Genomic DNA, 288,358 nt, shown 5'->3' with positions numbered 1-288,358 from the left:
CCATTTGCCGGTTAATAAAAAGCTAACAAACAATTAATGAAGCAGTAGTTTTTCTAAGGCCCCTGTCAAAGTGGGCAGAATCTTGCAAGCACTGTAAGTTTTATTTGTGTGTATGTATTGTAGGAAATAAAAAAAAATAAAGCCCTTCAGTATTAACAGCTAATAACATCCTTTCTTGAACATATTTAAGTATTTTTTCTAATATTATTAATAAGAATAAATGAACACAGACCTATTCTATAATTTTTATTTTCAAAGAATATATTTGGAAAAAAGTATATATAGGGAGAAAGAGATAATGTACATGATATACAACCAAACAAAAGAAAGATATTTTCCAAAAACTATAATCAGTATCTTTACAAAAATAAAATAAGACTGTACATATGTGAATAAGAATAGGAGGCTATGAAAAGGAAGAAATCAAAATGTATTCAGAGAAAGAGTCCTCAGAAATTAGCCAAATTTGATAATTTTAGGGTAGGAAAAGTAGTTTGGGCAAACCACCCAGAAAATATTTCATAGAGAACAGGGAATCAACAGAAGAAAAGTCTCAAAGATATAACACAAGAAACATTCTCAGAACCAAAAACCATAAACTTCTAAAGATATAGGACCTGTGTAAGGAATGAAGAAAGAACTACACAAAGGTTGATCATTGACAAATTTCAAAGCACCAGGAAGAAGAGAATGCTGTCCAAAAGCATATGAATACTAAAAAATAGTGAAGTGATGCCTTCAACATCTAAGAGAAAATTATTTTTCAACCTGTGATTGTAAACAAAGACAATCTGTCAAACAGATATGAGGTTAAATTAAAGCCATTTTAAGCACGAAAGAATTTAAAGATTGTTATTTCCCATACACTGTTTTCTAGGAAGCTACAGGAAGACACACTTCAGCAACACGAGGGAAAAAGAGGAAAACGTGGATTACAAAAATCAAGGACTTCAGCATATGAGAACAATGGAAAGACCAGGGTTGGCAGCCATGCAGCAGCCTGGAAAGCAGATAGTCCAGTCTGCAGCCAGGGAAGGACAGCTTCCAGAGGGATGGCCCAGGCAGGGGCTTAAATTGTTAGAGTGTTTAGAACTGCATTTGATGGTTTCTTAAAAATCTGATGTGTATGAGCAAAAAAAGATAGTAATAAGTGCATAGAAATTTTAAAAGAGACAGTTATTAACTCCAGGGAAAACAAAGTTTCATGAGAAAGAAATCTACTTGTTTGCCCAGTCAATAATATCTTATAAGCTTTGATTTCATAAATTTGATTATCGAATTAGCTAAACAGTGTTCATTTCTATTTTGAGAGTACAGGGAAGAAGGAAAGGAGGCAGAATAAAGTATAAAAGCAGTTAGAACCTTTATTATCATTTTAATAAATCAGTAGGTAATGTCAAAATCTGATATATTAAGCTTGGCAAGTATGAAAGGGGCAGAAACTAATCATTTGATTATAAAATTGTGAGTTTATTTTGGGGGTATTCATGGTAGATTAATGTATTAATTTGATAACAATGGGATTTAATTTTCTAAAATGTAACTAGTATGCTGTGGTTTGCACCTGTAATACCAGCTGAGAGGATGAAGCTTGCACCCAGGAGTTCAAGGCTAGCCTGTGAAACATAGCAAGACCCATTTCAAAAAATAAAATAAAATTTAATATTTACATTTAATTTAATTATGAAAATACAACAGTGTGGTGACAAAATGAGAGGCTAGGAACTGAGGTTCTAATCCCAGTCCTGCTAACTTCAAAGGATTAAGTCTTTTTACTACAATTTCTTTATTCAACATCTGAGCTAAAAATTTCTCTCAACTTTACACTTACATGCTAAATCTGGCCATCTTCAGTGAGGCTATTCTTTGTGTCTTCCTTACAGTGATTCATTGACTAATCATAAAAAATACCAAATGAGCAACTTCTTCTCCAAAATCTTAAATAGACAGAATTGAATCATTTTTCTATGACCCAGAGACTTTATATGCTATAGAACTACAAGAAATAAAGCATTATCAGGTATCAAAAAGAATGCGTTACTCTGACAAGATCTTAATCAACTCACTAAGTTATGGAGATTTTAAGCAACAATTTACCCTGTTCTTAAATTTTAAAATTAGTTGCCATAGCAACTCCTAGACACAGCATATGGTATGTCTGGTACCTCCAAGATAACAGAGCAGATTCTTGATGAGTTTTCCTTACAATATGTTTTGAACTCTTGTACTTTTCAGTGTTTCAGTGGGCAATGTTATAAGGTGCTAGCATTTATTTATCATCTATATAAGTAAAAGCTGATTTTAAAGCATTTATCATTTGCCAAAAGCAAACAAACCAATCTTTGATGCTTCTCACTTCAACTAATATATTCTCTTTATTAAAAAATAACTGTAATCCAACAGAAAAACAGCAAATAAACAGGTAGTCTTAAAAGAATAAATGTAAATAGAGAAAAAAAATCACATAGAAAATATCTTTCTCACTTATAGGGAGAAAAAAGAAAATTAAAACTAGACATTATTTTCTACTTATCAAATTGATAGAATATTGAAGAGTGAGAGAGGTTTAAATTGGTACTGCCATCCCAGTAGTTACTTTGGAATTATAAATTCAAAGCCTTTATGATGTCTTGCTGTTTGACCTAGTAATTTTATTGACACAGATTTATCCTGAAGAGTTTTTGAAAAATTCACAAAGATTTCTATAAAAGCATTATTTATAATAGTTAAAAGTTAGAAATAATCCATAGTAAGAAAATATTTAAAATTAAAAGTTATATAAGCAAACTCTTCTTAATGGGCATTTAGCTTTGTTTGATACAGTGTTTTTCTACTATAAATTTTATGACTATTAGTTGATATATTTTATTAGAAGTTATATCACTATTAAAAAATATAGTACTACATGTACTGTATATATACATGTACATATGCATATGTTTATACTATAATACATATATTAAAAGATATTCTTAAATACAAAATTTAAAAAGTATTTTATACTGTATTTTTAATATACCATTTGTATGCCATCACAGAGAAAGCATGGAAGGATATACTCCCCTGAAAAGGAAAGGTGCTGTGGTGGACACCCTAAACTGACCAACGATACGTGGTGCCCTTGTATAATGCCCTACCTTTGAATGAAGGCAACACTCATGACTTGCCTCCAAAGATAGAATACAGCAAAGGTAATGGATGCAGTACCACTCCCATGATTATGTTACATTATGAAAAAATTCCACACTAGTAGTCTAGAGAAAGATATCTTGCAGGCTTTACAAAATACAGTGTCATATGGCAAAGAACTATGGGCAGTCTCTATGGGCCTGAAGGGAGACTTTAATCAATGGTCAATAAGGAACAGGGCTCCCAGCCACACAGCCACAAAGAAGTCAATCTTTCCAACAACCTGAATGAGCTCAGAAGCAGATTTTTCCTTTGATGAGTCTCCAGATGAGCACACAACTCAGCCAACACTCCACTGGCAACCTGGTGAGACCCTGAAGCAGAGAAGTCCAACCTATGGACACTATGAGACAATAAATGCATGCTGTTGTTTTAAGCTGCTAAGTTTATCTCTAGAAAGTAGTAAATTTTTTTATAAATTTTCCTTTCTTATTTGTACTTTTCTAAATTTTCTAAAGTGTTATAATAAGAATTTCTTTACTTTTAAAATCAAAAGATGTTATTTTCAACAAATCATCTGGAAGCAAAAAATAAGTCTGCTCTTCGGGTTTTTAACTGATTTTGAATGTGGCAAGAGAATATTTCAAAAAGTGTACAATGAAAATATAGCACTAACATTACCCCAGATTTCTATTTTTTAAGTGATCTTAACAGAATATTTTATTTAAATCATAGTAACATAGACTGTTCTGAAATTTTAAGCTTTCTATATTTAATAATGCCTGCTGGGAGGGAAAAAAAAAGAAATCATACTTTTAAATTTTTCTTTCCAATTTTGACCATGACTTAAAATGGAAAAAGTTATGTTGATTGTGCCTAAATGTTCTCTTTTTTAGAGGCCATTATGCACTTTAAATTCTCTGTTGGCATTTTAATTTCATTTTACAAAATAAATCCCAACTGACAACAGAATAAAGCAAATTCTAAGTCAACTAAACGAAAAAGTGTCACCGCAAACAGAAAGAACTTTGCAAACTGATGCAACATTTCATATGGCTCCTGAACCTAAATTTCCAAAGTTTCAACAGGAAAAAAAAAAAATACATGAGATGGGGGAAGTATTGACAACTGAAACCATTTCCACAACTTACTGTCTACAACACAAAGTTACTATTCAACTGCCTGAATTAACATAAATTTACTATTATAGGAAGTTCTTTCCCAGGAACATGAAAATTACAAAAACCATTACTTCTTTCAGGAACTTCTCAAAATTCTATCCTTCTGACCACTAAACCACTTGATTTAACTTCTTTAGAGGAAGTTCCTTTTCTCAAGACAATGGATAGCTTAACTGTTAAAAGTAGTGATCTGTCACACCGCAGTAACAATAAACTTGACTTTTTCTTATCAACAGAATATTTTAGTGGTATTTTCAGGGAACCTGTATTTTACAATCTTGGAGTTTCTACAAATTATAATCGAGATCTGCCCAATGCACTGGCTGAAGATTTTCTACAGAAGTGTTCTTCAAAGGCCTTGATTCTCTTCCTCAGACAAGATAGGTAAGGTACTTCCTGTTGGTATGAGCTTCAACTCCTGCTTCAGTATCCGGAGTCAGAGATTACAAGAGTGAGCTATCACATCTGGCTTCTTTTCTTTTAATCACTCTAAATGATGCATTTGTATTGACTCTTAGAATATGGAACCCTTTCTTAAGGTTGCTTTGATTACCTGATAAAATTTTATCCTTCGTAGAAACCTAATTACTTTCATTACTATTTATCTTTCTCAACTCCTATTTGTATTTGTGTGTGTGTGTCTCCAAGAGTAATTTCATTAGGTCCATGATAAGACCATTCATTGTTCTAGTCTCAATATGAAGAATTTCAGAAGGTTTCTTTTTAGTATCCTTCACACAAATTCTATCCGCAGTAGATTATCAAAACATCATAAAAATTTCTTATCTGGAGTTGTCCCTGAGATTCTGGTCTTGGGAAGGACTTCTTCTCTAAACCTCTCCATCCACAAGCAACTACATAAGCTAGATTTGCAGCTGGAGATGGAATGGCTCTTAGGCTGGAGATTCAATTGGCAAAGTGCTTAAATAACAATTATAACTGTTCATAGGCTATTCGTGGGTCAGTCTCAGTATTCATCTATTTTGGGGTATATTTCTCCTTCTCCTGTGAATTTTCTCTACATCTCAGGTTCTTCTACTTATCTTCCCAAAGTAACATAATTTCACATGATAGAATTTACAGTAGTCACTTTTTTCACTTTATAGGAAAAAATTATTCATTTGAAGGGCATCATAGAACAAAAAAAAAGTGCAAATGGTGTACATGTTTTTATTGGTATGAGAAAGTATGCCAAAGGAATTCAGGTTCCAAAATTGCTCTATTAAAATATCCCTTGGCTAAGGCAAAAGAAATTTTTTTAATTAAAATCAGCCCTCTATAAGATATCTTACATCTCAACTGGAAACAAATGACCTCCATTCAACTCTTCTTTTCTTGTCTGTGCTCTTGAAGGTCCTGTCCCTTTCTTCCTGACCTAATTCCCTTCCTTGCTGATAATCCAGTAGCACCTAAAGCTTATTTGCCTCTTAAAATTAAACATACCTCAGAACGGGAAAAACACTGATGGTAAATTACAAGTTCTAAGTAGAGAGTCACTGTGAAACTTCACAAAGCCTAGACGAGAAAAAGAAATTTTAGAAGAATTCAGTGTGATTTCAAGGAAGATAAACTCCAGAACCTCAGCTCTATAGCAACTGCTTCATATATTTGTAAAAACTTAAATTTCAACTGTAAAAAAATTGGATGGAAGAAGTAATATGGGAAGATTCTAAGGGTAACTTCAGGACCCCAAATTTTATAGGTAATCCTAGCTGTCTAGAAAAGCAGTAGATATTGGAGGTTTTTTGGAGACTCCCCTAAGTTCATTTTATGTAAAAACATATTGAATTCAAGCTTCTATTTTTCTTTTTCAATTTTTTTTTTAGTTGTCAATGGACCTTTACTTTATTTATTTTTTTGCAGTGCTGAGAATCTAACCCAATGCCACACACATGCTAGGCAAGCACTCAACCACTGAACTACAACCCCAGCCCCAGAAGATTCCATTTTCAATTCCTCATCCAATGGAGTCACCACTTCATTCTAATGAGTAAAATGCTGAGCAGGCTGGAAAAAAAATTACTCTTTTATGATCTGTAAGAGAGATTAGGAAACAGGACAAACGGTGGCCCCCAAATTAAATAGAAAAGTACAAGGAAGTTATAACTTATCAGAGCAGAAACTAAGCAGAAGAAACCTCAGCAGGAATCAGTGTCAGTGTAGAGAAAGCTGGACTGTAAACTGTCAAGTCTCAGTGTGGACTAGACAAAGAGCTAAAAGCTCCAAAGGAAGCCAGTCATGGAGGGGTGCTCCACAATTTTGTGAGGTTTGCCTCCTGACGTTTGACCAAGTACTCTGGTAAATATTCGAGAAAAATCCCCCCATGCTTCTGCCAGGGGGAAAGAAAAAGGAATCAAAAGAGTACACTGTTCTTCCTGTCAAGGTCTCCCCTAAAGAAAACAACCTGAATACAGGAAAATACCCATGTGGGGAGAGAGCCCACACTACCATGCTGTCTCACCTAAGGGAGGAGAAAAGAAAAACCTGAGAAACTCTCATAAAAAACTGAGACCTAACCAGAGGTCTATGGCAGACTTCTCCCTCACACCTCACTGCCACATAACTAAGACCTATTTGTAATTCCTTACATCATGTCTAGATATCATGAAAAAATTATAAAGCTGACATGACATGGTATTAGAACTATCAGACAGACAATTTAAGGTTATAATTTTACTGTACACAGCCTAGTTGTGCTAGGGCAGTGGAATAGGTTTTCAAGAGACCAAAGACACCCAGAGATGAGATGTGAGACATAGTTTTATAGCTTGTGGAAAATGTCCAACGGCAATGGCTGGATAAGTAGCAGACTTTTTTCTCACAGTGCCTCTAGTGCTTTGCCAGAGTTCCCCAGGCTGAAAAAATAACATCTCCATTTTTCACAGTATCTTGGATGCTTGGCCAAAAAGTCCTGTGGCTCTATGCTGGACAAGAAGCACTTCTGTTTCTCATGTGCCTCCAGCCTTCACAATGCTTTGTCCAGTGGCAGCCAGCTGGATGTCCACCAATCCTTTCCACCAATCCTTTCCCCAGTAACCACAGGACAGGGGTAATATAGGTGAGGATACAGAAGCAGTGACATCGCTGACTTACCTTGCTTTGCCCCACTGTAAGTCCTTCTAGAAGGAAGGAACTTGGCATGCATGCAAGAAAGCAGTTTTCTACAGATATACAAATTTGCCTTAATTCCCAGAATACAAAAGAGAAAACCAGTGTCCTTCAAGATTATATTTATATGGACATTTCAGCCCAGACTTGCTCTCATTGATCCCTATTGTGGCGAGGTTCTTGGGAATGGGGGGGGCATTTCAGGGACCTGGTGTTTTACTGTCTTCCTTTTCCCCAAGGATGATACAATGACTGTGGTTTCCAAAGAAAGAAATAGAGAACATGCAAGAACCAGTGGGGAATGTAATTAGAGACATGCAAATCCTAAGGGGGAAAAAGAACAAAACAATGCTAGAGGAAAAAAAAAACACTTTAACAGAAGAAAAAATGTCTTTGATGGGCTTAGTAGTAGACATGACAAGGCTAAGGAAAATCTGAGCTTCTGCATATTGTGCATATAAAAATAGAAAATTCCAAAACTGAAAAGCAATGATAATAAAGACCAAAAAAAAAAGCAAAATACCTAAGGACTGTGGAACAACTACAAAAGTTATTAAAAATGTGTATTGGGATACTAGAAGGAGAAGAAAGAGAGGGGAAATAAAAGAAAAATATTTGGAAATACCACATGAAATTTTTCCCAAATTAATGTCAGACACCAAACCACAGAACCTGAAAGCTCAGAGAATATCAAGTAGCACAAATGCACCCCCACAAAAAAACACATATGTTTGTCATTATCAAACTACAGAAAATTAAAAATTTTTTAAATTTTTTTTTAAAAAAACAGGGGAAGGGGTCACCTTACCTGTAGCAAAATAATAATGAGCATTACACCTGACTTCTCCTCAGAAACGGTGTAAGCAAGAGGAAAGTGAAGTACTCAGAGTGTTAAGAGGAAAAACAACACTGCCAACCTAGAATTCTACCCTGAAAATATATTTCAAAAGTGGAAGATAAACCAGGCACAGTGGTGTACACCTGCAATCCCAGCAGCTCCGGAGGCTGAGGCAGGAGGATCACAAGTTCAAAGCCAGCCTCAGCAATGGTGAGGTGCAAAGCAACTCAGTGAGACCCTGAGTCTCACTAAGTAAATAAAACACAAAATAGGGCTGAGGATGTGGTTCAGTGGTCCAGTGCCTCTGAGTTTAATCCCTGATACTCAAAAAAAAAAAAAAAAAAAAAAAACGGAGGATAAATATAGGCTTTTCCAAACAAACAAAAGTTGAGAGAACTTGTTGCCAATAGACCTGCCTTGCAAGAAATCTTAAAATAAATTCTTTAAAAAGAGGAAAATTCTATGGGTCAAATCTACACATAGAAAAGAAGAGCATCAAAGACTAAGTAAAAGTAAAACTTTTACTTTTCTTATTCTTGACTGATTAACAGATAACAGCTTGATCAAAATAATAATAGTAAAAAATGTATTCAGTTACATATATATACATATATATATATGCATATTCATGTGTGCTTATATATAAGTGAAATGAACAACAGCAATTATATAAGGAACAGGAAAAAGATACTAGGATTAGTTTTCTATTATTAAAGCATTCCTACTACCTATGAAAGGGCATACTATTTGAAAATGGGCAACTATTAAGAACAAAATTTAAAAGAAGATATTCTAAGAAAGAAGAGAAAATTGGATCATATATTTTGTTCAATTATATGATTTTGCTCGACAAAAGGCAGGAAAAATGCAGAAACCACAATTAAAAACAAAGAACAAGGGCAAAAATAGAAAATATTAATATGGTAGACATTCATCTGTATCAATAATCACTTTGAACATGAATGGACGCATTTATGCAGTAGTTAAAAGACAAAAATTGTCAGAGTGGATCAAAAACAATACTCAACTATACATTGCCTACTTGAAGGACATATTGAAATCTACTTGAAGGACATATTGAATAAAAGTTAATTATGGAGAAAATAATTTTTTAAAGCGCTAATTTTTTAAAGCAAGGATAATGATATTAATTTCAGACAAAGCAGATTTTAAAGCAAAAAAAAAAGTCAAAGATAAAGAGGAGCACTACATAATGATAAAGAGGTCAATTTGCTAGGAAGACTTAACAGTCCTTAACGTGTATGACCTAACAACAAAACAATAAACCACATGCAGCAAAAATTAATAGAACTTCAAAGAAAAGTAGATGAATCCACTATTATAGTTGGTGACTTCAACATCACTGTATCACAAATGGACAGATCCATAATCAATGCAGCAGTACACACCTATAATCTCACCAACTCAGGAGGCTGAGAAGGGAGGATCACAAGTTCAAGGCCAGCCTCAACAACTAAGCAAGAGCCTAAACAACTTAGTGAGCACCTGTCTCAAAAGAAAAAATAAAGGGATAGGGATGTAGCCCAATGTTAAGTGCCCCTGGGTTCAATCTTCGGTACCAAAAAAAAAGGAGAAAGAAAGAACAGATGCATCAGGTAGAAAATCAGTAAAGACATAGCTGAACTCAACAATACCAGCAATTGGATTTAATTGACAACAGCAGAATATACACTCTTTTCAAGTTCACCATTATAGACTACATTCTGGGACACAAAACACACTTCAACAAATTTTAAAAGAATAGTTAGGGGCTAGGATTGTGGCTCAGCAGTAGAGCACTCACCTAGCACGAGCAGGGCCCAGGTTGAATCCTCAGCACCACATAAAAAAATAAAGGCATTGTGTTATATCCATCTACACCTAAAAAATAAATAAATAAATATTAAAAAAGGAGCCTTGCTAAAAAAAAATTAGTTATCCTACAATATCTCTCCTCAGCCCAGAATAAAGTTAAACTAAAAAGCAATAACAGGAAGATAACTGGAAAATCCCCAAACCACAGAGAGATTAAGCAACATACTTCTAAATGGCATGTGTCAAGGAAGAAATCTAAAAAAAAAATTTAAAATATTTTGAACTAAATGAAAATGAAAACACAATAAAAATCTGTGTGATATAATGAAAGCTGTGCTGAGAGGGACATTTGTATAACATTGAGTGTGTATGTGTATATATATATATATATATATATATATATATATATATATATTAGAAAAGAATACAGATTTTAAAATCAATAAAGTTTTACCTTAGAAAATTAAAAAAAGAAATTCAAATTAAATCAAAAGTAGACATGAAAATATTAATTAACGTTGTTATTATCAGAACAGAAATCAATAAAATTGGAAACAGAATATCAATACAGAAAAACCAACAAAACCAAAAACCATTCTTTTCAAAAACTGAATAGAATCAATTTACCTCTAGCCAGATTAAGAAAAAAAAAAGAGAGAATAAAAATTACTACTGGCAGAAATGAAAAAGAGAACATTACTACAGATCCCTGGGACATTAAATGGATAATTTTTAAAATACTATTAACAGGGCTGGGGATGTGGCTCAAGCAGTAGCACGCTCGCCTGGCATGCGTGCGGCCAGGGTTCAATCCTCAGCACCACATACCAACAAAGATGTTGTGTCCGCCGAGAACTAAAAAATAAATATTAAAAAATTCTCTCTCTCTCTCTCTCTCTCTCTCTCTCTCTCTCTCTCTCTCTCTCCCTCTCTCACTCTCTCTTTAAAAAAAAATACTATTAACAGTTCTCTGCCCACAGATATGATATCCTAGATTAAATCAACCATTCCTTAAATGACACAGACTACCAAAATACACACAATAAGAAATGGACAACTGAATAGGTCTTATTTAATAAATAAATTAAATCAATAATGAATAATCTTTCAAAACAAAAAGCATCCAACCCAAGTGGGTTCACTGGTAAAATCTAGCAAACATTTAAGGAAGAAGTTGTAATAATTCTCTATACTCTCTTTTAGAAAATAAAAACAGAAGAACTATTTCTTAACTCTGTAAGAGACAGCATTACTGTAATATCAAAACCAGACCTACACACTCAAGCAAAGAAAACTATATACTAATGTCCCTCATAAATACATATGGTGAAATACCCAACAAAATATTAGCTAATTGAATCCTACAATACATAAAAGAGTTATACAACAAAATCAAGTAGAATTAATTCTGTATATACAAGTCTGGTTCAACACACAAAATAATGAATGTAATTCATCACATCAACATGTTGAAAAAAATCCCATGACCATATCAACATATGCAAAAAACAAGCATTAGTAAATCTAACACCTATGAATGATAAAAGCTCACTAAACTAGCAATACAGAGAAACTTCCTCAGCTTGATAATGAATGTCATCAAAAGAACCTACAATTAACATTACACTTAATAGTGAGAAACTCAAAGCTTTCTCACTAAGATCAGATTTGAGGCACAGATGTCCCCTCTCACTACTTCCTTTAAGCATCATATTGGAAGTCCTTGCTAATGCAATAAGATAATAAAAGTAAATAAATGTATACAGGTAGGGAAGAAGGAAATAAAACTATACTTTTTCTCAGATGACATGATCATTGATATAGGAAATCAAAAAAAATTCAAGGAAAAACACCTGGAACTAATAAGCAATTATAGGAAGGTTGCAGAATACAAAGATACTGTACAAAAGTCAATAGATTTCCTATGTATCAGCAATGAACAAGTGGATTTTGAAATAAAAACACAATATCATTTTCATTAGCACCCAACAAATGAAATACTTTGGTATAAATCTAACAAAATATATATATAAGATATATATGAGGAAAGCTACAAAACTCTGATGAATTAAATCAAAGAACTAAATAAAAGGAGAGCTTGTCCATGTTTGTGGGTATAAAGACTCAATACTGTCAAGGTGTCAATTCATCCCAACTGATCTATCGGTTTAAAACAATTTCAATCAAAATCTTATGAATTTAAAATTTGTAGATATATATAAAATGATTATAAATGTTATGGAAAGGAAAAAGACCCAGAATAGCCAACATAATATTAAAGGAAAAAAGATAGAGGACTATATAACTTCAAGACTCATTATTAAGACAGTTTGGCATAGTTGAAGAAGTAGACAAGTAGATCAATGCAACAGAGTAGAGAGCACAGAAATAAACCCACATAAATGCAATCAAAGCAATACGATAAAAAAAAGATAGTCTTTTCAACAAATGGTGCTGGAATAACTGGACATCCACATAATTAAAAGATGAGTCTAGGTATAAACACTACATCCTTTGCAAAATTTAACTCAAAAGACTATAGACCTAAATGTAAAATGCAAAACTATAAAACTCATATAAAGTAACATAGGAGAAAACCTATATAATCTTGGGTATGGCAATAACTTTTCAGATACAACAATAAAGTCATGATCCACATAAGAGAATTGCTAAACTAATTTGTTAAAATTAAAGACTGTTCTATAAAAAACAAAAACACTGTCAAGAGAATAAAGTCACAAGCTAGGTATAAACATTTTAAAACGACATATATAATAAAACACTATTGTCTAAAATATACAAAGAACTCTTGAAACTTAACAATAAGAAAACAAACAACCCATTTTTAAATGGGCCAAGACCCTAATAGACACCTCATAAAAGAAGATACAAACACAGCAAATAGTCATGCAAAGAAGCTCCACATCATGTGTCATCAGGGAAATGAAAACTGAAAAAACAATGAGAAACCACTACACAACTATTAGAATTGCCAAAGTCCAGAACAGTGATAACACCTACTGCTAGTGAGAATGTGGAACAACAGGAGCTCTCATTGATCACTGGTGGGAATGTAAAATGGCACAATTACCTTGGAAGACAGTTTGGCAATTTATTATAAAACTAAACATGCATTTACCATATAATCCAACAACTGCCTTCCTTTGTATTTACCCCAAAAGTTGAAAATTTGTATGGCCATACAAAAACTTGAGCACTGGGTGTTTATAGCAGCTTTATTCTTATTTGTCAGAACTTGGAAGCAACAAATTGTCCTCCAATAGATGAATGGATAAACAAAATGTGGTATATCCAGATAATAAAATATTATTTAGCAATGAAAAGAAACAAGTTATTGAGTCCTGAAAAGACATGGAGAAACTTCATGTTACTGAGTAAAAGTCTACAAACTTTACAATTCCAATTATATGCATTCTGGAAAAGGCAAAATCATGGAGATAATTAGCAGTCATTGCCAAGAGTTTTTGAGAGTAGATAGGCAGAGGCTTTTTAAGACTGTGGAAATAGACTATATGATACTATAATGATGGATATATATCAAACCCATAGAATGTACAACACCAAGAGTGAATTCTAAAGTCAATTACAGGTAATAATAATGTAGGTTCATCAAGTGTAACAAGTACACACTTTGATGAGAGATGTTGAAGATAGAAGAAGCCATGTATGTATGGGTAAGGGGGAGGGGAGGTATCCAGATAGTTTTCTCTCGAATTTGTGATGAACCTAAAAACTGCTCTTAAAAAATAAACTCTTTCATAAAAATTAAAATAATTAAAAATAACTCTTCTTTATAATCAAGAAGAATGAATCCACTGACAAGTTCAAGGGCAGCTCTCAGGACAGTCCCTTAGTGCCACCAGAGACTCTCAACTTGACGCTAAGAAAATTTACATGAAATTACCCACCATGGTTAGGAACAAGATTGCCTACACTCAGTGGGAAAAAAACTTAAACTTTCTGAGTGTGCCTCTGGTGCATGTCTTTGTAACCACCATTATCCTGGTGTAGTTCGAAAGATGGAGAATTCAAGAGCTCAAAACCTCTATGTTCTTTGAACATCTCCAAATGTTTTCCATATAACTTTCTGATATGTTTTTAATATATTCTAGTTATTGTTTGCTTGAGTTGGATTGAAATAATCCTTTGCCAGAGAGCAGTATTCCTCAGAGTAGCAAAAAAAATGACTTGATTTTGTGTCCACAAGTTGGAGAACAGAGGAGCCCATTTTTACTGGAATTTTGCAATGCTCTTCTACTTAGAAAATCATGCTCCATATCATCCCCAATTTTCAGGAAAGGCACATAGAACAAATTATCAAATTAGCATAGTTCTCAGGACATTTGAACTTCCGTGAACCAAAGTATTTTCATTTGTTTTAATAGCAATGAGATCAACTTCTCCTTGAGTTCATACTCTAGTCTTACAAATTATACTGTCACATGCATCTAAGAATATCACCTCTAATTCCATACTCTATTTTAAAAGTAGACCTAACTAAATATTGCTAGGTATTCATGCTATGTACTTGGTCTGATAATCAACATATATGAGCTCCCCGTTTTCAACATCCTCCTAAAAAATTCTTGCATAACATAAAACTTAGAGACCTGGTGCCCTGAAAAAGACATCAGGGAAAGATAGCTTTGAATTCCAATTTAATGAGCCTCCCTACCTTGTAATATTTATAAGTAACATAGCAGTAAAATTGAAGGCGTTGATTCTTAGACTCATATCCTTAAATTAAGGAGGAAACTTCCAGAGTCTTTAAGCTAAGCATTCTTAGCAATCCTCCAAAAGTTGACAGTCTTCAGAGGCAGAGTTTTCACCCAAAATCTGTGAATCAAAATCTTTGATGTTTGTATGAGATGTCAACAGCCTCACCCAAAGCTATGGAATAAGACCATGAATTACAACACTTTAATTTACATTCTTTGACTCTTTTTCTAGTTGTCTTCTTACTTCTTTTGCTATCTTTAAGACTATCTTTAACTGTGTTGCCCACAAAACATCTATTTAATGTTGTTTTTTTACATGCTTAGTCACATAGTTCCAATATACTTACGAACTAGCTAGGCACACGGCCACTCTTACTGTTGGGTTTATATAAATTTTCCTTTGGAAGTCACCCAGATTCCTTTGGTACCAGTACTTTATAACTATTAGTTTCCTGGGTAATTTGGTTCAACCATTAAGGAAATTTAGATGGCAAATACAACAGAGAAGAAATTCAGAAATCTAAAATGTCCTATTACACTGTATGATGAAAGGGAGGCTTCTATCTCTCCACCAAATAGAGGAGGACCTTTGTGAGAGCTAAATTTTATAACCAATTGCAAAACATAGAACATAAAAAAGAACTAGAATATGTGTATTTGAAAGTAATGTCACTCTCACGACCTTACAAGACTCACTACACAAGATGCAAATACTTTTGCTTTAGATTGTTTGGTTTTGATATGTATATTTATATTTATTGCATGGCACCAGACCATTCTTAATGAATAGCCCCAAAATTTTACATTACTATTTAAGACACCATATGAGTATTTGGTACAAAACATTAATTTCAGTCCTCAAAAACTTGTACTGGATTTGCTACATAAAAGTCCATTGACTTACAGAGTAGATGCAATTGTTTATTTTTTATTTGAAAGACCTCTATATTAAGTGAAAATAAAGCAGATTGCTGAATAATATAAATGAGCCATATTGATAAAATATGTATGAAGGGAAATATTTTCATTTCCAGAAGAATCTTTTGATTACTACAATATGCCTGTTTGGGGGATATAGTTCCTGATATTACTCAGGGCCCCCTCAGAAAAAGAAATTATAGGTAATTCAAGAAGTAGGAAAAAATTAAAGAACCAAAACCCTAATCATTCAAGGGGATTTCTTTTCTCAAGCCTCTTAACTTCATGCTTTACAAGAGGTTCAGAAGGTACTACTATGAGTCACAGAACAAGGAAGCTAGACATGGCTTAGAATTTACTGAACATTTCATGAAATTGGTCAGGAAGTGATTCAAAATTAGAGCTCCTTTAGATATGATGTTGGCTCTTTTAAAAAGTGTTGTTTTAAAGAAGGAATATTGTATTTTTTTTGGTTCTCAAATATTACTAAAAGGTACAGAAGCTAGCATTCTAAAACCACAAAATTAGATAATATGCCTAACAACCCCATATCTGCTAGTTTGGAAATAGTATTAATCTCCCTTGGTTTAATTTGGCCATGCTTTCTTAGTTGAGAAGATACTGCAAATTCTCACCATTATCCATTCTTCAGTATTTATCTGTGATGCAATGCTTGGATGTATGAAGCCCAGTCTTAAATGCAGCTATGTAGTGATCATTCAAAGGACCCAACAAATAATTATCCAACAAAAAGAACAGAAAAATATGATGCTTCTACATAGAAATAGCCACTCTGGAAACTTGACATGCAGTCTTATTCACATAGATAGTTAGCTAGAGGTGAGCAGAACAGGAGAAGAGGGAGATAGAGGAAGGGAATGGCTGTAAAGGGTCCCTGGCTGTTAATTGACCAAGAAATACCAGGCTTCTTGCATATTCCAGAAAGAGGACTAGCATTCTCTCCCTAAATTTGTGGGCACACATCATGTTCCCAAGGTCATGCATGTACCCACAGGATGCTCCTGTGTTTATCTGATCATTATATGACTTTCTGCTGACAATGGTAGGCCAAAAAGGGCAAAAGTGACCCAAGTAGGCAGACACATGCCCTTAGTTTTTACACAGCACAAGTGTATGACTTCCCCCCAATGGTCAGCACCACTCCAAGGTTTCATATCACTGCAAGTTTCCACCCCCCTCCTAATAAGAGCCTAAAGTTTAATCATTTTGAGAGATTTCAGTCCCTAAGCAATGTACCCACCCCTCTCTCTGGGGCTTCCCTCACTTTACTTTGCCTTTTCCTCATCTTAAAATAAACACTATCTCTGCCTTGCTATATCTCTGTTTCTGCACAGAGGTAATTGCCCAAATTTTAGGCATTACACCCAAGAACCAATGACCAATCCATAGTGGACCCTCAACCTCTGGTAACATCAGATCTTCTCATTCAATAGTAAACATACGAAGTAATCACAGATGCTGACCATCTATTCTGCTCAAGCTAAAGAATGCCCATAAGTGAAAGGAAGACACCAGAACTAAAACCATATCTGTCCACACAGGTGACTATCTGCATTAATTTGCGTATTGTTCCAGGCAGTTCTTGCAGAAGAAGATGAAGTTGCAAATAATGTAATTCAAACAGTACATTACTCAACTTTTTCTCATTAGAGTAAATACCCTCTTTCAAGACAATAGCTCAACCAACTCATCAAATTCCTACTTACTCCTTAAGACTCACTTCAAAATCCTCACTTTGCTATGTATACCAATTTAAAATAATTATTATAATTTTGCCTAATTCTTTAACAAAGCTCCCCATGTTAAAAGACCTATTTTGAACCAGATCCCAAAACATCATAAAAAAATCTCATCTTTCCTTTCTACACTTCAAGTTATTACTAAACTTTGTCAATATAGGATCTCCTGTTTTTCTTGGCCACTTCATCTTTTAGTTGAAACTAAAAGATCTGATGGGAACAATTTTAGGGGATGAAAAGTTTATTTGGGGGCTCACAGTTTCAGAGGTCTTGGTCCATGGACAGCAGACTCCATTCCTCGGGGCTCTAGTTGAGGCTGAACATAATGGCAGAGTGTGTAGCAGAGGGATGCAGTTCACTTGATAATCAGGAAGCAGAAAGAAATCTGGCTCCCACTCGCCAGATTCAAATATATACCCCATAGCCACTCCCCCAGTGAACCGCTGCCTCCAGCCATACCCCACCTGCCTCCAGTTACCACTCAGTTAATCCCATCAGGGATTAATTCACTGATCAGGTCAAGGCTATAACCCAATCAATTCTCCTCCAAACCTTACATTGTGTACAGATCCAAGGAGCTTTTTCGGGATACATCCAAACCATAATATCCCCCCTAGTCCATAAGCCATAAACTCAGAAGTATTTTATTATTAGACTTGTGTGATGGGATTTTGGACGAACCAACATTCAAAGCCACTTTAAAGTTTGGCACCTTGTTTTAGCAAAATAGAAGTGTGTCGTGTTGCAACAGGAGCAGAATCCTGAGCCAATTTTGAAGTAAGTCTAATGCCCAAGTCTAGGCATTAGATTTCTAATGTTCATAAATAAACAAAATAGATATGTATGATTCAATCCAAAGCTAGAATTGAAAATGTCTATTAAAAAGAACCAGTAGGATTGAATCACCATGTTTGCCAAGAGGTCCATAAATGATATAAGTATAGTAAAAGCAATTTTAGATGCTGAGTAAAATAATTTTAAAATGGGATGTCAAGGCTCCTTATCCATGAGCCAGCTCATGTAATTATTTCAGGAAAGTAAATAGATGAATACATAAATAGCTACTATGATGTAAGCCGTATAGGCAGCAAAATAATGCTTCAAAGTCCTAAAGGAGACTGTGTATCAAAATAAACATTTCCACTTTTCTCTTTTTATATATATTTTTAGTTGTAGATTAACACAATATCTTTATTTTTTTATTTAGTTTTTTAATGCGGTGCTGGGAACGAATCAAGTGCTTCATACGTACTAGGTAAGTGCTCTACCACTGAGCCACAACCTAGCCCCATTTCCACTTTTCTTAAGAAGATGTTACTTACTAAACCTTTCAAGTTTTCTTGGGTCATAGAAAGATTTTTTTGTTGTTGTTTTTGTTTTTACCGTTGGGTCAAGAGTTTCCAGTCCCTCTCAAGAAAGTGAACTGTCATCAGTCAGTTCTGGAAAAACTAAAAGAGTAAAAAGGATAAGAAAACTAACAAAAATAAGAGGAAGAAGAGACCATGAGAAATCCTAGGACAGTCTGAAGGCAGTTGTAAACTGGGTGGGGAAAGGTGACTGTAGTCTGGGTCAGAGAGTAGAAAGAACAGGTCAGAATTACATATCAGACAAACTCAGCCAGGCAAAGGACACATATCCTAGGACAAACTCAATGAGTTCTCCGTTAAGGGAGAAAAGTCAGGGACTTAAAATGCTAGAAGAGGAAGGACAGCTGAAGTCAAGAGGAAGGACAGCTTAAGCCAATAAGCCTCATCATTTACTGACTTAGGAAAGAGTGTTCAGGCAGATCTGGTGAGGGTCTGATGTCATGGGAGTACGGTGAATGTCATGGTCTTTATCACCTTTAACTGGTTAGAACCAGTTATGATGAAACAGCAAGACAGTGATATCGTCTAGACAACTGTTGCATGTAGAGGAAATTTTCTTTTACAAAAGGTCTTTATAAAAGGTATAAAAAGTTTTGAGTGCTTCTTCTACCTCTCCTTTCCTTATATCAAGAGAATTTCTGCCCACCCAATGAATGTCGAAATTTGAAAACATAGCCCAAGTTGCCAGTGTCAGCAGGAAATATCAGGGCAATGCAAAACCACTTCTGGGGAAGAAGCTGATGAAAAAAGAAAAAAACATGGAATCAATTATTCTCTCCAAATCTGGGGACTGATGGAGACTGGCTTCTTCTAAGGACAAAAGGTACATCCATGATGAGAGTAAGTCAGTCAGCATCAGAAATGGTCAGCAAGGATCCTGCAGTTCCCAGGGCTTTTCAGCATAGGGCCCAACACTTCCCTCCTCAAACCCGCCTGAGGATTACAGAATGATCTTTGGCCCCTCCCGTACTCCCACTGCAAAAGAACCTCAGCTCCAAGAATATTTAGACACCTAAGGACGTCAACAACTTGAACAACACGTACCAACTAAAGTGAAAATATTGAAACAGGTATCATAAGAATATAAAATAAATATAATAAATAGACTTAAATAGATAAAGTGATAAATTTAAAACAGAAATAAGAATTTTTTGTTTGTATGTCCCTTGCCTCTCCACCCAGTGCTGGGGATAGAACCCAGGGCCTTGTGCATGCTAGGCAAAAACTCTACCACTAAGCTACACTCCCAGCCCAAGAAGTTTTTTAAAAAGCTGGACCAATTCCTTAAAAATGTATATTAGAGATTTAACAAAAATCTGACCAATATCAGATCCTTACAGACCAATGATATATTGGGGGGGCAGGGAAAGCATGCTATTTTACTTCTAAACCAGTTATATGTAGTGTTACAGATAATCCAGTTGTGAGTTAAAAGTGTTTTAAACAATTGGAATTGTGAGTCACAGCTAGGATTGAGAGATTCTGCTTATGCTCTGTTTCCCCATTTCCCATATACACTAAAGAAAAAGAAAACACAAAAGCCTTGCTGGCATCTATTTGAAAAGAGAGAAAAAGAAAGATTCCAGAATCTAAAATTTGGTTTTCTACATTGAAAGCATATTGCTTTTATTATAAAAGAAAACTTTATTTCCAGAAAAGAGTCAGTGTTTCTTCTCCTACCTTGGAAATGAGAGAGACCACTTAGTTGTAACAGTTCATTGATCTCAGATTTTATCTAAACCCACAGCCACTAAGAATCAATGCTAAGTGAGCAATAGGTAATATTTCCCCATGCCTGTACTTGATTTCTGCAATTACATTCATTTAAACTGAATTTACACATTGCAATGCACCAATGTAAGGAAGCTTTTGCTTTTTTTTTGTTTTATTTTTGAATTGAACTCCCAGTATGTTTTCTACTCTGCATAAATGATCCATAGCAAAACCACATAACACCTTTAGACATAACTTCCTTAGAAAAACAATCTGTAATAACTGTAATTGTTATCAATGGAAAACGCCAATAGAATTGTCCAAGCATTATCTACAGAGATACATAACAAACCAAGAGTGTTTTATAAGAAAAATTATATCTCTAATGACTCTGAAATATGATACATATAAAAACTCAATTCTGTTCAGGGTTCTATCTTTTAGTTTCTGGTCCCATACAAATAATTTAAAAGATGATAGACAAAGCAACACTGAACACCAAATCTCCCCTGACCGTTCTCCAATCTGAGACTCTTTCAGGGTTCCCTGCTTAGTAAATGTCATCATATCCCTTCAAGCCAAGAAGTCATCCCTGACACATCTCTACCCCCATACCTAGTCCTTTCCGAAACCCTATGGGTTCACCTCTTGGTTATCTCTCTGATTTTTCTATTACTGTCCCCTGTCACCATTCTGAACCAAGTTATTAGCATTTCTGGATTTGACTACTGTAGACTCCTATCTCCTAAAATCCACTGATTCATATTTCAATGCATTCTTGAACTGCAACCAGACAGAACTTTCCTGATTAAAAGCTGATATGTCCCATATCCCCATACCTTGTAGTCAAAAAATAAATAAAACAAAAAGCATCTAAGCAATCTAAATTAAGAGCTAAATATTTCCTTCCTAAGCAAGTAAACACCTGCAAGTGAAGAAATTCACAGGTAATCCACTGTGGGCAGGGAGAACTCAAGAGGTGTTTAAGTACTAGAAGGGGAGAACTCATGGTGTTTGTACTAATTAAGCATTGAAAACCAACACTCTAGATAGGATAAAATGAGCCCAGGGGTTTTTTGTATAGTTGGTTAAAATAAGTGAGCCCCACTGTTCATTGGTAATGAAAGAGTCTTCAGTTAGATCTAATAAAAGTCTGATATCCTAAGGTGGCAGGGCGGGTGGGCGGAGGGATTCATTCAACTTCAGGGTCTTTTGTCAGCTTCGCCTGGTGAGAATCATCTGTAATGAAACAACAGTTTCATGAAAGTACCTTTATTTGGGGCTAACATTTTTTTTTACATTACCTCCCTCATTTCCAGCTTCTAGTTATTCTCTGATCTTATCCTTTTCTCTAGTTCAGTCGTGGTCCTCTTCGATCCCTACATATATTTCCCTTGTTTCTTTTCTAGATATCTTGTACTTTTCCTCCTGCACTAAGAAATACTGTTCCTACCAATGCACTCTGCCTTTAGTTTCGTTGTCTTGGCATTCTTGAGATCTCAGTCCAACTGTCATTTTTTTCAGGAAGTTTTCCTTTTCCCTCTAGGGCAGGTGAAACTCTCATGACATAGCTGCCAACAAAGCCTGTTTCTATTCTTTAGGATATTTGTCTCAGTTTATTCCGTCAGTAGGTTTAGTTAGTCAATGCATATCTCTTCCCCTTAATTAAAAGCTACCTGACAACATTTCTTACTGCTCACCACTATGGCTGCCAGTGTCTTCCCATATGCCAAACAGAATCAATGCTCAAAAACAAAAAATGAAGGAATATATTGTTGGATAGACAGATGAGTGTTTCTTTACTAGTGAGAGGTTCAGGCTACAAAATATAAGAAAGGAAAATTTATCAAAGTCTTATTCTTTTTTGTATAAGATTGAATTTTTAAGGCTATGAAGAAACTTGATCTATGGTTTAAATAAAACATTTGGTAATATGAGAGAAGCAATGAGAAGAAAGATATCACAGTCTCAGTTATTTCATTACACCTGCCATGAACTCGGGATCATGAAAGTCATTCTTGGATTATCCTACCACCTACATAACTTGATACTGTCATTCTAATATCATCCTCAGGCTCAGAATGGTTATACTTAAATCTACATTACCAACCACAATTCTCAATTTCATTATTTTTTGTCAATTGAGGTCACAAGTCTAATGTTAATTAAATGACTATTTCTGTACTTGTGCCTTTTGTTTTTAAACCTTCAGCTGGTTCTGTTAGCCATAGTAAATACATTCTCTAAAAAACAAGTTTGTGTAAATATGCTTTCATTGAATGGACTAATGCGAATGGACTTCAGAGAGAAAAAAAGATACCTATAGTTACATATGGTGTTAATGACAATAAAACAATTGTGAAATAACTGAAGCTCAAATGTCTGAGTTTATGGAGTATGCCTTTACAATAAGAATTATAAAATTATAGGAGGAAAATTAGATCATGTACTTCATTAAGCTATCATCTTCTGCTACTTATAGTCACTATCACTAAGCACTTTTTAGAAATTGCATTACCATTATACATGACAAATTAAACCCAAGTTTATTTTGAGTCCCTTCAGAATGAAAGCGAAGGAAGATACCCTGCAAAGACAAAAAGAATAGAGTTACCACTAGTTTAGAAGCTGGAAAGCAGATACATGGATGATGGTACTGACTTACAAAGTCAAAAAAGCATAAATTTAAGCCTGGAGGAGGAGCAAGTCAGTTCTCACCCTCCCTTCAGAACTTCTGAGAGGTTTCAGAATTAGAAGTACCTGGAGCATCAGGATGGCTTGGGACAGAGCTGTAGAATTTGTTAAAGGAAACTATAAATCGCAGTGAGATTCTCAAATCCCCCTCCACAACCAGAAAGTAAGTTCACTCTCCCACTCTGCAGAAATTACTCTCAGGGGAGATTATCCTAAGAACTCTGGTTTTGGATCATCAAATACTGCTAAGGGCAGAAGTACCATAATTAAAACAAAGAAATTGGATCAATGTCTGTGTAAGTCCCAGAGCTCCCTTCCCCCATTTGACTCCAAAAACACTGGCAGTCAAGTTTGTATCCCTTAAGGCAAAAAATTAGAAGGAAGTGCCCAGGACCACCCCCCCCCAAAAAAATGTCAGTATATATACTGACATTTGAGGATTCCTCAAAGAAAGGGCTCCTAACATCCTATGCTTGTCAGTAAACACCAACTTTTAAATTTAGAACATTATAGTGTATCATTCTTAACTGTAGACAACCAAAAAGCATTTGTCAAAATTCTATCATTCTTTTAAAGCTCTCTTTGGTCACTTTTTCAATGAGAGCTTTCTTGTGTCATCAACTTAATGTGGCATTAACTATAATCATTAACAACATGCATTTTTTGTGTAGTGATTATACACATGTCAACATCTATTAAGTGTGTGCTGTCCTTAATAGCAGGGACTTGTCCACATGCATAGCTATCTCTTGAACAGCCACTTAAATAGCCAATATTTTCTTCAAATTTAACATGTCTAGCACTGAACTCATTCTCCTGCTTTCCATACCATGTTTCACAAAATGTTACTTCCAGTTGCCCTTGTCCCAAATCTAGCCTCTCTTCTACTTTATAACCTTTCACAAATTTTCTTCATTCTACTTTTTATATATATCACAAATATATTTCTGTCTTCACTCCTTACTAAAACACTTCAGTGGCTTCCCATCCCACCTGAAATGAAATCTGAATTCCTTAAAAGAAACTAATGATACCTAGCACAATCTCCAGCTTTAAAGGCTCCATACTCTCCAGAATCAGAATCTTATAAGACTTCTCTCTACTTGGAATGCTTTTCCTCCCACTCTTCCTTTAACTCCTAATTATCACTCCCATCTCAGACAAGTTTTCTCCCCCTGCCCCAAAGTATACCAGATACCCCATCATCCTCTCGTGTGGCAACCCATAGCACCCTATACTTTCCCTTCAGAGCATAAAAGATGTGTAGATAACATTTATATATATATGATTACTCATTTAATAGCTGCCTCATATTTTTATAACCCATAAATTATGTGAAAGCATAAGAATTGCCATTTTGCTGACTACTATATTCCCAGCTCAGGGCATAATCTATTATAGGTACTCAAATACTTGTTGAACAAGTGAATGTCTATTGAATGAACGATGATGCTTTATTTACTTGAAAGTCCAATGCCTCTCGAGTGCAGGAACAGAGAATCTTTAATTCCTGGCAACAAAATGGATGTGGAAGACAAAAGAAGGGATGAAAGATGAATTGGAGGTCTGCTGTGCCTAAGGAAAGGACAGAGCCACCAAAACAAGTAGGAAATTTAGAAAGAGATGTTTGGATAGGCAAATGGTGGATTTGGGTTGTTTGGGTATGTTGAGTTAGAGATGCTAATCTCATCCAGGTTTAAACTGAAAATATGTAATTTATAATAAAGGTGTACAACTTTGAAAAGAGGTTGTAATTAGATAAAGCTAATTTTTGACAGTGGCTCGGGAGGCTGAGGCAGGAGAATCACAAGTTCAAAACCAGCCTCAGCAATGGAGAGGCACTCAGCAACTCAATGAGACCCTGTCTCTAAATAAAATACAAAATAAGGATGGGTGTGTGGCTCAGTGGTCAAGTGCCCCTGAGTTCAATATATATATCACAGTTTTTTGAGTCATTTTAGTGGTGGCAGCTCTTTCATTTTATGAAAATTGAAAATTTATATATATATATAAATTTTTAATTTATATATATATATATATATATATATATATCTTGGTCTTATCTTTTGTAAAACTTGTCACACTTATAATGGCATATTCAGGCTGCTTTTCTCCCACTAAGCTGTAAGTTCCAGAAAGACAGGATTGCTTTTTCCAGGAAGGGAGGCCTTTGGCTACTTACATGTAAGAATTCAGGGAACTCAGAGGTTAGGAAAGCTGAGTCTCAGGCTGTTGAATGGAGAAATATCCCCTTTTCTCCAACTGTAGCAACAACAGTCACTTTAAGAAATTGGCATTGCATGATGTCTCAGCTTTGTTCTACCAGTGGGATGAACAAATTGTTGTGAATCAGTCAGTTGGCTAGTAAGATAGTTACAATTAAATTTGTGGTTCCCAATCCAAGAACCTGTCTGGTGGGTGTGCAACTGCAATGCACATGTCTACTAAATATATACTGCAATCCACCCTGACTTAAAAACAGATTGTCCCACTACCTTATGGATGTAAGTTTGCCAATTTTGGAAATACTTTAAGGCTTTCAAGATATAGTTTGATAACAGAGGGACTCAGATTCTGATGTATCTACCCAAATACCTTCTCCCTCTGCTATTTTCTATATTCTGCTATTTTCTATATTCTGCTATCTTCTCCCTCTGCTTTCTTTCACAGAGATTTATATCCTATTAAGTCTTTAAAATTAATTTTGAAGCTCAAATTGTAGGCTTTTTGGTTATGTTATATAGATGCAGCTCAAAGAACTTTCCCAGAAGTTCTATCAGAGGAAGTGATTTCTATGAGTAGTGTGTCTTCTATCTACAGGTAATATGAGTTCTATTAGCTTACTTTAATGTTTTAATATGATGAAAACAATCAACATTATCTCCCTTTATTAATCTTTCTGCTCCTTGACTTCAATTAAATTTATCAAAGCATATGCTTGAAGCATAAAGGAATTTAAGTATTTCCTGAAACGAACTGAGAAGTACTGCTACATCATTCCCTGCTACTGGAAGATAAATTAATACAGAGCCTACCTTCAAACAAAAATTCAAGATTTCTGCCATTAACAGTAACCCAGTGCTGATCTACTCTTAATTCTGTTTTACTTTTTGTGAACTGTGTTATATTGTGAAACCTAAAAAACAATATTAAAGGCTAAATTATTATATGCCTGCATTTATATAAATTATATAATTGTTCATGTGGTAGATTATTATAAAACATTATCAATTCATGAGTTATAACAAACTTCTTTTCCAAAGAGTTATATAAAATACACATGGAATTGCTTCATTTTTAGTTTTTCCCCACACAGTACAAATCATTTTTTCTTGGTATAAGATGTCACTATCTCTCCAGCAGGTTAATCCCAGGAGGTTTAGCAACTGCAATTACTACATTTAAATATTCCACATATCTGTCAAGACTTAAAAGAATTCTGTAGTGTCAGTTTAAATATAAATATATAAAATTCTAGTTAATCATCACTTAAGGCAGTTTTGAAAACTACATTACTTGCTGCTGCAAATGTCAGTGTTACATTGTGTATGTTGTGTAGTTGGCTACATTACAACTCTTTCTATTGATTTATTGGTTAAGAAAATGTCCATACTGATTCTGCCAGGCATAAGTGTTCTCTTTATACAGAAAATACATAGTTTCTCACTGAGGTAAACTTGTCAAGATCATTTCACCTAATCGTTGAAGAGAAAAGAACACCAGAAAAAATCACTTTGTGCTTTACGTAGAGCTCAAAGTGAGGTTGGAAATCTCATATAAATACAGTATTTCAAGAAAATGCTAGCAAAACATATTACAAGCTTTTCATTTGTTTCCTCTGCTTCTAAAGGAAACCTTTATATTTACCAGTGACCACACTAACGGTCAATAGCTTTCATTCTTCTTTTGCTTTTTAATGTAAGTGCAGATTTTGTGCATTTTGTAATTTCATCTTATAAACAGCTTCAATGGCCCTGCAATGAAAATCAAGCATTTTGATGTTATAATAACTACAGCTACATAATTTTGCACCAGGATGGGTCATAGGGTTGCTATATTTACCTTTAAGTTAGATTTGTTCATGTGTCTGTATTTATTTATCCTACTTGAATAGCCCTTACAGTGAAGATAAAAGTGTAATTATTTTTATAACAATGAAAGATTCAGGGTGCCAGAACCTAATATCTTAGTGCCCAGCAACCATAACTAGCACCAGTGAATAGCACTTCAAGGCTTTTAATCTCCATGACAACCTACCTTGCGTTCTTCAATAAAATACCACTTTGCATGCATACAAACATATTCTTTACACAGTCTACTTATTAATAAATATCACCTGCACTGAACATCAAGAAACCAGACTTTCCTTTTATAAAACTCTGAGTTCTCCCTATAAAACTAATTAATTGAACTCAGAAGGAACTTAATTTATATCTTTACATCTACAGCACACCTATGCAATAAGCCAGCAAGATTTTCTGAAATGGATGTTGAAACTGATACCTTCTCAAATTTGAAATGGTATAGAGATGCTACCCCAAAACCCTCTTGGTTATTGTATCAAAATGACTTTCTTGCAGTGAGTAGGTCATTTCACCATAGACCTAGTTGTCACTGATGTTCTGCTGTGGGGGGAACATACTGCTGCAGGATGAAGACTCAACGTTTATTCACTCAAGTGTCAAAGACAACTCCCTAGTTTTTAGGGTAAGTCTCACAGGTTTGTTGATTGTTCTGGTTCTCACCTTCTCTCTTGGGACACAACTTTTGTTTGCTTTTACAATCAAGAATATTCTGGGAACAACTCGGAGAAAAACTCTGGAACTTCCTGATAGTGCTTATTCCTGCCCACCCTATTTAAAAGTACTGAGATAGAAAAAGAAGATAGAAGAGGGAAGCAGTATCTACAGTAAGATTGGAGCGTCTCTGTTCATCTGGTTTATCTCTCTCATTTTTTAAGGGGAACAGAACTAATTTATTTAAGAGAATCTCAGCATCTTTTAAAATTTGTCAGTCTAATCAGAGAATTCACAATATGCACACCCTTGAGTGTTCTGGCCAAAATAGATGACAGTTTACTTTCACATGGTGCTTTGTCTGATGAAGTTATTTCTTCTTTTGTGTCTCTGGTTCCTTTATGAAATAGATTTTTGTTGTTTTCTTTTTAATTCTGTTGCCTACCTAAGAGAATAAGTGCTGTTAATTACTATACTGATCATACGAGACTCTTAATAAATTTGGAAGAACTATTTTGAAAATTTCATCTAAGGAAAACAACTAAAGGACCCTTTTTAAATAAATATAAAGCAAAAGATAAATCCAACTTTCCTGAACTAGCATTTTCTTTCCAGTTAACAGGTTAGCTGTATTATTATACTGAATTATTCTCCCAATGCCAATAGTTTTCCTAACATTATAGTATCAGCTTCCCCAAACTAAAATAATGTGGCAGCAAAGCTCTTCCTGTCTAGATAATTCCAAATAGTCTATATCTTCACATCTACAGGACACTCATTTTGCTGTTACCTGAACAGGATGGCATGTCTATTTTCCTGTCTTCTCCACCACCATGGCAACATTCTGAAGATCCTTGGATTCACACTACTCGTTTTATCAAACAGGCAGGAAAGAATCAGAAAAAGCAATTATGTGCTCTAACATATTCTAACAAACATTTTATTAAAATAATTCATTGTTTTCTTTGAATTTTGCAAAACAGCCAATTTAAGTAACATTTTTATTGTACTGTATGCCTGGATTGTTTTTCCTGAATTGGCTGGTTATTTTGTTATGTAAAAATACTTTCAAGTGTACTAATTATCATATGACTATGGCAGACAACCAGGCAACCAGCTTTTTCAGGGAACTGAATACTTACACAACTAGGTATACTTTATAAAACACCATGAATCTAGTGTTGAAATTTGTGTAGCTCTCTAACAATGATGGGGTTTTTGTTTGTTGGTTGGTTGGTTGGTTGGTTTACTGGCAACCCCTCAACTATACTTTGACCTCCTAGAGAGCCAGAAGTGTATATCTCCTAATCGTCTCTATTTTAAAACAGTAACCACCATAGAAAAAGTGTCTCACAAATGTCTGTTTAATTGAACCAAGTTGAATTCTTAGTAAAATCACTTTCAAGCACAACATTCTTTTTTTTTAATTGATTAAAAAAATGACAGCGGGATGCATTACAATTCTTATTACACATATATACCACAATTTTTCATATCTCTGTTTGTATATAAAGTATGTTGACACCCAATTCGTGTCTTCATACATGTACTTTGGGTAATGATGTCCATCTCAAGCACAACATTCTAATCTTTAGTTTTTAGTGCCTTTCTTGCTTGCTAGTGAGTTAGAAATCTTCTGCATTTAGGAAATTTTAAAACCAGTCCACTTAAGCAATTTCCAATTGCTTTGATCAGCACATTAAAGTCAAGTATCAACATTTCTATATTTGTGTCTTTAAATGTTGCTACAAATAGTAATAATGCATCAGAAGCAGTAGTCTTCATTCGCTGACAATACCATGGTGAGAAAAGCACTATAGTAAGACCTGCTAACTCTGATTGAAAAGAAAATAGCATTTCCCCGGCTTATTTGTTTTTAGGTGAATATAATTCTTAACAAAAATGTGCCCACCAAAATAAGGTTTTATAGGTATAGAAATCTAAAAGCAACCATCAGAATGCCATGTGATTTCCTGTCTGCTTTTAGGAAAAATAAAATCACAACCTCCCAAAACCAGCATTCTAGACTCTGGAAAGTATCCATAGAAGGAGACATTAGGATATTAACTTGTCATACATTCTTATGATTCACCACACTTACACACAGCCCAAGTCACAAATTCAGCTAAACCATAAACTTAACATTTCCTGCTTAGCCTTCAATATAGCAGTAAGATGTCTTATTATATAAGGGATATAATAATTCTCAGGCCCTTTTGACATTGTTACTGCAAGACCAAGAGTTTAGAGCCGCAATTGTTCTTACTACCCCAAAATTCACTATCCACCCAGACAGCAATTTAATGTTTTCATTTCTGGTGATCCATTTGCCAAGCTCATGTGAGACTGGGTTTTACCAAAATGAATGAAGTACATAGGCAGCCCTGTCTCCACTCCTGTGTTTCTGCAGAATTTCTAGTTAATTTTTGAACTGCAAACTGAAATACTCTTTCAGGTCGTACAGAGATACTGGTTACTATGGTGTCCTCATAAGCATACTTTCTAGCACCAAAACCTTAATTTTTAGTTTTGCCAGTTATCATGGTATAAATGCTGCCACCATGGTTGATGTCCGGTTGCCAACATTGGGTTACTGGCAGGAAGTTGGGAAGGTGCACATAATATGTTCCCCTGAATCAATACCAATAGCCAATTCCAACACACCATACTGATTGCTGATACTATTGAGAAATATTTTTTCTTTATAAAGTAATTGGGATAGAAAGTTGGAAATCATTAAAAGTAAAAAAAAAAAGTACTAAAATAGCCTGAAATTCTAAATTTCAGTGATATTGTTAATTCTAAACATTAGTGATATACATTGTTAATGTGATATTATATATATATATATATATATATATATATATATATATATATATGAAGAATACAAACAACAGTAAGTGTTGGCAAGGATGTGGGGGGAAAGGCACACTCATACATTGTTGATGGGATTGCAAATTGGTACAACCACTCTGGAAAGCAGTATGGAGATTCCCTGGAAAACTTGGAATGGAACCACCATTTGACCCAGCTATCCCACTCCTCAGTTTATACCCAAAGACTTAAAAACAGCGTACTACAGAGACACAGCCACATCAATGTTTATAGCAGCACAACTCACAATAGCTAAATTGTGGAACCAACCTAGATGCCCTTCAATAGATGAATGGATAAAGAAACTGTGGTGTATATATACACAATGGAATATTACTCAACATTAAAAGAGAATAAAATCATGGCATTTGCAGGTAAATGGATGGAGTTGGAGAATATCATGGTAAGTGAAGTTAGCCAATCCTAAAAATCCAAAGGCCAAATGTTTTCTCTGATATGTAAATGCTGATCCATAATGGGGGTGGTGGGGGCATGGGAGGAATGGAGGAACTCTGAATAGGGCAAAGAGGAGAGAGGGGAAGGGAGGGAGCATGGGGTAGGAAAGATGGTGGAATGAGATGGACATCATTACCTTAAGTACATGTATGAAGACATGAATGGTGTGACTCTACTTTGTGTACAACCAGAGAAATGAAAAATTGTGTTCTATATGTGTACTATTAATTGAAATGTATCCTGCTATCATGTGTAACAAATTAGAATAAATAAGTAATTTTTTAAATGTGATATATGGCACTAGCACTTACCAAAAGTAACCCTTATGTGGAATTTTAGAATATCTGGTTGTATTTCAGTATTTTAGACACCATAGAAATTTTAATATATTCTCAAACTAGAATCACTACAAATGAAAAGAAAACGATAATTTGGAATTCATGAGGAAAGCAAAAAATTGACTAAGTATTAGTAGAGGATTTAGCAATGAATTCTAAGTGAAAGATGGAAACAAACACAGAACTGTGTCCCTATGTTTGTGAACTCAAGGACACTGAGGTTGAAGAAGGAGCATGTGCTTTGGCAAGATATCATCAAGGCAAACATCACATAACCTCGTATATTGAAAATATTTGAAAAATACAAGGCAACTAAGATGAGTTAATTAAATAATTGCACAATTTTTTCCATCTCAACTATCTGAATAACTATGGATCTCTGACACCAAAACATGACCCTAGAAGTGGGAGTCAGCAATTCTGAGTCATACCACAAAAGCAATGAGCACAGAAAAACATGAGTTTTCTTACTATGCATATTATCTGCAACATAACAAAACAGTTTTATAAATATTTTATAAAAGAACATAGAAAGATGGGAGACCTTCAAGAGTAGGGATGGTAATAAAACTACAAATTTCAAGATATATAAAGAAGCATTAAAAATCTCCTTAATTATAGCACTGCCTTTATTTTTTAAAATAAACTACTGCCGCAGTCTTGGCTGGGCACAGAATCACGAGCCACCACACAGCTTTGTAGATTCAAACAGCAATTCTTTATTCCCGAACTCACACCGGCCTCCACACACGTTCTCTCGCAATCCCAGTTCTCCTGCCACCCAATTCACCTACTCCACGAGGCTTTTTTCCCAAAATGCTCTCTGAATCTCACGAGAGTTCAACAGGAGCTTAGGCAGCAGGAACGCCCTAATTCCAGCAGCAATAATCCTCAACATCGAACTTCCCTAAAATCCAAGGTCTTAAACTGGGAACGCCTTGTCTTAAACCGGGAACGCCCTAAACCCAAGGATTGGGATACTTCCTCAAACTGCAGGATACACCCTAATCCTGGATCCACCCTCGTCCTTGGGCAGGGTCACCTAACATGCAATGTCAACAGCGAAATTAACATGGGGTACGCTGGCAAGGAAATTTCCTACTTGGTAATGGCCCTCAGCATCTCCCCCCTTCTGATTAATTAAACAACAAGCAATGTGGCTTAAGGACCGTGCCTGGTAGGTTGTCCAATTCAACATATGGTTCTTACCCGTCATGGGAAAACTGACCTTTAGGCGTCAGCCTCCTGTCTTAGGTTGAATCCACTGCAATCAGATCAACCCGTCACTGACTACCGGTCCAGCATTCAGCCAAGCTTGTGGAAAGGCCTATGCACCAGTGGGGGGGTGAGGTTCTTGCCTCACCTCTGTTGGCCCCCAAATATCCTTGGTGCCAGTGGGGGGGTGAGGTTCTTGCCTCACCTCTGTTGGCCCCCAAATTTTAGACCATCACTAGTAGAAGGGAGGAGGATACAGAAATGCCACGACACCAAGCCAATTGACGGCTCCTTTGGAAAAATTGCGTCACTGGTGACACCATCAGCAAAGATATGCCAGCATTACCACAATTAACATGGGGTGCGCTGGCAAGGAAATTGCATCACTGGTGACACCATCAGCAAAGATATGCCAGCAGTACCACAATTCGCTGCATCAGATGATATTTCACAATGCATGCAACTGATATATAGTCCAGGCAAGTTCTGCAGGCAGTTCAAATCGGAGGAGTCTATCAATATGTCCATTTCCTCCCAAAGTAAATCGAGTCCTTGATTGAGCATAACTTGTTGAGTTATATTCATTGATGCATCAGTTTATACAGTTACTGTGATGGCTATCATAGAAGCTGTAGTTTGGTTTTATCTTAGTCTTCACCGGCACTTGGATGGAGATGGGAATTCTGGCAATGATGCTAAAGAGACATTATCCTGAACAGAATTATTAAATATAATGAAAAGGAAAGGTGAAAGTAAACAAACAGATCTGTTAACCTCCTAAAAAACAATCCTTAACAGCTGTTTACCTAATTTAAATTAGTAAGCAAACAGATCTGTTAACCACCTTTAAAAACAATCCTTAACAGCTGTTTACCTAATTAAAATTAAAGCATTTAAATCACGTGAATAAAAAAAAAATTCGGATCCATTTTTTCATGAGCGCTCCTTATATATGAAATATGGACATACACACATACAGACATACAACACAAAACAGAAATGTGCACACATAACATACAACACATAAGACAATAAAGGCCTTGTAGTTTTACCTAGGTGAAATCTCCATTGCAATGTTTAAAAACTCCACAGTCAAAAAATAAAACACAGTCAAAAAATAAAACTGATCAGAAAAACATTAACCTAGGTTTGTATGAGCTCAAAAATAAAATAGAACTTTACGATGTGGGAAAAATGCAATAATAAAATAGATATTGAAAAAAGCACCATGGTTAATCACTGTCGCAGATGTAAGAATAGCCAAACTGGAGCTCTGGATATCAGCTGTTATGGATTTGAGTCAAATCATCTTCTTTTTCTGTAGAAATTGCTTTAGTTAATCTCTCTGGAATCCAAATCGGCTGCTGTTCTCCCTGCGGAAAAACACAGACGGAACCCCGATTCCAGACAATAACTGGATCAGGACCTTTCCATTGTCCTGTTAGAACATCTTTCCAAAGTACCTTAGGCTTATGTACATTTTTCGGATACATATGTCTTTCCGCAGCACTAAGTCCTGATGAATCCAAATTTAAAAAGTTTAGAGTAAAAAGGGTTATTTTAAGTTTATCTTTGGGGGATATATACCCCTTACCAATTCCCTCTTTTTGCTTTAATAGGTACGTTTTAATAGTTTGATGAGCTCTTTCAACTATGCCTTGTCCCTGTGGATTGTATGGGATTCCTGTTATATGAGTAATACCGAATGATGAGCAAAATTGTTTAAAAGAGGCAGATGTATAACCAGGACCATTATCAGTTTTTAACTGTTTAGGAACACCCACAGTGGCAAAATTTTGTAAGCAATGAGCTATAACATCTTTAGTTTTTTCTCCGGCATGAAGGGAGCCCATCAAAAATCCAGAAGAAGTATCAACTGTAACATGTAAATATTTTAATTTTCCAAATTCTGGCAAGTGTGTGACGTCCATCTGCCAAATATGGTTAGGTATCAGTCCTCTAGGATTGACTCCAAGATTAACTTGTGGTAGAAAGGTCACACAATTTTGACATTGTTTTATTATATGCCTGGCTTGTTCCTTAGTTATTTTAAAACGCTTTTGTAAAGTATTAGCATTGACATGAAACCTTTTATGAAAATTTGTAGCTTCTTCTAATGTAGAGAAAATATGTACGTCATGTGTAGTTTTATCTGCTAAATCATTGCCCAAACTAAGGGCTCCAGGCAATCCTGTATGTGCCCTAATATGTCCTATAAAGAATGGATCTTTTCTGTCCCATATTAGACTTTGTATAGTGGAAAACAAAGAAAAAACAGTAGAGGAAGGGGAAATCCTACCAGCATCTTCAAGGGAATTAATAGCATTAACTATATATTGACTATCAGAAAATAAATTAAATACAGAATCTTTGAACATCACAAAAGCTTGTAAAACTGCATTAAGCTCTACCTTTTGAGCTGATTGTTTGGGTACTAAAAACGTAAAAGTTTGATCAGGGGTAACTACAGCTGCTGTACCATTATTAGACCCATCAGTGAATATATTTGGAGCATTCATGATAGGTGTTTTCCTTGTCATTTTAGGAAAAATTACAGGATGCTTAGACCAAAAAGACAACAAAGGATTCGATGGCAAATGATTATCAAATGAAACATTAGATTTACACATGATTATTGCCCAAGTATTTAGCTCATTAGCTAACTCATCAATTTGATCCATAGTATATGGAGTAATAATTTTATTGGGAGAAATTCCAAACACTCCTTTTGCTGCTCTTATTCCTTTGAGTATTAATTGTCCTACAGCCTCAGGATACCTAGTAAGAATAGTGTTAGGAGAATAAGATAAATGTATCCACAATAATGGACCTTCTTGCCAAAATACTCCTGTAGGAATATTTTTTGTTGGTAGTACAATAAATAATAAAGGCAAACTTATATCAATTCTATCTAAATGCATATTTTCCATATAAGTTTCAATAATTTTTAATGCCTTTCTAGCTTTAGGAGTTAACATTCGGGGTGAATCAGGATCTGATGGACCCTTTAGAATATCAAATAAAGGTCCCAACTCTCCTGTTGGTATGCCTAGATAAGGCCTTATCCAATTTATGTCTCCCAATAACTTTTGAAAATCGTTGAGTGATTTGAGTTGATCTACTCGTATTTGAATTTTCGGTGGACGGACCATGGTTGAGGATAATAGAACTCCTAAATAATTAATTGGAAAATTTAATTGTACTTTATCTATTCCTATCTCTAGATTATAATTTTTTAATAGTGAAATATTTTTAGTTCAGGATTTTGATTTCTAAGTGGCTGGATTGCTTTATTTACATAGATTTGACACATAGTTGGACTGTTAGCCATACCTTGAGGGAGTACTTTCCACTCATATCTCTCATCAGGACCTTCATGATTTAATGCAGGGATAGTAAATGCAAAACGTGGACTATCCTCGGGATGAATTGGAATCGAAAAAAAACAATCTTTAATATCTATAGATAAAACATGCCACGTTTTTGGTAAAGCAGACAATTGAGGAATCCCTGATTGAGCAGGTCCCATAATAACCATCTCATTATTAATGGCTCTTAAATCTTGCAATAATCTCCATTTACCCGATTTCTTTTTGATGACAAAAATGGGAGTATTATGGGGAGATACAGAAGGTTGTAAATGTCCTTCCGCTAATTGTTGTTTGACCAGATCATGGGCTACTTGTATCTTTTCTTTAGTCAAGGGCCACTGAGGAACCCACACTGGTCTTTCTGATTTCCAAGTAATTTTGATTGTCTCAGTGGCCCTTTCTGAAAATCCGACCCATGTCTGTCTGTTCCTTGATCTAATTGAATTGGTGCTGCTAAACCTTGTTCTTGCTTTCCTAATCTTTTTTCTTTCTTAACACCTTGTCTAGCCCTAGTAGTGGGCGCATTAGAATTGATGTTATTTGTTAACATCAAACCTAGTTGATCCAGGACATCTCGTCCCCATAGATTAATAGGAAGGTGATCCAAAACATATGGTTGTATAGTTCCTTCACATCCTTCAGGATCCTTCCAATCTAATACCATAGAACTTCTATGGGGATTAGTAGCCACTCCTAGGCCTCGAAGCGTTTGAGTGGCTTGTTGTAATGGCCAATGTTTTGGCCATTCTCGACGAGATATAATGCTAAGGTCAGCACCTGTGTCCAGTAGCCCATTAAACTCGTGCCCTTGAATATTTAGTTTTAGCATCGGGCGAGAATCTAAATTTAAAGACAACATAGCCCAGTCTACACCTGTGGAGCCTAATCCCTTAGAACCTCTTTCTACATTATGACTAGAGAACTTATTATGTAGGCTGGGTATTATTAACAACTGTGCTATTCTATCTCCAGGTGAAATTACTGATATACCTCCTGGAGAACTAGCTATAATTTTTATTTCACCTACATAATCGGGATCAATTACCCCAGGACTTATCATAAGTCCTTTTAATGTAGATGAACTACGTCCCAATAATAAGCCTACTGTTCCTTGGGGAAGAGGTCCTTTTACTCCTGTAGGAATAATTTGAACTCCCATCTCTGGAGTTAATACTGCTCTGGCAGAGGCGCAGATGTCCAACCCTGCGCTCCCTCGGGTTTGTCTGATGAGGGATTTAATGGACAATGTGTCCTGGGCACCACCCTGATGGTGTTGCTGGGTTCCTCCACTGCCCCGTATATTTGTGGTTTTGGGCCCCGGAGCATTGGGCCCCTCACTCCGTTTTTTGGCAATGAAGCCTGATGCCTTTCTCCACGATATTGTGGGTAAATACCTGATCCTTGTCTGTTTTTTGATAACGGAGTACCTTCTATGGTGGTTTGAGAACGGCATTCATTAGCCCAATGTCTCCCTCTACGGCATCGTGGGCAAATACCTGGTATTCTACTCCTTTGATACCTAGTTTTGTTAAACCCTCCTCTTATAGGGCAACTCCTTTTAAAATGTCCTGTTTGTTCGCAATTATAGCATGTTTCTGGCCTGGCATCTAAAGCCTGTTGTACTGCAGCTGCCAAGACTTGCCCTTGTTCATTAATATCTCTACATAGTTTAATATATGTATTTAAGTCTTCATGTCTCCATGGTCTAATAACCTCTCTGCAGCAACGATTCGCTTGGTCATAAGCAAGTTGTTTTATTAATGGCATTGCTTGATCTGTATCCCCAAAAATTTTGGCGGCTGTTTGAATAAGCCTATCTACAAAGTCAGCGTAAGGTTCATTAGGTCTCTGTATTACCTTAGATAGCTGACCTTGTGAATCTCCATGTCCTTGTAAAGTCTTCCATGCCCTAACTGCGTCTACAGCAATTTGTGCATATACAGCAGGATCATATTCAATTTGTTGCCGTTGACCCTCATAAGGTCCTTTTCCTAAAAGCATTTCTAGATTTCTTTGAGGGTAACCAGCTGCTGCATTTCGCCTAGCTGTCTCCGTGCAAAATTCCTCATTGGCAACTTTCCATAACAAATATTGTCCTCCATTTAGCACAGATTTACACATGCTAGCCCAATCTGCTGGCGTCATGTCCAAGTTAATAATGGATTCGACCATGCTTACCGTGAAGGGAGCTTGGGGACCGTAGGTTGTTACAGCCTCCTTTAACTGCTTCACTGTTTTAAAATCTAAAGCACGGTGAATTCGCTGCCCTCCTACCTGTTCAAGTACAGGGCATGCTAATCTTTGAGGTCCTGTCTCAGGATCCCACTTATCAACTACGGGGTTTGAGGGCCACTCAGCTGTTTCCATCGGTGGGGCTGTTGGTTGAATTACGCCCTCTGGTAATAAAACGGAGTTAGTAACAGCCTCTTGTTGTGGCCTTTTTCCTAATAACCCCTTTTCCTTTAAATTTTCTTCCTCTGTCTGACTAGCTCGAGAGACCTTCTCTTTTGCTTGATCTAAAATGTCTTTCTCCATGGTCTGAATCTCTAACAATTTACTTAACACCTTTTCGGTTTCTTTTTTACTAATTTCTAATCTTCTATAAAGATAACGCAACCCAATAAGATAACACAGAACAAAACCGCAACTGAATGCAACAAAAACTGAATAAAAATTCGCTGTATCAATTTTCTCTTTCTCTGGGCTGACAAACTTCAAACCTTCAGCCATCCATTTTTCCCAGTTTGCCTGAGAAATTTCTAGGGACAGGCAGCTTGAAACAAAAACGAAATAAATCAAAACAAGAACACATTGTTTTTTAAAATAGTCACCCATTCTCTCGCCTTCCCTCAGGGGCGAGCAATTTCACTTACCTCCAAGTTTCAGACGTTCCGCGTACGGGCCACCAAATGCCGCAGTCTTGGCTGGGCACAGAATCACGAGCCACCACACAGCTTTGTAGATTCAAACAGCAATTCTTTATTCCCGAACTCACACCGGCCTCCACACACGTTCTCTCGCAATCCCAGTTCTCCTGCCACCCAATTCACCTACTCCACGAGGCTTTTTTCCCAAAATGCTCTCTGAATCTCACGAGAGTTCAACAGGAGCTTAGGCAGCAGGAACGCCCTAATTCCAGCAGCAATAATCCTCAACATCGAACTTCCCTAAAATCCAAGGTCTTAAACTGGGAACGCCTTGTCTTAAACCGGGAACGCCCTAAACCCAAGGATTGGGATACTTCCTCAAACTGCAGGATACACCCTAATCCTGGATCCACCCTCGTCCTTGGGCAGGGTCACCTAACATGCAATGTCAACAGCGAAATTAACATGGGGTACGCTGGCAAGGAAATTTCCTACTTGGTAATGGCCCTCAGCAAACTACCAAAACATTTACAAGAGATTCTATAGGGTCACCCTTAATTGTGGTTAAATATACATGATTCTAAATTATGGAGGTTTTCAAGATTTTTATAGTAAAACATTTCTTTTATATATTTGCCTTAAAATATACTTTCTGTGGACTGATATACTTCTCTTTGTGAGATGATTAATTAATTGTGCAGTATCTTTCAAGAATTTAAATAGCCTGATCCTAGCCATTTTTTAAAATAAACTTGCTTATTGAAGTTTATGCCTATGGAAAAGTACACATAGGCAATCCTAAATGCCCAGTTCAGTGAATAAATAACAAAGTAAACACACCCATATAAACTGCACCTAGATCAACAAACAGACCACTGCTAAGCACTTTAAAGGTCCCCTGGTCCCTTATCCAGCAGTTTCTCCCCAATGAAACCACCATCCTAATAGCAAACACCAGAGATTAGTTTTGCCTTTTTGAATTTCACCATTATTTTTACCTAATATACAATATTATGCTTATTGTTTGCATAGCACATACTCTTGTACATCTTTTCCTTTCCTTTCAATTTATTTGTCTTTTTTTAAAATGTATATCTCTTGCAGACAATTGGGTCTTTCTTTTCTTGACCTGTCTGAATTTCTGCTTTTTAATTGCACTATTTACCCAATAGTATTTTTAAATAGTTTATTAGTTGTCAACAAACCTTTGTTTTATTTATTTATATGTGGTACTAAGGATCAAACCCAGTGCCTCACACATTCTAGGCAAGCGCTCTACCACTGAGCCACAACCGCAGTGCCCTCACCAATAGTATTTCTAGTAGTAGACCTAAACCCATCCATATTTACATGCTTGGATTTAGAACTACCATTTTGCCATTTGTTTTCCATTCATCTTCTCTTTTTTTGTTCTTTCTCTATTCCTGTTGTTCTGCCCTTTTTGGAGTTAAATATTTTCAGTGATTTTAATTCTTCTGTTGGTTTTTTCACCATGCTTCTTCATTTCTAGTGGTTAAACTAGGGATAAGTATATTATTAACTTTTCACAATCTATTTAGACTTGATATTATACTACTTCATGTGAAATATGGGAATCTTAAAATAGTATAGTTCCATTTACCCTCTTTATACTGTCAGTGTTGTGAAAGTCCATTAATATAGAAGGCAGGGTTATAATTTCTGTTTTTAATAATGTCTCTTAAAGGGCTAGGGCTGTAGCTCAGTGGTACAGTGCCTGCTAATAAATAAATAAAGATATTGTGTCCATCTACAACTAAAAAAATTTAAATAATAATGTCTCTTAAAGAAATTAAGGGAAAATGTGTATACAGCCTTTATGTTGTGTGTATATATATATATATATATATATATATATATATATAGTGCTGGGAATTGAACCCAAGATCTCACACATGCTAAGCATATATTATACTACTGAACTACATCCCCCAGCTCCTATATAATCTTTTATATTCACTCAAATAAATCATTTATACTTATTATTTCTAATGTTCTTCATCCATTCCTATACCTACAAATTACAGTTGTCTTTGTTTCTCATCAACCTAAAGAATTTTCTTTAACATTTCTGATTTACAGTCTGAACAGCTACAAATCTGTTTTTGTTTCTCTTCAAATGTCACTATTTTACCTTCAATTTTGATGAATTTTCTCCAGTTTTAGAATTCTGGCTGATCTTTTTTTCTTTCTTTCTTTCAGTGCTTTAAAGATGTTCCATTGTTAACTGACTTCAGTCATTTTGGTTGCAAAGGCAGTGGAATAAGAATGTTAACTGTTATTTCCTTGAATATATTATGTTTTTTCTCTGGCTGTTTCCAAGGCTTTCTCTGATTTAAAATTTGTACTGTGATGTGCTAAGGTGCAGTTTTCCTTGTGCTAATTCTTTTGCAGGGTTGTTATTTCTTGAAACCTTGAGTTTATGTCTTTATAAATTTTTTAAACTTTTTAACCACTATGCCATGATGTTTCAAAGTGGTTGTGTTTTCTTGTTCTTCATTCTTTCTCCTCACCTCTGGAAATCCATTTATGCATATTCTCAGACCTCATGATACTGTCTCATGCGTCTGAGACTCTTCATTTTCCTCCAAATTTTTTCCTCGGTGCCCTTCAAAATAATAATTTCTAGATCCATTCTCTTGATGCTTTTTCTGCCACTTTTAATCTGCTTTTATTACTATCTAATAACATTTCATTTTAGTTTAATACATGTTTTATTCTGGAATTTTTGTTTGGTTCTTTTTTTAAAAAAAAGTTTCTAGTTCTTTGCTAAAATTTTCCATCTGATGTCTTGTTTGTTTCTTTAAGCTTTTGAATGTATTATAAATAGCAATCTTAAAGTCTTTATTTTTTAATTGTGGCAGCTGAATCATTTTGACACTAGATTTTAATACCTGTTTTTTCTCCTATGGATCACATTTTTCTACGTCTTTGTATATCCAGTATTTTTATTATATACTAGACACTATGAAGGCTATTTGCCCATATGTAACTGTTTCCTGTTCTGGCTAAACTACTCTACTATTTCTAAAACCTGAATCTAATATCTGTTTTCACAGTCTGCTCTTTTGTTTATGTTATTATATTAGGCTGTTGCATGAATTTTTACTGTGTGATATTGCTTTATGTGCTCTAATATGTGTATTCATTACATCTGCTGATTATCTAGATTCAGAGCCTTTAATTGTACCTTTGTATGCAAAGTCCTAACATTATTCTGTATAGTTGGTTCACTCTGTTAGCAGATGAAAAATCAGTCATTTGATGTTATGAAACCAAATTGAGACTTTCCTTTAATTCAATTTTGAATAATATAATTTAATTCAAATAATAGTATGTCTATAATCATATTTAGTTATAAAATAATTTTCTTGTTTTTCTCATGTTAGAAACTTTTCATTCTTCTGATTTAAAAAAACTAAAATTGATTTTCATTTTTCTACTATATAAATTTATAAGGAAGAGGTGATTTTCTGTTTTACAGTTACAGACTCAGCAAATTTTGACATAAGAGAAATCAATAGTGTTTTTTCATCTTTTTAAAAATTTTTTTAGTTGTGGTTGGACACAATACCTTTATTTTATTTATTATTTATTTTTATGTGGTGCTGAGGATCAAACGCAGTGCCTCACACATGCTAGGTGAGCACTCTACCACTGAACCACAACCCCATCCCCTGTTTTTTCATCTTTATGGCAAAAAGTTCACTTCTCCAAGGGTCATATGAGATTTCATTCACAGAACATTGAGCTATAAAGTTCATTTATTCAGCAATTGTCTCAAAAGTGTTTCTTATATACAAATGTATGCAAGGAGAAGGGACACTAGAATAAATAAGATACTGTCCAGCTCCTCCAGGTCTTATAATCTATAAGCAAAGACCAAGTTTAAAATGACAACAAATTAAAATGAGTATTAGTGGTAACAAAGAGGAAGAAATGATAAATTTATAGGAAGGAAATACTTAACTTTTGGAGAAATCTAGAATGTCTACATAAACATCAACTGTTGTGTATAACCTGGAAAGATGACTATATTTACAAAAAGCAAGGGCTTGAGGAGAAATATCACGATATATGGAAGTACTTTATTGTAACAGATGCAGTAAGCAAGGGGGGAAATGAAATTAGAAAAGTAGGCAAGAGCCTTGGCAATTATACTTAATACAAAAGTATCTGAACTTTATCCTGTGATAGAAGATGAGAAATTGGTGCCATATTTTAAGCAATAATAACACAATTAGATTTAAGTTTTTGAAATATCACTCTGATTGCATAGAGAATAGATTATGTAAGAGCCTAGCAAAACTTTGTCTATTAAATACATATATATATAATCTCACATAATATATTTGGGGCTTACAACTGCTCACCTCTCTGTTGAGGCATGAAAACAGCCATAAGTAATATGTTAATGAATAGTCATGGCTGTGTTCCATTAAAACTTTATTTAGAGGGCTGGGGTTGTGGCTCAGTGGTAGAGTGTTCACCTAGCACATGAGGCACTGGATTCAATCCTCAGCACCACATAAAAATAAATAAATAAATTAAAGGTATTGTGTCCATCTACAACTAACATATATGTAATATATACAGTATATTACATATATTACATATTACATATATAAAATATATTTTATATATGTATATTGTATATAGTTCCAAAAAAAACACCTTATTTACAGAAAACAGCAACTGGATTTAGTCCATGAGCCATAGTGTTTGCCAACCCCTGGATTCCATTATTCCAAAGCAACAAGATTGCTGGGAACCTACTGCAGTAGTCCAAGTGATAATAAGAGCTTGAATTAGAGCAGTGAGCATGAACATGCAAAGGATAATTCCAGAAAAAAAATTCCATGGAGGGCTGGGGATGTGGCTCAGCGGTAGCACGCTCGCCTGGCATGCGTGCGGCCGGGGTTGGATCCTCAGCACCACATACAAACAAAGATGTTGTGTCCGCCGATAACTAAAAAATAAAATATTAAAATTCTCTCTCTCTCTCTCTCTCTCTCAAAAAAAAAAAAAGATTTAAAAAAAAAAAAGTTCCATGGAAGGATTTGGTGACCAACTGAATTTTCTGGCCATAGGGGTAACTTAATACAATGCCAAGGTTTATAGTACCGGTGACTAGAGAGATCATGTTACCACCAACACCAATGAAAAAAATAAAGAATCAGGAGGTCAGTCATCCAAAGACTTGACCATGTCATGTTTATACTGCATCTTATTCAGTTGCTATAATACAGTAAGTATTTTAAAATCACTAAGTGCAATGAACAATTTTTTAATAGAACATTTTATTTTAGATCATGTCAAAGGGGAGTGTGTATAGTATAAAAACAGACAGGATAAAGCTCAAAATGAAAGAAAGCCCCAGAAAATTAGTCATTAGATTAATGTATCATGATTATAATTAATTAAATTCAGATTCTTTTATTCATACCTCTTATTATTTTGCAAAGTTTATTGTTACCCTCTCTAGATTTTCATTTTTCCAGAAAAAATTAGTTTTGTTTTTTCTTCCAAGTCTTTTTTTTAATATTACCTTGTTTTCTTTTTTAAAAAGTTTTAGTTGTAGATGGACACAATACCTTTATTTTATTTTATTTATTTTTATGTTATGCTGAGGATCAAACCCAGGACCTCATACATGCTAGGCAAACACTACCACTCCAGTCCCTTTTTCAAATCTTAAGTTAGTTACTCTGCTTAGTTAGTTGTCACTATCTAGATTATAACTGGGTTTTTTTTTTTTTTGAGATACAAAAACAAGGTATGCACACAACCTTCCAGATATGGATTTGCTGTACTTCTATTAGGAGGTAAGTTTTGTTGTGTTTTTTTTTTTTTCTGTTTCCTAGTCTATGCCAATTATGACAGGCATTTTTAGTATTTTGGGCTCTGGGGACAATAGATTCTTATGGAAACTTTATCATTGTTGATTCCTAAAAAGATGATTTGTAATTTAGCATTCAACAAGTTGTTAGTTTTTAAAATTCTTATCAAATTAACAGTCTTTTACTAATATCTAAGGATACATGTTATACCACTTCATTAGTCCTTCACTATTTTATTTTATTACCTAGAAGAATATTGTCGGAGTCCAGCTCCAACAGAGGGTCTCAGGAGACAAACTGATGGTGAGGAGTCAGCGAAAGGGGGTGGAGAAACAACACAGACACCAAAGTGAAGGTGCTGAATCCCAATCTTTACTTGTGAAGTTAACCATATATACTTTTCATTTTGGCAGGCTCACAGTACTTTGTGGTTACAAAACAGGAATCATTATTCAAAGAAACAAAATCATAGCTACAATTAGATAAGAAGAATGTATTCTGGCTTATGCATAAGCAAGCATTTTTCCTTTCAGTTCACGTTTTGCTTTGAGCTGTTTCTGCTTAGTTAGCTTTTAATAGTAGTTAGAAATGTCCCAGACTATTGGCCTATACCTTGACTATTCTTTCTTGACTTACTGACTAGAATCGGCGCCATGGTTATGGCAAGTGGTTAACTTGAAAAGAGAGGCTATTAATTTTAATCAAACAAGAATAAGAGCACAAACCATTGTGCACAGGAACAAGAACAAGTTGCCCAGTACCAAGTACTAATCTGTCTTCTTAACATTAATTCTTCTTCTCTAGATTTTAATTTAATTTCTCAAAAACTTCCTTGACTGTTTTTCCTACAGGGGTTTTTTTTCATTAAACATTAACAATTTACGCTCCACAGCTGAATCATTGCATTTAGAGCAAACAGATCTATCCTTTAGAAGTAGTTGCATTAATTGGGAAAGTCATGTTTTTTCCTTCATACTTAATGGTCATATGAGAAGTCACAACTATACTTATTAAAGGAATACAAAAACAAACCAGCCCATTCCCAGAAACATACTTGCGCCATCCACCTCAGTAGGGTTTTGCCATTGCCTGAGTCAGGGGAGGGGCGCAGCAGAATATAATGTCATCAGCCAACGTCTAAGTCCATTTGGACTGCTATAACAAAATACCTGAGGTTAAATGGATTTTATACAACAGAAATTTATTTCTCATGTAGCTAGAGTCTGCAAAGTCTAAGATCAAAGAACTAGCAGATTTAGTGTCTGGTGAGGCCCATTTTCTGATACATAGATGCTGACTTATTGCTGGGTCCTCAAGTGGAAAAAGGGGCAAGGTAGTTCTCTTGGGTCTCCTTTATTAGAGCTTAATCCCTTTAATGAGCATAGATTCCTCATGATCTATCACCTCACAAACGCCCACGCCTCCTAATTCCATCATGTTGGGAATAGGACTTCAACTCATTATTTTTTTAAATTTTTTATTTGTTCTTTTTAGTTATACATGAAAATAGAATATATTTTGATATACTATACATACATGGGTATAGCTTTCCATTCTTGTTGTGAGACATGATGTGGAGTTACACTGGTGGTATATCCATATATGAATATAGAAAAGTCATGTCTGATTCATTCTACTATCTGTCCTATAGTATCCCTCTCCCTTCCCTTCATTCCCCTTTCTCAAATCCAGTGAACTTCTATTCTTTCCTACCCATCATCCTTATTGTGTGTTAGCAACTGTATATCAGAGAGAATATTCAAGCTTTGTTTTGTGGGGATTGGTTTATTCCAATTAACATGATAGTCTCTGTTTCCATCCACTTACTGGCAAATGCCATAATTTCATTTTTTTTTCTTAATGGCTGAGTAATATTCCATTGTGTATAAATACCACATTGTCTTTGTCCATTTATCTGTTGAAGGGCACCTAGGTTAGTTTCATAGGTTAACTATTGTGAATTAAATTGCTATAAACATTGATGTGACCATGTCACTATAGTATACTGATTTTGAGTCCTTTGGGTGTATGCCGAGGAGTGGGATAACTGGTTCAAAGGGTAGTTCCATTCCAAGTTTGCTAAGGAATCTCCATACTGCTTTCCAGAGTGGTTATACCAATTTGCAATCCCACCAGCAATGCATGAATATACCCTTTTTCCCACACCCTTGCCAGCATTTGTTACTTGTATTCTTGATAACTGCCATTCTGACTGGATATGAAATCTCAGAGTAATTTTAATTAGTAATCTAATTGCTAGAGATGTTAAACATTTTTTCATATATTTGTTGATCATTTGTATTTCTTTTCTGTGAAGTGTCTTGTATTTCTTTTCTGTGAAGTGTCTTTTCAGTTCTTGTGCAAATTTATTGATTGAGTTATTTGGGGTTTTGGTGTTAAGTATTTGAGTTCTTTATGTATCCTGGAGATTAGTGCTCTTTCTGAGGTGCATGTGGTAAAGATTGTCTCCCATTCTGTAGGCACTCTCTTCACATTCTTGATGGTTTCCTTTCCTATGAAGAAACTTTTTAGTGTGATACCATCCCATTTATTGAGTCTTGATTTTACTTCTTGCACTTTAGGAGTCTTGTTGAGAAATTCAGTTCCTAAGCTGACATGATAGAGATTTGGGTCTACTTTTTCTTCTAGTAGGCACAGGGTCTTTGGTCTAATTCCTAGGTCCTTGATCCACTTCGAGTTGAGTTTTGTGCAGGGTGAGAGATAAGGGTTCAATTGCATTTTGCTATATATGGATTTCCAGTTTTCCCAGCACCACTTGTTGAAAAGACTATCTTTTCTCCAATGTGTGTTTTTGATGCCTTTGTCTAGTATGAGATAACTTTATTTATATGGGTTTGTCTGTGTCTTCTATTCTGTACTATCGGTCTAAGGTCTATTTTGGTGCCAATACCATGCTGATTTTGTTACTATAGTTCTATAGTATAGTTTAAGTTCTGGTATTGTGATGCCTCCTGCTTCACTCTTCTTACTAAGTATTGCTTTGGCTATTCTGAGTCTTATTTTTCCAAATAAATTTCATAACTACTTTTTCTATTTCTATGAAGAATGGCATTGGGATTTTAATGGAAATAGCATTAAATCTGTATAGTGCTTTTAGTAGTATGGCTATTTTGATAATATTAATTCCTATCCAAGAACATGGGAGATCTTTCCATCTTCTAAGGTCTTCTTCAATTACTTTCTTTAGTGTTCTGTAGTTTTCATTGTAGAGGTTTTAACCTCTTTTGTTAGATTGATCCCAAGTTGTTTGTTGTTGTTGTTTGGGGGCTATAGCAAATGGTGTAGTTTTTCTAATTTCTCTTTCAGAGGATTCATCACTGATGTATAGAAATGCATATTATTTATGCATTATGGGGGTTGATTTTATGCCCTGCTACTTTCCTGAAGTAGTTTATTAGCTCTACAAGTTTCTGGTGAAATTTTTTTGATCTTCTAAATACAGAATCATGTCATTGGCAAATAATAATAGTTTGAGTTCTTCTTTTAATGTTAATTTTCATCAACCAGAGATTTCCCTTAAATTGGAGAGGGAGGGAAGAAGGGAGGAAAAGAAGGAGACAGAATTATTTTCTATTTTGTTTTGTTTTGTTTTTTTTGCCTAATGTATACCAGATGAACATACTGGAAACATACAAGAGAATACTCCTTTAACTCATTTAATAAGCAATATATCAAGAATGGATCCAGGTTTTGTGATACTTAAAGCTTATATAATCTGGAGTTGCCATATTTAATTAAAATAATATAAATTTAAGTATGAAAGCAAATACTTGTTTTTAATAAAAGAAAAACATTGAAATTTTTAATATTTATTTTTTAGTTGTAGTTGGACACAATAACTTATTTTATTTTTTATTTTTATGTGGTGCTGAAGACCGAACCCAGGGTCTCGCACGTGCTAGGCGAGCCCTCTACCACTGAGCCACAATTCCAACCCCTTGAAAATTTTTGAAAGCTGAAAAATGCTATAAAAATCTCAAATACCAGAAAAAATATAATAATTTTGTGAATTAACTGCCTGATGCAGCTCTGTAATACTTTCCTCCTACATTTCTTGGCTCTATATTCTTTGAATCTTCTTCATATAGCAATGATTTTACAATAGTCTCTATAGAAAGAATAATAGTACCATGACAGGTTTGTGCACTACAAACATAGGAACATGAAATGAATTCTATCTCAAAAAATTGCTATCAACAGAGGAAAAATTGTAATCGTCTCTATTGTATTATCAAATACCTGATAGGAAAGAAATTCCACTTTGATTGGGATCAGTAGGAACTCAATCCCACAATTTTCCACAGGTGATGATTAGTTTCAGACTAGTTCTGGCTTGATACATTTTCAGTGTATTTCTTCCCTACTACACACATATTACTGTTAGTTATTTCATAACATACATATATATGATAATTCTCTGTCCCTGAATCTTTACATTATAGCATAGTGTGAATCGGCACATAGATAATAGAAGTATTCTCAAGCACTCTTGCAAATAAAAATATATTGGCTTCCAAATTAGGAGAGGGTTTTTGCTTTGATATCTTTGATAGTTTCCTGGTTGTTATAGTCTAGGTATATTTTGCATATCAAATGATAATATATTAAAGATATTTTATCTTTTGAAAATGAGAAAAGTTCAGTGACTTTTAGCCAAAGGTTTTTCTTTCATTCGCTCCCTGCTTCTTGATGCAAGTATGCCTGTGATGGTGAATAGAGCGTGGCCTGTATGCCAAAGCTTGGATCATCAAGTGGTTCTAGCACTGATTAGATCACTCTTGAATATCCTAATTAACTTTTATTTTTATTTATTTATTTATCTTTTTGCAAAGTTGGGGCTCAAACCCAGGGCCTTGCACATGCTAGGCAAACACTCTACCACTAAGCTACACCCCCAGCTCTGACCAACTTATAAGTAGCCATGAGGTGCAGTGGTACACACCTGTATGCTTAGCAACTCAGAGGCTAAGGCAGGAGGATCACAAGTTCAATACCAGCCTGGGCAAACTACTAAGACCCTGACTCAAAATAAAAATCAAAAGATCTGGAGATGTAGCTCAGGGTTCAGTGGATGTAGTTCTAGTTTCAATCACCAGTACTGAAAGGGGGGAAAAAATAACAGATCTAGGGGCTGGGGTTTTGGCTTAGTGGTAGAGCCGCTTACCAAGCATGTGTGAAGCACTGGGTTTGATTCTTAGTACCATGTATAAATAAATAAAAAATAAAGGTCCATCAACAACTAAAACACACTTTCAAAAAACAACAGATCTAAAGCTAGTTGGGCATGTTAGAGGTGTCAACAGAAGTATATAACAACGTGGGCAAGACTTGTGATATCTATGTCCTTCTCAGGCAGTGTTTCACAGTGTAAGCTGCATGCAAAACTTCCTGGGAGATTTAAGAAATCTCAGTGCCTTAATTTATCCCTAAATCAATTAAACTCAAACCTCTGGGGATAAGACCCAGGCACCAGTGGGGGATTTTGTTGTTGTTTTATTAAAAAAAAAACAAACAAAAAAAAAAAACTACCTTATAGCCAAGGCTGAGAACCACAGGCCTTAGTCTTGCAGGTATAGTAAGTCAATCAAGGCAACCTAACCAGCACTCAGTTTCACTTTAACTCACCATTGGGGTTACACTTCTCTGTACTCTTGTATAATTGTATAGTTCCAAAATTTTCTTACTGCCTCGCCTGGCATGACACTCTCAGAAAGAGGAGGAAACACAGCAAATTTAAAGAGAAAAGGCACTAAAGAACTTGAACCTTGCTTTCTCATCTAATTAATGTTTCAAAGAAAATTGATAGCAGGATATTATACCATCCCCAAGATTTACTGAGAATAGTTTACCAAAAACAGCACACTACCGAGAATTTACTGAACTTCTCAAAGAGCAAGTCATTTTACATTCCGAAGAAGGTTTATTTTATAACAGTGTTTTGATGTCAGCAAAATTGTGGGGGGGGAAACAATTAGACTGTAATTCTGGGTAAAATATTCTGCTTATGTTCTGCCTTTCCTTTGAAAATCCTCCTATCAGGTAATAACTGGATATTTGGGTACAATAACTTTGATTAAGAAGAGCATTTTTCAATTTGTATTTCTTGAAATACAAGTTTTTTACAATGTTAATAGGTGTTATATGAAATGATAGATATTCTTCTTTGAGAGTCAAAACACACATTTGTATGGCAAAAGCCCTGAATTTTGCATAAATAAATCTATTTAATATCTTCTAACCAAATTTTCCCAAAGTCATGTGACCATAGAATCACCCTCCCCCACAGACACAACATCTCAGGTATTTAGTGGTTTGGAGGGTTGGAAGAGTTGTGCTTGTTTGTATTTTTATTTTTCCTGTTTTTTAATGGTTTGGAGGTATTTAGTGGTTTGGAGAGTTGGAAGAGTTGTGCTTGTTTTTATTTTTGTTTTTCTCTGTTTGTTTGTTTGTGGGTACCAAGGATTAAACTCAGGGGTACTCGGCCACTGAGCCACATCCCCAGCCCTATTTTGTATTTTATTTAGAGACAGGGTCTCACTGAGTTGCTTAGCACCTTGCTTTTACTGAGCTGGCTCTGAACTTGAGATCCTTCTGCCTCAGCCTCCCAAGATACTGGGATTACAGACATGTGACACCACACCTGTTCTCCTTGTTTATTTTTTAACAGAACACCTATAGGACTAGTAGTGTTCTGAGAGCCATGGTCTGGAAAGACGATCTCTCTCAAAGAAATCAAAACCAAAGCTAAAAGATAATGCTTTCATCCTGGAATTTTAGGCATGTAGGGACAGTCGATTTTCTCATAGCTACTTATACTCTTAGAGATAGGCAGTCATTTGTCATTATCCAGCATAAAACCCCTTATTATAACTATTGCTGTGTCATTAGTTCTAGAAGGATATGTCCAATGATTCAGTCTATTTGATTTCCAGATTTGGGATTGGCCACTTCTATGGCACACAGAAAGCTATAGCAGATTGGGCCCATTTTGAGTCACAGGCAAAATATTCATAGATTAAGTATTTACTGAATCTTACTTTCGAAAAACTTTTCATGGCATGTGTAATGTTTTTAGCTCACTAGTGATAGTCTTTAACATCAGCCACATTTCACATTTTACATGAGATATGCAGTCCTATTTAGATAAGGACTCCCTCCTTGGCTAAACCCTAGTCAGGCTCCTCTAAACTCTGTTCTCAACCAGGCCTCAGCATTTGGACTTCCATGTCAGTCTTTGTATTACTTGGTTTTAGGGGAAAATCCTGCTAGATCAATTTAGTAAAAATCCCCCACCTTTGATATCTCATCACCCTAGATATCTGAGCAAATCACTCATTCCACCAGCCACCCCCACATAATATGGGATCACCTCCACCTGCCTTCAGTAAGAATCCTATCAAGTTGGTTCAACCAAAATTCCCCCATATCCCTGATGTTTCTTTCCTCTTAGTAATTTTCCATTCTACCAGCTCCCACCCTGCTCCTTGGCTATAATTCCTCATTCATCTGTGCCATATTCAGAATTGAGCCTAGTTCTGTTCTAAAGTCCTTTTTCCCATACTGGAATAATTCCTGAGTAATTCTGTTTTTACCACTTTAATTACTGTTTTTTCTTGAATAACACATAAGCTTGTGATAGTAAATTTATGGTGAAAGTAATAAACATTTGCATCAACTTGGAAAGTTTTTATTAAAAGCACTTAAATATATTGAAAAATTAGACTGACAGCTTTGAAACACAAAATCCTCTGTTTATCCATAAGATGCATTTATGATTGCCACCAGCAATTCTGAGCTTCCTTTATGAGTGTACCTCTGTCTACCCCTCAAGAGAGTGAGAAGAGGGTTCAGATTCCAGGCCCATTAGATTCTTAGCTCCTCTGCTGAGACTGCCAATTAGAGCATTTTGTGATATGGACATCTGTCCACTGGACTGAGACCAGCTCATTTCACAAAGCAGTTGTCAAATGGTATCAACTTTCTGTGACAACCTGTGTTGGATTCAAACCCATGCCCTTTGAGGTCACATGGCTTCCTCTTCTATCACTAAATCTTTTGGATGCCCAGAAGTTAGGCACACTTATTTTCAAAGCTAGCTAATTATAAAACCAGAAAGTCATCCTCGTTTCCCTTAATTCATGGAAATTTTATTGATGCTTGCATTTATTATAGAAAAATGATCCCTTTAAGAGCATATTTATTCTTGGAAATCTGGACCTTTTTCAAGTAATTTTGAAAGAAGTTTATATATTTAACATTGTTTCAATGGGTGCTTCTCAAGAAACTATTATCTGACAGTGCACAAATACTACCAGCTTCCTTTTATTGTTTTTGTTTCCAATTGTTAATTTTTCTGAACGTATCTGCTAAATATCTGAGAAATATATTTTGTCTCTTCACTATAACTAATTTCTCTTTCCTTTTTTTAAAAATTCAGTATAGTGCAAGGTAAGAAGTTTCATAAGGGGAAAGGTAATGTTTGAAGTTACATTAGTTTGAGTGTAGTTTAGTTTTTCAACTATATATAATTACTTTGAGAAGAAAATCATAAAAATAGCTTTATTGTTACATTTTTGCCAGTGGGTTGTGAAGTGATTTAACTTACAGGTAATGATTATGTCATTGTATCGATAGGAAGGCATGCAGCCTCCCAAGCTTAATGAATCATCCAGACTGACAAGAGGAGGTGTAAAGATCCTGCCTCCTTCTTTTCTGTCTCAGATTCCTGCACTTATAAAGGAGAGAAAATCTTTCTCACAACTTGGGGAAGGCAGTGGTAAGTGAGGAATCAAAGTTCCAATATCACAGATATAAAAGCATCAAGATAACGTGTCAATTCCTTGTACTAGAATTTAAAAATTAATGAGGTCGTGGTGAAGCACCTAGCCCAAATGATGATGGTGGCATAAGACATACATTGTAAGTGGCTGTCAGAAGCCAACTACTGAACAGAAGGAAACAAAGCTCTAAACTTTATAAAGCTAAACTCAAGATACAAATTAATCTCACAGAACTATTCCATGTTGTTTGTCCCTGTTTTACCTCTATAGGATACATTTGTTGCATAACCCAACCATTTATTTGGACAGGAAGAAACAACAAAATATAAAGGTCTAGTCATAGCACTGCATCCCAGGGTAATTAAAATTTCTATTTTTGCAGTCAATATCCCCTATAACCACAGCTTATTAAAAGAACAAAAATTTTATATCTGGAGAATATTTGTGCCAAGGATAATGCTTGACCAAATATAATTAGCTGAATTTAGATAAATTCTCAATCTGGCTTTCTTTAACTTGAATAGAAAAATCACACACTTCATTGAACATGAATGGATTTGAAAATGAACATTTGGATTATCTGTGAGGATATTTTCCCAGAATAATAGGCCTAAGATTTTTTGATGTGCTGCATAGAAGTTCTTTGTTGACCCAAAGAATGTATCAGCCTTCTGTTTTTACTTTCTAGTTCTATTTGCTGATTTTTGTTAATATTTACAATAACAGAAATAGTAGGCGAGGAAAACCAGGAGAATAACAGATCCATTTAAATCTTTACTCTTTGTTTTTTCAGTGCTTCTTGTTCTTTTTCTTAGGGATAATTAGAGATAAATGGTATGGTATTATATTTGCTCAGATAGCAATACAAAAATGCCTATTTCCATCATTTTCAGTAATAGACTTTCAAGCTATATTTTCCTCAAACTTGATCCTCATTATTCCAGTAATATTTAAGCTATTAATTTCTCCAGAGAGTGCTTTTTGAAAATGGTAAATTATAAGACAAATCCCAAAATTACATTTTCTTTAATTTACAGTATTGTTCAAGCTCTACTGTTAGCATAAATGAATAGTCTGAGCTGCAGTCTGAAATAAAGCCTTGAGCATTAAACAGTTGGCTTGGAAACAGAAACATTAAGAATATGATTGAAATTTTTTTACAGAAGATGAAATAACAGCATGCGCAAAAGCTCATTTATGATAATTCTAACATTTCTGCTAACAGTTATAGAAAAGTAACAACATTTACCCAGGAAAAAGGAAGAAAGAAAGGTACAAAGGTGAAGGGTTTCACTTTCTAACCAATTGCAGTGATATCAGTTTTGCCCTTAGTAAAAAGTGATTTTCATACTTACATAGGTTTTTTCCCCCCTCTCAGTTTCAAGTTTACCATTTTAAAGGAACACGAAGCAGGCCTTCTCAAAACAAAAAGTCAATGGCAAAAGTTTTCATACTTGATGTCTAAAATGCTGTCATGGTATAAATATGTAACAACAGCAATAAATTCAGAAAAACAGCTCAGAAAGATAATGAAGTCTATATAGGCCTATAAGCCTATAAACATCAGCACGTTGAGCTTATTTTATTATAAAATGACATCAATTATGCTAATGTGTAATTAAATTATATGAAAGTTTTCCCTGCTTCTGAAAGTACATTTCAACCATTGATTTAGCCTGTTTCATTACACACTAATTTTATCTGCTGGCTTTTTTTTTTTTTTTTTGCCTTTTTTAGTGGTGGGAGTGTGAAAAAGAGGATATACCTTTTCTGAAATTATGAAGATCAAACTTCTTGAAGATTCTGATAATATGGTAAATTGCTAACAATAACCATCAATGCCTGAGCAAGCATTTGTGATTCTTCAAATGAAAAGCTTCACATTCTCTGACTAAGAAAATCACTACCTCCATCTAGTGGTAATTGGTTGTGGTTTGCCCAAAATTCCAGGACCCTTAAACTTTTTTTTTAAAAAGTGTCCTTTTGTTTTTACATCCATGCTTGTGTCAGTGATTTTCCATGTACTTATGTGGAAAATTAAGATAAATTTTGGTAATTTTCTGGAAGATTTTACTATAATCTGAAGAAACATGGCATTATGTATGACCTATGGTATTTCACTCGTAAGTCAGAATGCATAAAATACAGCCCTTGTCATTGTGGAGTTTACAATCTAGTTACGGAGGACATGTATGTATGAAAGTCGAATGAAAGAGAGCACATATTAATTATCAAAATTATAATGAGTGATAAAGGCAATTCCAAGACTCAGAATACAATGCCCACCAAATACTGCACATTGAAATATTGAGTACTTAAGCCGAAGGAAATGGAACCCCAGAAACAAGAGCTTCTGTCCTGTCTTGAAGATCACGTGAGAGGTATACTACCCCATACCTGGAAGGAAGGAATGAGACACCCCAACTTGTTACAAAGCAGAATCTGGATGAATAGGCCTTGCTAAATCTTCCCCAGTTTGTTACTACAAGATCACCTCCCCTTTCCTACACAACCATCCATTAAACCTAAGCATAAAAATAAACATTTTCCTCATTTGTTGGGTCTTCATTTCTGAAGGCTTCTACATCAGTTAAAACTATCATTAAATAAATGTGTTGTTATCCTCTTATTTATCAGGGTTTTGTTTTAGTTGGTTTTGTTATAGAGATGTCAGCCATAAACCTGATGGGTGAAGGAAGATGTCTACAGAAGAGTTCCCTTAAGAGGACACAGAGGAGAGTGTGGGTTTTTGTTGGTCAGAGTTGATTGGAGAGGATTCAGAGAGTATGTGAAATTGAAATGACCTTTAAAGAGGGTATGGGAATCAGATACCAGGGAACACTAAGGACGCATCGCAGGGAGGAGCAACAGTGTCAGACAAGATTGGGAGACAAGATGCATCTGGCTCAGGCATTTGAGGAAGATTACAGGTAAATCCTTCCCCACAAAGATAGTTCTGTGTATGATAAGAGTAAGGGTAGGGTGGAATGTAAAGTTATTATAGCTATCATAGATACAATTATCATAGAGGTTCTTAAATGTCAAGATTTTAAAATGCTGGTCTATATCCATGGGCCATACATAGTTTATAATGCTGTGTAGTACTCCATTGTGTATAGATGCCACATTTTTTTATCCATTCATCTATTCACTAAAAAATGACAAAATCATAGAATTTGCATGGAAATGGATGGCATGAGAGCAGATTATGCTAAGCGAAGCTAGCCAATCCTTAAAAAACAAATGCCAAATGTCTTCTTTGATATAAAGAGAGCAACTAAGAACAGAACAGGGAGGAAGAGCATGAGGAAAAGATTAACATTAAACAAAGACTAGTGGGGGGGAGAGAAAGGGAGAGAGAAGGGAAAGCATATGGAAATGGTAGGAGATCCTCAATGTTATACAAAATTACATAGAAGAGGTTGTGAGGGGAAAGGGGGGGGGGAACAAGGGAGAGAATTGAACAGCAGCAGATGAGGTAGAGAGGGAAGATGGGAGGGGAGGGGGATAGTAGGGGATAGGAAAGGTAGCAGAATACAACAGTCACTAATATGCCATTATGTAAAAATGTGAGTGTGTAACCGATGTGATTCTGCAATTTGTATTTGGGGTAAAAATGGGAGTTCATAACCCAATTGAGTCAAATGTATGAAAGATGATATATCATGAGCTTTGTAATGTTTTGAACAACCAATTAAAAAAAAATTTGAGAAACACCATAGTTTATAATGGACTTTGGTGTCCAAAAATTTCTTGAAATAGTAGGGGAAATCTGTACATGATCATATATGTAATTTTCTAGGAAGACGTCCATAATTGTCATCAGATTATTGATGGGGTTCATTGCTGTTTTAAGGAACAAATATCGAATGTTGGCATATTGAGCTTTGGAAAGGTTTCTCTGGCATTGATGTGCTGAAAACTTTGAAAAATCTCCATAAGTGTGTCCAAAATTTAGGCTCAATGAGTGTGTGTGTGTGTGTGTGTGTGTGTGTGTGTGTGTATTTAACACTGATGTGCTTTCTGTTTCTGTCTGCCTTGATATTTGGGATTCAGAGCTCATAATGATGGCAGCAATCATAAGTGTTTCCGTTTGTTGAAGACTATATAGTTAGCACAAAACTAGGTACATTTGTTCAACAAATACCTCCCGGTTGGGGCTGGGGTTGTAGCTCAGGGGTAGAGAACTTGCCTCGCACTTGTGAGGCACTGGGATCCATCCTCAGCACCACATAAAAATAAACAAATAAAAATAAAGACATGCTGTCCATCTACAACTACAAAAAAAATTGTTTTTAAAGAAATAGAAATTTTTAAAAAATGCCTCCTGATTGCTTATTATGTTTCAGATAGGTCATTAGTTATTCTTAAAATAATTGAATGAGTTAGTTATATTCCCTTAATTTTATACAGCAGGAAAATAAAGTTTAAAAGGAAGGCAACATTCACATTGTCATCTTGTTGATAGCTAGTACAGCGTTGATATCAACCTAGATCTTTCTGACTCAAAAAGCTGTGTGAAAAGTGAAACTGTAAAAGTATTTGGCCAGAATGCAAGATTTTTAAATGCCTACATCTTGCCCTTTTATAGCTTTACCTTTTCTTTCCCTTCCTTTCCCTCCCTCCAACCTGTCCTTACCCTCTCTAACCTCTACCATTACAAAATACGCAAGAGATACAGGCACAGAGCCCAAAGCCAGGTAAATGTGCTTTCTTTATTACTATAAAGATTTTATCTAAAACCCCAGTGTATGAACCAATGGCCAAACCCCTTTCCATAGGTTGGTGTTTCCCAAACTGTTTTCCTAAAACTATCAGAAATAAGCTACTTGGTATAATAGAGGACCAACAAAAGTAACATTGCCGCAGTCCGGCTGTGGGGGGGGGGTGAGGAGGGGTGACGAGCAACTTGTGTAGATTGATACAGCAGGAGTGGGAGCCGTTTATTGTAGGACAACAGAGGTATTTATACATTCCACATAGCTTCTCTAATTAACATAAACTCAAAACAGCAGTCAACCAGTAAGGAATCTCCACACTTAATGGCTCGCTGGCGTTACTTCACAAACCACTCCCTCTGGCATTTTGCCAGGCGCCATCCAGACTTGTTTACAGACTCTAACATAACATCTTTTCCTCATTTATTGCAAATTCATGACTAAGGTCCCCATAACAAAAAACAGATTAACAACAGAAAAAGTATACAAATTTAAGGGCTGGGGATGTGGCTCAAGCGGTATTGTGCTCGCCTGGCATGCATGTGGCCCAGGTTCGATCCTCAGCACCACATACAAAGATGTTGTGTCTGCCGAAAAAACAAAAAATAAATGAATAAATATTAAAAATTCTCTCTCTCTTAAAAAAATTAAGTTTTATATGCTATGAGGAGACTTAAGAAATGAACACCCAAAGAAACAGGAAAACTTGTGCACTTTTATACTGATGTTGATAAAGAATAGATAGAAGTATGATTAAACCAAGAGGGTATGATCCAAAGGTAATAAACTAAGGGGATTTAACAAGGCCTGTTTGTTCAGATTCTTCTTAGTGTCTGTCTGCCTATGTTCTTTTCCTCCAGGTACAGAGAGGAGATCTTTGGAACACAGGTTTTATTATCTGCTTCAGGGGAGAAGAAACGGGGGGCGGCGGGGGGGGGGGGTGGCAGGTTGGTGAGAGAGACCTTTGAGTTTCTGTCCTTTTCTCAAATACCAATGTGCCATAATTTGGGGTAATGTGTTCTGAACCCCATCAGTATGACACATAATGCCACATTATTATTCCAGTGGAAAATATTATGGAAATATCATATTGCACATTTATCTTCAGGCATTTAAGAATGAACAATCACAGATTTTAAAAAAAAAATCCAAGAAACTGTGCGAGAAGAAGATAAGTGATCTCAAGACACCTTTTTTCAAACTTGTTTGACGAAGAACTCCTCACCATTAAGATACTATTAATAATACTGCAGAAAGTGACCCATATTTGGGAAACAGTGGGTGGGGGGAATGACAGGTTTAAATAACTGACAATGCTAAAATAAGTCCCCTCCTCTTCTACTGAAGTTAACATCACAACTTCAATATCTACAAAATCAAGTTTCTCTGACCCCCAAAATTTTATGTATTTAATTTTCCTAAATGCCAAAGTTTCAGCATGATAATAAAAATGAGTGCAAGCCTCACACTAACACATACACACACAAATACAAAACACAATTAGATTCCAAAATCAGTGCAACTACTGCTACAGCACTTTACAATGTAAGCATCAATTACTTGTTAAATTTGATTTCCAAACAAAACACAATGCCACCAAATCAGAAAATACTAAAATCTAGAACACATGATTCTAACCAGCCATAAAGTATGGCAGAGAAGACAGAAGAGAAGAAAGCAGTCTTCTTGGTTTCATTTCCCCTTGGATGCCCTTCATTTCCTGTCTCAAGAGCCTTGGGGCCTCATCCATGGACTCAGATTTCTTTTGGGTGAAGGATTCCATGAGGAGTTCAACTGTGATCCTAGAATCCCATATCCGAGGGAAAATGGAAGCAGATGTGGAATCCATGGTTCATGTGCACTGCCACACTGCCTCTCTCAGAGAATACTTTAAACGCTCTCGTTTTCTTTGGAACTTTACAAATTGCTCTTTTGGTGTCTCCACTTTTTTTTTTATTGTTGGTCGTTCAAAACATTACATAGTTCTTAATATATCATATTTCACAGTTTGATTCAAGTGGGTTATGAACTCCCATTTTTACCCCGTATACAGATTGCTGTATCACATCAGTTACACTTCCATTGATTTACATATTGCCATTCTAGTGTCTGTTGTATTCTGCTGTCTATCCTATTCTCTATTATCCCCCTTCCCCTCCCCTCCCCTCCCCTCCCCTTTTCTCTCTCTACCCCCTCTACTGTAAATCATTTCTTCCACTTGTATTATTCTTCTCTTACCCCTCCTTTCCTCTTATATGTAATTTTGTATAACCCTGAGGGTCTCCTTCCATTTCCATGCGATTTCCCTTCTCACTCCCTTTCCCTCCCACCTCTCATCCCTGTTTAATGTTAATCTTCTTCTCAAGCTCTTCGTCCCTACCCTGTCTTTGGGTACTCCCCTTATATCAAAGAAGTCATTTGGCATTTGTTTTTTAAGGATTGGCTAGCTTCACTTAGCATAATCTGCTCTAATGCCATCCATTTCCCTCCAAATTCTATGATTTTGTCATTTTTTAACGCAGAGTAATACTCCATTGTGTATAAATGCCACATTTTTTTTATCCATTCATCTATTGAAGGGCATCTAGGTTGGTTCCACAATCTTGCTATCGTGAATTGTGCTGTTATGAACATCGATGTAGCAGTGTCCCTGTAGCATGCTCTTTTTAGGTCTTTAGGGAATAGACAGAGAAGGGGAATAGCTGGGTCAAATGGTGATTCCATTCCCAACTTTCCAAGAAATCTCCATACTGCTTTCCAAATTTGCTGCACCAATTTGCAGTCCCACCAACAATGAACAAGTGTACCCTTTTCCCCACATCCTCACCAGCACTTGTTTTGTTTGACTTCATAATGGCTGCCAATCTTACTGGAGTGAGATGGTATCTTAGGGTGGTTTTGATTTGCATTTCTCTGACTGCTAGAGATGGTGAGCATTTTTTCATGTACTTGTTGATTGATTGTATGTCCTCCTCTGAGAAATGTCTGTTCAGGTCCTTGGCCCATTTGTTGATTGGGTTATTTGTGATCTCATTGTCTAATTTTTTGAGTTCTTTGTATACTCTGGATATTAGGGCTCTATCTGAAGTGTGAGGAGTAAAGATTTGTTCCCAGGATGTAGGCTCCCTATTTACCTCTCTTGTTGTTTCTTTTGCTGAGAAAAAACTTTTTAGTTTGAGTAAGTCCCATTTGTTCATTCTAGTTATTAACTCTTGTGCTATGGGTGTCCTATTGAGGAATTTGGAGCCCGACCCCACAGTATGTAGATCGTAGCCAACTTTTTCTTGTATCAGATGCCATGTCTCTGATTTGATATCAAGCTCCTTGATCCATTTTGAGTTAACTTTTGTGCATGGTGAGAGAAAGGGATTCAGTTTCATTTTGTTGCATATGAATTTCCAGTTTTCCCAGCACCATTTGTTGAAGATGCTATCCTTCCTCCATTGCATGCTTTTAGCCCCTTTATCAAATATAAGATAGTTGTAGTTTTGTGGATTGGTTTCTGTGTCCTCTATTCTGTACCATTGGTCCACCCGCCTGTTTTGGTACCAGTACCATGCTGTTTTTGTTACTATTGCTCTGTAGTATAGTTTGAAGTCTGGTATCGCTATACCACCTGATTCACACTTCCTGCCTAGCATTGTTTTTGCTATTCTGGGTCTTTTATTTTTCCATATGAATTTCATGATTGCTTTATCTATCTCTACAAGAAATGTCGTTGGGATTTTGATTGGCGTTGCATTAAACCTATAGAGAACTTTTGGTAATATCGCCATTTTGATGATGTTAGTTCTGCCTATCCATGAACAGGGTATATTTTTCCATCTTCTAAGATTTTCTTCTATTTCTCTTTTTAGGGTTCTGTAGTTTTCATTGTATAAGTCTTTCACCTCTTTTGTTAGGTTGATTCCCAAGTATTTTATTTTTTGGGGGGATATTGTGAATGGAGTAGTTGTCCTCATTTCCGTTTCAGAGGCTTTGTCGCTGATATACAGGAATGCATTTGATTTATGTGTGTTGATTTTATATCCTGCCACTTTGCTGAATTCATTTATTAGCTCTAATAGTTTCTTCGTAGACCCTTTTGGGTCTGCTAGGCATAGAATCATGTCATCTGCAAATAGTGATAATTTAAGTTCTTCTTTTCCTATTTTTATGCCTTTAATTTCTTTCATCTGTCTAATTGCTCTGGCCAGTGTTTCGAGGACTATGTTGAACAGAAGTGGTGATAGAGGGCATCCCTGTCTTGTACCAGATCTTAGAGGGAATGCCTTCAATTTTTCTCCATTCAGAATGATGCTGGCCTGTGGCTTATCATAGATTGCTTTTACAATGTTGAGGTATGATCCTGTTATCCCTAATTTTTCTATAGTTTTGAACATAAAGGGATGCTGTACTTTGTCGAATGCTTTTTCTGCATCTATCGAGATGATCATATGGTTCTTATTTTTAAGTCTATTGATGTGGTGAATAACATTTATTGATTTCCGTATATTGAACCAGCCTTGCATCCCAGGGATGAATCCTACTTGATCATGGTGCACAATTTTTTTGATATGTTTTTGAATCCGATTCGCCAGAATTTTATTGAGGATTTTTGCATCTAGGTTCATTAGAGATATTGGTCTGTAGTTTTCTTTCTTTGAAGTGTCTTTGTCTGGTTTAGGCATCAGGGTGATGTTGGCCTTGTAGAATGTATTTGGAAGTTCTCCCTCTTTTTCTATTTCCTGAAATAGCTTGAAAAGTATTGGTGTTAGTTCCTCTTTAAAGGTTTTGTAAAACTCTGCTGTATACCCATCTGGTCCTGGGCTTTTTTTAGTTGGTAGTCTTTTGATGGTTTCTTCTATTTCCTCTATTGTTATTGGTCTGTTTAGGTTGTCTATATCCTCCTGACTCAATCTGGGCAGATCATATGACTTAAGAAATTTATCTATGCCTTCACTATCTTCTATTTTATTGGAGTATAAGGATTCAAAATAATTTCTGATTATCTTCTGTATTTCTGAAGTGTCTGTTGTGATATTGCCTTTTTCATCCTGTATGCTAGTAATTTGGGTTCTCTCTCTTCTTCTCTTCGTTAGCATGACTAAGGGTGTGTCGATTTTATTTATTTTTTCAAAGAACCAACTTTAAGTTTTGTCAATTTTTTCAATTGTTTCTTTTTTTTCGATTTCATTAATTTCAGCTCTGATTTTAATTATTTCTTGCCTTCTACTTCTTTTGCTGTTGTTTTGCTCTTCTTTTTCTAGGATTTTGAGATGAAGTATGAGATCATTTATTTGTTGGTTTTTTCTTTTTTTAAGGAATGAACTCCAAGCAATTAATTTTCCTCTTAGAACTGCTTTCAATGTGACCCATAGATTCCGATATGTTGTGTCTGTGTTTTCATTTAACTCTAAGAAGTTTTTAATTTCCTCCTTGATGTCTTCTATAACCCATTGATCATTCAGTAACCTATTGTTCATTCTCCAAGTGATGCATGATTTTTCCTTCCTTCTTTTATCGCTGATTTTCAGTTTCATTCCATTATGATCAGATAAGATGCATGGTATTATCTCTACTCCTTTATATTGTCTAAGAGTTGCCCTGTGACATAATATATGATCTATTTTTGAGAAGGATCCATGTGCTGCTGAGAAAAAAGTGTAACTACTTGATGTTGGGTGGTATATTCTATATATGTCAATTAAGTCTAGGTTGTTAATTGTGTTATTGAGTTCTATAGTTTCCTTATTTAACTTTTGTTTGGAAGATCTGTCCAGTGGTGAGAGAGGTGTGTTGAAGTCTCCCATGATTATTGTATGGTGGTCTATTAGACTCTTGAATTTGAGAAGAGTTTGCTTGATGAACATAGCTGCACCATTATTTGGGGCATATATATTTATGATTGTTATGTCTTGTTGGTGTATGGTTCCCTTGAGCAGTATGTAGTGTCCCTCTTTATCCCTTTTGATTAACTTTGGCTTGAAATCTATTTTATTAGATATGAGTATGGACACTCCTGCTTGTTTCCGAAGTCCATATGAGTGGTATGATTTTTCCCAACCTTTCACCTTCAGTCTATGTATATCTTCTCCTATCAAATGTATCTCCTGTAGGCAGCATATTGTTGGGTCTTGTTTTGTGATCCACTCAACTAGCCTGTGTCTCTTAATTGGTGAGTTTAAGCCATTAACATTTAGGGTATTATTGAGATATGGTTTGTTATTCCAGCCATATTTGTTTATTAATGTTACTAAACCTGATTTGTTTTCCTCTTTGATTACTTTCCCCCCTTTACTGTCCTACCTCCCACTGTTGGTTTTCAATGTTATTTTCCATTTCCTCTTCCTGTAATGTTTTGCCAAGGATTTTTTGAAGAGATGGTTTTCTAGCTGCGAATTCTTTTAACTTTTGTTTATCGTGGAAGGTTTTAATTTCATCTTCCATCCTGAAGCTTAATTTCGCTGGATACACAATTCTTGGCTGGAACCCATTTTCTTTCAGTGTTTGAAATATGTTATTCCAGGATCTTCTAGCTTTCAGAGTCTGTGTTGAGAGATCAGCTGTTATTCTGATTGGTTTACCCCTAAATGTAATCTGCTTCCTTTCTCTTGTAGCTTTTAAAATTCTCTCCTTATTCTATATGTTGGGCATCTTCATTATAATGTGTCTAGGTGTGGATCTCTTATTATTTTGCACATGCGGCGTCCTGTAGGCTTCTAGGATTTGGGATTCTGTCTCATTCTTCAAGTCTGGGAAGTTTTCTCTTATTATTTCATTGAATAGATTGTTTATTCCTTTGGTTTGGAGCTCTATGCCTTCCTGTATCCCAATGACTCTTAAGTTTGGTCTTTTAATGTTATCTCATATTTCTTGGATGTTCTGCTCATGGTTTCTTAGCAGATTTGCTGAGCTGTCTATGTTCTTTTCAAGTTGAAATACTTTGTCTTCATTGTCTTATGTTCTATCTTCTAAGTGATCTACTCTGCTGGTAGTATTCTCAATTGAGTTTTTAAGTTGGTTTATTGCTTCCTGCATTTCTAGGATTTCTATTTGTTTGTTTTTTATTACCTCTATCTCCCTGTGAAATTGATCTTTTACTTCCTGGATTTGTTTATGTAGTTCATTGTCAAAGTGATCTTTCATTGTCTGATTTTGCTGTCTAATGTTTTCCTTGAGACTCCAGATCATCTGAAGCATGTATATCCTGAACTCTTTATCAGACATTCCATCTGTTGCAGCTATTACCTCTTCTAAAGTTGAGTTGACCTGCATTGCTTGTGGTCCTTTCTTTCCTTGTCTTTTCATACTGCTTGCATTTCTTTCTGCTTGGTGAAACTGTTGTGTTTTTGAATTTTTCCCCCTATTTATTTATATTGCTCTTGTATAGTTGGGAAATCTCCCTTGCAGGGCGGGTAGTGGCTGTGCTCCTCCTCTAATTAGGGTGATCTGTCTACCATGCTGGTCGGTCACAGGTCTGCCCACCCTGCGGGCGCAGGTGGTGGCTCTGCTCTGCCCCCACTCCAATTGTGGTGACGTAACTACCACGCCCTCGGGTCATTGGTCCTGATCCGGATGTGGGCAACGGCTCTGCTCGGCCCCTACTCCAATTGGTGTGACGTGTCTACCACGCTGGCAGGCCTCTAGGCCTGTTCCGCCGGTGGGTCGCAGGTCTGCCTACCTTGCGGGCTCAGGCGGCAGTTCTGCTCAGCCCCCACTCCCAGTGGGGGTACCTGACTGCCTCTCCAACGGGTCGCTGGGCCTTTTCCAGACACGGGCGGCGGCTCTGCTCCACCCCCACTCCAACCAGTGTGACGTGACTGCCTCAGTGCTACTTGTCCACCACGCTGGCAGGCTACCGGGCCTGTCCTGCCAGTGGGTCACAGGTCTGCCTACCTTGCAGGCTCAGACAGCGGCTCTGCACAGCCCCTGCTCCAAATGGGGTGACTTGGCTACCGCACCGTCGGGTCGCTGGTCCTGTTCTAGACGTGGGCGGCTACTCTCTTCGGCCCCAGCTGCAGTTGGGGTGTCGTGATACCACGCCAGCGGGTCACTTGGCCTGCTCTGGGCGCAGGCGGCAGCTCCACTCTGCCCCCCTGGCCCCCACAGCACCCAGCAGGACCCGGACCGAGAAGCAGTCACTGCAGGTTACCCAGCCCTGGGCCAAAGCAGCTTCGGGAGCCAGAACCCGGCCTCTCCGATCCCGGCCACGCTCCGCTAGGAGCAGGCTCCAAGGAGCGACCCCTGCGGGTTCCCCAGCCCCAGGCCAAAGCTGCCCCAGGAGCCAAAGCCCGGCCGCTCCAAACTCTCCGAGCTCGGTGCACGCTCCGCTGGGAGCAGGCTCAAAGACGCAGTCCCCACGGGCTCCCCAGCCCCGGGCCAAAACTGTTCCGGGAGTCAGAGCCCAGCCGCCCCGAGCTCAGTGCATGCTCCACTTGGAGCTGGCCTCAACACGCAGTCTCCACAGGTTCCCCAGCCCTGGGCCAAAGCAGCCCGGGGAACCAGAATCCGGCCGCTCAGAGCCCAGCGCACGACTTGCCAGGAGCGAGCCCCTAGGAGTATTCTCCACAGGTTCTCCAGCCCTGAGCCTGAGCGATCTGTCTGCGAGACGCAGGCAAATACCAGCCTGAAATCACCTGTTCCGTAGCTGAATGAGCTGAGATCAGTAGAAAACAGGGATGATTACATCAGCTCTCCAAGATGGCGGCTGCTGTCCTCCTCCATGGTCCGACTGGTGTCGAGAATCGAACTGGACCGCTTCTCTCCTCTGTCTCAAAGCCGGAACTCAGTACTAAGCACGGCCATTGCACCACTGGCAGGAGCCCCTAGAATCCGCATCGCTGCACTCCCGCTCCGGCACCTCGCCGCTTCCCAGCGCGCACCGCAGACTCCAGCTGCGGGGCGGTCCGCAGATCAGGCAATGCGACCCTCCGTGCGGAGAAATCGCCGGCGTCCGAGCCCCCGCAGCCGAACCTCGCGCGATGGAAATCCGTCCACTAGATTCTGGAGCACCTCAATTTCACTGGAAATTCCCAACAAGATAGCCTTCAGCTGTTTCACCTGGTCTTTCTCCCGCACAGTGACGTGGCGCACGGGGGTGATGCACTCCCTTCGCCACCATCTTTTTCTCTCCTCCTGGTGTCTCCACTTATAAAGTTTTTCCTGGAAATCCCATCTATTTAGTATCTGTAGAATCTCCAACTTTCTCTTCTACCTCTCTTTTTTTTCTACATTCTTATCACAAAAGTCTCCATTGACAATGGGTTCCCTCAAGGAAACTTCCAGGCCTTCTTAAGAGCAAGGAACACCAACCACAACAGTATCAGGCAATTCTCACAGCCCTGATAATTCATTCATTCGTTCATTCATTCATTCATTCATTCCATTTTCTTTCCCTCTCTCCCTGCCCCTCACCCCATGTGATACCCTGATTTGGGTGGCCTAGGGCTGCCAAACAGGCTGCTGGTCTTGTCTGCTCCTCTGAAATTCCTCAGGCCAGTCTTCATTTTCCTAGCAGAATAAGCCCCTTCTCCCCTCATTTTTACCACATGGATAGGAATGGCTCCATCGTTTTTAGAACTAGTAACTGTTGGTGGTGTGGCTTTGGAATCTAATGTTAGAGCATCCAAAGTCTCAGGATGAAATCTGGGCCTGTGTTGCTGTTTTCAGCTGAAGCCCTAAACAGAAGGCATCTGCAGAAATCAGACCCAAAAAAGGGAGAAAAAAATAAGAAAAACTTCATGCTTTCAAACGTACCAGAGTATTTGTCAATTTAGCCTGGAGAAAACAATTATCTTTGTAGTGAGAAACTCTCAAAGAAATTACATGAGAATATTTTCATTTACCATTATTTGATTACTTAATGGACAGTGCTTTAATTCTTATTTACTAGAAAATATGAGTATCTTGGCCTTAAAACAGTCTCTCAAATTTATAATTTTATTTTAATACTTATATGTGTCCCACAATAAGTATTACTGCTAACACTACATGAGGGGTGCCATCTCAAAGTTACAATAAATCATGCATAATTTAGTCTCTTTGACGGTCTATAAATACAGTGTGAAATGTTCAACTTGGTATTTGATGCAACATCTGAAATCAGATTGCTCTGGTGCAAATGTTTATCTCGGCGTTAGAACTTCGACATGAATTCTTCTGAATTTACTTTGTTTGCAAAGAGCATTTCATTAATTAGTTACACCAGACTCATGAGTATTTGATTTTTTACAGCCATCATTGTCAAAGCTTCTGCAAATATAAATACAAAATTATGACTTATTCTTTTAAAAAAATATTTATTATTTTATTATTTTTTTTAGATAGACAAAATATCTTCATTTTATTTTTCTGTGGTGCTGAGGATCTAACCCAGTGCCTCACACATGCTAGGGGAGTGCTCTACCTATGAGCCACAACCACAGCCCATGACTTATTCTTAAAAATAAGTTTTATTAAATGATTATTAAAATATCACTAAGGGGTATATTTTCTGAAAGTTTCTAAACATTGAAGTTTTATCACTCCTATTGCTTCTCATTACCATTCCATATTGATATTTTCACAAAAAACAGAAATCATAAGTGTTTCCATTTGTTGAAAATGAAATTTTTATGAAAAATTATCTATAATTCTTACTTTGATTTTTATTTCTTATTGTCAGACTATTGATTGTGTTTAATTTTCACATAGGAATGTATTAGCTCCATTTATTCCCATTTAAAAGTATGACTTTCATTTTTAAAATACATATTTTTGTGTGTTTTATGATATTTTTATTACAAATTCATGCTTACTGGAACTTTGTATATGAGATTTATTTAAGGGCTGAATTTAAAGTGAGTTTCTTCAGAAAGATTTGAGTTTGCTTCTAAAAAGTACCTATGTAATCTGCCAACCTGAATTTTTTGGAAAAGACAACACAGATAGTAGGATTTCTTTCTCCAAATCTGTAAGCACTGAGCTAATAATATTCAGGTGAGACTTTTTTTATTCCATCACTATACTAACAGCATAGTGATTAAGACCACAGGTTGGAATCAAAAAGCAGCCAGTTTATACCTGTAATGTTATGAACCTCCATGTCTCCTCATTTGTAAAGTGGGGAACACGGTTGCTGGGATTATTGTGAGGATCAAGTCAGCACTTTCATAGTACTTGGAACTTGCCTGGTACATGGTAAAAGTCTCATAAACATTAGAAAATGTTATTTCTAAAATATTAGTAACTGATTTTCTGTTCTTCCAAAAACCAAATACCCAAACAATATTTAGACATATAAGAAATGTATTGGGAAAAACACCTGTGAATGATTAAGGGTAAGAGAACAGAAATAGGTGGGTAGAGCCTTCAGAACACAATACAGGAAGAGTTTTTAAACCATACACTTGTTCTGAGAAAATCTTGGTCAAGTTAGAGGAGTTTCACTGAGAAAGGGCTGCCATTAGAGAAGTCCAGTGGTGGGCAGAAAGAAACCAGCTCTAGTGCCATGCTCAGTCATTCACTACGAAAAACCTTTAGGAAGCATAACCTTAGCATAAATGCCAGAATGGATCTAAAGATACAGCAGCTAGAGGCTGTCAATCAACTATGCTCCCAGCAACATATTCTCTTGAATGGAGACCTAAAAGACATACTTCCATGGCCACCAAACAAGTGCTAGGGAATGTATTTTCTTGTATCATCATGGTGGCATTTCCTGGATTAGAGGGGAAGAATAGCCATGCAAACTTCAGGAGTTTCAGAGTTGTCTCAGTGTTGCCATAGGTATCTGAGGTCCACAAAGGAATTGTAAAAACTCAAGAGATGAAACAGAAGCAAAAGCTGTCTTAAAGAGGTATTGCTCAACTAGAGAACCAGTTTACTATATTGAGGGAAAACAGAAAACACTACTCTGCAGAAGTAGGTAATCACTGCCATTTGTTAGAACACATGAAACAGCACAGAAATATCCTTGAACCAGGAAGAAACAATATGAGGCTAATTGGATGAGGTCCAATTTCAAGTCTTTTATTTAAATATTACTATATGACCTGTTTAGGGTATTGATTTAACATCTGAGCAGCCATCTTAAATGTAAACCACCATCTTATGAGATAAGTTTCACTTTCCTGTACCTTCTTTTACCGGAACTCCCCCCACCTCCATTAGTGACCTACCCCATGGTGCTATAACCCTAAACCAATCCCAGAAGGATATGACTCCTTTGCTCTGGAAAGCCCCATGGTACCATTGACCTAAGACAATCCCATACTATTCCCACCCGCCTAGCTCTGATGAAAGCACCCCCAGCCTAACCCATAGCACCACAACTACAAGTCCAAACCCCTACCCCACAAAAGCTGAACACCCGAACATCTCAGACCTCTCTCTCCTATAGAGAGATGGCCTTGATTTGTCAGCTTTGACAAATAAACTTTCAGGTGGATCTCTGCCTGGTCTCTGTCCTTCATTTCTCACTTGCCCGTCTCTTGCTTTTCTCACTTTCCTTTCAACCTGGATTGTGGGTCCTAGGAAAACTGGAGCTACAACCACACACACACACACACACACACTTCCATTCTCAATGGTTTGATTAAACTAGCACTTGTTTCTGCTTTCTCCTCCCTATTTCAACTGTTTTACCTTTGGAAACTATCGCAGTAGCTTCCAAATTGGTCCAGGCTATCAGAGTTCAATCTTTTTCAATCTCAACATATTTTTATTGTTGTTACAAGAGTTCTGTGTCTTAAATTCACCTCTAATTGCATTTTCCTGTATAAAAACATTGCATCGTTCAACACCACATAAAGGATATATTCTAGCATTCTTTAAATGGCATAAGATTCACTACTAACATAAACTTAACTTTTCTAGGCTGATTATTCCAATTCTCTTCCTTCATTAAGGTAGTGAGCAATATTTATTGAGTGCCTACTCTTTCAAGTAGGCATTTTACCCAGAGTCACCTGAAGTTGCTGTTGTCTTAACCAACATGGTCTTTCATTTTTCTATCCTTTGCGCGTGATATTTCTGATGACTTGACTTCAAATTCCCAATCATTCAAGACCTAATTTAAATGCCTCATCTTCTGTGAAGCTTTTCATGACCTGCTGCTGTTTGCTTCTCTCTCCTATGTACTTCCTCACATTTTTGTATATAACTTAATATAACAATGTTATATTTAATTTACCCAACATTTATTGAGTGTCTATTGTATTTCAGGAATAGTACTAGGTATCAAGAATACATGGATGAGATGTGGGCCACTCTATTGAAGACCTCAGAACTTCTTGTCTCTTTTTCTGCATTAGACTTTGAAGTCCTGATGAACTTGAGTTTATGGTTCCTGAAGCATAGCAAGCCTTCAACTGTTTGTTGGAGAAATAAATTATCAAGTTCAGTTGATGCTGTCTTTTTTCAAAGAAACCTTCATTTTATTTTACATGTTTTTCTTCAAAACTTGTGTGTTCTTTTGAAGCCAAGTAAAGGTTTATTTTTTTCTAAGCCTAAAGATATTACTAAGGCCATCTACTCTGCCAATTCAATTCACCTCATAGTGGTATTTGATGTTCTTTTTATTACAAGGTGACAACTACTTCTCCTTTTAAATATGGGGTAGCCATACAAACTTAATTTTATTGAATAGAGGGCTGCAAAAGAGATGCTGCATGTCTTTCAAACCTGGGTTAGGGAAGTTGATATTGCTTCCACCTGGCTCACTCTTGGAACCCAACCAAGCCACCATGCAGGGAGGAAGCCATGATGCTATATGTACTTAAGCATTCTGACCATAGCCCCAGCTGAGGCCCCAGCTGACAATGTTATTCACTGCCTGATGTAGGTGACCCCCATCAGATGATTCTAGCCCTCTCAGTTGATGCCAAGTGCAGCAAAGAGCAGCTGAAATGGCAAACTCTGCCAGAATGACAGATTTATAAACAAAACTAATGTCATTATTTTATGCCATTAAATTTCAGAGATATTTATTGTATAGCAATGGATAACTGGAACAACAATACAATGAATACAACAGAAATGCTAAAAGCAGCTCCTCAGATAAGTCACCAAATGGATACAAAGTCCATTATGGAGACTCACAATCACCAGAATGCTCCAAAACAGCATTGATGCAGTTGCTCCTTAAATTTACACTTGGATTCTTTTATCAGCAAAGTACAAGATGCATAAAGTTGGTCTAAAGCTTTTCTATGTTATGATATTTATCTGTTACAAATCTTTCTACTTCCTCTCTTGACCACCATGCATGCACTCTATTCTCCACACAGCAGCTAAAGGAATCTGCTTAAAATATTAGTCTTACAATGCCCTTTTCCTGCCCCAAATTCTTCAGTAACTTTCCATTTTACACAAAACATAATTCCAATCATTCTCATAGCCAAAAGGTCTACAATCCAGCCTCCCACCTACCTCATTTCCTTCAACTCTGTCCCACATTCCTCCTACTTCAATCAGTTGACACCCTTCAGGTTCCTAGAACTTGACAAGCACATTTCTGTCTCAGGATTTCCCTCAGCTTACTCATTCATATTTGTGTTCAAGATCACTTTAGTGTGGAGGGTTCCAACAACTTCTCAATACAAAAGAAAATATCCCCTACTCTCTATTATTTTGCTTTGTTGTTTTTCTTCATAGCTTGCTATCATCTGGCATATTATATAAGTATTCTTTTACTTGTTTATTTTGGGTCTCCATTAGAATGTAAGAACCATAAAAGGACTTTGTTGCTCTGTCTTCAGGGCTTAGTATAATACCTGGCACTCAATAATTACTCTTAGTTACATGAATTAATGAATACTTTTAAAGAGGAGAGCCAAGAAATATACATTTTAAACCATGTATACTCATTCTAATTGTCACCAGGGTATTCGTGTACTATTTTAGCCACATGATTTATGTTTCTGTTTAGAGAAGCACAAGGAGTTATAGAGATTTTAATAGGAAACATTGACTACATTTCATGAATGAGATGAAAAATACCACATATATAAAACATATAGTGTGAAAAAACTCAGATGTAGAAAAATTAATTGACAATACTTCAGCAGGTTTAATGTGAATGATTTTCTATATATTTTATCTATCATAAATATTGTTCATGGATATTTAAAACCTTGTACTATACTTAAAAGTTCAGAGACACAAACAATAAGAAACAACTTATAATACTGTGATCACTTTAACACTACTTATCCATTTCCAGTGCTCTTCATTTCTTTCCATAGCTATAAATTTCCTCTAGTATCATGTTCACTTTCTTTCTACTTGAAGAAGTGTCTTTAACATTACCTGTAGTGCAGATCTACTGGCAATAAAGTCTGAAAGGATATTTAGTTTATCTCTTCTTGAATGAGTTTGGTAATTTCTTCAAGGCTTGTCTGTTTTGTCTAAATTGTCAAATTTACTTCAGAAAGTTATTCATATCTCTTTACCTTTCTGTAGTATCTTTAGTGATATAACCTAAAGATATTCCTGATATTGGTAATATGTAAACTCTTTCTTTTTTTATTGTTGGTTGTTCAAAACATTACATAGTTCTTGATATATCATATTTCACACTTTGATTCAAGTGGGTTATGAACTCCCATTTTTACCCCATATACAGATTGCAGAATCACATCAGTTACACTTCCATTGATTTACATATTGCCAGACTCCTGTCTGTTGTATTCTGCTGCCTTTCCTATCCTCTACTATCCCCCCTCCCCTCCCCTCCCCTCCCCTCTTCTCTCTCTACCCCCTCTACTGTAATTCATTTCTCCCCCTTGTATTATTTTTCCCTTTCCCCTCACTTCCTCTTGTATATAATTTTGTATAACCCTGAGGGTCTCCTTCCATTTCCATGCAATTTCCCTTCTCTCTCCCTTTCCCTCCCACCTCTCATCCCTGTTTAATGTTAATCTTCTTCTCATGCTCTTCGTCCCTATTCTGTTCTTAGTTGCTCTCCTTATATCAAAGAAGACATTTGGCATTTGTTTTTTAGGGATTGGCTAGCTTCACTTAGCATACTCTGCTCTAATGCCATCCATTTCCCTCCAAATTCTATGATTTTGTCATTTTTTAATGCAGAGTAATACTCCATTGTGTATAAATACCACATTTTGTTATCCATTTGTCTATTGAAGGGCATCTAGGTTGCTTCCACAGTCTTGCTATTGTAAATTGTGCTGCTATGAACATCGATGTAGCAGTGTCCCTGTAGCATGCTCTTTTTAGGTCTTTAGGGAATAGACAGAGAAGGGGAATAGCTGGGTCAAATGGTGGTTCCATTCCCAGCTTTCCAAGAAATCTCCATACTGCTTTCCAAATTGGCTGCACCAATTTGCAGTCCCACCAACAATGTACAAGTGTACCCTTTTCCCCACATCCTCGCCAGCACTTGTTGTTTGACTTCATAATGGCTGCCAATCTTACTGGAGTGAGATGGTATCTTAGGGTGGTTTTGATTTGCATTTCTCTGACTGCTAGAGATGGTGAGCATTTTTTCATGTACTTATTGATTGATTGTATGTCCTCCTCTGAGAAATGTCTGTTCAGGTCCTTGGCCCATTTGTTGATTGGGTTATTTGTGATCTCATTGTCTAATTTTTTGAGTTCTTTGTATACTCTGGATATTAGGGCTCTATCTGAAGTGTGAGGAGTAAAGATTTGTTCCCAGGATGTAGGCTCCCTATTTACCTCTCTTGTTGTTTCTTTTGCTGAGAAAAAACTTTTTAGTTTGAGTAAGTCCCATTTGTTCATTCTAGTTATTAACTCTTGTGCTATGGGTGTCCTATTGAGGAATTTGGAGCCCGACCCCACAGTATGTAGATCATAGCCAACTTTTTCTTGTATCAGACGCCGTGTCTCTGATTTGATATCAAGCTCCTTGATCCATTTTGAGTTAACTTTTGTGCATGGTGAGAGAAAGGGATTCAGTTTCATTTTGTTGCATATGAATTTCCAGTTTTCCCAGCACCATTTGTTGAAGATGCTATCCTTCCTCCATTGCATGCTTTTAGCCCCTTTATCAAATATAAGATAGTTGTAGTTTTGTGGATTGGTTTCTGTGTCCTCTATTCTGTACCATTGGTCCACCCGCCTGTTTTGGTACCAGTACCATGCTGTTTTTGTTACTATTGCTCTGTAGTATAGTTTGAAGTCTGGTATCGCTATACCACCTGATTCACACTTCCTGCCTAGCATTGTTTTTGCTATTCTGGGTCTTTTATTTTTCCATATGAATTTCATGATTGCTTTATCTATTTCTACAAGAAATGTCGTTGGGATTTTGATTGGCGTTGCATTAAACCTATAGAGAACTTTTGGTAATATCGCCATTTTGATGATGTTAGTTCTGCCTATCCATGAACAGGGTATATTTTTCCATCTTCTAAGATTTTCTTCTATTTCTCTCTTTAGGGTTCTGTAGTTTTCATTGTATAAGTCTTTCACCTCTTTTGTTAGGTTGATTCCCAAGTATTTTATTTTTTTTTTGAGGATATTGTGAATGGAGTGGTTGTCCTCATTTCCATTTCAGAGGATTTGTCGCTGATATACAGGAATGCCTTTGATTTATGCGTGTTGATTTTATATCCTGCCACTTTGCTGAATTCATTTATCAGCTCTAATAGTGTCTTTGTAGACCCTTTTGGTCTGCTAGGTATAGAATCATGTCATCTGCAAATAGTGATAATTTAAGTTCTTCTTTTCCTATTTTTATGCCTTTAATTTCTTTCATCTGTCTAATTGCTCTGGCCAGTGTTTCGAGGACTATGTTGAACAGAAGTGGTGATAGAGGGCATTCCTGTCTTGTTCCAGATTTTAGAGGGAATGCCTTCAATTTTCCTCCATTCAGAATGATGCTAGCCTGAGGCTTAGCATAAATTGCATTTACAATGTTGAGGTATGTTCCTGTTATCCCTAGTTTTTCTAGAGTTTTTAACATAAAGGGATGCTGTACTTTGTCGAATGCTTTTTCTGCATCTATCGAGATGATTTTATGGTTCTTATTTTTAAGTCTATTGATGTGGTGAATAACATTTATTGATTTCCGTATATTGAACCAACCTTGCATCCCAGGGATGAATCCTACTTGATCATGGTGCACAATTTTTTTGATATGTTTTTGAATCCGATTCGCCAGAATTTTATTGAGGATTTTTGCATCTAGGTTCATTAGAGATATTGGTCTGTAGTTTTCTTTCTTTGAAGTGTCTTTGTCTGGTTTAGGAATCAGGGTGATGTTGGCCTTGTAGAATGAATTTGGAAGTTCTCCCTCTTTTTCTATTTCCTGAAATAGCTTGAAAAGTATTGGTATTAGTTCCTCTTTAAAGGTTTTGTAAAACTCCGCTGTATACCCATCCGGTCCTAGGCTTTTCTTAGTTGGTAGTCTTTTGATGGTTTCTTCTATTTCCTCAATTGATATTGGTCTGTTTAGGTTGTCTATATCCTCCTGACTCAATCTGGGCAGATCATATGACTTAAGAAATTTCTCAATGCCCTCACTATCTTCTATTTTATTGGAGTATAAGGATTCAAAATAATTTCTGATTATCTTCTGTATTTCTGAAGTGTCTGTTGTGATATTGCCTTTTTCATCCCATATGCTAGTAATTTGAGTTCTCTCTCTTCTTCTCTTCGTTAGCATGGCTAAGGGTCTGTCGATTTTATTTATTTTTTCAAAGAACCAACTTTAAGTTTTGTCAATTTTTTCAATTGTTTCTTTTTTTCGATTTCATTAATTTCAGCTCTGATTTTAATTATTTCTTGCCTTCTACTTCTTTTGCTGTTGTTTTGCTCTTCTTTTTCTAGGATTTTGAGATGAAGTATGAGATCATTTATTTGTTGTTTTTTTCTTTTTTTAAGGAATGAACTCCAAGCAATTAATTTTCCTCTTAGAACTGCTTTCTTTTTTTTTTAATATTTTATTTTTTAGTTCTGGGCGGACACAACATCTTTGTTTGTATGTGGTGCTGAGGATCGAACCCGGGCCGCACGCATGCCAGGCATGGGCGCGCTACCGCTTGAGCCACATCCCCAGCCCCTTAGAACTACTTTCAATGTGTCCCATAGATTCCGATATGTTGTGTCTGTGTTTTCCTTTATCTCTAAGAATTTTTTAATTTCCTCCTTGATGTCTTCTATAACCCATTGATCATTCAGTAACCTATTGTTCATTCTCCAAGTGATGCATGATTTTTCCTTCCTTCTTTTATCGTTGATTTTCAGTTTCATTCCATTATGATCAGACAAGATGCATGGTATTATCTCTACTCCTTTATATTGTCTAAGAGTTGCCCTGTGACATAATATATGATCTATTTTTGAGAAGGATCCATGTGCTGCTGAGAAAAACGTGTAACTGCTTGATGTTGGGTGGTATATTCTATATATGTCAATTAAGTCTAGGTTGTTAATTGCGTTATTGAGTTCTATAGTTTCCTTATTCAACTTTTGTTTGGAAGATCTGTCCAGTGGTGAGAGAGGTGTGTTGAAGTCTCCCATGATTATTATATGGTGGTCTATTAGACTCTTGAACTTGAGAAGAGTTTGCTTGGTGAACATAGCTGCACCATTGTTTGGGGCATATATATTTATGATTGTTATGTCTTGTTGGTGTATGGTTCCCTTGAGCAGTATGTAGTGTCCCTCTTTATCCCTTTTGATTAATTTTGGCTTGAAATCTATTTTATTTGATATGAGTATGGACACTCCTGCTTGTTTCCGAAGTCCATATGAGTGATATGATTTTTCCCAACCTTTCACCTTCAGTCTATGTATGTCTTTTCCTATCAAATGCATCTCCTGTAGGCAGCATATTGTTGGGTCTTGTTTTGTGATACATTATACTAGCCTGTGTCTCTTAATTGGTGAGTTTAAGCCATTAACATTTAGGGTTATTATTGAGATATGGGTTGTTCTTCCAGCCATATTTGTTTATTTATGTTACTAAACATGGTTTGTTTTCCTCTTTGATTATTTTTCCCCCCTTTACTGTCCTACCTCCCACTGTTGGTTTTCATTGTTATTTTCCATTTCCTCTTCCTGTAATGTTTTGAAGAGATGGTTTTCTAGCTGTGAATTCTTTTAACTTTTGTTTATCGTGGAAGGTTTTAATTTCATCTTCCATCCTGAAGCTTAATTTTGCTGAATACACGATTCTTGGTTGGAACCCATTTTCTTTCAGTGTTTGAAATATGTTATTCCAGGATCTTCTAGCTTTCAGAGTCTGTGTTGAAAGATCAGCTGTTATCCTGATTGGTTTACCCCTAAATGTAATCTGCTTCCTTTCTCTTGTAGCTTTTAAAATTCTCTCCTTATTCTATATGTTGGGCATCTTCATTATAATGTGTCTAGGTGTGGATCTCTTATGATTTTACACATGCGGCATCCTGTAGGCTTCTAGGATTTGGGATTCTGTCTCATTCTTCAAGTCTGGGAAGTTTTCTCTTATTATTTCATTGAATAGATTGCTCATTCCTTTGGTTTGGACCTCTATACCTTCCTGTATCCCAATGACTCTTAAGTTTGGTCTCTTTATGTTATCCCATATTTCTTGGATGTTCTGCTCATGGTTCCTAACAGTCTTGCTGAGCTGTCTATGTTCTTTTCAAGTTGAAATACTTTGTCTTCATTGTCTTATGTTCTGTCTTCTAAGTGTTCTACTCTGCTGGTAGTATTCTCAATTGAGTTTTTAAGTTGGTTTATTGCTTCCTGCATTTCTAGGATTTCTATTTGTTTGTTTTTCATAACCTCTATCTCCCTGTATAGTTGATCTTTTGCTTCTTGGATTTGTTTATGTAATTCATTGTCGAAGTGATCTTTCATTGTCTGATTTTGCTGTCTAATGTTTTCCTTGAGACTCCAGATCATCTGAAGCATGTATATCCTGAATTCTTTATCTGAAATTCCATCTGCTGCAGCTATTACCTCTTCTAAAGTTGAGTTGACCTGCATTGCTTGTGGTCCTTTCTTTCCTTGTCTTTTCATACTGCTCGCATTTCTTTCTGCTTGGTGCAACTGTTGTGTTTTTGAAAATTTCCCCCTATATATTTATATTGCTCTTGTATAGTTGAAAAGTATCCCTTGCAGGGGCGGGCGGCAGCTGTGCTCCTCCTCCAATTGGGCTGATCTGTCTACCATGCTGACGGGCCGCTGGGTCTGTTCTGCTGGTCGGTCGCAGGTCTGCCTACCTTGCAGGCATGGGCGGCGACTCTGCTCTGTCCCTCCTCCAATTGGTGTGACGTGTCTACCACGCCCGCGGACCCCTGGGCCTGTTCTGCTGGTCGGTCGCAGGTCTGCCTACCTTGCAGGCGTGGGCGGAGGCTCTGTTCTGCCCTTACTCCAATTGGGGTGACGTGTCTACCACGCCGGCGGATCACTGGGCCTGTTCTGGGCACGGGAGGCGGCTCTGCTCTGCCCCTACTCCAATTGGGGTGATGTGACTACCACGCTGACGGGCCGCTGGGCCTGTTCCTCCGGTCGGTCGCAGGTCTGCCTACCTTCCGGGCACAGGCGGTGGCTCAGCTCTGCCCCTACTCCAAATGGGGTGACGTGTCTGCTGCGCCAGCAGCCCGCTGGGCCTGTTCCACCGGTCGGTCACAGGCCTGCCTACCTTGTGGGCGCGGGTGGCGGCTCTGCTCTGCCCCTACTCCAATTGGGGTGTCGTGACTGCCACGCTGTTGGGCCGCTGGGCCTGTTCTGGGTGCGGGCGAAGGCTCTGCTCTGCCCCTACTCCAATTGGGGTGACGTGTCTACCACGCCGGCAGGCCGCTGGGCCTGTTCCGCCAGTCACTCGCAGGTCTGCCTACCTTGCGGGCGCGGGCGGCGGCTCTGCTTGGCCCCTACTCCAGTTGGGGTGACGTGATACCATGCCGGCGGGTCGCTGGGCCTTTTCCAGGCACAGGCTGCGGCTCTGCTCTGCCCCTCTGGCTTGATGACAAAGTGAGAGAGACTCGGGTGTATGTGACTCACTTTCTTTACCAGGAGACCAAATGTTTCTGTCGCTGCTGGTATCGATGAAATTATCTCCTCCGCCGCTTTCTGATGACATCAGATCTTTGCCATGTTGGTATCCCATGCAAATGGCAGCATTTTGTTCCCTTTGCCGGGTGACCAACGCAACGGGTGAGTCCTGACCGGCCCTCCCAAGCCCCGTCTCAATCCTGTTGCCACTGCCTATGAAGGCTCGGTTGGTATTTACCTCCACAGTATTCAGCAGGACCTGGACCGAGAAGCAGTTTCCGCGGGTTCTTTATCCCTGGGCCAGAGAAGTTCCGGGAGCCGGAATTCGGCCACTCCGGGCTCGGTGTATGTTCTGATAGGAGCAGGCTCCAAGAAGCAGTTTCCGCAGGTTCTTTAGCACTGAGCCTGAGTAATTTGTCTGCGAGACGCAGGCAAATGGCAGCCTGAAATTACCTGTTCTATAGCTGAATGAGCTGTGATCAGTCGAAAACAGGGATGGTGACGTAAGCTCTCCAAGATGGTGGCCGCTGGCTTCCTCTGTGGTCTGACCAGTGTGGAGAACCGAATTGGACCGCTTCCTTCCCCCATCTCAAACCCAGAATTCAGCACTGAGTACAGTGATTGCACAGCTGGCCGGAGCCCACAGAATCTGTGGCGCTGTATCTTTGCGTTGCTATCTGGTCGTTTCCCAGCGCGTGCCGCAGACTCTAGCCGCGGGGCGATTTGCTGAATAAGCAGCGTGACCCTCCGTACGGACAAATCGCTCGCGCTTGAGCCCCCGTAGCTGATCCTTGTGCGATGAAAATCCTTCCTCTAGGTTTTGGAGCACCCCAATTTTGCTGGAAATTCCTAACAAGATAGCTTTTAGCCGTTCTAACTCGTCATTCTCCCGCACAGTGACGCGGTACACGGGGGTGATGCACTCCCTTCACCGCCATCTTCCTCTCTCTCTCTTTCTTTTTTATTTGCTAGTTTTGTTAGAAGTTTGTCAATTTGATTAATCTTCCCAAATAATCATTTTTTGGTTTTATTGATTTCTATTGCTCTTGTTTTCCAATTAATTAATTTTAATTCCTTTCTTATTTGTTTTTTTTTTCTTACTTTGTGTTTATTTTCTGTTCTTTAAAAAAAATTGTAAAGTAGAAGCAGGCCATCAAAGGTCGTTCTTTTTTTATTACATAGTTGTTAGTTTTATAAATTTCTCCATATGTACTGCTTTAAGTGGCTTTAAACTATAAATTCAATTGCTTTAAAACCTTCCCAGAAACAAAACTCAAAACCTAGTCAATATTACTAGTGGATTCCACCAATCATCAAACTTGAATACCAATTCTACAAAAACTCTTCCACAAAATACTGAAATATTCCAGTATCATTTTCTTTCTTCTTTTTTTTATTGATTTTTAAAAAAATAAATGACAGCAAAATGCATTACAATTCTTATTACACATATACAGCCCAATTTTTCATATATCTGGTTGTAAGAGGCCAGCATAACTCTGATATGAAGTGTTAGAATGTTTAGAAAAAGTGAAAATTATACATCTTATAAAGATCATAATATGAGAACTCTCAAATTCTGTAATGAGAAAATAAACACCTGAATAAAAACGGATGAAAAATTTAAACCAATGCGTCACTGAAGAAAGTACACACATGGAAAGATGCTCAACATCATTAGTTATTAGAGAAGACAAATTTAAAAGCACAATAAGATGCCACTAAACATCTTTTAAAATGAATGAAAATTAAAAAGACTGAAGTTAATGAAACTGTCATTCTACTACACACCTATTACAATAGCTAATAATAAATAGGTTAATCATACTGAGTGTTTGCTGACAAGAATGGAAGTACTGGAAACTTTATGATTTGCTGATGAAGTGTAAAATGGTACAACCATTTTGGAAAACCATTCAGTAGAATATTAAAAAGTTTATTAAAAAGTTAAGCATACTCTTACAATGTGATCCAACCATTGTACTCCAAGGCATTTACCTGAAATCATATATTCAGATTTGTTGCATACACATAACTGTTATAGCAGCTTCATTTTTAATAGCCCAAATCTGGAAACAATGAAATACTCATAATATACATAATATACAAAACAGTGCGGATGCCTCTCCAAATAACTATGCTGAGTAAAAGAAACTACACAGAAAGGAGTACATATTTTATGATTCTGTTCTTACAAAATTCCAGAAAATGTAAATAACTCTATAATAACAGGAAGCAGATCAGTTGTTGCCTTGAGACAGAGTAGGGCATTAGAACACAGAAACAGGAGAGATGGATTACAAAATTTATCTGAAATTTTCAAAAGAGGAAAATTGGGGGATAATAGATATGTTCATGTTGTAATTGTGGTGATGGTTCCACAGGTGTATACAAGTTATGTGCAGTTTATTGTATGTAAGTTACACCTTAGTAAAACTACTAAAGAAGTGGATTTTACAAAAAAGATAATAGCTTGGATATTATTTAAATAAAGACCTCCCACTAGGCCCTGCCTCCTGAAGATTCCACTATCTCCCAATAGCACCATGGCCTGGGGACATGGTCTTCAACTCATTGACCTTTGGAGGACATTTATCCAAACCATGGTAATGGTCATGACTGGGTTTTCTGATGATGGGCTGGCAGTGTAAAAAATCTCATAAAACATAAATGATACATATTCTGTAGCACAAATAAAATAGCAATAAGCATTGGGGCTGTGGTGTGGCTCAGCAGCTGAGTGCTTGCCTCGAATGCGTGAAGCGCTGGGTTCGATCCTCAGCACCACATAAAAATAAATAAATAAATAAAAGTATTGTGTCCAACTACAACTAAATTTTTTTTAAAAGTAGCAATAAGCATTTATATTTATATATTTACCCAACAAGTGACTTTTCTTACATTCATTTTAGAAACTTCTTCTTCAATCACTTTAAAATCCTGTAAAATTTAATTTACACATTTAAAAATGTGTAAATTAAATTGTATTTGTCAAGGTTGACGATTATAATGTCTTATCTAACAGTTATCCCCCAATTTAAAGCATTTCAGTTAGCAATGTGGCAGAAACACTTGTGCTTTTTGAGCTCAAGGGACATAACTTATTGTAGTCATGTCTTTTAAGATAGATTGAGAGATGGTGAGACTCCAGGATCCCAAACACTGTATTCCCATTATGCCACAGCTCCACCTCTTGCCACATTCCACCAGGAATTTATATGCAGAAAGGACAAGGTGAGGTAAATGTTTGCTAACATGAGGATTTTTCTCCAAAATCTCTATTGAGATGAAAAAAGTGATCCCCCAGATGAAGAGAAGAGTCTGGCATTCTCTAAACCAGTAATGTGTACCCCTTCATATCCCTCTAATATTTAGCTGATTAGATGTTTAATAAATGTGTTGAAAAGTTGCTTGTGAGTATATTAGAGTAAAAATAAGAAAATCATTTCTAATGTATATTTGATTAGAAATTATTAAAGAAGATCTGATATATTAGCTGTTTAGCAAAATCTGTTAAAATATAAATATATATATTTAAAATTTAGAGACTGGAGAAATATAATGTGTAGTATTTGGCTTCTAATCAGAATTTTTATTGAAATAAGCCTATTATTTCTTCCACGATGAAAATTTTTATTTATATCTTCTCTCTGAACAAAACATTAGCAAGCGTTAGCAAGGGTTGATTGGAGGCAAGAGAAGAATAATAGGAGGGAACCTGAATAGATGCTGGCAAGGGCTCCCTTCCTGCTGACTTTACTATTTTCAAAAGGCAAATGAAGAAGTATGGAATTTATTTAGTGGAATATGTAATAGTTTTTTAAGGAGCTTGATTTCAGTGTAAAAACATTGACAAGGGCTATTGACATTAATTTACTTGAATAGACGGAAACATAGTGAAACTTTTATTTAAGAATATTATAAACAATAAATTTCATGAATATTATTGCAAAACCTACCAAATTATAATTCTTTACAGTGAATTGTTCATCTAAAATTTCACTGTCATAAAGTCATAACACAGTCAGAGTCTGGAATGCCTCATATAAATATTTACTGAGTGAATTACAATCAAGAGAGGCTGCCCCACTATTCTGACTGTCTCTGATACCAACAGAGCTTTTCCTTCTGAGTCACCACACCTAGAGGGACTATAGGAGGTCCCTAGAGGAAGAGAAACTTCCCTAAAAGGACCCCATTCTTCAATAGCAAAGGACTTTGGTGGTATTCAGTTAATAAAGGAAGGTGTTCATATAATGCATTGAATTGGACACTCAACCAATTTTCAGGCAAATGTGGGTATCCTGAGGAGGTAGGTGGGATCCTTCAAGGGATCAAGTATATCTGCATCTGTTTTAGTCTCTTATCTTTATTTGGTATCAATCATGTGCTTCTATCCTTTCAGGACCCAAATATTTTATTCTTAAGAGACTTACATGAACCCTAAAAGTAGTAAAACTTGCGTTGATGCTGCAAAGCACTTTAAATTTTTCCCAATACAATTAAAAATGATGCTGCCAACCAGAGAACAACTTCAGAAGTGAAGGAAAGAGGGAAAGTCACAAAGAAAGAATGAGTAAGTGAGAGAATCAAACACTCTCAATCAAATGGCAAAGATGCTGATAAATAATTGTTGGCAACTACTGGCTAGTGAGTTAATGTAAAAGAGTGAAGACATTTTCACTCACTATTGATTGGTGAGAGAGAAAAGGAAGGAAAAAAGGGGGGGCTGCAAAAAGAGTAGCCACATTATTTGCAAGGTTTATTTTAACTCTAACAAAATATTCTGCAATTTGATCTTTGTGATTTACAAGTCTGTAAATAAACCATCATTGAATTAAACACCAAACACCAGTGAATTTTATGGTATGTGAATTATATCTCAAAGATTTTTTTAAGTTAAAATTGATAAAATACTAAAAGTTTAAGTTTCCTTAGCACTAACAAAGTAGAGAAATATGTTGTTCTAATGGCTAGAGAGCTAGGTGGATATTGAGAAGTTGACTAACAAAAGAGATCCCATCTGCACCAGCTTGTTTCTTTGCTGAAATGCTCTTCCCATTTCTCTACCCAGTCCCACCTCCTTATTAACAAGGCTAGCTCCTCTTAATCATTCATATTGAAGGCTCCATATCACCTTTTTATAAAAGTCATCTCCAAATGCTTAATCTGGAATAGCCATCGATTCATTCTATCACATACCATTTAATTCTTTCATCAGCAATCATTCTCTGCTATGTTTATGATGGAAACTAAATATACTTGTTTCAAAAACTGAAACCACATACACCATTAAAGTTACTGTATACATAAATATGACTTCACTAATCTGCTGTCAAAACTTCACTATTTCTCTATCTTCATTGACATAATTCATTTTCCAGAAAACTCTCACCCAAAAAGACAGAGGTTGTAAACAATTTTTAAAAGAAGCTTGGATCCAAGATGGCGGGCTAGAGGGAGGCTGCATTCTGTGTTCATGACCTGGGATTCAAGTAGTGGGAATACTTTTTCTCTGCAAGTGATTAGAGCACAGGAATCACAGCCACCGTGCCCTCACAGGTCTCCAGGCCTCAGCATCAGCACAGGACTCCTGGCCACTCACCCATGCAGGAATCCCATTCACCACTCCCATTCAGGACACCCAGATGCTGCCCACATGCAGGACCTCCAGCTGCCACTCTCCATCTACCAATGTGTGGCTACCCTGGTCACCTCCATCTTGGGACACTGCAACCAGTGCTATAGTCCCCAACTCGTGGTAGACTGCACCTGGGGACACTGCGCAGAGTCTAGAGACAGCTGCCAGACACAACACTGCACACCACGAAGCTGCATCTCTGAACACAACACGCTACTCACCACCACCTCCCAACCCCACCCAACCTGACACCCCATCATTGAAATCAGCTGCCTCCATCTTGTGACACCTTCATTGCCATCTTTAGTTGGGGCAACTCCCAGCTTGGAACACCAGCGGGAGCTTAGAAGCAATATCAAGCACCTTTAGTCTGCAACTCCCCCCTCCTCCCGGCAGCTGCTAACCTGGCACAGTTCTCTTATAGCCAGTCCATAGCTCGCAAAATGTGGTCCTGAACTGCCCAATACAAAACAGCTCTCTGTGACAGGTGCACAGCCTCCAGAGCACAGCCCACAAGACCTCTGGAAAGAAACATTCCTGATTGGGAAGTACAAAGGGAGGGAGTGAGTGAGATACAGTTCAGAGACCAGGAATTGCGAGGTTTACAGGTGACAGGAGCCCACATCATACAGGTGGCCCCCAAAGGAGATCCTAGGGGTACAGACTTCCATCAGGAACTGGCAAGTGCTACACCCCACCTCCAGGAGTCTGCCCTCAAGACCAACCCTCCCATCCTAATTGAAAGAACGATCAAGGCTTGTCGTCAGAGAAAATGCCCATTTATTGAGGAACAGCTCTGCATATTTATACAGCTGGGGGCAGTTTGACAGTTATGACAGTTTAATGATTGAACGGTTTGACAATTGGCTGGGGTGCTTTCTGATTGGTGGGTAAGAATCATGTGAGCCAGCAGGGCTCACCATTGGATGGCAAGATCTTGGGGGATGGGGAAGTTAGTCTTTGGAGCAGGGGCGACTCCCAACACTAATAACCTTCACCATCCTGAGGGCGGGAATACCAGCAAACAATAGACAACCCCACCTAGTGGACAAGAAGGGAAGCAAGAAAGATAATGATCTCCAACAAAAACAATCCTGTATCTTCCTTCAAGATTTTTTTTTCTCTTTCTCTCTTCTCCCTCCCTCACATCCCCAATATTTGTGAAACCAAGTACTTTTCATGAATTAGGTTACTGAGGACTGGGATGTCTGAATAGTATATCACAGTTATAATTTTTATCTCCTATTTTTACATTTTTTATTTTTCATAATATTTATGTTTGTTTGTTTGTTGTACTCTATTGTCTCCCACTTATGTGTCTCCCCAAAAATCACTTTATGTCTCTTCTCCTGCTACTAACCAACTTCTTTAGATTCCTCTTTCAAGTTTTCTAAGATCTAATAACTCTATATCCTCACATCCTACTCCCTCAACATCTCATTCTACACCTAACCCCTGGTTCTTTGTCCACCATCAGAAACTATAGACCCTTTTGAAAACCTACTGTTCATATTGTAGATAATAATTGAACTCACCATTTCTGTATATTGTGACACAACCATAAAGGTTTAATAGCAGCTTTTTGGTTTAAGGTTGTATATATTTTGTATTGCGATCTGTTAATATTGTACTCTCTCTTAAAGGAGAGCTATTAGAACCCTGGAGAGATACTATAAGCCTATAGGATAAAAACTGTAATGCCTTGGATCCGCAGTGCTAGAAGGGAAGACACATGAACAACATGAAAAATCAAAGAAGTAGTGCCCCAAACAAACCAAGATCCTACATTATTAGAATCCATGGGCAACACAACAGAAGAAATTACAGAGAAGTTCAGGATGTACATAATTAAAATGTTCTGTGAACTATAGGATGGTATAAGAGAGCAAATACAGTCAGCAGAAGATCATTTTGATAAAGAGTTACATGGGCAAATATAGAAAGCAAAAGATTACTTCAATAAAGAGATAAAGGTTCTGAAAAAGAAAAACAGAAATCCTTGAAATGAAAGAAAGAATAAACTTAATTAAAACTCAATAGAAAGTACCACCAACAGATTAGATCATCTGGAAGATAGAACCTCAGACAATAAAGAGAAAATATGTAATATTGAAAAGAATGTTGACCACAGAGTGAAGATGGTAGGAACCTTCAAAAATTATGGGATAACATAAAAAGACCAAATTTAAGAATTATTAAGATAGAGGAAGGCATAGAGTTCCAAAACAAAGGATTGAACAATCTATTCAATTCAATGAAATGATATCAGAAAATTTTCCAAATATAAAGAATGAATTGGAAAAATCAAATACAAGAGGTCTACAGAACACCAAATGTACAAAATCACAATAGATCCACACCACGGCACATTATAATGAAAATGTCTAGCATACAGAATAAAGAGAGAATTTTAAAAGCCACAAGAGAAAGGAATCAGCTTACATATAGGGGGAAGCCAATTAGGATATTTGCAGATTTTTCCAGACCCTCAAAGATAGAAGATCCTGGAACCACATATACCATGCTCTGAAAGAATATGGATGCCAATCAAGAATCCTATATCCAGCAAAATTAAGCTTTATATTTGATGACAAAATAAAATCCTTCCAAGATTCCAACATGGCGGTGGGTGCAGAGAGATCAAGTCTCTGACCTCTTCAGCTGTGCAGGCATAGGGAGTCATAAACAACCTAAATCTGTTTGCTCAGGATCACTAGGCAATGCTGAGCTGACGTGGATCTGGGGCAAACAGTCTGGGCCTCTCAGAACACACTCTGAGCCTGGATCGGCTGAATTCAAGCTCCCGTTCGCCTGCTTCCCGCAGATAAACAGCTGTGACTCAGCACTAATCCATCCGGCTGAAACAACTGGTCAGCCCTTCTCATCCTATGGAGGTAAATGCCTACCGAGCCTTCATAGGTAGTGGCCACAGGTTTGAAACGGGGCTTGGGAGAGACAGTAAGGACCCACCCGTTGCATTGGTCGCCCGGCAAAGGGAAACGAACTGTCGCCATTTGCAAGAGATACCACCATGGCAGAGAACTGACGTCATCAGACTGCGGCGGAGGAGATAACTTCATTGAAACCTGCGGCTACAGGTGTGTAATTCCCTAGCCTTCCCTCTCCACACATCGGGGAAACCTTAAGGGCCCCTCCCAGCTCTCCTGTAAGGGCCCCTCCCAGCTCTCCCGTGAGCACGATAGCCAGACCCAAGGAATCAGAGGTGGTGCGGGACCCGCAGTGCGGAACTACCGCTCCCACCAGTGCTGACAGCTGAGGTCTCTTGCACCAGCTACCAGGGGCGTGGCTACCGGAGGGCAAGTAAAATTCGCTGAGGATTCTCAGCCCCAAGTTCTACAAACTTAGGGTCTGAGGGAATGGCAAACTGGAAGAGTGTGCCCAGTCGTTCATGAAAACAGGGCTCCCGGGAGCAGCAGACCTGGCGTGTAGCCAGTATTGTGATGAGCAGGGAGGAAGAGCATGAGAAAAAGAGTAACATTAAACAGGGACGAGAGGTGGGAGGGAAAGGGAGAAAGAAGGGAAATTGCATGGAAATGGAAGGAGACCCTCATTGTTATACAAAATTTCATATAAGAGGATGTGAGGGTAAAGGGGAAAAAAAACAAGAGAGAGAAATGAATTACAGTAGATGGGGTAGAGAGAGAAGATGGGAGGGGAGGGGAGGGGGGATAGTAGGGGATAGGAAAGGTAGCAGAATACAACAATTACTAATAGGGCATTATGTAAAATTGTGGATGTGTAACCGATGTGATTCTGCAATCTGCATTTGGGGTAAAATTGGGGGTTCATAACCCACTTCAATCTAATGTATGAAATATGATATGTCAAGAGCTTTGTAATGTTGTGAACAACCAATAAAAAAATTTTTTTTAAAAATAAAAAATAAAAATAAAAATAAAATCCTTCCATAGCAAACAAAAGCTAAAAGAATTTACAACAAGAAAGCCTACACTATAGAACATCCTCAGCAAAATATTCCATGAGGAGGAAATGTAAAACAACAATGAAAATTAGCAAAGGGAGATATTACACTAAAGGAAAAACCAATCAAAGGAGAAAACAAGTCAAATACCAAAAATAAATAAAAATGATCAGGAAAACAAATCATATCTCAATAATAACCCTGAATGTTAATGGCCTAAACTCACCAATCAAAAGACATAGACTGGCAGATTGGATTAAAAAAAAAAAGAAACCCAACAATATGACTTCAAGAGTCAAATAGACCACAACACAATAATTCTAGGTGACTTTAACACACCTCTTTCACCACTGGATAGATGATCTTCCAAATAAAAGCTAAACAAAGAAACTAGAGAACTCAATAATACAATCAATAACAGACTTAACAGAATATTCCATCCATCAATGAGTGAGTACACTTTCATCTCAGCAACACATGGATCCTTCTCTAAAAGAACCACATATTATGCCACAAAGCAACACTTAGCAAATACAAAAAGTAGAGATACTATCCTGCATTCTATCAGATTACAATGAAATGAAATTAGAAATCAATGATAAAATAAAAAAATAGAAGCTTCTCCAACACCTGCAGACTAAATAATATGCTATTGAATGAACAATGGGTTGCAAAAGACACCAAAGAGGAGATTAAAAAATTCTTAGAGGTAAATGAGAACACTGATACAACACATTGAAATCTCTGGGACACTATGAAGGCAGTACTAAGAGGAAAGTTCATTGCATAGAGTTCATTCCTTCAAAGAAGAAAAATTCAACAAATAAATGACTTAACATTACTTCTGAAAGCCCTAGAAAAATAAGAACAAATCAACACCACAAGCAGTAGAAGACAGGAAATAATTAAATTCAGAGCTGAAATCAATGAATTTGAAACAAAAGAAACAATAGAAAAAAATGGCAAAACAAAAAGTTTGATCTTTGAAAAAATAAATAAAATTGATAAACCCTTAGCCATGCTAACAAAGAGAAGGAGAGAGAAAACTCAAGTTACTAATATCTGTGATGAAAAAAGGAAATATCACGACAGACACTACAGAAATACAGAAAATAATTAGAAATTATTTTGAAAATTTGTACTCCAATAAAGTAGAAAATATCAAAGGCATTGATGAATTTCTAGATTCGTATGATTTGCCCAAACTGAATCAGGATAATATACACAAGTTAAATAGATCAATTGCAAGAAATGAAATAGAAGACACCATCAGAAGCCTAGCCATCTAGAAAGCCCAGGACTAGATGGATACAAAGCTGAGTTCTAAAGACCTTTAAAGAAGAACTGATACCAATACTCTTCAATTTATTTCATGAAATAGAAAAAGAAGGAACACTTTCAAACTCATTCTATGAGGCCAATATCACCCGGATTCCAAAACCAGGCAAAGACACATTAAAGAAAGAAAACTTCAGACCAATATATCTAATGAACATAGATATAAAAATTCTCAATAAAATTCTGGCAAATCAAATACAAAAATATATCATAAAGATAGTACACCACAATCAAGTGGGGTTCATCCCAGGGATGAAAGGTTGATTCAACATATGAAAATCAATAAATGTAATTCATCACATAGATAGACTTAAAGATAAGAACCATATGATCATCTCAATAGATGCAGAAAAAGCATTCCATTTAAAAACTAAGCATGTGTAGAGCCAATAGATTGTGGACTCTCTTTTCTGTACAGCTTGTGTTAGTGACAGCCTCTACACAGTCTCAGAACACTAGTCCTTTTCTCACTTCTGAAGAACTTTGGAATTTACAACTACCTCACCTCACCTAGTTATACACCACAGTATGTGACTGAATTAAACCCAGACCAACCCTTACAACAGTAAAGACATTATGGTATTCCCGGTGACTATGCTAAGCTTTGAAGTACAAATTTCACTTCTACACCAGCCCCTATAAAGACATTAGGTGTTTGAAAAAAGTTTAAATGTGAAACACTGCATTTAGTTTTAGGAACTTGGCTATGAATGAGATCACTATTCATTTAGTAGTTCCCCAAATGAGTTAGATAACTATGTAAAAAGAAAGGAAGGTCCCTTGGAGACTTGAAATTCTGCAGTAGCAAAATCCCATCTTCTTTGTTCAAGAAGATTGTAGTTCATTTTCAGAATTCACTCCAGAATCCAGTGATCTTGGGATGTCAGCAAACCCATCAGGGCAAGAGGTACACAAAAAGGAACAGCACCACGTCCAAGAGCACAAAGAGCCAGAGGTCCAGCCAGTACGAGTGTTTCCGCAGCCCATTGGTCCTGGCCTGCTGGGCCTCCAGCTCGCCGACCAGCCACCATTGGCCGCATGCCTCCATCCTGCCCCAGCTGTCCCTGCCTTTCGGGACCGCTCAGGAAGCCCGAGGTGGGCGGAACCCTAGGACCAATTATTTAAAAGACTATTTTTCTCCTATTGAGTTGTTTTGGCATCTTTTTCAAGAATCAATTGCCCCATGAGAGGTGCAGTGGTGCACTCCTCTAATACCAGCAGCTCAGGCTGCTAAGGCAGGAGGATCGCGAGTTCAAAGCCAGCCTCAGCAACTTAGCAAAACCCTGTCTCAAAAAAAAAAAAAAAAAAAAAGGCTAGGATGTGGGTCAGTGGTTAAAGGCCCTGGGTTCTAACCCTAGTACCAAACATATATATATTTGGTACTAGGGATATATATATATATAATTATATGTGTGTGTGTGCCTTAGCAGTCAAAGCTACCTTGATAAAGAAGGAAAAAGCTAAAGACTCACATTCCCCATTTCCAAATTTATTACAAAGCTAGCTATAGTAATTAAACAGTATGGTACTTGCATAAGCATAGACATATAGGTCAATCGAAGCAACAGAGTCCAGAAATCCCCAATATATATAATGAATTGATTTCAGTGAGTGCCAAAACAATTCAATAGAGAGCTAAAATTTTCTCTCCAACAAATAGTACTGGACAAATGGATAGCCACATGCGAATAATAAAATTGGATCCCTACTTCATGCTATCTACAAAAAGTTACTCAAAATGGATAAATTTAAGACTTAAATATAATAATCAACTGTAAAACTTTTATTTAAAAAAGGGAATTAATCTTCATGATCTTGTGTTTGGAAATGTATTCTTAGAAATGACAGCAAAAACACAAGCATTGGAAAAAAATGGCACTTCAAATCTTATAGTCTAGTAATCAGAATATATAAAGAACTCTTAGAACACAACAGGAGAAAGACAGAAACAAAACATAACAGAAAAAAAGTCAAGGACTTGAATAAATAGTTCCCTAAAGATGTATGAATGTGCTGGATTCAGTGGTACATTCCACTGATCCCAGCAATTCACGAGGTAGAAGGAGGATAGTCGCAAGTTCAAGGCCATCCTCAGCAACTTAGTGAAGCCCTAGGGGATATAACTCAGTGGTAAAGCACCCCTGTGTTGACTTCCCATTATAAATAAATAAATGAATATATACACACACACACACACACACACACACACACACACACACACAAATAGTAGACAACACTTGAAAAAATAACATACTTAGTCATAATGAAATACCATTTCATATACATTGAGATAGAAAGGAAAAGAGAAAGGAGGAAGGAAGAGAGGGAGGAAGGAAGGGAAAAAAGAGGTAGGTAGATAGGAAGGGAGGGGAGAGCACAATGTTAGTGAGAACCTTCACGCATTACTGGTGGGAAGGTAAAATGGGACAGCTACTGTGGCAGTTTGCCTATTTCTTAATAATCTAAACACATCATCACCATTTGATGAAGCAATAGAACTCCTAGATATATATCCAAAAGAATTGTAAAGGGTGCTATAGTTTGGACAAGTGTTCCCCAAAGCCCATGTGTTAACAACTTGTGGTACTATTGAGAGGTGGTAGAACTTTCTGGGAGGTGGGACCTAATGGAAGGCTGTTAGGTCACTGGGGTCGTGCCCTTGAAGGGGATACTGGCATCCCAGCTCCTTCTTAGTTTTCTCTTTGTTTCCTGACACCATGAAGTGAACAAGTCTCCTCTGTCCCATGCTCCCACCATGATATACCATGCCACCACAGGCACCAAGTAACAGGAACAAGCAACCATGACACTGAAGCCTCTGAAACTATGAGCCAAAATAAAATTTTTCTTCTTTTAATTTTCTTAGGTATTTTGTCACAGTAATGGACAGGCATCCAAACAAAAATTTGAATATGAATGTCTATAGCAACACTATTCATGACAGTCAAGAGGTAGAAACAACCCAAGTGTCCATTAACTGAAGAAAGATTAAACAAAATGCAATGTGTCCGCAGAAAAGAACATTATTCAGTGATTTAAAAAAATAAAACACTTATACACACTTCACTGTTGTGAACCTTAAAAACATGCTAGATAAAAGAGGTCAAACACAAAAAATCACACGTGTATGACTTCATTTATATGAAACATTCTGAATAGGAAAATCTATAAAACAAATAGTTGCCTTGTGATTTCCAGTGGATAAAGGGATGGATGAATAGGAGTAAATGCTTGATGGGTATGAGATTTTCTTTTGAGTGAGGAAGATCTCTTGGAACTAGAGAGAAGTAATAGTTGTATAATATTGTGAATACATTAAATGCCACTTTACGTACTTTAAAGTGGTTAATTTTTATGCTTTGTGAATTTTACCTTAATAAAAAAAATCATGTGAACATAAATGTAAAGGTATCTCTCAACTCTAACTTGACTCCCTTGATCAATATGCCTACCTTTATACTACAAAAAAAAAAAATTTTTTGGTTCAAGAATCTCCTGAGGATACTGGGGTTCTGACTCAGTGGTAGAGTGCTTGCCTCGCATACATGGGGCACTGGGTTTGATCCTCAGCACCATATAAATAAATAAAATAAAGGTATTGTGTCCATCTATAACTAAAAAAAAATTTAAAGAATCCCCTGAAAAACTCATTTAAGTGAACGCCAAAAGTTTTTATCTTTCCAATAAATATTATCAAATGACTACTTACTCCCAAAGACTTCAAGGGATTGTTTCAAAATTCTTTCCTTGATGGGCCCACCAATCATAAACTATGTGATCACAATCTTCATCTAATCCTAATTAAAACTTCTTCTGAAAGAATTACCTTAAACCATGCTCCTAAACTGAATAAATATCCTATGTTTGTCCTCCCCACTTTCAAAAACTATTAAAACAATTATCATTTATCAGGATGATAATCTCTCCTTCCACAGTAAGATTAAATTCAGCTGGCTTTGATTCTCAGCACCACATAAAAATGAATAAATAAAATAAAAGTATTGTGCCCAACTATAACTAAATATATATATATTAAAATATGGGCTGGGGATGTGGCTCAAATGGTAGCACGCTCGCCTAGCATGCGTGAAGCACTGGGTTTGATTCTCAGCACCACACAAAAATAAAAAAAAATAAAGATATTGTGTCCACCTAAAAACTAAAAAATAAAATATAAAAAGAATCAGCCTAGTCTCATCAACAAATTGTTCTATTGAAACTTTCAGAAGGCAGCATTCAATGATCTTGCAGTTCCCATCAAGAACCTATGAAGGTTGTATTTTTTTCTTCCCTTCCCCCTCACACCATCATATATGTATTTTGTATAACCATGAGGGTCTCCTTCCATCTTCTGTGCAATCCCCCTTCTCCCTCCCATTCCCTTCCACTTCTCTTCCTTGTTTCATAGTAATCTTCTTCTCATGCTCTTCCTCCCTACTCTGTTTTGAGTCACCTCTTATATCAGAGAAGACATTCAGCATTTGTTTTTTAGGGATTGGCTAACTTTGCTTAGCATAATCTGCTCTAATGCCATCCATTTCCCTGCAAATGCCATGATTTTGTTATTTTTTAGTGCTGAGTAATATTCCATTGTGTATAAATGCCACATTTTTTTATCCATTCATCTAGTGAAGGGCATCTAGGTTGGTTCCATAATCCAGATATTGTGAATTGTGCTGCTATGAACATTGATGTAGCTGTGTCTTTGTAGTATGCTCTTTTTAGGTCTTTTGGGTATTGTCTGAGAAGGGGAATAGCTGGGTCAAATGGTGGTTCCATTCCCAGCTTTCCAAGGAATCTCCATACTGCCCTCCAAATTGGCTGCACCAATTTGCAGTCCCACCAGCAATGTACAAGTGTACCTTTTCCCCCACATCCTCGCCAGCACTTGTTATTGTTTGACTTCATAATGGCTGCCATTCTTACTGGCATGAGATGGTATCTTAAAGTGGTTTTAATTTGCATTTCTCTGACTGCTAGAGATGGTGAGAATTTTTTAGTGTAATTGTTGATTTATTGTATATCCTCTTCTGTGAAGTGTCTGTTTAGATCCTTGGCCCATTTGTTGATTGGGTTATTTGTTTTTTTGTTGTTGTTGTTGTTTAACTTTTTGAGTTCTTTGTATATTCTGGATATTAGGGCTCTATCTGAAGTGTGAGGGGTAAAAATTTGTTCCCAGGATGTAGGCTCCCTATTTACCTCACTTATTATTTCTCTTGCTGAGAAAAAACTTTTTAGTTTGAATACGTTCCATTTGTTGATTCTTGATTTTAACTCTTGTGTTATAGGTGTCCTATTAAGGAATTTGGAGCCCGACCCCACAAGTTGGAGTTTAGGGCCAACTTTTTCTTCTATTAGACGCAGAGTCTCTGGTTTGATTCCTAGCACCTTGATCCATTTTGAGTTAACTTTTGTGCATGGTGAGAGAAAGGGATTCAATTTCATTTTGTTGCATATGGATTTCCAGTTCTCCCAGCACCATTTGTTGAAGATGCTATTCTTTCTCCATTGCATGCTTTTAGCACCTTTAGGATTGCTGTATGTATACACATGGATGTATAACCAATGTGATCCTGCAATCTGTACCCGTGGAAAAACGAGAATTCATATCCTATTTGAATCAAATGTATGATATGTCAAGATCATTGTATTGTCTTGAGCAACTAATAAAAAATAAAGAACCTATGAAGGGACCCTGGCTCATGGTACACATCTCTAATCCCAGCAACTCAGGAGTCAGATAAGTTTTGAAACAAACACCCAGGAAATCATCACCATATTCAATCAAACAGTGAACATATACATGACTCCCCCAAATTTCCTCATGCCCCTTTATAATCTCTCACCCATTCATACCTCATCTCCAGGCAATCACCTAGCTTTCTTTTATCTCCATAGGTTGCATTTTCTGAAATTTTTCATAATTAATATAGTATGCATTATTTTTCTGGCTTTAATTAAGCATAATTATTTCTAGGTTCATTCTTAAAATAATAGTGTGTATAAAGTACGTCTTTTTTATTGCTATGCTGTATTATATAACTATACCATATTTTGTCATACATTTATCAGTTAATGAACTTTTCCAGGGTTTGGTTATTGTATACACAGTCACTATGGATTTTGTATGCAAGTCTCTGTTATAATAACTGGGTCATATAGGAGGTAGGTTTCTGTTTTCTAAAGTGGATGTATCATTTTAAATTTCCACAGTGTATGAGTTCTAGTTCCTCTGTATTCTTGCTAACACTTGATACGATTACTCTTTAATTTCAGTCATTTTAATATTATTATAGCCATCTCCCTGCTTTTGATTACTATTTACATAGAATATCATTTTCTACCCTCTTCAATCTATTTTTGTCTTTGACTCTAAAATTTAGTCTATTGTAGATAGAGTGTAGTTAGATGTACTGTCTGACTTGTCATAGATTGTTTTGGTTTGGTTTTATCCATTCTGCCATTCTCTTTTTCCTGGAGAGTTTAATCCATTTATAAATAATTACTGATATGGTAGGATTTACTTCTGTCACTTGGCTATTTGTTTTTCATATACCTTATTGCTTTTTTGTCCTTATTTCCTGCATTACCATCTTCTTTTGTGTGTTTAGTTGATTTTGTAGTAAAATGTTTACCTTTTTTTCCCTTATGCTTTTTTGTGTATATACTTCAACAATTTTCTCATGGTTACTATGAGAATTACATTTAGCACTCTAAAGTCATAAGCCTGTAACTTGAATTCATACCAGTTTAACTCCAATAATATACAAAATATTCTGCACTTGTGTGTGTGTGTGTGTGTGTGTGTGTGTGTGTGTTTGGTGCTGGAGATTGAACCCAGGGCCTTATGCACTCAATGCAAAAACATTCTACCAACTGAGTTATATACTCTGTACTTTTAGCAGCTCTGTCAACAACCCTTTCAATCAATGTCAAAAAATGACCTCTTTATTTGTGTTTCCAAAAACATGAACTAAAAACTTTTTAATACATTAATGTATCAATTAATGTAGAGAATATAGTGTGAAGTTACAAATGAAGGTTACAATAACACTAAAATAATAACTTTTAGAATAATAATTTTAATGATTATTAATCATTAAATTAATATATAATTTTAATAATAATAACACTTTTAGAATAACAATTTTTAACATAAAAACCTCTGAAATCATATAGAAAACAAAAAGTGGAATAATACATCATTGTTATAATAATAGAAAATCATTTCTGGGTATCTGTGGGAGATTGGTTCCAGATCCTCTGCACAGATTCCAAAATCTGCAGATGCTCAAGTCCTTTCAATAAAATGGTATAGCATTTTAATATAACCCATGCACATCTTCTCATATACTTTAAGTCATTTCTAGATTGCTTGTTATACCTAATACAATACTTACACTATATAAATATTTGCTATGCAGTATTTAGAGAATGATGACAGGAAAATATATCTGTACATTTTCAGTACTTATGTAATTTTTGCCCACAGTTGGTTAAATCCACAATTGTGAAATCCACAAATACGGAGGGGAAAAAGGCTGACTATCTAGCTTTTGTAATTGTCCATGTATTTGCCTTACTGAGACTATTAGTCCTTCATGCAGCTTCAAGTTACTATCTAGTATCCTTTCATTTTAACTGGCAGGACTTCCTCTAAGCATTTCTTGCAGAACAGGTCTGGTAGAAATGAATTCAATTAAGTTTGTGTTTATTTGGGAATGTTTTAATTTATTTTTCAATATGGGAATATAGTTTTGCTTTGACAATTTTTTCTTTCTTTAGTACTTTGAAAATATTGGCCCACCATCCTCTAGCCTCCAAAGTGTATCTTAAGAAAGATACGTGCAGTGAATCTTAATGACAATTCCTTGTATATGACAAGTCACTTTTTCTGCTTTCAAAATTATTTTCTTTTGTTTTTGTCTTTCAGCTTTTTTTAATTAAAATGTACCTTGAGTTCCTCATATGTTGATTTCTTGAACATTTATATTGCTGTCTTCCATCAACTTGGGGAACTTTTCAGCCATTATTTCTTCAAATATTCTCTTTCTTTCCTCTGAGACTGCTATAATGTGTGTATTGTCTACTTGATGGTATTCCACAGGTTCCTTGGACTCAGTTCACTTTTCTCTAGTTTTTTTTTCCTTCCTATTCCTCAGAATCTGTTATTTTCATTGTCTTATTTCCAAGTTCACTAATTTTTCCCCTCCACCTGCTCAAATCTGCCTTTGAATCCTTCTAGTAAATTTTTTTTCATGTTAGTTATTTGTATATTTTAGTAGTATGTAATTTCTTTTTTGGTTTATTTTTAGGCTTTCTATTTCTTTATTGGTATTTCCATTTTCTTCCTACATCATTTTTATAATTCTCCATGTCTTAATTCTTTGATCTAAAGATGCTGTTTTGGGGTTTATGTTTGTCTAGTAGATCTACCGTAATGTATTTTGCAGGGATAGTGTATTAGCTTAATTTTTTTCCTTTGTATGGGCCAGAGTTTTCTGCTTCTGTGCATGCCTTGTGTTGGGAACTTCCCTGGGCCTTTCAGACATGGAGGCAGGCAAATTGCCAGTGGGCGGCTAGAACTCCCTGGGCCTTTCAGATAAGGAGCCCCTAATGCAACATGGCGTCGGGCAAGTTGCCAGTGGGCGGATAACAAGTTTTGAAAATTTTCTAATTGGTCCTCCCGTCTTCCACGCTCGTGGACAGTTCTTGCCCCCCATGAATCTTATGCAGGGCGGATGAGCGTGCACCATAGGTGATGACCTGACCTTTGCTATGATTGGCCCTGGAAGCTTCCTGGTTTAAGATAATGGACTCTCACTTTCTATATAAGCTAGAACCAGCTTGCAGTAAAGTGCTTCATCTTTGTCACTGCTATCTGTGTGTGTGCATTTTAATCTCCGACGACAAACCTTGGCCTTTCACCTTGTGACTTGTGTTTGTGTGGAAAATTGGACGTTTGAATTTAATAATGTAGTAGTTTGGAAACTGGATTCTCCCTCTTGGCCAGGGTTTGATTGTTTTTGTTTTTAGTTTTTGATTGCTGCATGCTGTCTCTGTGCCAAGGATCAGCCTGAGGTATAAATTTAAAGTCTTCTTGGTTACTTGCTGAGCCTGTGCCTTCACCTGTGCATGCATGATGACTTCCTAGTTTCCCCCATAAATGTGGTTTCTTTTAAATGTCCTCTTCTTCAATATGTGGCTCCTAAAAAGGCAAAAAGAGATAAATAAAGGTGGGAAAGCACTGGCCCTTTATGTCTCCTGGATACCACTTTAGCCAGAGGGAGAGGGGTCTACAATGATGAAGGGTGATGCAATCATAATGGCCACCACCTTTTTGTCTACCTCTGTGATCAGATACAGCAATCTCTCAAAGTACAGATCCCCAGTGTTTGGAGATCCTTTCTGCCCATCCTGGTTCCTTCAAGCTGTGTCCAAGCTGCTCCAGGAACACAGGCACAACTACCCAACACAGGGCTAAAGGAGAGGGAATGGGTAGCTACTACTCCACTAAGAGCTGCAATTGACCACAAAAAAACTGCAATTTATCCTCGAAGACTTCCCCTGGAAGTTGCAAGTTATCAATAGATTCCAGAATTCCAAAACGGTTATATCAAACAAATTGTCATCTAGGTGGATAGACAGATTTCTGGTGCTTCCTACTTTGCCCTCTTTGAAGAATTTTCCTCCTGAATTTTAGTCATTCTCATAGGTAAGTAGAACCTCATTGGTTTTAATGTGCATTTCCCCAATAACCAGTGATCTTTTTCATCTGCTTATTTGCCATGTATATCTCTTCTTTGGTGAAGTGTTTCTTAAAATTGTTTGCCCATTTATTAATAGGACTTTCTTATTATTGACTTTTGTTAGTGTTTTTAGTGTATTCTGGTTACAAGTTCTTGATTTATAAGTATTTTTTCCCAACTTATTTGCTTTTTCATTTTCATTTCACCACTTAAATTTCTAAACTGTTGAGAGCCACAGCCAAAGGGGCCCCAGCAAACTTCCAGCTGCCGGCTGATGATTGGCTCACAGCGGCCCCAGCAACATCTAGCTGATTGGCTCCTCTGCAGTGATGTTCATTGGGCTGTTTCCCTGCCCTTCAGACTGCCAGCTGATGATTGGCTCACAGCGGCCCCAGCAACATCTAGCTGATTGGCTCCTCCACGGAGCTGCTCATTGGGGGACTTCTTTGGCTCCGCCCACACAACCCATCCAATTGGCCTCAAGAACAGGAGGATTGTGGGAGGTGGGGAGGGTTGTGTGGGGGTGAGAGGCTTGTGGGAAGCCGGTGGTGGCAGTTGGGCTCTGAGGGTTTTTTCCTGAGGAGCTGTTTTGTTTGGCGTTTGTAGTTCTAAAAATAAAGTTAGTTTCTTTTGACAAGTGGCTCCTGAATTGTGCCCAGCCAGACTGCGGCACTAAACAGTGTCCTTTGAATAGCAAACATTTTTAATCTTATAAAGTTTAATTTATTAAATATTTCTACTATGGTTTGTGGTATTGTGTCTATGAAATCTCTACCTGGTCATAAAGATTTTTGTCTTTTCTTTTCTCTACAAATCTTATTGCTTTGTGTTTGGCATCTAGGTCTGCTCCATTTTGAGTTAAATTTTGTATGTAGTTGAAGGTATGGATAAAGTTCATTTTCTTTTTTTAATTTATTTTTTAGTTTTCAGTGGACACACATCTTTATTTTATTTTTATGTGGTGCTGAGGACCGAACCCAGAGCCCCGCACATGCCAGGCAAGCGTACTACCGCTTGAGCCACATCGCCAGCCCCCAAGTTCATTTTCTTACACATGGATATAAATTGTTCCAGTGTAGTTCACTGAAAATACTGTCCTTACTCTACTGAATTGCTTTCCACCATTGTCAAAAATTTGTTGTTCATGTACAGGTAGGTCTAATTCTGGACTTATTCTGTTCTATTGTTCTGTTTGTCCATCTTACAACCAGTTCCACACTCTTTAATTATTGTAGCTTCATAAATGTCTTGCACATAGTTTTAGTCTTCCAACTTTACATTTCTTTTTTACAATGTTTTGGATATTTGAGATTATTCACATATCTATATGAATCTTAGAAAACCTCGTTACTTTCTATAACAAAAAACTTCTGGGATTTTAGTGGAAATCTTATTGAATCTATTAATGATATTGGGGAGAGCTGGTATCTTAACATTATTGATCTTCATAGTATATCTTTCCATTTATTTAGTTTTTTTTCATTTCTCTCAGCCATGTTTTATAGTTTTCAGTGTACAATTCTTGCACAATTTCATTACATTTATCCCTAATGTATCTTATTTTTATTTCTATAGTGAATAGTATTTTACAAATTACAATTTCAAATTGTCTATTGTTAACATATACAATTTTTTTGCATATTGATCTTATATCCAGAAACCTCATTAAACTTATATGTTAGTTCCAGTTTCTTGTTGGTAGATTTGTTTCAGGATTTCTACATAGACAATCATGTCATTTACAAATAATTTTACTTCTTCCTCTCCTACTTAAACCTTTTTTTTCTTCAAAGACTTGTTCTTAATATAAAGTTTTGCATTTTTAATTAGTTGGCATAAATCCAATACCTGGTTGTAAACTACTCATGAATTGGCTGAAGCATCCAGTTTGACTCTTGGAATTTGTATACATTTTCCTTTGAGAGACACCCATTTTTTTCTTGCCACCAGTTTCTTGAAATGAATTAGTTGGCTTCCTATGTAATTGGACTCAATCATTAGGTGAATCATTTATTTTACCATCAGATGGTAAACAACATAACAGGCCAGAGAGCATAAATTTAAAATATCCAATTGTATCATCCCTATGGCAGAAATGGAGTTTCCTATCTTTGCTGAAACTATCCTCAGGGCCCTTTCATAGAGGCTGGCTTTTGTAATTAAGAATTTATAGAGACAGAACTTTGAAGAACTCTAGGGAGCACATAGTGTGCATCTGGAGGCTGTCTCACTGCTACAGATCTTGCAAGTAGGAAACACCACTATCCCAGCCTCTTCAGATGATGAGTGAAGCCAAAATGTTACCACACTATTTGACAACTCCTGAGGGAATATTTTAGCAGAAAACATATCACTGGGTGGTCCTCAATGACTGGGACTGGATTTGTGATATAAAAGCCTACTGACTACCATTTACAAACTGGACAGAGGCTTGTTACCTTGATAAAATGATGCCAGACTTTACCTGGGTTCACTTTAGAAAATAAGTTACCCCTCTTGGAAAAAGAAATCTTTATATAACTTAATTAAATGAGAAGAAAAACTGGACTAGATTTGAGAATCTAGATTTGAGAATCTACTCAAGGGAAATTAATGACTGCTTTCTGTTCTACATTCTTTCCAATACATGCTTTATAAAAGGCCCCTAGTTTTAGTGTAATTTTACATGTTGTGTCTCAGAGAGTAGTGGAAGTGTTAGACAATGCCATCTGGGCTATTGAACTTTTTGCCTGGGAGGTTCATAAAATTGGACAGGCAGTGTTTTAGAACAGAGCCACATAGATGAAATATTGGCCTCTTAAAGGGTAACATATGCTCTTTTAAGGAAAGAATATTGTGATTACATGCTTGCAGACATCTCTAGAATTTTTAATATTACTTAAATGGTTTAAGAAGCAAACAGACAAATCTTTGGTGCCTTCAGATTGGGAATGAATCTATTCTGTTGATTTAATATTAACACTCTTGATTCTGGATGAGAAATAAACTTCAAAATCTGATCATGATCCTTCTGCCAGCATTTTTCTGTGAGGTAGTGTTCAGATGTGTTGTCCCTCATGTGTTCAATGCTGCTGCATAGATACTATGTCATCAAATGATTTAGCAAATCTTGCTAAAATGCAATTAAAAAAAAACATCATCGATGACCAAAAAACACCATGACCCCTGATATCTATGGAAATAGGAGAGCCAAAATGACACCCCAAAACCTGATTCATCATCATGACATACAAATAGAGTGGAAGGTGGAAACTGATATGTCCCCAGATGTGAATCCTTCAGTTTAGGGTAATAATGACCATAAGGAGAAAATGCTAGGAATAGGCCAGCTTGCTGACCACACTAATAAGACTATACTATTTTGCTGTCTTCACTAAAAATCATTTTCCTCATGTCTTCTTCAACTTGATTTCACAATTTCAGGAATCTCTTGCCCTGGAAAACAAAAGTGACAAACAACTTTAATTTTGTTTCAGAAATGTTCTTTAAAAACCTCACTTAAGTGAAATCAAACGCTTCACAATTTTAAGACAGGATTAAATAACTGTTAGTCCTCCAGATATTTTTTATACATTTGCCTGGAAATCTTCACCTTGATGTGTCCCCAGTCTTAAAGAGATTATAATCCTTACCCAATCCTAATCAATTCTCCCACCCTCATTGAAATATCCCTCTTAATTCAAATCTAAACCCTGAGCTCTTCCCTTTTGGAAATGATATGAAGACTCAGTCAAGGTTGTCCTCTCCCTTATTATGGTAAGGATAAACACAAGTTACTTGACAGTATTTTGGGGGCACCTTGCTATAGTTCATTTGATTATCATCTTTCTCTTCCACTGTTTTGTATGCTCTGTAAGAACAGAGGTCAAACCTTCCTTGTTCACCAGGCACAATGGCACATGTCTATAATCCTAGTGGCTCAGAGGCTGAGGCAGGAAGATCACAAGTTCAAAGCTAGTCTCAGCAATTCAGTGAGGCCCTCTCTCAAAGTAAAAAATAAAAAGGTCTGAGCTGGGATTGTGGCTCAGAAGTAGAGTGCTTGCCTAGCATGCGTGAGGCACTGAGTTCGATCCTCAGCACCACATTAAAAAAAAAAAAAAGGTAAAAACAAAATAAAAAATTAAAAGGTCTGGGGCTTTGGCTCAGTGGTTAAGTGCCCCATATTTAAATCCCTGGTACAAAAAAAACTTTAAAAATTTTAAAAATTTTCCTGTTTATCTCAGAATTCCAGTGCCTAGAACAAGCCTGGCAATATCAAGAGCTAAGTAAGTATTTGTCAGGTGAAAGAATGAAAGCTGAAAATGTTAGAAGAGTTAATGAAATTGTCTACACAAGAAAACAACAAGGATGGAGAAAAGAGCCAGAATGGAATCTTCATATATTTGGAGTGTTTCAATACAGAAACTTCTGAATTATTAATTTTAATATGATTCCATTATAGAATTATAATTTGACTACAGTATACATTATTCACTTATATACTCATATTGCTATATATGGGAATTTAAGGGAATTTTTTAGAGTAATGTTTACTATACTTAACCTTAACCTTCTTGGTTGATCTTAGAACATAATTTCTTTGCATGATGTGATTTTGCCATATTGAAGTTTTCCTAAAATATAAGTATTTTAAAGTATGATCTTCTTAATTAGTCTCTTTCAGCTTTTTGGTGGGAAAATATTTTATACTTTATAAGATGATGTTCATGATAATGACAGAAGTTTTTTTTCTTTTCTTTTTTTTTTAGGAATGCTAGGGATTTGAATCTAGGGTCAGGATTTTCTGTATGCTAAATAAAATTATACAGAAGTGTACAGACAAGAAGCTCTACCACTGAGCCACATTCCCAGTCCTTCTTTTCTACTTGATGCTATGAATTGAATTGCATTCCCCCTCAAAAAAGATATTTTGGGGTCCTAACCCTCAATACCTTGGAATGCAACTTTATTTGGTTATCAAGTTAAAATGAAGTCACAAGGATGAATCCTAATCCAATATTGCAGGTATCCTTATAAAAAGAAAATTCTGACAGAGACATGCATATGGGGAAAATGCCATTTGAAGATAAAGTCATAGGTAAGGGTGATAATCCACAAGTCAAGGAATGCCAAAGATTGATGGCAAACAACCAGAAGCTCAGAAAGTCATAGAACAAGTACTTCCCCACAGTCCTCGGGGGAGCTAACTCTGCTAACAACTTGCTCTCAGTTTTCTAGCCTGCTAAACAATGAGATAATACCTTCTGTTGTTTAAAGCATCCACTTGTGTTTTGTTAATGCACTCCTAGCAGATGTATACCATTGGCAAAATTTTGGAAGGATTTTCTGTCTGTTTGTTTGTTGCTTAGGTCTACTGGCACTTAAAAATCAAAAGCCTAAAACTACTTTTTAGTTATTACTTAGTTCTATAGCCCTTGAACTTTTTGGATTTCTTTATGCTCTTAAAAACTGAAGACCACCAAAAGATCTCATGTAATGGAACTGCAAATTGGGGAAACCACTCTGGAAAGCAGTATGGAGATTCCTCAGAAAATCTGGAATGGAAGTACCTCTTGACCCAATTATCCTAGTCCTCAATATATGCCCAAAGGACTTAAAATCAGCATACTATGGTGACACAGTTATATCAATGTTTAAAGCAGCTCAATTCACAATAGCTAAGCTACAGAAACAACCTAGGTACCCTTCAACAGATGAATGGACAAAAAAAATATGGTGTATATACACAATGGAATATTAGTCAGCCATAAAAAAGAATGACTTTATGACTTTGGATGGTAAACAGATGGAACTGGAGACTATAATGCTAAGTGAAATAAGCCAGTCCTGAAAACACAAAGGCTGCCAAATGTTCTCTGATATGTGGGTGCTAACACACAATAAGCAGGGAAAGGAATAATGGAAATTCAGTGATTAGACAAAGGGGAATGAAGGGAAGGGAGGGGAGATGGGATTAGGAAGGACAGTAGAATGAATTGGACATAACTTTCCTATGTTCATATATGAATACATCACCAGTGAAACTCCACATCATATACAACCACAGAATAAGATCCTAATTAGAATAAGTTATATTCCATGTATGTGTAATACACTCTACTGTCATGTATATATAAAAAGAACAAATAAAAAAAGATTTTATGTGACTCACGTTTATTATTATTTACCATATTAAATATTAAAGCTAAGAAATTCTTAACATGTATATTTAATTCTGTTAAAATAAGTATACATAGTACATGTTGACATAATATTTTTATTTTCCAAAACAAAAATAATTCAGTGAGAAGAGTGGCATTTATGCAAATCTCTTATTGTCTTATTATTAGAAAACCACTGGATTTTCATATGAGTTTCTGCATTTAATCTGTTGCAATATCATATCTCACATAGTCTCCAGAAAGCCCCACTGTACACTTGTGGGAGAACATAAGTAAGAAAGGTAAAAAGTCTTAGTATTATAATAATGAAAATGGCTAGAAAATCCATTACAGTAACAAGTACTTGAGATAATCAACTTATGAAGAAAAGGTTTTATTTTGGTTCACAGTTTTAAAGGTTTCAGTTCATGATCAGTTGCCCCTGTTGCTTTGGGTTTGCAGTGGCACATCATGGTGGGAGTGTGTGCCAGAGCATACCCACTCACCTGATGGCCAGGATCAAGAGAGAGAGGAGGGGAACAGACCAGGGTTTCACAATTTGCTTCAAGGGCATGCCCCCAATAACTCAAAGACCTCCTGTTAGGCCCCACCTCAAAGGTTCCACCATCTTTCAATAACACGAAGCCCTAATAGAACCAAGCCTTTAATGTATGGGCCTATTGAAGACATTCCAGATCTAAGCTATAGCACCTCATGAACCACATTTTGAGAACCGACAATCTAATTCAACCTCTAGTCTAGTTCTAGAATCTTCTCTGTAGTAATATTAGTAAAGCCTCTACTAAAACAAGATAATATTTTAGATCCTGTATCAAATTAACATCCTACAATTCTACAGATGAGTAAACAAATCTTCCATAAGAAATAAACTATGCTAATAATTGATTGTTTTAGGATAATATTAGGTTTCTTATAGCTACTCATATACAGAGTATGTGAATTGAAATATTGTAATGGAAAAAGAATAGATTTCACATCCAAACAAGCTGGAGTTAAAATAAACAATTCTGTTTACTGTAGCCTTGGGCACATTACTTAACAATACTTAATCCTAGTTTCATCATCTATTTTATCAGCATTTAAAATCTACATTTAAATAGTTTTTTCACAGTATTTATAAAGATATAAAGTATTGAATAAAAATTAACTCTTTTGGGCTGGAAATATAGCTCAGTTGATAGAGTGCTTGCCTCACATGCACAAGGCCCTGGGTTCAATCCTCAGCATGCCCCCCCCCCACAAAAAAAAATAGTTATCTTTTTTTTTCCCAAAGGTCTTTTATTAGTTAGCCTCATATACAGGAACCCTCGTTGCCCCATTATGATCACTGGCAAAATATTGGAAGTACAAATACCAAAGAAGAGTCACCTTTGAAATAATGGACTTGCAAAAACAAACTAATAATAATGAAAACATAGAGGGGGGATTAGATAGCAAATATCACATGTGACTACCCCATAAATTCTCACTATACCGTTCAGCTACAGTTATAACTTATTAGAGCTAATCTATTCGATCCTTATATTGACATGGGTTAATTTTTCAGATTAGCTTCCAAGATGAAAAGTAGGGAACAGGTGACTGAGGAATTTATCATGCTATGAAAAGAAGAAGAGCAAGAAGCTAAGATCCACCTAGAGGAAAGAGTCTTTTCGTGACTCAGTGGATTGCCAACCTAAGAATGTTGGGCTTGAAATTCACCTACCACTAAAAGGCAAAGAAAGGGAACATCAGCCTTATGATTTTCCCATTTGTCTAATCATGATTACCATTTTGAATGTTTTTCTCATTTAGCATTCACAAGAACCAAAGAGGTAGTTATTATTATTTACGTTTTACAAATGACTGGTAAAGCTCAAAGATGCTTCAAACTTAGTTTGGAAATAATAGAGCTAGTGTTTAAACTTCAGCCTGTCTAGCTTTAAAAAGTCCAGACTCTAGACATTGCACTTCTTGGTCTTGCTGAAGATTTTTATTTTTCCTCGAGAATGCCCTAGGGTTGAAATTAAGCATTAAGCAAGTGCTTGCTTCCTAAGTGGCAATTTGATGGCCAAGACCCTTATAAGAATTTGATGTTTTCTTCCACCCCTATCAAGACACAGGTGAGAATTGAACTGCTTATAATTGAGTCATTTTATCAACTCCTTTTCCTCTAGTATTCTGAGAGGAAATTAAAAAATTATAATACACAAAATAAACTGAGAACACTTTTGATTGCCAGCAACTATATCCAAGAATGTTTAAGACTCAGTTCAAGCATCTTGCTCACTACTGGGTGATATTACCAGTGTGTACTCTTGCATTTGGAGTTATCTTAATTGTAAAGAGGCTCTGATTTCTATGTAAACACTTCAGGACAAAGACTGCAATTAAAAAAGCATTCAGACAACCATTTATTTGAAACACCAACCTGAAGAAGGATAATGTGAACATAAACAGTCATACTTTTGACCTGCATTAGAATACCGTGTCCCATGTCGGCCTCAAGGAAACTTTCAGACCTTCTTGCTAAAACCACACAGTTACTCAGCAGGAATAGTATCATTCCAAATCACTGCTGTTAATATACCTACTCATTATCCAAACAACCCTGAAAGAAAAGACCTGAAATTCGCTATTTTGGGTGGTGCTTCCTGCTGCCAGGAGGTGGTATGTTTTACTTAAAAGACACCTAACCACAGTTAGATTACAATTGTAGATCAAAACATTCAAGGGAATGAGACAATGAGAAAAAGATCCCTGTTTGGTAGCAAACAACCTACTTTTCCTAAAATATATTTTAATTTAAGTTCAGAACTAGAAATAAAAAGATTGGTCTGGCAAACTACAGTAAGGAACATTTTGGTGAACACATGAATAAAACTCCATTCAGAATTTAGCACTGCTAACAGCATAATAAATGTTTGACAAATACATATTAATCATGAAGTCATACACTAACAAATGATCATATACTTATTTTGTACAATATTCTCTTTATAACTTATATGCAAAAGGTGATTAGTCCAATTTTTTAAAATTATGGGATGAAAACTTCATACATAGCATTCATGCCATCATTAGGGATATTAAGTATATGCCAAAGAATTCCAATATTTGAGAATCAGAAGAACTAAGAAACAGACAAGGAGAATAAGCACAGAGAGGGATATGGTCAAATAGTATGATACATTCTAATTTATTCATTCAGTCATGTCCCTCTTGATATTTGTTTTTAGTCAGGAGCCACTACAAGTACTGTTTTCAAAAAGCACTAGCATATTTATCTCTGTAGGTGAATTCCAAAGTTGAGAAAATTTGGTGGAATTTGCTTTCCAAAAGAATTGTAGCAATGTATGCCCTTGTGACTAAGGGTACATTTTATACCACAACTTCCCAGTGTTGGATGTTATGCATTGCTTTAACTTCTGTTGATCCAAGAGAGGAAAATTAGCATTGGTAGTTTAATTTGTATTTCCAAAAGTGAGGTAGTGAGACTCAGTATATTATTGCTTATTGTCTTCTTCCATTTTCTTTTCAATGAATTACTTGTTCATTTCTTCTACCCATTTTACTGCTTTGTGAAAAAAACGAATTTCAAGAATTTTTTACATTAGAGTTGTTGATCTAGTATCCTAATTTTTATAAATATTTTCTCACAGAATCTCTTTATCATATAATGTTTTATGATGACTTTTTTCATACAGATATTTTAAACTCTAACTTTAGTTTTATGGCTTCTAGGATTCCTGCCTTAAGTGTAATGGCACCCTCTTTCTCCACAGGAATTCTTCACTGGGCTTCTCCATAGAAATCTTCACCATAGCGGAGTTTAGGACTGTCAGCAAAAGAGTCTCTATAAAAAAGTTCAATGTAGATAAACTTCCTGTTTTCCTGTTGCCCTATTTTACTTGGCCACTGGCCAGGAAGAAATCAACACTCCAGGTGCTGGACACCCCCTTACTAGTTAATTAACATTACAGCAAAAGCTGTGCCCTCTGAACCTGGCTGCACCAAATAAAACTGTTTCCTGCTATCTTTGGTGCCTTGCCCTCATTTGTCCCTACAATGAGAGAGAGAGAGGGAGGGAGGGAGGGAGGGAGGAGAGAGAGAGAGAGAGAGAGAGAGAGAGATATGAAAGAGAGAGAAAATAGAAGATTAACTGGGACTTAAGGGTAGAATAGACTTCTTATGTTGTAGGGACAAATGAGGCAAGGCACCAAAGATAGCAGGAAACAGTTTTATTTGGCTGCAGCCAGGTTCAGAGGGCACAGCTTTTGCTGTACTCAATCCCCTGAACCCCAAGTTCAGATAGTTTCAGAATTTTATACCCAGCATGTAAGGGGTGAGGCTCAGAAACTCACGGTCTGTAGAAGTTCACATAAAAGTAGTTTTTTTCTTTCACTGTTCTGGGCAAGTTAACCCTTCAAGGACAATACCTGAGAAGGGGAGGCTTCTTCTCCCCTTTCTTTCCTCCCCCTGCCAGCTGTTACCATGGAGCCCAATTGGTAACTTCTTTTATCTTAGAAATGTAGACATCTCAGACATCTTGAAGCTCAGCTCAAGGCCAGAGGCCCTGTTTACACATTTCTACAAAATACTATAGTGGATGCATGTTTGTGAAAAACTAGTAAGGGGGTGTCCAGCACCTGGAGTGTTGATTTCTTCCTGGCCAGTGGCCAAGTAAAACAGGGCAACATAAAAATAGGAAGTTTAACTACATTGAACTTTTTTGTAGAGACTCTTTTGGTTATAGTCTTAAAATCAATTATGGTGAAGATTTCTGGAGAAGCTTAGTTAAGATTTGTGTGTGTGTGTAGGAAAGGGTGCCACTACACTCTCTCAGTTGGTCTCTCTCTCTCTCTCCCCCCCCCCCTTTCTCTTTTGTCTCTCTCTTTCGTATATCTCATATATATTACATATATAAGTATATGGATATATACATATATGCACATACATTATTTGTTACTGTTCTAGAATTTTATTTTGGTATATGGTACAAAGTAGAAGCTTAAGTTTGTGTTTTCCATGTGAACAGCCAATTATTTTCAGCATTGATCAATTTATAAATGAAACTATCCTGTTCCTGAAACTGAAATGCCACCTTTATATTAATGTAATGTAACAGGAGTCCACTTTGTACTTTTGACTATAAACCTTATCGCTCACCCACATGTAGCTTATTTTTAAATTGACATTTTTGTTTTGTTTTTCCTCTTTTCTTCCTGCGGCCCACGCACAACAACAGGAGAAATAAGACTAACATTTTTTCCACTCCATGCTAAGCTATTGTGTCCTTCACTCCTCAAAAGAATATCACTGCTCACAAGAATAAAGAAACTCCAAAGCTGGAGCAATGACTTTCTCAAGGACACTTTATATTGCCTGACAATACTTGGATCCCAGCCCTGAAGTTCTCTCTTCTCTTCAGAAGAAAGAATCACAGCCTCTGGAACAGTAGTCCCCTGTGTTTTTCATTAGCTAGCCAATCAATCAAATTTCTTTTTCCTTTTTCTCAAAACCTTGTCCTTATTATTGAATTGTCAAAGGAGACATGGACCAAGCTTTTAGTATCATTAATATTCCCTATATAGTTAATTCTAGATTCTCTATGTATTTGTCGTGTCTGTGTGTGTGTGTGTGTGTGTGTGTGTGTGTGTGTGTGAGAGATATACTGGGAATTTAACCTAGGGTTTCACACATGCTAGGCAACTGCTCTACTACTGAACTACATCTACCAGCTCTTTTTATTAATTTTATTTTCAGTCTGACCTTAAATTTACAATCCTCCTGTCTCAGATTTCCTAGTATGACCCCACTCCTTGTATTTGTCTTTTTAGGCTAATACTTTTTTTGTCTGATCTGTTTGACTTTTGTTGGTTTGTTTGCTTGTGCAATTGTTTGTGTGTGACTACTAACCTTTGTATTAGCTTTGTGGAAAGACAAAATATCTGTCCTCAGCATTCGTGAATCTTTTTTTCCCCCTAAACTATCTTAACAATTCTAATTATTTTTTATGAACATTACAATCACTTATATTCTCCATTACATTTTTTAAAATGTCAGGCCCTATATTATTCTTTAAATTTCTTTCTAGGAATTTTTACTGTTTTTGTCACTTATGTTGGTTGTGCTAAGAATCTTTCAAGGTAAACTGTTGGAGCTCTTCTGCTGAAGCATTTTGTATTGGCTCTTGCATGTTAAGCTGATGGCTGTTGGTCCACAAATGTTTTTGTCTTGCTTTCTGCTACATGTGAAGTGAATGAAAAGAGGAATACAAGGAAGAGAGAAGTTAGCTATGATTGAAATTGTCTATGGATTCAGTTCTCAGCTTGTTCAGATTACTGAGGTGTTATGAGAAACTAAATCAAATCTTTGTATTCTTTTTCTTCTTCAGTTTTGCAGCTTTTATTAGATGAAATACTTATATAATTATATTTTACTTAATTTAAAAATGTTATCAGCTATCAGATGATGGCCAGATTTGTTAGTATGTCCAATACAAATATTTTCTTTAAAAAATGTGTAAGTCTGGGGGCTGGGGCTGTAGAGTGCTTGCCTAGCACATGTGAGGCCCTGGGTTTAATCCTCAGCACCACATAAAAATAAATAAATGAAGATATTGTGTCCATCTACAACTAAATATATATATATATATATATATATATATATTTTTTTTTTTAAAGAAAAATGTGTAAGTCTGGCCAGGCCCAGTGGAACACACCCATAAATAATCCCAGCAACTTGGGAGGCTGAGGCAGGAGGATAGCAAATTTGAGGTCAGCCTCAGCAACTTAATGAGGCCCTAAGCAAATCAAAACTCACGAATGGGGATGTAGCTCAGGGCTAAAATGTCCCTGGGTTTAATCCTCAGTACCAAAAAATAAAAATAAAAAGTAAGTCTGTTTCCTCCAGCTCTTTAGTGTAGTCGGTGGATATTTATTGAAGATTTTATTTTGTTCATGAAATGTTGTAGCATTACTTATTATAATTACCTATACTAAACTCTGATGGGAAGAAAGAAAAGTTTAAATAGTGTAAATAACTGGAAATGCTACTCAATGCATGCGTGTTATAGGCAATTTATACAATTAAGCCTGGATAATCTTAGGGGGAAAATATATACAAATGAAGGCTGGGGTTGTAGCTCAGTGGTAGAGCACTTGCCTAGCGTGTGTGAGGCCCTGGGTTCAATCCCCAGCACCACATAAAACTAAATAAACAAAATAAAGATCCATCTATAACTAAAAATATATTTTTTAAAATATACATGATTGACTCTACATAGGGTCCTTCAATGTTGGTAAGAAATTAAACTCAGCCTGACTGATAGCTAGGCTGCTGGGTGATGGTGACTTTATCAACATTTTAGTGGAAGAGACTGAAGAATTCATTAAAGGTACTAGGGAAGGATTGAACACAGGAAACAATTATTTTTAGAATCTTGCCTATAGTTATATAAAGACAATAATTATATAATTGTCATTACATACAATATAATATATAATATTTTGTGATTTTTGTTGGGACTTTTCAAGGGCAATTTAAGAATATTTAACTTTACTTGCAGGTCAACTTGAGAATTTAATTCCTGTGAAGTATGAAACTTTAATGGTGGGAAGGTACCAAGAATTATGAAAGACAGGAAAATATGATTTAGTTTCTGTCTTTGAGCAACTTCAAGAAGTTATATGTTTAATGGGGACATATTAGAAATGTGGAACACTGAATAATACAACATATCATGAATGATGAAATGTGTGGTCCAATCATTGAAGGAATTGATGAATGAACGCAGACTATCCAAACATTATAATTTATACATTTATTAAATCGAATTCTGTATCCAGAATATACTCAATTTCTAACAATCTTATTTTAAAACAAAATTGCAAAAGTAAAACATTCTTATTATTTAAGAAATTCGACTGGTTATAAAGTGAAAAGTAAAAAAACCTCCATCTCTTACCACCCCTATTTGCCACTCCTGTAAATAATTGTTCACACTTTTTATGCATCTATCCTGAAATTTTTTATGCTGATATATATTTATAGGATACTGTAGTCATTCTAAAACTCGCTTTTTCCAGTATTTGAATAGCTACTCATCTTTACTTTTAGTGCCTGCAATGTATGCCAAATCCTAACATATAACTTACTTAACTATTTCTTTAACCATTTCCTTATTGGTGGACACAGATTATTTACTTTCCATTGCTAAAAACAATACAATAAATACCTTTATACTTCCTTGTGTCAGATTATCTGTAAGATAAATTCCTAAAAATCTAGCAAATCTTTCAAATTGGATTTTTGACAGACTGAAATGTTGCTGCCATGGCTCAGTCTGAACTCATCAGTTTAGGTAAATCAACGCCATTAACTGTGAGTACCATCCCTCTGGTGGCACCATCAATCAGGACCCCAAAGGTTAGAGTTAAGTTTCTTTCTCCCACCCCGCCCCCCAAAAGCATGTTCAATTCTTTCTTAAAGCTCCCAGACGTAGCCCTTCAGAAGCTTAAGACCTTTAGGATCCAAAAATATGCAGTTCTTTGTTTAAAAAAAAAAGACACTGCTGTCCCAAGAACCTTACAGAACGGTACATAATAGTCTTGCAAAATGATCCTTTATACGGGGTGGGGACAATTATTGCTTTCTAATATTTATTCTCAAATATTTTGTTTGCAACCGGGAACCGCTCTGACCTCTTATTTTCAATTTGTGGCCGGGTGAGGGCTGACTGGCAAACGTCTTTTTGTCTTCCTCAAGCAGTGGATGGAAAGCGTTTAGAGGTGCTGTCGGGCGCGGTTCCGGAGGGCGAAGGAAACCGGTGCAGAGTACGTGGAGGTTTGCCTTTTTCCTCTGGCTGCCGCTGCTCCTGTTTATGCCAGGGCGAGGGGAGGGGTAAAAACCTCCCGGCGCAGTAGGGCTCCCATTTTCCCCATTCCTTGAAGATGAAGAAACTTTAGCACGTTTCCACCCATTTTAGAAACAAGCAGCTCAAGAGTCACCAGACAGAAGCAACCGCCCGGCCCTCTCTGAGAACCTGAAAAGAAGAGAGACTGGAAAAAGCCAACAACAAGCCGTAAACGTAAAGGCTACCGGAACCAGCACCCAGCAACACAGCCGGGGTGCAACAGCCCCTACCCGACAGCCCGCGCCCCGCGGGTTCGGCCCTTGGGGGCGGGGCCGACCGCTCCTTCCGGGTTGCGGGCGGAAGTGAGAGAATTTGAATCCTACGGGCCGTTGGAGGGGGCTGGTCGCTGGTGGCTTGCAGTAGTGCTGCGCGAGAAGGGAAAAGTGACGCGGCCACCCTGGAACTTATGCTTCGCGAGCCTCTGTGAGTAGAGGGGGAACGGGAAGAAACTGAGTATTCCAGGGAGAGAAGCGGGGCCATCGGATGGGAGAGCTGGGTCCGGAGGCCGACTGCGTAGCGGGGGCTTTGGAGTACCTTTGCGGGTGTCTGCAGGGACCAGGTGTGCAGACCACGAGAAGTCGGGGCGCGGGGGTGGGGGGAGAGTCACCCTAGCCAACGCTCCCGACGGTTGCGCACACCCAGCCAACCCTGAGCATTGAGGATTTGGAGGCCTGGCCGGCCCCTGACATCAAGACTTGTTTATACGCTGTCTGGGTGACTCTTTCGTAATCGCAATTTAGCGTTTCCATCAATTCTGCAGCTTTCTCAGGACGTGAATGTCATAACGAAAGCGATACCACAGGTAAAAGAACTACCCTTTATTAAAGATGGAAGGTCGGGGGCAGCTTTAAAACGAAGAGATGCTCTGTGGCTCCGAGTTCCCCCTAAGAGGGTACTCCAGCGTTCTGTATTACCCTGGACCGCAGGGAAGTGACAGTCTTCGAAATGCCTGGTGGGGATTTAAACTGAAACCCGAGTCTCCTTTGTATTTGAAACCCGGATATTTTTCTTTCACGGTTGACATTTTTCATGTACCGCAAAAATCCGAGACTCTTGCTCTTTTAAGTTGGTCATAGTAACCGAGATGATTCGCTGGGTCTTAGTTTCCTAACAATAGGGATAAGGTTTAGTTCCACCGCCCTGCCTTTTCACCCTCTTTATACATTGGCCAGCTGAGTTAATACGGGGTCATTTGGGAAGAACTCAAATGCTTCAAGAATCGGGTTTTGTTCGAATTTTCTTTTCTTTTCTTTTTTTCTTTTTTTTTTTTTTTTTTTTTTTGCTCATTTTTAATGAACTAAACTCTCACCCGCCCAAATAAAATCATACCTTTTTGAATAGTTTAAATGTGGATGATAAATGTAAACTGTACTTTAAATGTTTGTAGGTTTTATATCCTGCCTTATTAAAAACTGTCAGACTAATTTTGTGGGCTTTACAGGAAAGGATATTAAGTTCCTTATAAGGTTTTAGCATCAGGGTATTGTACAATATAAATGTATAAATATCTTTTTTTAAAGTAGGACTTAATATTTAAGAATAAAAACATTGCTTCATCCAGTGCTCACTCCTCCTCCTCCCCTTCCCCGGGTCCTGCCCCAGCGGGGTCCAAGGGGTCCTGAAGGATGAGTGGCATTGGCGCAAGGAATGAGACAGGAATCATTTTCTTGGAGCAATCTCCAGAGGAGAGAGAGAGAGTTGTAATGCAGCTTTCTCTGGGTCATCTTTTATTACAATTTTTCTCGTCATTATGAATGCAGAATTATTAATAGAATATATCATTGGTTTTTACAATTTCCAGATTTTCCCCGAGATGTGACATTCCCTTTGCAGTCATATGGGTATAGAAAAATGTGTCATCAATTTACATTTTCCCAGGATGTGATATTTCCTTAACAATCATTATGGGTACAAAATCATTAATAAAATGTGTCACTAATTTGCATTTTTCAGATTTTCCCAAGATGTACTATATTTTCTTATTGACAGATGCCAAACTATGTAACCAGATTCTAAGTCTCCCAACCTATCATTAATCTTTAAGTTTAAAGTACATTTGTTCTTAGAGAAGCAAGGTACTGTACTGATTAACGGCATTGAACTGGAACTGGATTGCCTTGGTTTGAATCCCATCTTTTACCATGTGATAGCTATATGACCCCCTAAGCAAACTGTGTAAAACTCTCTGTGTTTCAGTTTCTTCAGCTGTTTAATGAGGATAATAACTACCTTGTAGGATTATTGTGAGAATTAAAGGAGTTAATACATGCCGGGTTTCTGTTTTCGTGACTAAAAGGCTCAGGGGTTACTCTAGTTAAACTGGGCTAACTGGGCTGCACGAAATAACCACACAGAGACATAAATACCTTTTTCTTTGGGGTCGCTGTGACGGCTTTTCTGACCTTAAGGGTCCACAGAAAGAGAGACAGCAAGAGCACAGAAGGCAAGGGGTCAGGTTTCAGGAGGCTGAGTATCTTCATGATGTCCACTGTCAGCAGGTTGACTTGACACCTGGGTAGGCCACACCCAAGGGCACAGTAAGAGGAGGGGACACACACAAGGCACTTCCATGGAAGATTCTATCCTAAACAGGGCAAGGGGTTATATTACAAAGGAACAGGTGAGCATAGCTTCACCCATGGGGCTGTAGCAAAACACACCCATGCATGAGACACCAACCCTCGCACCCAAGAAGGGTGCCACATTTCTGCGACTGAGAGCCTCAGCACCCACCCGGGGAGTGTGACCCAGTCACGTGTAAGGTTGGTCTCCCACAAATACATGTAAAGATTTTAGTGTGTGGCACATAGTTAATAATCCATTATGTCTCTTGTTATATTGAGTTGCAAAACATTGTACAAACCATATTACATAAAGTATCATTAATCTTTACAATATCAATGAGGTAGCTACTGTTTTCAGATAAGAAAACAGGTTAAGAGATTCAGTAATTTGTTCTCACACAACTAATAAGATGTTTGAAATAGGATCAGAAACTAGATTAACTGAAAAAAATTGTCTTTTAAATAAATACTTCTTACCTCTTTGCACTCTCCTTCCAAATGTTGCTCCATAAAAATCTCTAATGACTTTTCATTGTCTACCATGTATAATTCAAAATCTCAGCCTTTTTCTTTTTTTAATATTTATTTTTTAGTTGTAAGTTGGACACAATATCTTTATTGTATTTATTTTTATGTGGTGCTGAGGATTGAACCCAGGATCTCGCACATGTGAGGCGAGCGCTCTACCGCTGAGCCACAACCCCAGCCCTCTTTTTTTTTTTTTTTTTTAACACAGCCCTGCATAGTCTGGTTCCACTCTATTTCCAAGCATCGACTTCATATTTTTCTACACTCTTTCTGACCTGCTGATGTTCCATCCTTACTACTATGATTCTCCAGATCTATTCTTTTACCATTTTTATGTATACTTTGCCTCTGAACTTTTCATTTACACTTAAGATTTACCCATACCCAGTAGAGTACTTCTTCCTCAGTTCAATTTGGTTATAAACATAGCATTAGATGATAGTTCTTGTCCTCGTCATCATTATGTTTGCATTGTGTAGTACAAAACATTGAATGTATTTATACTCTGAATTGTGTATGTTCAGTCAATACTTGTGTAATTTTAACAATTAAGCACATCATGTTTTATGTTAATCTGGAAAAGTTAAAAAATAAAAAGCTTTGCTTTTTATCTGATAGAATATAATTCTGTGTAGTTCCTTAGAGATTTTAGTGATATATGGTTTGTAAACCTCACAAATACGAAATAATAAGTATTGATATCTTAATCTCAAAAGACATTTCAAATGAAAAATCAAGACCAATATTTACTAATATTCGTGGAATTCTAAATGCTTTATATATATTTCTCACTTAATCCTCACAACCATTTTATTGTTATCCCCAAATTAAGAGGAAACTGAGGTGTCAAAATATTTGGTAATATTACATTGTATTTTCTTATATTTGATTTCTTGGTGACTTTTTTTTAATTATTAGAATGATATATGTTAAATATAATGAGAAAAGAACTTAATTCAGAGCGTTAGGAAATTAAAAGACAGAAAAGGTTGCTTCTCTTTTTCAGTTTGCACAGTTAAGACAGTTACTTGATTTCCAAGCTACCCAATATTTTAGGGTCATCATTCTAAACACCAGTAGGTGGGGTTAGTTTAAGGAGCATATAATATTAATATGCTCTCAACTAACACCTCTGCTCTAGCCAAAGCAAAACAGGTATCTGAATCCAGCTGCATGTTTACAGTGTAGACCAGACCACTCACATGATTTCTTCTTGAATTTTGGCCAAGCTGGGAAGTTCTTTTTACGTATTGGTTGACATTGGAATCATAAAGAAATATCAGCACTGGGCATAGGGAGCCAATATGCAGAGACACAGGGGAAATTTGTTTCCTGAAGACTAGATAGATAAGTCAAGATAAAATTTAACTCTTAATTTTCTTTTAATTTAAACAGATATCCTTAATAAATCCATCTGGTAATTTCATTTATAAGCAATAAAGTTCACCTATTTAAGAGTTCATTGAGTTTTAGTGAATATATTTCATTGCATATATACCACAATTTTTTTTATCCATCCATTGATGATTATTCAGGTTGCTTATAGTTTTTAGCCATTATAGATAAACCTACAATGGACATTTGTGCACAAAGAAAAATACACCATCATTTTTCTTGGCCATATCATATGTACACTTGACAAAAAGTAGGTTTACATTTGATTCTTTTTTAGGGAAAATTTACATAAAATTAACCATTTTAAATTATAATTTAGTGTATTCATAGTGTTGTAAAACTATTGCTTCTATCTAGTTCAAAATCACTTCCATCATCCCAAAAGAAAACACCATATACCATATTAAGCAGTCAGTGCCTACTTCCTCTTTCCTCCAATCCCTAGAATCCACAAATCTGCCTTCTGTCTCTACAGATTTACCTAGCCAGGATATTTTCTATACATGATATTATACAATGTGTGACCTTTAATGTCTGCTTCCACTTAATGTTTTTGAGATTCCCTTATAGTAGCATATGGGTTTTGCATACTCAAATTCAACCAACCATAGAATGAAAATATTTAGGAAAAAAATGTGTCTGTGCTGAACATGTAGACTTTTTCCCTTGTCATTCCCCAAACAGTGCAGTATAACAAGTATTAGTATTTACATTATAATTTGGTACCAGGGAATGATCCAGGGGCCTTAACCACCGAGCCACATTCCATCCTTTTTTAATATTTTGTTTAGAAACAGAGTCTTGCTGAGTTGCTTAGGGCTTCGCAAAGTTGCTGAGCCTGGCTTTGAATTCATGATTCTCCTGCCTCAGCCTCCTGAGCTGCTAGGATTACAGGCATTGCCACCACTAGTCTGGTGATTGTTTAATAATGATTTAAATAGTGCTGCTATGAACATTTATGTACAAGTTTTTCTTTGAATACCTGTTCAGTTCTTTGAGATATATACTTGGTAGAATTGCTGAGTGAAATGACAGTTATATTTAACATGTTGACAAACTGCCATACTGTATTCCCCAGTAGCTGTGTAATTTTACATTTCTACCAGCAATGTATGAGGGTTCCAATTTTTCCTTATCCTTGCCAACACTTGTTATTTTCCTTTTCTTTCATTTCTCCCACACACACACACACACTTTTTTTGACAGCAGAGATTGAACCCAGGATCTCTAAACCACTGAGCCACATCCCCAGCCCATTTTGTTTTTTATTTTGAGACAGGGTCTCACTATGTTGCTTAGGGCCTTGCTAAATTGCTGAGAATGGCTTTGAGCTGGCTATCCTCCTGCCTCAACCTCCTGAGCCACTGGGATTACAGGCTTGCTCCATGGCTCCCTGTTCCACTTTGCCCGACTCGGTGGCACACACATTTTATCCCAGTGGTTCAGGAGACTGAGGCTGGAGGATCTTGAGTTCAGCAACTTAGCAAGACCCTGTTTCTAAATAAAAAATATTAAAAAGGCCTGGGGTCGGGGGGAAGGCCTGGGGTCGGGGGGAAGGCCTGGGGTCGGGGGGAAGGCCTGGGGTCGGGGGGAAGGCCTGGGGATGTGACTTGGTGGTTAAGCACCTCTGGGTTCAATTCCCCAATCCCCCCACCCCAATAAATAGCAATCCTAGTATGCATGAAGTGGTATCTCATTGTGGTTTTGATTTGCATAAGCCTGTAATGATGAACATTATTTCATGTGCCTGTTGACCATTTGAATATTTTCTTTGGAGAAGTTATTCAGATGTTTTGTTCACTTTTAAATTGGGTTACCTATCTTTTTGTTGTTGAATTGTGATATTCTAGATACTAGGCTCTTACTAGATATATGATTTCCAAATATTTTATCCCATTCTATGAACTGTCTTTTCATTCTCTTGATAGTATTCTTTGATGCACAGAAGTTTTAATTTTTGATGAAATCTAATTTATTTTCTTTTTGCTTGTGCTTTTAATGTCATATCAGAAACTGTTGCCAAGTCCAAGGTCACAGAGATTTGCTCTATATAATATTATAGTTTGGGTTTTTACATTTAAATCTTTGATCCATTTTGAGTTAATTTTTTTGTATATGGTATGAGGTAGGAATCTGACTTCATTTCTTTTTATGTGGCTTTTCAGTTGTCCACACCATTTGTTGAAAAGAGTAGTCTTTCACTTTTGAATGGTCTTGGAATCTTTATTAAAAATCACTTGACAATAAATGTATAGGTTTATTTCTAGGCTCTTCTTTTCCACTGATTTATGTCTTGTCTTTATGCCAACACCATTTATCACTGTAGCTTTATAGTAAGTTTTAAAATTGGAAAGTGTGACTATTTCAACTTTGGGGGGTAAGGGTTGTTTTGTCTATTTAGGGTTCTTTACGATTCCCCATAAATTTTAGGACTTGTTATACCATTCCTGCAAAAAGGTCATTGTGAACTTGATTGGAATTAAACTGAATCTATAGATTGCTTTGAGGAATATTTTCATCTTAATATAAAGTCTTCCAACCCATGAATACAGAATCTTTTTATTTATTTAGGATTCTTTAATTTCTTTCAGCACTGTTTATAGTTTTTAGTGCACAAGTCTTACTTGTACCTCCTTAGTTAAATTTATTACTAAGTAGTTTTTTATGCTGTTGTAAATTAAATTTTTTAATTTCCTTTCTGGATTGTTCATTCTACTATATAGAAAGACAACTGATTTTTGTATGTTGATCTTGTATTCTGTTACTTTGCTGTATTTATCAGCAATTAACAGGGTTTTTTTTTAATTCTTTAGAATTTTTCTATACATAAGATCATATTGGGGCTGGGGCTGTGGCTCAGCGGTAGAGCGCTAGCCTAGCACGCATGAGGCCCTGGGTTCAATCCTCAGCACCACATAAAAATAAACAAGTGAACTAGAGATATTGTGTCTAACTACAACTAAAAATAAATAAATATTTTTTTAAAAAGATATCTTCTTTGAATAGTTAGTTCTTGCTTTCAGTTTGGGTGCATCTTATTTCAAAAGCCTTATTCTGGCTAGAATTTCTAGTATGTTAATAAGAAGCAGTGAGAGTTCATATCTTCATATTGTTCCAGATCTTAGGTGGAAAGCTTTCAGTCTTTCACCATTCAATATGTTAGTTGTTTTTCCCCATAGATAACCTTTATCATGCTGAGGAAGTTTCCTTCTGTTCCTAAAATGTTGAGTGTTTTTATCATGAGAGAGTATTGGATTTTCTCAAATGCCATTTCCGCATCACCAGAAAATTGAGATGAACATTTGACTTTTTTAATCTGTTGATACAGTATATTACACTGATTGATTTTTATATGTTTAACTGCCTTTGCATTCCTGAGATAAATCCCAGTTGATCACGATTGATAATTCTTTTTAGTAAGGATTGAATTTACTAGTATTTTGTTAAGGATTTTTGCACCTTTATCCATAAGGGACATTGGTCAATAGTTTTATATATTTATTTGACTTTGTATCAGGATATTACTAACTTTATAAAATGAGTTAGGACATATTCTTTCCTCTTCTATTTTTTTTTTTTTAGAAGGGTTTGAAAAAGATTGGTGTTACTCTCTGGTGTAGGTTTGTTGAAAATTTCTTTTTGAGTCAGTTTTGTTAGTTTATCTGACTTATTTAACTTGCTAATTATTTAACTTAGCATTACAGCTATTCATTGTAGTCCCTTATTATCCTTTTTACTTCTGTTAGGTCTGTAGCAATGTCTCCCTTTCAGTTCTGATTTTAGTAATTTAAGTCCCACCCCCCACCTTGGTCAGTATAGCTAAAGTTTTGTCCATTTGAAGAACTATTCAAATAACTTTTTTTTTCATTTTTTTCCTAGTCTTTATTATATTATATAAACTCTAATCCTTATTATTGCCTTCCTTCTAACTTTGGGCTTAGTTTGCTCTTTTTCTGGGTCCTTCAGTTACAAAGTTAGGTTTATTGTTTTGGGTCTTCCCCCCCACCCCTAGTTCTGGAGACTGAACCCAGGGGCACCTTACCACTGAGCCACATCCCCAACCCCTTTATTTTTAATTTTCAGACAGATTTTTGCTTAGCTACCCAGACTGACCTTGATCTTGCTATCATCCTTTCTCAGCCTCCCAAATCACTGGGATTACAGATGTGTGCCACTGTGCCCATCTCAGATCTTCTTTTTTAATGTAGGCATATACAGTTATAAATTTCCCCCAGTCTTGTTTTTTGCTGCAGACATTAAATTTGAATATACTGTGTTTTTATTTCATTTTGTCTGTTTTTAATTTCCCTTGTGATTTCTTCTTTGACCTTTTGTCTAATTAAGATTGTGTTATTTAATCTCCAAATTTGTGAATTTTCCAGTTTCCCTTCTGTTACTGATTTCCAGTGTCATTCCATGTGGTTGAAGAAAATACTATGTGTGATTTCAGTCTTTTAAAACTTATTGAAATTTCTTTTGTGGTCTGACATATGGTCTATCCATGGTGAATGTTCATGTGCATTTGAGAAGAATGTGTTGTATTCTGTTGTTGAATGGAGTGAATGTTCTATGTATCTGTTTGTTAAGTCTAAAATTATTTCTCCATTTCTGTCAAGTTTTACCTCATATATTTTGGAGTTCTTAGGTGAGGGTTTGTTTATATTATATCTTTTTGATGGATTGAACTTTTAATAAATTTTTAATGTCTTTCTTTGGGTCTTGTAACAGTCTTTGATTTATAATTTATTTTGTCTCAATAGAACCACCTAACTTCATATTTGGGTTCTATTTATTAGGAATACTTATTTCCATACTTTAACTTTTGCCGCAGTCTGGCTGGGCACAATTCAGGAGCCACTTGTCAAAAGAAACGAACTTTATTTTTAGAACCACACACACAAAAGAGCTCCTGAGGAAAAACCCTCAGAGCCCAACTGCCACCACCGGCTTCCCACAGCCTCTCACACAAACACAAGCCTCCCCACCTCCCACAATCCTCCTGCTCTTGATGCCGATTGGCTGGGTCACATGGGCGGAGCCAAAAAAGTCCCCCAATGAGCAGCTCCGTGGTCTGAAAGGACAGGGAAACAGCCCGATGAGCATCACCGCAAAGGAGCCAATCAGCTAGATATTGCTGGGGCTGCTGTGAGCCAATCATCAGCTGGCAGTCTGAAAGGGCGGGGAAACAGCTCAATGAGCATCTCCAAGGAGCATCACCACAGAGGAGCCAATCAGCTAGATGTTGCTGGGGCCGCTGTGAGCCAATCATCAGCCAGCAGCTGGAAGTTTGCTGGGGCCTCTTCGGCTGTGGCTCTCAACAAACTTTCAACCATTTATGTCTTTGAATCTAAACTGGGATTCTAATAGAATATAAGGATGAATCTTTTTTTTTTTTTTCATTTTGTCAATTGCCACCTTTTGGTTGGAGAGTAAATTTTTTATTAAAGTAATTACCATTAAGGAGAAATTTCTACTATTTTCTATTTGTTTTCTGTATTTCATATCCCTTTGTTTCTCAGTTCCTCTATTACTGCCTTCTTTTGTTTAATTGATTTTTATAGTATCATTTTAATTTCTTTCTCATTACCTTTTCTGCATTTTTTTAGTTGTGTTTTTAGTGGTTATATTGAGGGTTACAATTAATAATACAAATTAATGAAAATACAATTAATATCTTAATTTTATAACAACCTCGTTTGATTACTATCCACTTAGTTTTTATAGTGTATGAAGAATATGCTCCTATGTGAACCATCCTTCCCCCTTTATGTTGTTATTGTGATACATTACATCATTAGGCATTTTTGTGCCCATTCTGTTTATATATAAGGTGCCCTTAGTTTATACATATTGTGTCCAGTAGCATTGCTTTATAATTATTTTATCTATTTTTCTTTTGAGTCATATAGGAAAAAGGAGGAATTACACACCAAAAATATAATACTTTTGGCTTTTATGTTTACTTCTTTGTTGTTTTTTTTAGCTGCAGATGGACACAATACCCTTATTTTATTTATTTATTTTTATGTGGTGCTGAGGATTAAACACAGAGCCTCATGTGTTAGGCACGTGTTCTACCACTGAGCTACAACCCCAGCCCTATGTTTACTTCTTTAGTTACCTTTTACCAGTGTTTTTATTTTAGCATATGACTTAGAGTTACTGTCTAATGCCATCATCATCTCTAGTAGCCAGATCTGCTAATAATGAAATCAACTTTTGTTTGTTAATGTCCTTAAATAACAATATTTAAAGAAAAAAGTGAGAAAATTTTTCATTTTTTTCTCACTTTTTCTTTAAATACTTTTATTTTCTTTAAAAGTTATTTTTAAAAAAATTTTTTGAAGTAATTTTCATTGAAACAGTAGTATACTCAATGGCTCAGGAGGCTGAGACAGGAGAATCATGAGTTCAAAAGAATACACAAGGAAAAGGTCTCCCTCCCACCTCAGACCCTGGATCTTCTGATCCTCTGCAGAAACAATCACTTTTATCTACCTCCTAGATGACTTTCCACACAATGCAAGCTTTTTAAAAACCTTTTTTATTGATATATAAGATCCATTCCAAATATATTTGATTACAAAATAAATCATGTTCATTGTAAAACATTTCAAACTATACCAAAATTTATAAAGAGAATTCCTACCCCATCTCTCCCCCTGAGAAAACCAAGATTAACAATAAGAGATCTGGAAACCTTGAAGTTAGAAACCTTAGATACTTGCTGAATTCCTTCCACTCTTCCTCTTTCCATTAACTCTATCTTCCACTTTGCATATAAGAGTCCTAACAGGTAAGTGGTAGAATCCCCATTTTGCCACTAAGGAATTTGAAGCTCAAAGAGGAAGTGGGCTGTTCACTGTTACAGGGAGAGCCAGGAATGTGTGTGAACTAAGTCTTGGATTCTTTCTCCCCTTGTTCCTTTGCCTGGTTCCTATTCAGAATCTTCACGGTTTAATTGCTATGGGTGGGTCAAATGAAGTAGCAGATAAATTCTCTTATAAGGGGCTCATTTTTTAGGAAAGAAAGGACTTGGTCCTCTTAGAGCTGTGACTGAACATCTTTTTGTTGCTTAAGCCCTGACCATAGGTGGAAATGTTGACAGAACTGGTTGCTTAGAGCCTGACTTGGTCAGTAGGAGGGGAGCTAGGATTGGAATGAGACCTTGCCTACTGAGGAATAGTCAAGCCCAGGCGGAAAATGTCCAGGCGATGAAAGGCATTGTATTATTATCTAATTATCCAATCCAAGAAGATTCATATAGTTCAACCACATGGTGGAATCCACTAAATTGCCAGAAGGAATTCCTAACATTCTTCAAACATCTATGATCAAGTACACCAGTATACCTTTGCACATACTGTGCTTAGAATGGCTTTCCTATCATACCTGCTCAATGTATTTATCTTTTACAATCAAATTACAATGTCATCTCCTCTATGAAGCCAACCACTCTCTGTATAGAATTTACCACACTGTTTATATGAAATACTTGTTTACTCACCTGCCTCCCATAAGAGTGTATGAACTGATCTCTATTTGTGAAGCACAGTTTTGCTGCATATAGAATTCTTTATATATAGCTCAGTTTTGTTTCTTTGTTTTTCATTTCTTGGCATATTTCATCCCACTACTTCCTGGAACCCCTGGTTTCTCATGAGAAATTAGCAAATGATCTTATTAAGGATTCTTTTGTGTGATCAGTCATATCCCTCTTGCTACTATCAAGATTCTCTCTTGTGTTTACTTTTGTCCCTTTGTCTTTATTGTGTCTAGTTGTGGATCACCTTGAGTTTGTCCTGACAAGAGATCCTTGAGCTTCTTAAAAATGTGTAGATTGAGGTCTTACATTAAAAATCTAGGGAAGTTTGGGGAAATTATTTCTTCAAATATTCTGCCTGCTTCTCTCTCCTATTCTTGGACTTCCATTAGGTATATGTAGTAAGCATACTGTGATAGTATCTCACCGTGTCTTAAGTTCTGTACATTTTTCTTTTTGCTCACCAGGCTAAATAATCTCAGTAAACTTATCAAATGTGCTATTGAATTTTCCATTTCAAATATTTTACTTTTCAGCTGCAGAATTTCTGTTTGTTTCCTTTCTGTCATTTCTGTCTCTTATTGGTATTCTCTGAGACATTTTTAATTAAGACAGTTTTTGCCAAGTTTTTATGTTTCTGAGGAGATATAGACCTCTCCCAACCAGAGCTCCTGGCTCTGCCATTTTTTAATGTCCCTTATTATTGAGTTTTGACAGTTTTTTCCAAAAATATATATAGAAGTCCTTTTTCAGATTATGATTTGCAGATACTTTCAGTCTGAAGCTTGTCTCATTCTCTTAACACTGTTCCTTGATAAGCAGAAGATACTAATATTTAAGTGTCTGTTCAGTCTTTTGTCCATTTTATTTCTTAATTGTGATGTCTTTTTATTGAGTTGTATTATTATCATTTTTTGCAAATGTTTTCTTCCCAGATGTCTTGCTTTTGTATTTTCATGCCAGTATCTTTTGATACGGAAATTTTAATTTTGACATTTAGTTCATCAATTTTATTATTTTTATGGTTCACAGTATGTCTATCTTAGATAAGGAATCATTGCCAAACACGGGATCATAAAGGTATTTCTCTTTTTCTTTTTTTTAGAATTTGTGTGTGTGTGTGTGTGTTTCATTTTTGAATTACATTCAGTATGTAGAATCAGTGTTTATTTTTCCTCCAAATATTCAATTATTCCAGTACTATTTATTGAATAAACTCTGATTCCACAATTGAATTATTGTGATATCTTTGTTGGAAAGTAATTGTCTGGATCTATTTCTGGCCTTTTTAATTATGTTCTATTATAATCTGCCTGTATAATCTTGTCTTGATTGATATAACTCTATTGGAAGTCATGGATCATAGTACAAGACCTCTGACTTTGACCTTTTCATAAATATTTTTTGCAAACTTAACCCCCCAAAAATAAATAACCCAGTCAATAAATGGGAAAAGAAACTGAACAGACACTTCACAGAAAAGAAATACAGTTAACAAATATATGAAAAAATGTTTAACATCTCTAGCAATTAGAGAAATGTAAATTAAAACTACACTGATATTTCATCTCACTCCAGTAAGAATGGCAATTATCAAGAATACAAGTAACAAATGTTGGCAAGAGTGTGGGGAAAAGGGTATGCTCATACATTGCTGGTGAGATTGCAAATTGGTGCAACCACAATGGAAAGCAGTATGGGGATTCCTCAGAAAACTTGGAATAGCACCACCATTTGACCCTTTATCCCACTCCTCAGTTTATACCCAAAGGACCTAAAATCACCATGCTACAGTGACGCAGCCACATCAATGTTTATAGCAGCTCAATTCACGATATTTAAACTATGGAACCAACCTAGGTGGCATTTAACAGATGACTGGATAAAGAAAATGTGGTATATATACACAATGGAATATTACTCAGCTATAAAGAAGAATGAAATTATGGCATTTGCTGGTAAATGAATGGAACGGAGAATATCATGCTAAGTGAAATAAGCCAGTCCCAGAAAACCAAGGCCAAATGTTCTCTCTGATATGTGGATGCTAATGCATAACAAGGTGTAGGGTAGGGAAGGGAATGGGGGTGGGAATAGGAAAGACAAAAGAATGAGTCAGACATAACTTTCCTATGTTTATATATCAGTGTAACTCCACACCATTTACAACCACAAGAATGGGAAGTTATACTCCATGTATGTATAATATGTCAAAACACATTCTACTGTCATGTATAACTAAAAAGAACAAATAAAAATTTTTAAAAAACATTTTTTGCTTTAGGTATATTTTATGTACTTTACATAAAGTAATTAAGTTGAACCTTTCTAATTAATGATTTAAATCAGATCATTCCTTTAGGAATATTTATTTTTAAAATGCTAAATTAAAAAGTCAAATAATTCTTTTATCAAACATGTGACTCTACCACATTATGGGTTTTTTGTGGGTTTTTTTTTTTTTTTATGCTCATATAACCTTTATTTCAGCTTTACTATTATCAGTTGGATTAGAACTTTAGGAAATGTTGAATGGGCAAGATCTGATGTTTGTTTATTCAAATGATTACACCAGGTGGAAGAGAGTGAATTTGACATCAGATGCCCCATGAAATGAATCTCCAGATGTTAGGCTGCAATCATTTAAACACTTGATTGGGGCGAAAGGTTTGCTTCTAAGATGTCCCTCACTCATCTTATGTTGAGGGTCAGGCCGTCTCTGTTTCTTCCTAAATGGGCCTTCTTCCTAAATGGAACATTTTGAAAGCTCTGTGACAACTGCAGCTAGCTTCCTTCACAGGTTATGATTCATGATTCATAGAGCAGGGAGGAAGTCACAATGCCGTTTATGACATATCACACATTGTCATTTGTGCCATAGACTTTGGTGGAAGAAGTTACCAAGCACTAAGTGCATTCACAATCAAGGCAAGGGATATCAGGCTTTACCTACTGAAGGCAGTATCAATCTATATCACTGACCAAGTAGAGGTAAGCAATGGAAGACATATGGAATACCTTTTGACAGTGACTTCCCAGAACTTCATTAAAATGTTCTAGGAAGAGAGAAAATTTGACTTCAGGTACCCCACGAAATTACTCTTGGGTTGTGAGGCTGCAGTCATCTGTTTATTTCAGATGCTGGGAATTGGGAAGAAGGCTCATGTGAACTGGTCAAAAGTATGAATTATAGAATGTCTTTAGAAAATCCAACTTTTGAGTAACTTAATTTTGTTATAATTTCAAACTTAGAGAAAATCTTAAGAATAGTATAAGGAACTCCTATATACTCTTTCTCTGGATTCAACAATTATTTTCTGCCATTTGCTTTATTATCTTGCCTGAGCCAAACCAACTTAAAACCATATGGGTAAACCTATAGTTGATAAAATTAGGTTTACTGACTCTTGGAGTGAAATTACAGACCAGAGGAGCCATAGGGCTTTTCACAAAAAAGGGGGAGAAAAAGCATTCTTACAGGGTTTTGGAGCATTAACATTTAGATGAAATATAAATGAAGCAGAGGGCTGGGGTTGTGGCTAAATGGTAGAACCTAGTATGTGTGAGGCACTGGTTCAATCCTCAGCACTACATTAAATAAACAAACAAATAAATAATTAAAGATGTTGCTCCCATTTGCAACTAAAAAAATAAAAATAAAAAGAATATGTAAATGCAGCGCCATATAAAAATAAATAAATAAAATAAAGGTATTACACCCATCTACAACTAAAAAAATTTTTTTTAAAAAAACATATAAATGAAGCAGTGTTTTGATAGGCTCAGAGCAAGCCAGGGCTGTGTTTAAAGGAGTCAGCATCAGCTGTGGACTACAGAGTGGACTCAGAGTCTTGTCTCCTCGAAATATATAAAATGATGTGTTCCAAAAGCCCTGATCTAAAATTCTGTACATCTGTTGGAAAGCAAGATTTCTTCTCTGCATCAAAGTTGCTAGGGTTTCCTAACAAAAAATATTTCAGAAAATTTTTTTCATAATGGCATTGCTTTGCCTGTCTTAGAACTTTATATGAATGAAATCAAATGTATTTAAATAGTGTGTAGTTTCATTTGCTCAGCATAATGGCTGTGAAATTCATCTGATGCATCTTTTCATTGCCAAGTAGTAGATTGTGATCCTCAATAACTTGACCAGTTAGGGCAGTCTGTAGTCATTGTATGAGCATGTACAAACACCAGAAGTACCATCTTCTATAGAAAATCATTAGTGCATATCAAAATATAAATGTGTATGTATGTGTGTGTGTGTGTGTATGTATGTATGTCTATATATATATATATATATATATATATATTTATATATATATCCATCCAGGAGACAAAGGATTACTTCTTTAACCCTTCTTTAATAATTGTGGATTTTCTTAAGAAATAGCAATCTTGGTAACATAGAAGTTGAATTTTTAAAAGGAAAAACAAAATATTAGTCTTGGGATCAGTATGATTTGAAGAGTTGGACTATAACTGTTTATGAAAGCACAAAAGCATTGTATAAGAAATTCATATTTAAATTCAGAACAGTTCTTATAGTCAGTATGAAATCCGAAGTCTAAATTGTAAGAGAATGATATCAGTTTATTTTCATGCATAGTAGTAGGACATTATCCTCTAGCCACTCAGTTATGGGTTGGTCTGTTTCTACTTTCTATAAACTTTGACAGATGTTTATCTTTCTGTGCATTGATTCTGCAACTATAAAATGAGATTTATTTACCTAGTAGCATTACAGTTTATTCTTTTTCATTTAAATTTCAAGAACTTTTGCATACCTTATTAAACTTGAATCTCATAATAAAATTTCAGTAAGCTGTTCATATGCCTCTGGTAAAGTCAAACTAATGTTATTAAGATGTCTTCTTCAGGCCTTTGATCTTTTAGGGAAAAAGTTGTATTTCAGTAATTGTAACTAGTTTTATTTGCTTAATAAAAGATAGTTCAATTTCTTTAAGTATTTGAGCAGTTGAACACTACTATACTACAGAATGTAATGAGGCAGACAGATGCTCACAGCTCTATATTGAATACCTTGAATGCAACAGCCACAAATATAAACTTAATAAAAGGATTGTTTTATATACTAATCAAATACAAACTGATGATGTGATTTTCTTTTTCAAAACAGTGAACAATTCTTGGTAAAATTTTGAACAGAAACAAATTTATATGGACATTACAGTCTACAAATGTTGATTTAGTCCTAACGGGGGAGGGAGTGGAGAAAGACTTGCTATTTATGTATAACAGAGGCTCTAGGTTATTTGAAAATCTAGACTATTTGTTGTAGAGGACTTCTTGGTGTACTGGAAAATGTCCTGTAGTTCTGACCTCTTTCCACCAGGTATCAATAGTCATCATAAGTGTTTTGATAACTAAACATTCCCTTCAATTAAAAAGTCTTCAGACTCTGTCATCCTTGCTGATAACTAGTGTTCCTATTTGGGCTAAGGTGAAGAAATTAAGTACTATACTAGAGTAAGAAATGATTGTGACTCATTCATAATCATAACTAAATTTAATTTAAATGATTAATTTGAGACTTCAAAAATTAAGTTGGGTGTATGTTCTTATTTTTCCTAGTAAAATGAATGAAAATAAACCTGGTGACTCACAGACGCTTGGTAAGTAACTATATTTAAAACATTTCCTTTACAGTAAATCTTTTTAGAATACTGCCCAATTAATAGGAATGATTTTTCTGATGCATGCATACTTTCTATGGCCATGTACTAAAGTATATTATTAAGAGTATTAATTTTCACAAACAAATCTATTAGAGAACAATTTTTTCACCAAATTTTATTTGTAGTCTGTATATGTTTTATATTTGTTATATATAGTATCTGTTGGCTTACAACCATGAGAGATGAAGCATCTAAATTGTTACTCTATACTCTTCTGCCACTATTTCTCCCTCGTCCAGTTTTTTAGATTTTTTAAAATTCCCTCTAAAAATATTACACTTAAATTTCTCAACCATCAATTTTAGAGATTTTCTGTGGACTACCTCATTTGGAATAGGGAAATTGGTTCCTAAACTTCCCTGAACTCTCTTTTCTTTCCTTCTGCCTCCAGTCTTCTATCAATTATGCTAATAGTTGTGAAATTTTAATAATTTGTGTACTACCTTCATTCATTTGCCAAATGCAAATTCATCCGTACTTTTTCTTACTTGATTTTTCCCAAGATTAACTTTTTACTTATACGAATGCGTTTAAGGAGGAAGCTTTATTCTGTTATTATAATGGAAACCAGTATCATTTGCTATCATAGAGGATAATCTTAATTATAAATATGATAAAGTCAGAACAATTTTACTGAATTTTAAACATTGAAAAACCAGCAAGTACAAATACATGCAAAAGTAATTTTCTAATAAAAATACTTTCCTGAGCCGGGTGCAGTGGTGCACACCTGTAATCCCAGCAGCTAGGGAGACTGAGGCAGGAGGATTGCTAATTCAAAGTGAGCCTCAGCAACTTAGTGAGGCCCTAAAGAAACTCAGTGAGACCCTGTCTCTAAATAAAATACAAAAAAGGCCTGGGGATGTGGCAGTGGTTAAGTGCCCCTGAATTCAGTCCCTGGTATCAAAACAACAACAACAAAGCATGTCTGAAACCTACTGCATCCAAGGCCCTCCATACTGGGAGAAAGGAGACAAGAAAAATGGGAACAAAGGAAATCCACAATAGCAAATGCACCTTAATACAGGGTTTGTGAGAAGGACTGTGGTCCCTTCTATGGTCTCTGCTACTTTATGAGGACTGTTCTTTCTACATGGTCTCTGCTAATTCTGTGTATTTCTCTTCCTCTTAATAGCAGCCTGTACACTATAACTAAAAGTATAGCTATTAGGGATAGAAGAGTTAACTAGTGTGTAAAGTGTCTTATATGAACAAATGGTAGTTTGCCTGGTGTTAATGTGAACAGGTTCTTTGTATGGAGAGGAAGGGAGCAAAGATGCTGAGGGGCTCTAAGTTATGATATATTAAACTAGAATTACAGAGGGCCATATAGTAAGGATATTTCACATTATGAAATATTGGCTGGTACTGTTTCTTTCAAGTGCTGGATCTATTTTATGAATAGCCTGTTAATAAAGTACTTTTCAATGCATCCATTCTTGATTACACTTATTTATCAAGGTAAATAATACTAACTGCTGTAGTAGGTAAGCTCTGAAGTCTTAATGGTTTAACACAATAAAAGTTTATTACTTTATTCATTTCTTTGTGCCACGCCCTTTTAATTATATTTATGTGCATTGTTCCTTTTTATCCTCATTAAGGACACACACAGTTTGAGATAAATACTATTGTTGTTCTTTTTTGATGGGATGTAGAGGCACTTAACCACTGAGCCACATCCCCAGCCCTAGTTTATATTTTTTATTTAAAGACAGGATCTCCTTGAGTTGCTTAGGGCCTAAGTTGCTGAACTCACGATCCTCCTGCTTCAGCCTCCCAAGATGCAGGAGTTATAGGCATGCACCACCACACCTGACTGTTTTCCTCATTTTTAAGATGAGTAAATGGAGTCATAAAGTACTATAGTGAAATGTGCCAGGCACAGAAAGACAATATTTTGCATGATTTCACTTGGATATGGAATATGAAAAAATAGATCTCAACACAGCAGAGTAGAAAGTTAGTTATCAGGGGCAGTGGTTAGTGGGTAAGGTAGCAATTGGAAAGATGTTGGTCAAATGATTCAAAATTTCAGTTAGGTTAATTTGACCTTCCTCCCCCCACTCTGGTGCTGGGTATTGAACCTAGTACCTCACAAATGTTAATAAGAAAATAGAGTTCAAGGATTCTCACTACAAATAAGATGGTAAGTAAGTATGTTAACTCTAATGTATATGATGATTAGCCATTCCACAATATATATATTTTGAAACATCATGTTGTATACCATAAGTATATATAATGGTGGCGGGGCAGGGGTGGAGCAGGGAGTGTGAAGCCAAGTCTTAATTTAGATCTCTCCGACTTCCCAAGTTTTCTTTGTGTGTGTGTGTGTGTGTACATTATTTGAACTATTTTGAAGGGTACATTTTATTTTATTTTGGGTAATGGGGATTGAACCAAGGGGCAGTCAAGCACTGAGCCACATCCCCAGCCCTTTTTTTTTGTATTTTATTTAGAGATAGTGTCTCACTGAGTTTCTTCCGGCCTCACTAAGTTGCTGAGGCTTGCTTTGAACCCAAGATCCTCCTGCCTCAGCTTCCCAAGCCGCTGGGTTTACAAGCTGTGCACTACCACACCCAGCCAAAGGGTACATTTTAGTTTGTTCACAAGGCTGTGAAACCATCACCATGATCTAGATCACCTACAAAGGAGACTACTCATTAGGTAGTCACTTCTCATTTTCCATGACTGCAACACTAATCTGCTTTTTCTCTAGATTTACCTATTCTGTATAATGTAACCCATTATGTAGATGAAATCATATAATGTCTTTTTATGCATGATTTCTTTTGCTTAATGTCATTTATTAGCTTATCTGTGATGTTACATATATCAGAACCTCTTTGCTTTTAATTGCAAAATAATATTCTATTGTATGGAAATACTATAGTTAAGGTTTGTTTCTACTTTGGCTATTGTGAAAAGTACTGCTGTGCACAAGTATTCACTTGAACATCTGTGTTCAGTTCTTGGCTTGTATACCCAGGAATGGAATTGCTGTGTCGTGTGGTACCTTTCTGACATTTTGATTTTAGCTTTCTTTATGTGTGTTAGGTGTTATTTTATTGTGGTTTTGTCTGTTGACTGCCTAGTGATATAAAGCATGTTTAATGTGTTTAATGATTATTTGTGTATCTTCTTTGGAGAAATAGGGGTAAGATCCTTTGCCCATTTTTAAATTGGGTTGTTTGTGTTTTTGTTATTGGGTTGTAAGAGTTTTCTTACACATTCTAGATACTCCCTTAACAAATGTTTCCCAAATATGTTCTCCCATTTTATAGAGTGATTTTTCACTCTCTTGATAAGAGCACAGAAATTTAAATTTTGATGAAGTCTAATTTATCTAGGCTTTTGTTACTTCTGCTTTTCATGTCATGTGAATTATAAGGAACTATTGCCAAATCCAAGGTCATGAAAATTTACCCCTATCTTTTCTAAGAGTTTTATATTTTGGGCCCTTATGTTTAGGTCCTTGGTCTATAGTGAAATCAATTTTTAGATATGGCATAAGGTGGGGGTTCAACTTTATTATTTTACATGTGGCTGTGCAATTGTTTTAGCACCATTTACTGAAGAAATTTCTTTCCCCATTAAACTTTGATAACCTTATCACAAATAAATTGTTCATAAATGTTAAGAGTTTATTTCTGGATTCTTTTGTACTGATTTACTATCTCTATTCTATACTGATTTGATCACTGGTTTTGTTGTAAATTTTTACTCTTCTCTTTTCTCTGTCAGTCTAGCTAAAAATTATGGAGTTTGTTGATCTTTTCAAAGAACTAGCTTTTATATTTATTGATTCTATTGTTTTTCTGTTCCCTATTTTTTTTATATCTGTTTTAATCCTTTTTCTTTCTTGCTTTCGCTAGTTTTGGATTTAGTTACTCCTCTTTTTCTAGTTCTTAAAGGTATAAAATTAATTAGGTTACAATTTGAGAACTTGCATTTTTTCATATAGGCTTGTGTGAACCTAAAGATCAACCAGGGTAAAAGTTTAGGGTTTCTGATGTTTTTTTGAAATTATATTACCTCCATTGGTATGCACATGCATTCACCTGTATATATAGGAATTTTTAAAAATCCCTTATTTAATCCATATTTACTTTTTTTTTCTAGTCTCTTTCTCTCTCTCTCTTTTTTTTTTTTTTCCCCTAGACATTTTGGTCTGTCAGTTACTTTAGAGCTATTATCTTCTGTCCTTGGCTATTGCAGCTAGCATTTTTGTTTTAACCTTATAAAAGTTCTGAGGTAGGCAAAAACAAAAATAAGTATCTGAGCCCATCCCTCAGGGAGCTGCCATATAGTTCAAAACACATAAATCACATATATTTTGGAACAAGGTTCAGTAGGTATTGGAGGGGCTGGGTTTGTGGCTCAGCAGTAGAGCACTCACCTAGCATGTGCGAGGCCCTGGGTTCGATCCTTAGCACCACATAAAAATAAAAAGGTATTATGTCCAGCAACAACAACAAAAATAAATAAATATTTAAAATAAAAAGAATTTAACACATCAACTGAGAGAAACACCAATTCCATGAATCATTTTGAAATTTTAAAATATATTTTGTCTGTTTACTTTTTTTATTATTAGCTTGTGTTTTCTGTCGAAAAAATGATGACTGTCCTAATAAATATGGAGAAAAGAAAACAAATGAGAAGTGGAATCTCACTGTACATTACTATTGTTTGGTGAGTACAATTTATAATTAAATTCTATAAATTTGGTGAGAATTAGATTCTGACACTGATTTCTGAGAACTAGACAAATTGTTTCTATGTGTTAAGATGGTACTTTTTAATATATCAAATTCTACGGCTCTGAAATTACGTTGTATATATAAAGATCTATCATTACCTGTTTGTCTAACTGGGAGGGGAAAAAAAGGAAAAAATGATTAGGTCTGTAAAGGAAGGGTTCTTTTTATCACTTATTTCCTTACTTACTAGTGACAAGTCTCAAAAGAGGGTTCAGGGAATAGAGGGAAAGTATTTTATTTCACAGACTCCAGAAGGAAAAGTTCTGGCTAAAGGTATAACATAAGTGGAAAAGGAAACAGGTTAATGTATAATAGATCACTCAAAAGAAAGTAAAACTGATCTGTTTCCTCTTCTCTCTGCCAACTTCTCATCACACTGAATCTCTTCCTTAAGGTAGTGGTGCCATTAATATCTTAGCATGCCAAGGTGGTATTTGTACATATCTTAGAATTTGATAAATAGGTAAGTTATCTATCATCATTTAACAAATTATTCTGAAATTTAGCAGATTAAACCAACATTTTTCCCCCAACATTTATTATCACAGTTTCTGAGGGTCAGGAATCTGATATCTGCCGAGTTGGATAGTTCTGACTCACAGTCTCTCATGAGATACTTATCATCGTGTCAGCCAAGTTACATCTGAAGATTTTACTAGGCTAGAGAATCTACCTACAGTGGCTCACGTGCCTGTGACCACAGTTCCTCCTAGCTGTTGACAAGAGGCCCGAACTCCTTACCATCCTATGCGTCTCAGTAGGGCTATTCACAGTATGTTATTTGGTTCCTCCCCAAAGCAAGGGATGAGAGACTCAAACCAGATGCAGTCATATTACCTAGTCTTCACAATCACCTGTCTCTATCCCTTTTGCTTTATTGTATTTGTTAGAAGTGATTATTAAGTCATACCCTATACTCATAGGAACAGGAATTAAGCTCCATCTCTTGAAGGAAGGAGTATTAATAGTTATTTATGGACATATTTTTAAACACACCGCCATCTGGGCTAAATTCTTTAACTGCTTCTTTGGAAAACCATCTAAAGTATTCTTATGTGCTCCTCTAAATACTAAGGTTTTTTTCTGTCTCAGGTACTCTGTCGGTTAAATATACTTGAACACTGGTCTAATCACCTTATACGGTGTCTTCAGAGAACATGAAGTTGGCATTCTAAATATGCTCATATCTAGATCTTAATATGTATCACTTTTTTTTCAGAACACTATATTAATGAAAACAAACTTACATTTTTAGAACATTATATTGATGAAAACTTCTAATTATAAACTTGCTCTGCTGAAGCATTTTTAATTATTTAATTAAGTTGATCATATCAAAATTTATCTTAGAGTCTGTCTTATAAATGAATATAATACTTCAAAAGAAGTATTGACCCCAAGTTTAACCCTTTTAAGATTCTGTTTCATTATGAACAGGGAAATATTGTAATGTTACAAGTGGAAATAGAATGTTAGAACCAAAAGACACTTAGAGACATGTTTAAGGTAGCAACTTTAAATTCCTTGCCTAGAGGTTCCAGAAGGTTAGGCACAGAGCCTGGTTTGTAGGCCAGGATTTCATATTTCCAGTCCATGCTTTTTTTTTTTTGATTCATGCTTCCTTAACATATTTAAACTGTGAAGTTAAAATGAGATTTTTAAAAAGAGAAACATTTGTTATCAATGATTGATTCAATAGGTTTCCCTACAACTATGCCTTTTATGATTCAGAATTCCAGTAGATTTAAAGTTAGCCTGAAATAGCACTGATAATCTGTATTGGCTCCATGGATTTCAATGTATTATTTCATTTACAGTATTTTGTATTTACCACTCCTTTTTTCTAAAACTAAATTTTAGATGCCCCCCCCCCACACTTTCCTTCCCATTCACCTATATTCATACATTCCCTTCCTACCATCTTTTTTGTTGTTGTTGTTCCTGAAATACTTTTAGAGTTCAGTTTGGGTATATGAACTATTAATATAGTGTCTTCCAAATCAAAGGATGTGAATAACTTCTTACTTTGGCCAGGAAAAATAGTTATTTTAAGTATATATTTGAAATTTGAGTCATTTATGTCCATTTTTATTAGAATAAATTATAGATTTTAATCCAAATTAGTTTTTTGGAATTTATTTTCTCATTGAATATGTTCATAGTTGATGTCAAGTGGAATTTGGCAGAGAGGTAAAGAAGAAGAGGGAGTTTATGGTTTTCTAATAGAAGACATCAGGAAGGAAGTGAATAGAGCATCTAAACTGGTAAGTAAATTATTTTAGTCATTACACTAGAAATTTATGACTTTTTAATCTGGGCATGGTGGCACACCCTTCTAATTCAAGGTACTCTGGAAGCTGAGAGAGGAGGATTGCAAGTAGGTCAGTCTTAACTTAGGGATGTCATTCAGTTGGACATCTTGGATTCAGTCACCAGTACCACTAAAAGGATATAAAGGGAGAGAGGGAAAAAAAAACTTAACGACTTTAATTTTGTTTCAGTGTATATTTTTGTTGAATATAGTAAGTTTTAATAAACAATTGGTATTTTTGCAAATGAGAATTTAACTGACCCTGAATAATTCATATGACAATACTGATTTCTCTTTCTTATTCAACCTACCCATTATTTTACTCACTCTTAAATCAGCATATGACCATAGTTCTATCCCTGCTGATCTACAAACATTTAATTCTGAATCACGACAACCATTTTTTTTTATTTCTTATAGCTCAATTGCAGAGGTTGAAATGAGTGGAGGTTAAAATTTATACAACTATGAAATAATTTATGATCTCCATAACTCTTGTGACCCTGATATGACATTGTATGTTTATATTCAGTGAGTGTCCCCTTCTATTCTCCAAGATAGGCTTTCTAAATTTTAACCCCTTGTCCATTAAATTATTTGTGAATCTTCTATATGATTGCTACCTTGCTAAATGCAAGGAAAGGGACTGTAGGTCTCCCTATGGTCTGAGTAGAAGTAATGATAGAGAATGAATGAGAAGATTGAAATTATAGGAGCTTAAACATCCTTTTGGAGAACACTGTTCATCCCACTAGAGGTATCTAATGCTTCTTCATTTTGGTTAGGACAGAGTAATTTTAGCTAGTATTTTACAAATTCAACTTTATTATTATTTTCCTATTCTTGGAATTTTTAAATTTTTATAATTTCCATTAAGATTTTATTGCAACTTTCATGTGTACCTATTATGTTTATAATATTTAACTCATTACACTATATACCATAAAAATTGTCAATACTTGCAAAGTCTTTTCTATCAATTTCTGAACTAGAAATTTATGACTTTAAGCCAGGCTTGGTGGCAAATACCAGTAAGTTTAAAATGTTTTAGTAAGTGGGAAGGAAAGGGGACTTCTTCCTTATAGCAGTGAGTCTTTGATATCTTTGATTATTTCAGAAAAATTTTTTAAATATACTATCATTACAACCATTATGATGAAAATAATTTTCAATCTCCCCATAGGAAATATTCACTAATACCTTGATCATATTATAGTACTCAAATTTTTTTTTTTTTATATTGTGGCTCTGTTTTCATGTTTTCTTCTAGAAATGCTCTGTTTGTAAGAAAAATGGTGCTTCAATTGGATGTGTTGCACCTCGATGTAAAAGAAGTTATCATTTCCCATGTGGACTTCAGAGAGAATGTATTTTCCAGTTTACTGGCAACTTTGCGTGAGTTACTTAACTGTTCAACATGAAATGTGAATGTTAAAGAATAGTTGAAAATGAATATCACAATATAATTCCCTTAAAATTACTTTGTAATTACATGTACATACTGTACATACTGAGTTTATATGTACATGCTGTATATGTTTGGGTGTGTATGAAAGATATTTATAAGCTATATCACCCTCTTATGGCATTATTTTTGTCTGCTAAGTCTTGAAAATAGCAGTGTTTAGAATGGGCCTGATGATTAATAGTCACCTGCAACTTTCAACTATAGGAAATAATATTGAACTTCAGATTTATTTATATTCAGTAAAAATTTCTACCTTACATTTTTCTAGATTTTGATGTCAGTGTTTAGAATTAGTAGTCCAACTTTCTTTCACAGGGCCATATATATTTCTCAAGAAGTAAATTGAAGGGCTGGGACTATAGCTCAGTGGTAAAGTGCTTGCCTAGCACATGTGAGGCCCTGGGTTTGATTCTCAGCACCACATAAAAGTAAATAAACGGAATAAAGGTGGTGTAGAAGATAATTCTTTTAAAAAGTAGTAGTAGTAAATTGAAGGCATATAAATTTTGTTGAGTCCAAAAAAATAAATATTGTGCCCTGGGATGCCCCTGAAAATATTTGCTTCCTAAATAACTTCAAACGTTAATATTTTATAAATTTTGGAATTAGGTATTTCTTTTTAAGTCTTCATATTTTGACCTATGTAATGGCTGTTACTATCTAAGAAAACAACAGTTTAGAAAATACAAGTGGAAATAAAGTAGATTAGTAATAGGTTATTATTATTTACATAATTCATATGATATGATTAAAATATTTTAAGTCTAAGTTCCTGCCTCCTTTAATTGTATTCAGTATTGGGTTTAACAGTATGTATACTTATTTGTTGAGACAAAAGTATGCGTTATTTATATGTAATATTACATAGAATTCTCAGTACAACATTAGTTTTACTGAAATTTTGTATGAGATCTCACCACCAAAAATTTTTGTTTTGAAAGGTCATAGAGACAAATTTTATACTGAAAGGCTCTAGTCTGTTGCAGATTATATATGAGAGAGATGCAAGCAAATTTTCTCTTAAATTGTTGGGTCTTAAAATTCATGAGATATTATTCTTAAATATTTACATTTTAGGTCATTTTGTTGGAAACATCGACCTGTTCAAATAATGGCATCCAATAATTACAGAGATTCCTTACCATGCACCATTTGTTTGGAATATATTGAGCCTGTTCCTACTTATAACATACTACGAAGTCCATGTTGTAAGAATGCTTGGTTTCACAGAGACTGTTTACAGGTAAGATATGTTTTATAAGCTTTCTCTGAATGATATAAAATTTTATTGTTTGCTGATTTTAATTTTAAATTAGAATTGGAACGTGTAGATGTTTGGGATTGAACTCAGTGCTTTGTGGATGTTGGGCAAGTACACTTCTACTGCTGAGCCACATAACCATCCCTACTTGGTACTTCTTAAAGTAACTAAAGCATTCAATTTCTAGCATATTATACATATGAAATTTTTCCTATTTATGGGTACAGTGAGCATTTAATAAATACTTTAGATGCCACCTTTTAATATATTTTTGCTTATAAAATTTTGTTTTTATCTAAGGAGTTTGTATTTCACAATGAATAAAACACAAATTTTAATTCCTAAGTTCCATTTAAATGTTCAAGCTAGAAAACCAGGAATTGGCTACTAGTAAGTAATACTGAGGACTTAATTTTTTTTTAACTATAATAAACTCTTTATCATAACTCCTTGACAGGAAAGTGATTACTGTTGGTGAATTGAAAATATTGGTTCTTTGAAAGTCAGTTTGTACATCAAACACATTGACTATTTTTCAAATAAACAGTATCATAAAACACTGGACATTGGAGCTAGGGATGTAGCTTAGTGGTACAGCACTTGCACAAGGTTCCTTGTCCAGCACTGCAAACACCCACACACATACAACATTAAACATAATTTACTATTTCTTTGTTTAGGAAAACTCATTAATATTTTATTAATATTAATAGATCCCAACTATTAATAATATTAAATATGTAGTATACATGTGAAAGTTCTGTTAGACATAATGCAATGCCAAATAACAAAGGATTTATTTAAGTTTAATCCTTTTTTTTTTTTTTTTTTTTTTTTTGGTAGTACTTGGGGTTGAAACTAGGACCTAGCACATGCTAGGCAGTTTGCCTCCCGAGTAGCTAAGATAGGTATGCACCACCCCACCCAGCTAGGTCTGGTTTAACTTTTTTTTTTTTCCTTAAAATTAGGATATATAAATTTATTTATATTTCAGTGAAATCTTAAAAGTCCTAACATAGTCAAAGGACTTTAGTAGATCTTGGATGGCTATTTTCTATTTCATACATTTTACTTTTTTTGTATGGTCCTTGAACTTTTATACTTAAGATCATTCAAGGAAAATAAGAGCCAGGTACAGTGGTACATGCCTGTAATCCCAGCGGCTCAGGTGGCTGAGGCAGGAGGATTTCAAGTTCAAAGCCAGCCTCAGCAACCATGAGGCACTAAGCAATTCAGTGAGAATCCTGTCTCTAAATAAAATACAAAATAGGGTTGGGGATGTGCTCAGTGGTTGAGCCCCCCCCCCAAAAAAAAAAAGTTGCATCAGAGCCTATTTTATTGGGGAAATATTAGAAATTCTGGTAATTGTTGCAAAAAGTGTGCATAAAAGCATCCCAGGGACTGCAGTTAATAAACAACATCATAAAGTATTATCCTTAGCTATTGAGGAAGAGGTTCACATGTGAGAATTTTTAAAAGGTAATTTTTCCTAATTTAACAGTTTATATTTGAATAAATGTAATTGCCAACAAATGTGTCTTGTTAATTTTCTGTTATTATTCAAAACAAATAAGATTTGCCTCACTTATGTGTTAATGAAGCAGAGAGAGGGTCTACGACTTGACCTGGTATTTGTAGGGGTCTTGTGAAACTGAAAATACTGAGTTTTAATTGTCATTGAAAAGTAGAAATACTATTCCTAACAAAAAAGTAGAGCTATTTTATGCAAATTAATTTATAATCACAGCCTCACAGACACTTGTCTGTGATATAAATATCAATAAGCCATTGTTACTTGATTAGCGCATACTAAGGACTAATTCTAGAGTCACTTTCTCTAAAAGACCTCCAGTGGCTTTTTCGTTTTGGTGCCAGAATCTCAAATGAAATATAGCCTAGATAGCTGTATGTTGTTAAACAAATATCATTATTTGAAACCACTAACAAGTGCTATATGTAGGAATTTTGTGAGAAGAGATTAAAGGTTAGAATCAAAGGAATTGGTAAGAACTCACACTCTTCCCACCCCACCACCACCCCCACCCCCGGCCTTATATATATAGCCTTCTAGTAGCTAGGAATTGTCACTATTCTTGATTAGTTTGGATATCTCTGTCATCGAATTTTTTTTCCCTCCCTTCCAAATACTTTCTTATAAAATATCTTATATTTAGTAAGATCTCAGGATGTATCTGCAATTGCTTAAAGCTCCTTTAGGTTCATAGATTTTGGTAACTTGTTGCTTCCCTCTCATGTGTTCAATGTTGAGTGTACCATTTATTAGTTCTCTGAACCTGAGCTCCTCTTACTTTTTTCCTTCACACTAACTGTTCTGCTTCTGGTTTATATTTACCCATCTGGTTTCATTACTTAGTTCAGCTTCACCAGAATGTAATCCCTAAATATATTATTAATTGTAGTTTCCTAATCACTTGTTCTCTGTCTTTTCACAGAGGCTTGATATATGCCATTCCCTATCCTTGGACTATCTATTATCCTATTTTCCTAGTAAACCTCTATTCTTCAAAACAGCTGTGGCCTCACTATCCCTGTAATACTTTTGTCATTGTAGACTAGGTACTTTTTCATTTTTCTGTCCATGAAGTTTTTAAGAAATCAGCACTTGTACACAATATTATGGTTGTATACCTGTATTGTGTACTTGCTAAAACTCCTTGAAGTTTAGTCATTTTATGTCTCTATTTTTGATTCACAACATAGTATTTTCATCTATAAAGTATGAGTTAACATTTTTGTTTTTATTGAATGTGTGTGACTGGTTTTTTATTAGGGACTGACTACTCTTCCTAGTAGGCTTATAGCTTCCTGTTTCCTTCTGAATATACCATGTGACTTCTTTATTTGTGTTTGCTATAGCATTTGGTAACAGGTTTTATACTTTCCCCATTTGGGGAAGAAAATTCAAGAGGTATAAGTGAAAAACAGAATCAGTAATGATTTATGAATAACATGTAATTAAACATTCTTTCTGGATGAAGTAGCTAAAGATTTTCACTGGTTTTCCCACAGTGTGGACGACAACACAGTATTTAGGAATTGAAAATGTATTAGGCTACAAAAATTGAGAAAAATATTGGTGATGAATATAAAGCTGAACCATCTATTCGTTAGACCTGGGAATCGGGGACTCTCCAAATTTTAGCCATGGGATAGCTTAGTTTATAAGTTTTGAGAACCACTAGTTATAGAAAATGTTTTCATAACATATAAAATGAAAAACAGCACATATTCTATTATGTAATTCATAAACTGGTAACAGGCTTAAATTGTTAAAAATAGATTTTCCATTTTCCACTATAGGTTCAAGCAATAAATGCAGGAGTGTTTTTCTTCAGGTGTACAATATGCAGTAATACTGACATCTTTCAGGAAGAGATGTTAAGAATGGGAATTCACATTCCTGAAAAGTAAGTAATAGTTAGTCTTTTGACCAAAAAAAAAAGCTATTCTAAATGTTTTAACTTTAGGATTTAATAATATTAGATATAATCATTTATGTTTGACTAAGTGATCATGGACAGATAGCCATTTCCAATGGCAAGATATAAAGCTTACTTCTCCTCAGATTGCTATTTCTTATAAGAGACTTTGACATAAATGTGTCATTTACTAATTTTTAGTCTCATTTTAGTAAGTATTCCAACTGTCCGATTGATCAATTTATACACAAATCATCTTCGAAACAGTATTTATAAATTATCTAAGAGAATCAAAATGGTTTTAAAATGAGTGAGAAGAATTTTCTTAATGCTTAAAGATGAATCCAGAAGTAATTATAGTAAACCTGAAACTAAAATTTGGAAGTGAAATATTAGAAAAAATGTAAGTTTTAGAAAATTTCTGCTTAATTTTTCACTTAAGTGTTTGAAAATTTACTGTGGGATTAATTATAGGTTAAATGACATGATGGATTTATATACTGAAAAAAGGATATCCTAAAAACAACAGGTTTTTATCCTTGTTATTAAGTATGAGAAAGGTTTTTAGATTTATTACCAATCCTTTTATATAACATTTAGGTCAAAGTATATTTTATATCTTGCTTCATTTATAGGGATGCATCTTGGGAATTAGAGGAAAATGCTTATCAAGACCTTCTGCAGCACTATGAGCACTGTGATGTTCGAAGATGTCGTTGCAAAGAAGGGCGAGACTATAATGCACCCGATAGGTATTTCTGGAAATTGAATTGTGCTTAGTGGTTCCTTTAAACCTTTAGCTGAGAAAGCTAGTGAAACAGTTTTGCTCTTTTAGGGAGTTTGATGTTTTAACTTGAGATAAAGTATGTTTACATCTGCGTATGGAGGAATTTTTTTAGTACAGCTAACCTGTTTCTCTGGTATATTTTCATGAAGGTCCTCTTCCTAGATAAACAACATTCCATACAGTAGATATTAGCCATATGTGGCTATTATTGAGCCTTTGAAATATTGCTGTTCTAAATTGAGAGGATGCTTTAAGTTTAAAATACACTCTAAAGATTTAGTTTACTAGGACTGCCATAACAAAAGACCACAGACTGACAGGGTGACTTAAACAACAGATATTTGTTTTCTCAAAATTTTGAAAGTTAGAAGTACAAGATCAAGGTGATTACAGGTTTGGGCTTCTTCAGAGGCCATGGCTTACAAATGACTTTCTTCTAGCTGTGTCCTCTCATGGTTATCTCTCTGTTGGCTGTGTCCTAATCATTTTTTTATGATGGCATTTGTCATTGTTTTAGGACCTAACTACAGACTACATTTTACTCTGATTACCTCTTTATAGCCCTTTTCTTCAAATATAATCATATTCTGAGGTAGTAGGGGTTAAAACTTACCTGAACATACGAATTTTAGGGGGTTGGCACAAATCAACCTATAATCATATGAACAGAAAAACTTAAAATTATCTTTAAGTTTGTATTGATTAATATGTTAAAGAAAATGATAGTATTTTGCAAATAAAACATTTGAAGTAATTTTACCTATTTTGTAGTACATTTTTAAATGAGGCTACTAGAAAATTTTAAATTATATACTTGGGTTACATTGTGCTTCTGTTGAACAGTAGTACTCTAGAGGGTAATTTAGATAGATTAATCTGTTTCTTTGGGGTCATTATAAAATGGGTTTGGCATTTGAAATTTATTGATTACTCTTTTGTAATGTCAATACATAGCTGCTTTTATTTTTAGCAATCATTTTGTGTCTTGTGTATTTCACTAGAGATCAAGAGTCTCTTTATTTAAGATGAGGATAAACGTCAACAAATCGAATTTTATTGAAATTTTTGTAGGAAATTTTAGTACATTATTATTCCTGTTACATAGTCTTCCTTAACATAGTCAACTTAGAGTGTAGAGTAGAATATTAGGAGCCTTATTTCTCATGGAAAGTGATTTGGCTGGATCAGCTACTATTTATTTGTGAAGAATTAGCTGAGGTCTGACCAACATTGGAAAGTTTACCCTAAGCAATTCTTCCTACTCCTGATTCCACACTCAAGGCTACAGATTTCCTTCATTGTGCTTGGTACAATATGTTTTCTGCATGTCATTTTCTGCATGTAGCTATAAAGCACAATCCTTTTTCTTTTTAGCAGCATCTTTTTGAGATTGTTATCACATATTGCTTTTTCTCCTTGGACACAGATATCTGCTGACTGAACTCTTGCATTGTAAACTTAATCCCTCTTATCCCAGTGAGAGGAAGGCAGTATTGATGAAAAAGCAGCTTGGTATAATAGATAAGAATATGGGTCTGAAGCCAGGTAAACTGGGTTGGAAATCTGACTGAGGCTTAACCAGTGTGACCTTGATTGGGCAAGTTATTTATCCCTCTATGCTTAAATTTCCTCTTCTTGACAATGAAGGTAGCAATAGTTCTGCCTTCTAAAATTGTATTAAGCTCTTCATATAAAGAGTAAGAAGTTGACCTGTTGAATGAAATATGTATTCATGTTAGTTGTCATCTTCCTTCTCATCAGTGAGCCAGACCTATTTGAGGAAGAAGGAGAGACACATGCATACACACCTGCACACCAACCCACAGAGAGGGATGCTATGACCAAACCTACAGCAGAAGTGGGAGTATATTTAGCTACCCATCTTGCCACCCACATTTACACACACTCAAGAAGCTTATATCTGTTTCTGTACACTATTATCCATACAAAGAGGAGGGAGCCTCACACCACAGTTCACACCCATACCTACAAGTAAATATGAATATGAACTGCCACATGTCACATGGCATAGTGGGGAAACATGGAGTGGTAGGGAGAAGATGAGAGAGAATATGAATATAAGCCAGGTAGAAAGTCATGAGCAAGTTTTAGGAGATATTTACCTTGAAATGTACTGAATGTTTTTTCCTTATCAGACATACTGATACAGTAATCTTCTTGTGAGCAAAGTCATCAAATATAAGAGGAAATGCTTTTTTTCCTCAGTTATACAGCCTTTCTAATGTTTCTATTCTTTGTGCATGTGCCTGTATGTATATATGTTCATACTAGCTTAGGGTTTTAAGTTAGGGGGATATTTAGAGAAGGTGATTACAAACATAATAAATGAAATTTTAAAATATATTTTAGAAAAAAGTAATATAGTATCAAAGCAAGATAATCTGTTTTTCCCTCTTTCATAAAAGGGTTAGTATTTGTATGGCAGAGGGCAGACCTGCTGGTGGTTGGAACTAGATTAAGATAATATCAAAACATATGCATCTGCTTTTCTTTATGTCCTCAGCAAATGGGAAATAAAACGCTGTCAGTGTTGTGGTTCTAGTGGAACACATTTAGCCTGTTCCTCACTACGATCATGGGAACAAAATTGGGAGTGTTTGGAATGTAGAAGTATTATCTACAATTCAGGTAACAGTTTGTAATTTTGAATAAAAATGTTTAAATGCATGTTATTAGAAAATTTTCACCTATATTTCTTTTAAGCTAACATTGGAATTTAAATCTGTAGATTTCCAAAAAGCAAAAAAACATGCATTATCCAACTCTAATAATGTGGCAATTACTGATTGTTTGTTGGAAGAGTCATCACCTAAGTTACCCAGACAGTCACCTGGAGCTCAGCGTAAAGACCTGCTGAGGTGTGTATTTTGAATTTGAGAAAAATATAAAAATCTTTTTGGAAAAAGAAATTAAAGGAAGTGCGTATACACTTAGGATGTTAGCTGATCATATGATAGTCTAGAAGAGTATTTTTCAAACTGCAGAACCCAATATTTGATCAAGAAATACATGCAGCCATAATCTTAAAAAAAAAAAAATGAAATGGGATAGGATGGGATGGAATAGAATGCAAAATATGTTGAATTATATTACATGTAGAAAGAATGTGTATGAAATCATTTATTTATTGTATATTGAATCATATTGTAAAACATTTTTCAGTATAGATCATTTTCAAGATAGTTTGAAAAACACTGTTCTGGAAAATGTCCTTAAAATGTTATTTGATTATAAAAATAGGAAGTTAAAATATGAAACATACAATGTAACTCTGTGAGAAGGGTGGAATCTTATTTAACATGAGCTGGCTTATTGGATACTGTAATCATTGTTTCCTTAATATATTCATTGTCAATGCTAGAAGTCTAAATGTCAGTTCTTTCCTTTAGAAGGTTTAAGACATACCTATAAGTATTATTGTATTAATTCCTATGTCCACTAAATGGCAAAAAAACTAACTTTTAAAGTCATAAACATTTAAACAAGAATGGAATTACAAACTTATATTGCATCAGATATTTGTTCAATTGTAGTAATGATTTTTAAATTTATGTTAACTTGGCAAAAGTTTTTAGAGCTTTGGTTTACCCAACAGGAAGAAAGTAGAAAAGTAACATTTGTAGCTAAGCTTGATGAAAATATTTGATAATTCAATTTGCCAGATGGATACAATATTAGGGATTTGTCAAACTGAGGAATTACTGTTTTAAAAATTCCACTTTTGTTATTGCAACTGTAACAGCTATCTCATTTGTTATATTTTTCATGTAAAAAGATGTTCACATTATTTTTAAATAATTTTAATATCTGGTTTCCAAATATGTTACAACAGGGAAGCTTGACTCCTTGCTCCTGCTTTCACTTGCAGTCGTATTCTAGAAGAATAGCATCAACATTATCACTGATCCAGGTGGGAGCAAGGAATCAAACTACTATAAGAAGGTGTAATTTTGATTTTTCTTCAACTTGGACTAATGAGTAGTGGATTCTTTGGGGGGGGGGAGTGAAAAAGCAATGCCTGGACAACAATGGCACATTAAATTGTCTTGGTATGGGAAAATTTTATACTTAGATATAGAAAAGTGACTTTTGGGCATAGAATACATTAATTCCAATTACAAGTGGAGCAACTGAGGCAAAGAATGGTTAAACTGGTTTATATAATTCACCTGGATTGTTAAAATAGTAGAGATTATTATTGTGTAGATGTGCTATGGGACTCAATAATTTGCATTTCTAACAAGTTCCCAGGTGATGCTACTGGTCAAGGACCACACTTTGAGAATGACTGGTCTAGACTAAAAGGTACCATTTAATGGATTGTGAATTCTGTAATATTAGCTCTATTATTGATTATAACTTTATGGTTTAAAATACATTGTGTAATCTCTCAAAGCCATAGTTTTCTCATACAAATGCAGAGCTTACATTTTCTTTTTTTTTAAGATATAGCAAGTATGAAACAAGGTACAGTTAAGTTGCTTTTAGCCATTACCCAGGGAGTAAGAGTTGAGCTCTAAAACCTGAATCTGCTGGATTGGTCAAATTTGAGATAATGATCTATAACAACATTCTTATAAATGATTTTAATTTAGTTGAAGATGGGGGTGAGGAATCAATAATTTAAAACCTAAGATTATCAAATAACTGTTTTTGGTTCTAGTAGCAGCCATTATTATGGTTTGGGGTCACATTCAGTAAAGAATTTCCATTTAAAATTTTTCTTTTGTTTTATTGTCAATATAACTCCTGTTTCACATAAAACACTTTGAAATACTTACCTCTTTGTTTAAATTCATGTTTTTATAGGCAAGGCAGCAAGTTTAGAAGAGATATTTCGACTATTCTGATAGAGTTAGGATTCCAAATTAAAAAAAAACCTAAAAGATTATTTATCAACAAAGCCAATATATGGAATAGTGCCTTAGATGTATTCAGGAATCAAAAGTTTAATCCTTCATACGCAATTGAAATAACGTATGTTAATGAAAATGATAAGTTTGCAAGAGAGCTTCCTGGATCAAAGCAGGAATTTCTGAGTCTTTTGATGCAACATCTTGAGAACTCATCATTGTTTGAAGGGTCCTTATCAAAGAACTTGTCTCTAAATTCTCAAGGTAATTATTTTATTTATTCTTATACATATTTTATATAGCAGATATAAGAAGTGAAATGTTAGTTAGAATTAATATTCATTAATTGTGATCTGACTATAATTTAAAATAATAAACTACCAATATGATCACAGGAACGAGATAAGAGTGATACATGTTGTTGGGGCTAGGGATACACAGCTCAATGATTGAGCACTTGTCTAGCAAGCGTAAGACCCTGGGTTTGATTCCCAGGACCCCAAGTAAAAGAAAAGGTAAGTCTTATGATGAAACATGATTTAAGAATATCTATACTTTATAGCAATATCCTTAAAATGAATTTATAAATGAGTGTAACTTTGAATACATTCACTTGAATTTCATTGAATATAGTAGTCAGATGGAATATATGATTATTTGAACTCTTATTTATATATTTATAATTTGCACTTGGCGTATTTCTTTACAGCATAGAATTTGTATTTAAATGCTTTTCTGGACCACATATTACGTTTTTTGATGTGCTTTTTGTTTCCAAGAATTTTCTTTTTACACAATTATGTGTATACTTTTCTTTTTGGTGAGGACTTACTACAATAAGAAATTTAAAAACAATGAGAAGAGTTGTTCCCTTCCATTTGAATTTCTTCCTGTAGAGTAGACAAACTCTAGATAGGGCAGAGGAGTGGGAAGGGAAGGGAGGAGGGTGGGGGTTAGAAATGATGGTGGAATGTGATGAACATCATTATCCAAAGTACATGTATTAATACATGAATTGGTGTGAATATACTTTATATATAACCAGAGATATGAAAAATTGTGCTCTATATGTGTAATATGTTACATATGTGTAATACGTTATGCATTCCGCTGTCATATATTTTTAAAAAAACAATTAATAAAAAAATAATTTCCTCCTGTATTTTCCATAGAACTTCATCATTGCCACAAACATTTTTACAATAGTTTGTATAGAGAGTTTAATTCCCCATTAGGATGGGTTGGGGAGACTCTCAAATAATCAGTAATGTAAATTCAAACTTTGTTACATGGAGAATGCATGAATTTAAGTCACAGAATCTGGATTCGAGTTGGTACACATCCACAAGTCGTAGTGATATACTCCTGTAATCCCACCTACCTTGGAAGCCGTGGCAGGAGGATCTGAGATCGAGGCCAGCCAGGGCAACTTAGTGACCATGTCTAAAAATTCAAAAATAAATAAAAAGGGCTGAGGATGTAGTTCAGTGGTATAACACCAACAATTTTGAAAACCTTTAAAGCTGTAAGGGTATGGTAAAGTAGCATTTACTATTGGGAATAAAAAGTCTGTATGTTTTTGGCAGATAATTTAATGACATACATTAAGAACTTAAAAATATTCATGTCCTTTGACCCAGTAATACCAGATGTTAGAATTTATCCTAATCAAATAAATACATAAATATATGTAAATAGATGTTATTTATGACATTATGTTTTATATAATAAAAAATGTCACTCAACCAGAATAGCCATAATAGGGAAATGGCTTGCCTTGTAGTACATCTCTAAGTTAGTCTTAATGCATCCAATTAAAATTGAGTAATTTTGAATAGCATAAGGAAAATCATATAAAATAGTAAGGGGAAAAAAGCAGAATTCAAATTGTTTATTTATAGGTTTATATGTAGATAAAAACTACACAAAAGAATGTACTGTGATTATTATGGTGGGATTATAAGTATTTTAGTTTTTTAGAAGACTTTCTCTATTTGTCTTTTTCCCCCCTATGATAGACTATTACTTTATATTCAGAAATCTTTTTTTTTTTTTACATATTTTAGTAAGGCCTATGTACCAGGTTGCTTCTAATGATTACTGTTTTACATTTGTCTAATGTTTAGATTTGGGGATTATTTTTAATTATATATATTCATTTAAAATGATGGTTATAATAATAAATAAGTATGTTCAATGAATTTTCATCTGTATTTACAGCTCTGAAAGAGAATCTTTACTATGAAGCTGGAAAAATGCTTGCCATTTCTTTGGTTCATGGTGGTCCTTCACCTGGTTTCTTTTCTAAAACCCTGTTTAACTGCCTTGTTTATGGACCAGAAAATACCCAACCAATTTTAGATGATGTTTCAGACTTTGATGTAGCACAAATTATAGTAAGGGTAAGAAATGTACCTGTTTATTAAAATGTAGATTTTATTCTATTTTAATATATTTTAATATGAATGAATGGCTTGCAATAGTACTCTATTGGAGTAGTTACATGTTGTCAACATACAATATTGTGTTTACCAGCAGAGTTCACAAACCAGTGATAAATGTAAAATTCAGATAGCTGGAGGTGAAACTGTCAAGTTTAATATTCATAAAACTAGTTGGATAATGTGTCTTAGATTTGTGGTCAAAATGACTAGATGGATCTGTCCAGGGTAGAGCTAATGTGTGGCAGGTTCCTAATTTGCCTGCTAAAGAACAGATGAAAGCGCACCATCTTGGAGGCAAGTAGTTTTGAGGAAAGGAAGGATTTGCTTCTCCAGTGGGAATGTTTACCCTTCTTTCTATGGGGAAGTAATAGAAGGAGAGAAAGTAAGTCATAGAAGGAAAGAAAGACCAGGATTAATTTCTTCCACATGGAACAAGTAGGGGGGTGGTCTCAATGCTTCCCACCATTCATTGTGCACTTTACTACACTCAACGTATGTATAAACTCATTTATCATAATGCCCTATAAGTGAGATTTTGGTTTGAGTATTAGGCCATTTAACTACTGTATGACCTGGGCATGTTAATCTTGTAAAGTCTTGGTTTCTGAACCACAAAGTAAGCACTATGGAAGTATGAGTTGCTATCTGTTGAGGTTTAACAGGTCTATTTATTTGACCTAAGACTGTTCATCCTAAAATCATATTTTGAATTGACTCCAATTTCATTTTTCTTTTTGTCTTCTTTCTTTATCAGAAGCAGTTTCTTTAACTTCATTTTCTCTATTTTCCAATTTCTACATATCTTCACTTCTTAAAATCATTCTTCTGTTCCTACTACCAGTCTCCTGAGTTAGCTTATTCATAACTTCTATTCAATGATCTAAATCCTCAATATTGAACCCTTTCTTTTCTAATTCTTCATCTTTGTTGTTGTTTTTTCTTTTTTTTTTTCTCCATGAGTACAGATTGCAGGATCACATTGGTTATACAGCCACATTTATACATACAGCAATACTAGTGTCTGTTGTTTCTGCTGCTCTTCCTATCCACCCCTCCCCTCCCATCACCTCTCTCTACCCAATCTACTGTGACACATTTCTCTTTTTTTTTCTTCCCCCTCACACCACCATATATGTAATTGTGTATAACAATGAGGATCTTCTTCCATATTCTTTTTGTGGTACTGTGGATTGAACCCAGGGGTACTGTACCACTAAGCTACACCTCCAGTGCTTTTTATTTTTTAATTTAGACAGGGTCTTACTGAAATGCCAAGGTTAGCCCTGAACTTGTGATTCTCCTTCTCAGCCTACCAAATGACTGCAATTACAGGCATTATCTTCCCTACTGTTTTCTTTAATTTTGTACTACTTCCTACTTTTGGTTACTACTATCTTCCTTAATGCTTCTTCTCTTACCCCCCCCCCCCCGACACTTAAGAATTTTTCAGTGTTGTCTTAACAGTCCTTATTCTTATTCTCTGAAGAGTGGTTTCTCTCTCATAACCTTTCTGAATGATTCGTAGCCTGTATTTTTAATCCCCATATTTTATATGAAGATATGATCTGGGGCTTGCTAGCACACTAGGCCGCATGTTTAACCCATTTTGTCCCATTGTCATAGATATGGCATACCTATAAAAACTTAAATATAGTATATAATATATAATTATGTAATAAGAAATATAATTATAGTAACAAGAATATGATCACAGTATAATGATGTTAATATATAATCTCTAGATTATGATTTCCAACCTATTTTAAGGCACCTATGTCCATTTCATTGAAATGTTCACAGAATTGAAAACTCAGGATTTAATGGGTTAAGATCCCCCCTCCTAGACTTTTTTAAACAAAGTTTAAACTCACAATAAAGCATTTCATGGCTTTATATACTCTGCTTTCTTCACTTCCTACCCAGTGTTTTTTTCCTTCATTTAGTCAGCAAGTACACACAGTCAGCAAGATAACACACAGTGTAGTGTGTTATCACTGAAGACAGAATAATGAACCAAGTTTCTGTCTTCTTACAGGAAGGAATACCACCATAATACAAAAAAATACCACCATAAAGTAAATATATATTATGAAGATAAATATAGCAGAATAAAAGGAGTTGGATAAATAAAAGTTGTTGTATATTAAAGTTAGGGTTTAAGCTAAGCTTCTTTAACAAATAAGTCCAAAAAGATGGTGGTCCAAATAAAGGTAGATGTTTATTTCCTTCTTAAATCTTGTCTAGATAATGTCCTCTAGACCATGTCTGCTTATTGGAACAAAACCACACCCCTTTGATATGTATCTGTCTGCTTTCACATTACAGTGGCAGAGTTGAGTATTTGCAACAGACACCATATAGTTCACAAAGCAGAAAATACTGTCTGGCCCTTGACAGACAAGGCCCCTATTTTAAAGTACAGTTTCAGTACTCAAAATCATATAGGGTAGTATTGGGTTCCTTCTTTTCATTTTGTTTACTTAGAACATTATCTTCAACTTGTTGAAAGTAGCAGAGAGCAGAGAAGTTTGACACATTGTTTTGACTCATATCCCATTAGATAGACCTTACTCATTAGCTCCAGAGAAAGTCTGGCTGGGTATCCAGCTAAAACTCAAAGTGGGATTTGGGGGAATGGAGCAACATATACTAAACTATGAATTTTGACAGAGAATACAGGTAATATTTTGATGAAAGTAATGAGAAAAAAACTTAAAAGAGATTTCAGCAGAGATTTGAAAAGAATGAGGGAATCATTAATCTCTGGAAGAAGAATGTTTTGGAAAGAAATTTTCTATGAATGGATTATTGATTGCCTCTGTTTTTATCTTTCTCCTACTATTTTTTAAAAATATTTTTATGTTGTTGATAGACCTTTATTTACTTATTTATATGTGGTGCTGAGAATTGAACCCAGTGCCTCACGCATGCTAGGCCAGCACTTTACCTCTGAGCTACAACTCCAACCCTACTGTATCTTTTTTTTTTTTTTTTTTTTTTTTTTAACAGCTAATCTATCTATATGCAAGTATCTGGCACATAAATAGTTAAGTATTTCTTTGTTTCTTTTTTAACCCTTTATTTTATTTTATTTTTATGTGGTGCTGAGGATCGAACCCAGTGCCTTCACGCATGCTAGACAAGCGCTCTACCACTGAGTCACAACTCCAGCCCCAAGTATTTCTTTTTTTAATACTGAAATTTTTTTTTGTTTGGTAAATTTTATGCATCTTTTAGGTTTCAGCCAATAGTTTTTCTCTTTTGTGAAATTTCCTCATGTCATCTCTTTTGCCCCTCTAGAGCTATAAAATTCTCTATTTCATTCATTTTTATATAAACAATTTCCTGTATTAAACTGGCATTATACTCTAGATCTTGAAGGCAGAAATACACAATATTTGTTAAACCAGATTTCAAACATTGATTCTAGAAAATATTTTTTAGTATATTCCACTCTACCCTTGATGTACTCAAAAATTGAGTATAAAGGGGCTGGGGTTGTGGCTCAGTGGTAGAGTACTTGCCTAGCATGGGTGAGGCACTGGGATCAATTCTCAGCACTGCTTATAAGTAAAATAAAGGTCCATCAATAACTAATAAAAATATCTTTTTAAAAAATTGAGTATAAAATAATGTGTCATTTGAAATGTAAGTATCACAAATAAATGGGTAAAGTAGGTATGTTTTCTCCTTCATTACAGATAAATACTGCAACAAATATGACTGACTTAAACTCAGTAGTAAATGAATGCTACAACTACCTAGAGCTTATTGGATGTCTTAGACTTTTAACAACATTAAGTGATAAGTATATGTTGGTAAAAGACATACTTTTCTACCATGTAATTAAGAGAGTCCAAGCACCCTTTGAAAGGTAAGCAGCTTTTATGTTAAGATTTTCCCAAATTATGTTCAAAGTGGTTCATTATCTTATAATGAGATACATTTGTTTATTTTCATTAAAAAAAGTTATTTTAAAATAATGCCTTAAAATTAACCTCTCAATGATGACCATTATTCTTTGATTATTCTACTTCATTTTTTGGGCAGTGCTGGGGATTGAATCCAGCGACCTGTACATACAGGTGAACACTCTTACCACTGAGCTGTATCCCCCAGCCCTTTTCTGATCAATCTATACAGAATTAATTAAATGTATTATTCTTCGGAGAAGTAATCATTACTTCAATTTATAATTATTTTTCTAAAGAAAATTACTTTGAAAACTTTTAATACATATGCTTACTATTCTGTCTATCTCATTCTTTTAATAAATATTGAGCACCTCAGTCTGCTAGGTAACATAGGTCCTAACCATGTAACAAGGTAGATCTGATTCTTGCTCTTCTTCAGTTTAGAACATTGGTCTTCAAAATTTTGTCTCGATAACCCTAAAAATATGTCTGACAACTTATGTCTCCCCTCACAGTCATTTTTTTTAATAATGAAAATTTTCAAATATATATGGAAGTAGCCTGTGTGATCACCGTCTAATACTAAAAGTTATCTACGTGTGGCTAATCTTGTTCATCAATGTCCTATTCTATATTCTTATTCCTATTATTAACGTCAGTATTATTTTCAGTCAATATACAATATTATTCACCATACACAATATTATCTCAGAAATGATCATTCATTTTTTAAAAGTTCAGTATCACCTATGGATTTAAATATATGTGATGTGTTTAAAATGATTATTATTTATCTTTACTGAAGTTTTGTATTATCTTATTTTTGACCTTTTTAACTTTTTGTTTCTTTTGATGTGACCCTTAATAGACTTTGATAGCTTTCTTTCTATATTGTGTGATGAAAATATTCAGATCCATTTTGTACATTCTGGCCTAAGGAAGCATTGTTTCTTTTAATGGGAAATGTTATTTCAAAAACCAATGTGGGGCTGAGGATATAGCTCAGTTGGTAGAGTGCTTGCCTCCCATGCACAAGGGCCTCGGGTCAATCCCCAGCACCACACACACACACACACACACACACACACAACAATGTAGATGGATGCTAGGGATGCTTATTTTTCCAGGATGGTTTCTGTATCTAAGCCTTTTCAGTGGTTTTGTTTTTTGCAGGGGGGCAGTCAAGGTGGGTACAAGGGATTGAACTCTGGCCACTCCTTGGCCACTGAGCCACATCCCCAGCCCTATTTTGTATTTTATTAGAGACAGGATCTCACTGAGTTGCTTAGGGCCTTGTTAAATTGCCGAGGCTGGCTTTGGACTTGGGATCCTCCTGCCTCAGCCTCCCAAGCCTCTAGGATTACAGGCATGCATCACCACACCCAGACCCCTTTTCAGTGGTTTTATTGAAGTTGTTTTGCTTTGGTTTGTGAGGGTTTTGTTGTCGTTGTTGTTGCTATACTATTGTTTCCTTTGTTTTTGCTTTTTGTGGTTGGTTTTGTTTTGTGTTTGTGTTTGTTTTTTGTTTTGCTTGTTTTGAATACTGGGAATGAACTCAGGGGTTCTTTGCCATTTACCACTGAACTACATCACTAGTCCTTTTTTTCTTTTTCTTTTTCTTTTTAAAGACAGGGTCTTGCCAAATTTCTGAGCCTGGCCTCAAACTTGCAATCCTCCCAATTTGCTGAGATCACAGGCATGCACAATCATGTCTGGCTGGTTTTTTTGTTTTTTGGAGAAGGGTTTGAAAGATAAAAATACATCATGGATTCATACTGATACTTCAAATTCATTATTACATGACTTAAGTTTTTCTATATCCCATGTTAAGAATCCCAGTTTTAAGGACACCAGGGAATTAAAGTATAGTTCTTTACTTATTCCTCATTTCCTAAACATTTGTCTGAAAATAACAATACTAACATTTTTACCAATAACATAATATTACTAAAACAAATTTAACTTATTGTCCTTTTTTTTCTAGAACTGTACAATTTGTTTTTGAGTTATATGGAATACTTATTCCCTGTGTTGCACTATAAGTTGGATATACTTTTCATTTTTAATATTTTTGTGATTATTTTTTATGAAATTTTTACTTAATAGTTATATAAAGTATTTGCATGGTTCTGAAGTCAAGTAAATAGTAAAAGCATATAAAAATATGCTTTTGTGATGCACTGTGTATTCAAAGAAGTGTAGCTTTCATCCTAAACACATTCACCTTCCATCCCCTTATGAAGTAATCTTTTGGCTTTTTTTTTTTCTTTTTTTTAATGATTTCTCCTAACATTGTTTGTTTTTCTTTTTAAAAATAGCAGATAATATGTGAGGATATGTATGTATGTATGTGTATTCCTTTTATTAGATAAATAGTAACATGCCATCTACCCTTTCTTCTACTAATTTTTCACTTGATAGTGTATTTGGAGTTCATTTCTGTGATAGTACATGAATAGACATATTACTCATTCCTTTTTAGGGGTACTCAGAATTCCATTGTTTGAATATATCGTTTTTTCAACCAGTTTCCTGTTGATAGACTTTTGGGATGTTCCCTAGCACTCTTGTACACCATAATAATACCATCATAATCTTAAATAGTTGCAAAAGATGTGATTTTCAATATATTTTTAATATTGCAGCTTAAAATATTACTATCATACAGTAAACATTTTCTAAATGTTCTCTGGTATGACTTGAATAGTAAAATTTTCTTAGGAACAGAATTATTACTTATAATTATGATTATAAATTATATATAAGTCATATATAAGGTTAGTATATAAAATCCTAGTATATTTTAGATTTGGTTATAATTAGTAAAATTTTATTTGAAGTGCATCTCTTAGTGAGGTATGTGCCCCCCCCCCAGTTCATTTATCTACAAATGGATTTTTCTCTAAAATAGAGTAGAATCATTGTCATTTATTTTTTTGTTTTGTTTTGTTTTTAGAGATATGAGTAGTCTAGAGGTCAAGAAAGGCTTCTGTATGTAAGAGTTTTAAAATTAAAACCATAATAATAAGTAGCTGTTAGGAAGATCAAAATGAAGAGGCAAGAAAAAAGAAGTTGAAAATTAATCCCTCCTTTTATATAAAACATACAAAGTTATATAGCAAAGTATGTTTTGACTTATAAGAAAGTAGCCCCACAGATGTAAGAAAGAACAAAGAAACCAAATGCTAAAGTGCCTTAGCTGTCATGGAAAGAAACAAAAACCCTCCACTTGCCTCAAACTTGTTTTTGGACTTTCTATGTGGTCCCCAGTCTAAAGAAGAATTAACAAAGTAATTGGTTTTAGGATTCATAATAGCTTGTATAAGCAATATATAGCAGCAGTGTAGGGAAATTTCTATAGCTCAAGTCTAATGGGAATGCTTAAAGGTAAAGCAGTCCTCACAAATTGGAGTTCCCAGTAAAAAATGGCAAAACTTACATCTGGCTGAAAAGCAAGAATTGGGAGAAATAGCACAGTAAAAGATTTGGGCAAAAGAACAAAGTATTTTTGCAATGATTGTAAAGATTTTTTTTTTAAGTTGTACCTTCATTTTATTTACTTATTTTTATGTGGTGCTGAGGATTGAACCCACGGCCTCACACGTGCGAGGCGAGCGCTCTGCCGTTGAGCCCCAGCCCCAGCCCCAAAAGATTTTTTTAAAAGAATTGGAACAAAATATAAAATATAAAATTAATCAAATAGTATTTCTATATTAAAATGTTTGTGGACTTCTGCTTCTGAATAAGATGTAGACATCTTTCTATTTCTCCTGATATCTACTGTTCAAAACCTCCAAATGTTATATTAAAACAAGCAAAAGAAAACTTTGAAAGGTGGAGAGCGAACTGTCTGTTTCTACTAGGAAGGACCCAAGGAATGACACAGCAAGAGTGAAGGGGAAATCTAAACAATCTATGTGAAGGAAAACTTAAGAAAATTTGTCACCAGCAGATATACCCTTTAGAAAACGGCTATACAAGTTTTTGAAACAAAGCAAGTAATTCAAGATTGAGTCTTGAACATTCTTTTTAGTGAAAAGAATAAAAACATGTTTCTCCTCCTGTGTTTTCTAAGTCATGTTTGATTATCGAGGAAAGAATTGTAACATTACTTAATGTGATTCACAGTGTATGTAGAGGAAATATTTAAGACATTACATCATAAACATGGAAGGGTAAAGGGATTTAAAGGGAGGGAAGTGTTCTGTATTTTACTTGAAATGGTAAAATGTTGATGCTAGCAGATTGTTTATATATATATATTTTATTTGTATTTGGACACAATACCTTTATTTTATTTATTTATTTTTAATGTGGTGCTGAGGATCAAACCCAGGGCCTCACACGTGCTGGGAAAGTGTTCTACCACTGAGCCTCAACCCCAGCCCGATTGTTATATATTTTTTTAAAACTGTATACAGAGACACTAAAAAGCACTATAAATAAAAAATGGAATTTTTTTAAAAGCCACAGGAAGATAGGAAAGACCAACAAATGACCATGGAAATGAAAACTTGATGGTTATATTAAATGCCAGGCAGTTGAAGAGAAAGTGTAACTGAAGAGGAATAGGAAGATTTGATTAGAACAAAGAAAGGAAGATTGAAATAAGAAATCAGTATTAGAGTAAGAGCATCCACTTAACTAAGATAGGGACAGATTACAGGAAATACTACTTGAAAAATTCTTCAGACTCACAAGGCTTAATGAGCCAAAGTAGCTTACTTTGTGATGGAACAGCAGCATGTGCAAAGACATTTGTAAAAATGAACATTTATTATATTGAAAGCAGAAACAGCCAAAGTTATAACTTCATGAAAGTAGTCTGCATTATTCAAGGGTCAAGAAAATAAAAGTAGTGTTGTGGTTGTAGTTCAGTGGTATAGCTCTTGCGTCGCACATATGAGGCACTGGGTTCGTCAGCACTGCATATAAGTAAATAAATAAAGGTCCATCAACAACTAAAAATATGTATATATTGAAGAATATTTCTGGACAAAGTTTACTTCTTAAAGGATTAGTAAATTATATACTTCAGGAAAAATGAAATTGTAACCAGAAGTTTAAGATAAACAAAACAGCAATGAACAAAGAAGTGAAAAGGAGTGGGGTTGGGGGGCAGAAACTGGGTAAATAAAAACAAGCAACCATTAAAAAGACTACTACTTTTTTGGCAAGAAAAGTTTCAAATAATTGAAATTTTAGACAAAGAGTACTATGTAAAATGGTAAGGGAAGTTAGTGGAGTTATTGTTTTAAAGAGCTTGTATTGTTGAGGTAGTACTATGGATGTATTAATTGGCTTTAAACTTTATTAAATCAAGTATAAATCTTTTAAGGAAAAGCTCTAAAATTATACAGATAGACTGTATATATCTTCCAAATAGTTTGAAGAGGGGATGGGGCAGGGGAAAAATCAAGAAAACCTATTTAATCTCATTGCTTACACTTTTGTATTACAAGACTAAGGACCTTAAATTTGTTAAACAACAAAAAAAGATAAAAGACTTTGATCTTTAAAAAATAAATAAATAAAACCTGATCCTAAAAGATCCTCAGTTCTTTAGAAAGATTAAACAGTCCTGAATCTGTTTGCACCTAACTATGTAGTTCCAGAATATGTAACACTAAACTAATAAGATGCAAGAAATTGCTAAATTTATAGGTTCTGTTAAGAAATTTGAAACAGATCTCAAGAGTTTATTTTAAGCATGCAAATAATTACTGAAGTCCTATAATAGCAGTGAATAAAAATATCAATTCTGAGGAAGATTTACATTAGGAAGCAAGTTAAGTGCAAAATTGAAAAATTCATTGTGTACCACGCTAATAGATTAAAGGAGAAAAAAAGCTAAGATCCTTTTATAGTCAGAGACACAAGAAAGCATTTGACACATCTAAACATTTATAGTTAGTTTTAAATTAGCAATTTAGGAAGAGAATGAATAATGTTAATCTCATATAATGAGAAATTAAAATGTCTCTGTTGACAAAAGAGTATCTTATACATATTCAGCAAACATCCCTAATGGCAAAATATTTTAGGTATATCCTCCCCTTAAGACTAAAACAAGTCTAGGATATACACAACTGGTCCCTTCTTTTAATAACATGTTGGAGGTCTGAGCAGAGCAACAAATTAAACAAATGAATATTATTAAAGTTTAGAAAAAATAAAATCATTACCTTTTTAGGCTATGTAATTATCTGTATAAAACAAGATATTCTATTTAGAGTTAAGCAAGGTTACTGGATATAAATGGGAAGGAGGATTCTAACAGAGAGGTTTTCAAGCGGGGAAGAGTGGTGAATAAAGAAACCGATAAAAATAAACACTGGTTGTACAGAAAACTAATGTCTAATTTGAGGGATTACAATACAAGTAGGAACTAAAATAATTTTTAAATAGCATAAGTAGTATGAGAGTGAGTAGAGTTATAAACATAAGGTTTTTTGTATTCCTCAGGAAGAAAGTAAATATATTGATTCACTTTTAGATTTCAAAATGTTTGTTAAAACCTTAAGGGAGCAATAATTTTAAAACTAAGAGTTACTGTGACATTAAAATAGGGTGAATTGGTAGTTTAGAAAATCAGTAAATACAGAAATTGGCAAGGAGTAAAAAAGTATTTTTAAAAGATAGTACAAACTGCCCTAATTAAAGTGGCAGAAATGGTTTCACAAATAAGTGAAAATTACTCTGAAAAAAGCAAGTAACAGAAAAACATTTATTCAGCTTTTGCATTGCTGTGACCAAAAGACCTAAGAAGGGGGAAAATTTATTTTGACTTACAGTTTCAGAGGTTTGTTGTCATCTAGTTCCATAGTTTTGGACCCAGTGTGAGGCAGAATATCATTACACAGGGTGTGGAGGAGGAAAGCTGCTTAGGACATGATAGCTACGAAGCAGAGAAAGGGACAGAATATAAACCACAAGGTACACCCCCAGTCATCAACTTCCTCTGGACACATCCTACTTGTCTATAGTTATCACCCAGTTAATCCATTTAAATGGATTAATCCACCAATTCGGTTATAGTTCTGTTGGGGATGCAAATCAGGTCGAGATGGCGCCTGGCACTTTGCCAGGAGGAGTGGTTTGTGAAGTAATGCCAGCGAACCATTAAGATGATGAGGATTCCTTATTGGCTGACTGCTGTATCTAGATGATGTTAATTAAGTTAAGCTGTGTGTAATTAGTTAAGTATATATACCTCTGCTGTCCGGCAGAGAAACGGCTCTATCTCAGGTGCCCTCTACTTTGAGTTCTCACTCAGTTCCCACTGAGTTCACTTGCAATAAAGTAGTTCCCGCTTCAACCTTCAAGTTGATTGTCACCTCTCGGTTATTTTGCCCAGCCAGACTACTGCATAGTTCTTACGATTAATCATTTCAACCCTGACCATTTCTGCATTGTCTCACATAAGAGCTTTTGGGGGACAGCACATATCCAAACTTTAACACCATAGGAGAGCTTTTGTGGAAAGTTCTAAAAGGAGAAATAAACCAATCTAAGCAGATTATTTGAGTAAAAGGTTAGGGAATCCAGAAAGTCAGTCTGATAGACAAAACTGGTACCTCTGTTCTTTGCTTACTAATGAGAATGTGCATTTGAATATTCATTTGTTATTTGCATTTCTTCTGATAACTATACATATTTTTCATGCATATTTTCCTATTGGATTATTGATCTTTTAGAAAAAAGATTTGTATTTTTTGTATATTAGAGAAATTAATATTTTGTCATGTATACTAAAATATTTTCCCACTTTGATGTCTTCTGATTTCTTTGTAGTAATACGTTTTAAATTTTATAACAAATAGCTCTGAAGTATAAAATACTTAGGACATTTACTTCTTTCTCTTAGTAAAATGTTAATTTTGAAACTATAAAGTCAAATAATACAGTCATAGAAAACATTCATTAATGTATTTGCTTGTTATTGACATTAAAGTATACATAGTGTATCCATAAAGTAAGTTTGCTAAAAATGTTTTGATTCCCTAATAAGGTAATACCAAACAATGTTGGCTTGTTATTTTTCCTCTCAAGTTTTAAGCAGGGTCTGAAAACTCTTGGTGTTTTGGAAAAAATTCAGACTTACCCAGAAGCATTTTGTAACATCCTCTGTCATAAACCTGAGAATCTTTCTGCAAAGATCCTTAGAGATCTTTTTACAGTACACACATTACCTGATGTACAAGCTTTGGGGTTTTGGAACAGTTACTTACAGACCGTTGAGGGTATGTGGATATTTTGTTTTTATTTAACTATCTCAGAATGTTTGTCTCAACATTTTATTTCTTACAGAATTTTACCTCTTGATATTCATAAGTCTTATTTCATTTATTTCAAGACAAGTTTATATTACTGTGTTGAAAGTGATAAGAAAAGGCTTACCTCTAGATAATTTGAGGTGAAAAGCATTTTCTCCTATAAAACTTTTAAAATATGGATGATGGCCACAGCACATAATAGTCTTAAACAGTCTTAAAGCTAATCAGTTATTTTATCTTTTTCAATCTGAAGTTCAACTTAATTATAATTTATCCTCTGATCAGGGCTGTGCTGATGATATTTAACACTGAGCTTAGCAATGTAAATCCATTTTATAAAGAAAATTTTATCTTTCAACCAGAGTTCAATTAGCTGTATTTTTGTTTTTTCACAATTTAGTTTTTTCTCTGCAGTTGTTTAAATAGTATGTTAATCAGTGATGATTGAAGTCAAATATACCATGAGTAGTTGTATTACTTTATGAATCCTTTGAGATTCATTAATTGAATGTAATATTTGCATATTCCTACACTTAGTGATTTAATTTGCCTAAGATGAATGTGGGGAGTCTTTTCAGTTTTCTCAGTCTAGTTGAGGAAGAGACTATGATAATATCAATATGTAACTTGGATTTTTTTTCTTTCTTTTTTATTGGTAAACTTCAGATGGCAAATCTGCAACAACAATGGAAGACATTCTTATTTTTGCAACTGGTTGCAGTTCCATTCCACCTGCAGGATTTAAACCCACTCCTTCAATTGAGTGTCTTCATATGGATTTTCCTATTGGAAACAAGTGTGATAACTCTTTAACTCTTCCAATCACCAGTACATATAAAGAGTTTCAAGAAAATATGGACTTCGCCATAAGAAACACTCTAAGACTAGGAAAGGAAGAAAGTTCTCATTACAATGAACATTAAAATGTTTCTTTGAACAAAGAGATGCTTCTTTAAAAGCTGCTATTAAAAACTTTCTTGTTTCAAAAATCTATTAATCATCAGTTTTGAACAAACTTGTCACCTTCTTGACCCAATAAAATTTATGATATAAACATAAAGGAATGTTTTGGCCATTTAAACAAAACAGAAGTTTTTTCAATTAAGGCATTCTAGTCAAAATTGGTGATGTTTTTCTGTTTTCTTAATGTACAGGCTTCATAATCTTCAATGTAATTACTTTTAGAATGGTTATACAAACTTGATTCAGGTATAATAGCATGGCAGGTGCCATTTTCAAATTTTTCTTTATTTTAAAGCATTAAATAGAAGAGCTAATTGATTAAATCCTGCTTTAGGAATCAGGCATAGATTCTAGGGTTTATACATTATATTTATGCTTTTCAAAGATGGCACTAAATCCATTGCTAAAATATTTCTAGATCACTGATTTATGTTAAAATTACCCACACTGCAATTAGGTTATTTCTAATAGGAAGTGTTACATAAAAAGCAGAATTGCACAAAATTGTCTGGATTCTGGGCATGTTCCATAGGCTTAAAAACACTTCTGAGGTGGATACAATGTAACTGAAAATACCTAAGAGAATAGTATCTTCTAAGTCTTGGTTTTAATCATAGACCTCTAAAAAAAAAACCAACAACAACAACAAAAAAAAACTGTGGTATTCAGTATGTCTAATCCATAATCACTTTAGGTATCTGAATGATCTCTGTGGATTATAATGTGTTATACATGGGTTTTTGGTATTATTAAGGTGGTATTATAATAGGCAAACCAGCTCCATACCATTGTACACTTATCTTCTTTACCCTAGAAAGATATCTTTTTATATAAGCAATGTATAAAGTAAAAAATAATATAAATAAAGTAAAAAATACAAACAGAATGAAAACCCCACTCTAATCTCACCATACATATTAGTATTGTTTCTGTATATTCAACTATAAACTCCTGTCTTGTCTATTTTTAACAATATTAATGCTACTAAAATTAACAAGAAATCATGTAATAATAATTTGAAGATATATAGTTTCATACTCATGTTCCCATAGTGTGCTCCTACCAAAAAAATTGAGAAATTGGATGTCCTTAATCTATTATCAGATCCCAATCTATTATGAAATATAAATGAGACAAAGCCCTGGTTTTCTGCTAAAGTAAATCATTATATAGTAGGTAAGGCATTATGAGAGGTAAAATATTTTAACCACAATTTTCTTTTTTTTTTCTTTTTTTTTTAAAGAGAGAGTGAGAGAGGAGAGAGAATTTTTAATATTTATTTTTTAGTTCTCGGCGGACACAACATCTTCGTTGGTATGTGGTGCTGAGGATCGAACCCGGGCCGCACGCATGCCAGGCGAACGCGCTACCGCTTGAGCCACATCCCCAGCCCCACCACAATTTTCTTGCTACATTAAGTATTAGCTATGATCACAATCTCATCCTCCCCAAGATGAGACTCCCCAATACTCAAATTATTAATATTTTTAAAGAAAATTACCAAGATTGACTTATGGTAATACATCTCTTAAAACCAAAGGAAAATGAAAACAATCCTAACTGTAATTTCCCTTATTACCTCATATTTTTCAAATTGTACTAACAGACCTAGCAAATTACTTACTTTAATTATTTAACAATATTAATAAACAAGGCATTTCTTTGCCATGTGTTAAATTGTTAGATTATCAAAAGTAATTAAAGGGTCAATTATTTTAAAAGTTTAATATCTAATATAAACCTCAAGCTCACCATAGAGCTTTTATTCAAAATGTGTTGATAAATCAGGTATTTTATTTCTTAATGCATCTAGTTTTTATAAAAATTTAAAAGCCATTAAATCAATATAATCCTCCCCCCCCAAAAAAAACAATTAGATCTACTTTCTGGTTTGTAGTTTTGATTAATTTCTCCTTGTATGCTAATTAAAACTAATACAATACTCGAATGCTTTGTGAGGGTGGGGGTAGGGACTAGGAGCAACATGCTTGGTTAATAATAATTAAAACTGCTATTTCAGTTCCTCCTTACACTTAAGTATAGAGAAGGCCTTAGTATAAGATGGTGTAATTAATAATTCAGAATATTAGCCTCTTAAAGTGAAATGTAAATATATTGTAAAATGTTTTCTGGTTTGAAGGATGTCCTGTTATGATTTTTAGGTTAATCTGTATAGTCAAGGCGTATCAGAGAAACCTGTTGGTTATTTATTTTCTGCAGTGTTACTTTGTGAAATGGTTTGTGTTATTCTGTTCCTATTCGTTTTATAGCACAATTCTTAACTGATGCTGAATTTTATAAAGGAATTATGCTACAAAGTTTGTATATGTATTTACTGTTTCAATTGTCTAAATGGCGTGTATTATTTTAAGCTTGTTTTCTTTTACTTAATATTGAAGAAAACCATAAATTGACTATTATGCAGCTATTATTAATGGTTTTGATTAGTTTTATATTCATTTCTTTAAAACAGTTTTAAAATTGTTTCTAGTATGGGTTCTTTATCTGCAGGTCTTTTATACAATACTATTCTTGTACTTGGTCATTTTACTCTTTTAGAATTTAAGGTAAGGATTCTTTAAAATACCAAAAAGTTTTAGATTATAATTTTATACTTTGTAATATTTAGTTTCTACATTATGACAAATTTTTTTTAGTAAAGCAAAAGTCTTCATATGTTTACTAGCTTGAGAATTTACTTTGACTTCTATTTAAAGCATAATTTTCCCCTAATTATATAGAGAAAGCTATTCAAATCTGCACTCAGTACTAAAATGCTAAGTAAACGGGAAATATGGATAAGTTTTCTCAGTGACTTTGCCTTTAGTATTCAATCATAATAAGAAAATGATCATTGATCATAAAATTTTTCTATTTATAAACATAATTATTGTATATAGTGATTATCATACTCTATTATTGCTTTTTCTGTAAGCTGTTAGTTTTTTATGCTTCAAGTAATGCAAAGTTTTGTGCTTAAAGTAATGCAATACAAAACATAAGAAGAACACATGTAATGATGAAGTGGATGTGTATGACTTGAAGTTTAAGGAAATTTGGATTGCCTTGAACAGACCCAGTTTTCAAGTTCTGATTTTGACCCTTTTCAAATTCCCAAACATACTCTAATACCTACTGTATGCCAGGTGTTATGCTAGGTGATCATTTATATGTGAGCCTATTTCTTCCCATCTTAAAGTGGCCAGATGTAATCAAAAAGCATGACAATGAAGTTTTCTGAATAAATGTGCCACTAAATGTGCTTATATAAACTAAATTAAAGAACTTGCTGGGATTTCACAAGGTTAAGATTCTGACAGAACTGAGTAACATCCAAAACCCTGTACTCTCCACATTTGAGAGATCCTATAAGCAGCTGACAACCAGGAGCCTCTCTATACATGAAATGTTCTGAGGTAGTCTGTGATAACAGAATGCATTTTATTCTTTGTTTCTAATAATACAAAAGAAATACCATAATCTCAGCCCTTCAAGTATTTTTCATCTGCTGCTACTGTTCTTCTCTGGGGTATATTTTTCTGTAAATTTATTGCCCGCAGGACAGTTTTTTTTTTTCCATACACATAATATACACCTACTGAACATAAATTTAACATTGTCTCAGTATTTTATGTTAATATGACTCATGTAGTCCTCAAAAGGAGTCTTTGATGGAACTGAAACTGTTACATGATAGATTTGCATTTGTAAGTGGAGTTGGGTCTATGTTTTATATTCCCTGAAGAATGCAGTATGCAGTAGAACTTACCCATAAGGCAGGAACTGTCATTTGTCTAAAAAAAGACACTAGTTCATTAAAGATTTTTTGAAAATAGTTGTAATACCATTGAAGAAAACACTAGTTTCAAAGTTAAGCTTTTAAGGCATCATCTATTATTTCAGAATTTTATGCAACTTCAAAAGAAACATTCAACAGCTAGCAAAATGTCAGCAATGAACCTTGAACATGAGAAATTGTGTATCCATTTTTGACATCCAATAAAAATCTATGGATTATGGAAATTATCAGACTGTTCTGTTGTGATCGCATGACTTCAAGTATACAAACATCAACAATACCCAACCCTCCCCACAGATACACACCCTACTTCAGTAATGTTTTGTGAATTTGTAATTAAAGACATTTTTGGCACCTTCCTGACTCCAGTATCCATGCAGGAAAAAACACCATAAAACTAGAGCACTGAGAGATAAGAGATTGAGATGAAAAAATCTACCATATAAGGGCAACGCTCCAAACGTCCTGTGTTTCTAGAAAAGGAAGGGGAATCCGGAGTTTCATGTACTTTAGTTCTGTGATTCTTACAAACCTTGAGTATTGTTACCATTTAAATGTAAGGACCAAAATATCTGTTCCGTATCATTAGCTTCCTAACAGCAACAAATTTCCTACTCTAGGGGATTAAATTCCTACTCTACATTTGAGAGGGTGTTGCTAGAAAGGAAACACCACCTGCAATTGAGACGTTAACTTCAACAGGATCTCCAAACTGTGTCCCCAGAGCCCAGGAGAAGTGGTCGCGCTGGAAGGCGGAGTGTGTTCCAAGCCCCGCCCCTCCAACCTCTGCTTCCGGGGCGGAAGGGACCGCCACGTCATCTTCTGGCTCCGCTCGCCAGCTGGGCAGTGGATGGTGGGAGTCAAAATGGCGGCAGCGGTGGCGGCAGCCAGTATTCGGGAGAGACAGACAGGTACAGACTTATTTTCTTCTCTGTGGGTTTGTGCCTGCGCAGAGACATCCTTTCCATCTGCTTGTCACCCTCATTTGGTTGTGGTGCGTGTAACTCAAAGACCGATCTCCAGGAGTTTAGTCTCCTAGTGCATCAAGAGCCCTTCCCCTTTGAGTTTTTGGTGAAGAGATGCAGTTCGCTTAAGGACTTGGCCCTCACCTGTGGTACCGGAGAAGGGGCCTCAGGAGTGGGCCGATTACTACAGTCTGCCTTTTACTACCGAGGCTCAGAAGGCTGTCAAGACAATATCTGGCAGCTGGTATTTTCTTTTCCTCTGTTGCCACTTAGGAGATCCCGAGGTTTGTATCTGTGCGTATTGCACGTCTCCCTGAGTTTAAAGAACTCCATTTTCCTTCACCTGCACCAGTTACAAAATTTAGAGATTCTTTTCAGATTGGCTTTGTGCATCATCTCTCTCAGACCAGCCTTTTAGGGGAACCTAAAGAAAAATGCCTGGTGATACAGATTTCCTTCTTAAGCTTGCTGGAAGGGATAGAAGAATGGCAAAGCAAATTAACTAATGGCTTTCCCATTTCAGTTGTTTGACTGATTAGTATTTTAAAACATGATAATTTTATCTTCAGTAGAGCATGTTTAAAAAGCTTCGAAATCTGGTAAAGATTCATATTCCCTTGAGTTTTAATGTTTTTCCATGTTAGATAGTTTTAGTGTTTCCTTATTCTTTGTAAACTTTGTGATGACGACTTGGTTTATGCATGTTAGCTCTAAACGAATGTTTATACCTGTTAACCAATGGTCTTGAAGTTTGTGAAGCTATATATTCTGAGGAGTTAATAAAAATAAACCATCTCCTTTTTCCCCTTTCCCATTGATATTTTTCTCCATAGGACTTATGATCTCATATACTATGTGTCTTATTTGTTTTTACTAGTTTTTGTCCCCCAACTGAAATGAAAGCTACATGAGGACTGGTCATTTTTATTCGATTTGTTTTGTTTAGTGCTAGTACCCGTATAGCTAAGGCAGTGTCAGGTACATGGTAAGCACTCGCTAAACATTGAATGAATGAATAGAAAATATAGATGACATTTATTCAGTGAATGAGTGAAGACAACATTCCAGGTAAGGATGAAGTTACATTAACCAAGTCTAAAAATATGAATAGTATATTTAAAGCCAATAAAGAAAACTAGTTTATTATTTCAATTAAAATGCAGTAATATAAGCCTTGGGGAGTTAAACTCTGATGATCTTAAAATTACATTCTTATAACTCTTTGAAATGTATTCTGGCCATGTACTTCATTAACAAATCCACTCTGTCAAACTATCTTTGACCAAGTTAGCAAAGAGTCAGTTGGAGAAATTTTCCTAGATTGGGCTGAGAAAGCAAATGTGAGACTGTCTATCTTCTCACACTGGCCTCTTTCAGTTAACTAAGGCCCATCGCTAGAGAACACTAAATGCCTGAGATCCACATGGCAGCCTGACTATATAGTTCTTCCTAATTGTCACATATAAAGAATGTGAACAGCTTTTTCTACAAACAAGGTGTCTTTCTCTAGGACTGTGAGTGCCAGAGTAGTGTTTTTTCTTTATTTCCTGGAGGTGGGAAAAAGAGCTCTGCTAAAGCAATGGAAGAGTTAACCCAGGGACATCCTTTTGCCTCTTGTAATATTTTAATTTTACATGCAAAAGTGTTCTTTTATTTATGTATATTTTTATGTAATACCATAATATCTCTGAGGCTTTGAGATAGGCATAAATTGTTGGCAATGTGTATTATTAACTGGTCATTAGGTGCTAATAAACATTCTACTGAAAAATGTTTGAATAAACCCACTTAAATATTTAAGCACGGTCAGCCCACTGTATCTCTGAGTTATGCCTCCACATAGTCAATAAACTACAAATAAAAAATATTCTAAACAAACGTGTCTGTACTAAACACATGCATTACTCCCTAAATAATACAGTATAATAGCATTTTCATTGTCTTAGATATTATAATAAAGCCATGACTTAAAGTATATGGGAAGATTTGCATAGGATATAAGCAAATACTATCCCATTTTATATGAGGGACTTGGCCTCCAAGGATTTAGTATCCATCAATCTCCTGTGGGACAGTTATCAAGGGACAACTGCATGTTATTGAAGTGTAATCTCTTCAGTGATACAGGTGTTACAGCATTATACCTACCTCAATATACAAGCATTTAATAGAAGTTTCCTAGTGAGTAAGTAGGGCATATAAATAGATTTTGGGGTGATTTTAGTATTATATAGTTCTTTCTGTGGTAGGAGTTCAGAGTGTGGGTATTTCTGTATTATTTAATAAAGTGACTCAAATGCTTTTTAAATTTTTATTTATTTTTGGTACTGGGGATTGAACCCAGGGATGCTTAACCACTGAGCCACATCCATAGCCCTTTTTATTTTTTGAGACAGTCTCACTAAGTTGCTCAAGGCCTCCCTAAATTGCTGAGGCTGGCTTTGAACTTGTGATCCTCCTGCCTCAGCCTCCCAAGCTACTGGGATTACAAGTATCCACCACCATGCCGGTCCCTTTTTAAAATCAAGTAGATTTAATGTTGCCAATCTTTGAAATATTAAATCACCTAATACATTTTCTTGAATATTTGACTATCTCAGTTTCATATAGAAGTATATTAAAAATTTTTCATTTTCCTTAGAAAATATGTTTAAGTCTACATGAAGAGATGAACAGGAAAAAAAAACACAAAATTATACATAGGTCATAACTGCTGTGGTTATTGAAATTGTATATTTTCTTAGCCAGAATTATCAGTTATCTAATACACCCATGGGAAAGTCTCATTTTCCCTCCAACATAGCATTTTAAGCAGCATAACTTTTCAGAAAATCTGATAGGATAAATAGGTTGTAAAAATGTACTCTTGGGTAACCAAAAAATAGATCTGCTGCATATAACCTATAGATAATTTTTTGCTTTTAGAAAGACTGATCTTAATCTATGCTTTCAGCCAGGCAATAAATAGACAACAGCACCAGTTATCTGTTAAGATCATGATTTAAAAATTTGTTTTTTAAATCTACATAAAATTTAGTGTGGGATAGTCAGGAGAAATGGAAAAACACTTTTTGCTCAACAGTTTTTACAATTTCATTTGGGACAAATAAATGCCTCTTATAATCAGGTCTGCATTTTGTTTTTAGATAGTTAATAATAATATAGAGAAAATGTAAAGTCCTTTAAAAATGGTAATATTTGACAAAACTTTTTATTTTCAGTGGCTTTAAAGCGTATGTTGAATTTTAATGTACCACATGTTAAAAACAGCACAGGAGAACCAGTATGGAAGGTAAGAGCTTTTTTTCTTAACCCTTATTGATGGTAATTGGTTGAAATTTCTTTGTTAATACTGAATTTAAAGTTTAGTTATAGTTCATGAATATTTTGTTTTTATTTACTGTGGCATCTTAATATGAATTGTTTTGATAAACATTTTATGGAGTGAGACTGGCAAAAAAAAAACAGTAATTATCTAGAACATCCTTCTGATTGCTTAGGTGGGTTCTCACTGATAGTTCTGGCTGATGTTTTGTTTCTTAGCTTTGCAAGTCTATACATTGGCTCTTACAAGCTTTCTCAGGATTAGTTAGATTCAGGGGGACTGATCCATTTTAACAGCTCATTGGAAAGTGGTCTATTTATAAACCACAGTGCCAATTTATTAATTTATGAGCTTTAAAACTGTTCAGTGGACCCAGAAAGCAACCTACAGTCTTTAAAGAGATTAAAATGTCATTGATTAAGTTTAAACTTATTAGTTTATTATCATTTATATTTGTCTCTTGGTAAGAATTAAGAACATATCAACTTGGTTAGAATTATGGGTGTTATGAATGATCTAATGAGTCTTTATAGGTCCTTTAACTCTCAGTGGGGCTAAAATGATTCATATTGCATTCATAGTTTAAGATTCAGTATTCTCTAATATCGCCCTTATTTTCTTTCTTTGTTTATTGTGTGAGGTGGGGGGGGTGGGTTTTTTTGTTTTGTTTTTTGGTGGGCTTTTTCTTATTGCTTCTTACACAATTATATACTTGTTTCTTTATAAGGCCTACATTGAGTCTGTGAGTTAAATAGGTGGAGAAATTTCTTGGGTACCCGTTTTGTCAAGATACTTTCCCTACCCATCACTTTTATACCACCAGATAAATAATACAGATATAGTCTCCACCCTCCTTATCTGCAGGGATACGTTCCGAGATGCCCAGTGAATTCCTGAAACTGCAAATAGTACCATACCCTATGTAGTTAGTCCCCTATATCTGTGGGTTCTGTGTACATGGATTCAATTAGATTCTGTCAACCACAAATCCAAAAAAAAATTTTTTTTTATTTTATCTGTACTAAACGTGTACAAACTCTTTTTCATTATTCCCTAAACAAAATAGTATAGCAACTGTTTATGTAGCTTTAAAGTGTACAGGAGTGTTGTGTGGAGTATATGCAAAACTGTGCCATTTTATGTAGGGTACTTGAGCACCCAAGGATTTTGGTATCCGTAGAGGATCCTGGAATCAATCCCCCAAGGGTACCCAAGAATGACTAGACATATATGTTCTATTCCTATATATATACACATATGGTAAAATTCAATTTACACATTGGGTGCAGAAAGATTAACAACAATAACTAGTAAAAATAGCAGTTATACCAATCTACTGTAATAACATTTCCAGCACTATTACTGTTTAGCTTTGGGGCTATTATTAAGTAAAATAAGGGTTATTTGAAAACAGGCACTGTGATACCGTGACAAGATTTGATAACCAAGTCAGCTGATAAGTGACTATTAAACAGGTAATATATACCACATGGACGCATTTGGACAAAGGGGTGATTCATGTCTTAAGCAGTATAGAACAGCAGCATTGTGAGAGTTGGGCAGGATACAACAGGATACATGAAATGTCATTTTGCTACTTAGAACAGTACACAATTTAAAACTTACATATTGTGGGGGGTTTTCCTGGAATTTTCCACCTTTTTGTTTGTTTGGTACCAGGGATTGAACAGGGGCACTTAACCACTGAGCCACATCCCCAGCCCTTTTTGTAAATTTTATTTACAAAATAAACTCACAGTCATCCTGCCTCAGCTTCCCCAGATGCTGGAATTATAGGTGTGTGCCACCACACCTGGCTCCACTTAATATTTTCTGACCCCATTTGACTGCAGGAAATGAAAACTGCAGAAAGTAAAATTGCAAATAAGGGAAAACTAATGCATATTGAGATTTAAAGAGAAGACTTTTGAGATCCACAACATCCAACCTCTTATAACTATGGCAGAAAGAGTTTGAACTTCTCTAAAGAAAATCCTAGATTTAAGAAAACTGTTTTTATAATAGCTCATTTCATTCTCAGTAGCAATTTCTTTCTCTGTGAAGAATTATTAAAGTAGTTGTGGAAAACACCAGTTGAAGTTCTCTTTTATTTGCTCTCATTCTAAAATTAATTTTAAGTGAAAAGACCCAGTTGTAGTTTTTAATCATTCCTCAAAGGTATCAGTTTTAATACTTTTAGAATGGGGAGTGCATTTGATAGAGGAAGTCTATCAAGTACTCTTTAGGGACTTAATTTTTTAAGTGAATGCTTTATTTACCTGAGACACCTAAGTTATCAAATTTTCTTTATGACAGTGGGACTTGTTACATATTGGTTTTAAAAGTGGCTAATTTCTACTTTTTGTTTTGTTTTTTGTTTTGGGGGATTTGTTGGGGTTTTTATTTTTTTTATTACAGAGATCAAAACCAGGGGTGCTATACTACTGAGCTACATTCCCCATCCCTTTTTTATTTTCAAGACAGGGTATTTTTAAGTTGCCCAGGCTGGCTCAGACTTTCAATACTCCTGCCTCAGCCTCCTGATTGGCTGGGATTACAAGCATGTGCCACCTTGGCCACTACATTATCATTTTTAGAAAGTATCTATGTGAACCAGAAAAAAGCAAGCAGAGGAGTGTGCAAGTTTGCTGTATGTTGTAAGTCCTTTATAAAGCTTAAAATAAGATTTCATAGTCTCTTGGAGAGGTTTTTGTTGGGGGGGGGGGTTTAGAAAAAATATAAGAAAATTATATAATTATTGATTTATTTGAGTCTAAGCAGTAATGCTTTTAATATTACTTCATGGGTGGATGTTTTGATAAATAATGTTGGAAAATATTAAATTGAGACAAATATAACATTTACTACAACATCATCTTAATATTGGTTCCCTATTGATTATTCATTAATAATGATGTTGTTAAAAACATGTTTTTTTTTTTTTCTTTAAAGGTTCTTGTTTATGACAGATTTGGACAAGATATAATCTCTCCTCTGTTATCTGTGAAGGAATTAAGAGATATGGGAATCACTCTTCATTTGTGAGTTTTATATATTTTCTAATAATAACATTTATTTTCAAATAAATTATCAAATATTTTTTTGACCACCTTAAAATCAAATTATTCAGGAACATTGAGAGAGAAAAATAATATTCACTTACAGATCCTGTGTAATATAGGAATAGTCCCCCTATATCTTCTTTTATTCACCTCTGTTTTTCTGAGGTTAAAAAATAATCCTCACTCCAAGGTTATCCAGTTTCAGAATTTAAATTTTCTCTTGTGTCCTCCCATAGATTTGGTTGACCATCTGCATGAAGGGAAAGAACTCGTAGTCTGCAGCTCTCTTCCAGTTCTATAAGTGTTCTATTTCTTTAATTTAAATGTACCCTTTTTTAAAATTTTTTTTTTTAGTTGTCAGTGGACTTTATATGAATTGGTTTATCATTAATATGAACAATTTATTTGACAACCTGAAGTAATGACTGTTAATCATCATAGAAGACTGTGCTGTCTTAACTGTTAAGTTTACTTAAATTATATTGCTTCTGATGTGTTTGATAAAAGTAAAACAAATTATGCTACATTAAATACTTGCCCAGTAGAACTTTGAAGACAGGCTGTGTTCCTGAATATATACTGATGCTATTGTGTACTGAGGAATCCAGTTTTATTGTGTTCTAACCTATTTGCATTTTGTTCTATTCTTGAAGTTATAACCAATTTTCACTTTACGGTTTTATAATATATTGAAGTATAATCTTAGTGGAAACATGGTTTTAGATTTTCATTGAGTCCCATGTCAGAATCTGGCTTAATAATTTTAATTTTTTAAATTATATAATGAATGTTTATCTAAAGTTAATAGAATATGGTGTTGTATCTTTTTCTTCCTTCCTTCCTTTCTTTCTTTCTTTCTTTCTTTCTTTTTTTGCAGTGCTAGGGATCAAATTCAGAACCTTGAGCGTGCTAGGCAAGAACTCTACCATTGATCTGCACTGCCACGCCATATACATCAATTCCAAATATACTTTTCAATTTTTTGTATTTCTTTGATTAGGAGTTGTATTATAATTGGTGGCTTGCATAATTGGCAACATTTTCTTAATGTTATACATAATATGTTTTAAAATTGATACCACCTTGGATTTGATGAAATACAGTATTTGACAGGGTTTTTTTTCCCCCTTTGATTTTTTTATTAGATTTCAAACAAAGTTGCTTTGGTAACATACTAATTCTCATGAACTAAACTGAAGTTTAGCTTGTGTTATCCTTGGAAATAATGGATTATTAATAAGCCTAGTTTCTTATTGATACTTTACTAAGTATTTAACTCCTTTATTTTAATAGTTTAAAAACTCAAATTCAGAAAATATAAGTGATTGTCCCACAATAGAGCAACTACTTAATAGCAGAGCAATATGGCCAGATTGCTTGTCTCCTAATTCTGTGCTATTTGTTTTTTGAATCATAATAGCTCAATAACAGTGCCTAATAGAAGTGAAGCCTAACTAGGTATTTCTTTAAGGGATGACAAAATAGAGTGAGGCTTAACTAGGTATTTCCTTAAGGGGTGCCAGTTTGAGAGTCTAGGAAGCAGGGAGCTATTGCCATGAGAGCATGGAAAGATTGCATTAACTACCGTGGCAAACTCCTGTGAGCCTTGCTTCTAACTATTCTTCCCTGTTTTCTGGAGAATATGACAATAATTTTCCTCTGCAAGCTAGTTTAGATTGCTATGTAGGATACAGTAACCACAAGTTTATTGAGTATGAAATGGTGATTATTTAATAGATAATAAAATGTTAGATAATTGGGAAGCTGGCATAAAAAGAAAGCAAGCTATACCTGCCATCAAATGTTCATTCTCACTATCAGTAGCAGCAGCTAGACTGATGGAAGAAGTTATTAAATGCAGACCCACTAGGGGTATGTGAATTTTCACTCTTCTTGATTAAGGAAAGGTGACTGGAATGGGGTGAATAGTGTAGAAATACAATGCTAGTCATATTTCCTGATATAAGCATGGTAAAAATCTTACAATGAAGAATAAAGAAATTTTATGACTAAGATATTTAAATAAAAATATTCCCCTGATAAAAAAGAAAACTCTCTAGTATATAATCTGTGGGCTCCTTAGGTGATCTCTCATGAATTCTTTTATAGCACAGAAAATATGCAAAAGTAAATTGGGGCTGGGGTGTAACTCAGTGGTAAAATATGTGGTCAGCATGCTTAAGGCCCAGGTTTGGGGCTGGGTTTGTGGCTCAACGGTAGAGTGCTTGCCTGGTACATGAAAGACCCTGGGTTCGATCCTCAGCACCACATAAAAATAAATAAATAAAGATAGTGTGTCCAACTACAACTAAAAAATATATATATTAAAAAAAAAAATTAGAGGCCCAGGTTTCAGTACCCAAGCGCCACATTTTAAAAATAAAAATAAGTTTTAAGGAAATATTCATTTTCATTTTAAAAACAATTGATTTCATGTGTGATTAAATTTTTGCATTGCTTTTAAGGATTCCACCTGCTTTGTTTTCCCTTTTGGGTATAGCTATACTTTTTCTTCCTACTCACAACCTCTGCCTTATATTTCTGTGAAAAATGGGAATAAATTGATTTTGAATGTGCTTTAGTTTTCATTCAAGAAGATTGATAGTAGAAAAGAATGTCTGACTATAAGAGATATTAAAAATAAGTTGAATGAAATGAAAACTAATGAGAAATTAGATTCTTCCTTATAAATAATGTTAATACTACTAATTACCTGGACATTTTTGTTTGTTTCTTAAGAATGAAGTTAGATTAACTAACTGATTAAGAGCACCAAGAACTTGAGCTGGCGAGCTAATAGTTTGAGAAATAGTGTTTTAAACTATCTTTTTAAATAAATGACAAAGAAATAAGTGAGTTTTATGTATTTTATGTCTTCTAGGCTTCTGCACTCTGATCGAGATCCTATTCCAGATGTTCCTGCAGTATACTTTGTAATGCCAACTGAAGAAAATATTGATAGAATGTGCCAGGTAATATGCGTTCTTATTTTACCTGACACTTGAATATTGAACCAGACATTATTCAAAAACTGTCTTGGATGTCTAGTGTAGACAATTAGATATTTCTTTACCCAGCTTTCCGCTTTGATTTTTCAGGCTGTCTTTGAATTTTAAATAGCCCAAGAGATTTTTTTTTTTCTTTTTTTGTGAGACTGTAACTGAAGAAACATTCTATCGGTAGAGGCTGAGTCTAGCCTTTAAAAAAAAAAAAAAAAACAAAGTCTATTACCTTTAAAAATAGAGTTTTGAGCTGGGCATGGTAACATACACCTATAATCCCAAAGCTCAGGAGGCTGAGGCAGGAGGATAGTAAGTTCAAAGCCAGCCTCTACAAAACCAAGGTACTAAGCAACTCAGTGAGACCTCGTCTCTAAATAAAATATAAAATAGGACTGATGATGTGGCTCTGTTCAAGTGCCCCTGAGTTTAATCCCTGGTACACACACACACACACACACACACAAATAGAGTTTTAAGCCAGGCATGGTGGCTCACGTCTATAATACCAATGACTTGAGAGGCTGAGGCAGGAGGATTGCAAGTTTGGGGCCAGCCTCAGGAATTTAGTGAGGCCCTAAACAACTTCATGAGACCCTGTCTCAAAATAAAAAAGTAGAAAGGGCTTAAGATGTGGCTCAATGGTAAAGAGCCCCTGGATTAAATCCCCAGAACAAAAATTAAAAAATAAAAAAGAATTTTGGTTTACTCACATAGTAGGAACGTTGAGAATAGGAAATCTAACCTCATGTAGAATTACTGTAATGTAATCAAATACCCCACTCTTTTTATCTCTTTTAGTTTATTGGGGTTTTTTTTCATCTTGCTTGTTGCTTCATGGATGTAAGGTGGCAGTTGCAGCTGCAGACATCACATCTGTGTTCACAGCAAGAAGAAATGATAAATGAACTGTGCCAACCTGTCTGTTCATTTAGATCAGGAAAGCTAAACCTTCCCAAAACTCCAAAAGGCATATTTAAGTCTGAGTGGAATTAGTTTCAAAAGATGCTACATTAATATTTAGATGAATGTATCAATACCCCAAAGAAAATTTGGATTCTTTTAGCAAGGAAAAGGCAAAAAATAGATATTAGATACTAACAGTATTTGCCAGAAGTCACAACTTATGTCCATGTTCTAAACTATTGAATCAATTTGTTATATAAATTTTTAGTGAAGGCACATATTTTTGTGTTTTGTAACTTTATGGATATCCATGATACCCAGCTACCTCTTTTACCCTGTACCAACCCAACTGTGTCATTTTTTAAAGATAAATTCCTTCGATCTCTTCATTCTTCCTTTTTAAATAACAGGGTTTTGTGTTGTTTTGCTTTGTGTTGTTTTGTTTTTTGGTACCCAGGATTGAACTCATGGGCACTTAACCACTGAGACACACTGAGTTGCTTAGCACATCACTAAGTTGCTGAGGCTGTCTTTGAACTCATGATCCTCCTGCCTCAGCGTTCTGAGCCGCTGGGATTACAGGTGTGCTTCACTGCGCCTGGCAGCTTTATTATAATGCAATTTACATATATGCCATATAATTTGCCCACTTAAATTGTAAAATTCAGTGGCTTTTAGTATATTCACAGAGTTGTATAAGCCTCACCACAGTCGATTTTTATCACCTCAAAAAGAAACTTTGGGGGCTAGGGTTGTAGCCCAGTGGTAGAGCACTTGCCCAGCATTTACGGGCACTGGGTTCAATCCTCAGCACCACATAAAATAAATAAATAAGATAAAGGTATTGTGTTCATATACAACTAAAAATATTTTACAAAGAAAAAAAAGAAACTACTCTCTTACATCTCTAACCCCAACCTTCATCTGCTCCTGTCCCTAAGCTACATCTGTTTCTATAAATAATGTATATTCTGTCCATTGCATATAAATGGAATCATAATATGTGATCTGGCTTCTTTCTCTTAGCTTAATGTTTTCAGGGTTTATCCATATTGTAGCATGTGTCAGTACTTCATTCCTTTTGATGGCCAAATAGTGTTCTATTGTGTGGATATGCCAAATTTTGTTACCTGTTTACTAGTTAATGGGCATTTTAGTTGTTTCCATGTTTTGGCTATTGTAGATAATATACTGTTGTAAACATTTATGCACAAGATTATGTGTAGACATGTTTTCATTTTTCTTGTTTCCATAAACATATGGAAATGACATTGTTGATTCAAATGATAATTCTATAGTTAGCTTTGAGAAAATGATGGACTATTTTCCAAAGTGGTAGCACATTTTAAATTATCACTAGCAGCATAAGGATTACAACTTATCCAGATGTTTGCCAACACTTACTGACATTTTTATTATAATTATCTTTAAAGATCTGAAGAGATGTCTCATTACTGTTGTAATTTACATTCCTGTAATGCGTGATATTAAGCATCTTTTTTTTTTTTTTTTTAATAGGGTACCAGGGATTGAACCCAGGGATACTTAACCACTGAGCCATATCCTTAGCCCTTTTTGTGTTTTATTTAGAGACAGGGTCTTGCTCAGTTGCTGAAGCTGGCTTTGAACCCTCCTGCCTCAGCTTCCCAAGTCAATGGGATTATAGACATGCACCTTTTAAGCATCTTTTAACATGCTTCCCATTTGTGTATTTTTGGAGAAATGCCTATTCATATTTTTTACTCATTTTTTAATTGGGTTGTCTTTTTAATCATTAAGTTGTTAGGCAGTTTTATATGTTCTAGATAGTAGATTCTTACCAAATGTATGGTTTGTAAATATTTTTACCTATTCTGTGGATTGTTTTCACTCTCTTGATAGTACCCTTTGGTACTCAATTTTTTTTAATTTTGATGAAGGCTAGCTTATGTCTGTTTGGTTGTTTGTTTTTTCTTTAACTGCTTGTGCTTTTGTTGTCATGTTTAAGAAGCTATTCCAAATTTCTATTTCTTTTCCAAATTTTATAGTTTGAGCTCTTGCATTTAGGTCTTTAATCCATGTGGAATTAATTTTGTATATAGTGTTTGGTGGGTGCCCAACTTCATTTAGTTGCTTGTGGTCATCCAGTTGGCCCAGCATTTGTTGAGGAAACTATTCTTTCCTTGATGAATGATTTTGGCAGGCTTGTGAAAAATCAATTGACAGTAGATTTATTTCTGGACTCTTAGTTCTGTGCCTTTCATCTCTACATCTTTCCTTGTCCCTGGACCAAGAAAATTTGCATTGCTTGGTGGCAATGTTGAAATAAGAAATTGAGTCCTTTTTGTAGTTCCTTTTCAGGATTGTTTCTACTTTTTAGAATCCTTGAATTTTCAAATGAATTTTAAGATTAGCTAATTGGTTTTACAACAGAGTCAGCCAGGTTCCAATATGGATTGCAATGAATCTGTAGATCAATTGAAAGTATTACAGTCCTACCAATATTAAGTTTTTTGATCTCTGGACATGGAATATCTTTCCATTTAGATCTTCATTACTTTTTTTTAATAGTACTATGTAGTGTTTAGAATATAATTTTTATGTTTCTCTTATTTATTTCTTCATATGAATACAGTTGTTGTCTTAATTCCATTTTTATTGTTTGCAAGTATATGGAAATCCAGTTGAGTTTTGTATTTATCTTATATCCCTCAACCTTGCTAAACTTCTGTGTCCTTTTGAAATGTGTCCATTACTCTTTAACCACTTGCTAATTTCTCTGCCCAGCCCTGAATTCAGCTAATAGTTTTAGGAACCTTGGTTGCTTTCTGTAGAGAATGGTATTCAGAAATCAAGACCTGAGCTGACCTGCTCATTTTAAGTAGAGTGTCAGTATTCTTAGGTCCTCTCAGAGTACAAAGCTAGAAAATACATATGTACATGCACACATACACTTTTATGTCCGCATTTATTTGTATAATTCTTTAGGGCCTCACTGAATAGCTAAGGCTGGCTTTAAACTCACCATCTTCCCACCTCAGCCTCCTAAGCAACTGGGATTATAGGCATGGGCCACCACACCCACAGCATTCTTTCTTGATGGTACCTATTACAGTTGATAACATCTTAGATTTGAGGAAATGTAGTTATTTAGATATCTATATCTAGAGTTTAAGAAGATAAGTAAATTTGATTTAAGAATTTATATAACTTAACTCTATTTTTGAATGAATTGGTAATTAGAGTATGATGTATCTTTGTGTAGTGAAGAACATGTGTCATCCCATGACCAGAGCAATAGAAGGTAGTATCTGCCAAATATAGCAAACATTTTATTATGTTAGATATTTTTAGATATTTATTATGTTGGGTATTTTAAGAAAACATGGATAAGCCAGGCACAGTGGCACATGCTTATAATCCCATTGGCTCACAAGGTTGAGGCAGGAGTCTCGCAAGTTCAAAACTAGCCTCAGCAACTTAGCAAGGCTCTAAGCAACTCAGTGAGGCCCTAAGCAACTCAGTGAGACCCTGTCTCTAAATAAAATGAAAAAGAGCTGGAGATGTGGCTCAGTGGTTAAGCATCTCTGGGTTCAATCCCTGGTACCCCAAAAAAGAAAAGAAAAATATAGATAAGCTATTTCAGAGCAATTTTGTATTTTGTTATTAATAGGATTTTGTTAATAATAAATATAACTTTATTAAGATACCTTTAGTAACCAAATGCCTAATACTTCTTCATAACTTTGTTCCCTTGGGGTGTGTGTGTGTGTGTGTGTGTGTGTGTGTGTGTGTGTGTGAGTTGTTAGAGATTGAAACCAAGGTGACCCTTTTTTATTTTTAGACAGTCTTGCTAAGTTGATGAGGCTAGCCTTGAACTTGGGAGTCTCATGCCTCAGTTTTCTGAGCTGCTATGTACCACTTAAACCAGCTTGGGATAATTTTCTTGATTGTCACTTATATATTTTATCTTTTAAAATAGGTTTCTTATCCTATTTTATTCATGGTCATCCTTTATACTGCCCTATAAGAATGAAATATTTTTGGTGTTTGTAGGATCTTCGGAATCAGCTCTACGAATCATATTATTTAAATTTTATTTCTGCTATTTCAAGAAGTAAACTGGAAGATATTGCAAATGCAGCATTAGCAGCTAGTGCTGTAACTCAAGTAGCCAAGGTAAAAGATTTGGGTCGATTGATAACATTTTGTTAATATAAAATGTAGCAATGTTTTGAAAGCTGTTAATTGACATAGGTGTCTTATCTTAAACTAGGTAAAATAAAGCAAACTAAAGGAACCTACTTTTCAGTGAATATGAAAGACTGAAATTTTAAAAAAACATCAATTTTTGCTTTGTATAGTTTTTAGCTTAATTTAGAAATAGTTTGAAATTGTGTGGTAATGAATTATGTTATGTTAATTGTATTAACATGGTTAAGAACTGTGTTGACATTGTTTTTTCTAATCATGGTAGTTACCATATTATCACCAGATCTTTTCTTACTTAAGCAAGATGCTCCAAAGAGGCTATGTGTTATTTTACAAGAAAAAAGTAATTCACAACAGGCCAGCAATTCTATACCATGGTGACTTTTTATCAGGTTCAGCTTTCAGTTATAAGCGAATTTGTGCAATATATTCCTGCTTTTGGCCCTGTTACACCCTATCCTTCTTGAATTTGAAGAAGATGTGAAAATTTTAGGGCACTATTTAGGCCATAAAAGTCTTAAGTATGCATTTTTCCCCCACTAATAGATTTTTTATTCTTAGATTTAGATAGTCCACTACTGCTTCTTATTAGTTCTTTTTTTTTCCACTTCTTATTTTTTTTTTTATTGGTTGCTCAAAACAAATTCTTATTAGTTCTTAAGACTTCTTAATATTCTTGCTTGAAATTTCTCATTAAAAAATAGGAATAATTTTCAATTGGCTTAACTAAATTTAATATATTTCAAAGAGTTTTATTAATTTTTCTCTTTATTTGCACCTCCAAAGACCTGGTATAAATTTTCCACTATATTTTTTAAATTTGTGGTATAAAAACAATTACTGTGACTTTCTTAAGGAAAGTATGATTATAATGAACATAAAAATTAAAATTGTGATTTTTTTTTCAAAATTAGTATTCATTCCCATCAGAAGCACAATTTAAATTTTTCTGCTAAAATTTTGATTTCTGAAAATGTTACTCTCCTCCCTTATACTTATTGTCCTAAAGCTTGTTTTTGTTATTTTTTTTAATATTCTTAACCTCCTCTTTACCCAATTAGACAATCTTTGCAGTTTTTTATTTAGTGAATGTAATTATGATGGTTTCCACTTTTGCCATTATTAGATTAAATCAGATTAAACTTTCTTTAAATATGGCTATATTATAAAATAGATACATAAACCTTTTCTTTTGTTTTTAGGTTTTTGATCAGTATCTCAATTTTATTACCTTGGAAGATGATATGTTTGTGTTGTGTAATCAAAACAAGGAGCTTATTTCATATCGTGGTATGTAAAAATAAGAATATTGCAATTCATTGTTAACAAAGTGAACAGTACAGTATATACAAAAAATAAGTGAACATGTATATAATGTACTCTAAAACCAGATTTATTTACAACAGTGAACTATTAAAAAATTTTTAAAGCACATAGAGAAAACAAGTCAGACTAAATTCTCTCATATATAAACATTTAATAAACTTGTTTTGTAAAGTTAGTGAAGTACCAATTCTCTGACCTTTTAAGTGCTCCCATAGTAATTCATATGAATGGTTCATTCATACCAAGTAAGACACTATTTTAATTCAGGATAAAGTTAATTGCCTAGTCCTTACCTTAGAATAAGACACTTCATTTTTCTATACTTATAAAATACTAGCTCACATGATAAGCTCTCTAAGGAAATAAGAGTATGAATCTTTTGGTTTTGTTAAGATCAGTAATATGCTATCTTTTCAAATTAAACAAAATCTCTAAAAGAATGTATTTGCTGAATTGTCAGTGTGAGAGAATTTCTCTTTTTTTATAGTGGTTGTTATTCACAAAAGTACCCTTACAATTAATTGGTTTGTAAATTAATTAGCAACTTATTTAACATGTTTAAAACCTAATATTTCTTAAACGTTTAAGTTATAAAAATAGGCACCTTTACTTTTTCCTTGATTAGTTAAATTGAACAGATTAAAGTCTCCTAATAATCAGAAAACTTAGTTTTTTAAGTTACCTTAAACATTTTGCATTATATCAATAGGTTCACTGTATTTTCTTTTTTTAAATAATTCACATACCAGACAAGGCAAATTTATAAAATGATCAAGCTAAACTTGCCCAAATATTTAATTAGTTCTTTTAAAAAAACTAAACTTGTAATCTAAAATTCATTAAGCATTCAAATATTAATAAATTTAAATTTTCCTATACCTGTCAACTTTTTTAAAAAGATCACAGTTTCAGTATAACATAGGTTTTTAATTCTGCCAGTATTTCAAAAAAAATTACAAAGGGTTATTAAAATGAGTTGGAAACCATAATCTAGAGCTTGTTGTATAATTTATTAACAATAATATTATTAGTGATAATTCACCTGTTTTCTCAAAAAAAAAAAACTCTGAAAACATAATTATTTCAAAGTTATCATAAATGGTTTATTTGTTGCTTAAGTTTTTTAAGTGTTTCATGAATGGGCTAATGGAACTAATGGATTAATTACTAATTTAATCATATAGCTAATCACCCAGACTCTCAATAATAATAGTAGTAGAAATTACTTGTTTTATGCCAGTCATTGTGTTAGCTACTTTATAATATAAGCCTGTTTACTCCTCCGAATAAGTTTGTGAGGTAGGTATTATTTCCATTTTCCATAGGAGAAAAATGAGGAATAGCTATTTATTAAAAAAAAAAAAAAAAAAAAAAAAGCACCTTTACTTTTGGGTCAGGAAACAGCAGGGAGTCTTGCTCCAAAGATAATTCTTTTAACCAGTGAGTAATTGTATGCCAGATTCTCTCAAGCATTGTTAAGTGCTTTAGACAAAATTTTAAACAGACATTCCTAAACATATTAATAACATGGATTTGATTTTTGATCTTTTTAAATTCTGTGGATTGGTGAGTTATTTATCTAATAAAGGAGACAAATTTGTCCTCTGGAACTGAGACTGAGAAGAGAAATATTATCTCAGACAAAGTAGCTTGTTATCTCAAGTTGGATTAAAGTATTTGTGATTTTTAAGATTATTTCTCATTTATTGATGTGAAGCCAGGTTTTAAGATCAGAGGGCTGAATGCAGTCTCTAACTGTACCAGGTGTTTGACTGAATAAACCATAATTCATGTTTTCTGAAATCATAAATTTCACATTGTATCACATCTTTCATCTTAGTTGGATAGATATCGTTCTGCAGCATCTTAGTAACAAGCACATTTTCTTCTACTGGATTCTGTATGCCTGATTGAATTCTTCATTATTTTTATGTTCTCTAGGTAGACCTCACTTTGTTTAGATACTTTGATATATCCAGTGGGTTCAGCTTTCTTCTAATGTTAACCACAAGTTATATCAAATGTTATATTTGTTTTTATGTTCAGAGTATTGGAAAATTTAAAATACTGTGTAGCCAGGCATTGTAGTATATGCTTGTAATCCAAGTAGCTCAGAAGGCTATGGCAGGAGGATCACAAATTAAAAGGCAGCCTCAGCAACTTAGTGAGGTGCTACACAACTCAGTGAGACCTTGTCCCTAAATAAAATACAAAAAAAAGGGCTAGGATGTGGCTCGGTGGTTAAATGCCCGTGGGTTCAATCCCTGGTACCAAAATAAAATACCGTGTAGATAATATTTAGTTTAGTCAGTCTTTCCACTAGTACTTTGTCAGACAAAGGGTCTAAATATTGTGAGAAGGAGATAACTAAAAGTAAGTCAAGGTCTTTGACTGTCAGGGACATTCTTTGCAACAATTTTCCCTGGAGTATAGCCCCAAGTTCTGTTTGCATCATAACCCTCTAAGGTGCTTATCAAAATTAGTTTTCTTAGAATTACCTCACAGCTGTTGAATTGAATGCATGTAGGAAAAGGGTTAAAATCTTTAACTTTTTTTATACCTTTTATTGTATGTATGTATTTACATGCAGTGCTGAGAATTGAACCCAGTGCCTCACACATGCTAGGCAAGTGCTCTACCACTGAGCAACAACCCCAGCCCCAGAATCTTTAACTTTTAAAAGCTTTCAAAGAATCTTTTTCTTCCTTTGTATTCCCAGGGTGATGATTATACCAACAAAAAGTTGGAAACTGTTTATGTTCAGTCTTGTAGATTAGAAAAGAAATACATTTAACTTATTAAAATACAAAGAAAATGATATGTGGTGTTGGTTTTACCAGCATTGTTCTTTTATGATAGTAATTGATTAACAGGATATATAATTTCTGGAAGCCATCTGGTGTTTATGAATAAAATCATGGAGCACAGTATTAATTTTATTAGGTCTGGCAAAAATTCTGTACAGTTTATATAGTGAGAGGATTTGTTTTTACTACTATTCTAATAGTAAGGTAGGATTTTCTGTGTGTTTTTTTTTGTTTGTTTGTTTGTTTTTGTTTTTGTTTTTGTTTTTGTTTTAGGTAGTGTAATGTTTAATATATACTTGTTTACTTAAAAAAATGTTTATAGGGCTGGGGTTATAGTTCATTGTAAGATGCTTACTTAGCATGCTTGAAACCCTGGGTTCAATCACAATACCTTAAAGTTTATAGCAAAAAATTTTACTTGAGTGTTACAAGTGATATCAAACTGCATTTTAATTAATTTAAGGATTTAATAAAGATAAGGCATAAGTTTTGGTCTTTTTTTTTTTCCTCCTTTTCCTGTGTCATTGTAGCCATTAATAGGCCAGATATCACAGACACAGAAATGGAAACTGTTATGGACACTATTGTTGACAGCCTCTTTTGCTTTTTTGTTACATTGGGTAAGTTTTCAAATCTTTCTGGCTATTTCTTCAATGGAAATGAATTGTTTAACAACTCGTTTTAGTCAACAGCACCATTCTATGATCCTTTTATCCTATCTGAATCTCTAGAGGCTCTCCAGTTAGGGTACATTATATAAAAACATAATTCTTCTGATAACTTAATATTGTTATGCCTCTTGAATTGGTATTCAACACATGTTTTGAGTTGTCACTTTAGATAGCATGGTAATTGTGACTTTTTAATATATTATTTAAATTGTTGGTAGTAACTTCACAAATGTACCTGCTAATTTTCTTTTCATATTTTATTACAAAAAATTTCAAACATACTTTTTTTTTACTTTAATAGAATTTCACTAAATGAAATTTTAAAAACTGTAATGCAGGGGAAAGAAATAGACCTAGATACAAGTAAATGGAAACTACAAAAATTTGTGATATGCTAATGAAGACATAGTGAAAATTAATGTAAATATGTTAAAAAAAAGATGCAGATACAGGAAAAAATTATCCACAAGGTATTTGCTAAATATTTAGATTACTTTGTTCTAAAAGAAAATTTTAATCCTATTTTTTTTAAATTATTCTAATCAGTAATACACAAAAGCAAAATACTCTTCAGTTCATTGTACACAAATGGAGCACAATTTTTGATGTTTCTGGTTTTACCCAAAGTGGGGTCACACCATTTGTGCAATCATACACGTATCTAGGGTAATGATGTCCATCTCATTTCACCGTCTTTCCTATTTCCACGCCCCCTTCCCCACTCAAACATACTTCTAAGAGAAATGTGCTTGATAACTATTAAGGGAAATGCCAAAGCCTCTAGAAAACATTAAATTTGCTTGTAAGACTAATCCACCTATGTTCTAAAATTTTTTAATATTTATTTGGATCATCTAAAATTACTGTTAAGCTTCATTATGTTTAAAAAACTCTATGCTTTATTGTTATTAATAGATCTGTTTATAACCCTGATTACAGTTTTAATTTTATAGATACTACAACAAATAAAATAATACTGACAGTATCATTTATAAAACTGAAAGTTTTACAAATGAGAAAATTAAAGAAGAGATATCATGTACAGTGTAGGATTCAGACAAATATTTGAAAATTTGTTTGTAAAATTAGGGCTCCCTCCTTTTAACTTCCAGCTCTGAACTCAGATCTTTGATTTCTCACCTCAATAATCTCCTGTTTTCTGCTTAGTCTTTTTTCTGTGTGCCATGTAAAGTACCCTCGGGACAAAAGCTGGCCAAACATGTATTGCATCTCAAGTGATTCACTTCTTTGAAGAGTTTAATTTCTATCCACTTTCTGTCTGAGCTCTCAATGCCCTCAAATGAGTTGAGTTTTTTCGTTGTTGTTTTTTAAAGACAATACGTATGTATAACTAGTCATTAAACAGATAATTATCTTTCTATTTTGCCAGCCTATACTATCTCCAAATTTCTGCCTATTGCTAGGGTTATTGTGGGAATAAAGCTTATTTTTGTTTGGTGATGCTTATTTTTGCTTGGTGATAACTATGTTTTCAAAGTAAGGATAGATTAGAAAAGAGATGTATTAAGGCCACTAACGTGTTAGATAATAATGAAATAATATATGAATGTATGGTTAATATTGGCACACCATTCATATTTATGTTCAGTTAAGATGGTTTAAGACTAAAGGCAGAGGACTGGGGATGTAGCTCAGGGGTAGAGCACTTGCCTCGTATGATCAAGGCCCTGAGTTCAATTCCCTGTGATGCAAAAAAAAAAAAAAAGTAAAGATAAAAAATATTGATTATATGATTAAATCAAGCAAAATAGTACTGTGCATCATTTCATAGGATGATATAAAAAATTTAATAAATTGATTACAATGATTAAAAAATAAAATAAAATAAAGGCCACCTTTATTATATATGGAGTGCCCAAAAGTGACTTTTCTCCTTCAAAGGAGAAATTGAAATTACTACTGCTCTGACCTAGAAGAATATTAATACTTAATTAAGGTGTGGGGGGGGTAATTTTTCAGAACAGTATCTATAATATTTTTGTTTTTTATACATGTGCGTACATACACAGGCTTTTAGAGTATATGTAGAAAACAACCTAAAGGAGTCTATTTCAAGTTCTTAATGATGACTATTTGGGGTGGTGGCTAAAATTAAGAGAGTTAACTTTCCGTATTTATAATATAATTTAAACCTATATAACCTAGGCCATAAGAAGAAAACATCATTTTCAAAATCTTGCTAATATTCCATGTTTCTACATTAACAGTTGACAAGGTGTGTGTTCCTATAGAGTCTAAAGTGACACAGCTTCAACATGTGATCATTACAGTGTTTTTAGTTTGTTTCAGTAGATTTCCAATGCAATGATTTTGTCTGCTACTTTAATATTTCAGCCTTTACTAACATGTATTGCAATAATAAAGGACAAGAGAAATTAAGAAGTCCAATGAGTTGATTTGGTAATCAACTGAGGTGGCCCAATTTTAAGAACATTACACATGAAGAATATATTTTCTATTATCTTTTAAATTAGTGTTTTTTAAGAAGAAAATTCTCTGTTAAAAAAGATCCTCTGTTGTTAATTGGTAAAATAAAAAATTGCAATTCCAAACTGCAAAATTGGCTAAGGTCTTTTCATTCTTTGGGGTCAAATTAAACTGAAGTCTTCAAGAGTAAACTTATTTTTTGAAACTACCTGCAAGAGGTCAAAATGTTGATTTAGTCAATCTATTGGGGGGTGGGAGGGAATCAGTGACACTGATTAGGTTACTTAAAAAATGTTTTTTTCATGAGTCCGTGTTTTCTTTATTAATGAAAAGGTTCATTTCTGAAACATTACTTTTACTCTTGAGATTATAAATCCTTTTATATAGCCTGAAATTATATACATCTATTTATTATATATTATGTTTTTTGTTTTGTTTGGGTTTTGTTGTTTTTGTTGTTGTAGTTTTTATTTTGGCAAAGTATATATATATATATGTTTTGATGATGTATTTTATAAACATCCATTTTAATTGTGAGCCAAGATCATCACTAACATTTATTGTTAAAATAGGTGCTGTTCCTATCATCAGATGTTCAAGAGGAACAGCAGCAGAAATGGTGGCTGTGGTGAGTTTATGCAAATAGTACTTGAATATAAATAATACTGTGTGAATTGTTTCCCCATAAGTACCTCATGTGGTTTTGTTAATATTAAGCATTTGATTATTATAGGTTATATGTTAAGTACCAGTGACATACTTTTGTTTTATTATATTTGGATTCCACAAAAGATAAAAAAAAGTAATCATTTTGTACTTCTATGTGACAAATTATTTACTCTAATGTACTACTCCAGCCTATTTCTTTTTTTACTAAAATATAAATTCCTCATTCAGCTTTGTATCTCCAAGCAGTATTTTACACTTATTTTTCTCCCAAATCATTTAATATGTAACTTCACTGAGCAGTATTTATTATGAAACCTGACCATTTTTAAAATAGTGAAGTACATTTTAAAGCTATCCCATTCTCAGAGTAAAATATTCGGTATAAGTTGAACATTTCACAAATTTCCTTTAAAGATTAAGGGAAAAAAAAGATAAAGAATTTCTGAAAAGGAAAAAGGCAAGTGTTATGGTAAGATAGGAAAACACATTAACATTTTGGAAGTAGTATTATCCCAAATGAATCACTGACTAATGGAGGGCTGATTTCCTTTATATTCTTTATTTCTTGGGCCTGTCACACCCTACACTACTCTTTCCATTCCCACCAACCCAAATGAGCATTTTCTTTGTGTAGACATCTTCCTTGGAACAACAGAGCCATGCTTAGGAAGAGAGGGTGGGTCATTATTGCAAAGTGTTTCCTGTACCGAAAGTAAAATTTGTGAAAAGTGCGTATTCATGAAATGACCTGAGTCACTGTAAAAAAGACGTTGATACTTTTCAAGCAAAAGTTATAATGATATTAAATAGTTAAGCTAAAATATTTAAATTTTAGAATTGCTATTTTATAAAGAAATTCTAAACTTCTTGGTTATGAGACTTAAGAATAAAGTAAATTTCCCTACATAAAGTTAAAAGAGTTTTGAGTTAATTTACATTTTGATTTTTCAGAAACTAGATAAGAAACTTCGAGAAAATCTGAGAGATGCCAGAAACAGTCTTTTTACGGGTGACACACTTGGAGCTGGCCAATTCAGGTATTATGTTAGTTAAATACTTACAGGATTGAAAATAAAACATGTAGAAGTTTTGTTATTTTTCTTGTATAATAGAGTACCCTTATCCTTATAGTAAGAATTTGTTTCTTTTTAATCAGGATCAGAGTTTTGACTCAGATAGTTCTTATTTATAAAGATGGAATTTTTTATTCAAACTATCTTCTTTTGATAGAAATTTCTATTACATCTTATCATCTAAGAGAATTTTTCTGTTTTATATGACCTTGAAGTTCAGAGCCATTTCAATTATCATTAAACCGCATGGTAATTTAAAAAGTGAGAAACTTTAAATACTTATATTTGTTTCTACTTTTATTATTAAATTTCTGTTTTTTCATTGCAATACTAATAGCTTATGTTTGCAAAGTATTTCTGTCATTGTTAACATTTCTAGCATGTGTTAGTAATGCTAAAGTCACTGCTTAATTATTAGTGTTGTATTATAGTACATTTTGATTATTAGTAGTAATGGAGAATGTTGAAATGTAGTAAAGAAACCTGCTCAAAAAACAACAAAAAATTGTTTTGTTTTTTGTGGTAGTGGCCCATGGATGCTCTATCACTAAGCTACATCTCAGCCCTTTTTCTTTTAAATTTTGGTACTAGGGCTTGCTACATTGCCCAGACAAGCCTTGAACTTGCTCTTGCTTCAGTACCAGATATCTCTAGGATTACAGGCATGCACCGCTATGTCCAGAATGCTGAGAATTACTTATAAAGAAGAGACAATATTTTTGGAAAATTAATTCTTACTCCCACTTTGGTGAACTAATGAGCTAGTGGGATGAAGAGGAGAAGTCCAGTGAAATGACTGCCCATTAGCAATACAATTTCATGATAAATGTTCATATATTTTATTTCAATTCAATTTTGATGGTTTCTATAGTCTTATATACTGCTACTATAATTCATAGTTCACTCTAACATTGTGTTTCAATTGCTTGGCCATCTTTATTCCCACATTATTTTAAATTGTTCTCTGATTTAATTGCTGGTCCTAAATATTCTTCAAAATTTTTCTCATTAAGCAGAGCAGAAACATCATATTTTCACCTGATTTTTGTAACCAGAAGTAGACATTATATTATCCTTACTTAATAATTGCCTTTTCATATAGCTGGGGCATAAGCCTTAGAAACTAACATCAAGGCACTATTTTTTAAAAAAATTTATTCATACCACAATATATTTGTCTTGTTTCTTAATTTGTTAGATGTGTTTTATTTTATTTTAATCAGCAACTTGTTGGACTGTTGTTAAATATACTTAAATCTACCCATAAGCTAGTGATTCTCAATCAGGGCACCTTTTGTACCCCACAGACATTTTGTGCAGAAACATGTCTGGTAGTTACAACTGGGTAAATGCTACTGGAATTTAGTGACATGCAATGCTAAACGTCCTATAAGACAAACCTTCATAATGTCAGTAGTGCTTATGTAGGGAGGATGGTATATAGCAGGTTAAGAAACCCTGCTATATACCATCCTCCCTTGCCTTCAACTTATCTCTGGAGTAATCAGTAATAGCAGGAGATGAGGGTGCCACTGTGACTGCCCAGTCAGTACAGTAGGCGTAAGTCCACTGACCTATGCCCAGAAAGGTGTAATGAGTTAGTAAAATGATCAGATTTATCTTGCAAAAGGAAATGTGTATACTTAATATACTCAGATAACAGTGACTTTTGAAACCTGGAGTGTACTTCTTTCTGATAACAATACCACCTCTGAACAGTATCTCTAAAACTTCTATAGACATCTGGTAACCAAATGACTTTGTGCCTCTGTTTGCTTTTAGTCTGTTCCTCATCTAAATTGTAATATAAAGTGTGTATGCCTTGTCTGTTAAGTGAGTACTTACATAATTAGATACCATTGTGGCTTAACTTTTTTCATTTAGTATATTATAATGGGATATGGTTTTTTGAGACTCTTTTCTAGAGTCCACTATTTTGGATTTGTATTTATTTAAAAAAAGTTGTAATTCATAACTTGTTAAACTGTCAAACATCTGTGTAAATTTATAAGATTCTACTCTTTTTCATTTTTTTTCCTGAATCTGATAATATTTATTCCTTTTTGCCCTTTTTTGAAAAATGTGAAACTTATATCTGAGAAGACCAGCAACTTATTTTAACTACAAAAATTATTTTGTAAAAGTATTTGTACGGATTATGTCCTTGAAGAAATTTCCTTGAGTAATACAGTCTAACATTATGCATAGGTTCTAAGTAATCCAAATCATTACCATAATTGACTGAATATATTCAAAAATATTTTAAAGCAGAGTATTATGGAGTTCAAAATCAGCATATTGTTTTTATCAAAATGGCATACACTACATAAAGAATTAGAAAATTTTAGATGTATACATTGCCATCAAGATTTATATGATTTTTTTTAATATATTTACAGCTTCCAAAGGCCTTTATTAGTCCTTGTTGACAGAAACATAGATTTGGCAACTCCATTACACCATACTTGGACATATCAAGCACTGGTGCATGATGTACTGGTAAGAGGCTAAATGTAGCACCCATTACTGAAATGTGGTAATGTTTGAGTTGATATGGCTACAGAAACAAAGTTGTGAAGGATAAAGCTGAAAAATATGAAAAAATAAAATTAGTGATGTTGATGCTAAAGAATAGTGAAGAATTAAAGTTTAAAATTCCAGATTTATCATCTTTATTATAGGATAAATTCATGGTATTGTTGACAGTGATGGGAAAAAATAATAAAGGAAAATGAACAACCATGTTTTTAGTTGTTAATTTTTCATACTCAGTAAGTTTTATCAAAATTAGAAGATGAGCTTTCCCTAAGGAAAAAAACTGTAATTTCTCTCATTTCTGTAGGAGTCAGTTAAACTTCATTTTATGCTAAAATAAATAACTTTTTAAATATGTAATACTATATGTTTTCTGAAATAATTCCCTATATATAATTTTATGCTTAAAATAAAAAAATTATATTTATCTATACTTATGTTCATCAATTAAATATTTTGTTTAGCATGTGATGTACACAGATAAATAAAACACAGCCTCTATCTTCAAAGGCAGTAGAAGGAAAGAAAATATACACACATATAATTTCAAGGCACTGTAATAGAATGAGAATAGTCTCCATTTGATAGAAAATCAAAAGAAGTTTAAGAATTTGAACCCAAATCATTGACTCTAGTATCAGTACTCTAGTTTACTAACTCCTAGCCCAGGCCTTTATGGATTATAGTATATAACAGTATCATTTTTAAAAGATTTCCTGGAATGCCACATAAACAGGAAATGAAAGATATGTAATAGATGATTTGGCTTAACAGTTGATTTCTTTGAAATCTAGATATTGCTCTAAAGGGTTTGTTTCAGTAAATCAGCTTTAAAATTACTGGCAGAAATTGGTCCTAGAATCCTATGCCATGACTCTAGAATGCCAAAGAAACACCAACTCAGTAGAGAGGGTGGAAAGAATCAGGAGAACTACCAAATTAAACCCCAAATAAGATGTAGAAGCTAGTAGTAGTATTAAAGTAAGAGGTTGAGTAAGACTGATTCAGTTTAACCTGTAATTGAGTGCCTACTCTTTAACAGACATTTTAGATCCTGATTACAGCAATAACAAAGACACAAGTATTCCTCTTTCTGGAGCTTACATTCTAAAGATAAGAAGTAAAATAAACATTTCAGAAGGTGGAAAGAGCTCTGGAGGAGAATAAAGTAGATGATGGTGAATAGGATTTAAATTTTTAAATAGGGAAGATCTCTCTGAGTAAATGATATTTGAAAAAAGATCTAAATGAGGTAAGGGCTAAATGATTATACAGCTATTTAGGAAAAGAACAATCTAGGCAGAAGGGCTCCAGATACGTTTGAAAGATGGGAAGGCAGGTAGGTAGCTGCACTAAAGTAAGAAATAAGGTTAAATAGGATACAGGAGACTGTATAACACAAGACATCTTAAAGATGTTGACTTTTAATTTGACAGAGAATAGGAGCAGCCACCATTTTGAGTAAAAGTGACATCTAGTGTATATTTTAAGATGGAGGCTATTGGAATTATTTAAGAAAGAAATAATGGTGGCTTTCAGCAGGATGGAGATGGTAAGGATATGATTATCTGATGACTATAAAGTATAGAATTGTCAGTGAGTTTAATGTGAAATCTAAAAGAAAGACCTCAAAGTTGACTTCAAATTTGACCTTTGCAAATGGAAAAATGTTTATTGGATGGAAAAGAAATGGAAGGGGGTATAAGATCTGATGGCTAAGAAGTCACCATTGCGTGCAGCAGTGTTAGGGTCATTTGGTGACTTGGGTATCCCACAGTGCAGGGCAAAACAATGACCAAAGTGACTTAAAAAGAGATTGGAAGGAGAAACATTTTAAAACCTTTAAAGATTTTTTTTTTTTCCCCTGTATAGGACAGCTGAGAAAGGCAGTGATTGCTGGATGGGTAATTTGAGTTTAGAAAAAGTTTTTAACTGAAAGACATTTGTGTACCAATGAGAATAATCAAAGAGGAACTGAATAAAGCAAATTATATCCCATGCTTTTATAATTACGTCAAAATGAATCCTAATATTATGTACAACTAAAAAGAGCCAATAAAAAATGATTTACAATTTTAAAAAAAGTTAATGATGCAGGAGATGCGAATGTACTGCAGGTGGCAGTGGTGAGTAATATAGACCAGGATTTCTCAACCTTGGTTTTGGACCTGATCATTCTTTGTTGTGGGGGCTATCCCATACATTGTAGAATGTTTAGCATCAACCCTGGCCTCAATCCTCTATAATAGCGCCAATAGCATTCCCTAAGTTGTGAACTAAAGTGTCTTCACACATTGCTAAACATTCCTGGGAATGGGGGGTCCTAGAAGGAACAATTTTGTCCCTGATTGAGAACCACTATTACAGGCTGATAATCAGAGTTTCAAAACTAGAGTTGTTTTAGAGAAGAGAGTAAGTAAAGGATATTGGAGTAGCAAGGAAAATATCTAATCCAGTTCTAAGACCAGTGATATGAGCTGTGTAAGAGGTTTAAAAACAAACAACAGAAAAGTATCTTCGCAAAAGTCTAAAAGGTCTAACTAGCTATTTGGTATTCACTTAGAGCAAAAAAGGTACGTAAGTTGGCAGGGGGTGTTCAAAATGGGAGGTTTTGTTGGTGACTGAGTGTGAGTTTCAAGAAGTTATAACAAAAGAATTTCAAGAGTTGGGTGAGAATGGGAGATGAGATATGAGGGTGTCAGGGGCTAAGGAGTTAATAGGCTTAGTGAGAAAGTATTAATGGTCTCCAACCATACTGGTTTGTGGAGCTGTGACTATTGAGTAGGAGCAAGAGGTGAGGGTCTTAGAGCGTACAGATTAGAGGTCACCTCTTCACTCTTGATGGTTGTGAAATAGAAATTATCCATATCACTGAGATATTTAGGAATCATTTCAAATTCCTGAACTTGAAAGGTTCCTGACACCTTCTTGACTTCCTTCATGGAGGAAGTTAAAACATAAGATGCTGTGAGTACAGGAGATGAGACACAGGTACAAATAATTTCAGTGTAAAGAAATATGCTGAGTCTTCTGTCAGAAGAGAAAACTGAGATACGTAACTTAGGGCAGAGATTCCCAATACAGAACACTGCTAACTAATTCAGGTCCTTGATGAGGTTTCACTATTCCAGAATGAAATGAGAATAATGAGGAGTATTATTAAGAGGTTTTAAATTGGCCAATATACTAATTTTTATTTCCTAGTCTTTAAAATCAAAATTTTTTCTATAAATAAAAAATGATGAAAGAAGATAACAAGGGTTGTTTTTGTTTTAATCTTCACATAGTAAAAAGTTGTCAGTCTTTGAAGAGTTTGGTTATAATAAATGCACAACTTACAGTGACCTAATTCTGTTCATTAATTTTAAAGCACTTTCTATATGTGAACAATAACCAAGTTGTTTAAAAACCACTACTTTTTAAAGTTTCTTCAGTGCTCTTAAAATTCCTAATAATTATACCCTTTGCCTCCACAGGATGGAGTAGAAGTTCTAGATAGAAAATGTTAACTTAAATGTTGCAGTTTGCTTTATTTATCAGATATCTTTGTCTAGAGGGGTTGGGTTTGTGGCTCAGTGGTAGAGCGCTCACCTAGCACAGGAGAGGCCCTGGGTTCGATCCTCAGCACCACATAAAAATTAATTAATTAATTAATTATAGTGTATTCGACTATGACTAAAAAATAAAGATCTTTAAAAATATATATCTTTGTATAGAAATCTGGACCATTGATCATTATTTATATATTAGACCCCAAAATCAACAGCGAAAATTTAGACATCTTTCCTCTGTGTACCAATGAGAATAATCAAAGAAAGATGATTGTTTTCACTTAAAATAGGAAGTACACCCTTCTGATGAAAAGCTTTGCAATGCCCCTTTCCTTAACAGGACATAAAAAGTAAAATTAACAATTAGAAAATAGTGATTTCTTTTTTACTATATCTTGGTTGTGGGAGGGGTGGATTTGATTGTTAGCTGCAAAGAGTGCTAATTACCCTCAGTCAGAGGGGTGGATATTTCATCTTAGTATCTTTGTCTTTTCAAAGCTTGCAATTTCTTTTTATATCTTTTTGTCTTCTGCTGACTCTTGCTATTTGAAACATTAAATCAGAATTTATACTAAAATATATAGGTAGTTTAATAAAATATATATTTTTGCCACTGAATACAACAGGAATTTGTTTCCAAATAAATATTTATTTTTAAAAGATTATCAGAAAATCAACACCCATTCTCTTAAAGATGTGTAATTGTAATGCCATAGTATAGGTTGATGCTTTGGGTCCATGGTTGATGTTCTTTTGATCTACTAATCTTTATTACTATAAAACCTCATGGGCAGTTACTAGTTTTAAATATTTACCTAAAAGTATTTGTGGATAGGCAGTTTATACAGAAGGGATGTAGGCTGGGTAAAAGGCCAGAAGATATCTTTGATTGCATTTATATTTTTAAATGGGATCATTTCATTGTATCTCCATATAGCTTGGATTAAATTTTTATCTAAGTGAGAAAAGTATGTACTATTTACTTACTTACTTTCTTACTTATTGGTACTGGGGATTAAACCCCCAGGTGCTTATCTGCTGAGCCACATTTCCCGCCCTTTTTTTGTTGAGGGGTTGGTATTACCAGGGATTGAACTCAGAGGCACTCAATCAGTGAACCACATCCCCAGCCCTATTTTGTATTTTATTTAGAGACAGGATCTCACAGAGTTGCTTAGCACCTTACTTTTGCTGAGGCTCACTTTGAACTCAAGATCCTCCTGCCTCAGCCCCACCCCATCCCCCAGCCACTGGGATTCTGTGCACTATTGCGCTCAACTCTCAGCCCTTTTTATTTTTCTATTTTGAGACAGGGTCTTACTAAATTGCTGAGACTGGCTTGGAACTTGAGATCTTCATTCTTCAGCCTCCCAAGTTGCTGGGATTACAGAAAGAATGCTTATTTTGTTATTTGTTAACTTTTAGAATGATTTAATACCCTAACAGTCTTTAAAAGCAGTCAGTAAGGTGGTTGATTTTTTTTAGTATTATTTTATGAACTAGGGAATTTTTATATCTGAAATATATATCTAACTATTGTAGTCATTCATTTTGATATACAAATTGTCTCATCTTTGGCTCATCCTGGCCTCAGTGTCCTCTTGGCATGACCCTTTAGTCTTTGTTTGCTTACTTGTTCAGGTGTTAAAAATTTTCTGACTCATCACTTTCATTTTCTCTCCAGACTTGGACTAGGCCATTTCCCCAAAAGCCCTGGTTCCTTTAAATGGCAAATAGGGTTTAAATAACAATCTGGATTACTAGGATTGTTAATCTCTACTGGAATGTCTTTGCTTTAGGCATTTTCAGTGGTGAGAAAAATAGTACTTTATGGTCTTTCCCATTCTTTTTTTTAATATTTATTTTTTTTAGTTGTAGTTGGACACAATACCTTTATTCCATTCATTTATTTTTATGTGGTGCTGAGGATTAAACCCAGGGCCCCTGCGCATGCTAGGCGAGCGCTCTACCGCTGAGCCACAATCCCAGCCCCTATCCCATTCTTTTTTTTTAAGAGAGAGTGAGAGACAGAGAGAGAGAGAGAGAATTTTTTAATCTTTATTTTTTAGTTTTCGGCAGGCACAACATCTTTGTTGGTATGTGGTGCTGAGGATCAAACCCGGGCCGCACGCATGCCAGGCGAGCGCGCTACCACTTGAGCCACATCCCCAGCCCCCTATCCCATTCTTTAGGAAAGAACCCATTTTGTTATAACTTTATTATAGTAAAATTATAAAAATACAGTAATGACCATTGATTCTTATACACAATTTAAAAGCATCAGTGTAGAACTCATCCTGTTTTATCTTAATGAGTATATTTTAATCTTGTTTTACTTGAGTTTTATTTAACAGACTGATTTGTATGAGCCAAAGAAACCATAACTGTTATGTAAATCAGAAACTATACAATTTAAAGCTCATGCCTCGTCATCAAGAATGTTGTTTCAGAACAGTGTTAGTAGAATTACAGATTTATACAATTTTACCTGGAAGCCCACTGTATTTAAAATGAATGTATCTGTTGTGGAGTGATAGATGGCGAATAATGTGTAACTTGTGGTTCTCAAAGCTTCTGGACTCTTCTCATTGAGCGCAGTTATCCATGCTCACTGAAGTAGGAGATTGCTTAATAGTTGCATCTAATTGCTTTCTCAGTAAGAAATAGAATTTCAGTTTCTAAGAACTTCCTCTAAATTAGGTTTTTTAAGGCATAATCACTACTATTGACCTAGAACTGGTTCTGAAGCATTCAGGGACAGTAGAAATAAATTTAGACTACTTTTTGCTTAGGAACTAAAATTTCCCTTCATGGTTATTAGCTTTAGGGAAGAGCTTTGAAACATTAATTTTTCACATAATGCTTTAATTTCTCTGTCTCTCCTTCTCGCATGCACGTGTGCATACACACACACAAAAGAAAACATTTGAAATAGTTAACATGCAGTGCCTTTAGATTGAAACCCTGATGTATTAATCTATTGAATCATATCTTGTTTTTTAATTGCCTTTGACAAGAGGCAATGAAACTCCTAGTTTCTGTTTAGCTCTCATATCTTAAGTCTGAAGTAAATAACTGATTTAGAAGGGAAAGTATTTGCCTCTTCTGGAGAAAATGTACATAAGTCATCACACTTTTTCTTTATCATCTCTTCTCATACTGATGTTATCCCTAGTCTCCAAACTGACTCTTACGGCAAAAATTTTCTCCAGAAAGTCACATTCCTTTTTGGAGTTCTCCTGAGGTTAATGTGCAGGGACAAGATAACATAGGTACTCATCTTCAAATGATTGAAGATGCATTTCCTTGCTTAGAGTAAGTTAGGAGCCAGAGCCTTAGGAGATGGTACAGCTGCTTTGTGGTTTCCTTTCCTAGTTTTATGTTTTCCCCTGAACTGTGTTTTATTTTTCTCTCGTTGCTTATTTTGATAGTTCAAATTAAAGGGTCTCCTTGGTATGAGCTGATGTCACCTGAATGTCAAAAACGTTAATTGCTGATATTTGATTTATGGCTCCAAACTACATCTGTTGAATTTCTTAGCTGTTTATTCATGGCTATAATAGTTTTTGGAGTTTAAGGGGTAGTAAATTCTTGCCAAAATAAAAATTTGTATTTTACTTTGCATTTTTTCACATGTGTAATAAATCTCAGCTCTGCATTAATAGGTGTCACCTCTGATATCCAAACATTAGCCATCTGTTGCTCTACCTATATCTGCTTTAACTCGTGAAAAGAAACAAGACTGATAAAGACTTTCTAGATATTTTTAGCATTTCCTGGTGGGATTTTTTTTCCTTTTTTTAATATATATATATATCAGGCATTGAACCTAAGGGCACTGAGCCATATCCCCAGCCCTTTTTTATATTTAAAGACAGGATCTCACTGAGTTGCTTAGGGCCTCACCAGGTTGTTGAGGCTGGCTTTGACCTTGCGATTCTCTTACTTCAGCCTACCAAGTTGCTGGGATTACAGGCATTTGCCACCATACCTGGCTCTGATGGAATTTATTTTTATCTGGGATTTTAGGCAATATTGTTCAGTCTTTTAAGTTGAAAAGATGTTGCTATCAGAAGGAACAGATTAGATTCTTCCATTCCAACCAATTCTGCTGTCTTATTTGTGCATAAATGTTCAGTTGTGTTAACGTGATTGAGTACAGCACAGGATGTACTAGTTTCCCAATTTTGAAGTTGGAAATTACTTTTCCTTTTTTGCCTTGTTATTATGCAAACAGTGGAAATGTTCTTGCTATTATGTTATTTCTTAGAACTCTTAACATCTTTTATTCCTTCATTATTTTGTGTTTTAAGTATTCGGTCAATACTTATATAATAATATGCTCTCCTATTTTTAGAGCAATAATTTTACTAACTAGTTACTTCTATGTTGAATGAACTGTGTCATCACCATGAAAATTGTACTTCAATTTCCTACTAGAAATTCTTAGTATAGCTTAACCATTTAAAGATGTTTCCCTTTTGTATCTTTTGTTTCCTTACATATTTTTTTAAAAGCTGGGCTTCTTTGTAGATGTACTGTAATATCTATTTATTTTTCATATTGTTTAAAGTGTTTTCCCACAATTGTGCTATTTTTACTTTCTTCCTGTATTGGTTAATTTGCTGTGCAAATTAAAGATTGGACAGAGGGATGGGAAACTGAGAGGAATTTTAAAAGATCACTGATGTTCTTGACCTGTGATAACACGAAAAATCTATAGGAAAGACAATAATAACAGGTTGAAATATAACATGATATACTCTTTTTTTTTTTTTTTTTTGTCATCCCAGCCATTTTTTGCAACTCTCTCTAGTCTTTAAAAGCCAATTTATACCACCTAAGGCTACCCAGATTCTACCCTGCAAGGATTTCTAGTGAAGGAATCTGATTCCAAGTAGTGTTGCTCTTTCTAATAAAGCAGCCCTCTAAAATCACTCTACCTAGGTTTTAATCTTGTTTTTCCCACATATTTCTGCATAACCTGGGAAATAAATTTCTTCCTCTATGCTTTAGGGTTGTTTTTTTTTTTCATTTTTGAAATGGAAATTTTTTTCTTTCTGAGGGTTATTGTGAGGATCAGATAACTTATACAAAGCGCTGAGAATAGTGCCTTACACATAAAAGGTACCTAATCTTTAGAGATTTTTCTCCTTAATGGATTTCACACATATATACAAAGGCTGCCTTATTGTTCTTATAATTTATTTGATAGAAAATAGATGTGTTACTTCACTGTGGCAGTTAGACATCTACATATTTCATTCTTTTTTATGTCAAAGGGGAAAGCTTGGAGGAAATAAGCTGTTGTAAAAGATTTGAGAAAGTTTCAGAGTATACTCAAAGTATCTAGAGTCAGTATTGAACCTTATTTTATTAGAGGAGATTAAATTGTATTCAATATATTTAAGTTGCCAAGACTTAGAATAATCATTAATATATATAATACCTTAGAACTAAGATAATTATATCACATTTCTCCACATAGTTTCTTTATTGCATATTATTCTTTTACTCACTTGTTTATAGCCATGTTTTATCTCTTTAACTCACATTCTTGAACAGAGTTGACCCATAAAATACTGCAGGAAGGGAATGAAGAAGGGGATGAAGGAATAGAGAATATAATTACTTTTATTTTTGTCTGCTTTATGTTTGTTTTTTGAGAAAGGGGGGGGAAAAATCAAGCCACACATTAAGTGAAATTAGTCCCAAGCAGAAAACCTTAACAACTACTGGTCTGACTGGCTGTTAGAATATATGTGAAAGGGAATGCTATTATTATTATTTTTTTAATATTTATATTTTTTTAGTTGTATTGGACATAATACCTTTTTTATTTATTTATTTTTATGTGGTGCTGAGGATCGAACCCAGGGCCTTGCATGTGCTAGGCGAGTGTTCTACTGCTACTGCTAAGCCACAACCCCAGCCCAGAATGCTATTATTTTCTTATTATAGATTCTACCTTAATTTTTAAATTTAATCAGTCAAGAAACATCAGAATACTAAGATTCTACGAGGGTTTTAAAATTATTGTTAAGAAGGTTTTTTACTGGAAACAACCAAGCATCAAGAGGCCTGTTCAAGTAAATTGATAGAGCCAATCATTGGACTAATTTGTGTAGCCATGGTAAAGATAAAATAGCTATACCTACAGAGCTTTAAAATATATTAAATGGGAAAAAAGGGGCAAATTATATATGTATGTTATAATCCCATTTTAAAGTAAACTTAAGAGTTATCCAAATGCATAAATATTTTTAGAAGGATACATAGAACCTTAACATGATTTTTCTCTTTATATTTGAATTTTTAATCTCATGCGTCTACTACTTCCATTAAAATTCATAATGAAAAGTGCATTTGAATATAACAAAAGTTTGGAAGGATGTCTTTTAAATTTTAGATCTGTATTTTATCCTTGTAAATATTAGCAAGGGCAGCAAGAATCTATGTTTTATTTTCCTTGTTGTGGGAAATGTTATGGCTGTTAAACTCAGAAAATAGTTATTTAAAACAGTATTACTTTTCCCTAGGATTTCCACTTAAACAGAGTGAATTTGGAAGAATCTACAGGAATGGAAAACTCTCCAGCTGGTGCTAGACCAAAGAGAAAAAACAAGAAATCTTATGATTTAACTCCAGTTGATAAATTTTGGCAGAAACATAAAGGAAGGTAAATAAGAGAAATATCAATAAGTAAAAGATTTACCACTTAAAGAGAAATTAAGATGTCATCTAGCCAGTTGAATTTGAGAAAAATATCCAAAGGGTCATGATGGTTCATTCACATAATGAGCAGAAGCTATAATTAATGTCCTTGATTCTTCCCCATTCCTATTTTTTGTTAGCTGTTGTTTTGTAGGGACTATTTCTCTTTTCACTAAGCTTATCCCATATGATTTTGAGCATTCCTCAGATTAATAGAAGAATGCTATTTGTCAACAATTATGTAAATATATTATTTGTTATTTTTAGTTTTTAATATATCTTTGTAAATATACATCTATCTACAGCCTCAATATAGCTATTCTTTTGGGCCTTGTTTTATATTTACATTTGAAGAGATGTAGATGTGGTTCAACATGCAGTGGCTGTGTGTGTGTGTGTGTGTGTGTGTGTGTGTGTGTGTGTGTTTAAATATTTACAGCTTTGTAAAAAACAACTACAAGTTTGGTGTGGTGGCACACACCTGTAATCCCAGCAGTTTGGGAGGCTGAGGCAGGAAGATCATGAGTTCAAAGCCAGCCTCAACAAAAGCGAGGCACTAAGCAACTAATCAAGACCCTGTCTCTAAATAAAATACAAAATAGGGCTGAGGATGTGGTTCAGTGGTCAAGTGCCCATGAGTTTAATCCCCAGTACCAAAAAAAAAAAAAAAAAAAAAATTAAAATTAAAAACTAAAAAAGAAGAAAAGCCTGGAGATGTGGCTCAGAGGTTAAGCACCCCTAGGTTCAATTCCTAGTATCCAAAAAACAAAAAAAACACAACTGGAAAATCATATTGCTATAATAGAAATCTTCAGAGAAAAGAAATTGTCTTTCTGGCTATGGCAGTTTTAGGTGTTTTGCTTTAAATAATTTCTTTCCTTTGAAATTTTATAGGTTATATTCCTTCAAGAATGCTAAAGTACAAAACATTACATTTCATTAGAGAGGCATTTTTGTGGAGGATACAAAATATTTTGAAGTTGACATTTCCTAATAGAGAAGAGCTTAAGAGAAAAGATCCCTTAATTCAAATAGGAGATTTTGAATATTTTTTACATGATATGTTTAGGAACAAATTAAAAGATGATTTGAATAGTAGGAACTTTATGTTTTCAAGTAACAATAGCCCTTTTGCCCTGAAAATTGTACTGCAATAAAAATGTGAACACAAAGACACTGGGAGATGGCATAGAGTTAAATATATGACTTAACCTCTCTGAGCTTTATTTTCTTATCAGTAAAATAGAGAGATGATAATTCTACCTTTTGCTCCAATATCTCAGAAGATTTTTAAGAAGATTGAGATAGTGAATATAAAGAAATTGGTAAAGTCTAGGGTAGAACTCAGTTCTGACAGATCCCAAAGTGCCTCGTCTTAACTACTAATGATAACCACCCAACAAACTGGTTATGATTAAATAAAATAACAGAGATAAGTACTTGACATAGCATTTGATACACAGTAAACACTCAATAAATGTAAGCAGTTACTATTCTTCATTATCTCTGAGACCTGAAAATATGAGAGATTTTGAGGATCATGGATTTCACCCAGTACATTTTACAAATGAGAAAGGGTAAGAGCTTTCCTAAAAGGAGTTTTCATTATAATTAGATCAAAAACTTCTGACTCTACGCTAGAGTGCTAAGGCCTTAATGCTGTTTTTTGCCAACAAAGACCACTGGAGCTGGGTAAGTGCCTATGGTTGTCAGGTAAAATTGGACTATGTTCTGAATCTTTTCCAGACTCATCTTTTCTGCCAGTCTCCATTGGACAAAATGTGCTGATCATTAGTGAGATAATTCAGTTGTCAGGGTTAAGGAAGGGAGGCAAGGTTTTTATTTCATTGCTAATAAGATATAACCTTTTCTTAAAGGAGAAAAGGCCCTTGCCTTCCTTAAAGCTATAGATGAAAAATACTCATTTTAAGAATCATTTTATCCTCAACATATGTTTTGAAGTCTATGTAAATTATTGCTGAACAGCACTTCCCTGGAGGACAATAACAGGCTTTAGGTCCACCAAAACTATGATTCAAGTACTATTTTTACCAATAAGGATATTAAAAGTACTGAGTTACAAAGGCGTTTATTTTTGTTCTAATAGTGTATAGGTGAAGGGAAAATGCAATCTCACTATTTAAAAGAATAGAAGTAAATTTTATATTTGTTTAGATTTATAAGTATTATGATATACATTTTATAGTACAAGGTTTTCTACGGTGGTGTTATACCACTGAACTACTTACATTCCCCGCCCTTCTTTGTTTTGTGTTTTTCTTTATTCTGAGGCAGGGTTTGTTTCTCTAAGTCTCCCAGTCTGACCTCTAAATTTTCTATCATCCTGCTTAGTCTCTCAAGTCCCTGAGATTATAGGTTATGCACCTAAGTGCCCCATTTATCATAAAGATTACATATATAGTTTTATTTGTGTTGAACATTCTCTGACCATGTTATATATAAAATATATTCAAATACATATGAGTCCATTTAAAATAATAATAAATATTCATTGTATATATTTCAGAATCCACACAAAAATCAGTCTTTCAGTGTCATAGTTTCTCTTGTGCATATTGTTTTAGTCCATTCCCAGAAGTTGCAGAATCCGTTCAGCAAGAACTGGAATATTATAGAGCACAAGAAGATGAGGTCAAACGTCTTAAAAGCATTATGGTAAGATCTTCTTTGCTTTCTAAGTATTATAGGGAAGAGGAAGGGCATCTAAAAGGATAAAGAGGTTTGCTTTTTTTTTTTCTCTAAAGTTCAAGGCAATTTATTGCTTTAATAACAGGAAATTATTTTCAATTTATTTAAGCAGTCTTTTTCAAAAAGAAACCTAATATTGAGATCAAAGTTTGTTTAAAAAGGAGCTGGGGATATAGCTCAGTTGGTAGAGTGCTAGTTGTTTAAAGAATAATATGAAGTTATGATATGAAAAAAATATATAATGTTACTTTAGAGACATATCTTTCAGTATTCCTCAATCTACCATACTTCAATCCAACTTCAAATTTCAGCTACACTCTTTTTTTTTTTTTTAAAGAGAGAGTGAGAGAGGAGAGAGAGAGAGAGAGAGAGAATTTTTAATATTTTTATTTTTTTTAGTTCTCGGCGGACACAACATCTTTGTTGGTATGTGGTGCTGAGGATCGAACCCCGGCCACACGCATGCCAGGCGAGCGCGCTACCGCTTGAGCCACATCCCCAGCCCCTCAGCTACACTCTTTATACTGTGTGTACTGTGTGATTGCTGGCAAGTCTCTATAGACTTGCTTTCTTGCTGATCCATAATTCACTTCTCTGGACATGCTTCCTTGCTGACCATAAATTTACTTAGTCAACCATTTATTAAACTGGTGGTGACTAGAAATTTTCTGTGACTGTCAGAAACACATGTGCTTCTGTGTTATCCTAGAAGAGAAGAATAGTTATCCTAGGTAACCTAAATTTTATTGTTTGTCAGTAATCTTAGGAATGTGTTGATTTTTATGCTTGAGCCTGGAGATTTTAAATAGTTTTACTAAAACTTTTTTTTTTTCCCCTTCCCAGGGTCTAGAAGGGGAAGATGAAGGAGCCATAAGTATGCTTTCTGACAATACTGCTAAGCTAACATCAGCGGTTAGGTATGCAGTATATCCTCTTCAGTGTCTTTCTGTTATCAAATTTATTTGGGAGGTTATAAATGATTAATATTTTTAATAACAGGAAATAGTAGGTAAAAGCAAATACACCTGTAAGCTAAAAGAACTAAATTATGCTTTTAACATGTTTAAGCTGATTTCAGTTCCAACTTAGAGCAAAACATTTGCTTCTTTCACCAATTAGAAATATGAGATGGGGATAATTTTACTAAGAAAAGAAAACAGTATTAACAAGAAAGTAGGGCAAATTGTTGTTAATTTTACTGTTGTAGCCAGTTTTCTTAATTGAAGGTTAAGGAATTTTTATTACTTTGAATGCCGTCAAGAAGAAGAGGATTCTATGTTTTAGAAATATAGGTAAAAGTGTGTTTCCATTAATTTTAGTCAAAACTTTAGAAGCAGAAAGTGAAATGGTAGAAATAATGATATTTGGGACCTAGATTATTTTTAAATGAGAAGCATTTCAGCTGTATTAAAGTAATGCATTCTGTATGTGTTCTAGCCTGGAGATTAAATTCAGTTGATAATTTAATTTGTCATTTTTGTCACTATTTCAGTGTTCTGATTTTCCTTGGAGAAAAAAACAGGCATGGATTTTATTAGAGACTATAACATTTTCTTAGAAAATTTTATGGTTAATTTTCCATTTTTTACTTGTAGTTCTCTGCCAGAACTCCTTGAAAAAAAAAGACTTATTGATCTTCATACAAATGTTGCTACTGCTGTTTTAGAACATATAAAGGTAAATTTAACTTTCCCCTCACAATATGACTTGTATTTGCATAAAGTTTATAATTATACTTTGTAAGATGCTTTCATATTCATTCTCATTTATCCCTCACAGTAACACTATGAAGTATAATTCTAGAAGGTAGCAGTATTTTGTTTTGTTTTGTTTTGTTTGTAAATAAGGAAACTTAAGAACCCAGAAAAATAAATGATATGCCTAAGAAAATCATTTTAATAAATAGAAATTAGGATCTGTGATATTTCTGTTATGTTGCACTTCCTTAATACTGTCTCTGAACATCTTACTCCATTAATAATTAATAGTAATGAAGATTTAGAAATCCTTTTTGCTGTAGTACTATCTAAAATACATATCAGGGACTGGGGCTGTGGCTCAGTGGCAGAGCACTTGCCTTGCATATGTGAGGTACTAAGTTCAATCCTCAGCACCACATAAAAATAAACAAATAAAATAAAGACATACTGTCCATCTACAACTACAAAAAAATTTAATAAAATAAATTACATATCATTTTATATGAGTTGGGATTTTAGATGAATCTTTTAACATTAAAGCTTCTTATTTTCTCTCATTAGAGGTGATTTATTTTAAAACAAATAAAATGGAGCTTCGAAACATTGTTATCATAGTTCTTTTTCTCATTACCTTATTCATGATTACCACTTGTCAGCTTATTTCATAAGTCCATTAGTATTCTACTGTCACTTTTTTCTCTAGACATGGAGCTGAATTTCAATGGCAAATTGACTGTGCTAAGACTTGGTTATTACTATACTAACTTCAACATTTCTTTAATATGACTTATTTGAAACTGCTTAAAAAGATGAATATAATTGGACCTATCAAAGTTGATACTATTTTGATTTATGCAGGATTTAAATGTTTTATTTTTTTAATGACTTTAAAACTCATAGAACATTGGAAAGGAATTCATATAGATAGATAATGAACATTGTGCAGCATAGATTTTTAAACCTGAATAATTTCTATTAAGCTGACAGCCTAATATTTTCTTTGCTCCACATATTTTTTTTGCAGGGGAAAGGGGCATCAGGGATTGAACTCAGGGGCACTCAACCACTTAGCCACATCCCCAGCCCTTTTTTGTATTTTATTAGAGACAGGGTCTCACTGAGTTTTTTAATTTTAATACCTTACCATTGCTGAGGATGACTTTGAACTCGCAAGCTTCCTACCTCAGCCTCCCGAGCTGCTGGGATTATAGGCATGCACCACCACACCCAGCTTTTGCTCCATATCTTGATATTGATGCTTGATATTTTTCATGTACATACAGGAATAAAAATAAAATTGTGTATTCTGAATAGTATATAATTGTGCTAATGTTTTCAGTTCCATATGTAATACTTCTGGAAAATGGCAAAAAGCTGTTTCAATATGTTTACTTGAGATCATTGTCTATTAGAAAGAGAACATGCTGTATAAAACCAGATAAAATAAAACAACTCTTATTGAGAATTTTCTTCTATAGGAGAAAAAGGTTTTGCTTACAAGGCTATATAGGAAGACTGAATCTAATGCAGAAAGTAAAACTTTGCTGCCCTAAAAAAATAGAAATAGGGTCTAGTTTACATCTATTTTACTATGATTATATAATTAGGGCCCTATGATCCATTTAACAAATATTTTTGAGTATTTCCTGTGTGCCAGGCACTGTGCTAAGTACTGGGTGCAAATAGACAATTAACAAATTCTAGGAAGTTGTTAATGGTCCTGTGAGCACTTTGATACTTAAGCTGTTCTCTAGATTTTCTTTGATTTAATGGGTTTTTTGTTTTGTTTTTCCATTATCAAAAATTTATTAATTCTTTTTTTAAATATTTTTTTAGTTGTATATGGACACAATATCTTTAATTTTATTTATTTTTATGTGGTGCTAAGGATCAAACCCAGGGCCTCACATGTGCAAGACATGCACTCTACCACTAAGCTACAACCCCAACCCAGTTTATTAATTCTTATATTTTACTTTCTGACTTCAGTTCTCCCACCTATAAAATAGGGAAAATGCCAGACTCAGCTCCTGATACCAAATAAAGTTGCATGACCCAAAGTGACTAATTACTATGAAAAGTACGGTTTAATCTTATTCATGAAACCTTACAAACATTATTTTTCCACAAATATATATGAACATACTCTTTAAAATAGGGCAGGGATAAAAGCCTATGGTTTCAGAAAATTTTGGTTAAAGTAATATACTTACTCAGTCATATTTGTTGACCATGTGTATTGTCTTGGGCCCTAAAGACAAATAGTAGTACAAAACATTCTCTTCTCTTGAAGCTTATGTTATAGTGACAATAAGCAGAATAAACAAAGTAGAAAGCAGCATAAATTCTGCTTTTAGGTGGTGTAAGAATAACAAAAAGAGTGATATGAGGCAATAGAGAATGACTGTGAGAGACCTGCCTTTCTGGAATTAAGTAATTAGGAAATCACCTTTGATGATGTGATATTTGAGTTGAGTCCTGAATCATGAAATAGAGCCAGTTAGTGAAGATCTCAGAGCCAGAGGGAATAATAAATGCAAAGGCCTTAAGACAGATTTGATATATTTGAAAACTTAGAAATAAGAATAATGTTCTTTATTGAGGAGGGAGTAATAGAAAATGGAGGGGGAAAAAGTAGGAACTTAGTAATTATGGTGGGAAGTCATTGGAAGTTAATGACGATCTGATTTATGTTTTAAATGGAGAATGGACCGAGGAGTGGTAAGTTCTGGAAATAAACAGAAGCAGAAGACATGTACTCTAATGGTCTAGGCAAGTACAGTGTTCTATAAAGTACAGTTTACTTAGGAAATTGTTTGTGATTGTTTACCATTTTACACTAATGATCTTAGGTGAGTTTTTCAGAATCAGTTTGTGTTAAAAAAGGCCACCTGTCCAAGACAGTATAATATGACCCCATGCCTTATCTGCACAATTCTGCTTGAAGAACTGTTGGTCCTATGAAAAAAAGTGTTTCTTCTAGGACTGCTCTTTCTCTGGCAGAGCAACTTATGCTAGAAATGGATTGTCAATTCAAGATAATGAGTCATTTTATATAAAACTTAAGATATTTTTCAGTCATTGTTTTGTTGTAACTCAAGAAAGATACCCTTTTCTTAACAGGATCTGATTTACAGAAATTGCCATAAAGGACATTTGCTTTATAGAGGGAAAACAATGTCATGTATAACATACAATATTCCTACTTGCATTGTTTTAGGAAACCCAATTAATATCAAAAGAGGTATTTTATATCATAGATAAAGAGCTGTTAATTTTAAATATTTACATATAAATTATAGCTGTATTTAGTAAATCATATACATAGAAGCTATTATATTAGTATAGGAAATTGGAATGTTTTCTTCTGTGACAATTCATTTAATATTGACCATTTTAAATTCCTCATCCTTGTCAAAACAAGCACATAAACTTCGTTGTTTTCATTTCTCACTACTGCCAGTTATAAAATTTCTTCTTGTAGTTTTCCATAACTATTAAATTTCCAATTTTTATTTACTTTTAAGTGGCATATTTATTTGTATCATTACTGTGGTACAAATCTACCACAAATCTGTAGCCATCTACCACTGGCTATAATGTTAATCAAGAATTACTCCTCCATTATAATGCCTTACTCTTTTGCCAGAATTTCTTGACCATTTGAACTTCACGTCTTTGTAAACAGTCACCTAAACAGTGTTTTTATTACTAAGAGTATTATGTCTTTTTATGCAAAGTTCTCAGAGCATTTCTCTTGATATTTGTCTTTATTGCAGTTGTATGTATCTCTTTGGAGATATCTAGAATATAGCTGCTTCTTACATTTTCTTTGATCAATTTAAGAAATTAATTTCTAGAGAAGTTCTGGTAGTTCTTTCATAATCAGTATTTTGACAGAAAGTTAAGATCACTCCAGCCCCACACAATGGTACATGTAATTCCGGCCATTCAGGAGGCTGAGGCAGAAGGATCAAAAGTTTGGAGACAGCTTCAGCAACTTAGCTGGACCTGTCTCAAAAAAATAAAAGGTGACAATACCACCCCTGCCCTAGCCTCCGGTGTACACTAAAGATCCAAAATCATAACTAACTCCAAATACTTTTACAACTAACAAAAAGGATGAAATCTTTGAATTAAAAGCTGAATTAAAAAAAGAAAGGAGGAAGAAGGCTGTGAAGAAAGTGATTGCTACTTTAACAGTGGGGAAGGATGTTAGCTCTCTATTTCTAGATGTAGTGAACTGACATCTTGGAACTGAAAAAACTTGTATATCTCTACTTGATGAACTATGCCAAGAGCTAGTCAGACATGGCCATCATGGCTGTCAACTGATTTGTAAAGGATTGTAGAGATCCCAGTGCTAGGAGATTTGGGCCTTGGCAGGTAGGACCATGGGGTGCATCCAGTGAACAAGATTACAGAATATTTGTGAAACACCACACACACACACACACACACACACACACCCCCGCAGTGCTGGAAGGATGAAGATCCCTGTGTTCAGAAAATGGCAGCAGTTTGCATGGCATAATTCCATGATGATATCAATGCCCAGATGGTGAAAGATCAGGGATTTCTGGATTCTCTATGAGATCTCATAGTAGTTCAAATCCTATGGTAATAAACTGCTTTTATAAAGAGAACAATATTTAAACTGTGTCCCTTTTCAAAACATGTTTAACACAAACCTTTCTTTGGGACATTAGATCACAGGTACGTATGGAAACATGACTACTGTGTACCTCTCATCAGTTTTTTTGAGGTGAGACAGTTGCTCAGAATATAAGCACTAAAATACAAAGTCTTAAAACAAGACTTTGTATTGTACCTACCCCTGTGTTTACTCAGAAATAAACCAGCACTAATCATTAAAAAAGTAATGATAATAATAAAAGGGACTGGGGATGTGGTTCAATGATTAAGCATCCCTGAGTTTAATCGCCTATACCAAAAACAAACCAAAAAAACCTTTGCTATGAGTTTGGCAAATATTCTCACTAAAATTTATTGATATTCTAAGAATTTTAATGGCTTTGGTCTGTAAAGAGGAAATTGTTGAGTACTCATTTGTTTTGAGTATTTTGTGTTTTTACACCTTTGCTTTGGTGTAGTACTTTCTAATGCATGTGTGACTTTCCCAAGTTCTGGTTTTTGGAAAGTGGCTTCTGGGATTTAGAGATTTAGCCCACCTACTAAATCAGAAGTCAAACTGAATTAAGTACTCTGTAGCATCAGATTCCTAAGAAAAGGAAGAGAAGCAAGCAAATGCCCCCACCTAAGAGGAAGACCTCTGATATCTCTCTGTTTCTTCTTAATGTAGTTGGCAGAAAATAAACTGTTAAAAAGCTATGCCGAGCAGCGCTTGGTTGTTACCAGGTCTTTGTTGTCTGTGTGTCTGTTTTACTAGAGAAAGTGGAGAGGGACTGACGTTCATCTAAAGACATGATCTGATGAGGTGATGAGGTCTGTATTCTGAACAAGGCTAGAGTTCCTACTTATAAGGACTAATTTTCTTTATTTCTTTATTTCTGCTTTTTTCTTCTTTGGGGAAAATAACCTTTCAAGAATCTCTTAACTGATTTATACTTAGTGTATTTTCCAAATTAACTGGTGCCCTTTTTTTCCTCTATAAAACATAATAGCTGATGGCCACATTGACTTCCTGACAACTCATAGCTAATATACTTCCTTCTTATTTCATTTTTTATTCTTATGGGCTGGACTTTTTGCTCACCAAGGAGTTACTTGTATTTAATTTCAGTCTATTTATATCGATTGTAAGTGTGTGAAAAGAAGATTGCGTCAAGTTACACACTTTAGAAAGAATGAAACGGTGATTTTAAATATTATTTGGAATGATTGTGGGTAAAAATGTCATCTATAAAATCTTGAAAAATACTATACAGTCTCATTGCTTTGCAGTGTCTATTTCAATCAATGAAACTCTATAGTCAAAAGGTCTTGGACCTATATTAGTGACAGACAAATAGTTCTATAATTTAGGTCTTAAAGACAATGTTTTTAAATGTACATACACAACACAGATCCTTTTTTATTAGTCTTTACATTAACTCATTGATAAGTACTACTCCTGATCACATTAGAGGTCTTTTGCTATACTAGAAATAAAAACACTTCTCTGGCTTGATTTTGTACTGATCTGTCTTAAAATAATTTCTTGTCTTTTATACATAGCAAGTGAATAATTATATGACCTTGGTGTCTTCAAGGTAGAGATAAACTATATTCTGTACCAGCGGGTCCCTAGTAGACAAATTATCAGTGTCTTTGCTTCTTATCCCAAATAAGATTAGTCAATATTAGAACCTGAAGTTTTCTTTACTCCCGGTGCATAAAAGGTATCTCTTTTTAAAAAATATATGTTTATTTTAGTTGTAAATGGGCTTTTATTTTATTTATTTGTGGTGTTGAGACTCAAACCCAGGGCTTCACACATGCTAGGCAAGTGCTTTACCACTGAGCCACAACCCCAGCCCCTAAAAGATACCTCTTGAGTGAGTGGAATGTACTTCAACTTCTTAGTCACTTTATCAATTTCTTTTTTTTTTTTCTTTCTTTCTTTCTTTTTTTTTTTTTGGGGGGGGGGAATACCTTTTTTAATTTGTTCTAATTAGTTATACGTAATAGTAGAATGCATTTTGACACATCATACATAAATGGAGTATAACTTCTTATTCTTCTGGTTGTACATGATGTAGAGTTACACAGATCGTGTAATCATATATGCACATAGGGTAATAAGGACTGTTTCATTCTACTATCATTCCTTCCCATACTCCTTACCCTCACTTCAGTCATCTCTAATTCAAAGTACCTCTGTTCTTCCCTAGCCACCCCACTTTTTGTGAATTAGCATCCACATATCAGAGAAAACATTCTGCCTTTGATTCTTTGGTATTGGCTTATTTTGCTTAGCATTATATTCTCCAGCTCCATCCATTTACCAGCAAATGCCATAATTCCGTTCTTCTTTAAGGCTGAATAATATTCCATTGTGTATATATACCACATTTTCTTTATCCATCTGTTGATGGGCACCTATGTTTGTTCCATAGTTTAGCTATTATGAGTTAAGCTGCTATAACCAATGATGTGACTTTGTCGCTGTATAATGCTGATTTTAAGTCCTTTGGGTGTAAACCTGGGAGTGAGATAATTGGGTCAAATGGTGGTTCCATTTCAAGTACTCTGAGGAATCGCCATACTGCTTTCCATAATGGTTCCACCAATTTGCAATCTTACCTCAATGTTTGAGTGTACCTTTTTACCTCACATTCTCACCAACATTTTTTATTAGTACTTGTATTCTTGATAATTGCCATTCTGACTGGAGTGAGATGGAAACTCAGTGTAGTTTTGATTTGCATTAACTTCCTCTAGCTTTTTGCTTTTTTTATTTCTTTGCCACCGGCTATTGTGGAAATGAAGCATTGTCATGTAGCAGGATCCAATAATTGATTCATAAAGGTTAAATTCAAAGGAATAAAGATGTCAAAACTCAGTAAGGAAGCAAACAAATTAATGAGGGTTCTTCAGAGAAAAAGAAACAATTGTTGGCTGAAAATAGAAACATTTTTTTTCTTTTAAAGGAAAACAAGACTTGTGTGTATGCATTTGTATATCAAATAATTTAACATTTTATGACTATGTATATTTGTATGTGTGTATTTCCCCATTCTACAAAGGAAATGTATCTCAGACATTCTTAATACTTGTCTTAAGATCATCTGCTATAGATTGAATTTGAGCTTTTAAATCCCAGACTGTAGTTCCTTCAAAAAGATTCAGCAGAAACATAATGAGAATGGTTTGCTCTTTGATAATCCCTTTGGAGTAACCATAAGATTAAAAATAATTCAAATGCAAACAATCAGTGAGGACTGAGGATGTAGCTCAGTGACAAGAGGGCATGCCTAGCATGCATGAGGTTATTGATGGTTTCAATCCCCAGCATCACAAAAAAAAAAAAAAAAGATTTTTTGCCATATATCAAATATATTTACATCCATCAAATATGTTTTTTGTATACTCTTTGTATTCATTATAAATTGACAAACATGCACAACACACATATACCAAAAAAAAGAAAATAGGAATAAGGAACCTCAATTGTTTATTAAAATACCTGATCACTTAATGTGTTTAATCGCTCATTTAATGTGTTCAGTCACTCCAGTTGTTTTATTAATTTTCATAAAACAGATATACTTTTTCAACAAAAATTTTTCCAGTTTTATTGAATTGTAATTGAAAAATAAAAAATTATATATTTATGGTGTACAACATAAGGTTTTGATTGTGAAATGATTTAGCACAATCAAGGTAATTAACATGTCTCCTTTCATAGTTGCATTTCTTTTGTAACAAGATTGAAGATCTACTCTCATCAGATTTCAAGTATACAATGCATTATTGTTAGTAATAATCACATGCTGTGTTTTAGGTCTCTAGAAATTATTCATCTTTATTACTAAAGTTTCTTGTTTTTTGTTTTTTTAATTTTTTATTTGTTCTACTTAGTTGTACATGACAGCAGAATGCATTTCAATTCTTCATACACAAATGTAGTGCAACATTTTGTTTGGAAGATCTATCCAGTGGTAAGAGAGGTGTGTTAAAGTCACTCAGTTTTATTTTGTTGTGATCTATTTTCTTCTTGAAATTGAGAAGTTTTTGTTTGATATATGCAGATGCTCCATTGTTTGGGGAATAGATATTTATGATTATTATGTCTTTTTTATATATATATAACAACAGAATGCATTACAATTCTTATTACATATATAGAGTACAATTTTTCATATCTCTGGTTGTATACGTAGTATATTCACTCCAATTCATGTCTTCATGCATGTACTTTGGATAATAATGATCATCACATTCAGCCATCATTAATTACCCCATGCTCCCTCCCTTCCCCTCCAACCCCTCTGCCCTAGAGTTCCCTCTCCCTATCCCACTATGAATCAGCCTCCTTATATCAAAGAAAACATTTGGCATTTGGTTTTTTGGGATTGGCTAACTTCACTTAGCATTATTTTCTCTAACTACATCCATTTCCCTGCAAATGCCATGATTTCATTCTCTTTTATTGCCGAGTAATATTCCATTGTGTATATATGCCACGTTTTTTACCCATTTATCTATTGAAAGGCATCTAGATTGGTTCCACAATTTAGCTATTATAAATTGTGCTGCTGTAAACATTTATATATATATATATATATATATATAATTTTTTTTAATTTTAATGTGGTACTGAGGATCAAACTCAGTGCCTCACGCATGCTAGGTAAGCGCTCTGTCACTGAGCCACAACCCCAGCCCTACTTTTCCACTTTCTATTTCTATAAATTCAACTTTTTCAGATTCCACATATTTGTCTGTCTATATCTGCTTTATTTGACTTAGCATAATTTTCTCCAAGTTCATCCATCAAATATATTTTTAATATATCTTTTGTGTTTATTATAAATATAGGACTAGGTTCTGCTGAAGCCCAGGAAATTTTTTTAAGCACATGCAAAATCATCTTTATATTCTTTTCTTTTTGCATCATTTTATACATTATGCATGAAGAAACTGGAAAGATATTCAACCTATACAAAATTTTCCAAGAATTTGCCAACACTCTTTTTTAGATAAGAACCTTTTATTCTCCTGTTTACATATATTTGGTTTTTTAATTAATAGATTCCATTTATTTTAGTGCAGTTTTATGTTTACAGGAAAAAAAAATGGAGAGTTCCCACATATTCTTTTACCCACATACTTCTAGTTTCCCAGTGTTAACATTTGCAATAGTAAGACATTTGTTATAGTTGGTAAGTCAACATTAATATATTATTACTAACTACAGTCCTTAGTTTACCTTAGGATTCACTTTTTGTGTTGTACATTCTGTAGGTTTTGACAAACACATAATGACCTGTATCAATTATTACAGAATTGTGTAGAATAGTTTTACTGGCAAAAAAACCTAGCTGTGTTCTGTATTCTACCTGTTTATCCCTCCTTCCTCCCTGTACTCTTTTTTGAGGGGTTGGGGGCAGCTACTGGGGATTGAACTCAGGCACTCGATCAGTAAGCCACATCCCCAGCCCTATTTTGTATTTTTATTTAGAGACGGGGTCTCGCTGAGGTGCTTTGCACCTCGCTTTTGCTAAGGCTAGCTTTGAACTCGATATCCTCCTGCCTCAGCCTCCTGAGCCGGAGGCATGCCCTACTTTCCGTATACTCTTCTTCCTCCCTTAAGCCTGGCAGCCACTGATCTTTATACTATTTCCATAGAAGTACCTTTTCCAAAATGTCATTTAGTTGGAATTACAGAGTAAGTGGACTTTTCAGCTCAGCTTTTTTCACTTAATAATATCTAAGGTTCCTCCCATTATTTCATGACTTCTTACCTCACTTCTTTTTATTGCTGAGTAATATTCCCTTGTGTGTATATACCACAGTTTGTTTATCCATTTACCTATTGAAAGATACATTGGTTGCATCCAAGTTTGGGCAGTTACAAAACTGGTATAAACATTCATGTGTGCATTTTTTGTGTATGCATGTTTTTAACTCTTGGACATATACCAAATACTCTTGAGCACATGATTGCTAAATTGTATGGTAGGAATAAGTTTAGTTTTGTAAGAAACTGGCAGACTCTAAAGTAGCTGTACCATTTTGCATTCCTACCTGCAATAAATGAAAGCTGCTGTTACTCCATATCCTCACCAGCATTTGATATTATCAGAATCCTAGTTTGGGGCCATTCTAATAGTGTGTGGTGGTATTTCATTGTTATCTTAATTTGCATTTCCCTGAAGACATATGATGTAGGGTATTTTTTCATATTCTTATTTGCCATCTATTTATCTTCTTAGTTGAAGTGTTTTTCATGGATCATGCTTTCAGTGTTTTATCTAAAAAAAAAAAAAAAAAAAAATCATCACCATATAGATTTTCTTATTTTCTAGTTGTTTTATAGTTTTCCATTTTACATTTAGATCTGTGGTCTAGTTTTAGTTGATTTTTGAAAAGGTGTCTAAATTGATTGAGGACTATCCTTTTTCCATTATATTGATTTTGGTTCTTTATTAAAATTCACTGACTACATTTGCATGAGTCTCTTTCTGGGGATCTCATTTCTCCTGTGTTGATATATATGTACAACACTATCTTGATTACTATACCTTCATAGTAACTCTTTTTTTTATTGGTTGTTCACAACATTACAAAGCTCTTGACATATCATATTTCATACATTAGATTGAAGTGGGTTATGAACCCCCAATTTTACCCCAAATGCAGATTGCAGAATCACGTCGCTTACACATCCACAATTTTACATAATGCCCTATTAGTAATTGTTGTATTCTGCTACCTTTCCTATCCCCTACTATACCCCCTCTCCTACCCCTCCCATCTTCTTTCTCTACCCCATCTACTGTAATTCATTTCTCTCCTTGTTTATTTTCCCATTCCCCTCACAACCTCTTATATGTAATTTTGTATAGCAATGAGGGTCTCCCTTCATTTCCATGCAATTTCCCTTTTCTCTCCCTTTCCCTCCCATCTCATGTCTCTGTTTAATGTTAATCTTTTCTTCCTGCTCTTCCTCCCTGCTCTGTTCATAGTTGCTCTCATTATATCAAAGAAGACATTTGGTATTTGTTTTTTAGGGATTGGCTAGCTTCACTAAGCATAATCTGCTCTAGTGCCATCCATTTCCCTGCAAATTCTATGATTTTGTCATTTTTTATTGCTGCATAGTACTCCATTGTGTATAGATGCCACATTTTTTTAATCCATTCATCTATTGAAGGGCATCTGGGTTGGATCCACAGTCTAGCTATTGTGAATTGTGCTGCTATGAACATTGATGTGGCAGTATCCCTGTAGCATGCTCTTTTAAGGTCTTCAGGGAATAGTCCGAGAAGGGCAATAGCGGGGTCAAATGGTGGTTCCATTCCCATCTTTCCCAGGAATCTCCAAACTGCTTTCCAAATTGGCCGCACCAATTTGCAGTCCCACCAGCAGTGTACAAGTGTACCCTTTTCTCCACATCCTCGCCAGCACTTGTTGTTGTTTGACTTCATAGTGGCTGCCAATCTTACTGGAGTGAGATGGTAGCTTAGCGTGGTTTTGATTTGCATTTCTGACTGCTAGAGATGGTGAGCATTTCTTCATGTACTTGTTGATTGATTGTATATCCTCCTCTGAGAAGTGTCTGTTCAGGTCCTTGGCCCATTTGTTGATTGGGTTATTTGTTATCTTATTGTCTAATTTTTTGAGTTCTTTATATACTCTGGATATTAGGGCTCTATCTGAAGTGTGAGGAGTAAAAATTTGTTCCCAGGATGTAGGCTCCCTATTTACCTCTCTTATTGTTTCTCTTGCTGAGAAAAAACTTTTTAGTTTAAGTAAGTCCCATTTGTTGATTCTTGTTATTAACTCTTGTGTTATGGGTGTCCTATTAAGGAATTTGGAGCCCGACCCCACAATATGTAGATCGGAGCCAACTTTTTCTTCTATCAGACGCAGAGTCTCTGATTTGATATCAAGCTCCTTGATCCATTTTGAGTTAACTTTTGTGCATGGCGAGAGAAAGGGATTCAGTTTCATTTTGTTGCATATGGATTTCCAGTTTTCCCAACACCATTTGTTGAAGATGCTATCCTTCCTCCATTGCATGCTTTTAGCCCCTTTATCAAATATAAGATAGTTGTAACTTTGTGGATTAGTCTCTGTGTCCTCTATTCTATACCATTGGTCCACCCGCCTGTTTTGGTACCACTACCATGCTGTTTTTGTCACTATTGCTCTGTAATATAGTTTGAAATCTGGTATCGCTATACCGCCTGATTCACACTTCCTGTTTAGAATTGCTTTTGCTATTCTGGGTCTTTTATTTTTCCATATGAATTTCATGATTGCTTTATCTATTTCTACAAGAAATGCCGTTGGGATTTTGATTGGCATTGCATTAAACCTATAGAGAACTTTTGGTAATATCGCCATTTTGATGATGTTAGTTCTGCCTATCCATGAACAGGGTATATTTTTCCATCTTCTAAGATCTTCTTCTATTTCTCTCTTTAGGGTTCTGTAGTTTTCATTGTATAAATCTTTCACCTCTTTTGTTAGGTTGATTCCCAAGTATTTTATTTTTTTTGAGGATATTGTGAATGGAGTGATTTTCCTCATTTCCGTTTCATAAGTTTTGTCACTGATATACAGAAATGCCTTTGATTTATGCATGTTGATTTTATATCCTGCCACTTTGCTGAATTCATTTATTAGCTCTAGTAGTTTCTTTGTAGACCCGTTTGGGTCTTCTAGGTATAGAATCATGTCATCTGCAAATAGTGATAATTTAAGTTCTTCTTTTCCTATTTTTATGCCTTTAATTTCTTTCGTCTGTCTAATTGCTCTGGCCAGTGTTTCGAGAACTATATTGAATAGAAGTGGTGATAGACGGCATCCCTGTCTTGTTCCAGATTTTAGAGGGAATGCCTTTAACTTTTGTCCATTCAGAATGATGCTAGCCTGAGGCTTAGCATAGATAGCTTTTACAATGTCAAGGTAAGTTCCTGTTATTCCTAGTTTTTCTAATGTTTTGAACATAAAGGGATGCTGTACTTTGTCGAATGCTTTCTCTGTGTCTATCGAGATGATCATATGGTTCTTATCTTTAAGTCTGTTGATGTAGTGAATAACATTTATTGATTTCCGTATATTGAACCATCCTTGCATCCCAGGGATGAATCCTACTTGATCATGGCGCACGATTTTTTTGATGTGTTTTTGTATTCGATTAGCCAGAATTTTATTGAGGATTTTTGCATCTCGGTTCATTAGAGATATTGGTCTGTAGTTTTCTTTCTTTGAGGTTTCTTTGTCTGGTTTCGGAATCAGGGTGATGTTGGCCTCATAGAATGAATTTGGAAGAGCTCCTTCTTTTTCTATTTCCTGAAATAACTTGCAAAGTATTGGTATTAATTCTTCTTTAAAGGTTTTGTAAAACTCCGCTGTATACCCATCCGGTCCTGGGCTTTTCTTGGTTGGTAGTCTTTTGATGGCATCTTCAATTTCATCCATTGATATTGGTCTGTTCAAATTGTGTGTATCCTCCTGACTCAGTCTGGGCAAATCATATGACTTAAGAAATTTATCGATGTCTTCACTATCTTCTATTTTATTGGAATATAGGTTTTCAAAGTAATTTCTAATTGTCTTCTGTATTTCTGTAGCATCTGTTGTGATATTGCCTTTTTCATCCCATTGTTAGTAATTTGAGTTCTCTCTCTTCTTCTCTTCGTTAGCATGGCTAAAGGTCTGTCGATCTTATTTATTTTTTCGAAGAACCAACTTTTAGTTTTGTTAATTTTTTCAATAGTTTCTTTTGTTTCAATTTCATTGATTTCCGCTCTGATTTTAATTATTTCTTGCCTTCTGCTACATTTGCTGTTGTTTTGCTCTTCCTTTTCTAGGGCTTTGAGATGAAGTGTGAGCTCATTTATTTGTTGGTTTTTTCTTTTTTTGAGGAATGACCACCAGGCGATGAATTTTCCTCTTAAAACTGCTTTCATTGTGTCCCATAGATTCCGATATGTTGTGTCTGTATTTTCATTTATCTCTAAGAATGTTTTGATTTCCTCCTTTATGTCTTCTGTAACCCATTGATCATTCAGTAACATATTGTTCATTTTCCATGTGATGTAGGATTTTTCCTTCTTCTTTTATCATTGATTTCCAGTTTCATTCCATTATGATCAGATAAAATGCATGGTATTATCTCCACCCCTTTATATTTACTGAGGGTTGCCCTATGGCATAATATATGGTCTATTTTTGAGAAGGATCCAAGTGCTGCTGAGAAAAAAGTATATCCATTTGATGATGGTTGATATATTCTATATATGTCAGTTAAGTCTAGGTTATTGATTGTGATATTGAGTTCTATAGTTTCTTTATTCAACTTTTGTTTGGAAGATCTGTCCAGTGGTGAGAGAGGTGTGTTGAAGTCACCCATAATTATTGTGTTGTGGTCTATTTGATTCTTGAACTTGAGGAGAATTTGTTTTATGAATGTCTCAGCACCATTATTTGGTGCATAAATATTGATAATTGTTATGTCTTGTTGGTGAATGGTTCCTTTTAACAGTATACAATGACCTTCTTTATCCCTTTTGATTAAGTTAGTCTTGAAGTCGGTTTTATTCGATATGAGGATGGCCACCCCTGCTTGCTTACGAGGACCGTGTGCATGGTATATTTTTTCCCATCCTTTCACCTTCAGCCTGTGTATGTCTTTTCCAATCAGATGTGTCTCCTGGAGGCAGCATATTGTTGGATTTGTTTTTTTAATCCATGATACCAGCCTATGTCGCTTTATTGGAGAGTTTAAGCCATTAACATTCAGAGTTACTATTGATATATGGTTTGTACTTCCATCCATGTTTGATTATTTATCCTTTTTTTGAAAAAATTTAGTTTGTTTCTCCATGATTATCTTTCCCCTCGCCCTCTGTCTTTACTGAGGCACTTCCCACTGATGGTTTTGGTTATTGTTTTTCATTTCTTCCTCATGTAGTGTTTTGCTCAAAATGCTTTGCAATGCTGGTTTTCTAGCTGCAAATTCTTTTACCTTTTGTTTATCATGAAAGATTTTTATTTCGTTGTCATACCTGAAGCTTAATTTTGCTGGATACAGAATTCTTGGTTGGCATCCATTGTCTTTCAGTGTTTGAAATACATTGTTCCATGACCTTCTTGCTGTCTGTGATGAACAATCCGTTGTTAACCTTATTGGTTTACCCCTGAATGTAATCTGTATCCTTTCTCTTGTAGCTTTTAATATTTTCTCTTTGTTCTGTATATTGGATATCTTCATAACAATGTGTCTTGGCATTGGTCTACTGTGATTTTGTGTGCTCGGTGTCCTGTATGCATCTTCAATTTGTATATCTGTTTCCCTTTTTTATTTCTGGAAAGTTTTCTGTAATTATTTCATTCAGCAGGTTACTCATTCCCTTGGTTTGAATCTCTGTACCTTCTTCTATCCCGATGACTCATAAGTTTGGTTTTTTTATGTTATCCCATAACTCTTGGATGTTTTTCTCGTGATTTTTTACCAGCCTTTCTGAGTTGGCTAGACTCTTTTCAAGATGATATATTTTGTCTTCATTATCTGACTTTCTGGCTTCTACTTGCTCCACTCTGTTAGTGATACTCTCAATTGAGTTTTTAATTTGGTTTATCGTTTCCTTCATTTCTAGAATTATTGTTTGATTATTTTTTATAATCTCTATCTCCTGATAAAGATGCTTAACTTCTTCTTTTATCTGTTTATGTAATTCATTCTCAATGTGTTCTTTTGCTGCTTGAATTTGCTGTCTTGTATCCTCTTTAAGGTTCCATTCCATCTGTCTAAGGTATTCCTTGAGTTCTTTATATAACCATTTTTCTGATGACTCTAGGTCCTCCTGAATATTTAGGCTGTCCTGCATTGTTTGTACTCCTTTTCTTCCTTGCTTTTTGAAGCTGCTCATGTTACTTCTTGTTCTGTTTGACTGCTGAGTTACTGTTTACTCCTATAAATTTATTTGATGCTTGGGAGGAAAGGTATTAGAAGGGAAGGGAAGAAGTCACTAAAGAGAATGAGAGTAAGCAGGTAGAATTCAAGGAAGGGGGAATAAGATAATTGAAAAGAAATGAAAAGACAAAAGAAGAAAAAAAATAGGAAATAAAAAAAGAAAAAAAATTTTTAAAAATAATAAAAAAATTAAAATTAAAATTAGAAGAAAAAAAATTTTTTTTAAAAATTGTAAAAAAAATTTAAAAGAACAACAAGAAAGAAAAATGAAAATGAAAGAAAAACCCAAATCAAAAAAAAAAGAGAAAAAAAAACTAATAAATGCAGTCTTAGAGTTTGATTAACTTCTCTTCCAGTAGGTGGCGCTGTGCCCACCAGGCCAAGTTTCTCCTGTCAATACGCGGGAACCAATCACTGTGCAGCAGCTCCTCCCAGACTGGGCGAGTCTCCAATCCTGAGTGCCTAGGGCCTCCTCTTGTGTCTAGTCACTTCCCACTTTTCCTGTAGCCAGGCCCCCCTCACGGGTGACGCTCACCACAATACTGGCTACACGCCAGGTCTGCTGCTCCCGGGAGCCCTGTTTTCATGAACAACTGGGCACACTCTTCCAGTTTGCCATTCCCTCAGACCCTAAGTTTGTAGAGCTTGGGGCTGAGAATCCTCAGCGAATTTTACTTGCCCTCCGGTAGCCACGCCCCCGGTAGCTGGTGCAAGAGACCTCAGCTGTCAGCCCTGGTGGGAGCGGTAGTTCCGCGCCGCGGGTCCCATGCCACCTCTGATTCCCTCGGCTGGCTATCGCGCTCACGGGAGAGCTGGGAGAGGCCCTTACGGGAGAGCTGGGAGGGGCCCTTAAGGTTTCCCCAATGTGTGGAGAGGGAAGGCTAGGGAATTACACACCTGTAGCCGCAGGTTTCAATGAAGTTATCTCCTCCGCCGCAGTCTGATGACGTCAGTTCTCTGCCATGGTGGTATCTCTTGCAAATGGCAACAGTTCGTTTCCCTTTGCCGGGCAACCAGTGCAACGGGTGGGTCCTTACTGTCTCTCCCAAGCCCCGTTTCAAACCTGTGGCCACTACCTATGAAGGCTCGGTAGGCATTTACCTCCGTAGGATGAGAAGGGCTGACCAGTTGTTTCAGCCGGATGGATTAGTACTGAGTCACAGCTGTTTGTCTGCGGGAAGCAGGCGAACGGGAGCTTGAATTCAGCCAATCCGGGCTCAGTGTGTGTTCTGAGAGGCCCAGACTGTTCGCCTCAGATCTACGTCAGCTCAGCATTGCCTAGTGATCCTGAGCAAACAGATTTAGGTTATTTACGACTCCCTATGCCTGCACAGCTGAAGAGGTCAGGGACTTGAACTCTCTGCGCCCGCCGCCATGTTGGAATCTTCATAGTAACTCTTGAAGTCGGGTGGTATCACTCCTCCAAGTTTGTTCTCCTCCGGTATATTATGTTGGCTGGCTGGGGTCTTTTGCTTCTCTATATAATCCTTAGAATCATTTTATAAATATCCACAAACTAACTTGCTGGAATTTTTATTGGGATTATGTTGAACCTGTAGATCAAATTGGAAAAAAACTGACATCCTGACAATATGAAGCCTGTTTGGTTTCTTTCATATCAGTTCTATTCTATCATTACAGATCTTACACCTGTATTGTTGGATTTATATATAAGTATTTGGGGAGTTTAGTGCTGGTACAGTGGCACAATTTTTAATTTCTATTTCCTATTGTTCATGCTAATATATAGAAAAGTCATTGGCTTTTATATGTTAACCTTGTATCCTGCAACCTTGACATAATTGCTTATTAGTGCCAGGAGTTTGTTGTTGTTGTTGTTGTTGTTGTCGTCGTTAGTTCTTTGGAATTTTCAGTAAAGACACTTATATCATTTGCAACCAAAAATTGTATTTTTTCTTACCCAGTTGCTATGCCTTTTATTTCCCTTGTTTATTTATTGCATTAGCTATTTATTGCATTAGCTTTAGTACAGCCCTAAAAGGTGGTACAAATTAAACTCATGAAGAAGAAAGAAAGAATAAAAAAGGCTGAAGTATAAATAGTCTTCAACTTAGGTACATATTATATTCTGAAAGTCTAATTCTAAGTTTATTATAGCATATAATATACCTTCTTTAAAATATTATGTAGTAGATAGGTTTCTTTCCCATAGAATCTGTTTAGTCTACAATGTAGAGTTATTTCTCATATTGCATTGTAACATAGAAGGGTTTATATCCTCTCTTTCTCTCTCTCTCCCCCCTAAGAAAAATAGAAATATTGAGATTTTTAATGGAAGAAGGAGGTAGAACTCTAATTCTTTCTTGCCTTTTCTTTCACTGCTAAATGGTACCAGGGGGTATAATTGGGGCCTAGAGATGAGAAGGCCAAGATAGTCTCTGGACTTTGCCATCAGTCAGTCATTAAACAGAGGTAAGAAATGAGGCTAGCAATGAAGAGAGAATTCTATAATGGTGATATCTGCTAGAATAGAGAGAAGAATGCCAAAGAGATGGAAGATCTCCAACAATTATAAGGAAAAGAATTCCGTTTATATCCTGTGTGGTATCTGGTACATGTTTCTAGGTAACAGATTTTCAAAAAGGCAAAAGGTGTAAACAAACTATACTCCTCAGATGAATCTTAAGAATTGTCTATTATGAAAAGGAATTGTCCATTACAGTAAAGGAAGAGACAGACTAGCTTTGGAAAATGTTTTCTTTAGATTTGTTTTATTTGTGTTTTTTCCAATCCATTGGGCTATAGGTAGGCAAATTTTAACAACATATATGCAGTATTAATTGAATATAAATTTTGAGACAGTATAATAAAAAGCTTCCTTGTTAACTGGAAAGAAATACTAAATTTACTTTTATCATATCCTCGCTTAGAAAGCCCTTCTAAAGCAATTCTTGAGAAATTCATGTTTCTCACAACTTATATTCACAATATATTCACTATATGTATAATCTGTATTCCATGTGTAGTGCTTTTGATTTTCTATAATAGTCCCTTTTATAGTCCCTTTTATCTGTTTATTCTTGATATTTAATGTAACTACCAAAAATTTATCTTGATGTTATTTTATAATTTTTAAGTTATTCATTTTTAATGTCACTCTTACTATGCAAATTGTATTATCTATTAAGCCCATGTTGAATAAGAATAACCAATCTTTGAAGTTACCAAGTTGCCTCTCTCAGTATTTTCCTTCATTTGAAGAATTTGAGAAAAGACCTATAGATAAAAGATCTCTGGCCAGAATGACCTTTTGCCAAATATATACAAAAATTATATGTATTACCAAAAAGCCAAACACGTACTAATTGACAAATATGCTTTTTTTCATAAAGCAAAAGAAGCAATAAATTGTTCTTGAGGAAAATATAAATTTCCCTACTCTTTATCTGTGGTGTACATTGAAGTATGACCTGGATTTGAATCTCAACTCTCTACTACTTCTACTCTGGTAACCTTGAATAAACTTAAAGTTTCTTTGTGTCTGCTTCTTCATCTTTAAAATGAGACTAACAATTCCTAGCTCATAGTGTTATTTGGAGAATTAAACAAGATAATTTAAGGTAGTGGTTTTTAAACACTGTTCTCTAGTACCCTAGAGCTCTGTAGAGACATTTCATGGGTCACTTATATGTTTTAGTATACTCATAGAATTGATGAAATTTATATCACAACCTGATATTGGAACATTTTTATCACCAAAAACAATTTTTTTAATAATTTTTTTAAACCCTGTCCATTACCACTCAAACTAAATTGTTTTGGGACTCAATTTACATTGCTCCTTAGAATTCGGAATACAAGTTTATATATCAAGAAAGGAGAAATGAATCAGATGTGTGTATACCTGCATAAGTTAATGAAACATTGTTTTTTCACTGATCCATATAGACATTTGATTCCCTTGTAACATTTAGCATGCTTAATTCTTTATATTAAAGCACTAAAGATTAGATTATTTACATTTTTATTTCTAGAAGGTCATTCACCTATTTTTATGATTTTTAAAAATGACTGCTTGCTTGTATATGTCCTGCTCTTAGTTTTGAAATTCAATAAATTCAAGTACTTATTATGAGCCAGGTTCTTTGTTAAACTCCTAGGTTAAACAATTAAGTAGACACATTCTAAGGAGTTTATAATTTTAGGAAGAAGACATAAAAAGCAAAGGAGAGTAATGTGATGTGATCATTGTTATGGAGAAATCATTGTTATTATGAAATGCTTTTGGTACAGGTAAAGGAGTAACGAGTTCTGACTAAGGAATATGAGGGAGAGAGCAGAGAAGCTGCAAATAAGATGAAATGAATAGAATTCACTGGATAAATGATAGAGAAGTAATATAACCTTTAAAAACTACAAGAAATAACTTGTGCATAACCCTGGAAGGTTAAAAGTATACACTATGCTTAATGAAAATTTGGTGAGTTATGTGGTGTACTGAGGAAACCAAATCTATAAATAATGCTGAAATTAAAAAGTTGACTGGGTCAGACTGTGAACGGCCTAAAAGTCAGTTTGATGCCATATTTTATTGCCTTTCCATTTTCATTCCTGGCTTTACAAATAATAGCTTTTCCTAATCTAATATTCACATTAGCATAGTTCCTACTATCATTTTAGTTCCCTGGGAGTATTCTTTTACTTCTTTCACTACTGTTGTTTCTCATATCCTTTCTTGTGTTAATTATTAAATATCTATCTTCTCTGTTCCCTTAGCCACTACCCTGGTCTTTTCTATAGGACCTCTCTGATATTTCTTTTGTCTATTTTTAATATTATTTCTAGGACTTTGTTATTCCATAGGATTTTACCTCTTCTCTGTTATAGTTATAAAAGTAGCACTATGTAGTAGCTAAAATAGTTCCTATATCATCAGGGAATATGAAGGCCCAAACATTTTATAATAAGGAAAAAACTTTTTCTATTATACTCTCATTAAGCGCTCACTGGTAAAGAAAATTTTCACATACTGATGTAGTCTATATTATTCAAAAAGGGGCAGAAGAGTATAGCATATTAACTTTTTGTGTCAAAATGGGGAGGGATATTAGAATGTAGGTTCCATTTCTTTATGTTAATGCAGTGAAAAACTGTAGAAGAAATAATTAAAATACTAATGGAAGCAGGTGGAAATGAATGGGAAGAAGACTGGCAAGAACTAGAACTTCTTTGTCCTTTCTGTGTTGTTTATTTTTAAACTTACCTGAATATTTCATTCTTCAAAAATCTGGCTTTGTGTGCCACTGCAGGGGAGTGGAATTGAAAAGACTGACTTATTTCCCTAATGCCCATGTATGAAATCCACTCTTTAGTCTACTATTTGGATGTCTGCACTCTGTTGTACCTTGGTATGATCTGTTTAACCTAAATGAGCTATATCTGAGTTCCCAAGTCACTTTTAATTCAAAATATATCACTTCCTCTTCCACAAAAGTTTATTTATTTAATTATATAATTTTAGCATAAAATATTTACCTTCTATAATTATCTGTTGATTCTTTATTGGTATTGTTGAGTATCCAAATTTATTTCATGAATGGTTTTTACTGCTACTTTAACTTTTAACTCCTTTGTGTTAGGAACAAATATGTTCTTTTCTGTTTTGTTATCAGAAGCATAATTTAATAGATATTTGAGAATAATTACTTTTATTTACTCTAACTTCATTTGGATCAATGTCACTTGGAAACATTTTACTACTTTTTTGTTATCTAAAACTTCAACATATCAAATAGAACTAATGAGGGAAAAAAAGAGTTTAATGTTTAAAAAACATTGAAAGCAGGCTAATTAGGGTAATTTTTTGTTCACTTAAGATAGAAAAATGTGGATTTGCACACTAAAAAATGTAAACAGCATGGCCACAATATTAATTTGCATGGAGTACAATGTGATTTGTGTTCTAGTTAGTAATTAATACAATTAGTGTGTTTTTATTTTTACTAATACAGTTAATTCTGATACATTACAAAATAGTTAATCTGTTGGCTAGGATTTATACATGTATGTATATGTGTATATTAAGTGTGTGATTAAAAGCAAGAAACTTGAAATTATACCAGGAAATGAACATTTATTTTTTAAATTGATTATAGAAAATAGAAACTTTTGGAAGACTTTTAATATATTTTTATTACTTGATATAGTAGTCTCATCTAATATTTACTTTGAAACAGGCAAGAAAGCTGGATGTATATTTTGAATATGAAGAAAAAATAATGAGCAAAACTACTTTGGATAAATCTCTTCTCGATATAATATCAGACCCTGATGGTATGTACCATAAGTTTAAGGTTAAAAGTTTCACATCTTATGAATCCACCATTTTCAATTTGAGCAAAATTTAAGTAGAATTACTACTTTTCTGAGTCAATACTAATAACAAGGAAGCTCAGTGAACTGTTTTCTGTTGAAAAACTTTCAACGTAGTAGTTCCTAAAGTGGAAAAATGATTTGTATTTTATTTACTGAACTTTCCTTTGATATTATTTAAAGCACTTTTTGTTTTTATTTCTAAATCTATTTTATATGTTTAAGAAATTCACTTTGAGAAAACCTTGTAGTCAATTCTTTATATTTGTATGTCTAAGTATTTTATGTTAGATTCTATTGAAACAAAATACAACTATTTATAATTTGAAAATATAACCTAATTATAACTTTTAATTATAGTGACTGTGGAATGTATGTAGGGGGTTAGCCTCTAAAATATTCAAACCTTAAGAGACATTTTGATTATTTCAGAATAGTTCTGAATCCAAATTTCATTGTTTCCCAAAGCAAATATAAAGCCCATGACCCATTTTGCAGATATGGAGTACTCAAGCTGTATAATGACGATTTTTAGTTCAAATTCGGATATAAGCTTTAGACTTTTTTCCAAATTGAAAAAAAGAAAATCCAAACTAATGTGTAAATAAAGATTCCATTCATTAAAACTTCTGAGGAGCCACAAGTATTGCTTATACTTTTAAAAACTAGACTTAAAACGTTTTGCTATGTATGTGCACTTTGCAACGAGAGAAACATCCTTCACTTCCGAGGTATTCCTTATTATTTGTAAAAATTTCTGAATACAATCAAAACAATAAATGTGTTGATAAAAAGGCCTTTCTTCTTTGTTTCTCACACAACTTTTTCCAAAAGACATTAAGTAGGGCAGAACAAAGTCGGCATTCATGCACAGTGGCAGACTGGTGCCACTTTAGCCCAGAACAAGATGTTGGAACCTAAGCAGGATGGCAGGAGAAACTACACATGGGGTAGAGGGGAGTGGGTAACCTAGCGTGAAATGTCAAAGTTCAAGAGGGGATGAACAGTGTGTCCACATGTAGGAACAAGTTTTGCAAGAGGTATAAAAGCCCTAACTGATTAAGGCAAGTGATCCCACACAGGAACCACTCAGTCTGGGCCCAGGTAGGTTGAAAAGTATGTCCAGGTGTGTGGGTGGTTCCATCATAGGGAATCAGAGTTCAAGTGAAATAAGAAGAGCATCCATGCAAGCAAAGGGATAGCAGCAGATATGGATACTTATTACAGAGAACTAGTTAAACAAGTAAATATGTCGATTAGTTTAAAGGGAGCCAGATTTCTTGTTATCAGAGGAAGAAGTATTAAGTACAGAAAGGTAAAAACTAGAATGAAGTAGTATTCAAGTGTTGTGAATTTAGTGTTCTCACTATATATTTGTCAGATCTAGAAATCAATATACACACACACATATGTGCACACTTATATGTATTCCCTAGCTGAGGAGGCCTGGGAACAGTAATATCCCACTGCTAAAGATTTTAGCTCATAAATACCATTTTCCACCAGGACTCCTTGGAGAAGTAACTGATTCCAGTATTCTGGTAGGGAAAGAAAGTACTAGATGAGTCTGGAACATTGTTGTAACAAAAATCAAGGAAAGAATTCAAAATATGATAGAACATGTCAAAAAGTCCCAGAAGTCAGCTTGACAAGTCTCCAAATCATGACAGTTGAATGTCATAATAAATAATGAGTATAGCCCATTGAATGAAACAGCTACAAGTCCTCATAGACAAAAAAAAAAAAAAAAAAATGCTTACCTTCAAATTTTACAGGATATTTACAGTTTCAGAGTACTTACTTAAAAAGTATTTATTAATTACAAAGAGAGATATAGTAACTTTACAGTGGAGAAGCCTGACAAATACCCTATTTGATTATCACATTAAAATCATCAGTAATGAGATATTCGGAAATACTGCAGCACCTACTATGATTCATTGCAAAGAATACAGCATCCTTTTGTAATATTCTTGCTAAAAATGTATAATCTGAATCTAATTGTGATGAAATATTAATTGCACAGTATGCTGCCAAAAAAAAAATGTAACCTATAATTTTAAAAAATACCAAGTCATGCCAGTCAAGGAAAGCTGGAGGAACAATTTTGTACAGAAGACTAAAGAGGCATAACAATTCTGTGCAACACATGATCCCAAAGTTTGCCATGAAAGATATTGTAGACAGTTCGTTAAACTTGAAATGGGATATGAGAATTAAACAATAATGTACATATCACGTAGCAGATTACTACATCTATGTAACAATGTATCAACGTTAATTTTCTGTTATATTATCAAAATTATATTGGAAATGTCTTCGATTTTGAGAGTAATGGACATTAGCTCAGCAACTTAAATTTTTCAGAGATTAAAAAAATGCTTTCCAAGCTATTAAAACTTTTCTCAAAATATAGAGTATGACAAGAGGTTCCAGGCTGTAGCTACGTGCTGTAGACTCTTGGTTTAAAAAGAAACATTTTATGATTTCAGTTTGGTTCATATATAGTTATATGCATCAGGATGCTCTTCAGTCCTTACCATAAGATAACTCTATTGGCAAAGAGACTCTATTGGCAAAGAGGGAGCTGTGGTTGTAGCTCAGTGGTAGAGCACTTGCCTAGCATGTGTAATGCACTGGGTTTGATCCATAACATCTTCCAATAGTAGGTAATACTTTGCTTTAAAAAGAAGGAATAATTCCTATTCCTCAAGAGGAAACATATTTTATAATATTAGTGTTAATAAATGCCCTAGGGATTTTTAAAATTTTTTAATTTTATTTTTTAAATGTGATTGTATTTTTATAGCTTTATTTTATTTATTATTAAACAACTATTAATTTTACCAACCTCTTCTTGCCATCTTACAAGTATCCCATTCTATATAATTATATTATTACCTGCCTATGTCCTTCCTTTTCTTTTTGAGTTTTTTAATCTAAAAAGTAAATCTCAACACTATAGTTTGTAAGTTAGAATGAATTTGTTTCCATAATCACAGCCCTCTAATCTTACGATTAATCTTTTTCTGTATCTGTATTTTATGTGGTTATAATTATGGTAATTATCAGTTGAATCAAGAACCGTATTTTGTTTTGCCACATTTACATATGCCTTGAATTTTAATGTACTTGTAAATGTTGATTATCATAACCACAATTATGAAAGTTTTTTGTTGTTATTTTTCTTTTGTAGCAGGAACTCCAGAAGACAAAATGAGATTGTTTCTTATCTATTACATAAGTACACAGCAAGTCCCTTCTGAGGTATGTGCTCTAAAGAGTTATTGGGAGGAATGCTTATTTGCAGTTATAACAGAATTTCAAAAATAGAAATAAAAATCACTATGACTAGATAACTACTTCATTCCTTTCTTTAAAAGAAAAACAATTTGTCATTCTATTTACTACAGAGTTTGTGGCAGTTTTTATTGTCACCAGGGGAAACTGTCCATTCAGGAAATGTCTGACCACTATTAAGTTGTTAAAATATGAACTGAACTCAAGGTGCCAAAATTCTTATTTCTGGAAAATAACTACTCTAAAATAGGTTAACCAGTATTGATAGGATTTTTGAACAGACAGTCTTATAATTTTAAGATTGTTTTGAAACTAGTATTCCATAGAAAATATCCTATATCCTCTATTAGGTAGGAAAGTGATGGGTTTTTGATGTCAGGCTTCTTACTGAGTTAGAGATCACTGACTCTTTCTCATGTTGACCAAGTATAGTTTTACTAGGTGAGCAAGAAGTATGAGCAACTAGTTTTACTAAATAAACTTCTAAGATTACATCTGGAATAACATGGCTATTGTAAGTTTCCTTTGCTGGTAGCAATTACTTTTTAATGTCTAGTAAATTGGGTATTCAGTAAAGATGCAACTCCATTCTATTTAGGTACCAATAATTTAAGCTCATGCTTTTGGTATTACTTGCTGATTACTCAAATGACAACATTCATGAAAGTATAAATTTCTGTCATACAGTTCTTTTCTTATTTCAGGCTGATTTGGAGCAGTATAAAAAAGCTTTAACAGATGCAGGATGCAACCTTAATCCTTTACAATATATCAAACAGTGGAAGTAAGTTTTATTTTCTTTAATTCCTGTCATTTAAGGTAAGGGCACTGTTAAGGTTTTGTTCACAAGAAAATGGGAATGCTAATAAGGAAATTAAACAGTGCCATTGTTGATTTTTATATCCAGTGGCACAAATATTTCCTTATCTGACCCACCCTATGCACATCTTAAAATTATATAAAACAGTAATGACTTTCTTTTTTAGACAAGCTTTATATTTTCTCCACTGATAAGGTAAAAAAGTCAAAGACTGAAGTGTCTTAAAAACATTAAAAGGTAATTTTAATTTCACAGGTAATACAGATTAACATAATGTAAAAATGTAGAAAATATTGTGCCAAAGATGATTAATTGGCAAATTTGTACTGTGTTGCTGTGAATATAAATTGTCACTCTTTTTCTGGATGATATAAAAATGCTTTTAAAAAACGGCTCAGCAACTTATAGGCAGGTAATAATACAATTATATTGAATGGGATACTTGTAAGATGGCAAGAAGAGGTTGGTAAAATTAATAGTTGTTTAATAATAAATAAAATAAAGCTATAAAAATACAATCACATTTAAAAAATAAAATTAAAAAATTTTAAAAATCCCTAGGGCATTTATTAACACTAATATTATAAAATATGTTTCCTCTTGAGGAGCCTAGCACATTCTTCTCTTAATGATTTATCCCAAATAAGTAACTGGAGTTGTAAAATCTTAGAAGTAACTAAAATGATGAAATTTTGAAAACCAACTTAAATGTCCAGTGGTAAGATTGGTAAGTAAATTGTAGCATTTCCATAAGGTAGAATACAATTGAATCACTAAAAATCATGCTGTAGAAGACTTACTGACATAGGAAATGTTCATGTATTTTTTAAGGAGAAAAATTGTGTAACAGTCTTTATTGATTTGTTTGATAAATACTTTTGTTCTTCCATATTCATGGTTTCTATATCCACCAATTGAAAATATTCAAAAAATTTTTTTTCTAAACACACATGTTGTAGAGAGCAGTGACAATAGAGCAGTGTCTGAAGAATTACTCCAGCAATCTTTACTTATATATGTCTCATTAATCAGATTAAAGACTATGCAAGCATTAGTCTTTGTATTCATGAAAGTTAGTTAACAACATTATGCAGCTTATTCTGCAATTACATTCTACAGTTGCATTGTGCAATATTAGGAGCTTTGGGTAGCTCTCAAGAAAGTCCATTGTTTAAAGTTACTGTAGTGTGGACAGGTTCAGGAGCAGTGGAGCTGGCAAAACATTGTGGTTTTCTAGCCAAAGAGTTCTTTTATTCCCAGGAGCTGAGTGCCTGAGATCAAGATCGAGGTTGATAAGACTCTAGCACAGAGCCTCCTCACAGAGGGCATTGCCATAGCAGCTAGGCATCCTGCACCTTTGCACAGAAACTTTCCCAGGCATCAAGCATACCGCAGCCATGAAGTCATCAGAGACCCCAATCTCAGACACTGTTCTCCCATTCTCTATCACTGCTCTCCACAATATGCACTTTTTTCCTATCATTATTCCTATAACAATACAGTATAACAGTTATTTACATAGAATTCATATTTCGTTAAGTATGCTAAGTAATTTAGAGATGATTTAAAGTATATGGGGATTGTTTGTATAGGTTTTATGCAAATACTATGCATTTTATTTAAGAGACTTGAGCATTTGCAGATTTTCATATCTTTGAGGATCTGGGAACCAATCCCCTGTAAATGCTGAAGGATGACTGTATTTTCTAATAGTAAAGCCTAATAAGCAAGGCCCCACTGGCACTGAATTTATCTTAAGGGAATAGTTAACAAGTAAATGAACAGAATGAAAATAAAAATAAATAAATAAATGTTAATCAAATAAAAAGAAAGTTGAATAAGATCTTAATTTATTGGAGATAAGAGCTAAATATGTTTAGGAGATCAGGGAAAACCTCTGGGTATATCACATTTGAACACAAACTTAGATGACATTTTTTACAGCACAATCCCTGTTTATCCATTTTTCTGTATTACTGTGTTAGTATACACATATATACATTTAATTGCATAAGTGAAATGACATACCTCTGAATGTCATAGCAGGTAACTCCTAGTGGTAGATTTTTTTTTTCTTTTGACCATTTTATTTTCCAAATTTACTTTAATAAACATTACCTTTGAAATAATTTTTAAATCAGTTTTTAAAAGAGTAAGATTGAATTGTGCTTTCTGATCGCCAGTTATGTCCCAAAAAATGTGCATACCAAGAGAAATGTACCAAATGAACAGTGGTTATTCTGAGTAGTAAGTTTTTGAGTATTATCTATGCTTTCATGTTCTCAAATTTCACTTGACTGTGTTCTTGTAATATACAAAAACCTTTTTTTAAAAAGAAAAACTAAAAACTATTTTTCCCAACTTTCATAATATACAGACATATTTGGCAGTGTGACAGTCATTGTTCTTTTTTAATATGTTTTTATTTGTTTTAATTAGTTATACATGAAAGCAGAATGCACTTTGATATATACATAGATGGGGCATAATTTCTCATTTTTCTGGTTGTACGTATTGTAGAATCACATCTGTCATGCAGTCGCATATATACATTGTTTGTTTTATATTATGATTTACATGCAATTCCTTAATCAGTATTTAGAGTTATCGGGGGAAAAACAATCTTGGGCATTATTTTACACAGTCATAAAATATATAAACTCTAATTTATAAGATTTTTTTCCCATTGTAAGAGCCATACCAGTTTATTGAAGAAAATTTGGAAAGTAATGTATAAAGAAAAAGTAAAAATTTACTTGTAATCTTGCTATCCAGAGATTACAGGTAAATGTTATTGTATATCCTTCTGTTTTGTGCATGTATTACATATATTTCTTAAAACTGGAAAATCATTTTTATAAGGTTTTGTTTGTCATTGTTTTAAGATAGTCTCCAAGGTTAATATTTGATGTTTGCATAATATTCAGTCATACAAATATAATGCTATTTATAAACCCCTCTTAATCGTTTATATATAGTTTCTAGTAAAAAAAAATACAGATTTTTGTTAAGACAGAAATTCCAATTCACTGCTAGAAACAGTTGATTCATATCCTCCTTTCTGAACAAAACATATTTTTGTGTCAAGTTTGGGATTTCTATTGACAGATTTTATCAAGATTGAGATTGAATATTGTCTGCATATCAACTACCACATCTTAGTGATTCCCATTCTTTTTTACTTTTATAAAAATTTTCTTAGGTCTCTTCCCACACACACACACTTTATTTTTATTTACAAAGCAATTGAAATAATTAAGAATCATGAAAGAATAGTTATTGACATTAAATGTTTATAGTAATATAATGCTAATTTTGATTTTTAAATCATGTACTTTATGTATGCATATGTCCAAAGATTAGAAAAATGTACATCAACATTCTAATATTTGGTTACCTCAAAGTTGTGGAATTCTTCTGGAAGCATTCTGTATTTTCTGGATTCTGTACAGAATGAGAGAAGAGACTCAGAGGAAAAATTTTTAAAACACACCTAAGTGCTGTGTTTTCCCCCAACCCTTAATAATGTTATAGTATAGTTAAAGACACTCTAGATACTTCAAAACAGTTAAAAGTAATGCAATTAAATATAAAATTGTATGGTACAAAATATGGCTACAGGAAAAAAATCATTGGATAGTAGAAATTGAAAGAGTAATGATAAAGTGGTTTTGAACTAAGTCTTAAAAGGAAATGGGCACTTTCCACTGCAGAAGGTAGTGAGTTTTACTCTCCAAAGGTCACAGTGAGCAAAGGCATGTATTTGGGAACAAGAAAATACAGTATATGGAAACAATAAGGAGACTAAAGTTAATCAATACATGATTGTTGTCTTAAGTTAGTAGGTGTCTGCCTCAGTTCTTGTCCTTGATCAGATGGGAGTGGATAAAGAAAGAAAAATTGTGAAGATTAAAATGTATTTGTGTTTTTAAAGAATATCAGTGTTTCTGTACTAAGTGAATGTAGTTATGTTGGTTTAAAAAATTATTTCTCTTTTTCAGAAAATGCATAATAGAAGTTAGAGTTGGTCAATAGATATTTTAATACCATAATACTGATTAGGAAATTTAATAGTCACATCTAAATATAACTTTCTTATATCTTAGGGCTTTTGCCAAGATGGCCTCAGCTCCTGCCAGCTATGGAAACACTACCACTAAACCAATGGGGTAAGTATTTTTAATAATGCTGATTGAATCCTTGTCCTCCAGGCTTTAATTAGACTTTCATGCCTTAAAAACACAATACCTGACACTTTGAAGAATGTTTTTGTTATGATGCAGGATAAATATCACCATGCCTTTGGCTTACTTAGATGGTTTAAATTTTTCTTAAATGTAATGCAGTATCTTTTACATGACATGAACTTCATGTGCTTCTTTGCTCTTGAAACATTTCATTTTCAGAAAATATATGAAGGTTAAAACTATTTTTATATCAATTTTGATAATTAACATAGACTTGAAGCTAGTCACTCAGACCTAGGTGTAAGACAGATCCAGGCATGGTGCTGAATGATAGCTAGGAAGTACCCAGGACTGTGGATGACTTCTTACTCCAAAGACTCATATAAAGTTTATGTAATTTTCAAAAATGATGAACAAAGATAGTTCTTACTGTTCTCTTCTATACCATGCAAGTTTCAAATTCCTAACTTATTTTTTAGAGCTAGAATAAATAAAAGTATGAAGTTCAAAGGAAAATTGGCTCATCCTAGATCCATATAAGTTTTAATGAAACATTTTCCAGAAACGATAGAACTCTGCCTAAGGCCTGCCCTTTGTAAGTCCTGGGCAAAATGAATCCAGCTGCAGAGGGTGCTGTGCAGTTTATATGCCCTTCAGAGTTGCCTGTGTGTATTCCAACAAAGATTACTTTCTCTTATTTCTGTTAATTAAGGATATCCATCCTGTCCATCTCTTCTTTTCAGCAGGGGGTAAGGATAAAACAGGCAAAAAGGAAAATAATTTTGGAAAATAATTCACATGTATTTAATAAAAGAGATTTTCCAGTTTCATGTCTTAAAATTTTAAGAAATATTTAAATAAAGCTTATTAGATTTCTTATGTATTTTTAGTTGGGGATTTTAATAAAAAGTGTTATAAGAAAAGCAATTTGCAGGCTATCCCTAGTCCTCTAATATCATAAATGTATCAGAATTACTCTTCTGTGTCATGTGAGAGATCCATGTGAGAGACTGAACCATAAATTTAAACCCAGTGTGACAAGTCATTTGTTGGCATTCTTTTTGTTGTTCAAAGTTCAGACAAGAGCCGGGAGTGGTAGCACACACCTGTAATACCCTCAACTTGGGAGGATGAGGAAGGAGGATTGCAAGTTCAAAGCCAGCATCAACAACTTAGTGAGGCCCTAAGCAACTTAGGTACTCTCAAAATAAAAAATTTTTTAAAGCTGGGGTTGTGGCTCAGTGGTTAAATGCCCTGGGTTTAATCGCTGGTGAAAGAAAAAAAAAAAAAAAAAAGTTCTGACAATAAGCATTCTTCAGAATTGAGACAGAATTCATGAAGTGGGTTATACCCCACATTTTTATTATAGACTTTATATAGAGAGAGGACATAGTATACTGTTCAGGACTGGATCCTTTCTACTGCTGTGAACACAGAAAGAGACAGTAACATTTGACCTTTTCATAGTACTTAGTAAGCATATGTATTTTCAACATGTGTGTTTGAGCTCCTAAAGCAAGTTGTCTGGGTTACTATCTTTAATTACTTCAAATTATACTTTGCCTAAAAACTGTACCTAAGATTAATATTTATTTGAGAACAAATTTTTTTTAAATAATTACTGACTAATCTCATCATCTTATGGCTAAATAAAATTGCAGCAGTGATACCCATGGAAGCAGAAATTCTCAGGGTCTTTCTATTTAGTGAAAACAATGGTAGTAGGTACAGTGAACATCAGCATGCAGTGTGTAAGCAAGCAGATATTATATCTGTAACAAATTGGAGAAGCATTACTTACTGAAGTCCTTCTCTTTTGCCTCTACCTAGTCTCTTATCACGAGTCATGAATACAGGATCTCAGTTTGTGATGGAAGGAGTGAAGAACTTGGTCTTGAAACAGCAAGTAAGTGCTCCTGTTCAAAAGCATACTAGTAACTTTTTAACATAAATGTTGACAGGTTGACTACTGAGAACAAATGAGGAATAAAATAAGGTCAGGAAGTCCTTAATTGGTATATATAAGAATATGAGAATTCTGAAATCTTAATACTTTTTAAAGATTGGCTCATTTGGACTTTACTCATATTTAATTTTTCTTTGTCATCGGGTTTATGAAAATACATTATTTGAAAAAATGAATTGCCACATAATATTTTATTTTAATTTTTCATAAAGTGGGTTTCTAGTTTAAAAGTAAATTCTTTATTCAAATTCTTTATTTGAATAAGTAATGTTCTATTACAAAAAACCATGGAATGTTAGTAAAGAATAGTGAAAATCCTAATTTGCTTCATTTAATTACAAGGCTGATTAATTTCCAAATTTCTCCTTTAAATCCAAACATGCTATTTCGTAAGTACTTGGGGAATACTTTTTAACCTCATTATCTCAGGAATTCTAATTAATACCTCCCATTCTACTTCTCTTGCAAGGAACTACTACTAAATATTTTTTTAAAATATTTAAAAAATATTTTTTTAAAAAGTGTTTTTTTTAAAACTGGTGCACAGTACTGCCAAGTCCCCTAATGATACCTGCAAGAAATGTTTAAATTGCCCTATTTTAATGTGCTAACACAATATTTGTTTTATTTTAGAGTTCATAAGATATAAAAACAAATTGTCTTTAAGACTTCAAATCCCTTTGCTTTTCTTAACATTGCAGATGACTACTGCTTTGACAGAGGCAAATTCTCACTTTGAAATGATCTGTGATTACCCCTATCAATGTAACATATCTGGTACTACCATCAGAAGAGCCATGGTATTAAAAAAGAATAAGATCAGCATAAGACAAAATATGTATTGACTAGGGGTGTGTGTGAGTCATTTTATTCTGCAAAGTGAACTTAAAAGTCTGTAGCTGGGCACATTGATGTACACCTGTAATCCCAGCAGCTCAGTAGACTAAAGCAAGAGGATCACAGGTTCAAAGCCAGCTTCAGCAACTTAGCAAGACCCTGTCTCAAAAATATAAAAATGGGCAGGGGATGTGACTCCATGGATAAGCACCTCCCCCCCCCCAGAAAAAAAAAAGTCATATTATAGCTGGGTGTAGGTGGCACACTCCTGTGATCCCAGCAGTTTGAGAGGCTGAGGCAAGAAGATCTCAAGTTCAAAGCCAGCCTGTCTCAAAATAAAAAAAGGGCTGGGGATGTAGCTCAGTGATACGAACTCCTGGGTTTAATCCCCAGTAACAAAAAGAAAAAAGAAAAGTCATATTACAAAACAGCAAATCCAAATGATCGTTTTTGTTGGGTTTTGTTTTGTTTTAGTATCAGAGACTGCACTTAACCACAAAGCCACATCCCCAGTTCTTTTTATTTTTTATTATGAGATAAGGTCTCGCCAAGTAGCTCAGAGCCTTGCTAAGTTGCTTAAGCTGGTCTTGAACTTATACTATTCCTGTCTCAGTTTACTAGCTTCTGGGATTACAGGCATGTACCACTGCATGTGGCTTTTTGTTGGTTTTTAAAAGAAAAAATAGAGAGTACAGAAGGATATATACCAAAGCTTTAAATGTTAGTTTTTTTCTGGGTGAGTATTCACCTCATATTACTTACACCTACGTGATAAATTCTTAGAATTGAATTATGAAATATAAGGGTATGGACATTTCTAATTGTTCTTAATGAATATTATGAATTTACCCTCCAGTAAAAAGCTTCTTGTTCTAAAAATATTTATTTTAAACTCATAGAAATCTATTTTAAAAGTTGCAACATCATGGGGCTGGGGTTGTGGCTCAATGTTAGAGTGCACCCCTAGTGCATGTGAGGCACTGGGCTCAATCCTCTGCGCCACATAAAATAAATAAATAAATAAAGTATTGTGTCCAACTACAGCTAAAAAATATTAAAAAAAAAAAAAAAAAAGTTACAACGTCCTAATACTTAAAAAGGCATTGAGGGCTCTGAGGCAATTTGGGAACTAAGAGGTAAGGAGTGTCAAAAGAAGAGCCCACCTGTAATCCCAGCAGCTCGAGAGGCTGAGACAGGAGGATCGGGAGTTTGAAGCCAGCCTCAGCAATAGCAAGGCACTAAACAACTCGGTGAGACCCTGTCTTAAATAAAATACAAAATAGGGCCAGGATGTGACTCAGTGGTTGAGTGGCCCTGAGTTCAATTCCTGGTACCCCCCACCCCCCCCCAAAAAAAAAAAGAAGAAGAGATTGCTAAGAGATTGGTTCCATCAGTTTCACAGTTGGAGCATTATGAATAATTTATGCCCCTTAAAATTATATTGTTTTGAAGGTCGGGCATGGTGGCACATGCCTATAATCCCAGCAGCTCAGGAGGCTGACACAGGAGGATCTTGAGTTCAAAGCCAGCCTCAGCAATTTAGCAAGGCACTAAGCAACTCAGTGAGACCCTGTCTCTAATAAAATGCAAAATAGGGTTAGGGACGTGACTCAGTGGTCAAGTACCCCTGAGTTTAATCCCTGATACCCCCCCCCAAAAAAAAAATAGACAAAAACAGTAGGATTATCAGTGTTCAGTTTTCTAGGTTACTTATAAGAATTTTTTATGTTTTGTTTTCTGAGCAGCATAAGTTTTATGCATCACAAGTATCAACTATCACATAAAACCAGTTAAATGATATTCACAGATTCAAAATATATTTGTGATGTGATGAAATTATGCACAAAGTTGCATAATTTAGAAGTTTTCCATTCTACTTTCTTTGACTTATTTGCCAAAATAATCTTCCTCCTAAACATGAATTACCAACAAATAAATTACAAATAATGGGAATCCACAGATTAAAAAGACTTAAAAACCGTATCTAGGGGCTGGCTATAGCTCAGTGGTAGAGCACTTGCCTGGCACTTGTGGGGCACTGAGTTCCATCCTCAGTACCACATAAAAATAAATAAAGGTATTTTGTTCATCTTAACTAAAATATATACATATGTATATTTTTTAAAACTATCTAATTGGAATATATGACTCTTAGTTAAGATTATGATTTAAATAAGAAAACTATAAAAAATTATTTTATGCCAAAGGAAATTTTAATACTGACTGGATATTGAGCTTTGTACAGATATCAGAACATCACATTGTACATTTTTAGTACATACAGTTTTTTGTTAATCTTACCTCAGAAAAGCTGAGGAGAAAAAAAATATTGTTAATTATTTTTAGGTGTGTTTAATAAGGGTCTTTTTTTAAGTGTTTACATTTTAGAGATGTATACTGAAATATTTACAGTTTAATGATAATTTTATTCTGGGAACTTTTTTAATACCCTAGGGGAATAAGGAGTAGGTTAAAGTACAGACGAGTAAGATTTACAGATCACTGTTGAAGTTGAGTAATGAAGGATAGGTGTGTTGGATCTATGTAATTCTGTTTTCTTCATTTTTTTTTCTTTTTATTCTAATTGTACATGACAGTAGAATGCATTTTGACACACTGTACACAAATGGAGTATAATTTCTCACTCTTAATGTAATCATATGTGCACATAGGGTAATAAGGCCCAATTCATTCTACTATCCTCCTTCCCTTATACCTGCTCCCCTCCCTTTACTCCCCTCTGTCTAATCCAAAGTACCTCTATTCTTCCCTAGCTCCCCACCCCCTTATTGTGAATTAGTGTCCACATATCAGAGAAAACATTCATTCTTTTGTTCTTTGGAACTGGTTTACTTCACTTAGAATGAAATTCTCCATCTCCATCCATTTACCGGTGAATGCAATAATTTTATTCTTCTTTAAGGCTGAATAATATTCCACTGTGTATATATACCACATTTTCTTTATCCATTCATCTGTTGAAAGGCACCTGTGTTCCGTAGTTTATAGCTATTGTGAGTAGGCTGCGTCACTGTTGTAAGCTGATTTTAAGTCCTTTGGGTATAAACTGAGGAGTGGGATAACTGGGTCAAATGGTGGTCCCATTCCAAGCTTTCTGAGGAATCTCCATAATGTTTTCCATAATGGTTGCACCAATTTGCAATCCCACCAGCAATGTCTGAGTGTACCTTTTTTGCCCACATTCTTATCAAAATTTATTGTTAAGAATATAAGCAACAATAACTGCCATTCTGACTGAAGTGAAATGAAATCTTTGAGTAGTTTTGATTTGTATTTCTCTAATTGCTAAAATATGGGACACTTCACGAATTTGCGTATCATTTGTTTTCTTCATTTTTATTGCCATTACATGCTATGATTTTTGAGTGGAAACCACCTTACATGTTTTATGGTTTCCTCATCTCTAATGTAAGAGTATTGGGTTTGCTCTGTAGATTCCCTTCTGTTTTATAATTTACAGTTTTTGAAAAGAGATGATCAATCTTATTCCCTATCCTACTGTCTTCACTGGCAACTTTCCACCCTTCTAGCATTGATATATATGCCTCATTCCCAAAGTGTTCCCAGTGTCTTCGCATCCCATCTTATTCTGTACTAATCAAAGCCTTCCAGATAAGCATCCTTCCTAAGGAAGTGCCTTTTCATTCTCCAGAGCTCTGATATGCAGGACAGCAGCAATCCTTGTCCCAGCCCTGCTTTCAGCTCCATATCAAAGTATCATTCCAAGCCTAGGGACGCGAGGAAAAAGTTAGAAATAGTCACCACAGAGCAGATGGCAATATAGGTCAAGAGGTGGCTGATTCTAGAACTCAAAGGGGAAAAAAATTCTCTGCTTTGGTTATAGAGCTGACACTTGTTAAATTGGTTTTTAGAATTTTTTGCATATTTTGTTTTGTTTTTTAAGCAATAACCCCAGCAGAGATGAAATTAGCATTATTTTTATCTAAACTTTTCTAATGACTAAAACTACAAAACACTATTAAAGTAAGAAGTCAAGGTTTTTAGACACAAGTTTCCTACCATATTTTTTTCTATACATAAATTTCTAGTTCATGTATTTGAAATTTGAGTATTTTAGAAAAACTGATCCTTAATTTAGGGTTTTTTTATGTGTGGGACTCTTTTTTTTTTCTCAAATCTGTATCTGTAATGGCTTTCTACTAATTATTAGAAATTTAATGGTAGTTGATCCTTTTAGTGTTACTAACCTACAATAATGCTTCCAGTTTTATTTCTAAATAGCGATTTCCAAAAAAAGAAAAATATGCTTGGGAATTTTTTAAACAATTAATAATGTTTTTCATTTTATTAAATTTCATTTATGTATCTTACTGAGGTACATAATTATTTTGTTTCTAAAAACAAAATAACAGTCTCTGCTAAGCAAAAAGAGATATACTGTTTTGTTCTGATGCTTTCTCTCTTCTATTACTTAAGATGCTACAACCCAGTTTTTCTGTCAATAAAAGTCAGTTAACTTGTATGTAAATTATTCTCAATCTGTAATTTATTTTAAAAATTATTGACCCAAGCCTTCATTTAGGCAAAGAAAACAGCTGAATAGAGTGCCAGTTGGTGACAAATCTTAAAAGCTGTTTTCTAATGTACTCTTCCTTATCCCTTTAAAGACATTATGTGTGTGTGCTGGGGATGTGGCTCAAGCAGTAGCGTGCTCGCCTGGCATGCGAGGGGCGCTGGGTTTGACACCACATAAAAATAAAATAAAGATGTTGTGTCCACCAAAAACTAAAAAATGAATATTTTTTTTAAAAAAAGACATTATGTGTTTCCTTTATCATTCTCTTCAACTGGAGTTGCCCTTAATCTCTGGCAGTCTGTGAATATTACATGGTACAGCAGTTATAGTTGATTGATTTAGTGTCTGATCATAAAGGCCAGGAGAAAATATAAGAAAGATTTGTCCCTGGGCTTTTGAATTTTTGAACAATTTTTCTAGAAAGAAATTTTTCTCAAGTTATTTAATGTATTTATTGACAGACTTGTTATAAGAGATAGCAGAACTATAAAGCACAAAGTAAAATGTAATTGCATCTTTTAGGGAATTTTTATACTAAATGAAGATTTATCATGAACTATTGGTTAAGTGTCCAAATTTCCAATTATTTTCAAAAGTATAAAATATGACTCATGATTTATCATATGTGAAATCTTTTGATTTTTTTCTCCATTGCATAGCTGTAATAGTGTAATTCAAAATGCTAAACAGAATTCAATCTAAATAGATAAATGGGTTAAAAAAAAAACTCAATTTTACTGAAGTCTTACCAAATAATTTGTAATGTTCCCTTGCTCCAGAATGTATTATTTCTTCCTCTACTGTTGCCAAGTGCTTCATCATCTTTTGTTCTTATTACTTGGAACAAATATTTAACTATAGTTTTCTCCATCCCTAGAGAAATTTATGGTTTAGGCCTATTGATAAATGAACAAACTCAATTTTTTTTGAAACAAAAAAGGAAAAATTTTGAAGCCACCTTTTTAAATTTATTCTAAAGATTATTCAGGAAATACATTCAGTTTGAACATATGGTTCTCTTTTATATTTAAAAGTTCCTGGCCAACACAAATTTCAGAAAATGATGAAATAGCTTTAATTTAATTTCACTTGTGTGAGACCATCTTAAAAGATTTTTACTTCATAATCTAGTAAAAGGGAAAAAATGTTTTGTTTTTTCTGGGGAAAATAGCATTTTCCTTAGTGCTAGTCCACTTTAGTGACAGTATGTTTTATGACCTAAGAAAACTTAAATCCTTGTTTTAAATCCTTAGTTACATTTTTTTTGAACAATCAGATTTAATGTTGCTTTTGTTGTGTGAAGTTTCAAATAGAAAATTATTCTGTACAGTTCACAAAGGAAATACCAGTTCAAAATGGGCAGAATATCAGCCCAGTAGAAATGCACTTTGAATAGACAGTATAGTCATTTAGTAAATTTTCTGTACTCAGTGTTCTTATGTTCAAATTAATCAAACTTGTTGGATAGAAATGTAACAATAGTATATCTCATCCCAAATCCTATAAGCATGTTAAGAGAACAGACTTCTGCCAACACCAGTGTTTGTGTTGTACATTTCATGTTCAGAGTCAAATTTGTTCTGTAAAAAAGATAATGCGGTATGATATTGAAAAATTGGAATTTATCTTAGGCAAAATAAAAATGGTCAATAAAATTGTGTATATATTCATATCCCCATTTTTCAAAGTATTTATTTATTAGAAATGAAAGAAATCTGTTAGATCAATTAATTTTGTGCATTTTTACAAACTTTTTAAAAGTTACTGAATTTCTAAAGAAAACTTTTTTGTTGTTCCTTTTAGTTAAACATGACAGTAGAATGTACTTGACATACATGGAGTATAACTTCCCATTTTTGTGGTTGGACATTATGTGGAGTTACACTGGTCATGTATTCATATATGAATATAAGAAAGTTATGTCCAATTCATTCTACTGTCTTTCCTATTCCTATCTCCCCTCCCTTCCCTTCATTCCCATTTTTCTAATCCAATGAACTAATATTTCTCGCCACCCCCACCCTCACTCCAGCTTATTGTAAGTTAGCATCCTCATATTAGAGAGAATATTTGGTCTTCGGTTTTTGGGGATTGGCTTATTCCAATTAACATCATGATAGTCTTCAGTTTCATCCATTTACCGGCAAATGCCATAATTTCATTCTTCTTTAAGGCTGAGTAATAGTCCCTTGTGTATATACACCACATTTTCTTTATCTCTTCATCTGTTAAAGGCCACCTAGGCTGGTTCCATAGCTTAGGTATTACAAATTGAGCTGCCATAAATATTGATTTGGCTTTGTCACTATAGTATGCTGATTTTAAGTCCTTTGGGTATATGCCAAAAAATGGTGTAACTGGGTCAAATGGTGGTTCTATTCCAAGTTTTCTGAGGAATCTACATACTGCTTTCCAGAGTGGTTACACCAATTTGCAGTCCCACCAGCAATGTATGAGTGTACCTTTTCCCCCACATCCTCACCAACACTTATTGTTACTTTTATTCTTGATCATTGCCATTTTGATTGTCTGAAGTGCAGTTGGCAAAGATTTTCTCCCATTCTGTAGGTTTTCTCTTCACACTCTTGGTTATTTCTTTGTTATGCAGAAGCTTTTTAGTGTGATACCATCCCATTCTTTTTTTTTTTTTCTTTTTGAATTGAATTCAGGGGCACTTGACCACTGAGCCACATCCCCAGCCCTATTTTGTATTTTATTTAGAGACGGAGTCTCACTGAGTTACATAGTGCCTCAGTGTTGCTGAGGCTGGCTTTGACAGCAATCCTCCTGCCTCAGCCTCCCGAACCCCTGGGATCACAGACATGCGCCACCATGCCCAGCAGTTGGTAGGAATTTGATGGCATCTTCATTGCTTGAAATTTTTCTGTTTCAATTTTCTATATCTTCCTGATTCAGTTTGGGTAGGTCATATGTCTCTAGAAATTTGTTGATGTCTTCAGGATTTTCTATTTTATTAGAGTACAATTTTTTTAATTTAATTGATTTTATCTCTGATTTTAATTATTTCTTGTATTCTGCTTTTGGTGTTGGTTTATTCTTCTTTTTCTAGGGCTTTGAGATGAAATGTTAGGTTATTTATTTGGTGATTTTTTATCCTTTTAATGAATGAGCTCAATGCAATGAACTTTCCTCTTAGAACTACCTTCATGATGTTCCAGAGATTTTGATATGTTGTATTGCTATTCTGTTTACCTCTAAGTATTTTTTTATTTCATCCCTGACTTTTTGCTATCCACTGGTCATTCAATAACGTATTATTTGGTCTCCAGGCATTAGAGTAGCTTCTATGTTTTATTTTATCATTGACTTCTAATTTCATTTCATTATGATCTGGTAGAATGCAAGGCATTCCCTCAAAAAATTGGAACAAGACAGGGATGCCTCTTTGCACATAGTCCTGGAAACTAGCCAGAGCAATTAGAAGAAAAAAAATTAAAGAGAAAAAAATAGGAAAAGAACTCAAACTATCCGTAAAGAAAACTCTTAACTGACAAAAGGAAAAGTTAAAAAAAATATAACAGTGATATTCTTGATCAGAACAAAAGATTGCAGTTACTAATATTGAAAAGCAAATATTCAACAAAGTAAAAAGCCCAAACATATTGTCTACTAAAACCTGAATACGCCTACATATTAAAAGAAGCTTTTCATTCAGAATGATATTTTTCTGTGGACACTTAAGTGCCAAGGATATTTACATCTGACATCATTAACTCTTGCAGTATACTTAATCTTAGAATGTGTTTAATTATGATTAATCCTTAACTATAAAATTACTAGGTTGTCTTGTTAGTAGAAAGGAACTTTGGTTTATTATTGTTAATAAAATACTAATCTCTTTCACAGAATCTTCCTGTTACTCGTATTTTAGACAATCTCATGGAGATGAAATCAAACCCTGTGAGTAGCATGTTACATTGAACTTGTAAGTCCTTGAATGTATCAAACTGGCTAATGGGAAAGGTAATGATACAGATTGAATTTCTTGTGTTTTTAATCATAGCAGAATAATCAGAGAAAGAAAAGAGTTCATGTTCTAAAAGAGCCCTGTTTAGCCATTATCACAGATACTGGGAATTGATTTTCTCCACTGCTACAAACATTCTGGTTAACTCCCATCCAAATTAAGTGTATATTATGTTCTGTATGTATAATTACATGTAAATTTTATCTTAAGGAGCAAGTTTCTATAAATGAAAAAGGACTAGTTGGTATAGTGTAAAGAGGATTAGACCAATTTAAGTTTAAGAAAATTAAATTAGGAGAGAAATGCATAGTAAAAATTTAGAGTGCCTATGTTCAAATGGCACTGAAGTCTTTGGGACTGAAGAAGCAAATTGAGGGAGAGAAATCATTGGTAAATATTATCACATTTACTTGAATAGTTTTCAAGCTGTCTGTTTACAATTCAAAAAAGAAATACAAAAGTCCTCAGAATTTCTTTGGTAAAAATAACTACCCTGATACTATGGCTGGAGTCTGGGATAAAGAAAAACGCATGGAAGCCGGGTGTGATGGCACATGCCTGTAATCCCAGCAGCTCAGGAGGATCTCAAGTTCAAAGCTAGCTTCAGCAAGTTAGCAAGGCCCTATCTCAAAATTTAAAATTTTTAAATGACAGGGGAGGAACTGGAGATGTGGCTCAATGGCTAAGTGCCCCCGGGTTCAATCCCAGGTACCAAATAAAATAAATAAATAAATGGCAGCATGATCCTACCCTCATCCAAACCCTAGTGGCACATGCCTGTAATCCCAGCAGCTTGGAAGTTGAGGCAAGAGGATCACAAGTTTAAAGCCAGCCTGTGCAACCTAGTGAAGCTCTGAGCAACTCAGTGAGACCCTATCTCCAAATAAAATACAAAAAAGGGCTGGGAATGTGGCTAAGTGGTTGAGTGCCCCTGAGTACAATCCCCAATATTAAAAAAAAAAAAAAAAATCCAGTTTGGGTTGATGTGAATCATTGTAGACTTGGCAGTGAGGCACACAATTCCAGACTTGAAAAGGAATGAGGGGGTTCAGGATTTAGCAAGTGGCAAGAGCACTTGCCTAGCACGCACAAGCTAGGTTGAGTTCACTCCTCAGCCCTGGAAAAAAAAAGGAAAAAGAATGAGAATAGAATGTTCAGATCAATGGGACTTTTTTGGTAATTATAAATATTTCAGTAACATTAAAAGAAATTAACAGAAATAAAATTTAAAATTTCAGTCATGTGGAAACATAGCCTAATAAAATATCCAACATCAATTACCATTATGAAAAGAATGGAAGAATTATCTGTAAGGATAACCTGAGAGGATTAAATTCTTCCATTTTGGAATCAATATAGATAATAGTGGTTTATAATATAGTAATAGTAGACTGTCACCATATCCTAGAATATATGAAGAAGTAGTACTTCTTGAAAAGCCTAAGAGAGACATTAATGTCTGTATCAGAGAATACTGCTTTGTAATGGGCAGTAAACTGCTGGAACATATTATTCCAAACAGTAATAAAGATTAAAAATATAAACATTTAGATAGCCAAATATACAAGAGGTTAAGGGAATTATGATATTTTGTTATTGCCCTTGATGTTGACATGAAAAATAATGACCACAAAATTAACACCTAACATTATTGCATACTTATTAAGTATTATCAGATATTGCATACTTATTAAGTACCAAGAACCATGCAAAGCATTTTTCACCTGTTATATCATTTAATCCTCAGTAGAACCTTCCAAGAAGAGTATTGTCATCTTTATTCTCATTTCTATAGATGAAGAAACTGAGTCACAATAAGGTCATTAAACTTGCTCAGGGATATACAGCTAGTATGTGGCAGCATTGGAATTTTAACCACAAGCCAAATTGTCTACCATTATATTTTGTTGATTAGGGTAAGAACCGTGGAATCACAGAAATAGAGTTTAAGGAAACATCCTAAATCATTTTAACAATGGAGGCATGGCAACCTAGAGAGGTTAAGTAACTTGCCAGGTCACACCTTTTTAGTAGCAGAATTACAATAAAAATCCTACTATTGTCCTCCAGTCTAGTACTCATCCCAGCATACACAATCCTTCTGTATTTCTCTGGCAAAACACATCAATGGCTAAATTGTGGGTCTTAAATGTTTCTCCAAGTTGTAATTACAAGTTCATTTATTAGTTATAAAGTCAATAGAACTGAAGGCACATTACTACAGACAGATACTTTAGTTAGAAAAAGTAAATGTTTTCTGTTTTGAAAGCATTTCTTCATCCATCTGCTAGGTGAGGTAGCTGCCTGCACTCTTATACCTCTCCTGTTCCCAGATGGACAAGTTGATTTGGAGGCACTGAGGAGATTAGCAAAATGCTGAAGAGATAGCAAAGTGTACTAAGTTAGACCTGGCAGGTAATCTTGAATGTATCCTATCTCAAATGTTTTAAAATGCTGTTACCTATTTTTACATGCATTCTTATCACATTTATTAAGTGTTCTCCTTTGTCTTAATAAAGTTAAGGCAAGATATCAGATAGGTTTATTTTTGCCTTGTAAATCTGGTTGGTAGTGGTTTCTTGAAGCAAACTACTTGGAGGATTCTGACACTACATTTGGGTTTACTGAGGGTGCTGTGGTTGATTGAAAGTATCTACTATTGGGTGCGAGACTAAATAGTAGCAACACATGTAGTATATCTGTACTTTATCAGGTTTTAGTGAAACCATCTACACTCCAGAAGAAGAAAAGATGAATTTCTTTGGATGATTCTGCTATGGAAGGAGAGGCAGGCAGAAAATGGAAAGTCCTTATTCAATAAGTAGTAGAGCAATACTTTCCAACTTCTTTAATCAAAGTGTTAAGTTTCCAGTATAGTATAGAGGTCCACAACCCCTTATTCACAATTTCTGAAAAATCCAAAAAGCTTTGAAAACTAAAAGATTCTGTATAACTCATTTGGTGGCAAAATCTGACCTGGACTCCAGTTGAGGCTCTTTATAGTTTTTATTTATCCTATTTTCTGTTAATGTTCACATATATAGAAGTATTAACATATTTGATGATGAGGTGCTACCCATATTATATGTAGTTTATGCCTGATATTACCTATCTAAATTTTTTTTAATCCTAAACTCTGAAATACATATCACTCCAAAAATTTCAGATAAGAGATGTGTACCTGTGTTAGGTATTCCATATATTCGGTAAAATCATGAGATAAAATTTATACAGATAAAATTCTAAAAAACAAAAATACTTCAGTACATTAACTGCTTTCAGACTTATAAGACTTTTTTTTCAGATTTATTTTTGAGAAGCATTATATCATGAGAGTAGAACTTGGACATTGAAACTGCCTTGTTGCCAATGCTAGAGTTCCCATACTTATTACATATGTAACCTTAGGAACCTCTCAGTACCCCCTCAACTTGCCAATCTGAAAAATGGGGATAGTAATAGTAGCTACTTGAGAAACTCAGGATTAAATGAGTAATTTCACATAAAGCACTTAAATGATGCTTAGCACATTGTAACTACTCAATAAATGTTAGGGGTGGTTGTTGTACACGCTACAAAATTGATAGATTCATAAATATAAGATAACCGTATGCCAGAACTTCTAAAGAAAAATTCCATTGTCAAGGGTTTTTTGTTTTTAAATAGGAAACTGACGACTACAGATATTTCGATCCCAAAATGCTACGTGGCAATGACAGGTAAACAGTTTCTGTCTTCTGTAATATGTTGTAGGATTTCCCAAGCATGAAAATAATTGGTTTTGTACTCTAAAGCAGCACTGCTTAATATTAAAAATTTAAACTGTGTGGAAAAACTGGAAAGGAAGCAATCTGTGTGCTAATCTCTCAAAGATAGTATTAAAGATAGTATTTTGTTGTTTTTCCCTCCAAGTATATATACAAATACATGTAGCTGTTTACTGGGTTTTTGTTTTGAGGTGTTTGTTTTGTTTTGTTTTGTTTTGGGGTTTTCTTATTTGGGGGGGCTTTTGGCATTACAAACTAAGTGTAGGGGAGGGAAATTTGGATAATGTGTGTTTTAAGAATATTTTTATCAGACCAAATGAAGAGAAAGGAGCTTTATATTTGGATACTATTTTGTTTTTTTAATGTAGCTGCCTACAAAATCCAGTTCTTGGGAACCATTGCTATAAAAACACTTGCTGACAGTGAAACATTCTATAAATAATTTTTGTATTTTATGACAGGCATGATATAGTAAGGTAGCCTTTGTTTATTACAGATATTTTTCAAGATTTAATTCATGGTGATACAAAAAATAGCTTATAAATTATAGAAAAATAATGGGCAGAATTAGAAGGAAGTTAAGCATTTAGGAGCATTTTGATCAGGTGCATGTCTAACCACTTTGACAGAATAATTAGACAGACTAAAGATGTTAGGAAAGGTGATAGAGCTATGTTTAGCCACTGAGTAATTGAGAAAAGTTTCAACTATCCTTGTAAATCACACTGTACAGCCTATTTTAGCACTCAAACATGTTTCTGAAACACAAAAACTTTGAAAAAATGTCCTTATTAAAGATCTCTAGATATCAAAGAAATATTTTTAAATATATAATAATGTAATAAAATATAATTTACTGCAAAATACGGATCCCTCTTGCCATTTTCTTTTTTCTTCCTATGTTATCTTATAGGTGTTTATATTCATTTTTTCTGCAAATATAGATACCCATAGACAACATAAGTGACATTTGAAGTATGTTGACATTTACCACCAAAATACCTACATATATACAGAGACCTGCTCCTCAGTTTTCTAGAATTTTATTTCAAAGTCAATAGGATGCCCATTCCCTTTTAGACATGTATTCTACATTTTCTGGCTTCTTCCTCTGCAGAACTCAAGTACCCACTACCCTCTTGAGGAAGAGGAGGTAGAACTGTAAATGCCTAACATACCTCTGGAGTATATGTTAATGTGGTATTTCCCATACCTGTTCTACCCATAATAAAAGCCATGGGTGAGATTTTCAGTATAGTTTTTCTCTATTACAGCTCAGTTCCTAGGAACAAAAATCCATTTCAGGAGGTAAGTTTCACATGAAAATTCTGTGCTCCTAGAAAAGATAAAAGGTAACCTGAACAATAATTTGTCATAAACATGGCTAATATGATTAGTGCATGGTGATTTGGATAAATCCAATTCTGTACCCCAAGATTTTTTTTAATTCTCAACAACTGTATTTTCCTGATTTATAAAACTATTTATACTTATTATATTGAAGCTTTAAAGTGGCTGAAACGTACGCAATTTGCCAAAAAAGAAGGCCTGCAGATTGCAGTGAAAATTTTCTAAGTGTGGAGCTTATAAAATTGGATTCCATGCATTTGTGAAGACTGCTTTAATTTAAAATGCAAACAGACTTCTCAGCAAATACAGTAAATAACATACATAGAAAATTATATAAATGCTGGTTTTTCTGATTTTCCTGCCTATAATAAATAACTGCAAACTGAAAAGCATCCTTTGAAGAAAGCCCTTTGGATTTATTTGCTATTACTTATTAGAAGAATAATAAGTATCTCTAGTGTTGGGCACAGTGGTGCATGCCTGTGATCCCAGCAGCACAGGAGGATCGGAAGTTCAAAGCCAGACTCAGCAACCTAGTGAGGCCCTAAATAACTCAGTGAGACCCTGTCTCTAAATAAAATATAAAAAAGGACTGGGAATGTGGCTCAGTGGTTGAGCACTCCTGGGTTCAATCCTTGATACTAAAAAAAAAGAAGTTATCTTTAAATTGTTTCTGAAAACTCTGTCTCATTTTACCACTGAACAAGCATTAAAATTTATAAATGTATAAACTTTTTAGAAATTTCTTAATTAATACCATTAGATGCTTCAGCTGTGGCTTTTGGCTAGCTAGTGTTTTTGTCCCAATTGTAGAATAGGTTTCAGACTAAAAACCATGTTGCTTGAAAATTATAACAATGTTTTTAACTATTTCTTTCAATTTAGTTTTTTGTTTGCATTTGTAGGCAATTGTTTTTGTGGTGGGAGGAGGCAACTACATTGAATATCAAAATCTTGTTGACTACATAAAGGTATGTTTTGGCCTTCTTATTCTATCATAGGATAGTTTCAGTTTTATATCTTTAGAGCACAGCATTCTTTGGTGGCTGTCCTGACCTTTACGTAACTACTTTTCTAAGAGATCACTTAAAAATCCTGCATAAAGGGCTGGGGATGTGGCTCAAGCGGTAGCGCGCTCGCTTGGCATGCGCAGGGCGCTGGGTTCGATCCTCAGCACCACATAAAAATAAAATAAAAATATTGTGTACACCTAAAAAAACTAAAATAAATAAATTAAAACAGCTTTATTAAAAAAAAAATCCTGCATATAGGCCAAGCATAGTGGCACATACCAATAAGTTTCAGTTACTCAAGAGGCTGAGGTAAGAGGTTTCTCAAGCTCAGGATTTCGGGACCAGGCTGGGTAACATAGCAGGAAGTGACAGAAAAAAACTAAAAACAAAGTATTCTTAGAATGACATTTTGTAACCTTAATTTATTCACTTAACACTAGAAAATGATGATTATTATTTTTATTCTCACTTCATATAAGGCTCTAGTAAGGTAGAGATCAAGGTATAACAGGAAGAAAAAACAGACCTCCAAAACTGATTAGTGCTGCTGGGAGCGATAGTGCACTCCTGTAATCCCAGTGGCTCTGGAGACTGAGGCAGGAGGATCTCAAGTTCAAAGCCAGCCTCAGCAACAGGAAGGCACTAAGCAACTCAGTGAGACCCTATCTCTAAATAAAGTACAAAATAGGACAGGGGAGGTGGCTCTGTGGCTGACTGCCCCTGAGTTCAATCCCTAGTACCACTCCACCACCAAAAAAAAAAAAAAACACCCTGATCAGTGCAACTCCCAGGATCGTTGCAAGGACACACTTTATCTTTGGATTATGAACTCCCAATATATAGGTAGGATACAAGTGTGTCTAGAATGTATCTTGATAGTTAACAGTTAAAAATGATGAGTCTTGTGCTACTGAGATAACATCCTGAGATCTGTCTTAGAAATGTTGAACCCCTCTGATGTTTTCTTGGGCTTGCTTTCTCCTTCTATACTATAATCTCTGCCTTTATTAATAGCTCATTTATGTCCTCTATAGCCTCAAGAATCCTAGTTATATGACCTTCTGTAATTGCTGCATATACCATCTCATTTTCTAAAATTGTAAAGGTTTTTTTTGGAGGGGGGGGGAAGGGAGGGTACCAGGGATTGAACCCCAGGGGTGCTTAACTACTGAGCTTTATCCCCAGCTCTTTTTGTGTTATTTTGAGACAGAGTCTTGCTGAGTTGCTTAGAGCATTGCTAAATTGCTTAGAGCATCACTAAGTTGCTGAAGCTGGTTTTGAACTTGTGATCCTCCTGCCTCAGCCTCCTGAATAGCTGGGATTATAGGCATGCACCACCACACCCAGCCTAAAACAATAATTAAGGTGTGGCTTTTGTTTTTTCCCTTTATAGACGGCCATCTAGGACATTTATTCATTTTTTATTTATTTTTTTATTCATTTATTATTTTTATTCTCACTTCATATAAGGCAAGCAGCTTATTTGGTTTACACATCACAGAAATGTCCTTTTCTTATGTAACAAAGCCAAATTTTTTTATTCCTTGTTGCATTATCAAATTACTTTGTGGGATAAACTTTTTACATTACAAAAGAAAACTTATGAATTTAACTTCAAGTTCACAATACAAATAGGAATTGCATTTTCTAGTGGAGAAGTTTCAGTGTTGTAATTAGGTTCCAACATTCTGTGGAAATAAAAGAAGAGTTTCAGAGTGGAACAGGATATTTATTAACATGTAAATACTGTTGCACTAGTGAGACTGAAATTACAGTCTGTACTACCTGCATCATATCCTACTATGCTAAACATAGCCAAATTAATATTTTTCTTCAAGTAGCATAGATCTTTAAAAGAATGTTATGGTCTTAGATTTTTTTGGATAATTGTTGATCCTATGAAATGTGATCATACTCCTATTTTTGTATAATAAATCATTCTTATGCCTATTTTACCACTTTATCCCTCTTTATTTCAAGCAGTTTTAGGATACACATGTACACTGAAATTCAGCACCACCACCCACAAAACTAACAACAAAAATGTCCTAGCAAGTTAATATTTTTTCATAGGAAAACTGAAAATGTATTTGTTACTCACTTGGATCTGAGTTTTTATTCATGATTTCTGTTTTTTACAGGGGAAGCAAGGCAAACACATTTTATATGGCTGCAGTGAGCTTTTTAATGCTTCACAGTTTATAAAACAGGTAAAGTATACCTTTTTTAGTTTGTTTCTCTTAAGTTACCATTGATATTTTTCAAGAGAAAGAGAACTATTTATTCATCTATATCAGTTGAAAACTTTAGAACTCAAAAATTTGTTTTAACTAACATTTTCATTATTCCAATTCTTTATGAAAAGGCAAATTGACAAAATTTAAAATTGGAGTAGTGTACTTATTTAGGCAAAATTCAATTCAGCTTTCCGTATATCTGATTTTGCCAAGAGTGTCATAGATTGGGCCTGAGAAATGAAGTAACTTCTGGGCAATAACATATGTTCAGTTGATACAGGAAAATTATGTTCACCTTTAAAGTTAATGACTGCAATAACTGAGGCATATTGATTGTCCACATGGTCCTTTTAGGATTGTTGCCACTAACAATCTTATATTGATCTTAGCTTTCAGTTGGGATGCTGACCCATAATTGATTATACCCATTTTGACTGGAGTGAGATAAAATTTTAGTATAGTTTTAATTCACATTTCCCTCATTGTTAGAGATGTTGAACATTTTCTCATGTATTTGTTGGCCATTTGTTTCTTCTTGAGAAATGTCTATTTAGTTATTTTTCCCAATAAATGAAAATTTTGTCTTATTTAGGTTAACAAGGGGAATCTCAAATTTGTTTACCATTTGAATGAACCAGATGTTGCCTTTATTACTATTCTCGTTTGTTTTCTATTTCTAATCTATTAACTTTTTTACTAGCTTAAGTTGAAAACTTATTAACTTTAGTTCTTTCCTAAAATAAGCATTTATAGCCTTAAAATTAATTTCTGCCAAACAATAATACTTAAGCATATTCTACAAATTTTTATTTTATTTTCATTATTACTTTTAAATATTTTGTAATTTACCTTGTGATTTATTCTAAGTATTATTTATAATACTGTTCTTATATTCCAGGATTTTATAAATACCTAATAGTGCCTTATAGTTGTAGACCATTTTTTACATAACTTCAGTTTAAAATGTATTGAAATTTCTTTAAATGGCCTAACATATAGGCCTGTCTTGCCAACCATTCCATATACTCTTAAAGAATGAATCTCTGCAGAAGTTATGTATAGAGTTCTGTAAATATCAGTTTGGTCAGGGTATCTGATAGCATTGCTCAGCTTCTCTGTTAGTTTGAAGTGTGCTTTCTGGTTTTGGTTTGGAGGGTGAGTCCTTTCTATCATCTGCTATTAAAATTGCCAAATAGGATTGTGGAATTCTCTTTCTCCCTTTACTTCTGTCCATTTCTGTATTTTGGGCTATTGGATATATACACATTTTATGATTCATCATTTTTCTAATGGCCACTTTTATCATTATGTGGTATTTCCCTACATATCTAATAAAACTCTTTGACTTAAAATCTACTTTATTTTATATTAACATTGCAAATGGTAAGCATAAGAGGCTAGAGTAGCAATGTTAAAACTTTTTTCCACCTATTTATTTTCAACTTACCTTGTAGACAGCATATAGTTGAACTTTTTTTTTATTAGTTGTTCAAAACATTACAAAGCTCTTGACATATCATATTTCATACATTTGATTCAAGTGGATTATGAACTCCCATTTTTACCCCGTATACAGATTGCAGAATCACATCAGTTACATATCCACATTTTTACATATTGCCAAACTAGTGTATGTTGTATTCTGCTGCCCTTCTTATCCTCTAGTATCCCCCCACCCCTCCCATCTTCTCTCTCTACCCCATCTACTGTAATTCATTTCTCTCTTATAGTTGAACTTTTTAAATTAACTATTCTGAAGTGTCTACCTTTTAATTAGAGTCTTTGACCTGTTACCATCTAATGTAATTACTGAGAATCTATGTCTACCATTTTACTATTTGCTTTTCTTTTAGTCTCCTGTTTAGGATTCTTCTGTTTTTCCTTACATGCTTCCTTTGGATTCTTGAAAACTTTAGAGTTCCATTTTAATTCATCTACAGAATTTTTTTAAGCTACATCTATGCATTATTTATTCAGTATGATCTCTAAAGCAACTGCTATATACATCTTTAACTGTTTGTAGACTAGAGTTAATATTGTCCAGTTGCACTAAATTTAGAAACCTTACAACTATAGGACTATTCTCCCATATTTTACATGTGTATACACCAATAATTTCACAAGACAATGGACAGTGATATACACAACTGAGGCAAAAATGATGACAAACAAATCCTTTGCTTTTATACAGATATTTATGACTCTCCATTTTCTTCTGTTTCCAAAAAATTTTAAATTCTATATTGACTGAAAAACATCTTTTAGAATTTACCATGCCTCATGCATGCTAGCCGTGAATTTTCTTAATTTCCTATTATGAAAATATCTATTTTACCTTTACTCTTCAGTGTTAGTTGTGCTATATAGACTTGAGATATTTTACTGTCTTCCAGCCTTCATTTTTTCTGATAAGTCAACAGTCATTCAGAGTTCAATAAAACTATAAGGTCATACTCTTCAAGAGTATGATATATATGTCTAAAGGTTGGGGAAAACTGGGTATAAATTTCCTGGCTAAGTTTATATCTTCACTAATTTAGGGAATTTTCAGACATTTTTTTCTTCAAATATTTTTATGCCCGATTTTCTTTCTCATTTTAGGACTCCTTTTACATATTCACTAGCCACATAATGATTTTTTTAGTCAACAACAGCCCATGTATACAATATAATACAGCTGTGCTCTCATAAGATTATAACACAGCTGACAAATTCCCATCCTCAAGTGATACCAGAGCCATCATAATGCAGCACATTAGGTAAGTGTTGTGGTGCTGTGTAGACAGACCTATTGCACTGCCACTCATAATATTTAGCACATATGGTTATGTATATTATGTACTTGATTCTGATAGTAAGTGTTGAAATTTAATGTAGCCTAAGGCATAGTGTTTATAGTCTACAACAGTGTACAATAATGTTCTGAGCTTTCACTCACTCAGACCAACTTCCAGTCCTATAAGCTCCATTTATGGAAAGTGGCCTATACAGGCACATCATTTATCTTTTATACTATTTTACTGTGTTTTTTTCTGTTTTGATGTACAGGTTTGTAGCCTAGGAGCAATGGCATTACCAAATAACCTGGGTATGCATATAGGAGGTTATACCACTCAGACCAGATTTGTCTAAGTTTACATCGTTGGTGTTTTCATGATGATGAAACCACCTAATGATATATTTTTCAGAACATAGACCTATCATTATGCATTATTGTAGGACTGTGTGTTTGGCATATATGTTGTCCCACAGATCCCTAAGAATTCTGCTATTCAGAATGTACAATTTATATTGCTCTAAGTCTTTTATTGTTTCTCTTTTGCTTTTTATAATGTATTTGTCAATTCTATGTTGCAGTTTTTTTTAATCTTTTAGTTGTAAATGGACACAATATCTTTATTTTTATGTGGTGTTGAGGATTGAATCCAGTGCCTCACATGTGTGAGGCAGGTGCTCCACCACTGAGCTACAACCCCAGGCAAGCAATATTTTTTAATTGGTTCTTTTTAGTTATACAAAATAGGATTCATTTTGAAAAAATTATAAAAGCATAGAATATAATTTGTTCTGATTAAGTCTCAGTACTTCACCTTTCCTTTCCCTCTACTATCTTTCTGCCATTGGCTTAGTTGTTTTTAATTAGTGTCTTGTGGAGATACTTATCAATTCTAGAATTTTCATTTGGTTCCTTTTGCATTATTTCATTTTCTCTGCTGATATTTTTTTTTATTCTTTGGGAGCATATTTTTCTTTACTTCATTGAAGATAGTTAGAGCTGCTTTTAAAACCTTGTTAAATTACAACATAAAGATCATCTCCCTGCCAGTCACAATTAGTTGTCTCTAGAGTATGGGGCACATTTTTCTATTTCTTCATATATTGATTAGCGTTACATTATGTTCTTAACTTTATAAATGTTCTGTTTTGAAGACTGAATTCTGTTTCTCTTAAGAATATTGATTTAGAGATAGGCAGTTACCTTGATTGGACTCACTTCAAACTGTTTTCTTGGGCAGGATCTCAAATCCTGACTTCTTAGTCTCTCCCATTTATGAGAGGTTCAGGTTTCATGATAGATTTAGGAAATGTCTACACAGAATTTAAGGATTTCATTCCCATCTGTCTCTCTCTCCCTCCTTTCCAGGATCCACCCTCACTTTCCAGTTTCTTTAGTTGCCTTAAGCACACTCTGATTCTTCCAGGCAAGAAGGACTGCCAGTTTTCTCTCACAGTTCTAACTCCCCAGTATAACACCAGCTGAGAACCACAAAACCTGGGAATCAGTCAGGGCTATTCCCTCCTTCTGGGTGGTGACTCTTTTCTAGTTGCTGTCCACTGCCTTTGGCTAGTTGATTTTTACATTTGGTTTAAGTTTATCATTTTTATATCTGGGAAAGTTAGTCCAATAGGAGTTGTACCCAGCCTTCCAGAATTGAAAGACTTGACTTCTGTTTTTCATGATCTACTTTAGAAATACATATGAAGAAGAAAACTGTCAGCAGTAAAGTTATTTTCCTTTACATTTTCTTATTTTTTCTACTCTTTTTTTTTTTTTAGAGAGAGAGAGAGAGAATTTTAATATTTATTTTTTAGTTCTCGGCGGACACAACATCTTTGTTTGTATGTGGTGCTGAGGATCGAACCCGGGCCGCACGCATGCCAGGCGAGCACGCTACCACTTGAGCCACATCCCCAGCCCAGGGTTTTGTTTTTTTTTAATTCAGTTGTTAAAGTTTATTATTATTATTATTTTAGGAATGCAGTGAATCAAATAGAAAACCTAAATTTTACTGTGATGAAAGTGAATTTTCTTAGGGTGTTTACAGGTATACTTGAAAGCATAACCATTCTTTGTGATTTTTTTTTAAAGTTATAATTTTGTGTTTTGTTTTAGCTGTCACAACTTGGACAGAAATAACACAGAAGAACCTTAATATGATAATCCACTTGGAGCCTGGATAAATGTTAAAAATAAAAGTCAAAAGAGCCAGATATTTTCCTTTCTAAAACAATGTCCTAACAGTGAAACCCAAGAGTTGTTAATTTTTAAGGAAATTCTATACTTAATATAATGTATACTGATTAAAAGAATAAAGCATTTCAGAAATAAAATTTTAACATTTTTCTTTCTCCTGTTATGTTTAACAGATGACTACGATTGACCTTTAAAAGTCTAAGGTTATCCTATACAAATATTACTTGACTGGTTCATGAATCCCTTACATTTAATTGTAAAACTACTTTTTTATAGTTCATTGGTTTTCACACTATAAAATGTACATAAACATGTGTGCCAGATATTAGGTGAAGTTTCTTGTTTGTTTTGGGTACTAGGGATTAAACCCAGAGGTGCTATACCTCTAGGCTACATCCCCCAGCCCTTTTTATGTTTTGAGATGGGGTCTTGCTGAATTGCTGAAGCTGACCTCAAACTTGCAACCCTCCTTTCTCAGCCTCCTAAGTCATTGGAAATATAGGCATGAACCTCCACATCCAGTATAAGTGGAGATTTTAAAACCACTTTAATGTCTATTCTCCATCTGGCACACCTATGTACATTTTATAAGTCTTTTCCTTTCTGTATGTTGACAGGACAACACTAACATGGTTTGGAATGAACAAATACAAATAACATTCATCCCCTTAAATTCTAAATAATATGTATTAAACTTGATTCCATGCTTCATGGTGTGCAATGCCAACAAGAAGTATTGTTCAATTATGTATTCATTATTCATTTTAATAAAGACAAATGAGGGCCAGGAGCTGTGGTGCACACCTGTAATCCCACTGGCTCTGGAGGCTGAGACAGGAGGATCAAGAGTTCAAAGCCAACCCCAGCAACTTAGACTTAGATCCTGTCTATGAATAAAATAAAAAAAGGGCAGGGGTTATGGCTCAGTGGTTAAGTATCCCTGAGTTCAATCCCCAATATCAAAAAAAAAAAAAAAAAAAAAAGACAAATGAGGTACCAAAATTTGATAGTACCTACAATTATAACCTGGAATAACTTTTCTATCAAATTAATGAACATTTACTTCAGAGAAACTAAAAGGCATTGTGGAAATGTGTTCAGAACAAACACAAAATTTGAAGGCAGAATTAATCAACTTTACCTAGCTGGCTACAGTAAACCTACACTTGACAATTAACATATATGAGGTCTTAATTCTATAATGCTATTCATAAAAAGAGGAAGAAATTTCAAAAATCTCCTCTCACCACATGTTCACAGAGGAAGGAAGGCTTCATCAGAAGACAGACCTGATAGCACCTTGATTTTGAACTTCAGCTTACAGAACTATGAGAAAATAATGTCTGTTCTTTAAGCAACCAAATCTGTGATATCTTGTTACAGGTTCCTGAGCTGACAAATTAAGACAAGAACCAACTGATGGGGAAAAAAAAAAAAAAAAAAAGTGAAAAGACACAAAATCCCAGTATTAGGAATGAAAAAAAGAACATTAGTAATAGTATTGCTGACATCAAACAAGTAAAATGGAACTACCACTTTAGGCCAAGATAGAGCACTAGGTAACTGCTTTACCCTCACACCAGCAATAATTTTAAAACTGGACAAAATATTAAAACAATAGTCCTTTAAAATATTGGACATCAGCAGCTAAGACTGTAGTCCTGCAGACAGGAATTAAATAGGGTGATTCCTAGATTGTTAACTGTGGTGCCAGAACACCCTTAGTGCCCCTTAGCTGAGCAGACAGTTCTGGGTATTCAGGGGTGGCCACAGTATTCAAGGTAGAATGTCAGAGAGTGTACTGTACTCCAGCTTAACAGAGGGTCCTCATTCAGTAGAGTACCTACCAGGCAAGGGAGAAAAACTACCTGAGACTGGGGAAAGAACCACCCCAAAATAATTGGAGGGAACAATCCTCAGAGCTCACAACCAGAGCAGAAAAATGCACAATTCACATAGAATCAAAAACTCACAAGTATATTGCCATGTTAGTGAGGAAAACAGTCCCAAACTAAGAACTGCTCTTGAGTCCTACAAAGCTTATAAGCAAGGCCTAAAAAGATCAAATTATTTCCAAATAACCATATCCCAGACCAATGCTCAAGACTACAAGAATTATAAAATTTTTTAGCACCCAATAAGGTAAAAAATTTGAATTTTAATCAAATGCAAAACAACAGAAAAACACAATCCCCAATAAGGATAAAAATATATTTAAAACCAAAAATATCACAGCTGCTATAATTTGGAGATGAGGACATTACTTAATTACTGTTACTCCCTTGTGATCAGGAAACCAGGGAAAAGACTGAACTTGTTAAGTAGAGGTGTGAAAATTGACAAAAGACCCAGACCTAACTTGTAAAGACAAAACCTGCATTATCTGTATTAGTTTCTGAAAGCAAAAATAACCAAATTGGAGAACAGACCTCAACAGATCAGCAAGCCTTCTTTATTAAGCAGCAGAATGGCACAGTTTCAGAGGAGAAAATGACAATTGATTACAGGAGGGTTCTGATTTTTAAATTTTTTTTAAACTTTTGTATTTCTTACATACATGACAATAGTGGAATGCATTACAATCATAATTATGCCATTATACATGAGCTTTCTTATTGGTTTTTGCATTACAATCCTTAATACACCTTTATACCACAATTTATCATATATGCTCTGCTTGTATATAAGGTACGTTGACACCAAATTCACATCTTCATACATATATTTTGTATAATGATGAGGGTCTCCTTTCACCATCCATGGTATACCTCTGGATAAGGAATAGGGGTAGGAGGGAAAGAGAGGGAGAAGGGGAATAGCATGATTTTTAAATTTTTTAAAGTGAGGTTTTGATCATAACACGTGAGATTTGAATCATTTGCAGAGTGTGTTGTTTGGGCAGTCAGGGGGAAAACAGTTGTGCAAGTTCAAAGCCTAAATCAGGGAAACAGTTGCAAAAGTTTGAAACCCATTGTTGCTGGGAAAGGGTGAAAGTCCAGAGCGGAAGACTCATTGTTTGCTTTTGCCCCCACACTCCCACCCACCCAGTGTCCTCCTTTCTCCCTAGGGGTTGTTGTTTTCCATATTCTTCATTTTTACAGCTGTGACCTGAAGAATACCTACTGGTGCTGTAACAAATCACAAATCCACTGGCTTAAAACACCATAAATTTATTATCTTACTACTCTAGAAGTCAGAAATCTAGAATGGGTCTCACTGGGCTTAAGTCAAAGAATGGGAAGGGCTGTGTTCCTTGGAGGTTCTGAGGAACCCAGGGGCTCAGTTGCTTTTCCAGCTGCTAGTGGTCGCCATAATCCATGGCTAATGGCCCCTTTCCATGTGGAAAGCTAGCAGTGTCCAGCCAAGTCCTTCTTATTTCATGTTTTTCTCCTTCCTTCCACATTTAATGGACCTATGTAATTACACGGGGCATACCTAAATAATCCAGGATGATCTAGAACACTCCACCCAAAAAGAGCAGCACTCTTTTCAAATACTTCAGAACACTTACTAACATATACCATATTCTGAAACTTGAAATAGATCTCAATAGATTTTAAATTTACTCAAATTTTTAAAATAACAAATCAATAACATCCGGAACACAGTAGTCACAGGTTGTTCCTCAAAAAACAGGCTCAAACAGATTAGCATGCTAATGAAAAAGTGTTTTTTGAGATCAGCACCTGCTGGAGAAGAAATGTAAGGAAGGGACAGAGGAAGCTGCCCAACTGTTGTGTCTCAGTGCAGGCCCTATGGCTCACAGGGAACTCGGCTGGGATGGTCTTTCAGAATCTGAAAAGCCAAGAAGTCACTGATGGAGGCTGTCCCCAAGAAGCAGGTTTGACAGGGCCAAGACTTGAATTTGGCTAGTACTATGCAACCAAGTACATGATCCAGTGTACACTTTGGCTGAAGGAAGTTTGAAGAGAAGGAAAAGAAGTCCCTTGAAGTAGAGGGGTGGGGTTCACATTCACCTCACCTTTCCTATGGAAGCAGAACCCATATCATCGCCAAAGCATCTGAACAGTTTATGCTCAGGACTTGAGATGTATGTAGAGAAAACAAGGCTGTGTTGAACTCCTGAGGAGATTAAGCAATGTCCCTGCTTCCTCAGTAACAGAGAAATTGTACTTCAGCTATTTAACATTTGTTTAGAAAATGGGGGTGCAGGGTCAAAACTCTACAAAAGACAAGGTCTCTTCATATTGTCTTTGTGTTTACAAATATACTGGAAAGAAACAGCCATATCAATAAAGGTATGGTATTTTTCTTCAGAATTGCTTTAAAGTCACAAACATTTTGCCTTGTGAAAATCAAGCTCATTTCTAAGTTTCTGAGAAACTTTTCCTGTGGCCTATAAGTTTCTTGAGCATTTTTTTTTTAATGTTGGTAGAGAAATCTTGGCCTTTCTCAGTCCACAGCTTAGATGTGTCCTGAAATGAATGGGTTACCTTGGCAGGCCATCCACAGTATTACAATGGTCATATAGTTGTTCTCTCAGGTTTGGCAGTTCAAGAAACGTGTACCAACAAGACTAATTTGGCTAACTCAGAAATTAGTTTTATCCATTTAGCAGTGATTTTCAGAATTGATTCCTGCCCTGAGAAAGTACAGAACAGGGATAGAGGTCAATGGGAAAGTGAAATCAAAGTTTTATCCATCCTCACAACAGTACTGCCACATAGAAGTTACAAATTTATAGATGGAAACAATCCCGAGAGGAAACAATCATTCACAACTGACACATGGTGGAGCCAAAAAGGGAATGCACATCTGTCTGCCCCAAATTCATCTTCTTTCCACTGCTCAAAATTCCCTGCATTAATGGGCTGGAGTTGTATGTAGCTCAGGGGTAAAGTGCTTGCCTAACATGTGTGAGGCACTGGGTTCAATTCTCAGCACCACATATAAATAAATAAAGATCCATTGACAGCTAAAAAATATATATTTAAAAAAATTCCCTGCATTAAGAGCCAGGCACAGTAGAACACAACTCTATTCCCAGTAACTCAGGAGGCTGAGGCAGAAGGATCAGAAGTTCAAGGCCATCTTGGGCAACCTAGCAATACTGTCACAAAATAAAATTTTAAAAGGGCTGGGGATATAGCTCAGTGGTAGAGCACCCCTGGGTCCAATCCCCATTGGGGGAAGGGGGACAGTGGTGGAATTCTCTGGCTGGGGAAGTGGGAGGAGGCTTGGGAGCTGTAATGGGCTACTGCTTACCAACAGGAGTCAGCCACTTTACCTCCCTGTTTTCTCCTATGTGAAATGAGGGTTGTACAGAGTAGGGTGTCTGACATAGGGCCCTTGAGGCCATGCAGCTCACCTGAACCAGCCAGATAAGGATATTCAACAAATGCCTTACCTGATGGGCCCTTGCACATGAACTGGCAGGCTAAGACACCTATTAGAAAACATTTGAGCAGTTTGTCACAAGCATGGAAAAGGTTGACTCACATGGTAAAGATGGGACTCTACCATGAAAGGAAAAGGCAAAACTTAATAATAATAAAAATTTGAGGGTCTGGGGCTATAGCTGGGTGGCCTAGTGCTTGCCTAGTACTTATGAGGCACTAAATTCGATCCTTAGCACCATATAAAAATAAACAAATGAAATAAAGGCATGCTGTCCATCTACAACTACAATTTTTTTTTTAATTTTTGAGGAGCTTCAACACAAAATAAGTAAAATAGGTGATGAGGCTTTCATTTCATTAATCGGGTAATCTTTTTGGGGGGAGTGGCACCAGGGATTGAACTCAAGGACACTTGATCACTGAGCCACATCCCCAGTCCTATTTTGTATTTTATTTAGAAACAGGGTCTCACTGAGTTGCTTAAGCGCCTTGATAAATTGCTGAGGCTGGCTTTGAACTCATGATCCTCCTGCCTCTACTTCCCCAGATGCAGGGATTACAGGCATGCACCACCACACCTGGCCAATCAGGTAATTTTGTACTGTGACAAATTACAAATGAGATTCACATGTTCCAAATTGTGACATTTTAACATGCCCTTAAAATTTAGGATCTCTAATATTCAAAACAAGCAGGGGGTGAATATGTTGATTCCTTTAAGACATTTGCTGAAATTTTTTCACAATTTCCTGAAATTAGATGGCACAAAAGAAACCAACTCCAGGGACTGACAAAACTCAAGTGACATGTAAATAAAGAAAGCAGAAAGCTGAATTTGTCTTCTTCAAGTGACTACATCAAATAAACGGATTCAGCAGAGAGAACCAGAGACTATTCAACCTGACCTTTTGAATTACCTAGGCTCAACATAATTGTAGAACTTCAAAAATCGATATCCAAAGAGATTCTGAGGTGTTGAATATGCTCCAGGCTGTAAATATGTCTGGCTACTTTTAGGAAGGAAATTATTCTAAACCAGGCAGCATCGGTCCATCTTTGTGGCTCAGCTTTAAGAGGAACAGCCAACTGAGATGGTGTGGCATCCTGAGAATCCAGAGCCAGCTACAGGACTCCTAACAGCTCATACTGATCTACTTGCCAGCATCACTTTCCCTGATTTTCGTACCCAGTCTTTTCTGCCCCTGCTTTCACCTGGCTAATGCCATTCCTGACAACTACAGTAATTGTTAAGGGATCAGCACATAACTAAACAGCCCATGACACGTGATTAGACTCTGCTGAAGTCATTGCTTTACAGGCCCAACGAGACCACTCTCCTGTCTGCTGGACTTACTCAAGGGCCTTAAACATGAGTTGTGGATATCACCCCATGAAGCCTGAGAACGAAAACCAGTGCACAGCCCAGAGATGTCCTAATGACACTAGTGGAATCCCCCAGGTCTGTGATTACCATAATCTTTGAGTTTTGCAGCTTCAGAGGCAAAGCCTGAAGAGATATGCAAAACCCAATGGGTAATTTAAATATCCTAATATAGCCAAAGAAATGCAAATAAAATTTAAGAATAGTTTTTAAACATTGGACTTTGGAAAACAGGACAGTGATCCCTAAGAGGGAAAAACAAGACAATCTCTAGAGTCTTCCCACTGTATTTCCTAAAGCAGTTTTTCTGGCTGCAGCCCAGGAAGGGTGAGCCCAGCCCAGAGGTCTCCCTGATTTGAGGAGAGAGGAATGTACAGAGCAGAGTACCAGAGAGAATGAGGACACAGAAGAAGATAATTCTGGAGCTCTACAGAAAGTCTCCCTTGTGTTTTCAGCTGAGCCACTGATAAAGGCATGTATGTGAGGAGCTTACCAAAGGTAAAGGAACCACCTAAGGATCAGAGGGAAGTGAGAAATCCTCTGTGCTCACATGGAGCCATGAAAGTGTCTGTTCCAATCAACCAGAGTGAAAAACCTCATCATTCACTGTTGAGAGCCCCAGCAAACTTCCAGCTGATTGGCTCACTGTGGCCCCAGCAAACTAACTGCCAGCTGATGATTGGCTTACAGCGGCCCCAGCAAACTTCCAGCTGCCAGCTGATGGGCTCCTCTGCTGTGATGCTCATTGGGCTGTTTCCCCGCCCTTTCAGACCATGGAACTGCTCATTGGGGGACTCTTTGGCTCCGCCCACACGACCCAGCCAATTGGCCTCAAGAGCAGGAGGAGTAGGGGTTGAGAGGCTTGTGGGAAGCCAGTGGTGGCAGTTGGGCTCTGAGGGAATTCCTGAAGAACTCCTGTGGTGCCTGTGTTCTAAAAATAAAGTTCATTTCTGCTTGATAAGTGGCTCCTGAATTGTGCCCAGCCAGACTGCGGCAATTCACAGGATAATGGGCAGAGTACTCAAAAGGGTTTTGCCTCAATAATGGGGAAAATTAGCTCTAGTATAAATGCTATTCTAGTTCCATCTAACACTTGTAGCAAGAACCAAAAGGATCAAATTGTAATCAAGGACCAAGTAACTTACTATTATGTCCCAGAAAGCTCACACATAGAGGAATACAAAAATATCTAGCACCCATCAAGATAAAAGTCAATGTCAATAATCACATAATAAATTATCAAGTAAGACACAACACCATAATAAAGAGGAAAATTCTCCATAGCCGAATTAGGAGATGACAGCCAAGTTACGTCCTCCAGCAATTGTCTCTCCACAGACATATCCCCAAGGAAGCACAGCTGGGCCTGCCACTGCAAGACCCAGCACCAGGCAGAAGCCAAAGGGAAAGATCTAGAATCAGCCAGAGCTCACGGATGGAGCTTCTAGACCTGCCCCAGCCTCAGGGAAAGACCTGCACTGCAGGACAGACTCATGTTTTTGACTTGTATCAGTGCCAGCCATGGAGGGGCTGGGGGCACACCACCCTCCTGAGACTCTGCAGGCCCTTGTATCTATGAGACTTAGGTGCCACCCAGCTTAGACTCCACCACATCTTCCCCAGCCATGCCCAGGCCAGGGCTCAAAGAATCTCTAGACCTGCCTGGCACCAGGCAGAGGCCTGCACCCCACTGGGACAGGCTTGTGTTCCAGCCTCTGTCAACACCATCTGTGGGGGAGGCCTGGTTCACCCCTGAGACCATATAGGTCCTGCAGCTGTGAGACTCAGGCACAACCCTGCTTAGTGTCAGCCTTAGTGGTCAAGGGACTGCTGTTACCAACACTGCCTTGAGTAGCATAGCATGGAGCAAGACTATTTGCTGGGGGTAGGACAAGATAGTAAGCACAGGATTTTGCCCTTGGAATTTGGTGCCAGGTTGGTAAAATGTACCACTGGGCAGATCCTAACAGCCCCATCCCCAGGCCTACCTGCATCTCTGAATAGCCCTGGTGTGGGGCAGAGGCATACAGACTTCTATTCCAGCCAGCGTCACCTGTGCCCAGCTACAGCAGTCTTTTGCCATCGGGCCATCTCAACAGAGGCTACCCACAACAGGTAGCCTGTTAATGGGCTGTGAACTCTTCATGTGACCCAGTGTGGTATCACTGGGTGAGCCCAGGACTCCCCGCCCCATTCTTCCCCAACCCTCAGCAGCATAACACAGAGTAAAAATCTCCTCAAGGCAAGAAAAGGAAGGTGTGCTCCAAGTCCCATTGCAGGGGCAGTGATTCTGTCCAGGCCAGGCAGAATTCTACAGTGACCAAAGAGCAATGGCTGTAGATGAGATTTCAGGACCTACCCCAGCCCTAGGAAAAGGCTCTGAGGACAGCCTCCCTCAGCTCAACACTGAACACACCAATGGTGGAGTTGGACAACCCTGAGCTTAGATTGCCCTCTAGTGGTAAGTCACCAGCAACACACCAACAACTGACTCAGGACAGACCTAAACCTAGGGCACCACCTAGCGCTGAAATAGCCCAAGTGAACGCCAGCTCAGAGAACATAAGCAGCATGCTGGACCACCTGCAAGCCAGGCACGAAGCAGGGTTGTGAAGATGGAATAAACAAATACCCAACCCCTCAATGCACAGATAACATCACACTCCAGCAAGCGCTGAGAACTTTCAAGGAACCATGACCTCACCTCCCAATCAAAGCACCAGAAACCAACCATGTAGTAACCAAAAGGGGCCCACCCTCAAATGGAGAATTTTAAAACAGCTTTTTTAATGCAATGTAATGAGCTCCAAGAAAACAGAAATGCCTCAGTATCTTATAAGAGAAACTTAGACAGAAGGAAGCAATTTTTTAACGTCACACAGAAATCCTTCAGCTGAAAAATATACCAAGTGAATTTACAAACACAATAGAGGGTCTAGGGTTAGTAAAGCATTTGCCTAGCATGTGTGAGGCCCTGAGTTCAATCCCCAGCATTGCAAAATAAGCGAAAACATGATAGAAAGTATCAATTTTTGCAGAATAGAGCAAACAGCAGAAAGAATTAGTGAGTTCAAACACCGGCTATTTGAAAGGGAAAAAAAACACAATTGGAGGAGAAGAAAGAAAAAGGAATCAAGAGAACTTCTGAAAATTTTGGAAGAGCATTCAAAGAACAAACATCCAGGTTACCAGATTACTGGAGTTCAAGACAGACTCAAGTGTGCCAAAGGGGTGGAATGTTTACTCAAAGATGTGGTAACAGAAAGCTTCAAACCTCAAGAAGGATACAAATATCCAGGTACAGGGAGGTCAAAAGCCTCCAGTAAGACTGAACTCAAGTCTATCCCAAGATATATCATAATAAGCAAGAAGAAAACATCACAAGGTATAATAAAGCCCACTGGTAAAAGTAACTAGACAGATGTGGTGCATAAACCATTCATACCTACAGCATAAGACTGAAAAATAAATAATTAACAGTAATAATTACATTAAAATGTTAAGAAATAGGCAATATAGGAAAATGTAAAATGTGGAAGAAATGGAGTGCAGTGTAGAGTTTTTATGAGCATTTTCTCTTATTTCTTCACAATCATGCTAAGTTACTACATTTCAAAATATTTTGTTATAATCAAGATGTTTTTTGGTAAGCCTTATGATAACCACAAAGTAAAAATCTGTGACCAAAATAAGCAAGGAATCAAAACATACTACTACAGTAAATCACACTGCAGCCGGGAGTGGTGGCACACGCCTATAATCCCAGCAGCTCGGGAGGCTGAGGCAGGAGGATTGTGAGTTCAAAGCCAGCCTCAGAAAAAAGCGAAGTGCTAAGCAACTCAGTGAGATCATGTCTCTAAATAAAACACAAAATAGGGCTGGGGATATGGCAGTGGTCAGGTGCTCCTGAATTCAATCCCTGATACCAAAAAAACAAAACAAAACTAGAAAACAGCTCACAAAACATCTGTAAGATCTTCCTCATCAATAATAATTACCTTAAATGTAAGTGGATTAAATTCTCCAATTAAAAGACATAGTGACTAAATGGATTAAAAAAGAAGAGGAAAAAAAAAAAAGACCCAACTATATGTTGCCTACAAGAAACACAATTCACCTCTAAGGACATGCATGAACTGAAAGTGAAGGGGTGGAATGAAATATTCCCTGTAAATAGAATCCAAAGAAAACGGAAGTAACCATACTTATATAAAATAGACTTTAAATCAAAAGCAGACAAAAGAGACAAGGCAGATCATTTTATAATGATAAAAGTGTTAATTCTTCAAGAAGCAACAATTCTAATTATACATGTGCCCAATATTGGAAGACCCATGGGTTTAAGCAAATATTAATAGACCTAAAGGGAGAGAAATTCCAGTATAATAATAGTACAGGACTTTATCAACCCACTTTCAGCAAGGATAGATCATCCAGATAGAAAATCAACAAAGAAACCACTAAGTTAACTTGTGTCCTAAACCAAATGGACCTGCAGACACTTACACACTCTTCATTCTGTCCAACCACTGTAGAGTACACATTCCTCTCAACAGGACATGGGACATTGTCCAGGATAGATCATACGATGAGCCACAAAACAAGTCTCAACACATTTTTAAAAATTGAAATCATATTGAATATCTTTTCCAACCACAATACAATAAAACTGCAAATCAAAACAAGAAAAACTTTGGAAACTATACAAATAAGGAAAATTACACAATTTACTCTTGAACAACTAATGGATAAAGGAAGAAATCAAGAAAGGAAATTAAAATGTTCTTGAAACAAGTAAAAATGGAAAACACAACATAGGAAAATCTAAGAGATTATGCAAAAGCAATACCAGGAGAAACGTTTACAGCCAACTACACATCAAAAAAAGTCAAATGATTTCAAATAAACAGCCCCTTTGTTGTATCTCAAAATCAAAAACAAATCAAACTCAAAATTAGTAGAAGGAAAGAGTTAATAAAGATCAAAACAGAAATAAAATAATTTAAAAATACATATGATCAATGGAAGCACTGCGTCTTCAAGAAAAAAAAGAAAAAAATCATGAGAAAAGAAACAATACAACTGAAATTGCAGATGTACAAAGAATCACTAGAGACATTTTGAACAACTGTATACCAACAACTGTGATAACTCAGAAGAAACAGATAGATAACTGGACACATAGATTGAATCACAAAGGAATAGAAAACCTGAAAGCAACCAAAAGCAATAAGATTGAATCAGTAATAAGAAATCTACCAATGAAAACCCTAGAACCAAATGGCTTCAATGCTGAGTTCTACCAAACATTTTTGGGGCGGTGGGTAGGGGGATACCCGGGATTGAGCTAGGGACACTCAACCACTGAGGCACATCCCCATCCCTATTTTGTATTTTATTTAAAGACAGGGTCTCAGCAAGTTGTTTAGTGCCTAGCTGTTGCTGAGGCTGGCTTTGAACCCGCAATCCTCCGGTCTCAGCCTCCCGAGCCACTGGGATTACAGATGTGTGCCACTGCACCCAGCTTCTACCAAACTTTAAAGAAGAACTAATATTAATTCTTCTGAAATCATTTTTAAAAAATGTTGGAGAGGACGAATCCTTCCAAAAATATTCTACAAGACCAGAGTTACTCTGATACCAAAATCAGACAAGGACACAATAAAAAAAAGAAGACCAATACCCTTTATGAACATAGATGCAAAAAACAATGCTCAAAAAAATACCAACAAACCAAATATAGAACCATATTAAAAATATTATTCATGATCAAGTGGGATCCATCCCTAGGATACAAGGATGGTTTAACATGTGCAAATCAATAAACATGATAAACTGAAATAAAAAAAAAAAATGAAGGACAAAACCATGTGATCATCTCAAAAGATGTAAAAAATATTAATAAAATTTAACATCTTTCATGATAAACCACTGAACAAATCAGGTAAAGAAGGAATATACCTCAATACTATAAAGGCTGTTGGTAATAAGCCAACAACTAACATTGTACTGAATGGGGAAAAGCTGAAAGCTTTGTCTCTAAGACCTGGAACAAGACAAGGCTGCCCATCTCCACCACTTTTATTTAAAATAGCTCTGGAAGTCCTACCCAGAGCAATCAGGCAAGAAGAAGAAAGTATGTTCAAATTGGAAAAGAAGTCAATTTATCACTGTTTGCAGATGATATGTGTGTGTGTGATATATATATTTATATGTATAAATGTGTATATATATATATCTTCCCCAAAACTCCACCATAAGTATTAGAATTAGAATTAGAATTTGTATTCAGCAAAATTGGAGGATATAAAATCAACATACAAAAATCAGAACGAAATTACAAGAAACAGAAGAAATAGCACTCCTATTCACATCCGCTACCAAAAATAATACTACCAAGGAATACATTTAACTAAAGAGGTGAAGGATTTCTACAATTTTAACTATAAAATAGTGATGAAAGAAATTGAGGAGGACACAAAAAATGGAAATACATCAATGTTCATGAATTGGAAAAATCAATATTGTTAAAATGTCCATATTCTAAAGCAATCTATAGGCTCAATGCAATCCTTATCAAAATACCAATGACCTAAGTGTTCTTCAACTGAATGGAGAAGGAGAACGTGGGACATATACACAAAAGAATACCGTTCAGCCATAAAAAGGAATGTGACGACATGGATGGGACTGAAGACCATTATCCTGAGCCAGGCACAGGAAGACAAGGACTGCGCGAGCTCACTCATACACGGAATCTTAAAAATAATCCCATGGATGCTAAGAGTAGATGGGCGCATGCCTGGAACCCCAGCAACTCAGGGGCCTGAGGCAGGAGGATGGCAAGTTCAAGGCCAACCTCAGCAACTTGGCAAGGCCCTAAGTGACTTAGTGAAACCATGTCTCAAAATAAAAAATAAAAAGGGCTGGGAATGGTAACTCTGTGGTAAAATAGTCCTGGGTTCAATCCCTGTTTACCCCCCATCTCCCCCCGCCCCCCCCCAAAAAAGAGAAAGAAATGTAGAGGGTCTAAGAGAAGCTGAAATTGAACTCCTAGAAATTACACTTCTATGTCTTAAGATGTAAATTTTGCTAGGTATACTTCTAGAATAATGTTTGTTCATTGAACTTAAAGCTTAAGAACTGGATTTGTTGTTTTGTTTTGTTTCAATTTAGCTCTAATGAAGCAAAATCAACTTTTTAAACAAAATATTGCTCCTAAACAGTTTTTTTGTGACAAAAACTTCCACCAACAAAACGAAGACATAGTGCTGGGGTTGTGGCTCAGAGTGCTTGCCTAGCATGCGTGAGGCACTGGATTCAATCCTCAGCACCACATAAATATAAAATAAAGATTGTCTCCACCTATAACTGCCGCAGTCCGGCTGCAGCAAAAAACGGGGGGGGGGGGGGGTGACGAACAACTTGTGTAGATTGATACAGCAGGAGTGGGAGCCGTTTATTGTAGGACAGGAGGGGTATATATACATTCCACACAGCTTATCTTAATTAACATAAACTAGATACAGCAGTCAACCAATAAGGAATCTCCACACTTAATGGCTCGCTGGCGTTACTTCACAAACCACTCCCTCTGGCAAAATGCCAGGCGCCATCCAGACTTGTTTACAGACTCTAATATATAACTAAAAAATAAATGTTTCAAAAACAAAACATAAAGGCATACTTGAAGTCCCCTTAGTCAGAAATTCCCTTCTTAGCTTAAATCAGTTTAAGAAAATTTCCATTTGTAAAAATACAAGTCTTGAGAACAATTGCCCAATATCAGTCCAGGACACCCTCCTTCCAGAACCACTAAGCTGATGCTGATGATGAGAGATGAAGCCTTGGATTCAGACTTGAGATGTGCCCACAGTTCAGCAACTCCCTGGTCTGTCAGATACCAGCATTTTCAATTATTTTTTATTATATTTGACCAATTATTCATATTAGGTCTACAACTATGACTCTTTCTGAGAATGAAATAAATTGGTTTTGCACTGCTTTTTTATGTTGCAATGTAAGATATATTTTGAATTGTTAATTCTGTTCATAAATTTTTTTAAACTATGCAGTTTGTACACAAAATCAGTTTCTGATCATGTATCTCCTACTAAAAGTGGGGAAAAAACAACCTTGGATCAGATGATCCTCCAGTGTCCTATTATCATTAATAGTCTAGAATTCCAACCAAACTCATAAAAAAATTAACTTATAAACATGTATTCCAATTCACTCATGAGTTAACACATACCAAGCATCAAGCACTGATTTGCTGCAAGGGTCGTACCTTACGAGAGAGGCAGAACAGCGAAGAAGAGAAGTTAACCAGCCACTTTACAGGCTGTTATCTGTCGGGGACTTCATTAGGACATCTGCATGTCAGCTCATTTAACCCTAATAAAAACTCTGAGAAAATCAGTATTGCTAATTCTTTTTTTTTTCTTTCCTGTATTGCTATTCTTGCTTTACAGATGAAGAAATTTAAATCTAGAATCCAGCCCCTGTCTAAGGTCATTCAGATAGTAAGTTGTAGAATTTGACTTGGGTCTAGAGCATTTTCCATCTGAAATGAGGAATTATAAGGGTAGCAAACTGGGAGACTAAGAGATCCACCTACCAAGTTATTTCAGCCTGATGTCTTGTTGAGCTACATTTCTGTTTAATAACCAGAAATTATTATCAAGGTCTGGTACTTAATATTTGATGGAAAGACAGATGATGGATGAAGGGAAACTCTAGTCACAAACACTGATTTTATTGACTGTTTCAAAACTCTGTTGTGACCACTGTGCCCTCCTTCCTTCCTTCCTTCATTCAAGTAGACAAATATTTACTAACTGTCTTTTATGTACAAGTTACTCAAAAAAATAGAGTTAGAAATACAAAAAGAGCTGAGTGCAGTGGTGCACACCTGTAATCCTAGCAGCTTGGGAGGCTGAGGCAGGAGGATCTTGAGTTCAAAGCCAGCCTCAGCAAAAGTGAGGCACGAAGAAACTAATCGGGACCCTGTCTCTAAATAAAACTAAAAATAGGGCTAGGGATGTGTCTCAGTGGCCTAGTGCCCCTGAGTTCAATCCCCAATACCCCTCAAAATTATATATATGAAGATAGACTTATGGGCTAGAGTTGTAGCACAGTAGTAGAGCACTCACCCAGCACATGTGAGGCACTGGGTTCAATTCTCAGCACCACTAAAACAAATAAATGAAATAAGGGTATTTTGTGTTCATCTACAATTGAAAAAAAAAAAGATAGACTTATACCTTTCCTCATTTCCCCAAAGATTAGAGCCCATAACATGTCTGCTTCTAACTGATGCCTGAGGAGGTGTGCCATTTTCAGAAATGAAGATTCTAAACCACAATACATGGCTGTAGGTTGGAAGAAAACCCCATCAGTGGTAACCTAATTCTTGCTGGGCTCAATTAGACATAATTCACAACTCTTAGCACACGAATGGCCCTCAGTCCTGTCGACTTGCTCCTGATAGCTACCCACCAAACTCCAAGGAGGTGAACGGAGCTGTGCTCGAAACACAAAGCCATCGCAAGCATCTTCCCTAGATGTTGGTGCCTTTTCAGCTAAAAAGGTCCCTTCATTAAACAAATAACACACCCATGCCATGGAAACTGTGCACTGCCAAATGGGGTGAGGAAGACCTGCTCTGGTGCTGTGAGATGTTCCACAAGACTGTGGATGTATTGTTAAATTAGAAAAAAGAAAAGTGCAGAACACTGCTTATGGTGTGAGGCAGGAGACAGGAAAAAGTGCATACCCTAGGTATTACGTGTTACAGAGTTGTCTAAGGGAGAACACGTGGTAAACTGGTAATATTAAAGGCTTCCTGCAAAAGAAACTAGGTGCCTAGGGTGCAGGAATAGGAGGGAGAATGAGAGACTTCAGTGCATACCTTTTGCATATTTTAACTGGTAGGGAGGTTGCTGGATCGAACCTAGAGCTTCATGCATGCTGGGCAAGTATTCTACTACCAAGCTACAGCCCCAACCCTATATTTTTAATTTATTACCATGTTTTAAAAAATACCTCTTTTGGTACATGAGGAAAAAACAGTTCAAGCTAAGTCTAAAAGCATATGCAATGGAATTTTTTAAGTTCCTGTCTTACATTATCTTGGTGGCATTTTAACATCATTGTCTTCTTGATACTCTCCTCCTTTGGCCTCGTTGACTTAAAAGTGCCAAATTAAGAGTCATTTGCTTTGCAGTCTGTTCCCGTCAATTCCTGCAGTTCAGGCATTCTGGATAAGAATCACGTTAAGAAAGTGCCATAGGATTTGTTAATACCATTTTCTTTTTGGAGGGATACTGGGGACTGAACTCAGGAGCACTCCAACACTAAGCCACATCCCCAGCCCTATTTTGTGTTTTATTTAGGGACAGGGTCTCACTGAGATGCTTAGCACCTTGCTTTTGCTGAGGCTGGCTTTGAACTCGAGATCCTCCTGCCTCAGCCTCCCAAGCCGCCTGGCTTTGTCATGGCCATTTTCTATAGACCGAATGCTTGGCATAGAAACATCCAGATTTACTTATCTTGCCATTAGTGAAAAATTAAGAATGGTTATTTGTTACTACCAGGGTTGTTACTAACGTCAATATTAGGAAATATTAATCCACATCGGGGGCCCAAGTTCAATCCTGGCCTCATCTCTTAGCTGTGTGGCCTTGAGCTGGCCACTCAACTACCGTAAACTTCAATCTGCTCATCTCTGAAAAGAGGGGAATAACTGTCCAACCTCATCATTAGGTTGCTATGCAGATTAAATGGCTACTACTTTGCCCTGCGCCATGAGTCCCATGAAGGCAGAGCTCTGTGATCCACTCTGGCGGCTGCTAACTGTTCCCAGCAGAGGCCTTTACTGCCCAAGGTGAGGCTGGTTCCCTTGGAGTGCTTCTCAGCGAGAATCCAGGAACCAGCTCCTTGGCACTGCCACCTTTGACTATGTGGTTACATCAGCCTCCTGCCTGAGACTTTTCTGAAGCTACAAAGCCAGTTGTCACTGCTGTTCAAGAAGCCTGCTGGGGCATGACAGATTCTGAACAGCACAGGTGAGCGATCCTGCAGAGAGCAAGGCAAGATTCCACGTCCATCCTACACCTCTCCCCAGCAGCTGCAAGTCAGGCTTGAAGGTGCATCCCCACCCCCACCCCCGCCCAGCACACAGTCACACTCCTCCATCTGAGAGGGCGTCCCCTTCACCAGCCCTCCAGCCCCCGCCTAGGCAGAGTTTCAAATATCTCCTCTCAGGGCTGCGAAATGTTCCAGACTGTCCCCAAGCTGTAGTAACAGAAAGGGAGGAAACAAGTCCACGATGTTCTCATTCCTCAGGTGTCATCTGTGATTTGCTCTGCCTCCCTCCTGGCGCAGCGAACGGTGTGATCACCGCCCTGTGGTCTGTGCTTTGGGAGTGAGTGCCAGCTGTCACCTTTCTCTTGGCTGCGCTGGTGGCACATCTGCCAGCGTCTACACCCTGTACATCTGCCTTGGCACAGGCTGAATCCTGACACAACATCAAGCCGCTACTCTGGAGTATGAACAAAGACCAGGATTCAGCCTGACAAGCCCTGGCATTCAGGCCCCCTGAATTCAGGGAAATGGTTGGTGGCCAACGACCTGACCCTGACGCTGACATCAGAGTAGATCCAGCCCGGAGACAATCCTTTGGCTCCAGGGTGCTTGCTGCTCAGATTTCTAATAAACCGCTTGTTTCAGAAAGAACGTAATCCAGAAGCAAGAGCGAAAGAGAACGTTTTGAATCTGAAGCTGATAAAAATGAGGGTAATGTTTTTCAAAAAGTAAAACTAAGTTCCCACAAA

General features: G+C 35.1%; 2 protein-coding genes across 6 annotated transcripts; both read left to right on the top strand.

The window, feature by feature from the left end:
- Nucleotides 1-116,435: 116,435 nt before the first annotated feature.
- G2E3 (G2/M-phase specific E3 ubiquitin protein ligase) lies at nucleotides 116,436-169,598 on the top strand. Of its 2 annotated transcripts, XM_081288697.1 has the most exons (16): nucleotides 116,480-116,574; nucleotides 116,912-116,953; nucleotides 133,777-133,817; nucleotides 138,481-138,578; nucleotides 140,809-140,910; nucleotides 142,228-142,352; nucleotides 143,503-143,668; nucleotides 147,008-147,114; nucleotides 147,762-147,878; nucleotides 150,438-150,562; nucleotides 150,663-150,792; nucleotides 152,744-153,051; nucleotides 155,008-155,189; nucleotides 158,933-159,105; nucleotides 167,198-167,388; nucleotides 168,088-169,598. In XM_081288697.1, exons 3-16 carry the CDS (start codon nucleotides 133,781-133,783, stop codon nucleotides 168,342-168,344), a joined length of 2,118 nt encoding a protein of 705 aa, XP_081144823.1. In that variant the 5' UTR covers nucleotides 116,480-116,574; nucleotides 116,912-116,953; nucleotides 133,777-133,780; the 3' UTR covers nucleotides 168,345-169,598. The 2 variants fall into 2 exon arrangements, with proteins under 2 accessions (XP_081144822.1, XP_081144823.1); XM_081288696.1 differs by lacking the exon at nucleotides 116,912-116,953 and having other exon boundaries at nucleotides 116,436-116,574.
- Nucleotides 169,599-172,996: 3,398 nt separating this feature from the next.
- Nucleotides 172,997-269,917, top strand: SCFD1 (sec1 family domain containing 1). 4 transcript variants are annotated; one of them, XM_081291304.1, is made up of 25 exons: nucleotides 172,997-173,094; nucleotides 176,370-176,440; nucleotides 179,426-179,514; nucleotides 182,417-182,507; nucleotides 187,476-187,598; nucleotides 188,834-188,921; nucleotides 192,295-192,384; nucleotides 195,456-195,511; nucleotides 196,504-196,589; nucleotides 199,025-199,124; nucleotides 209,251-209,390; nucleotides 212,011-212,101; nucleotides 212,978-213,051; nucleotides 213,730-213,811; nucleotides 236,647-236,743; nucleotides 239,979-240,049; nucleotides 240,787-240,866; nucleotides 245,009-245,071; nucleotides 246,920-246,995; nucleotides 256,318-256,371; nucleotides 260,105-260,157; nucleotides 261,480-261,513; nucleotides 262,461-262,526; nucleotides 264,710-264,778; nucleotides 269,700-269,917. In XM_081291304.1, the coding sequence occupies exons 1-25, from the start codon at nucleotides 173,034-173,036 to the stop codon at nucleotides 269,721-269,723; spliced, it is 1,929 nt and encodes a 642-aa protein (XP_081147430.1). In that variant the 5' UTR covers nucleotides 172,997-173,033; the 3' UTR covers nucleotides 269,724-269,917. The 4 variants fall into 4 exon arrangements, 3 of the variants coding, with proteins under 3 accessions (XP_081147430.1, XP_081147429.1, XP_081147431.1); XM_081291303.1 differs by lacking the exon at nucleotides 269,700-269,917 and adding an exon at nucleotides 267,430-268,605 and having other exon boundaries at nucleotides 264,710-264,797; XR_014021610.1 differs by lacking the exons at nucleotides 262,461-262,526; nucleotides 264,710-264,778; nucleotides 269,700-269,917 and adding an exon at nucleotides 258,730-258,853.
- Nucleotides 269,918-288,358: the final 18,441 nt, after the last annotated feature.

Source organism: Spermophilus citellus (assembly GCF_964194105.1).
Source record: "Spermophilus citellus genome assembly, chromosome: 4".
Lineage (NCBI taxonomy): Eukaryota > Metazoa > Chordata > Mammalia > Rodentia > Sciuridae > Spermophilus > Spermophilus citellus.
This window is presented reverse-complemented; position numbering and strand designations above follow the sequence as displayed.

Excerpts from the sequence above, each read along its gene's own strand:
- G2E3 (XM_081288696.1), top strand. Across the intron at positions 155,190-158,932 it reads TAGCACAAATTATAGTAAGG|ATAAATACTGCAACAAATAT; the intron begins GTAAGAAATGTA and ends CCTTCATTACAG. Across the intron at positions 167,389-168,087 it reads TTACTTACAGACCGTTGAGG|ATGGCAAATCTGCAACAACA; the intron begins GTATGTGGATAT and ends GGTAAACTTCAG.
- SCFD1 (XM_081291303.1), top strand. The coding sequence starts at position 173,034 with ATGGTGGGAGTCAAAATGGCGGCAGCGGTGGCGGCAGCCAGTATTCGG. Across the intron at positions 173,095-176,369 it reads TATTCGGGAGAGACAGACAG|TGGCTTTAAAGCGTATGTTG; the intron begins GTACAGACTTAT and ends TTTTATTTTCAG. Across the intron at positions 182,508-187,475 it reads ATATTGATAGAATGTGCCAG|GATCTTCGGAATCAGCTCTA; the intron begins GTAATATGCGTT and ends TGGTGTTTGTAG.